The sequence below is a fragment of the Sciurus carolinensis genome, chromosome 2 (genome assembly GCF_902686445.1).
Source record: "Sciurus carolinensis chromosome 2, mSciCar1.2, whole genome shotgun sequence".
In the NCBI taxonomy this organism is placed as follows: Eukaryota; Metazoa; Chordata; class Mammalia; order Rodentia; family Sciuridae; genus Sciurus; species Sciurus carolinensis.
The window spans coordinates 194488231-194732023 of NC_062214.1; the positions used below are offsets into that span (position 1 = coordinate 194488231).

The 243793-nt window shown below is 51.1% G+C and overlaps 3 protein-coding genes across 5 annotated transcripts; 1 reads left to right on the forward strand and 2 right to left on the reverse strand.

Moving 5' to 3' along the window:
- Positions 1-58272: 58272 nt before the first annotated feature.
- Setd3 (SET domain containing 3, actin histidine methyltransferase) lies at positions 58273-134108 on the reverse strand. Of its 2 annotated transcripts, XM_047540156.1 has the most exons (13): positions 133944-134108; positions 119812-119921; positions 118022-118114; positions 115866-116014; positions 113886-113958; positions 113351-113607; positions 71989-72047; positions 71080-71194; positions 65613-65687; positions 64381-64547; positions 63389-63474; positions 60446-60606; positions 58273-59624 (listed from the first exon to the last, which is right to left on the reverse strand). In XM_047540156.1, exons 2-13 carry the CDS (start codon positions 119912-119914, stop codon positions 59169-59171), a joined length of 1794 nt encoding a protein of 597 aa, XP_047396112.1. In that variant the 5' UTR covers positions 119915-119921; positions 133944-134108; the 3' UTR covers positions 58273-59168. The 2 variants fall into 2 exon arrangements, with proteins under 2 accessions (XP_047396112.1, XP_047396111.1); XM_047540155.1 differs by lacking the exon at positions 133944-134108 and having other exon boundaries at positions 118022-118171; positions 119812-119919.
- Positions 134109-134496: 388 nt separating this feature from the next.
- Ccnk (cyclin K) lies at positions 134497-162599 on the forward strand. Its single transcript, XM_047541388.1, has 11 exons — positions 134497-134697; positions 144593-144841; positions 145294-145375; positions 147511-147642; positions 151617-151722; positions 152967-153024; positions 153755-153924; positions 154241-154518; positions 155901-155934; positions 158536-158607; positions 161259-162599. Exons 2-11 carry the CDS (start codon positions 144645-144647, stop codon positions 161882-161884), a joined length of 1755 nt encoding a protein of 584 aa, XP_047397344.1. The 5' UTR covers positions 134497-134697; positions 144593-144644; the 3' UTR covers positions 161885-162599.
- A 434-nt stretch (positions 162600-163033) lies between these two features.
- Positions 163034-231700, reverse strand: Ccdc85c (coiled-coil domain containing 85C). 2 transcript variants are annotated; one of them, XM_047541373.1, is made up of 7 exons: positions 230545-231700; positions 182992-183065; positions 176856-176891; positions 171315-171422; positions 167710-167805; positions 166884-166982; positions 163034-166234 (listed from the first exon to the last, which is right to left on the reverse strand). In XM_047541373.1, the coding sequence occupies exons 1-7, from the start codon at positions 231329-231331 to the stop codon at positions 166145-166147; spliced, it is 1290 nt and encodes a 429-aa protein (XP_047397329.1). In that variant the 5' UTR covers positions 231332-231700; the 3' UTR covers positions 163034-166144. The 2 variants fall into 2 exon arrangements, with proteins under 2 accessions (XP_047397329.1, XP_047397330.1); XM_047541374.1 differs by lacking the exon at positions 176856-176891 and having other exon boundaries at positions 230545-231692.
- Between the last annotated feature and the right edge of the window lie 12093 nt (positions 231701-243793).

Genomic DNA, 243793 nt, shown 5'->3' on the forward strand with positions numbered 1-243793 from the left:
TCCTGCTGCAGCAGATAGAGCTGACCCCAGGAATGTCCTGGTGGCCAGAATTGTCACTCTGCTTGTCCTCCTGAGTTTGTGGAACAGGAAGCGCTTTTGTCCCTGATTGAAAGGAAAAGTTGAGTAGGAAGCTGGACATCAGCCCCTGCGAGGACAGTCTGATCACCTTCCTCTCACCTGCGTGCGTCCCGCCGACGGCACCCGAAGGCCTTTGTACCGTAGACACAGGGAAGGAAGTCGGTCCAATGAACAACCTTTTCCATTTATATTTTAACTGACTCATGATAATTGTATATATTTATGGGGTGCAAGATGATGTTTTGAAGGTTTTTTTTTTTTTTTTTTTTTTTTTTTTTTGCGGTGCTGGGGATCGAACCCAGGGCCTTGTGCTTGCAAGGCAAGCACTCTGCCAACTGAGCTATCTCCCCAGCCCCCAAGATGATGTTTTGAGACACACATACATTGTAGGTGACTTGACTCAACAGATCATTCCTGGGTGCTTTCCGTGCACCAGACCCTAGAGATTCTGTGTTGAACAGGCAGGTCCAGCCCTGCCCACTGCAGCTGACCCCGGCCAGCAGCCTGGGCTAAAGGAGCTGGGCCTTGGGCCCATGGGTGCTCCTCGGGTTCAGATCCCAGCTGGCCTACTCATCAGCCTCTGCTTGCCCCTCTGCAAAATGGGAATGAGATGTCTGATTCCATGTGGTTCCAGAGAAGATGAGAGGTTAAAAAGAAACAATCAAACTAAACAATATGCTTCTTCCAATACTTATATGTGAAAACTATGCCAATTTATTTTTTATTCAAGCATAAGGTTCAGCAGCATGTCACCTGGGGGAGGCACAGCATAGGCCCCTGGAAGAGCAGGTCATCGACTCTGTTCAGGATCCGTGTCAGGTGGATTGGGGAGTTTATTGCATACATACAGGAGACCCTCTTATCTGAGGGTTCAATGTCTGCAGTTGCAGTTACCCAAGGTCAACCCTGGCCTGAAATATGGAATGGAGATTTCCAGAAATAAACAATTCATGCGTTAAATAAATTTTATTACAACATATTCTTCCAATCATCCTATTTTATGAGTTATTATTAATCCCTTGCTGTGCCTAAGTTATAAATTAAACCTTATCTATTTCAGGTCCGTACACATGGGGAAAAACCACAGAGTGTGTATGGGCATGGTCTGGGATCAGCCTTGGTTCCAGGTATCCAAGGAAATTCCCGCGCTTGTCCCTCAAGCACAAAGCGGGCTGCCACGTATTAAGAGGAACACATCAGGCCTGTCAAGAGCACAGCTATCCACTGGGATCAGATCCTGGGTGTCTGAGGTCCTCAGGAGAATTAAGGAACAAACTGGGGTGTTTCACAGGGGACTGGGGCTCATACAGGCACTTAAAATGCCTCCTCCTGGTCTCCCTTCCTGGAGCGTGACATTTCCCTTGCATTTAAAAAGCAGACTTCTGCCATCCCAGAGGATTTCAGAGGAAACCAAGAGCACTGCTCCTGAAAACAGCCTGCTTCCTCCTTGACACGGCTCCAAGAGCCCCTCAGCCACCAGGCAGCCACACCACAATTCGAGGATGGACCCGTGTCTGGTCCTGTCATGCCTCCACTGTCCCTGAGTCAGGTGCAGAGCAGTGAGCCGCCCGGAAAACGGGCAGCCATCCAGGTTCCCAGGCAGGTTTGAAAGCAGCAAGGAGCCGACCTGCAGTGTGAAGGCCGGTGACAGGAGTCACCCTTGCCTGCAGGAGGCTCCGCCCTTTTGCTCCATGCAGGGCCGTGACTGATTTGGAGGCTAAAAGCGATCTGCCTCCCTTAGTCTGTCCAAACAATAACCTTGTCTAGAAACACCCAGGATAATGTCTGACCAAATACCTGGGCACCCCGTGGCCCAGCCAAGTTGACATAAAACCAGCCATGGCAGCCAAGCCCAGACAAAAGCCCAGCATCAGAGCACGTGCAAGCCTGCGCCATGAACTGCCCGCACTCAGGGCAGCGTGCAAGGCTCCTGGAGGCCCCTGGTGTCCCTGGTGCAGAAGATACTGCCTACAACGCCCCATCCCGAGTGTCATTGCCAGCTTTGGCAAAGGCAAGTAGAAGGACATTCAGCTAAATCTGCATTCCAGAGAACCAAAGGACAAGTCGCGAAAGTTCCTTATACTGCGCGTGCTCACGGCTCCTTCTTATCTTCCTGCTGTTGTTATTCTTTTGGATTCCCTTGCTTTCTTCGGATTTTGAGGGATAGACAGAAGCCTGGGAATGGAACCAGGCTTCCTGCCCAGCCCTCCCCTCTACATGAGTCACCTGCATGTCCACTGTGTGCCAGGCCCCTGGGTGGCTTCTGACCTTAGCCTCCCCCAAGGCAGAGCCCTCTCTCCCCTCTCTCTGGACCAGTGGGCTTCCTTCCCTGGTGTCTGGCAATGTTGGCCAAGCACCATGATGCTTAAGGCCCTGGTTTCCTGACAGGCAACCTGAGCAGTCCTGGGTTGCCTATCCCAAGTGACTGTGTGGCCCCTGAGGCTCCTGAAGGCCAAATGTCCTGAGCCAAGGGCACACAGAGCCTTCAGTGGATGTGCCAAGGTGATGGGCACACAGCAGGCAAGATGCTCCTGAGTGGGAGACCCACAGGCCCCAGAAGATCTGCTTGCCTAGCCTGTGACCGGCCAGCCATAAGAGGTGAGTGTCCCAGACTGAGAGTGGGACAAGGTGACTGCATGACTTCGAGCAATCCACCTCGCCTTTCTGGCTGCCTTCCCTATCGCAGAGACCTGCCCGTCTCAAGTGTGGCCTCCTCCCAGAATCCTGTGGGTTCGGCGATGCTATTATGGACACAGCAGACAGCCTGGCCCGGTTGGAGATGAGCAGGAGAGAGCGGCTCAGTTGGACCCAACCATTTGCTCAACAAGCAGCCAAGGTTCCCTCACGGAGGGAGCAGAGAGCGAAATCACCCACACACTCGAATGCTCACAAACACTGGCTGCCAGAGATGCCAGCTCAGTGTGGTGGTACTGGAAAACGTGGTTCGGTCTTCCAAGATTAGATGTCAGCTACACCACTTGGCTGGTGCCAGAGGAACTGATTGAAATCGACACTGACTAGAGTCCAAATGTTGCCATTTGATCTGTGGCATGCTCAGAAAGGACAGACAGAAACGAGGGGTGGAGGTGGGGAACCATCTCCGCCTGTACTGAGTGGGACAAATGTCGGGTGAGATCAGCTGGGGCGGCTCGGCCTCATCTCAGTGCCCCGCTTTCCCCCAGATGACACGTTCTGACCAGGTGCCCGTGGGAACGGCTCGCGAGCCTTCAGCCCCTCCACGACAGCACCAAATTCACCCAAGACCTGAACTTCGATTTGGGATGATTCTAATACATCACCTAAACCCTGTGTCTCTGTTATGGTTTGGATGTGAGGTGTCCCCCAAAAGTGCACGTGTGAGACATGGCAAGAAGGCTCAGAGAAGAAATGATTGGGTTGTAGAGCCTTAACCCAGTCAGTGAATTAACCCGATAGGGGTGAACTGGGCGCTGCCTGGAGGCAAGTGGGGTGTGGCTGGAGGAGGTGGGAGTCGGGGTGTTGTGGCTTTGGGGTATATATTTGCATCTGGAGAGTGGAGACCTCTCTCTCTGCTTTCTGATCATCATGCGAGCTATTTCCCTCTGCCACATTGTTCCGCCATGATGTCCTGCCTCACCTCGAGTCCTTCTATGGACTGAGACCTTGAAACCATGATCCCCTAAATAAACTTTTCCTCCCCTATTGTTCTAGTTGGTTCCTTTAGTCACAGTGGTGAAAAAGCTGCCCCAAACAGTCTCCATGTTCTACAGACGGGGAAAATGAGGCCCAGCAAGTGGTAATGACTTGTCAGGATGCACTGATGGGCAGAGCTCTTTCTAGCCCCTGACGCAACTGAAGAACTCCGTGGCCCTGTCACGGACCCCCTGCCTGGAACAGACCCCCGCCACTACACCGGAGCACCAGACAGGGCAGCCAACCGCAGGACACTGCCGGCCAAGCCACACCCGCCCTGCTCTGGTGACTCCACACACCAGTAGTCATAAACCGAATGGTTCCTGAAAACCAGACCCCAATTTCAAAGGGTCTGTCATTCCAGTTTGGAGACAAGCACAGTCAGATGATGAAGAGATTCTGTGCTGAGGCCAAATGTGCTTCCAGCTGGCTTTGGCCACAAGTGGAATCCAGGCTGCTCTTGGGGAGCCACTGACCCCCTCCGCCAGGCCTGGACGTGCGGCCAGCCTCTCCCCGGTCTCTGGGTTTCCTAAGGGCCGGCTCCAGTAGTCACAGGAGGTGAATTCCAAGAATCTGATCTTTCAGCACCCCCGGAGCTGGAGCCTGGGGGGAGAAACCCCTTCCTGTCTCTTCGAGGGGCTGCAGGGCCGCTAGGGCAGGGTTCAGTAGACACCCAGCGCTTCTAACCTCTTGTCCTCCTGCTTCGCCAATGAGGAGGCTCTGAGCGCCCGCTGTGCGTCAGGCCAGGGGCTGCTGGACTCAGAACTGGACGGATGCAGCCAACAGCCCCTCCCCCTCCATGCTGGGCACCTGCACCCCTCTTGGGGTCTCCTTGTCTCATGGCACACCTGGTCATGTCCTCTCTGACCCCAGTGCTCATGTGTGACAAGCACCAGAACGGGGTCCAGACTCAGAGACTGTCCTTAGTGAGGACCTTGGCCCGTTACGAAGGCGTCCTTATGAAGGGCACACTTGGACCCAGCACACAGGAGAGCAGGACATGGAGAGGAAGACAGGAATCAGTGGCACATCTAGGAGGCACGCCATGCCAGAGGCCACGGCCACCCAGGAGCCAGGAACGAGGCCCAGGGCAGGTCCTCCCTGGGAGCCGGAGGGAACCAGCGCTGCCCAGGCCTGACCCCAGACTCCCAGCCTCCAGGACTGCCACCACACACGTCTGTCGTCCAAACTGCCCCGTGTGTGGGATTCTGCCACAGCAGCCCAGCAAATGACAATGACCCGGGGAGGAGTCTGCGGAGCAGGGTCAGAGGCACCCTGCCTTGGAGGAAGCGGCTGGGAGCGGAGGCCGCGGCCATGGCGGCGTTCCCGGAGCATCCGTGTGCTGCACACATCCAACACGCCCAGCTTCACTCCCCTGCCCCTTGGAGGTGAGCACTAGGACTGGCCCTGAGAGGAGGGGAGACAGACGTGGCCCGGCGGCCTTCTGGGGTGGAGGTGGACGTGACCCCAGTGTCCTGCAAGTTCCGTTCCTCAGGCGGGAGGGCGTTGACCTCGGTTCTGCCTCCTCCTGGCTGGGCTCTTTCATAAGCGACCACCTCTCTGGGCCTCAGCCTTCCCCATCTGCAGAATGTCGCCTCCAGGAACTTTTCCAAACAGCGGTGAGGTTGGGAACCAGAGGGGAAGGCCCAGGACTGAGCCTGCAGAGGTGACATCCTTGGAGGGAGAAACAGGACCAGGACATAGGCACTGATGGTTCTCGGTCAGGGTCAAGGGTGCTTAAGGCCACCCAAGAGGACAGAGAGGAAGCAGTGAGGGAGCAACAGCCATGGCAGGAGGACAGACAATCACCCACTCTGACAGACAGCAGGCCCACTCTCAAGCCACAAGAAAGGGCTATTCACCCTGCACACCTTCAGGAGAACTGGGGCTTGACCTCCACATCTGGGTGCTCCTGGTCCCCCACTTCTGTCTCCCGGCTGGACTTTGCAGGGAGGGGTTCAAGCATCTCCAGCTGGTCATTCTGGCCCTGGTGGCTTGTCCAAAGACAGCCTGGGAGGGAGTGGGAAGGGGGCAAGCTTGCTGAGGGCCCACCCAAGTCCCCTCCTCACACCCTCGCCTGCCTCCTGTTGCCCTGAGCTGCCATAGCCTGAACCCCACTGCAAAAGGGTCACCTGGGGAGAGGGGGCTCCCTGCTCCCTGGCCACCTCCACCTGTCTCCTCCCTGCCCTGGGAGCTCCTCCCTGCTACGAGGCTGTCCCCAACATGTCAGCTGGGCACACACTCTAGCCTGGACCCCCCTGTGGCACCCAAGGCTTTCTGCTCTCAGGCCGACCTGGCTTCTCACTGCCGCCACATTGATAAGAACCCTCCTGTCACCTCAGAACACCCAGCGTCCCCAAGCACAGCCAGACCTCCCCTGGCTGCCTGGCACATGCCATCCCTCTGCCCAGAGGCTCTTCCTTCCCTTCTCCTCCCTCTGAAGCCCAATCTTTTTTTTTAAATTCCTTTTTTTTAACTCTGATCTAATTTTTTTTTTTTTTTTTTTTTTTTTTTACAGACTGCATTTTGATGCATTGTACACCATGGAGGTGGGACCTTTCTTCTCTGTGGCTGTGCATGAGTAGATCCACACCTTCCGTGGAATCACCCGTGAGAAGCCCAGTCTCCTGATGATGCATTCTTCCACACTCCTGGCGGCTCAGAAGGCTCCCGGCAGGGGAAGGAGGCCCCAGCCTTTCTCACCGTCTTACCCCATCTCTCTGCTCAGCACCACTGTGAGGTCAGACTCAGTTCCCTACAACACGCACACGCCCAAGGACATTTGCCTCTCCTGCTCCAGAGCCATCCACGGCTCCCACCGGCCTTCCGACCCTGGCCTTCGCCTCCTGGGTCTTGCTACCAGCCAACTCCAGGCCTCACTGCGCCACTCACTCCTCGGCTCTTTCTGCCCCTTTGGGGCTGGACACACCTGGATTTAAATGTTTCCACCTGACTCTGGACATGTTTCCAACTGCTGACAGGAAGGGAGGTTCAGGGAATAGGGTTTGCGACGGTTCCCTACAGCCGGGAGGCTCCCAGGCGGAGGCGACGCGGAGTTGGAGCATCTCATCCCAGACCTCCAGACAACCTGGAGAAGGAGGCCCCGCCGCGAGAAGCAGGCGACGAGAACATCTGCGGAGGGCTCGCGTGTGACCCTGCGGTTTGATCCACACAAATCACGAACCTTCGGAGGCTCGCAGAGGATTAAAATAGGAAGCGGGCTCCGCCTCCCACGTAGGGTACACGGTTCTCACAGTTCAGCGCCGCTCTGGCTCCGAGAAGCAGGGCTGCCGCTCCAGCGTCGCAGCCGCGATGATCGATACCTCCAGTGGATAAAAAAGGAAGGGTGTCTGCTGCGCCAGCTGGGCGTCTGGGAGCCAGCCTTCACCTGCCGCAGGACAGCCGGGCAGGTCCCGGCCGGATGTGCGCACGCGCACGCCTCACCAACGCCTGCCGGCCCGGGGGTTCTCCACGAGGCCAACAGAGCTCAAGCCTTGGTCCCCACCTGCAGGACCCCTTCTGAGGTGGGGAAGAGGCAGGGGGTGGGTGGGCACCATGAGGAACCAAAGCCAAGGCTGGCAAGTTAGCAGAAATCAACCCCAAAAGGCCAAGGAGGAATTCACACCAGTCCACGCTGCGCGCAGAGCTGGCCTAGAAGGGTCCCTAGCAGTCATCCGCCCGCCCTCCGCAGCTGAGGCCCCGTGGGGCAGCGCAGCAGAGGAGCATGCGGGAAGACTCCCCCTGGCCATGCCACCGTCCTTGCCTTAGACACCTGGACGCAGATGGCTGCCAGGAGATGGTGGGAAGGACATGAAGGCTGGACCCCAGCTCCACCCAGGATGCTGAGCTCTGGGAGGTGTCATTTGCTCACTGGACAAGGATGAACCCACCCCTCCTCAGTGCCAGACCCCCAGCAAGGTCCTGGGGCACAGAAATGCAAGATGCGACCTCCTCCCTTAAGTGACTGGAGGCCTGCCGGAGGCAGATAAGTGGAGGCGGCTGCCTGGGGTGGCCGAGAGCAGTCAGAGGAGACTGAGGAAGGGGACACTGGAGGTTGGGCGTGAGCACTCCCAAGAGCTACAAGTGGTTGGCAGGGCTGGAGCCTGGGGAGCAGAGTGAGCCACGTGGCACTTGTTGATGGCGTGTGGAGAGTCGGGTGGGCCGCTGGCACCAAAACCCTTTCTTCTGGAGCTCCTGGCTCTGAGAACCCAGCCGCGGAACCTCCCTCGGCTCCTGTCTAACAGTTTGCTTTCTGGGCAACCTTTACCAGCTCCGAGTTACATGCTCCGAGAAGACTTCAGGGTGTCGCGCTGACATTTCAACTTCTCCAAGCTGCTTGTCACCTCCGTGTTTTATTTCTATGCAGCATGTAAGAGTGGTATCTGGCCAGCCACGGAGCCCAAAGAACAGGTCTGGCCTTTTCTTGGGGAACATTTGAAAGGTTCTTGGCAGGACCCCAGATGCATACCAGAGGGGGCTGCCGGGCCCACTGGAAACACTCCAATGGGGAGGGAAGAGAGTTCCAGAAAGCAAGGGGACTTTCTGAGACTTTAGTCTAAGGAAAACACCTGTTGACAGGCGTCACCCAGCCAGGACACAGGGAGGCAGGGTCACAGACCTGCAGAGGTGGCCTCCCATCCAAGCGGCACAATGCAAGGGAAGCCACAGGACCAGACGTAGAGGAGGGCCTTCCAGGGCCCACCACCTTTCAGCTCTGTGTGAGGTTGTCTGATGCCAGACACCTCTGCGTTTCCATCCTGTCCCCCACAAAAGTGGGTGGGGGACACAGCTCACAAGTGTCCTGTACTTTGTAAAATGGAAAAGCACCATCTGAACAGGCGAGATTGTCATTGTCATCAATAACAAACACAATGGGAGGAGGAGCCTTAGTCCCTCGGTCACCACCAGGAGCAGAACAAGAGGGCACACTCAGGGCGCCACCAGGAGACGCAGCGCCCGCATCCAGACAGGTGCAGAAGCAGCCCAGCCTCGCCAGAACCCAGACGCAGCTCACTGCGCTGCTCAGCCTCCCGGGACAGAGCGTCAGTCCTGGAGAGCGCCGGGCCCGGCGATGCCTCCGATGAATGACAGCTGGCCGCGCATCACGCAGGTCAGCAGTAACTTCTGGAAGAAGGTTTGGAAGAGTGTGAAGTCTCAAGTTCTGTGTAAAGGAAGGGGAAGGCGGGGTTCACAGGAAGGCCGTGGGGGCAAGGGAGAGGGCGGGGTTTGTTTATGTTTACTTAAATATACATGGGAGATCCCAAGTTCAAGGCCAGCCTTGGCCACTTAGCAAAACCCTGTCTCAAAGGACTGAGGATGGAGCACAGTGGTCAGCGCTCACCTAGGATGTGCTCGGCCCTGGCTTCAATCTTGAGACGGGGAGGAGGGATCAGCCACACGGAGAAAACCCGCCTCAAGTCTGCACTTTAATAACACGAACCCCACCAAGTAAGTACCTGGCACCGTGATCCACACGTGGCAAACCATCCAGCCCTCAATGACGTTGTCTACGGATGGGGATGACCATTCACGATTCCTAATACTGGTAGCACCTGCTGAGAAGCACGTGCTTTTTCTTAGGGAACCTTTCAATGTGATTTCTTATTCTAATAGATTTTCCTTAACATTAAATCATCCTTCCCTTTCTCAAAGCCCACTGAACTCTAATGAATCTTTGAATTGGATTTGCGTTTCCTTTAGATTTTTAATATTTGTGTTCATAGATGAGATGGGCCAATCATTTAGTTTGGGGCCACATTATATAGATCTTTGGTGACAAAATTAATTTTGTAAGATTATTTGGGGAGATTTTGGTCTTTTCTAAGCCTTGGAAAAGCTATAGTTTATATTACTATAAATATGTATGTGTAAAGAGAATATATATGAGTTCATAATATATATACTTATAAATACATATGAACATAAATACATATATTAAAAATATGTGTATATATGTAATCTGTTACTTTAATGTTATTGATAGTTTACCTTTAAGACTACCCGGCCTGTAACCTTTTGAAAATGTTTTTATGAAAATTTCAATAAGTTCTATAATTATAGAAGTTTTTCTATCTTGTTAGGCGTTTTGATAATCTGTAATGTTCCAGATAATTGCCCATTTTCATTAAGATCATCTAAGTGTTGGCAAAAACAAATACATATAAAATTCTTTTGGAAAACCAGTTGTCAGCAATTATGCTTCCTTTGTAGTGTTGTTGATATTTTACAACTTTTTATTTAGAGTCACCAGATTATTGAAGTTGCTTTATTTTTCAAATCAACTCCTATTCGTCAACTGTTTTTGACTACCTTGAGTTTGGCTTTATCTTTTCTTATTTTATTGGGGTCACTCTCTCCTCCTTTTCTAGTTTACTGATTTGAATGCTTAAAAACACATTTTAGCTTTCTTTTTTTGATAAACAACTTAATACCATAAATCTGCCTTGGAGAACACATTTATTTTTCTAGTGGTTTTATTTTCATTATTTTCCAAATTTCTATAAATTGTATTTCGTTCCTCTACATTCCAATAGTCACTAAAAATACAAATTTAATTGTTTATGGTTTAATTTGGGGGGCGGTTTACCGGGAATTGAACCCAAGGGTGCTTAACCACTGAGCCACATCCCCAGTCCTTTTTCTATTTTATTTAGAGACAGGGTCTCGCTGAGTTGCTTAGGGCCTTGCTAAGTTGCTGAGGCTGGTTTTGAACTCATGATCCTCCTGCCTCAGTCTCCTGAGCTGCTGGGATTACAGGAATGCCCACCGTGCCCAGTTTATGGTTTAATTTTTTATCAGAAAGCTTATTTTGTCACTGGGCACAGTGACACACACCTATAATCCCAGCAGTTCAGGAGGCTGATGCAGGAGGATCACGAGTTCAAAGCCAGCCTCAGCAACTTAGCAAGGACCTAAGCAACTCAGCGAGACCCTGTCTCTAAATAAAATAGAAAAAGGACTGGGGATGCGGCTCAGTGGTTAAACACCTCTGGGTTAGATCTCCGGTACCAAAAAAAAGAAAGTGTACCCTGTGAAATTCATATTTTTTGGAGCACAATAGGATTAATATATCCTCACCTCTGGTCAGTATCATATAGATAATTGAAAATAAGGTGCATTCTTAACTTACATAAACAAAGGAAGAAACAACTGATTATAATAGTTCCTACTTTATTCTTATCAACATATTTCTTATTGCTTAAAAACGATGTGTTCAAACTGCTTCCAGCCATCTCTGCCATTCCGTATCCCTGACAATTCTGCCCCATGACATGAGGCTACCTGTCGCCCACCCTTGGTGCTGATTATGCTTCTCCATGGGGATCGTCTTGTGGCCTTGGATTGGAGTCGGCCTGAGGGATACTGAGATTTCCTTGCTTTGCCTTTAACTAGCGGGATCCTCCTCCAGGTGAGCCTGTCAGTGGCCCCAGGGCACACCTGCCCAGTCCTTGCTCTCCTGCGCTTTCTCCCAGAACACATTGCCTTCCCACCTCTCTGCCCTCCCTCCTGTCAGCGCACGCTCTTTCTTCGGAGCCTCTGTCCCAGCTCCCTCCTCCCGGGGCCCTTCCCACCCTCTCCTCCCCAGCACTTCCTCCCTCCTTCTCTGAAGCACGTGCTACTTTGGAAGATAACGATTTTTGAAACTGTTCTCCCAATGACCTGTGGGTTTTCCAAATTAAAACTCAGCGTGAGTGTGTTTAGGAGGGAAAAAAAGCAACTTGATGAATTTAGAATTTCCCTGGGACATCTTTGGGTATGTGTTGCTAAATTGTTCTTGCTCCAAAGTGGATCTGGGCAGACTGTGACCCTCCTTCTGCCTGGGCAAGCAAGCCTGCTCTCAGCCTCAGGTTACCTGTGACACGCGGGCAACTGTGGCGTCATTGGGGGTGTTCAGTAGGGGCAAGAGGAACAGGAGTTATGTGGTCATCATGAATGACAAGGGCCCTGGATATTACAGACTGTCGGTGGTAGACCACAAGCCCCTGGTAAGTAGGTTCCACCACGGGCTCCTCTTTGTGTCCTTTCAGTCCCCACTGTCCTTGTCACAGGAGACTCTGGGACAGTCCTCTTGATCTGGCCGAGATTGACTGTCTCTACCATGTAACTATTTTTCCCTCTTATGAGAACAGATGGGATTAACAGATTGTAACTATTGTCTCTTGTTCTTAAGCAAGGTACACAAGGATCTGAGTACAGGCTCTCTAGCCACCGCTAGGAAGGGGATGCATAAAGTCTATGGAGCCCCTAGAGCTCCTCCTGTTTAGAAATCAACTTGCTTGGTGTATCAGGTAGGATGGTGTTCAACTGCATGTCACTAAACACCTGTCCCCAAAATACCAGTGACTCAAACACAAAAGAATGCCTTTCTTTTTCACATTAAAGAAATCTGGAAGTAGGGAACATAGTACTGATGTGAAGATACAGGGCTTAGGAACCTGGGTTCTTTCTAACTTATTAGGCCATTGTCAATTGAGGTGTGGCACTCATGACTGAAAATGGCTGCTAGAGTTCCAGTCATCACATCTGTGCTCCTGGTAGCAGGAAAGAAGAAGAATGGAAGCAGATGCTTCTACCTTTTTAGATGATTTCCTGCTTCTACTTCCTCGGCCAGAAATTATTCACTTAGTTTATCATTTTGTGAGTTAAACGTCAAGGTGCTGTGATAGCCCCATCAAGGCCAGCTGGCAGGAAAAGATGCTGGGGACTGCTCAAAGGGTAAATCATGTTGAGAAACAAAACCTGCCAGATGTCCTTGGGTCTCTTGAGGGGCTTGCTCTGGAGCACTGTCTGGTAGGGTGTTCAGCCACCCTGGTACAAAAAATCAGATTCTAGAAAGCTAAGCTGGGAGTCCCAGCCAATTCTGCTGTGGGACTATCTTCTCGTAGTTGTTATGAAGACCTCCAGTCTCAAGGGGGAGCTCCTGAGCCAGGCACAGCAGGGACGCAGGGGCAGAGGCCTTGGCCCTGTGCACACCTGCAGAGACTTCAGGGAAGGAAGAAGGACCCACAGGTGAGGGCCTTTGAGCCTAGGCGGGGTGACTACTCGCAGCAATGTGTGCCCCTTTGTATCCTGAGCAGCAGGAGGAAGAATCCGCCGCAGGGGAGATGTCGGTGGGTTACGAGCTCCTGTCTTGCTGGGGAATTCTCAACGAAAGGAGGCGTGAGCACGACCCAAGAGCCTCCTGCTTTTCTCCTGGATCTTGAAAGAGCTGGTGCCGTACAGTACGGATCTGGGGCACTCAGAGGTCACAGTGCGCATGCAGAGCACACACACACACACACAGCCTCACTTTGCAGAGGGGGGACAAGGCCAGAGAGAGGGGCTTGGCCGCAGTGGCACAAGGGTAGGATCCACTCTTAGGGGCAGAGGGGCTGGGAGAAACGGGCTAGAGTTGGGGGACCAGCTCCTGCTGCCTTTTGGCCAGGAAGCTGGTGGGAGCTACTTCTTCCCAAAATCAGATAAGCCAGTCCCCAGGGAAGAGGGGCCCATTGAGGGTCTCCCTGGTGACTGTCATTCTGTTAGGCTGGAGCCCTCCCAACTCCTTACATCTGTCCAAGGGGGAAATTGCAGAAATGCACCCAGGGCCGACCAGCTCCCAGGCACAGGGTCCTGATGAAGCCAGCCGGGTGTGGCTACGGGCACATCCATCTGTCCTGGAAATAGCGCCCAGGGATCCAGACTCCTCCAGGTGTTCTGGGGGCTGGACCGAGGAAGCTCTGAGGAGGATCTGGTGCCAGCACCCAAGGACCTGACCCTGGACACACAGGAAGTCTTGGGCAGGTCAGATAATGTCCCTGAGAGTCTGTTCCCATCTGCCTCTGGTCCAGCTGCTCTCACAGTGCCATCCAGCTGGGTGTCCTGCTGTCCTCAGGCCCAAGTCCACTGAGGGAGGAGGGCCGGGCAGGGAGGCACCTGGCAGCTCGTCTCTGAACCTCCAAGCAGCCTCTCCCCTCTGTTTCCTCATCAGTCAAACGCCCAGGGACGTCCCCACCCTGACTTCCTCATGGAGTTACCAAGAGCGCCCACCGCTGTCAGACACGCGTGCCATGTACAGATGGGCACCGCTTAAAATTGAATTTTTAGTTAATTGGATGGAGAATCCAGTATTGTGGTCTTGAGTGACTCTACTCTGTGGCCTCAGGTTCTCACTGTTGCAATGAGATGTTGACCCGTCCCATGGTCCCAAAGCCCCTGCAGCTCGTGCACTGGCAGGTCTCTGGACCACGTGTGAGGCCACCTGGGCCTCAGGGCCCTCGGAGGCAGGTGATGGGGCCCGGAGCTCCTGAGCCCCGATTCTCAGCCATCCTGGGCGAGCTCACATGCGATGTCTCCAACGCTCCCTCCCAAACTCCACGGTGCTAGTGCGGGAGGGAGGAGAGGTCTGCGTGTGCTATTTAGGGGTGCCCATGAGGTTGCCCACGAAGTCACCGCATCTCTGTTGTGACTGACTCTGAGTGCCGTGTCGATGGATAATGTCCCCAGAGGAGGCATGTCTTGCTTGCCTCGGCTGTAGCTCACTTAAGTGCCCGAATTGGCTTGAATTGAAAGTTGCTTTAGGTGGGTGGACAAAGGTGCCTCCGGAGCCCCCTGCCCACTTCGCCTCCATCGCCCTATTTAACAGGGCATTATTTTAGGAAGACTGTCCTCTGGGGACAAAATGCAGAACAGGACTCCCAGAATGCTGAGGAGCTGAGCGGGTTTTCGTGACATTTGGTATTGTCACATGGAGTCTGATGGGGCGCTACATGATGTTCTGGGTAATGTCGGTGGGGTTCCCAGGAAACCTGATGGACTTCAGGAAAGCCAGCAGGGAGTTGCCAACGATTCACGAATTGGGAGAGAGGTGTGGTGAGGTCTCCGGTGAGAATCCAGGGAAGAGCAGGCTTGGGAACGCGGTGGGCACAAACAGCCTGGCTCACCGGCGAGGGGGTCCAGCAGTGAAGGAGGGGGCTCTGACCCGCCAGGGCTGGGGAAGAGGTGGAGGAGCGTTGTTCTGTTTCCAGGTGGGCACTGTTGGGCAGAGTATTTGTCCCCAAAGGGAATCAGGGTCCACAAAAATGAGTGACATTTGGAAGTCACCCAATCTAGATATTTGACAGTATGAAAATGTGGGGTGCTTTGGGGTCGCCCTGGCACAGCCACTGCCGCGCTCTTGTGCTTCCGTCCGTTTCCGTCGTGGCCTGAGCCCTGTGGGCTGTGGGGTCAGGAGAGCGGGGCAGCCCCGCCTCCTCACTGCGCGCTGGTCGAGTTGCCCCTGGAGAGGACGCGAAGCCAGCGATGACCCTGTAGAAAGCACGTTGGTTTGGAGTGTGGTCTGTAGCTTTTCCCCTTTGCAGGTCCCGCGGCCTCCCTCACAGCGACTCACTGCAGTCACTGCATGGTGACAGCAGCCACAGACAATGGGCATGTGTTCCAGTAAAACCTGATCTATGAAACAGGCCTGGCCAGCTTTGGTCCACGGGCTGGAGTTGCCTGACCCTCGGTTGAGGGTAAGATCTGCTGCTGCTGCTGCAAACAAAGCCAAAACCTACAGGTGGAGGTTTACCTTTCGCTTGTGAAAAGCCCCACAAGGGCATTTCTGGCCAGTGGGTGGCTCTCCTCCAAATTTGGATTCAGATCCCCAGAATTCTGCTGCCCTGGGGCTCCAGCGTCAAGGAGGTCGCTGCATGTGTTGGCGCTGAGCCTGGGAGCAGGCCAAAGAGGAGAGGAGATGGGTCCTTCCCTCTGCCAGGAGGTGCTCACGTTGCTCCCCCCAGATCCCAGTGGGGGAACAGGTCACAGGCTCCCCTAGATGCAGAGGGGGCTGGGAAGGTCGCCGTATGGAAGCCAGAGACCACAACCTCTGGTGCACACCTAGCTCACAGGAAGTAGGGAAATCAGTCTTCCCCACCTTTCCTTGGGGGGATGCATTCTAAGACCACTAGTGAAGGCCTGACCCTGCAGATGAACCAAACTGTACATACACACCTATGATAGCGCTCAACTTATAAATCAGGCACAACAAGAGATTAGCAGTGACTAATAAAATAATTATGACAAATAAAAGTGAATGTTCTCTCTCTCGCTCTCAAAATACCTGATTGTCGTGCACTCACTTCTTGAGATGTGAACTGACTCGATGCCCACGTGACGAGATGGAGTGAGATGGGCGGGGCCTGTGAAGCAGCATCAAATCACTCTTGACCTTCATGATGGTACACCCAGAGGAGGCTCATCCGCTTCAGGTGATCCAGACTCTGGCCATGATGATGTCGTGTGGGTAGCATATACAACAAGGAAACACTGGACAAAGGGATGGTTCACACTCCAGCAGTTGGGACAGGACGTGAGGTTTCATCCTGCTACTTGTAACGGTGTGCGACTTACATTGCTTGTTTCTGCACTTTCCATTTCATATGTTCAGAGCGAGCTGTGGTAACAAACTTCAAAAAGCAAAACTTTAAGTTAGAGAGGACCATGGCACCAGAGGCATTTATAAGGTGTGGGAGAAATACTTGAGTCTGGAAAGGAGGTTTAGAAGGAATCACTGGAGTGTCTCAGACACAAGAGGGCAGAAAGGGCCTTCCCAAGCGAGAGCCAAAAGGGAGAGCAGTTTGGCGAGGGTGAGGAACCAAGCGGGAGGGAGGGAGGGAGGCAGAGCAGAAGGCTGGTCTGCTCAGAGGCTCTGTGAGCTGCAGGGGAGCAGGCTTCAGTCTCTAAGACAGGAAAGCCAGGAGGAGAGCGAACGCTAGGGTGGTGCCACAGAGAGAGGATTCTTGGGACCGTCTGGAGCGTGGTTTGGAGAGGAAGGAGACAGGAGGCAGGGGAATCGCGGGGTTCTTTCAACAGCCTTCACACACAGGAGGGGGGTCGGGGGGACAAGAGGGAAGGCTCTAGAAGGCCTCAGGAGGTAAGTGCATGCAGCCAACAGGAGTGGAGGTGTGCAGATTCCCGGCTAAGTGACTGGATGGATGCTGGGGACCTTCACAGAAATCCAGGGGGAACAGGGCCCCTGGGGGCAGGGGGTGAGTTTTCTGGACACGATGAACTGTAGCCCTCGAGGGTGGGCTTCCCACACGTGCTGGATGGAAGGTGTTTAAGGACCTCCAGGTGATGGGAGAATGCTGGCCCCGGGGGCAGCTGACGGCTCCTGGAAGTCATCAGCAGCCCGCGCCAGCAGGGCGCGCCCAAGGGCCAGCCGACGACCCCCTGCAGAGCTGTCTGGAGCAAAGCCGACCATTGCACCCTGAAGGACCTGCCACAATTTCGCGCTGGAGAATATTAATTTTGAACAGGTGGAAAATACGAGCAGGCAAGGTAGACAGGAAGAAGACCCCAACCCTATTCATCAGGGGCTGCAGATCAACAAGACCAGATGTTGCTGCACAAAAAAAAAAAAAAAAAAAAAAAAAATGTAAAGAATTTGATAATTCATCCTGCAGACAAGAAGAGCCGGTGAAGGTCAGGGCGGGCAGGCTGGAGTTTCAGGTTGGACAGGAACTCCCAGGCAGGGTACTGAATGCAGCTGCCCATCTCCTACTGCTGACAGGCAGTGTCGGACATGCCCCACACGCAGCTCAGGGCAAGAGCGGGGAGGCGGGAAGGCCGGCTGCGGGAGCGGCTGTCCCCACAGGGTCTCCACGTTCCCCCTCTGGGGTGCCCAGGACCTGCAAACTCACAGACCAAGGCGGGCCAGCACAGTGCAGTGGGCCAGCCCTCCAGGCCTCCTGGGGACCTCCGGCCCATCTGACTTCGTCCTCACCACCTCAGGTGTAGGGACAGCTCCTGCCACACCCAGGGAGAGAAGTGAGGAACGTGTCCAGCTCCCACACTGGACACAGCCGGGCCCATCTCAACCCAGGCGTTGGTGCAGGAGCCAGGAGGAACCGTGCATTACCTCAACCGAGCAGAAAGAGGAGGGTCTGATCAGTGAAAGCCCAGCTGGACTCCAGAGGCCAAGTCGATTCCCTCCTGCAGGGTGTTCCCAGGGTCCTCACCACGGTTAGTGCCAGGGGCCCAGGGGACTGCACAAGAGCACTGCTCTTTGTGTCCTCTGAATTAAGCAGAAACTAGTTTGCGTTTGCTGTTGGTCTTGGCGAAGTTTTGTGTCTTCTAAAGGCCTTTTGTCTGGCTCTGCCTGGGTTCAAACCGAACCCAGGACACCTGAGGAGTGGCCAGGGAGTATGGACTGAGAATCCTACTTGGCTCACATCGGTTCCTTGAAAGGGACCTTATTCAAAGCCACTAGCCCATCACAGCATCCCCGCAACCTGCCCACCCCCCGTGTTCAGGGGACATTCCAGCCATGGCCTCTGTGCTAAGGCAGATGTCAGCCAATCAAGAGCTCCATGGGAATAGGACACACTGCTCACAAAAGATGACCAGGGCAGTGGGGTCTGCATTTGAGTCCCCAAGAACAAAAAGAAAGCCAGCAGCCCAGGGAGAGGGACAAGCTCCTGGTCATCTCCTGGTCAGAAACCACATCACTGCCCCTGAGTGACAGCCCCTACAGGGAAGGGACTCTGCCACCCTGGATCTGGCAGGTGGCAGATGCCCAATAAGGATATGTGGAAGGGGATGGAGAAAGGGGAGTAGGGGGAGGGGAAGGGGCCCCAGGGGACCCTGAGGACCCAGCCCTCTGGGTCAGCAGAGGTTTCAGGGTGGCCTGCCTCAGTGGCCCTGCTCCCCTGGAGCTGGGTCGGTGCCCCTCCCAGATCTCCACGTGGGCATCCTCTCCCATAACCCTGACTCCATGCCCCACGTTCTTGCAAGGAAGTGCCAGTTTGGGGTCTCTGTGGGTGCAGGTGCTGGGTGCCTAGCCAGGGATGCTCAGGGCCATTTGTCTAGGAGGCTGGGCGTTTCAGATCCTCACAGCTTCAGTGGTGGGGGGCAGGGAGGTGAGGTTTCCTCCTCCTCTGCCCCCCACGGTCCCTCGTCCCGAGTGGCTGGGCCCCAGCAAGGGAGCCAGCAGACCAGCAGCGTCCTGCCTGCTGGGAGCGGTGACTCAGTCGCCATCTGTTATTTAATGAGAAGATGACAAGCCAATTGGCGTGTTCCCCCTTCTCTTTAATATGGCAAATCGAAAATGTGACTTTCTTGATCTATATTTTAACGATTCCGACTTACTCGCTCTTACTTCTTCTAATTCCGCAGTAAATAAAGCTGCGATTTGCCCAGGAATCCCTACTGGGAATTCTTTTGATTTAGTTTTGAGGGTTTGGGCCTTTTTGTACAGAGAAGGGGGCTCTACCGGGACTATGGTCCCCAACTCTTCCATGGGCAGGGGTCAGCTTCGGCCCAGGATTTGTTTCTTGAATCACAAAGAAATGGGGTCCTGGGGAAGCTCCAAAACCCCAGCCCCTTTCAGAAAGGACAGGCTTCAGGGGCAGGTGACAAACTGGCCTTGCAGGGCACAGAAAGCCTGAGGCTGCCCCATTGAGGTGGCAGGACTGGCCCGAGAAGGGCAGGCCTCTAGTTCTGAGCCCATAGGGAGACCTGGCAGATCCCAAGGTCCTGAGGTCAGGCACTACAGCTTAGGATTGTTCTGGACAGATTTCCTTGAGGCTTGGAGGTGCTTCTCCAGGCATAACGGGCATTTTTAAAAGTGGACTAGGCCTTACCTCACATACTTCTGTGACCTGGCAAACTCCAGGGAGCCTTGAGCAGGTCTGTCATGGGGAAGGACCATGGTGTCCCGAGCCTGGCCCTAAGGAATGACTTGAGGGTTAGGGGAAGTACTTAGCCTAGCAAGCTTGGGGAGGTGCCCGCCACACACAATCCTGCGCAGAGGCCAGCAGGCCAAGGGGCAGCTCAGCTGCGGAAGGCGCATGCCCTCATCTGCCTGGCCCCGGCTCCCCTTGATTGTAAGAGTTCAGTGCACACAGATCCCCAGGCCTGAAGATTTTTCTTTTTGTCAGATTTTCAAGCTCAGGAGTCCACATGGGTGACAAGAACGCGTGCTTGGCAGCGGAACCAGCCAGAGCCCGAGTGTGTTGGTCAGCTCTGGTGAGGGATGCTCTGAGGCTCCGGTTCCCCGACTTAGTTTCACAGGTAGAACTAAGTGACCAAGAAGAGTGGAGAGGTATTGTGTCAAGGACTGCCTGTTTTTCCTTCTTAGTGACAAGTTCAGCACCTGGTGCCCGCATGCTGTGCCCTCTGCTCCTGCACGGAGCTCCCACCCCAAACGCTGGCCACCGGCTCCCTGTTCCCTGCCTGGACAGAGGGTCTGGGGGGTGGTTGAGATCGGGCCACGTGCTCTGCCTCAGTCCAAAAGCCACGCTCACGTGACCATCGACAGTGGATTGATGAAATTAAGCACAGATGGCTACTTTGTTGTTGTTCTTTGAACTGACAGCTGCTGGTATAAAAATAAATTAAATTAAATTTCACATAAGTCAGACTTTTTTGTATTTTTTTTAAATGATCTAAGTTTCTCCGTGTTGTTGTCGTTAAATTGTTTTCTTTCTCTCTAACATACGGAGGCAGAGAAAACTCCAGGGCAGTAGAAACAAGAATTATAAGACAACTGCTCAGTGTGACCCCGGATTCGATGCAGCCTCCTCCCTCCCACACCCCTTAGCCCCGCAGGTCAGCGCTGCAGGCCCACAACCCTGGCTGTTTTGTCTTCAGAGCTGAGGGACAGGAGGTCACACAGTCCTCAGTTTGAGTCCTGTGTTGGCCTCCGATTACCCACTCTGGTTAATCTCTGTGCCTCGCTCTCTGGTCTTGGGAGGCAGGGGGGTCTTGTGGCAGGCTCCTAAGTGCTTGGGCTGGTTACTCAGAACTGCGTGACCCGGAAGGTCATGGTGAAGATCACATGCAGGGCATGTGAAGGAGACCTCCCCGTCCCACGGCATGCTCTCAGGACCCCTCCCCCAGTCCTGGCCTCACCTACCCACTCGACCCACCTTCCTCCCCTCCCTTCCCCACACCCCAGTGCCTGGCCAGACCCTGGGCACAGCCATCTGCATACAGAGAAGGAGGCTTGGCAGGTTGCTCCGTGTCCGTCTGGCCCTCCATCCCTATTCCCAGGACCACCCTTCCCTTCCCCATAGCTACACCAGGAGCAGCCTGTTCTCAGACAGCCTGCCTCTGGCCACAACTGCCTGTTCACTGGGAGTACCTGGCCAGGTGGCCAGCCAGAAGTGACATGTCTCCTGCCCTGTGGAGGAAGGCAGTGTGGAGAGAGAGTGGGCTGGCCAACAGAGAGAGCAGACAGAGATGGCGGGAAGGCCCCCGCGCCTCCCTCCTGCGGGCCTACCACATGCCCACAGCTCAGCTGCCCGCCTGGGCTGTGCACCGCTTCTCTGCCGATGCTGGCTCCAGTCTGTGGCTGGCAAACTGCTCCATTAGTCCCTTGCTGGTCAGCAGAGTTGAGAATGTCCCCTCTGACCACTGAGCACAGAGTGGAAGGGACACCGAGGAGGAGCGCTGCAGACCACTCTGGCTGGACTCTGCCCAAGTGGAAAGTGACCCTAACAAAGAGTGTCAAAGCTGCCTGGAGGAGGTGACTCTAGAACTGAGACAGAGAGGGAAGGGCAGCTGCGGATGGGTGAACAGGGGTGGGGCTCCCGTGCAGAAGGAGCGGCGCAGGCGGGGGAGGAGGAGGGAAAGTTCTGGAAGGCTTCCTCACGGTGGGGTGAGTGGGAGAATGGGGAGGAGGACCTGGGACAGGCAGGCCGGCCCTCAAGTGCTGTGGTCAGGGCCGGAGAACGCACAGCTGCCGCCCTTCCTGCAGGAGCCCAGGGCACCTGCCTCCACCTGGCCGCAGTGCTCCTCCCAGGCTGCGAGTCCCTCTTAACGGGCACTCGGCTCCCTGCTCCAAGCAGCGGGGCCAGCGCGTCGGGTTGGCACTTGGTCAAACCCTGTTGCCCGGGATGGGAAGGTCATGCCTGGCATGCACCACATCCACTTGCCCCAGGGAGATGTGGTCCTGCGTGGATCACAGCAGGGGCACGCTGGCTTCTGGGAGGGGCGGGGGCTTGAGGGAAGGCAGGGACACCAGTGAGGAGGCCACTGCAGGAAGCGAAGGGCGATGGAGGAGTGGAGAAGCAAAAACGGGGAGGCGGGGGGAGGTCAGAACCTGCATGGTGGAAGGAGCAGGGAGGAGGCGCTGAGGGTGAGCCCAGGTTCACACCTGGAGCCTGGAGGAGGCTGGTTAGCCTGGCAGCTACCTACGCCCCCTCCGTGCACTTCCAAGCCGACCCCCAGGACCAGGTAGTGTCCCAGGGAGGTAGTGTCTCAGCCCTGCCCAGCCAGCGGACCTCAGGCAGCCCAGCAGATGGGTGGAATTACAGCGGCCTTAAGGTTGCGGAGGAAGATGATTTTCCCCTGAAGACAAATTCACCTGCCCCTTTCTGAAAAGACAGGACCTGGCCTTAGACAAGCCCCTGCCCTTTAGTGGGTCTCTGGTTGGATCTATCAGTCCATTCGGGCTGCTGTAGCAAAATACCTTAGACTGGGGGCTTATAAACAACAGGAATGTATCTGTCAAAGTCCTGGAGACTGAAGTCCAGGATATGGCAGATTCCATGTCCCTTGAGAGCTGTTTCTGGTACCTGGATGGCCATCTTTCCACATAGCAAAGGGGTGAAGGAGCTCTCTGGTCTCTTTTATGAGGACTCTTAATTCCACTCATGAGGGCCCTACTCTCGTGACTGACCCCTGTCCCTCCCAAAATCTCAGCTCCTATTCCTTGGGGGTTTCAACATATAAGTTTGTGGGGGACATATTTGGTCCCCAGCAACATCCATAAAACAAGGTAGATGAACAAGACCATGGTTACAGTCTATTTTTCACCCTCACTGAAATTCTACTAACCCCCTTGGTGCAGTAGAAATTTCGCTCCATTTCTGCTCAAGTGGGAAGGGTGAGGCCATTAGGAAGAGGCAGAGTTCCATCTGAGCGCCCCCCAGCCACCCCCGAGGGTGCCCAAGGGGTAAACCAGGAACCCGAGTCCAAAGGGTGGGAACAGAGGGGCCACTGAACAGCAGGGTCCTGAGAGGGAGGTGAGCCTTTTGGGGCCCAGTTCATCCTAGATGAGCATCAGGGATGAAGGCTCGTGGATGACGGCCACCGGTGGGACAGAGTTGAAATCCAAATCTGTGGCCAAGGGACCAGAGGAAGTTGGTTCTCAGGCAAGTTCAGCCTGGGGAAGAGGGGCACAGGCCTCCTCCCTTGGGGCTCTGGGGCCAGTCCAGGGCCTGAGCCACAGGGGCCCCACATCCTCCATCAGAAGGGCAGGAGGTGGCCAGAGCTGGCACCACTCCCAGGAGGAACACAGTGCTCAGAACAGATGCTGCCCAGCAGCACCCAGGAGAACAGAGAACAGCCGGGGCTCCAGGCTAGGTCAGCTTTGGGGAAAGAGGAACGACATCCCAGGGGGTGGCCCCAGGCAGCCTGAGAGAGAGAAGCTGAGGCCATTTCCGTAGGAGAACAAGGCAGGCCACCTTCGCATCAGCGTCTGTGGGACAGTTCTTACTACTTTTATACTAAACATAAAACAGAAATCACTCTTGCTGAAGAGAGGTGAAAACCTATACTGCACCACCCCGCCCATCTGCCCCCAGCAAGGGGACCCCAGGTCCAAAGAATTCCTGGGCCTTGTGAGCTTCTGACCCTCCCCACACTCCATGGCCCACTCCAATGTCACCTTTCAGGGGACCCTGGAAATTACACTGGATTAGAAGTCAGAAATCCATGGGTCCTAATCCTCACTCTGCCACTCAATGACTAAGCAATCTTCCAACAGTTACTTCATACCAATGTCACCCGACAGAACTTTCTGCATCATTGAAAATATTCTCCACTGCTCTGTCCAATATGGAAGCTCCCAGCCACACACGCCTGTTGAGCAATTGAAACAGTTAACACCAGGGAGGAACTAAAAAAAAACTCAATTCAATTTTTATTGAGTTTTAGTTTAAACTTAGTTACATGTAGTTAATAGCTACCACACTAGCAGCACAGCCTCAATTCTGAGCCTCTGTTTTCTAATCTACATATGATGGCGTCCTACTTCTCAGGGGACTTTTAGGGCAAAATAACAACAACAACAACAACAACAACAACAACAACAGGACAAACAGAAACTTCATAAGCTAAAAGTAGGTCAAGAAATGCAAAGGATTCCACAGGGCAACCTTCTGCTCCTTTCTTCCATTGTTCAAGTCCCTGGGATGTCCCGGCCCTTGGTCTGGAGTCCAGAGAGACAGAGCAGAAGGACTCCTGGGCTTGTGGAGGAACAGAAACTGAAGACACAATCACCCTCAAAATAACACAACTGTAATGAGCGCAATGGAGAAAAAGGATAGTCAGGTGCTTTGCCATGGCGCAGCCTGTGTCCCCTGACTTACGGCAGCATCTGAGCAGGGCAGGCGGCCCAGGTAGACTTCACGGGCAGAGCCTTTTCTTGCTCTGTGACATCAGCCCTGGCCCAGAGTCCCCAGACATGAGCTGCTGCGACCCAACTTGCAGGTCCCCTCCTGCTGCCCTGCCTTTTGGTAACCACAGTGGGCTCCCTGCTCTTCCTGTCTTGAGGACAACCCCCGACTCAGCAGGAGTTGCCCCGGCGAGCCTCTTCCAGAGTGTGGACCCGCTTTCATTTTTCCATGAAGAAGGTAGGGGACAGGAGAGAGGAAAGTAAGTCAGGACGGTGCCGGGGCCCGGGTCTACCTCCAACTCTGCTGACGCTCTGCAGACCCGGCTGGAGCAGAGCATTTTCTCTCTCTTGACCTTAGTTTCTCCATTTGTAAAAAGAGTTGCACTGGGTGATCTTTTGGGTCTGAAACAGCTATGGCTTTCTCCAATTCTAAAACATCTGTGTAACAGCCAGGACCCTGACAACGACAATGATAAATAGCAATAGCATTTAAGAGTGCTTCCCGTCGCAGACACTGGGCCAGCAGCTTGACCCTATGTTTCAGTCCCTGTCACCAGAGGGGAGGTTTTGACCCTCTTCGACAGGAGCGGAGCCGAGGCTCAGAGGGGAAGTGCCACTTCCTCCACAACAGGGCCAGGGCAGCCACTACCCACGGCTCTGCTGTCCAGACTCAGGGTGCCGATTCCAGCTGGGAGGCCACCGGTTCTCCCTGCCTCATATCAGACGGAGACCGGTGGGTTCTCTGTGCCTGGAATCCCAAATATCAAACCAGGGACATCATCTGGTCCTACGCCCCCAGTCACCAGATGGGGGAGGGGACCACCAAGGGCCCTGGTGTAGTCATCTGTTTTCTGCTGTGTTAACACAATACCACGGGTGGGTAAGTTATAAAGAAAGGGGCTTATTTTGAGAGACGGCAGAGCGTGTGTATTTCAGTCCCTCCCTCTTCTTTAAAAGCCACCGGGACTCCATCATGGGGATCCTGCCCTGATGCCTGACCCCCATACGTACTACCACTAAACACTCCCACCAGATCAGGTTTCTACTCTCACAATGGGGGTTAGACTCTGGTGTGGATTTGAGGGAGAGCAAACAGAGGTTCCTCTGATAGAAACCCAGCTCAGAAAAGGAAAGGAAGAGGTTTCTGTCACTTGTGACAGGCTCCTCCATAGTCAGGGCCAGTTACCGTATGGAAAGAACCTCGGGACCAAATGGACAGCAGGCCAGCTCTGCCCCTGCACCTCTGGAAGCAGCACTGGTCCAGGCACCTCAGTCCTCTGAGTCTGCTTCCCCACCGGAATACCGGGTAACACCTGCTCTCTCCCAGTATGGGATCAGCCGAGGGCAGCATAGTGCAGCAGCTCCAGGCACAGCTCCGGACAAAAAATGGTGCATAATCAGGGATTCCTCTAGTCCCCAAGAACTCAGGACCATGGCTCCTCTCAGCTTGCTGTTCCAAGGTGCCTCCACAGCTCAAAGTCCTGAGCAGGAGAGTGCCACTCTTCCACCAACACGTCAGGCCCTCAGGAAGGGCATGGAGTCATGGACCAGGACCACGAACCTCACCAACGGAGCCCGTCCTCGGGGCTGAGGCTCCTGCCACGTGGCCACAAGAGCCTGGCAGCTGCCCGTCCCAATAGCACCAAGAAAAGAGGATTTCAAGTAAATTAAAAACAAGCATGTGTGTTTCTCTTTCGCCCATCTGTGGCAGTTTCTCGAAGCACCAGCTCTTGGGGGGGTGGGGACAAGGCGGAAGTAGAAGGGCTCTTGGAGAAGCTGGAAAAATTAGCAATTAGGAGGGAAAATTGTAATGAGAAAATGAGCCTTAATAAGGCAAACACAATACTGCTGTGGCTTTTTTCTTGCTCTCTTGCCGCAAACAAGCGGTGACTTCATGTCTGGGTTTCTTTGCTTTCCTGTGGCAGAGCCAACTGGGAAAGAGCTAGAGAAAAATGTCTCCATTGTCCCTAGACAGTGTCCCTGGCATCCAGGAAGGAGAGGGCCTGTGTAACAGTGACGAGCCAGGGACCCTTACCAGCCACCATTTGTGGACCACCTATGCTGCCTGTGGCCCAGCACAAGCCACTCCCAAACCTCATCAGTCAGGATGGGCTAGGTTGTGCTGCGATAACAACCCCAAACTCTCGGTGGCTGAACACCACAAAAAAATGCACCTCACACTCACACTGTATATTCAGCTGGGGTCAGCAGGGAAACTTGGCTCCCACGGGGACCTAGAGCAGTCAGGGAGACCATGTTGATTCACACCTCCCCAGTTGTCATCATGGGGGGTGGGGACAGTGACTCTCTCACTACCTTTCAAAGCTCTCACCCAGAGGAAATACTCCTCACTTGCATATATTTAATATACCAAAGAAGTCCCTTGGCCATATTTAACTTTGAGGTGGCAGGAAACTGCATTCCAAAGGTGCACCCAAAAGGGCAGCTGGAAAATGTGTGACTAACTAACACACATGGGGGACCCTAATGACTTCCACATGTGTGTCCTCTAGCCCTCCCCACAGTAGATAGAGTAGCGAGGAATGGGACCAGCCTCACCTGACAAGTGGAAACTCAGACCTCCCGCTAGCTCGGCCAGTCCTTCAAATATTCGTTCAGTCCCAATCATCCACCAATAAGGCATGTCTTGACTTCTTGATTTCCTGTCATTCATTCAACGTTCAGCTAACATTCCTTGAGCGCTAGCATTGTGCTAGGCCCTGGGGACACTGCAGAGGACAAACCCACTCAGCCCTGCTTCATGGAGCTCATGTTCCAGAGGGAGATAGACAAATAAGAAAGCAAGTAAGTAAACAAGGAAGTACGGAGATTATGAAGCCTACGAAGGAAATTATTAGAACAGTGAGATAAGCTTGCTGCATGGGTGAACGGGTACACACGCAACCAACCGAATGAAACTTTTCCAGCCTTATCCTTCAAGAGCCAACTCACAGGAGGCCAAGAGTGAGCACGAGGGCACTGGAATCAGAAGCTGGTTTGCAGGGTCTGGGTGCACCATTTCCTAGAGCTGTGGTCTGGGGTGAGTTAGTTGATCTCTATGTGCCTCAGTTTCTCCATCTTTACCAAGAGGATGAGGAAGCTTACCACTGAGGGCTTTATCTACTTCGAAGATGGTTTCTACAAAATGTCCAGCATGAGCCAGGTAACCAGCACACATTCAGTAAACAAGGACTCGAGGGCTCTGATTAGGACCAGTCACAGAAACATAGCTAGGTGAAAGAAAGGAAAGGGGCTCCTCGAGTTCACTCCCAGGCAAGGAAAACGCAGCACAGGATGGGATGGGGGCTAGGCTCTGCTCCCACTGGGCTGTCTTTCCAGCATGGGAAGTTGGGAGTTGGGGTTTTCAGGACCCTCAGCTCCAAATTCCCAGGCCTTTAGGGACCAGCAGACAGACACCCTCAATACAGAAACAGCTGCCTTTAAAAAAAAAAAAAAATTACTGCTGATCAATATCTCTGGGACTTGCAATATATAACTTCAACCGTCTGTCACAGGAGGCATGGATTCCCTAGGAGTGACATTGCCAAAGGTCTATACCTGGCCGGCTGTCACTTCACAGCTTCTAGTCACCTCCAGAGGCCTGATCTTGGTCCTGGTCCAGGGACATCCTGAGTTCTCATGTGGGGGCAGTGACGCGATTTGGAAATTCAATCCCAGGATGCTGGCAGGGTACCAGAAGCTGCTGGAGAAGGCAGGGAGCTGTATCCTCGCATGGCGAGCGAACAGGGAGCAGGCATCCGGGAGAAGGCCTGGGCCCCCCTAGTGAGCAGCCTTCCCTGGGCATTTATAGTTCCCCAAGAGGGGCTCTGCTTGGCTTGGGTTGTTGTGCTCTGGTATGGGGCTTTCCTGGTGGCGGATCTCACACCTACTGTGTCTTTGACTCCGCCCACAAGTTTTGAACCAATCAGCAGGCAGTCCGCCGGTGGGTGTGGCTGCGCAGTCCCTGAGCTAGGTGTGGCGCTGCCCAAAGCAGGGGCTGGCCCTGCTCTGAGGCCTAGCGGCTGGACACAGGCCAGGTGAGGAGAACTCAGAACCTTGGCTGCCACCGCAGCTAACTTCCCAGTGACCCTGGACTGTCACTTCCTTTCTCATCTGCAAAATGGGACAAAGAGCTGGGAAAATAGTTGCTAGCCCTGCCAGGATCACCTTCCCACATGCGGGACTTCTTCCTGGCCAGTTCTGGAGCATCACATGCATGGGACTCTGAGGAATCCAGTGGAGGGGAGTCAGAGTGGACTGGAAGGGAACCGCCGGGGAGGAAGCCTGAAGCACCCAACCCTGCGTACACCAAGTGGGCAGGTGGACGGCGGCACCGGGTACCCTCAATTCCACGTCCGATTCCTCTCCACCTGGATTTTCAAAGTTTGGACCAGCTAGCGAGGCCCCAGCACAATACCTGCTGTGGACAGAAGGTTTCTCTGCCAAGGAGTGACAAGCGCTGTGCATTAAGGCCCAGAGAAGCGGAGTGTTTCCCCCTCCCGGCCCTCCCACTGCCAAGTCAGTCCATTCCATCCGGGACGGGCCAGAGCCGGAGAAACAGCTGGGCTGCCTGCGCAGCGCCAGTTAATGGGAGTTATAACTTCTCCAGGCCTCCATGTAGAAATGGGAGTGATGTACATAATTTATGGGGGTCTGGGTCTGCGCAGCCAGGCTGGGCGCCCGCTCACTGTCGGACGGATATGAGAGAATGGAAGAGTGCCCCAGGCGGCCTGCCCGGAGCTGCAGCCCTGTTCTTTGGGAAGCTGAGCATCCTGAAGCTAGAGGAAAGAGCTAACACTTCTCTGGACTCTACATCCTGGGGTGACAGGGTAAATGGAGATCCACTGCTTTTATTATTGGTGGCAGCTTTGATAGCTCTGAGTCACCAGTCCAGCTGAGGAGGGCCATTTGAGCAGCTATGGGGTTCTCTCAGGGTCTTCAAACACAGCTTCTAGCAGAGTATTCACACACACACACACACACCACGAGAATATCAGCTCTGTGAGGACAAAGATCCTTGTGAGCTCTGTTGGGTGCTCTGCTCAGCATCTACAATAGGGTCAAGTCCATAGCATGTACTCAATAAATTCTGTATTTACTGACTGAGAAAGCTCAGGACCTCAGCAGGAATGAGGAGAAGGTGTGGTAGAGTTGAAAGATAGGACTCTGACTCAGTTCACTGACTTGTCATGTGGCCTTGAATGATGTAAACCTCTCTTTAACTCTGAACCTTTGTTTCCTTCTGTAAAACGGGAATAATTGGATTATCCTTTACAGATCCTAATGGGGGAAGGGAGGCCACAGGCAGCTGGCAGGGTTGGTAAGGGCCTGTGCCCGCCCCCAGGAACAACGTGAGGCTGAGAAATTTATCCATAGACCAGTGGTTCCCAGCTGGAGGAAATGCCCCCCACCCCCAGGATATTGAGCAAGGTCCAGGGACATTTTTGGTTGTCACACTGTGCAGTCCAGGGATGCTGCTAAACAGCCAGCAGTGCACAGGACAGCCCCCCACAACAAAAGACTCAAAATGTGAGTGGGGCTAAGGAGGAGAAACCCTGGCCTAGACCATGGCTGGCCTTCTGAGCCTCATGCTCCCCATGCATAAAACGGGAGAAGAGAAGGAATCACACATCGGTAGGGCTGAACTCAACCAGAGCCTTCCAGCCCCCAAATCTCCCAGAGCCAGGGGGCAGCTGGAGAAGAGGGTACAGTGAGCAGGGAGAGCCCCTGGGGTGTTGTCCTGAAGTCCCGGGGGAGCAGGTAAGTAAAATAGCTCATGGGGGGACCTGGTCCGTCTTCCTATATAAAGCAACTCAGGTACGGGGTAGGGGACAGTGGCAGCCCTACTCGGTGCCTGAGCAACTCAGCATAAAGTAGCCCTCTGCCTCTTTAAGGACCAAGCACAGGCACCTGCCTTCACTCCTGCCAGGTGCTAGTTCCACAAACTGGGTTTTCTTAGATGGGCTCTGTCCCCAAAGGGCAGAACGGGTTCTGTACAAGTGTGATGCTGACAGGTTTCTGGACTGGGATTGCCAGGTTCCAGAACCCCCCCCCCCGCCCCCCCGGCGTTATTCAAGCCCAACGTTCTAGGACTACCGACTCAGGTTCCAGAACTGATCAAGGATTCGGGAGCAATGACTCTGGGACTCCAGAACTGTGACCCCTGCCACAGGGGCATCGAGAACCAGACCCAGGGGTTGAAGTGGTCCAAGTTGCAAGGACGACAAGTCCCCTGCTTGTGGAAGCTGAGCTCTAGGTGCCACAGCTTGCTTAGGGGTCAGTCTACACAGATCGAGAAACCAGGGCTGCCAGCCTGAGAGCTCTCTCGGATTTGAATCTCATGACTGACAAGAGTGCTGGAGTCGCCATGTTCCGAACGCCAGGCTTTCCTCCTGGAAGTCCGCTTCCCAGGGGATCGTCTTATACGCCGAAAGGCCCTCACGGGCCCTGCGCACTGGGTTTGGATTCTTTGGTGCTTGGGGCCCCCACCAGTGGGGACACAGCTGAGCCATTTTGTCCAGGAGTCTGCTTGGAAAGAGCCCTTGTGCTCAATAATGCATTCCCCCAAATGAGGACATCCATCCGGTGGCGGAGACAGCCCGCGCCCCCTCCTGGGTCAGGCCAGGACGGCACATCTGTCCTAGCACGAGGCACCGGCTGCCTCTCTGAGCCCTGCCGCTTCCCCAGCCCACAGGGGCCTTTTGTGAGCGAAGCAGCTCAGCCAGCCTGACAGGCCGTTCCCCTGCCCAGCAGCCTGAATATTCTATGGGCTTGAATAATGCAGGTCTCCCCATGGAAGCGAACCAACCGGGGCTGCTGGGAGACTGCGGAGAGAAGGGGTGGTGGGTCCCAGTTGGTTTTTGCAGTCCAGGACCTCTTTGAACGAGAGAAGCAGATTCCAGCTAGGCCTGGGAGGAGGCAGCTGGGCAGAGGCACCCCCAAACTCCATGACGTTTGAAGTCCCCATGAGTTGGAAGGAAAAGGGGCTTGAAGGATAGCTAATCAGGGTTCAGATCCTGGTCCCGCAATTTACTAGCTGTGGGAACTCCCGTGAGCCACTCAGCCTGGCTGAGCCTTAGTTTCCAAACTCGTAAGTTGAGGACATTGTCTGGAGCCTCATGTGAGGCTGGATGGGAAGAGGAACGTGCTGAGGGGGACGGGCACGTGGTCAGCCCCACCCGGTCCTCCTCGCCTTCCTCCTCCCCACTGTCCCTCCACACCTCCTCACAACTGCAACAACCTATGTCCAAGTAAGGTCATGTGCTGCAGTCCTGGTGTTAAGGCTTACACATGTGAGTTTGGGGGACAAGATTCAACCCCTTGACACGTCACGACTTTTTTTTTCCATGTAAGCATTTTTCATACAAATCCTTTCAGGACAATAATTTTTGGAAAAAAATCTGAAAACAGCCTTATTGAGATAGAATTGACTCATTTAAAGGCCATAATTCAATGATTCTTAGTACCTCGAAGATACATGACATTGGCACCGCAGTCAATTCCAGAACACTTACTTTGTAGACACACTTCACTCCCTTACTATTCAGCACCACCTGTTCCAGTCAGCTTTTCAGTGCTGTGACTGAAGGACCGGTCAGAACAACTGGAAAGGAGGAAAGGTTTATTCGAGGGCTCACGGTTACAGAGGTCTCAGTCCATAGACAGCAGGCTCCATTCCTTGGGGCTCCAGGTGAGGCAGGACATTGTGGCAAGAATGTAGCAGAGGGAAGCAGCTCACATCATGATTGGAAAGCAGAGAGAGACTCTACCCTCCATATACAAAATCCATACCCCTCATCCCTGCCCCCAAAGAACCACTTCCTCCAGCCACACCCCAGCTGCCTCCAGTTACCACTCAGTCAATCCCATCAAGGATTAATTTGATGATTAGGTTAAGGTTATAGCCCAATCACTTCTCCTCCAAACACATGCGCTTTCGGGGGACACCTCACATCTAAACCATGACACCCCCACACCCCCCCACTAGCTGGACATTGCATCTGTATAGATTTACCCATTCTGGAGATTTCATACAAGTGAAATCACATAAAACATTATCTTTTGTAGCTTCTTTACTCAGTTAAGTGACTTGTGGGGACCACAGTTGGAATTTACTGCATGTATCCATATTTCATTCCTTTTTATGGCCAAATAATATTTCATTGTATAAATAGATCACATTTTGTCTAACCAGTCATCAGTTGGTCATTTGGGTTGCTCCCATCTTTAGGCTATTGTGAATAATGTTGTAATAAAATCCCTGCATTAGTTGTACGAACATTTGTTTTTACTCCTCAGGTAGACACCGAGGAGCAGAATTGCAGGATCACATGGTAACTCTGGTTTAATCACTGGAGGAACTGACACTTTTTAAAAGTGGCTGCTCCAATTAACCATCCCACCAGCAATGCCTGGTGGCTCCAATTTTTCTGTACCCTCGTTATCACTAGTCTTCTGAATCTAGCCACCCTCTGGATGTAGGTGGTGTCTCACTGGGGTCTTGATTTGCACCACCCTGAAGAGTCTAAAGCTCTTGAGCATCTTTTCATGTGGTTTTTTTAGGTCATTTGTATATTGTCTATGAAGAAATGTTTATTCGATTCCTTTGCCTATTTTAATTGGGTTATTTGTCTTTTTAGTATCAAGTTTGGTGAGTTCTCCATATGTTGTAGATACGAGTTCCTCATCAGCAAATGATTTGCAAATATTCTCTCCCCTTCTGTGAGTTGCCTTTCCACCCTACTGATGGTGTTCTCTGAAACTAAAATTTTTTTTCAAAACGTTTGATGAAGTTCAGTCATCTTTGTTTTCCTTTATTGCTCACATTTTTTGTTGTTGTGTCTGTAAATCCAGCGCTGAAAAGAAGTCAAGATTTACCCGCATGCTTTCTTCCAAGAGTTTTAGAGTTTTCACTTAGTTTAGGTCTTTGATGTGTGTCGAGTTAATTCTTGTACACAGTGTGAGGTAAGGGTCCAGCTTCCTCTTCTGCGTGTAACCATCTAGTCATTCGGTCAGCCTAATTGAAAAGGCCATTCTCTTCTCACTGCATGAATAGTCTTGGCATCTTCCTTGCAAATCCATTGGCCTTAGACCTGGGTTTATTTCTAGGCTCTCAGTTTTGTTCTGCTGGTCTATGGGTCTGTCTTCATGTCAGTACCACACAGTCTTGGTTGTTGTAGTAAGTTTGGATAACAGGAAATCTGAGTAATCCTATTTATTTCTCTTCTTAAAGGTTGTTTTGGCCTTTCTGGATTCCTCGAAATTCCACATGAATTTTAGAATCATCTTCACAATTTCTACAAAGAAGTCAGTTGGGATTCTTATGAGGATTACATAGAAGCTGTAGATAACCTAGGCTTAATGACCTTTTAACAGTACCAATTCCATGAATATGTTGAGTCACTATTTAGTTTCTTTCAATGATGTTTATAATTTTCAGAATATAGTTTTGTGCTTTTTGTTAAATTTACTCATAAGTATTTTATTCTTTTTAATACTAGTGTGAATAGAATAGCCTCCTGAATTTTATCTTCAGATTGTTCTAAATCTGCAGGGTTTCGTCTATTAATTTTACTGGAACTCCCTTATAACTCATGTGATTTTTTTTTCTCAGCTTTCAAGATTTTCTCCTTGTCCTTGGTTCTCAGTAATGTTACTTATTCCTCCATATAAACTTTGAAATTATTTTGTTTAATTCACCCTCCAAAAAATAATCTGTAGGAATTTTCACTGGAACTGCATCAAATGTATATATTAAGTTCAGAAGTGTTGTTCTTTCAGTGATACTTTTCTCTCTAACGGGAACACTATGTCTGGATGGGACCTGGGTGAGGGCTCTCTGCGTTCACACATCGTCCTGAGTCTTAGCTGGATGGTGGGTGCACTTGGGCTTGTGGCTCATTCCTCTTTATATACTTATGCACTTCCGCACTCTGTTGCATGGACTCACCATTTAACCATGTTTTGTATCATACCATTTTAAAATGTGTCTTTGTTCCCATTGTGAATGTGATGAGCTTTCCATTTCTGTTTCTGGCTATTTCTAACATAAGAAAAGCTACTTTATTACTGTTTATTTATCTAGTATCCAGCCCCTTTGGCTTTTTGTTGTTGTTGAGTCACTTAGATGCTGTGGCTACATACTTATATATCATCTGTAAACAAAGACAGACTCATCACTTTTTCAAGTATATAGATCACCCTTGCTTCTTTCTTTTCCATTTGGATTAGCTAGAACAGTGTTCAATAACAATGGTGATTACTAGCATACTCTCATTGTCCTAACTTTAATGGCAGTGGCTTTAGAGATTTTATTTGTTGTTTGGTTTAGGTAAAAGGACTTCCCTTGTTAAGTAGTTTCCTGCTATTCTAATCTTAAGGTCTATAGTTAAAAGTGTGTGTTTGGGGACTAGACAGTATAAATCTGGATCATAAGTTACTAGGTTTTAATCTTAAAGAACTTACTCTAACTTCTCCAATTTCTATCTGTAAAAATGGGAAAAATAATAATAATATGAACCTTCCAGCATTATTTCAATGGTTACATTACTTCTCTGTCATCTGACTTCTAGGGTAGCAGTCTGATTGTAGCCTACAGACTCTTTGAAGGTAGACTTTTTCACTTTTTCAAATATTTTGAAATATTTTAAAAGTTTCCCCTGAAATTTAGGAATGTCACCAGGCTAATCCTTTCTGAAACTCAGTGTGTCCTTTGTCTCTGTAAGTGTTGGTGACTGTGCTGAGAGGGAAGAGGCAGTAAACCCAGAATCCTGTGCCAGCCCATGACATCATTCAAATAGAGTGCCCATTAAATTTTTTAAAAATTCTAGACAACCACATTATCAACTATTGATGACAATGTGGAACCATGGGAACTTCGCCCTGGTGGGAGTCTAAATTGCCTATGTCACTTTTTACACATAATGAAACTGAAGAAATGAATCTCCTATGACCCATCAGTTCCACCCCAAGGTGTCTATCATCAAGATGGTGGCCCAGAGCTTTGGACAAGTAGCACTGTTATGATGGAAACTGAACTGAAACTGAAACTGTCAGAAGAAAGGATCCATGAATTGTGTTTTATTCATAGGACAGAAATGCTACACTACAGTGAAAAAGAAAAAGTTATTATATACATGAAGGGATAATCCCCAGAACTTCATATTAAGCAAAAATAAAAAATAAAAGCAGGGGGAAGAATACACACAAAATTACTCAAGCATATGAGATTCAAAACCGTGCAAAACTAAACTATGTAATAACGTTCAGGGCCTGTGGCATGACAATCGAGAACAAGCAAGGGAATGACCAATGAACAAAAACCAGGGTGCATTTTCACCTTTGAAGGTGGAAGAGGATGTGACTTGGGAGGCTCCTCGGGGCGCTTCCAAGTCAGCGCACTACCTGTGTCTTCGACTGGACGGTGGGGTGGGTGCCTGGGGGTTTGCGGATTGTCTCTTCATCTACTGACGCATTTCTCACTACTTCAGTAAATATTCCATGCAGAATGGGCGGGGAGGAAGTTGGGACAGGCGTGGGGAGAAAGGGAACGGTGAAAAAGGCAGGTGCGGCGTGGGCCTAGCTGGTCAAGGTGGGCAGGGTGTCCACCCAGGTGCATTATTTAGAGAAATTTTCAAACAATATAACTGAGCCAAAGTCAGCCTGCTTTTGCTATCACCATGCGCTCGCCACTCTTTCCCTCCCCGGCCTCCACATGTGCCTGCTGCCCTGTATGGTGTCCGGCATCACCTGCCCAGGGCCAAACCTGCTGCTCTGAGTTCCAAAGACCTGCAGCGGTCACCGCTGAATTCCACAGTAGAATGCTCACACCCACACGGGCACGTGCGCGCTTCAAGTCAGCACACTCGCTACCCTTACAAACAGAAGTCCACGTGGAAATCGGTTCCACTGCCCCTGGAACAGACTCAGCTATGCCCAGGACTGGTGCGTAGTTCTCCCCTGTCCCTAACCTGGACACACCAGGCTTTCCACATCTGGTCCCAAGCCTTCTCCCTGAAAACTGCCCTTGACACCCCCACCCCCACGCACACGGCACGCAGGCCACAGTCGGACAAGCTCCAGCAAGGCCTAAGCAGGCCCTCACGCCAGGCTGTCTTCCCCACACTGGGGCCAGTCCTGCTCCCAGCCTGGTCCTGGCACATCCTCCTGCTGCCAGGCTGCCTTCCTGGTGCAGCCTAGAAAAACTACCCATCCTGCAAAGGCCCTAGAGGCTGTGCCCTCCAGGACGAGTGAGCAGCTCTCGCCTTGGGTCTGCCCACTCTGCTCCACACCCTCGCATGGGGACCAGAGGAAGGTCCTTCCCCCAGCGCTGCCACCCAGCTGGTGATGAGGGCGAATGAGGGGAATGAGTTTTACCAGTGCAGGACTTTGAATCTCACGGAGGCCCCCACAGACCTTCTGGAAGAAGACCGTGGCTTTGTGTGACTCAGGCAGGAGACGCAGCATCATGGAGTACCAAGCACTAGGAACCCTGCTCGGGCCAGACAGCCTCAGCCCCACGGGGAGCTCAGGATACCACCTCCTTGGAGAGCCAGCTCGTGACTCAGCTAATAGCTACCACACACCTTCCCAGTGTCAGGTCTCAATGCCGAGGTGAATATTTTACTCCATTTTAATATCCCAATAAATCTATAAATGCCACACAACCCCAATCAAAATCTGATCAAGATTTTAATAGGAGTTGACAAGCGGATTCTAATATTCAGGAGGGAGAGTAAATGTTCAAGAATAGCCGAGACAGCTTGAAAAAAGAAAAAACAAAGAGGGGAATTTTGCCCGACAAGATGTCAAAGCATATTATAAAGTAATTTTAATAAATATAATGTGATATTAGCACATGAATAGATAAATAGATCTTGGAACAAAAATAGAAGATCGAAAAACAGACACATGTATGTACTGGAATTTAGTATATGAATAAAGATGGCATTTCAAATCAGTGGGGAAATTGTGGGTGATTGGGTAAGTGTTGGAACAGTTTACTACTTGGGAAAAAATTAAAATCCCCCATCTCATCATTAACAAAAATTAATAGAATAAAGACACAAATATTTTCTTTAAAACCACAAGCGCAATAGAAGAAAACAGGAAAATACATTTATGACCTCGAAAAGTTTTAAACAAGATTTACTAAAAAGCAGGTCAAATTAAACCATACAATTTTAAAGTCCATGTTTAAAAAAGAAGTGTCAGATAAGAAGAAAATATTTACAACAAAATACATGCATTTGGGCTGGGGAACTAGCTCAGTTGGTAAAGCGCTTGCCTCACAAGCACAAGACCCTGGGTTCAATCCCCAGCACCACAAAAAAAATTTAAAAAAAAAATACATGCATTTTCAGGAACATATATAATGCACATTTCCTACCTATATCGCAAACGTAATATACATACGTGTGTGTGTGTACATATGTATGTAAGGATTAGTATTCGAAATATATAAAGAATTCCTTCAATAGGAAAGGATATGAACAGACAAGATACAGAACAAAAATTATAAAGCATTACTACACATACTAAAAGTTGCTCAACTTATTTGTAAAAAAGGGAAATGCAAATTGATTTGACATTTTTTTCCATCAGATGGGCAAGAATTTAAATGTGCCAATGTGAGGTGTTGGCGAGCACGTGAGAAAAGGTGCCCTCCTGCTGGCTGTGAGGCTGCAGACTCTGGAGACCAATTTGGTGAGGTCTACTAAAATTTAATACGTGCCTGCCTGCCTGCCTTTTTTCTTAAATTTTCAGTCCAAAAGCTGAGCAAGGACTGAGAAGGAGAAGACTGAGCAAGGTAGATGCCCTCCCCACAGAGCAAGGAGGGTGGGGCTGCCTCACATGGGGTGTGGGAGGCCACACTGGATCAGAGGGATCCACACCAGGTGAGATTTTCCAGGTTGAGGGCCCATGACATGAGGTGTCAAAAGCCCAGATAGGGGAGAGGATGCGTGTGCCACCCAGCTTGAGCTATCAGAGATGCAGCAGAGAGAGGTGGGTGAGTAGGACCCCCACAGATGGGAGTGACGATGGTGGGAAGTGGGAACCCAGGCAGGGTGTGGGGGCATCCACGGCAGGATGGTGGTGGCAAAGGCAGACTGATCACGTGCAGGGGATTGACAGATAAGGACATCCTGGGGTGATGGAGGCTGGGTTCTCACTCTTGGAGGAGGGAGTTAAAATAAGGAGAGAGGTGCCATGGTGGCAGACTAGGATCACCGGCAAGGATTCGTGGCCACTGTGTGGAGATAAATGGATGTCACGGCTTGGATATGAGATGGCCCCCAAAGCTCATGTGTTAGGCAAGGCAGTGATGTTCAGAAGTGAAATGATTATGAGAGCTATAACCTAGACCGTGGATTAATCCACTTGTTGGATTAATCATTTGAGCAGACTAGGCAGGTGGGGTGTGTTTGGAGGAAGCTGGTCACTGGGGGGAGGGGGTGTCCCTGGGGATTTTATTTCCTCCCTGGGTCTTTCTTTCTCTGCTTCTCAGCTGACATGAGAGGAGCAACTCTTCTCCTCCATGCCCTTCTGCAATAATGTTCTGTCTCACCTCAGACCCAGAGCAAGGGAGTCGGCAGACCAGGGACTGCACCTCTGAAACCACCAGCCCAAAATGAACTTTTCCTCCTCTAAGTTGTTCTTTCAGGTATTTTGGTCACAGTATAAAAAGCTGACTAACACAATGTAGAAATAAAAATGTAAATGGGTGTATGTGGATAATGTGTTCAGCTTTGTGTACTGAGAAGACTGTGACACTAATGTGCCATTAGTAATAAGCACACCTAGCATCCAGACTGTGGTTACTGATACAGAAGTCTCCTCTTATCAGTTTTGCTTTCCACGGTTTCAGCTACCCATAGTTAACCATGGTCCAAAAATATTAGGTGGAAGCTTCCAAAAATAAATAATTTGTAAGTCTTAAATTGCATACTGTTCTGAAGAGTGTGATTAAAAACTTATATCAGTGCTGCTCCAAATACTTGATAAAGAACAACATAACTGGGAAGAAACCTTTTTTTTTGGTTTGATCCCCAGCACCGCAAAAAAAAAAAAAAACTTTTATCACCCTGTTCTGTGTCACCCAAGACATAAATCATTACTTAATCTAGAGTATCCATACTGTATATGCTACACGCCTGTTAGTTATTCAGTAGCTGACGGTCAAAAAGTGTCACAGCGCAAAGTATTCAAATAACTCTTACTTTATTCAATAATGTCCCCAGAGTGCAAGAGTAGTGATGCCAGCAATTCAGATCTGCCAAAGAGAAGCTGAAGAGTGCTCTCTCTAAGGGAAAAGGAGAAGTTCTCAACTTAATAAGTAAGGGCGGAATCTACCAAGACAATACAATATTTTGAAAGAGAGGAAGGGAGAGAAACTACATGCACATAACTTTCATTAGGTATATTGATAGAAGTTTTCTATTTTAATATTATTTGCTGTTCATTGCTTACAGTGCCTAATTTATAAATCAAAATTTATCACAGATAGAAACGTACAGGAAAAAGCATAGCGTATACAGGGTGCAAGACTATCCGTGGCTTCAGGCATCCACGAGAGGTCCCCTGAGGACGAGGGGACCCCTGTGCTCAGCTGAAAGCACACAGGGCTCCTCAGAGACGTGGTTGACGCATGGCGGGGGACAGAGAGAGTAAGACAGACGTGGGGCATCTTGACGGAGAGAGGGCAAGAAAGCTCTGGAGAAAAGAGGGCGCCAGGGCCAGCCCCAAAGGCTCCGCACCAGCATCAAGAGCCCGAGGACCTAAATAAAGGTGGCCATAGACCAGGCATGGGCTATGTACCTGCCACCTGGTCCCCACCACCAACACACACACACACACACACACACACACACACACACACACTCTTACCAATTACGGAGGAGAAAGTGACTCTGCCTTGGCCGATGGGGCAGCGGCGTCCCTGGCTATGTGACAAATGGAAGCCCCGCGCCAGCTGATGGGGCCAGGAGCAGAGCACGGCCCCTCTTCTGAGGTGTCCTGACAGAGGCAGATCTGGACGGGTCGTGACACAGGGACACACCCCTGCGGAGGGGTATTCGGCAAAATAACCGTCCTATCGTCCTCAGAAAGGTCACGGCCACGCGTGGGGAGGACCCTCGGCAGAGGAGGCACAAAGCCCGAAGGACGCAGCGAACCTGGAGCCTGACCCTGGGCCCCCTGCCATGGAGGGCACTGGGGACAACTGGGGAAACCCAGGTGGAGTCTGGTGATTGGATGGCGGTGCAGTGCCACCGTCAATGTCCCGAGCTGGACAGCTGGGTGTGACCCAGCAAGTGTCCTTGTTTGCAGGAAAAAAAATCCCTGAGGCGTTTTTAGTGGGTGGGTGATGGGGCCTTGCGTCAGCACCTCCAAATAAGGGGTTCATGGAAAGGAGGCTCTCTGTGCTGTTCTTCTGGGCTTGAGGACACACCGAGGACAGGGCAGTCACCAGAAGGGACGCCTGGGTTTGCCTCGCTGACCACTGCTGTGCTGCCACACCACGGGCATTTGTGGAGGGTCCTGACGAGGGGTTGGGGCTCACATGGCTACCAGCTTGTCAGAGAAGGCTTCGTCCTAGAATGGGTGTCTCCTGACCCCTGGAGGGTCAGCTCCATGACGGGGCCAATTCCTGCACCCGCCTCCACTTCACTTTTCTTGTTTGAAAATGAAAACAAAAATAAAAGCATTGGGCTCGACAGTCGGCCCGAAGCTGTGCAGGGGGCCTGGAAGCCCAGCCACATCCTACCACGCCCGCCCTGCGCCCAGGGCTGGCTCCTGTCCCCAGAGCCCTGTGCTGGAGCCAACACATCAAGCCACCCCTCTGTCCGGCTCAGCAGTGCACCCTGGTGCCTAGCACAATGCCAGGCACACGGGGACGGGCCCTGTGGCAGAGCCCTCCAGCAGAGTCAGTCGAGTCTCTCGAGAAATTTGATGTGACTGAAAACAATCTCGTGAAGTAGGCGCTATCCCTGCCCCGATTTCCTCATGAAGAGGTGGACGCAGAGGGAGGTGAGAGCCCTTTCCAGGTAGCTGCGATTCCAACACAGGCAATTCCAATCTTCCATGTTGCCTTCCCAGCGAACCAGGAAGGAAGGGAGGAAGGAAGGAAGAGAGGGAGGGAGGGAAGGAGGGATGAAGGGAGGGAAGAAGGAAAGAAGTAGGGAGGAGGGAGGAAGTAGAGAGGGAGGGAGGAAAGAGGAAGGGAGGAAGGGAGGGAGGAAGTAGTGAGGGAGGGAGGGAGGAAGTAGTGAGGGAGGGAGGGAGGAAGTAGGGAGGGAGGGAGGAAGTAGAGAGGGAGGGAGGAAGTAGGGAGGGAGGAACAAGGGAAGTGCACACAGGCTGGGCAGTTCTTGCTCCAGGGTGTCCTGGATTCTGCCCCTGCTCCACCACTGGATGTGGCCAGCATGTCACCCACCGAGGCTGCCATGCAACGGAGAAGGCACTGATGAGTGCCCGCAGCCTCGCGCTAGCCCAGCAGGATTTGCATTTTTTTACTAAAAATGTCACGGAAAGTCCACCTGAACATTTGAAGCCACTGCCAAGAGGGTACACGTTTGATATTAATTAAAGCCAGAGATGACAGCCCCCAGAAAAGGAATAATTTTCTTCTCTTGGATAAATGACCTTTCCGGAGAGCTTGTTCTGCAGTGCTGCGTGGTCATTACCAGAGAGTCCTGAGTATTCTAGTTGAGTGGGGATTGCCCGCTCTGTTTGCAGCTCTCAGCCTCCGGGAGGGACCTGGGCCGTCAGCAGTGCCCCGCCAAGTCCAGACTAGTGCCCTTGGTAAATGTGAGCCCTGCAAGAAGGCCCCTAATCAAAATGGATCAGAGATCTAAGTATAGGACCTGAAGCTTCAAAACTGCGGAGAAGAAAACAGGGAAACACTTCAAGATGCGGTCACAGCCAACGACTTCCTGCATGGGACTCCCACAGTGCAGGAAGTATCAGCAGGAGTCAATGGCAGGGAGGGCACCCAGTGACAAAGCGGCTGCCCCACACCAGAACCCAGGGAAAGAGGAAAGAGACACTGCCCAGCAGAGAAGGCTTTGCCAGCTACCCTCCCAGCAGGGTTGCTATCCAGAACACAGAGAGAAGTCAAAACCACCTAAATAACAAAACCCAGGCAGTACGTGGGCAATGGCACTGAATGACCAGACACTTCTCAAAAGCAGCAGCACAAATGGCCAATAAGTACACGAAGAAAAGTTCAGCAGCTTTAGCCGCTGGGGGAACGCACATCCAAACTACCTTGAGATTCCATCTTCCCAGGCGGAGTGGCAGTCATCAGGATCACCAATCACAACAAATGGTGGTGAGGACTCAAGGGAAAAGGAACACGTACTGCTGAGAATGTAAATTAGTGCAGCCACTATGGAAATCAGTATGGAGGAGCCTCAAAAAACTAAAAATGGCACTAGCAATCATTCAGCTATGCCCTTCCTCAGAATTTCTCCTAAAGAATTAGTCGGCATACTTCAGCATACCTGTGTTCATAGCTGCTCGCTTCACAGGAGCCAAGTTACAGAATCAGCTCAGGTGCCCATCAACACACAAATGGATAAAGATAATGTGGTTTATATACACAATGGAGTATTATTTGGCCATAAAGAAGGATGACATTATGTCATTTGTGGGAAAATGCATGGAACTAGAGATCATTATGTTAAGCAATATAAGACAGGCTCAGAAAGTCAAGAGCCACGTGCTTTCTCTCACGGTGGAATCTAGGTGGAAAGAAGAGGACTCGAAAGCAGAAGAGGGAGGGTGGAGAGAGCCGGTGACAGGTGGGAATGATCAAATGTGTTATCTGCATGGATGATGTGCCACAAGAAGTCATTGTTCTGCATAACTATGCCACGCTAATTAAAAAATAAAAAGGACCCTTTCCAAAAGAACTCTGCTAATGTGACCCTCCTGCCCACCTAAGACAAGCTGTCACCCAGCACATGGCCTGTGATCTTGCCTCCTGGCCACTCCCTGACTATGTCCTCCTGCCCCAAACAGCAACCCAGCAGCCCTCCCTACCCATCTGCTCTGGCCTCCAGCGTCCTCGCAGGGCGGGGCCTCCTGAAGACCAGTCCAGAGACCTTGTCTCCGCACCCACCTCTCAAGTCCTCACGGGTCTCCTCTCCAGTCCAGAGCCAACCAATGCCCCCAGGCTCCTCATGACCCTTGCCCCCTTTTCTCTAAACCCCAACCCAGAGCTGGGTTTGCCGAGTGACTAGATCCACCCTCTGTGCTGGCACCTCGCGCTCACAGTGGCTGGAGACAAGCAGGCCATGGGGGTCACTTTGAGTCCGTGGTCACGCGGCAGCCCCTTCCTGGGTCCCCCTGGTGTACCACCATCCTCCCACCCGCCTTTCCCCAGGCCTGGTTCACAAGCCCACGTGCCTGATGAGGACTCTGCATTCCTGTCATCAGATGGAAGCTCAGTCAGCTCCCCTGGAGCCTCTGATCCACCCCCTCCCCAGCTGAGCCCACGCTCTGTCCCCAGGCGGCCGAGCGCCGTGACTCTGGCCTGACGGAGAAGCCAGCTCTGGACCATGGCGTCCCTCATAGAGAGGCACACAGCTGCAGGTGACACTTTCTAAGGAGTGAGGGTCACAGTGGACACAGGAAGCTCAAAGCCTCCTCCCCGCCAAGCCATCGACTTGCACCCCAGGACTCAGCTCTCCTGGGCTGGGTCACCTTTAGGATGTGGGTCTGCCCCTTCAAGGACCAGGCCCCTCCAGGTTCGTGCAGCCAGGTCCAGGTGCTCCCCAGGCCTCGCGCTGCAAAGTCGGAACAGAGCGGTTGCCCAGGGCCTGGGGAGTCCTGCCCTCAGCCCCAGGCCCGTCCCACGGCCTCAGGCCCAGACCTCAGGCCCACGTCAGTGGCCGGCTGGTATCCACCAGCCACACTCAGCCTGGTTACCAGCCTGGCCGGCATCTTGAATGGAATGTAGCCCAAGCTGAGCTCTAGACTCCTCCCTGCTCCCTGTCTTCCGACCCTCAGTCGCCTTCAACCCACCCCTTCCGCATCCGACCCAGAGCCCGGGGCCTGCCCCTCACCCACCCAGCTCCAGCCAGGGGCCGTCCTGTGCCTTCACCCTCCACCCCACACCCCGGTTCTGTCCAACCAGGAGCTTGCCCCAACTCCTGTGGCTCACATCCCCTCAGAGAGGCCTCCCTGGACGCCCCACCCGAGGGCGCCCCCTCCCCAGCCACCTGGAGGGGTAGTGCTGGCCAACCTGTTGCCCCTCCCCTCCCCTCCCTCCCCTCCCTCTCCTCTCCTCCCTCCCCTCCCTCCCCTCCCCTTCCCTTCCTTTCCTTTCCCCTTCTTTTTTCTTCTTTGGACTTTCCCACCTCTGGAATCCTCTCACCCATTCGCTGGCTGGAATGGAGGCTCCTGCAGCTGGGACCGCAAAATGCCCTCTGAAGTGGCACTCAGGAACCAGGAGCACTGAGTTCCTGCATATCTGGCCCAGTCCGAAGGTCGGAAGGGCTTGCTCTGAGGCCTGTGGGTCCCATCTGGGAGGTCGCTGCTCATGGGACACTGAGAAAGGCCTGATGCCTGCGGGACCTGAAGGTGCTCCCGCCTGTTCATCTTCCTCTGTTGAGTGTCCTCCACTGGCCCTGAGCTTTCTGTGCATGGCATCAGCTTCCGCCACACGAAACCACTCAGACTAATACAAACCCTGAGCCCCTTCCCTGTCCTAGAAAATAAGCCTCTGTAGAATGACAGTTCTCTTTTGCAGGATAGGCAGATAGAGGACAAGTGAACTGAGCCACAGAGTGAAGGACAGGAGTGTCCCAAGAGCCAAGGCGGTAGAGGCGGGGGCAGCGGCCGGGCAGAGGTAGGTTTGCTTTCAAAGAGGAGAAAGGGCAGGCACCCAGCCTGCAAGGGATCCCAACACAAAAGTTCCCCACAGTGAGTGGTGGGAAGAGTCACCAGGCTGGTCTAAGCCACAGCTGAAGCTGGTCCCAGTGGCAGGACCAAGTTACATGACCGCAGGCCTGGTTTCCTCATCTGGAACACAGACAGACCCTCCAGGTCTGGTCCAGGCCCAGGTCTTGCTGGGAATGCACTGGTGCCATCAGTGGGCGGTGAGACCCGTTGAACCTCACAAAGCCTTGCACAATGAGAGGAAGGAGCTTGGCCTCTTCGAGCCTCAGTCTTCCTCCTCCGGGAAATGGGGGGTGAGAAAATCTGCGTTCCATCCAGGCAGAGAGACGTAGCATCCTCTTTGAAGGGCGGCGGCGGAGGGATCCGCACAATCTGCGGGAGGATCCAGCATTCATGCCGCGAGGGTTCCGTGAGGCGGCATTGGACCCTGGCAGGTGCCCGCACCCACCAGCTTCCGTTTTCTTTATGGGCGTCCTTCAGGTCGGGGAGCTGGGCTGTGACCCACGGTTAGGAAAATGGGTGTCTCCAAGCCAAATTGGACAAGGGTCTGACCTCAAAGTGGACGGCTGAGTGGTCGAGGCAGACACAGAAGCAGTCATGGGCGACCGGCCCAGAGGGTCGTGGGGACCTGGGGAGGAGCGCCCGCGGGGACCTGGGGAGGAGCACCCGCGGGAGGGTCGCCACCTGAGCCACGCCCCACCCGGCAGAGGCTGCGGCGTGGAGGACCTGGAGCTGCCGTGTCCCGGCGAAGGGCCGCCGGGGCGCAGGGGAGGGTGAGCCACGAGCGAGACCATAGTGAGGGAGCGTGGCCGCTGGGCACTGTGCCCTCGGCAGGTGGCAGGCCTTTCCCGGCCCACTTCCTTCGCTGGAACATGAGAGAACTGCGTTCGCAGAGTCATCAAGGAGCCAGTGTGGCAGGGGCCCAGGCAGCGCTCTGTGCAGCGCGCAGGGTCCAGTGGCGTCCACACTGCGCGCACACGCACGTTCATGCACAAGCACTCGCACGCGCCCACACTGTGCACACAGTCACACGCACGACGCCCTCACATGCGCCCGCACATTCTCACACCAGCCTCCAGGGCCACGGCTCCCTCCTCCGCCAGGCAGAGGCCAAGCTGCGCTCCACCCTGGGACAGCTCCTGGAGATTTGTCCCATTATTTCTCCTCTGTCTGCTTGTCCCCAAGGGCAGCCTTGGAGGGAGACTGTAGCAGCCAGCAACCAGGCAGGGACAAGGTCTCCGGATGCAGGGTTGGGAGGGCGTGGCAGAGGGAGGGTCACCAGGCACGTGGCGGCAGAACGCGGGAGGAGGCCAGGCAGGTAGGCAGGGGAGGTCCAGGCGCGCTGGCCAGGGGAGCCTAGGAGGGCGCCTCATGCAGGACTCCCGGCCTGCAGGACCAGCGCCCGCCGGGGCTGTGGGCGGGGTTTTGCCCGTCGCCGGAACAGCCCGGTGCTCTGTCGGTGTGGTCTGCCAGTCCCTCAGCATCTCATTTGAAAAACAAAAAGCACCACTTGGACCCTTATGTGCTGCTACAGATCTGTCCGCAGTTCTTGCTGTACTTTTGAAAAAGAAATTAAAACGCTCCCTGTGCAGCCTGGCAGCTGGTTTCCCTGTGCCCCAGAATGCAGTCCCTGGCCCTGGTCACTGTCCTCCGAGCTCTGGCATAAGGCCCACTCCTTCCAGCGGTGTCATGGGGACCCTGGTGCACAGAGTGAAGCTGACAGCAGGGATTCACACCCAGGCAGGCTTGGCTCTGGCACGGGGTTCCCTTTCTGGGCCACCTGCGGACTTGCAGAAGAGTTCTGGAGGGCACAGTGTCCCCTCAGTAGCGTCTCATGTCACCCTGGAACCTTAGCAGCCAAGAGGCGAATGTCCTCCGACACTGTTAACTAACTGCAGACGTGTCCCCACGACCCCAGTTTTCCCACTGATGACTCTCTCTGCTCCGGATCCCATCCAGGATCCTCGTTGTTCAGCTGTGGATCCTTGGTCTCCTGCGATCCGTGGCAGCTCCTCAGTCTTCTCCAGACACCGGCACTTCAGAAGGTCACTTCTTGGTTGTTTTGTTCAGTGTCCCTGAGTTTGTCTGATGCTTTCTCAGGATCTGGCTGAGTCTGCGCATCTCTGGCCAGAGGTGACCCTGTGTCCTTGGTGTTTCGAGTCAGGGTTCATGGTGCCCATGTCTCACCCGATGTCGTCGGCCTCAATCACTCGAGTGACAGGGTCTGCCAGCTTCTCCACTGCATAGTGACCATCTTTTCTTTGCAGCTAACTAATAAATGTCTCAGAGAGGATACTTAAGGCTGTGGGAATCCCGTTTCTTCTCAAACTTTGGCCCACAAATATTAGCGTTCCTGGTTGGTTCTGATCTGCAAAATTATCACTGAGCTGCTTCCCGAATAGAGAATTTTCGGCTTTGTTCTTTCCTTTTACATTAACAGTAGAAATTCCACTGCAAGGAAGAACTGGCTCTCCTTCCCACTTACCAAGCTGATCATTTGTTTCTCAGTTCCAATCCAGGTTACCTGTTTTGTTGCCCAGGGTTCTATTTTGGCCCTTTTTTTAAGGGGCGGGGTACTGGGGATTGAACCCAGAAGCGCTTAACCACTGAGCACACCCTCAGCCCTTTTTATGTAGTTCTTTTAGAAACAGGTTCTCGCTAAGTGTCCCTCTCTCACACACATTAAAAGCCCAGAGCACACATTGACCTTGGGCTCCCAATCCAATACCACCGTATTCCTTCTAGCCTTTCCCCTTTAGCCTTTCCCCTTTGGCCACATTTCCCCCCAGGGGTGACAAGTCCCACTCTTACTGTCTTCAATGCAGTGACTTATTTGTTCAGTTCTCATGGCCGTAGGTGGTTTTGACGTGACCCGCCCCGCGGACTGCGAGAAGCGCACTCCCTCTCCCTGACCTTCTGTAGGCGGGCCCTGTCTGCAGCTGGGCGGGGCCTGGCAGGAGGGCGCTTCTCCATGGGTCTTAGGCAGCTCTTTCTTTCCTGCCCGCTTCAGGGTGGATGTATTATTTGCTTATAATATTGTTTGGTTCACTGGCTCCATTTGGGGCTCCCCCATATCCCAGTGTGCCTTGTTATTTGGGGAACTTGTGAAGGGCTCAGGATGCACTGCAGCTGTTGAGAGTCAGGACTATTCAAAAGTTTCACCCAGAGCCCAGCCCACTCTCTCAACCCTGCTCCTGTTTCATTCCCCACTGCTTTCCACCCCTTTCCTAACTACTCCCTGTAACTAATCTCTTTAGTGATTTTTACCCTTCCTGTATTTCTTTACACAAATGAGCAAATATATATTTTCTCATATCTCCTTTCTTACACAAAGGAAAATCATTATACAAACTCTAAGCACTTTGCTTTTTTCCCCTTTCTTTCTTTCTTTAACTTAACAGTGTGTCTTGGAAATCACACCATCTCAGATCATAATGATCTCCCTTGACCTTTTTCACAGCTGCATGCTACTCCACGGCACAGATGTACTTTATTCAATCCCCCTCTCATTTGTGAACATTGGAATGGTTTCCTGTATCTTGCAGTTACAAACAATGTCAGGATGAATAACCTGCGTCTGACTGTTTTTGTTGCTGCGTATTTTCAGGAGAGATGCCTTGAAAATACATGTGTGATTGCTGTATTGAAAGCTAAGTGCACGTGTCATTTGGTTTGGAGATGGTCGGTTTGCTTCAGTCTTGCAGAAACTGTGTGGTCACTATTTAATTCTTGCTAATCTGATAAGTAAAAACTGGTACCTGAGCATTGTTGAAATTGCACTTCTCAGTGATGAGTGAATTGGACTTTTTCTTAATGTTTGAGGACTTGGGGGGAGTTGTCTTCTCATGTCTTTTCCCCATTTGTCTTTCCATATTTAAGAGTTATTTATTTAATAGAGATATTAGTCCTGCTATAAATATTTTCTCTTAAGTTTATTAGGAAAAAGCCTGACCTTGTTTACAATGGAGTATTTGGCCAAAGTTTAAAAAGTTTTTATGTAGCCCAGTGTGGGCTTCCTTTGCCTCTGAGTGGGCGGGTGCTTGGAAAGCCTTTCCCTGCGCCTGGAGATGGAGCAGCAGGAGGACCTAAAGGGCCCTGCTGGACTGCAGAGGTAGAGGGGTTCCAAGATGACCGTGCCAAGCCAGCCTCCTGAACACGGGTGGGAGAACCGGGCACCAGCTCCTCACTCAGGCTGCGCAAGAGCTCCATGCGCCTGGGGAGACACAGGTGGGCCTGCACACTCCACACCCACCGCGGGTCAGGAAGGGCGGTCGAGGGGGCCGAGTTGTGTCCCAGCAGAGACACAGCCCGGAGCGTCGCCCTGTGCCTTCCCTGGGCTCCCACTTCACAGAGGAGCTGAAGTTCAATGAAATGACCCTGCCAAGATCAAAGAGGCACCGGAAGGAGAGCTGATTGACCTTCTCCAGGGCTCCTCTGGTCACCGCAGCCTGAGGGCTCTGTGGGGTGGCGGGGTGGGGGCGCTATTTCTCCCCCAGGAAAGCTGATCCCTCCCACAAGCCCTGTGGGGTCAGGGCATCCCAGCCTCCAAGTTGTGGCCTTCCCCTGTTCAGGCCGCCCCTCCTGCCTGTGCTGGACGCTCCTCAGAGGGCCAGCAGGGTTCACAGCTGCAGAGCCTCCCACTCCCGCCTGGCCCTCCCAGAGCACTGCGTGCGGCCCCGTGAGGACCGCATGGACATTCAGAGCCCCTGCCTGGAGGAGAAAAGCCGATCCACTTCTGTCTGCCTCCAGCCTCAGTCCTCTCTGCCCGGGTTCCTGCCTGGGACCCTGCCCGCGGGCCCGCCCGCTGGGAAAGCTGCAGGCTGGGGCCAGCTCCCTCCTCCCCTGGGTGTCCCCACTGATGTGCCCAGACCAGCCCCTACTTCTATCCGCTTTGGGGGAATCTGACCCCATGTAGGCTCAGAGCGAATAGTAGTTGCGGTAACATCTCCACAGCTGTCTATGGAGGAGAGGGAGGAAGGATGTGGGCCACGAAGAGAGGCATGGGTGGAGGGGGCGGAGGGCGGCGCGGGGCTGCAGGGAGACCAGGTGCCGGGAAGACGTGGGCACCAGGCGGAGGCTGGGAAGGTGGCTGCCTGCGGGTTGTGCCTCAGATCCCAGGGACCGGTGGCAGGGAAAGCAAAGGCCAAGTCGCCTTCTCAGCCGTGTCCTGGCTGGGACAGCCAGCCTGTCTCACGCCCGGCCCACCAAGGGTTCCAGCATCAGCATGGCAGAGGCGGCCCAGCGGGGCTTCTCGGCCCAGCAGAGGCTGCCCCACTCGCCCGCTCTTCCTCTGTGGCCCCTCAGGCAGGTGGCATTCACCGCCCGAGGCACGTCCCTGGGGAACTGCTGCTGAATCACATTTGAGTCCCCCAACCACGATCTTGACAGAGTGGTTCCCTCACCCCCCTCACCTCAGGCATAGTAATGGTGGATGGTTGGGGATAAAGCGATACCAAATTGCCTTCCAACAACTCTGCACTGTTTGAAGGTTCTCTGGGGGGCTCAGTGGTCTTGAGCCCTCTTGGCTGAGCTCAATGGCTCGGACTCTTCCTTCAACACATCCTGGGCATCTGCTATGTGTAAGGAACAGCAGGGACACAGAGCCGGGCTGGACATGGCCTGGGAATCAGCTGGGCCTCAGGTGTCCATTGCAAGACCAAAGAGGCACAGAGAGGGTTACCAGAGGTGGCGCAGCGCGGGGCCCCACGGTGGCCTGGGAGCCTGGAGGCGGGCTGGGATGACCCTGGGCCCGAGGCTCTGGCAGGGTGGGTGCAGGCTCCTGTCGGCCTTGGTATGAGCTGGGTAGAGAGAGGCCTGCAGACCTGCCGCTCTCTCCACGGAGGACATTCATACTGAGACGTACTTCACCAAACGCAGCAGCAGCAAGAGTCCTAAGTGCCCCAGCGTAAACCAAAAGCCGCTCTTGTCATGGGGCTCTGGCTGGGTCTGGGAGGCGCTTGACTCTGCTGAGATCAAGGCTGCATCCTGGCTGGCCTTCCCTCCCAGCTGGCACTGCTGCCGGGTGCACAGACGGAGCAGGGGAAGAGGACGCAGTGCCGGGGCTGGAACCCAGGGCCACCTCGGCGCTCTCTCCTGCTGAGCCCCACTGTAGCCAGTTGTTTGGCTTTGACCCTGGAGTAGGGGTTGGTTTGTCTTGCTCAGTGGCAGAGAGGGCTCTGTGGGCGTTCCGCGACATTTCCCACACCACGGACAGGCTCTAGGATCTCCCTCCTCAGCCACACAGCCGCCACGGTCCAGCCCCGGTGGGGTGTGCGAAGGAAGAGCCGACAGTCCGGCAGGCTCCCTGCCACTCCGCCTTCACCCGGTCTCGCGTCACAGCCACTTGGGGCTCTGATTGTTCTGTGGGCCTCTCTGTGGATTCGCCTGAGGGATGCAGCCTGCTGGGTGAATTCTGGTTCTTAACCCAAGTTGTACCTTGTTGCAAGTTTGCAGAAATTACTTGTTTTAAAAGGCACAGAACCCAGAGCTGAAGGCTGAGTCTACATATCTGAACGACTAGAACCCTGAGATGATTTAACAAGAGCGCGTACATTACCCCACTCACGGCACACGTTATTTGGGCTTCGTTTTCTATTTCCTCGGCTTGTGATCTCCTTTCCTCCCATCAGGTCCACCGCCACCCTGTCCTCCCAGTATCGGCTGTTTCCTAATCATCACCCTGACAGCAGAACTACATCCTGTACTCATTTAATAACTATTTATCATCCACTATCTTCCCATTTTCAAAAAGGAATAAGTTAAATGCTCCAGAAATTGGAAAAAATTGAAATTTGACCTTTATTAACTGGGTTAATTGTCAAAATCTCTGCTTGTAAAAAAAAATTAATGACCAAAAGTGTAACTTTTAGAGTTTCAAAGATTAGGTTAATGTCCAAGGAAGTATAAACTTTGACCTTTTTGACACACGTCATAAGTAACATCTATCCTAATAAATTGCTACCTGTGAGCAATTATAAAATTTCCCCTCGATCCAATCATGCAATTTAATTGCTGCAGGAAAGTCTGACTTTCTTCGAGAGCGCCGGGAGGAGGAGGGAGCCCCGCCGGGCGGTGCCTGTTTGTTCGGGGAGGCAGACTGGGGCGTTTGGGTCCCGCTGCCGTGGCCTGGGCAGCTGGGGCGGTGAATAACCACGCTGTCACAGAGCCAAGGGCCTGTGCCCGGGCGCCTCGAGGCTGAGCGTGATCTCCTGGCTCACTTGCTACGTGTCCAGCTGAGATGTGCTCCAGGGGTGAGGCTGGGCTGGCCCTGACAGACGACCGAGCCCCTGAGAGGGATGGAGGGGCAGCGTTGGATGTGCCTCATGTGGGGAGTGGACACTGTGAGCCGGCCTGGGAACAAGCTGCTCCTGCACTGGCCTCAGCACAGGTTTTGGTTTCCGCAAAGGGAACGGGGACGTCATCGTACTCCGAAGCTCGGACGCCCAGGCCCCTCACTGTAACGGTACTCACTCTTTAGGAAGATCCCAGACTGCTAGAAAACCTGGAAATGCAGTATCTAGAGCAGCCTCATGTCCTGGGGCAGGCTCCTAGAGCATTTAGGTTGTGGGAGAAAACACATGGGGACAGATTCCCCAGTCTTTGGTAACAGAAACCACCCTCTCGGGCGGGCGGAGGCAAGAGACCCGGAGCGAACATTCTGGTAACCTACAATTCTGTGTTCTGCAGAGACAAGCCCTGGCCAGCCTGTCTTCCATTGAGCAGAGAAAAACGGAGCGCTCGTTAACCCTTCGAACAGAACTTTCCCCATGAGCCTCATCCACCTGCAGGACAGGGTGGCGCCCTCTTGTTCCAGGAGCTCCTGTCCACAAGCAGCATGTGCCACTCCCCGGTTGCAGAGCCCAGCACGTGCCAGGTCCTTCAGTGACTGCAGGGTGACCTGTGGATGTCACTGATCCAAAGCATATTCAGGAAGAAAGAGCTGGGTGAGACAAGTGGACACCCCAAAGGCTGGCGTGGTGACTGGACCGGCACTTGTCACCTGCTCTGGCACCTGGTGTGGACAGGTGCCCACCCACAGCCTCCCGATGCCTGCCGGATGCTATGGGAAGAGCTCCTTCAATCTCTGATACCCCGAGCCTCCCCCGAGCCTTGGACCTGGTGCCTACCAGGTAGGGTGTGCACCTACCCTGCGGCAGGAGGCGCACCTCTCAGTGGCCCCTTGTCCCCCGCCCCTCCCAGTAACTTCAGGTCAAAGTCGTTGGACACCAGGAGACAGACCTATCGCTGTGAAGAAAACTCAGGCAACGTCCCTTGGCTTTCGGCACTTGGAGTGCTCAACCTAGCTGGCTTATGCAAAGCAGCCGAGCCCTGGGGTGAACGTGCTGTTCCAAGTCCTGGCTCCTGCTAGAGCTGGTGGCGCAGGAGCCACCGGCTCCCACAGCACCCCAGCATGTGGCAGTGTGCGCAGGCCAGGCTGCACATCCACTTGCAGAGTCCCCTGTCAGCGCCAGCTTCCGTGCTAGCCCTGGTCTCCAAGAGAAGGGGTGGTGGCAGGGGCAGGGGCCACCAAGGTGCCCTTAATTTGATCCAGGCTGGTGTACAGCACAGAAGAGCAGAACACACAGTAAAATCCCATTTTCCTTTTTTCCTGATACAACTTTTTCAAAACACCCATTCTGATCCTTTTAAAATCCAAGGAGTGTTAGGACTGAATTTCCAGAGTGATTATACTTCAGTCTTAGATGGGATCCACGCCTCCGTTCGATAACAGGAGCCCAAAGCTAGTTATTTTGACAATTGCCAATGAATGCAATAAAACAAACTTCCTCTTCTGATTTTTTTATGAAATAGCAGTGACAGTTTCTCTGATGCACCTTAGGATTCACACGACATGCCCTGGGCCAGTTAGAGAATCACTTCCAAGGTCAGGCCAGCCCAGGCACAGGTTCTCACAGCCGCCTCTTGCTGTCCTGCCACTTGTCATCTGCCTCGACGTTTAGGGGAGGGCTTACTCTGAGTTGCTGATAAAATTTACTTGAAAACTTATGGCCAGGAAATTCAGGGCGCCTGTTGGATTGTTCCTGCTGAAATACACATGGCATACAGGATAAAATAAATGTTTTCTGTTTGAGATCCCTGCCGAGTCTGGTCTTGCCCAGTGAATATGATGGCAGCAACATGGCACATGCCGGAACCACAGGGCTCATGGGAGAGCATCCTGTTCACAGCGGACCTAAGCCACTGCAGCAGGGGTTGTAGGTTTAGCTCTTCAGCCTCCCACCACTATTCCCTCAATGACCGGGGCGACCAGCCGCTGAATGCCCACTCTGTTCCTGGCACACACTAGGACGCTCCCGGGGCCATGGCAGCTGTCAACCTCGTACAGCCGCTCTACTTCACCGACAAGAAGCAAGATCCCATGCATCAGGAGACTTGCTGGTGAGGCGGCCGGTCAGAACTCTGCCTTCGGGCTGCCCGACTTCAGAGCTCCTTGGACATGCATCTCCCTCGGGCTGCGGTCTTGCTTGCAGGTTGAATGCAGATGCCCTCGAAGGGTCTGCATCTTAGCAGCCACGTACACCGGAGTGAGTTCTGAACGTGGAGAGGGCGCCAGGGAGGGAAGAGAAGCCAGCACTGCTGCAGAAGAGCAAGCAGGGGCGCCAGGAAGCGGCCCCTCTGGGTGCCTTCCGGGTGCCTTCAGGGATGTTAAGAAGACCTGTGATCCTAAAAGTCGCTCCTCCAGCACCGTGGATTAAGACGGAGAAAGGCCAAGAGCTGACCGGTCTGCTAGAACGCTCTCAAGGGTGGGGTCCAACAAGGAGACACAGGAAGCCAAGGAGCGATAGGGGGAAGGTGGGGATTACCACCAGGGCTTCCTGCTGAGGAAGGATATGGGACTCCCGCTGCACTGTGCCTCCTGGGCCAGGCACGGCCCCGTCAGAGCCCGCACTGTGCACCGGTTGCTCCCCAGGGCGCTGGGAATCCATCCCAACAGGAGCCTGGCAGGGCTGCATTTACCCTACAACCTGGGTAAACCGGCATTTACCGGCTCCTTTACTGCCACGTCTGACCAAAAGCCATGCGGATGGGTCTCTGTGGTCCTGAAGCAGAACATGAGTTTTGATAAAGTTTTATACACATGTGCATGCGTCCATGTGTGCCCACACACGTGCACACACACAGCATGTGTTGGATGGATGCTTGAGCCTGGGCAGGAACAGGGGCCCGAATCAGAGTATGAAGGCACCGCAGAGAAAACAGGTCGAGCTGCTGAGCGAGTCCACAGAGCCACTGCTCCCGACTCCAGGGCGCACCCACCAGCGTGGCACTCGGTGTTTGACCTGCTGCTGAGGGCTCTGCCGGGGCAACGGAGTGAAGGGAGCTGGCCAGCGCTGCCTTTCCGCACCCAGAGAAGTTCCTCTGTCCCAGGGCAGGACAATTCTGTGTGAGGTCTCTGAGGTACCGGGGCTCGGGCCCCTCCACGCACAGGGGCCCCCTGCTTTCTCCAGCCCGCTCTGGCTCCCGGCACTGCTGGGCTATGGGCTTCGTGGGAATGTCTGCCTAGCCCCTCGAGGGCTGAGCGCCTCTCAGGAGTCCCAGGGCTGCCCCAGGGCTGCCTTGGAACCCAGCTACTCCTGGAGCACACAGGAGTCACCGGTGAGGACTCTGCCACCCATGTCCCACTAGCTCTTGCAGCTCCAGGAAAGTGCAGGCTCAGCACAGTAGTGAGGAACGTTCTCTGGCAGCCTCCCGCACACGGGGCAGGGGAGCCTACGTGCCCGGCCTCCTCGGCCCTCTCCACAAGCAGGCCCGGGACGCTCTGAGAAGGGTGGCCACCGAAGCTGCACCCCAGGCCCTGGAGGGCACCAGGCTGCATGGTGCACGCCCCTCACTCTCCTGCCTGGTGTTCTGAAGGCCACCCACCCTGGGCAGGCCAGCAGGAGCCCAGCATGCTGGCTCCCAGCAGTGAGCCGCCCCAGCCCTGCCTGCGCCTTCCCTCCTTCACACAGCCGTCTCTCGGGCATGAGAAGACAGGGGCACGGACACTAAGGTTCCCCAGCCAACTCGAGCACACCAGGTCCAGCAGGGCAGCTGCGTTCAACACAATGGCTACTCGAGTTCGATTTACACACAGAACCTCAGGCTGGTGATTAGAATAGTGGGGCGACCCTACTACTCTAGACCGACGTTAAATGAAGTGAGGCAAGCCTGGGTCAGGGAGACGTTAGGAAGCACTCACTCTGCTAGATCAACAGCAGCAGGAACCCAGTACAATGTGTCCCATAAAAAGCTCCACCCCATAGCTCGATGACAGTCCACACGGCCACACCTGGCCTTCTGAAACACCCCGCCAGCCAGCACCGTCATCCCTTATAGCCAGCGCTGCTGCCTTCTGATCTCCAGTCACAGGCACTTCCTTTGGACTGCCTTGCTTATTCTTTTACTCCAACATGTACATATTAACCACCAAATAAATAAATAAATACACTGCAGAAAATCAATTTCCTCGTTTTTAAGTGAAGGCTTAATTTAGCATGACCCTATATATTGGGAACCTGGGAATATTTAAAATGCATTATCCCACCTCTCAAACAGAAAAAATTAAACGGGTTTTTTAGTGAGCCTATTCTAGACACTACTGGGGGGAAGCCATCTAACAACTGCCAGTCTGCACGAAAAACCGAGGTTTCTGTAGGCAGATGAAACCTAATGCTACTTACGCAAATAACACACAGCACTAAGGAAACAGGCAGAGGTGGCACTTTCCCAGTAACTGGCCTCAACAGCCTCTTCTCCACAAGCATTAGGAAGAAAGTGAACTTCAGAATGACTTGAGAGAAAGGCCTGTTTTCGTGACAGATGGCAGTGAGGGTGCTTCAATACCAATTTAACCACTTTCCCTCCATTTCCAAATGCTTCCGTTGCAGCCGCAGTGTCTGCGAGCAGCCCTGGAGCTGCCGGGCAGAGTGGGCAGCTAGCGGGGCTGGGGTTCTCTGCCTCAGGATCGTTTTGGGCAACTCGACCAATTTGGGAAAGTAGCATCACTCAATGATACAAGTTCTGTTCTCTGAGAGCCAATTTTATGTCACAAATGCAGAGCCGTTCTCGACTGCAAGCTTGACTTATATAGACACTTTTGGCCCCATGACTCACAAACAGGCTCACGGATGGAGAATTAACTGATAGGACAAATCAGCCCTGGATTTTAAGCAGGGACTTTTGATGACTTAGAGCCATTCTCTCATCTTACGAGGACACGAGGAAACAGGATCCAGGGAGAGACACCACGACCCCAGCAAGGAGGAGCGGCACCGGGGCTCAGGATCCTGGCTCTCTTGGCACGGTCTGAACTTGAACCTTTCCCAGGGAATAGCCTGAAACTATTGGTCTTGTGATGTTCCATTGGAACTGAATGTGTTTTCAAGAGGCAGTTTTGATATCTTGAAAACTTGTAATCCAATGAGGAAACATAGTCATAGACTAAATGCTAAAAGCTCTGGTCCCTGGGGCCGGAAGCCTAAGAAAGCTCCTCAAGGACCACAGTGCCTCTTGGAGATGAGCATGCAAACTTCACAGAGAGCCTCACAGTCTCGGTCAGGTGTCCCAGGTATCGGGCTGACTGAGAGCCAGCCGTCACACACCTTCCCCCACAGTAAGTTCAAACTGCACACGTTGACACACAGGGAAGCTGCAGGCTCCGACCCCAGCAGATGTCCCCAACCCCAAGCAGAGATAAAACTGCACTGGCATCAATGCAGCCAGCAAGCCTCACCTTCCCAGAGATGCTAGGCCCTCAGGAGAGAAGCTGCCATCTGCCTGCAGAGTTGAGTCTTACTGAGGAGGGATGTGGAAGGGTCCACAGGATTACCTACTGTAGCAGCGTTTCTCAAACTGATGAGTGAATAATTGACACAGCATTTTTCAAAACAAGCAATGTCCTTGATAGGACATGAGAAACGATGTGAATGTTGGTGGCTCAGGAGTCGGCCTGAACACTGGAGGCCTTCTGGGGACAGCTCCCTCAATGCACTCTGGGCACTGTCCAGCCGTGCTTCCCCTGGAAGCCAAGGTTGCTTTCCATGGTGTCCTACTGCCTGCCTGGCTGGAGCCCAGGTGAGGAGCCGACTGCAGGCCAAGGGCCCCACAGCTCTTGTCCCTCTCGTCCCTGTCCCTATCCGGGACAGCAGTCACGGCACAAGGTCAAGGTTCCAGAAAAGCTCGGGGAATCAGAAGATGGTCTGCATGAAACTACCCAAACAGCCTGTCCCACTCCAAAGAAAAGGAATAGACGAAAATATTAATCATGTTGTCCTTTTAATAAGGGATTTTACTCAAAAGGGTAGCTTTGAAAATACCTAGCTTGTGAAACCAGAAAAGCCAGGGAGCCGCCTCACCTTGAACACCACCACACAGGCTGCGGGCCGCTGTGTTTGCAAACTGTTACCGACACTGGAAATCAAGCGCACCACTTTGAGATCAGAGCCAACGTTTAAAATTAGGAGGAGGATGTGTGTCCTACTTGGATTCAAGAAGGGACAAGTTCTCATTACAGTGAAACAAAACACAAAAAGTAAACAAATCTTTAGAAATCACTAGATATATATGTGTGTGTATATATATTATATAATTAGGATTATCGTCAACATTTAAAACTATTAAAAATAAGGTTGCCACCTTACCTTTTCTTTTGGTACTGGGTTATTATTTTTTAAGAAGAAAAAAAAAAAAAGATTTTGCCCAGACTAAATTTAGTTTCCTACGCTCACCCCTGCTTTCTGCTGTGCTGTGTCCCCCTCCCTGCTGAACACCCAGAGTCCCGTCGACTCTTGTTGGCGGGAGGCAGAGCAAGCTTTAATTCTGGCCGTCAGGCTGACAGCCCCACAAAAGCACAGCTGAGCAAGGAGCTAGTTCTTCCCCAGGAAGAAAACACGAGGGCCCGTCTCGGCCTGCAGAACCTTCCAAAGGCGCCTCTCCCTTGCTGCTGTTAACTGGTTTGTTCTGCCTAGAAGCAAGATGGCAATCTTAATCAAAAGGGAAGCTAGATCTTTAAAATAACTTAAAAAATCATTTTTATATAAAGCAGCAAAAACATATTTTCCTCTCTGCAGAAAGAAAACTGTTAACAGGGAACATGGCGATGTAAATGGACTGTCCATACACTTCTGCTGAACTGGATTTGTCGGACTGGCACTGCACCTCAGAGCTGCTCTCTCGCCTCCTCAGCGCTACCTGAAGAAGATTCTTTGGCGTCTTCATTAGCTCTTTTACTTCCTTCTAGATCTAGATTTTCATTTTCGGACCTGGTCCCATTGGGGATAGAGTTTTCGCCATTGACGAGCCCGTTTTCTGCAGCCTTGGCTTTGCTGACGGCCTCCTTGAGGCTTAAGGACTCCTGCACCCCAGCCTCTTCCTCGAGGTTTCTCAAGACCAGTGGGAGCCTCGAGTCCCCGACGCTGCCCTCCAGCAGCCCAAGGTTACTCTCCTCGTATCTGGGGAGCGGCGCCCTCTCCTCCATGCGTTTCCGGTAGTACTCCCGATTGACACCCGCGCTCTTCACTGCTTTCTCCAAAATCTCCTTTTCACCTAAGCGCAATTTGATGGCCATTGTTGCACGAACAGAAAGGTCATGGGTTTTCAGTACGGCTTTATCTTCCTGGAAAACAAAAAGAGCAGAATTAATGGCAAGTAATCCAAAGCGGCAAAGCTGCAGTGACGGGTAGGACACTGAGGGGGAAGGGGCTACTTGCTAGGGTGCTGGAAGCTTCTAGCACTTGACTGTGCAGGTGCTTGCATGATACGCTTCAGGCTTGTGACCTTCATTGTGTGAGTCAGACCCCAAACTGCTATAAAACAAAGAGACAACTGCACTCCAGCCGCAAGCAGAGACAAAGCAGCTCACCAACATGGCCCCAGGGCAGCACCTGGGTGGAGGCAGGAGTGGAGGAATGGACCGCGGAGAGGAAAGGAGTCCTCGGAGCCTCTGCCCAATGGTGAGCTTGAAAGTACAAATGCGAATTGTGGAATCAGTTGAGTTAGAAACTAACAAAGTAGGCTGGTGTGGTGGCACAAGCTGCTAGGGAGGCTGAGGCAGGATTGTGAGGCCAAAGCCAGCCTCAGCAATTGAGCGAGGGCCAAAATGACTCAGTTAGATCCTGTCTCTAAATAAATATAAAAAAGGGATGGAGGAGGTGGCTCAGTAGTTAAGCCACTGATCGAACCCCTGTGTTTGATCCTTGTACCCCCCCCAAAAAAAGTACTGAATAATTTTAATTTTCTCTTCTAGTCAACAATGCCTCAATATGAATTTTGGCAAATGTAGTATATTAAATAGAAATATATTAATATTGATTGAAAAATGTCAAATACACAATTATTTGCTAAAGAAATAGAGAAATTTACATTTAGGAAGATACACCTTAGTGAACATCTTTAAACACATGACGAAGTCAAATTGCCATTTATCAATCTAATTACCTCAATCGTCGTTTTATATGTTTTTAAAAGAAGTGAGGCTCTGTCTTCAAGAAATGTCCACAGTTTGACCTCATTGTCCCAGCTAACAGGAAACTCCGAGTTCCCCAAGGTGAAGATCCTATCGATAGCATTGTCTCCGAGCAAGTGTTCTTTCAGTTCCTCTACAAGAAGTACGAATGGCAATCTGTTAGAAGGGACAGAGTGCTACCTCTCACTTCAGCAAGCAATCCACCTTAGAAAGTGTATTTTCCAACAGTGTCATCTTCAGGGAAGGTGGCTAAAAGCTCCCGCAGACCAGCCGAGCAGACCAGATTCCTCAGAGTAGAGGCAGAGCCCGGTTTCAGGCGAGGGAACCGGCGAGGTCCCTTTGCTGGAACCCAGACCCAGCCTTGGTGAAGCACTCCACAGAGCACCGTTCTTATGAGGGGCACTGGGACTTCAGGTGGCTGTATAAAATGCTGTCCATGGACAGCCTGGGGCCACACACCCTGCACTTTGATGGCAACATTCTCCTAGCCAGAGGCTCCACCACTCAAACTGGGTCAAAAGGCAGCTGAAGAGTGTAAAGAGTAAACACAAGCCACAGCCACAGCAACCCAGGGATCCCTCTGGATGGAGAGCTGATTGGCAGTCGTTCCTCTCCTAACAAGCCACGGTCAGAAACAAACAAGAAAATGGACTATAAGAATCTTAGTTAATGAAAAATGAACCTATCTCTCTCACTTGTCAGAATTGAAAACAGGAAGTATAAATAAACACAAGTGAACATCTCGATTACCTTCAAATATATTTAAGAAGAGGGAAGAAGCCAGCAACTGCTCTGAGCATTTATCTCCTGGCACACTATCTCCAAAAGACCAAACGCCGTGCTATTCATGCTCAAGAAACACACCAGCTTCTTATGTAACTGTGAGACAGTATCTCTTTCAGAGCAAAATGCCCTACAGCTGTCACTATTTACAATTCAAATTGAGGAACTGCTGCTGCCAGCAAACCAAACTTTTATTAGTATTAGTTGGAGTAATTCAAAGAATACATCAATTGTCTTGGCATGACAAATTGTCTTCCCATGACTAAAGAGAAACCAAAGAGAGGCGACGAACCTAAAATGATTCAAATAGCTTTTTAAAAAAGAAAATAGATGTTACCTAATGTTCAAAAAAGATTTATTGAGTTGTATTTGTTAGCAAAAGAACAGGATAAAATTCAAGATTTTTAGACTCTTGATTCTTCAGTTTCAATTCTTTGCATAAAGCAATGGAGACTTTTTAAAAAATGTGCTTTCTTGGTGGTAGAATTTCTTTTCAGAAGCTCCTAATACCAAGGTATTACTGTCCTCCTCCCTCAACCCACCAGTTCTTTTCTTCCAGGTTGAAAGAGAGCTGGGGGATCGGAGTAGAGCTCTCTGTCCAGCAGTGAGACGGGTGACCCGAGGGAGGGAACCCCAAGGGGAACAAGACTAGGCAGCGGAGGAGAGTATGGGCAGCTCCCATTGGGCTCCCATCCCGCCGTCTCCTGGGAAAGATTCCTGATGGGATCCCCCACTCGGTGGTTCCTGAGCCTCATTCCACCCATAGGGCAGCCTGAGCTTGGGAGTTAAGTCAGGGTCCTTTGTCTCCTGCTAGCTCAGAGACCTTGGTCAAGCTTCTGTCTTCTGGTTTGGAGTTTCTACATCAGTGAAATGGGAATACCCATCCCACAGGCTGACAGGTTGAAAGTAAGGTCCTTACCATGCTGAGCACAGTGCCCAGCACACAGTAGGCACAACACAAATTGTAAGAATTACTATCATCCTGACCTTCCTTAATTGTACATTCCCGAGGACATGAACTGTGACATTCAACTTTGTATCCTCGTGTGCATGCAAGAAAAGTCCACAAGGGGCCCTTAATCAAATTCGCTGAATTAAAAGGTTGAACCACTACTAAGTTTAAGAGGCACCAAGAGCTCCCACTTGAAAGACGGTGACTCTCCGGCAACACGGCTGCTCTTAAGGACGACGAGCGTATCTCACTTCATCTAGTTCTGTAGTTGGTGTCTACATTGTCTCCCTGTGTTTTAGAACCAAGTGTCTTCTACCTCCAGCTCACTGTCAAAGCCTAGCCTTGTGCAGAGCTTCTCCCTGGGTGCAGAGCTGAGACCCTGGCAGGAGAGAGCAGGGCACAGTTGCCACTCAGCCATGACAGACACTCTGACCGGGACTGCACCTTCCCTGATGCCCCAGCAGCTCTTTCCAGAACACTGGAAATGTCTGCTCAGTCATTCGCTTACGCCCACCCAATCTGTTCTGCACAGAATTTAAGGCAGTTTATAACAACAGCAACACACACACAAATATGATCAAAAGTGAAACCTCAGGACAAAGGAATTTAGGGGAGCTCATTCTAGGACAAACGAAGTACATTCTAGGATGAATCTAGATTTGACCACATGAGGTCAGAACTCAGAATTTAAAAAACCCAAATGACTGTCTTAGGCAAATATAAAAGTGGATGCTCAATACATATATCTCACTCTTTCTGGAACTGACATAATAGGCTGCGGCCAAGAATATTTTGTGTTCTTTACAGAATGTTTCCAATGTTATTTACTCTAATACACCAGGCATTAAACATTTCTGGGATAAAAAAAAATCAGTTTCTCCTTTCTTCACTACTGCCATCTTCCCACTTCCCAATAGTGCGTTAGTTTTAAGCCATTTTATCTTTAACCCAAACACTTACATTTTACATATTCATGAAATCTTTATTTTATTTTTTTGTAGTTGTAGGTAGGCAGTATGCCTTTATTTTATTTAGTTATTTTTATGTGGTGCTAAGGATCCAACCCAGGGCTTCGCACATGCTAGGCAAGTGCTCTGCCACTGAGCTACAGCTCCAGTCCAATTTTCATGAAATCTTAAAAATAAAAAAAGAACATATCTCTTTTCACAAACTGATTTACCTTCGGTCATGCAGAATACTCGGAGAAAAGCCAGAAGCTGTGCGGAGATGGGAGGCTCCGTAAAGTGCAGCGCAAAGACACTGGAACTGACAAGAGTGAGAAGCAAAGTCAGCCACCCTGATCTGCTGCAGAACAGGCCTGGTCCACAGCACCCTGGCTTTCCCTGGCCGACCCCCGGCCGTCCCCCGGCCGTCCCCTGGCTGTCCCCCAGGAGGGGAGCTGGACTACGCTGCTCTGCTCTGCTCACTGGCTCTACCCAAGGGCAACGTCTCGTCCCTGCCTCCAGCATGGGGCTGAGCCAATAGAGGGGGAGGGCCACACCTGGCACTGGCCACCTCTGCCAAGCTGCCCAGTGGCTACTGGCCTTCACATCAGGCTGTGTGCTCATGTTGAAAGCATTAAACACACCCACAGTTCTTAAAAATGTTAATAATAATTCATGTTGAGTTCACACTTTAATCATTAATCAAATATTGACAAGTTCAATAAGAAAAGGTCTGGATAATCCATTTTCATTAAGAATGGTTCCTCCATTCCCTGGAGGACTAATAAATCATAATTCTTGTCTTCTTTATCATTTTACTCCTCAAATGCAAGAAAATCTTAAGGAATTTAACCAGGAATTCTTGAAATCACTGAGGATCATGACTTCATTACAGAAACTAATGGTGGCAAAGAATTAAATGAAACAAATTGATCCAGGTCATTAACCTTTTCAAGGTGAAAGGCATTAATGATACCAAAGTGCTTATTTAAGCTAATGAGGATTGCAGGCTGCATCCCCTGGAACTGATGGTGCGCTCCCAGCGACACCATGCCGCCTACCTGGAACCGTGGTAAATCACTGTACATCTCCACGGCCTAAACGTGCTGCGTATCAGGGATGAAGGGATTAAGACAAACTACCAGAGAGAGGTTTTATTAACACACCAATTAAACACCATGCAACCTGAATGTGCCACAGGAAGGGGCCTCGACTGCGTTGTACGTACGTTGGGATGCCGGCGCGCGCCAGCACCTCGGCCTTCATGGCGTACAGCCGGTCGCTCTTACTCACTCCAAGCTTGATTTTCACTCTGTCGTGTGAATTATTGTCAAAGAAAAAACCACTGTGGATCACAAACTCTGCATTTGACCGAGTGCCATAAAAAATGTAAATCTGAGATGCAGTAAAGAGAAAATAAAGGGACATAAAACAAACTTAGCATGCCTTCTTACCACAGAGCACAGGGCTAGCTCTCCCACATTTACTGCTGCTTTACATTAAGGAGACACAAGGCTCTAAAGTCACCCTCCACCTGTTTGGTACTGCAAGTGCGGTGGGAGCAAAGTTTCTCGAATTGCCTGCGACAGGTGGGGCCAAGCACCCACATCCACCCCCACGAGAGAGGTTCTAATCAGGCACAGGCGACCCTGGACTCCTGGGTCTCTCTATGACCTCTTCTCCCTCCAAGGCACAGCCCGACCATTCCCTTAGGACTACATTCTAGAATGCACCATGTCTTCCTCTCCTTTCCATACAGGAGAATCCCTTCTGGAACATGAGTTTAAAACAACACCTGCTAGAAATTCACCCCTACATCCGGTGCGGTTTGGTACCTAGCAGGAGGCTTATGCACTTTTCTGAAAAAAGAGCAGTTCAGCACTTGGTGAGACTACTGTTTTTCATTTTGTCTCAACTGGGATGTTAGTGGCCTACATCAGTACTGGTTTTGTATTATCTGCATGGTTGTGAAATTGGGAGAGAGAAGGCAGGGATTCATAGATGTGTGTTTCCAAACTTACAGAAAAGCTTACCCCTGCCCCCACCCAAATCATTAGATTAAAAAAAAACCCACAGATTAAAGTGAAGCACGAGACGACAGATGTTACAGTTCTTGATTCCCTTATGTTTTTGCCACTTAAATACCGCTTGTTAGCTACTGCCTCTTTATAAAGAATCAAGAGATGAAGAAATAAAAGCAATGCAATTTATGAACTAATTTGTTTTAGTGTCATAAGACCAAGTTTATTTTTGGTTAAGTGTTCCAAATATTAGGTCAATTGGGCAAATGACTGCATTTAAATCTTTTTTCTTCATGGACACAAAGCACAGTGTTTACTACAGAATAAACATGCTTGCTCCCAAGTTTTCTTCCTGAGCTGATACCTCTTTAAATGGCCAACTGAACATCTCACCAGTGTCCACTGGCTGGCCCACACCCAGGCGCTGTGAGGAACCCACCTGCTCTCCAGCCCGGAAGTCCTGCAGAGCCACACACTCACAGCGGTCATCCTCCAGGTTGTAGCCAGTGGTGATCTAGCCAGGGAGAAGGGACAGAGCAACAGTGAGGCCCGCGCATCTGTTCTGCTCATCCTGAGGCTCTTTTTTGGTCAAGAGGATAAAAGGTCCCCAGAGGCACTTAAAGGGTGCATCTGAGGACCTCCCAAACCAAGCACAGGACCGCTTGAGCTTGTCAGTCAAAGCTCCTTACCCCAGTGATTCCTGAGACAAAGGCGGCCCTCCTGAAGAGACACTGCAGCTATTACCACTTATGGTCTCACCAAACACAATCCCTGCGTACAACATGACTGCTGTGGTGCATTCCCCAGGGTGGTGAGCCCACAGGTGACGTGGCACAAGCTGCACCAAGCCTGTGCCTGTACACTGGTGCTCTGAAGGAAGCAGGATCTCTGTGGCACCCTCACAGGCTTACAAGCATCACCTTATCTAACATTTGGTCATTAGGGGACAAGAAAAACTGCTTCTGAATCATGTACACATTAGAAAAATTAAAACTTTCAGGTATGCAAATGGAAAGCAATATAACTTCATTGTTTCTTATTCCCCATTGTTCTGCCAAGAGACATATAATCTGGAAGTTTCTAAGCCCATTGCCATACAGAAGATTCTCTATCCCCAAAACTGTGTCCTCTCCCTAAGCTCTCCTGGCCTGGTGAAGGCCAGGCAACCTCACAGTCTCAGCACACAAGCAAGAAGATTTATCTGAGGTGTGAACTCCCAGGGGGACCCAATTTACAGTAAAAGTCCCTTCTCAGCATCCTGTCCTGGCAGGGTAGCCTCCAGCCTCCAAGGCTGTGTGAAGTCTCACAGGTTCTTTTTGGACCTATTCACTTTAACCTGGAAGATCAAGGACTTAAGAAGGTGGCAAGTGCTACCTGCAAACAAAGGTATCAACTTGGATCTGGAAGAAGGGGACTTGAGCTGAGGGCACAGAATTTGGGATGGAAGTCCATTTTAGGCACATATAACCCAAAGTGCCTAAAACCAAAGGTTTATAACCATCCTTAGAAACCTTTCATGCTTCAGATCTGCAAAGACCAATGAGAAAAAGGAAAGCAATGAGAATCAAATGAAGGCAAGTATTCCAGAACATTCCACTCAGAGGACATCAAACACTTGATTTGGACTAAAATCACTTCCATGACTTTCCTGCACAATGTCTGAGTCACTGTTGTGACCCCAAAACATCACCTTGATCACAGTGTAGAAGGAGGAACTGCCCTGTACCGTGAGCCCCCAGCACATGAAGTTGGGTGCTCCTTGGCTGCTACACGGGGACCTGCCAGCAGCAGGAGAGAAGGAAGGGTATCAGAGAAGGAGGGAGCTAGGGAGGGGCCTCATCCACCCTGTGCTGGAGGAAAGAGGACCAAGGACATCTCCCAGCTGCCTCCCGCTGTGGGTACCACCCCCAAACACCAAGGGTTACCAGGCGCCCTTAGCAAGCTCACAGGGACATGCCAGCCCCTCTGCACCCTTCTCCAGTGTCCTGAGGTTCAGTGAACCACTCTTCCGTGTGGCAGAGCCAAACACTTCTTGAGAGTGCTACCCAAACTTCTTTTCCACGCGAGGAGCTGCAGGCTGAAGCCTAGATGCTGCCTCGCTGAGGCCGGCCTCGAGTGGGGGAGGCACTCACAGAGGCCTCCAGCCCTCAGGACCCTGCTGCTCAGCAAAGCCTTCTGCAGGTGCTCTGGAAAGGCTGCCTGCACACACCAGCTGCAGGCACCACGCAGCCTCAACCTGAGGCCAGGTCAGAGAGCTGGTCCTTCCGCCTTGTCCTCACCCACGCAGATGACTTCATTCTGTACATATTTACTGAGTGCCCATTCCATGCCAGGCCCTAGGCTAGGTTTGCAAAAAATGGCAAAAAAAAGAAAAAGGCCTCAGTCCCCACCCCTAGGGACAGAGTAGTGGGACAGACACAGGTGAAAAATAAAATATATGAGTATAGCCCCAGGGGAGCCTCAAGTGCCTGATAGAGGGGTACGGGTGCGGTGGGTCAGAGTTTGCTGGCAATTCTGGAGAAGAGGGCACAAAAGGGCAGGTGGCAAAGCATTCCAGGGAGGGGACAGTGGTCTGCTGTGTGGCTTGTGCTCTCAGTTGTGGGTGGCTTTAAGCTGCACAGGGCTCAGGAGCCAGCCCCAAGCTGAACTCTAGCTGGATTCACCTATTAAACTATGACACTGAGGAAGAGCATGAAGCCCAGGCCCCAGGACAAACAGAGCGGGACTGCAGACCATTTCACATCTCCTCTCTTCTGTGCTTTTCAAATCTTCTCCAAGTATGTATCATATTACTTTCATTATTGTAGGGGAAAGGAATGGGGTAATACAAGCTCATCAAATAAAATTTGGAAATACTAAAACAAAACAGAAGGAAGAAAAAGATCATGATCACATTAACATTTTGGATTATTCTTTCCGGTCTTTTTTCCAAGCATGGGTGTATATGTTTTACATTCATTTATTCTTTACTCATGAATTCATTCAAAAAATACCAGGTGTCGGAATATACCACGACACTGAGATATGAATAAGATAAGACAAAAAAAAAAAAAAAACACCTGGCCTTCACAAACCTTTCATTCTCATAGGGAAGGAGGTGAAACAACCTTGCAGAAATACAATAGATAGAAATACAACATCTAGACAATGGTGGGAAACGCAGTAGGACCAGAAGGGAAGATTGACAGATGGGAGGTGTGGCAGGTTTGCAAAGGGTGACCAGAGCAGTCCTGCTGGAGGTCACCTGTGAGTAAGTCTCAGAGACATTTGAGGAACGAGTGTTCCAGGCAGTAAGTGCAAAGGCCCTGAGGTGGGTGTGTACTGGAATCTACAGGACAGCAGGGAGCCAGAGGTGGGTCACAGCTGTGGTATAGTGGTGACAGGTGTTGGGGCTTTGTCCACTACTGTAACAATGTGGGCTTTTGAGACCAAAATCTAAAGGTGTTAGATTTTTCAATACACAAATAGAAAGACCTTGAAAAAGAGCCCCATTCCATTCTGCTTGGTCTGCAGCCATGCTGCCACCCTAGCTGGCATGTCATATATACCTTACACACTGGAATGAGCTCACTGGCTCACAAACCACCTAGAGGTGTCCTGCTTGTATCAATCAAACAACCCGAGCTAGGACGTCTGCTGGTCCCATAAATTCTGATTCGAGCATGTGAAATGTAAAGATCTGATCTCTCTGATGGCTCACTTCTCGAGCTAGATACATTTCCTAAACTTGCTTCTCCAGGTGGCTAGGAATTCACTCCCACCTGCCAGAATCTCTGGCCTGGGTGGTCCCAGGCTCCTCTTGCCTTCTGCCTTTCCTTGTTGCTGCTCTGGAATCACTGCCCATGCTATCACAGGTTCAGGGCCGCCATGTGAAGCAGGTCAGACACTGGGTTACAATCTCCCTATTCCCTGGACCCACGGCCAGAGCGTCAGCACAGATGCACACAAAAAAGGAAACCTCCTGCTTGAAGGTCAGCCAGGTGCCTTATTTTTAAAAGGAGATGAACTGTTAATGTAATGGCATGCAATGTCACGGTGTCAGATCCTACTGCACTGCCTTTTCCACGAAGCCTCACAGTGGCCACAGGAAACGGATCAACGCGGTGCAGAGTGAGGCCTGTGGGAGAGCTACTACTCTCCAGACACACCGGCTTCTTGAGTGACCCTTCCAAAGGCCAGGGATGTGCTGCAGGGCTGTGGCAGGCTACAGACCACATGAACTGCATGAGGGAAGATATAGTAAGAGTCACCATGACAAGTTCGTTATTTTAATTTTGAGATAAATTCAAAAAAATGAATGGCTTTACAGCATTTGCATGGAAGCAATAAGAAGCTGGTGTCTGATAGATAAAAATTCAAAAAAAAAAAAAAGAAAAAAGAAGAAGAAGAAAAAGGAAAAAGGCAAAAAAAAAAAAGCTGGTGTTTATGAGTGTGGAAGGTGGGACAGCAAGATACACATGCTGGGTGGGGCAGAGCCGGCGGCCACGGTCTAGGGCATCAAGTGGACAAGGGCGCGGAGGACACAGGACAAGGAATTCTCATCTCACCAGATGCCGGGTGTGCTCTCTCTCTTACTGGCTTATAATAAAACAGGCATTCTCTTTAATTTTAGAAATAAAATATAAATTCTAATGATCAGTTGAGTCTGGGAATCAATGATCTAGTTCAAAAATAGGAAAAGAAAAATACTAGAGTCAGTAAAAGCTATTTGAAAAAATTTTAAATTTCAAGCTTATAATCAGTTAAAAACAAAAACATCCCTTAAGGAAAAAAAGAACAAAGAAATGTGAAGTTATATTCATTAATGAAAACATAAAACATGCTACTATTTCTTAGTATTGCTAATTAAGTTGAGCATATCAAAACTAAGGCAGAAATGTAATTATAAAAGGGGAATACTCCTTCTTGCTACAATTTAAATACTTTTAAGGTTCGGGAGAGTACTGTTGCTAGACCTTCTCAAATTAGCACAAGGATTTCTATCGTAAATGTCTGGCACACCGCACATGTGTTCTGGCCATTTTGTGGAGTTAGATGTAAAATAATCATTTACAGCATTTCTTTAATCTATTTATAATACTGCTAATAATAACAAAGAACATGGATGCTGAGAAAAATGATCAAAAACCAAACCAGCAGACTAACTAGTATGTTTAAAAAAATCAAAATCATTGGGAATTTATCAGGTTCCGACTACATAGTGTGACCACGAAGTCCTTCTTAGAACACAGAAAGCACGACCGAGGCTGTCACTCAGGCCCAGGAGCAGGGAGCGTCCTCCTTTCCTAGTTGAATTAACAATAATAACGAAATCTCCCTGTTCCTTTGTTTCTCCCGTCAAGTGCGAGTGCATTTCATGATGCCACAGACTCCTACACTCAAAGGGTTGGTGCCAAGGGCACAAACCTCCCCGCACCAGGGCACTTCAGCACTGGCTGGTGGGCAAAGCAGGAGGATCGACAGAGCCCAGGATGGGGTGGGGAGAAACAGGGAGGCGTGCATCACTGGAACAGTCAGCAAGAAGAGAAAAGGATCACAAAAGGGAAACAAGAAAGAATAAGGATCTTCAATGAGTCAGTATTTTTAAAAGAAAAACGAGAAAGAAACTTTGGTTTAGACTGTGGTAAGTAAGATAAGAAAATGATGCGTAGGCTGAAACAAGGCTTGGCGGATAAATGCACCCGGCTGCGGTTTCTGCAAGAGGCAGGAGACTCCAGCTCCCGTTTCCAGTGTGACATTAACAGGTGAGAGAAAGCCAGCTTCCACTCAACCAGGCTCAGCCAGGCGGGAGGGGAGGGCGGCTGCTGGAGGGAGGTGCAAAGGGGACACAGGAAGGGGGACCTCATCTGCTGGAGCTGGGCTCAGCCTCCCACACCAGACCCCGGGGGTGAGGGTAAGATTGTTACCAGGCCGCTGGTGTGATTGCACATGTCCCATAGAGGGATCAGGGCCAGGGTCACCCGGGAACCATCCTCCGTGGGAATTTGGTTTTGTCGAGTCATAACAGAAGAGACTGCCCACCTGTAATGATAAAGAAAAAGTGAATTAAGGTTGGGCTATTTAGAAGCCAGCAGCAGTAAGAAATAACCAGAAATGCAGGGTTGCCTGACCTCTCACAAATTTCCAAAGTCTTCCCTGAGTACCAAAGGTAATGCCTGGCCGCCTTCATCATCACTGAAAACTAAGCCCAGGGTTGAGGGGAAGCAGGGGGAGTGGCAGGGAAAGGAGAGCCAGAGGGGACAGAGTAAGTGGCTCTGGAGATGCTCCTAGAGGAAAGAGCCAGGAGCCAGGGCTGGCAGCAGTGGTCCTGGGCCCTTTCAGGGGATCCTCAGCCTGACAACTGCCAACCTCTACCCTTTTTTACCCAAATGCTGACTCTGCACCTATTTTCAGCCTTGGTGAAAAGTAAGTGGTAGGACTCTGATCAGAAGCCCTCTGAGAACTGCACAAACTGTGGAATGCAATTTTTTTATTACATTGTCCAAGTGAGTCAATTCTTCAGTTCAAAAAGCAGTCTCCACTTTACGCTAACACATCTATTTAAAAGGAAAAAAGCATCCTTTAGCACTGCCCAACACTAATGTTAATTTCAAGTAACATTCGGCTACCTCAACCAATCCCCTACCACTACAGGTTAATGGCAGGTTCTAGATGGCTATTAAAATGCCAATACTAATCCAAGCTGCTCATTGTAACTTCTGAGACCATTTCTGCTTGGATGCTTTAAATGGTCACAGCAGGTCACTTAGTGAAGTACTTCCCTCACTTCCAGGATCCCACATTCCCTTAGAAACACCCCCACCCCTCACACCAACCTGTAGTCCTCGTAAGTGAAAGAATCCTTCAAGGGCAGTTTGCTGGCATGAGGGTGGGTCTGGGAATGAGAAGTTTTAGAAAGCAGAGGTGAAAGAGAAAAAGGGAAAACAGAAATCAGTCAGCAGAATTTCATTATTTAGCTGCCTAACAGATCCTAACAAGAGCCAAATGAAGCAGGAGGCGTCCAGCCGCGCTACTGAGGGATCATCATGCTATCACACTCTCATACATCACTGTCAACTTAATTTGTTGTGCCCAGCAGACGCCATAAATCTGCTCCTTCTTATTTTGGTCCTAGAACCCACAGACACTGCACGAAATACAATTTAAGGCGGACTAACTCCACAAAGGCTGGGCGCGCTGGAGCAGACACAGGGGGCCTACAAAGTTAGGTGACTTCCGGAGTCTTTCCCTGGGTCCCAGGCCGTGACTTCTGCATGGCCTTATGAGCAGATTTCAATTCTCTTATAACAATGAAGAAACAATTGCAGGCACTCTAATAAATTCAAAGTTCTTTGACTTTCTCTGACTTAAATAATTCAATGGGGATCAACGTATATGCAAATAAATCATATCTGTGGCAAACACGGATCAAGTACAGAAAATCAAGAAATGTAGTTTTATGAGATTATAAAATAGATTTTACAAATCAAATAGATAAAACAGAAATCAGCATATTTTTTAAATATACTACTTTTTTCTGGACAAAAGAACATTTGGTAAAAATATCACAAACTTCACACTTAGAGGAGAAAATTTTCCACATTTTGTATTTTCTCTTCACACCCCCCCCACTTAGACCATTCAAGCACTTAAAAACTTTGTCTCAATTAAGAAATTAAAAGCTGTAACAGTATAATTTCAATCCCCAGTCTCAATTACAGTCTGATAGACCGATTGCAGCAAGTGATCAATGAACAAATGGTTATTTCTGAGCTGCAGATGAAACTGCGGAGCCGCGTCTGCAGTGCGGGAGCTCCGAGCGGCCAGTAGCTTTTGCTCTCGCCGCACGGGCACTCCAAGTGCACTGTCATTTATCATCGCTCACTGTAATGTACTCGCTGGCACCACACACAGGACAGTAGGGATGAGGTAAAAGTGGCTCAAACCGTAAATCAATTAGAAAACAAAAGCTTGTGCTTCGAGCGGGATTTTAGGCAAATTATATATTACAAAAGACTGCCAATTGGGTGTGAACTCCCAGGTGCCTGCTTGTCCCCCTCTTTCCAGCCTGGTTTTAACCCTTCAGAAGAAGAGTCATAATGTAAAACTCATTCACATGATCTTTAAAATGCGTACTTGTGATGATAAGGTGAGATTAAATGAGTTACATTTTAAGTCAACATACAAAATGACACAATGCACAGGAGCAGGTCCGAGTCAGCTCAGGAAGATCGGGAAGCCTGTCTCTGGGGAGGGGAAATCGACCCCACGGTCAGCTACAGTGCGGTTCCGAGAGCCTGCAGGCCGAGGCTTCTTCTCCTTTCCATTGTAACAAGTGAAGCGCCGGGCCGTGCTCTCACACTGTGTGCTTTCCGTTTAATTACTGAACCTAACCATGGCAGTGTTTAGATTTTCATTCAAAAGTCCAAGTCAGCAGGAAGAGCCACTGTTTGTTTGTTTATTTATTTGCAGCATTGGAGACTGAACCTGGGGCCTTGTGCAGGTTAGGGAAGAAGAGCTCTCACTGAGCCACGTTCCCAGCCCAATCTATAGCTAATTTGATCACAAAAAGCACCACAGGAAAACTTTTGTAAAGAAAAGGGATTCTGTTGCCAAAATTTCCTTTTCCTTATATTAACACGAAATTTCACATTATCTCATCTATTGAAACCTTTGCACACCAGCCTCTTTCAAAGTCTAGAAGATGGGAAAAAGTTGTTTTGTTATTATTAAATATTTCAATTCACTGAAACTACAGAATTTCATAGTATCTTGAAACTTAGTAAATGTCAAAGCTAAATCCCGTAAGTACTAAAAATTTAACATCCCCTCAAAAAGTTTAACTTACTAAATAGGAAACATGGTGAAAATTTTCAAAACTGGAATGCTGAATCTCAGAGACATGAGGAATACTCAATACTGGAGTATCTTTTAATAGCCTTGGACCCTAAAAAGGACTCCAACATGGGTGCCCTCCTCAGAGACCCAAAATGGAAGATTAACCCTCCCAAATGTTTCCCTCCTACTATTTAAGATACATTTCTTACACAACCTACAAATTCATGCTCATAGTCCTGATGAAGTCATTAAAAAATTTTTTTTAAATGTATTTTTCAGATTGATTTTTGAGGATTATTTTGGTTGTATGGTTATATAATATTTGCAGAATCTGTTAGAAATAGTTGTTCTTCTTTAAAAAAACAGGGTGTGCCTGCTGCATGCAATTCTGGTATAAAAGCTATTCTGCCACCGACACACACGCACTTAACAGTTACACTGAAGCAAAATGTGACACATGAGAAAGCAAGCCGCTTCCATTTCAGCAGGGTTCTCGCCACTGTGGCACCAGCGCCATCTACTGGCAGCACGGGGGAGAGGGTTCCAGGAGCCAAGGCCCTCGGTCATTGCCCAGGAGCAGGCCTTCCCAGCAACTTGAAAAAACCAAAGCCCGGTTAACAAAAACAGCCAACGTTTCCGCTTCACTTCAGTCAAATTTGGTTTCTAAAAAAATTCTATCCAAGCTGGGCTTGGTGGCACACACCTGTAATCCCAGCAATTTGGGAGGCTGAGGCAGAATTACAAATTGGAGGCCAGTCTGGGCAACATAGGGACACCCTGTCTCAACACTTAGAAGAAAGAGCAGGGGTTGTAGCTCAGTGGTTAGGAGGGCCTGGTTCAGTCCTCAGCTACAGCAACAGAAGCAACAACAAAATCTCTATCCTGTGTGTAAAATTCATTATATAATAATTTTATGAGGATCTTGAAACATTCCAGTATTGCAAATGATTTGTCTATGAAAGATATGTTAAGTTGAAAATAAATGTCTCACCAATTCTGAAAAAAATGAACAAGGATAAGATAAATATCTATTCCAAAACAATTTTCATCTAGGCTCTGGAAAGAATGATTTAAAAAAAAAAAAAATCAAGTCTTTTCTCTGTTTGCAAGTTAAGGTTCAAAAGTGTCTTCCAGAAATTAGGTTAACTGAAGTTACTGGAAAGCTCCTGGAATGCTCTTGGGCACTGGAGAGGATAACTGATCTGCTGCAGGGAGCAACTCCCGTGTGACTTCAGGCCACACCACAGACTCTTCCAACACAAGACATTCCTAATCTGCATTCTAAAAATAAAAATGTGAATTAAAACAGAAAACATATTCTTTGTGGCCAACTGGTTTTAGCTGTGACTAGCTTCCAAGACAGATACACAGGGGATGCATGACGAATGTCCCCAAATAGCCTGTCTGGCCACTGTCAGAAAAATGACAGTGCACGGGCCTCTCAGGCACTAGGCCAGCAGAAGCATGAGAGGGGACCAGACTGCCAAACCACCAACTGTCCTGTTCCCCCAAACGCCACTGAGAAACCAGCCTCGGACTTCTGGCATATTTTTTAAGTGATTGATGTTTTTACCTTCTTGAGCATAATAAATATTTGAAGTTGGGGAAATGAACAACTGCCAGAGCTCATAATCAGACCTGAAGCACTAAAAAGCTTACTTTAGAAAGAAGGTTCTGGAATCTTCAGGCAAAACCAGGCAATTGGTAAAGCATTTTTCCTGCTCCCTTTTTCATCAAAAGGAGGCCTTCCTTGTGAGACACAGTAATATTGTGCCTAGTACAAAATAATCACTGTGTTTGGGAAAGATTAATATCTAAAATTGTTTGTTTGGCTTCAATAAAAAGGAGCAATATTGCTAAATATGTAAGTATGACATTTTGAAGAATTTACCATATTGCATGGGTCTGGTAGCGATGCTTAAGGAAATTAAAAACCACTACAGTCAGCATATTTGATCCTTATTAAAGTTCTATCTTGAACTATCACTCACATAAACAAAAATAAACCAAGAAGAAATTTAAATAAAACCTATGGATTATAAGTGTTTGAAGATGAAAAAATGAACGATATTCTGGCTTTAAAAAATTGATTTAGCATGCAGCCTCTCTTTATAGTCCCTTGATAAAAATGAAATCTCCCTAACAAACACTTAATAAAACCTGTCAATATCTCTGGAAAGAAAAATGACACAAATGCATTAAGTATTAAATACCCTTGGAAAAAGTCACATATTCCATGAATTTTTGATGTACTATCTTGACATTAATGTAAAACCTTGATATTTATAATTGACAGATATTTAATAAAGTATAAAAGAAAATGGCTGCTGCGCAGCATGCAAATTTTTCAGGTTGATCAGAGATGAGAGATACAGACGTGCACTCACACTAAATAAACACTTAATATGTGTTCCACAAATCAGCTGCAGTCTTATTTTAAGCTCATACAACAAACCTTTGTGGAGAACCAAAATAAGCAGAATTCATTATTAGGTGAATTCCTAATTCAGAAACATCTAGCATGTGAAGCAGCTTTCAAACATTAACAGCTCTGCACAAGAACGGAATACTTTTGAGTCAAGGGTGGTTTTGTTTTCAACGTTTAGTAATAAGCATTTAAAAAATAAAGATAAGCACTTCCCTGAACACACAGAGAGGCATTTCTTAAAACAATGCTCAAAGGCAACGGATTTGACCCAGAGAAAGATTCAAAATGCTCTGAGGGGAAAGGATTAGAAAATGTGAAGGGCCGGGAAGTCGAAGACACTTCTCAAAATCGGATCTTCTCTTCCTAGACTGATTTCTGTAAGAAAACCGAGTTGAATGCAAGAAAGAGTTGCTTGCAATGAGGCAGTCATATGTACCAAAGAAAGTGGCCCGGTTCATAAAAATGACTCCTAAACGCTGTTTTAAAGATTTTATATCCTGCTATAATGCATATCAATTATTCATTTCCAAAATATGCATAGTAGTTCAGTGACTCTGCTCTGTCCAACAGCTACTGGAATGACCAAATGTATTTTAGAAGTTGTCCCAGCTTGTTCTGATGAAAAGCTATAACACCACACAACTGGATTCTTCGGACTAAAATGCAGCTGGATACATTTCACTTTACTTCTCAAGCACATATTAAAGCAGTCAGGCTAGGCAGCCATGGACAGACACACCCAGCCAGTGACGGCCCCATTTTGCTTATTTCTATAAGGATAAAAGCAGCGCAGAACCTCGTATTTGACCCTTTGCAGTGGATGCTGTCACACACTTTCAGAACTGTGACCCCTCTCCTGCAGCCTAGAGTCCTCCAGGGCTTTCAGTGCCATCCGAGAACTTCCTGGGCAGGACAGCTCAGGCGCCCTCCCTGAGCCCACTGTGGACCCCAGCAAATATTCTGACCTTGCCAACCCAGGAATGAAGAGAAGCCATGGCCAGCGCCCAGGGCTGAGGGAAAGGGACAGAGGAAGCACAAGAGGGCTTTCCCGGAAGGAAGAAGTGGAGGAGGGAACAAAAGACAGCAAGCTGATCCCTGAAAAGATGGCAGCGGGAGGAGACTTTACATTAAAGGCTTCAGGCATCCCGCTCTCCCCAGACGAAGGCTAGCCGAAAGCAGCACACGAGACAGTGAATTTCTGAGTCAATTAACCCTTCTGCTTGTATTTTATTTTCTAAGTAGATGTAGCACAGTTTAACAGAAAGACAAATTATAAAATATCTATTGAATCTAAAATTTAGTTTTGATGACCATAAATCAGAATCAAAGCATGGTTCATATATTCAGTCCTTGAGGGAAAAAAAATCAATTTTTAAGACTTTTATTTTTAAACATAGATTACATCCAACTCTTTGGGGAATTTTTCATCATACAGTTCTTTGAATTCGCTCAATATAATCAAATAAAAATTTAACTACATCGATACACATTTAGTTAGGACTTTCTGCTTTTCACTTATAAACATATTTTTTCTATAACAAATACGTATTACCTTATAATAAAAAATAAAATAAAAATGAGATTAATGGAGGAAAAAATATTGTTCAATAAATTTATAAAATTACTTTTAAGGTGACTGAATCTATAATCTATATGCAGTTTATATTTAATAGCAATTTGTTGAAAGGTTGCAAAAAATATGCTTCTGTAACTTTTCTTATTAGAACACTTGTATCCCTGAAGGACAATCAACTGTGAAGCAAATCCAGTCATTTTTGTCAATCACTTATTCACTCAACAAGTATGAACTGATTTAGAAAAAAGTTGAGGAGAAGTTAACAGTAGAAATTCATCCACCCACAAATGCTGCATGTAGTCAACACCTCTGACGGGTACAGGAAGACACACCACTGACATCGTGGGGTGGGGGTCGACGTCAGAGCAGTGACGTAAAAGAGAAAGAAAAGATGGTGTGTGACGCACAGCTCAGCCCCCAGGACTGGCTTCTCCAACCTCCTAGGTTCTTTTGCTCTTGAGTCCTCACCTGCAATGTGTGCTGTGGGCATTTGATGTCACCCTGCCTGCTAGGTAAGCTCACTGAGGCAGGGACGCCTCTCTGGCCACAGTGAGTCCCCAGCGCCTTGCACGGTGCCTCATTCAAAGACACCCTCTCTCTCCAAGTGAGGAAGAAAGCTTCCTGTCTGTTCTGGGAGATCACCTGCTGGCCCATCTGTAATGGCCTGAGTGCAGGAGGCGACAGCTTCTCAAACAAGGCTCCAGAGTGAGGACAGGTTGCCCAGTTCCCAGTGAGACAGACACCTACGTGGGCACTCCGCCACACAGCTTCCAGACGCCCAGCTTCCCTGTCCTTCTTCCCATCTCACGTGAACAGAAGGTGTTCCTACCATCTGGGGTCAGAGAACCTCTTTTTTGTTTTTTCAAACCTATCTATAAACATGTTTGAAGAAGCCCTACTCAATTGTAAGAATCCAGTGAACAGCAAAATGGACCAAGTCCCTCAGTCCTCTGTGCCGCATGGTCACCAATGCCCCTCCCTACCCAACTCACCCCCAAGCATGCAGTGTGTACTTGGGAAAACCAGTCCAGGAACCTGCTAGGCCATCTCAGTGCACCACTGGTTCCCCTCGTGCCTCCATTTCATGTGAAAAGAGCGTCAGGCAAGTTTTAGGTCTCAGATCCTTCGTTTCTTTGCCTTTGGACATCCCCTTGCTCCACACAGCTCAACCTGCTGATTGACCAAAGACTTTAAACCATAATCAAGCCTCATTCTCTGGTCTGCAAAAAGTCAGTTCCATCAAGGAGCAGATGCGCATTCAGAAGGGACATACACGTGCAACTCCTCAACCTTCTCAGTAAAGAAACTGGAAAAACAGAATAAGCAGGTACTGTTTCACAGGAACACATCTGCATCAAAAAAAGCAGGCTAGGGTTATTTGCCTTCACTTTCATCACACAGCTTCCTATTTTCCACTGCAGCTACTTCAGGTTTCAGGATGAGGGGTGAGTACCCTGCACTCTGTCTAAACGAGAGGCTGGCATGACCAGCATGGCCACCAGCAGTAAGGAGTACACGGACACCACTAGGAAGCCCTCTTCATCACAGGGTGGCTGACATTCGGAGTCCGCACTCCAGCCGGAGCTGGAGAAGAACGGCCATGGCTGTGCGTGGGAAGCCCTCCACAACTCCAGGAGACAGGGACACTGACAATCACTGCTGGTTCATCACACAGGGCGAGGTGCTCTGGAGAACTTTATGTGTGCAGGATTTAATCATCAAAGCTCCTCTGAAAGAGGCACTGTTAGCAGCACTGTTCCACTGACAAGCAGGGTGCCCAAGGTTAACTGGTTAAGACTCAAGGGGGCTGGAATGACAACCCAGACAGTCATTCTCTGGAGTTTACTTTAGGCAAAGGCTGGTTAGTTGTCCTACTTTCCTAAGTTCTGACATGGTAAACACATTTTTGCTTGGTGAAATTCTGGAAAGTCTTAGTAAATAATGCTCTCATCTAAAATGCACCACAGCCATGTTATAAAAGGCATGAATCTATTACTTTCCAAACCAACAGAAAGGAGACCTTATTACATCCTTTATAAAACTTTATCTTCAATACTGTAGTCTCAGACCAGGATGGAGACCCTTCACTGTGCGCACGGAATCCGGGGCTGGGAGTGCAGCTCCATGGTAGCATGCTCAGTATGAACAGTGCTCTAGGTTGCACGCCCAGCAATGAATAAAACATCTTCTGGTCCGGAAAGCATGTATGTGCCAAAGACAAGCACGTACGTTTATACATATACATGTATGCAACACACAGGTATGTTCCTTTCCTTGATTACATTTTAAAACATGGAGGCCATACAGAGAATCCACTTTTCTCACTAGAATCATATCATAGTCGTGTCCCCAGCACTTCCAATATTTTATCATCTTGAACTGCTATTGGTTCCATGATAACCCAACAGCCATTTGGATTCCCTACTGCTTCATCAATCATTAAACCACCACCTCCGAGTTCTCACACTGGTGCTGTCTTTCTGGCTACTTTCAACCCTCCGAGTTGTGTGCTGGTAGGGAATTGAACTTTGGTCTCTTGGATGTTCAGGCCACAGGCCTAAAGGAAATTGAAAAAGTCTACAAGTAGTCAGTGAGAAACGTGGTACACCACAGAATCTGAGAACCCACAGGCATCAGGCTTTTAGGGTTCTGCAAAGGATAGACCATATCCCCATGTAAGACATCGATCCTGATGACCCAGGCTGCCTGCCACGGCTGAGGCGCCCCTGAGACCCCACCATCTCAAGAACACCACATGAATCCATGTGCCACACATATTATCTTGTCACAGCTGCCATGCATGCACTGAGAAAAACCCCACTGAAGCAAGGTCCCTACTGCCAGTCACACAGGTCTGCAGGAGGATGCAGAGGGCACAGGCAGCTAGAGCCTCTTCTGCTGGGGGCTCAGGGCTCGGTGTGCAGTTCCCCAGGCACCCGCACACAGAGGCCTGTGGATCTGGCGAGACAAGGCTACTGGGACAGGAAGCTCAGCAACCTCAGGGAACAGAGTTTCTGATCAGCCACATTCCCTGGCTTCCTGTATTTCCCATGCCTAAAAAGTGTTCAAAAAGTACCAAGAAGAAGATCCCAACACTAGTTCTCAAGGTCATTCCAGGGAGAGCAAAATGACAAATGTTCTCACTTGGACAAGAGAGGTGGGCAGGCCTCTAAACAGGATGTCACAAAGCTGCTTCTGCAATATCAAGTCACTCATGAGACAGCCTCGATAACCTCCTTTGTTAAGGGAACTTCCAAACACAGGACCCTGAGATCTGATAAATAACACAAAAATTTTATCATTACAATGCTCCCATTAAAACGGCAATGGACTGGGTTATCAGTTATAATTTACCAAGAGTCAAAATAGAATGTTTTGCGTGAAGACGCTCATCTGCACCACCGAATGTAATTTAAAATGTCCATGCACTGGAAAGAGTGGCTGACAGGGTTGTATTGTTGTCGCTGAGTAAGCAAAATTATTTTAAATTCATCTCCAGTTGTGTTGTGGTTTCAGAGAGTCCTCCACAGACCCATGTGCTACAGGCTCAGTCCCCAGGGGACCTTAGGAGGAGGGGCTGTGGGAGGTCCTCAGGTCACTGGCTGTGAGCCCTTGAACGGGACTATAGGACCTCGCCCTTCCTCTTTCTCTTTGCTTTCTGGCCATGAGATGAGCAGGTGCCCCACCACATGCCTCTACCATGAGGTGCTGCTTTTTTAGAAACTCTTTTAGAGGCCTGAAGCATTGGGCTCCTGATCTTGGACTGGGGGCTCCAACACTGTGAGCCAGAATACACCTTTACTCTCTGTAAGTGAATTATCTCAGGTGTTCTTTTAATGATGAAAAGCTGACACAAGTTGATTAAATAAAATAATAAGCTTCCCCTCTTATTTCAATAAAGGTCCAAAACAGGCTTCAGAACTATCCTGAACATTGCTCTACAAAAAAAGAGAAACATTTATTTCAAAGCAGATACTAAGATGTCATTAGAACTTACTGGATATTTCCCTGTTAGCATTAAAATTTCTTAGGAAACTAAGTCATAAGGAAAAATTCTCTTGTAAAATACCATTCAACTCTGCCTTTAAACCAAACAGGTGTAAAATCCAGAAGAAAGAAGCAAGGCCACTTGGTGCAGGGTGCTGTGGAGCCTGACTGGTTTCTATCCTATGAGGACAGCCTGGGGACAGATGGAGGAGTGCCACAGTACAAGTGAGAAAGTACGAATCTGACTACTTTTTTTCCCATAAAAATTATACTTTGCTTTAGTTTTTTGATTAAATGCTTTACTGATCGATAGTGAAATGGATTTCACTCTTGTTTTTTCAGAGGAAATACTATCTAACATTCTAAGAGTGATACCATTTTGTTGGAGCAGTCAATCTCTGGAAACAAATTTTCCATGAAGGAATAGTTTAATCAGTGCGTGTCTTTTAAGCACTACCTAGAAAACAGATAATTGTTAAATTGTTCACTTGGAACAGAAAGCCAGAAATCAATATATTGACTCAAGCCATCTTTTGATGGAAGATGATGTTTGACCAGCATCAGATGAGAAAGGATTTCGGAACTGGGTTTTGAAAAGCAGGTCAGCTGGCTCCTAACCCAGAGCCTAGAAACTCCAGGAACACCTGTGTGGCAGGGCCAGCGAGGTCTGGGGAAGAGAGAGCCGGGAGGGAAGGCACGTGCGCTTGGAGGAGGAGGACCCTGGAGCCCCCTGAAGGTGCTTCGCAGGCAGGGCAGCAGGCTGAGCCAGCTGTAGGGGCCAGAGGGGATCGCTGTGATTAAAGACAGCAGATAGCAAAGTATCTCAGACACAGGTTCCACCTGCAGATCAAGGGGACAAAGTCAGGACAGAGGAACGACAGTGAAGGGAAGTGAAGGGACAGTGCACGAAGCAGTGCTACTGAGGGCCTGATCAGGCCACAGGGCCTGCCTCAGCTGCCAGGGGGACTCCTGCTCAGAGGGGGAAGGAGCTGAAGACATAGGGAACTCACAGGTGGAGACAGGGTTCTCCTCGCATGGTCTCAGTGGAACAGGAGAGACAGAGACCATGTCCAGGGTGGGGCTGGAGTCACCTTGGAGCCACTCTTCCCAATGTTCACAGCCAGGGGCTAGGGAAGGGGTGCTGAGGAACTCATAGGGTGTCAATGGCACACATGCACACATGGAAGTACTGGGTAGCCCACACAGACAGGAGGGACAGGCCAGCAGGAGGGCACAGGGACACTAATCGCAATTGCAGCAAGCTTCATTTTACTTGAAATACTCTCTACTTCTCCCAATTAAATGGCAATAGACAAAAAGAGACAGGACTGAAAATGATTTCCATGTGGATGGTTAATTGCTGCATTACCACAAGAAATAACACTCCACCAGGTTTGTGGAACTAACGAGTCCTACACTCTACAAAAGGAAAGGTTAGCAGACTGCCATCCAAGATAAACAGCAGCAAGCAGCCGGCACACCTTGGGATTTAACTCCCTGGGGCAGGACAGCCACAAGGGCTGGTGCATACAAGGACAAGAAAGTCCTGCAAGGGGAAGAAAGGAGCTGCCCTCGGTACCAGCACAGCCCAGAAGATGAAGCACCTGCCTGCCATGTCCTGCCAACTTCAGTGCAAAGTGGGCCCCTCGGACCTCCGTGCTCAGCGAGTGTTCTTAGTAAGCAGTAGGCAGGCAGCAAGCCTCTGCTGCTGCTGTTCTTCAGTCTCAGCCATGCTCACGTAGAGCAGGTCAGTGGGACAGGAACTGTCCACCCCTGAACAGGCATGGGGCATGGGGCAGGCCTCAGTCTCAGCATTAGTACAAAGCAATCCAGGACACATAACGGGCAGTTTAGATGCAGCATTGAATTACTCAGGCTGTGGAAGATGGTACAGGAGAGAATCTCTTCCTAAACACTTAATGAATCTACTGCAAAAAGAAAAAAATCTGTTTCCCCATCTGCACTTCCAGACGCATATAATAAAGTGACATTTTATAACATAGGTTTTCTAGATCATTAGCTTTGTCAATTAAGATTTTCTGCTAAGCAAAATGACCATTATTCTTTTCACTCACCTTCTAGTTTCCAAAAAAACAAAATTGCAAAATCTGGAGGTAATCTTAAATTATTTATTTCTGAAAAAACTTAACATGGGAAACACTTTCTCCCCATTTTCACAGCTTCCCAGATTGGAATAATTTCCCCATCTCCCACGGATTCACTCAGCCAAACCCCAAGACAAAGTTAAGATTCCTCTTCCTTGAAACTTTCATGTGACCTCCAGTGACCTCTGAATTCCTAACCTGCGCAATCCTCAGAACACCATGGAACCCTGGATTCTATACCACATTAACCTGCTGTCCAGTTGCTCTGTGGCCTTCACTCATGGTTTGCTCATTCAGTAAACAGTCATGGAGCGCTCTCTGAGTGAAACAGAAAATGAGGACACAAGACAGATGTATTTCTATCCTCACAAAGCTTCCTGTCTAAAAATGGTGGCACTGGCCAAAAGTCACCAGGGGACAGACGTGATGAAGGGTAACAGGGCATCCCGGGCATGCCGGCCGTGCAAAGGTAGGCCAGTCTCCTAGGAAGGCTGAGGCCACAGCAGAGAAGGGCCAGGAGAAGGCCCCACTGAGCCCCGAGCTCCCCTGCTAATGTCACACACAGATGCTGACAAGTACATACTGACTCATGGTCACTATGGCCACTTCCTGCTCTTCCCAGAAGTCATTAACTTAGTCTGGTGGAAAAATAAGAGACTGCTCTCCTCGTAGTGAGAGTGATCACTTTTATCATTCTTTTCAAAGGCTTCATCCTTTATTTTTAAAGTGGGGGGTGCACTCCAAGGCACAGCACACTTAACACCTGGGAGGAAAGCAATCCAGGCTCAGACCTTGGGTTCAGGACCACCTGGCCTCCTGGGTGCCCACTGGAAGCGGCTTTGCTTTTGGGTCCACATGCTCTGTCACTCCTACCCACACACAGGCTCACCCCAACGTGCACGGGTGCAGGTAGTGGAGCAGCTGTGTGGCACCACCCTGGGCTGTGGGGGGCTCTGAGAGCCTGGGGGCTGCTGGAGCATCACCTGCCTTCCTAGTTGCGCTGCCAATTTCCCCAAGTAGGGTTTGAAAAGTAAAGCCAAGCACTCCAAGAGTATTCCCAGAAGCTGACAAGGAAAACAAACCTCTTGGTTACAAAACAGATGACTCCTCCATTTTATCTGAAGATGCCCCCTAACTTTTATTAAATGAGGACTTACTGGTCACAAGGACACCAGATCTCTATCTGCTTATGTCCATTAAAAAACGCAAGGGGTGTCGAAGCCAATGTGATATTTCTGTGAAACTCCCGGAAGCAAGTGATGAGCTATATCCGCACAGAAACAGGAAAAGGCGCAGGGGTAAGAAACATTACAGAAAGCCTTTGTTCATCTCAGAAAATTACCAAAGTAGTATTATTTCACAGAAAAGAAAAAAGGAGGTAAAATCAGAGAAATGGTGTGACTTAATCCTAAGTGTGCTGAAGTGTGGTTCTGCACACTCAGTGCACTCCGGTCCCTTGGAAAGCTCTGGAGCGAAGTCTCCTCCATTGGCCCCAAACCCACAGTGCAGTGTCTACCATGGGCCAGGTTTTGTGGAGTGCATGAGTGACATGGACTCCCTGCCTTCACCAAGCCCATGACGCTAGCAAGGAGTCCAGGTGGCAAACACAACAATAAGGTAGATGGCACGCCTGGGATTACAGGGAACAGGCAGCAGGTGTTCTCAGGAAGAGCTGATCTGGCAATGAGTCTCGCAGGAGGTGGCCAAGGGTCAGGCCTCTGAAGATGGACAGGTAGTCAAGGCAGGAAGATGGAACACATCTCGGACCAAGCAGCAGACACAGCAGTGGCAGGAGAAGGAAGAGCTGGTTCAGGGAAGCCAAGTGACTGAGGTTTGAGTGCAGGAGAGTGGTAGATGAGAGGGCACAAAGCCACTAGGGTCCAAGCACAGGAGGGCCTGCAGAGGAGGTGCAGTGCCCAGAGCAGGGGTGCTGGGGACAGTCCCAGATGTGGAGCCCCAAGCATCTGCCACCTGTCTGGTTTCAGCTTCTCTACCTGTAAAATGAAAGCAAAGTCCACCCACACGTACCAGCAAGCTCCTAGCCTTCCAGAAGAAAGGACTTAGAAAACACTGGTAAATCAGAGATAATGATGAAGAGTCTTCTTCAGGAAAAATAATCTACCAAAGAAGGAATCAAAACAGGGAGAACAAGGGCAGGGAGGCTTGAGAATATGCTAGAAATCATGGGCTTCTGATGTTGCAAGGAACTGCAGGTAGTCTCTGTCCTCAGTCACCAAAAAACTGAGGCCTAGAGGAGATGACCCCTGCAGCTGCCCTGTAGACAAGTTTGCAGGCAGCATTTGTCCTAAAAGGTCTGCAGGGGAGAGCCCACCTGGATTGGACCTTGAGCCCTGGCACAGGAACACAGCAGGGCCAGGCCTGGATCCCCGGCACAGAGAAGCCATGGGGTGATAAATGTGTGTCAATTTATGTCTCTAAGAAAAAGACAAAATTTTTTAAATTATCAACTTCCAAGTCTCAAAAAATTTCACACAAGCACATCACACTTCATCAGCTAAGATGGCCTTGGCTTTGCCACAGCAGTGTGTAAAGACCTCAGTGGCTCCACCAGCCACGTGCCATTTCGCTGCGATGTCCGCTGTGGGCTGGTTCTGCTCCACAGCATCCCTCCTCTAGCTCAGGCACTCAGAGATTGTTACTGCCTTCTGACTTTTAGGAAAGAGGAACTAAACGTATTTGCAGGGAAAATGGAAGAAGAACAGAAAAAGGGAAGAAAATGTAATGGGAGAGTAAGGATAGATAAAAGATAGGCGGGCACCAGGAGCACAGGTGGAGGAGGAAGCAAGGGAACCTTCAGCAGGCAGGCCGGGCAAGGCAGTGCACCCCTACAATCCCAGCCGCTCCAGAGATGGAGCAGGAAGATTCCAAGTTCAAGGCCACCCTGTCTCAAAATAAAAATTTAAAAAGTACCTGTGTAGGGGATGAGTATGTAACAGGAAGAATGCTACCAGGTTCAATCCCACTGCCACACACACACACACACACATACACACACACACACGTAGGAGGGCAAGAGGAAGAGGCTAAGTAGGGGGAAGACGAGAAGGAAACTCAGGACTCATCATAAAACAGACCAGTCACCCCTCACAGCTCTTCACACTGAAGGCAGGAGATGTGCTCAGGGTAAGGGACAGTCTGTTGCAAGATGGTCGCTAATGCAGGGATAGTTTCCCGACTCTCCTGTCCTGCTCAGCTTTCACTCACTCATCTGAGAACTAATATTCTATTTTAGTTTCAAATTTAGACTTTGGGAGATATCCGAGTTCCCCAAAACACATGCTAGGTACTCTTGCCAGTTAAAATGTGATAAATTGGTGCTTTTACATTGACATCTTTAAAAGAACCAAATCCAGCATAGGAATCCATCGAACTCTTCCATTTCCAAAGTCACTTATGAAGACCAGGCAATTTTCGGGCCTCCGTAAGACCTGTGTCAAATACTCAGGGATTTATTTTGGTCTCTTCAGTTCTACACACCTGCTTTTGCCCTTTGAAACAGATGAAAACTGTGAGGCAGAATTGAAATGGCTCAAGCCCGTAGCCCGGGACATGCGCTCTGGGTGGGCAGCACCTGGTCCCCGGAGGCCAGGAAACATGACTGTACCAACTATCCCAGGTGCCCTGTGCTCCACCAGCTGAATCCATGGTTCAGTGCTGGCTGCCTCCAAGAGCAGGAGGGCCTCTGCTGCCCAGCTGACCTCTCCCACTTGCAGTCCATGTACACACCTGTGACCAAGGTTGAAAGAAGAATTTCACACTGGGGAACTGCCCTGCCTCTGCCCAGATCCACCCCAAAGTTCTAGGTCACCAAAACACCATCAAATAGAATAAATGAGAGCTTAATTTTCCTCCTATTGTCACTTTTAATTTTTAATATTTTCCACTATATGACTTATAATTTCAAAATCATAGTTTCACTTAGGGTCGGGGATATAGCTCAGTGGCAGAGCACTTGCCTAACATGGGTAAGGCCCTGGACTCTATCCCCAACACCATATACACACACACACACACACACACACTTTCATTTATAAAAAAAAAAAAAGTGGGGGGCAGGCGCAATGGCTCATGCCTGTAATCCCAGTAGCTTGCGAGGCTGAGGCAGGAGGATCATAAGTTCAAAGCCAGCCTCAACAAAAGCAAGGATCTAAGTAAGTAAGTCAGTGAGACCCTGTCTCTAAATAAAATACAAAAATAGGGCTGGGGATGTGGCTCGGTGATTGAGTGTCCCCTGAGTTGAATCCCTAGTACCCAAAAAAAGAAAAAAGGAAAAATGTTTTGGTCTCTGACACCAATATATTACTTTTTCTTCAGGTTGTCTAATTCACCTTTGACCTGACCTATAAATGATAGAAATTTATCAACAGACATTAATTAAGTACCAAATATTTGGCTAGGAACTGGAAACGCAAATGAAGAGTTTGCCTTCAGCCCTCCAGGGGTTGCTGGAGAATGGTCTGCTGGAGGAGCGGGCACTGAAGCAGGGAACTCACTAATGGGCGGCGATGTGTCCAACCTGCTGGGTGGGCAGAGGCTCCTCCACGACCGTGACACCTACTTCACACCTGCTGCTGACAACCAAGACTTAACTCCTTCAAGAGCTAGTCACACCTGTTACCGGAAGTCGGGTCAGTACATACAGGCAAGGATCTGGCTCAGGCAGGCCCTGACTTTCACCACTACCCGAATTAGCTCTGACAGGAACAACAAAACACAGCACGTACTGATGCCTACCCATGCCAGGCACATACATATGCTAAGATTTTATATGTATCAACAAACTTACACTCCACAGTACCCCTGTAAGAAAGGTACCACTGTCACCCCACTCACAGATAAACAAAGTAAGACCCAGAAAACGCCTGCCCTAGGCCACCCAGCTAGCACATGGAGAGCCTGAGCTCCAGCTAATCACACAGTGCTATCTGCACAAATATAACACATCTAACAGTAAGAAAAAAAATGTTTAAAGGTGAGTCCACAAAGTGGGCCCTTATCTTTTTGTGAAGATTGATACTTTACAAACTTCTTAAACATCTCATCTGTTCTTCCCAATACCAACATAAGGCAGTTATTACCAGATGGGGAAACTGAAGCTAAGTGACCCAACATTCCTTCCGTGATTTTAGAGGCAGATCTGTGGCCCAGAGCAGGAGTTCTGATTCAAACTCTTGCGCACACCATTCACACAAACGCAGACAAGTGGGGGAGGGAGTCAGGTGTACCCCTAACAGCAGCATTCCTTTGTAAGGATGCTAAAACAGAACCTTAGAGCCAATCTAGACCAACTGACCCCCTTCCAGGGTTAGCCGATGCCCCTGTCTGACTACTCCATAGCCACAAGCTGTGGTGCTAAAGTAGATTTTGACGCAGGAGTACCAGGCATCTCCTCGCCCCGCTCACTGCCGACCCATCACACCACTGCCACCCCTTCCCATTGTAAGAGCAGCTCTCTGTGTGGCTCAAGAACACTGCTTCTGAAAGTACTTCTCCTCCTCCAGTCACCCTGAAATACCACAACCTAGTCTAGTAAGAGCTGGACATCTCGGTGGTCAGGTTGGCAATAGACCTAACAGGAGGAAATAAACTGAACCCAATTACATAAATTAAAGAACTAATTCTTTTCCCTCTGGCAAATATCCAGTTAGTCATGATGCTTATGTAACAGTGCTAATAAAAACAGCATGCTTTAAAGTCCACTTATTTCCTGAATTTGTGTAAGGAAAAAAAGTCTGTTTCAGCTGACATTATGGCTGTTAACGCCAAGTTAAAAGGCAACAAGAAATCTATATCCAGTTCTTAATGATTAGATTGAAAGAGGAAAAATCTCTAGCTTCTACAAAACCAGCTCATTTACCTTCATGTTTCAAATACTGCTTTTAAATTACCAAATACCAAAACTTCAGTTCTGTAGATCAGTGTGTCCCATATAAAGTTCCTGGAAGCAAAGGTACTGAGTTTTGTTTTAAATAACAGAAAGAATGTGAACTAAACAAGATTTTTCTCAAATTCTTTTCATATCCACAAGGATGCAGGCAAGATGGACCACAGACTGAAGACAAAGTTGTGAGGAATCAGGAGCCAGTGTGAGAACGTGCTCATGTCTCCTGCTCACACACCTTGAGCCAGGGTTCCTAGCTCAGCCTCTTCACGTCTGGAGCCAGATCATTCTTTGCTGTGAGGCTGCCTGTGCATTGTGGGATGTTTAGCGATGCCTGGCCCAGTCGGGGCAGCCAAAAACATCTCCATCTTCCCAGGACCAACAGCTCGGCTGGCAGTTGAGAACCACTGGGCTAGGCAAAGAGTTCTTAAAAAGGACACGCACAAAAAGCACTCTATTTACAAAATAAAACTGAAAAACTAGACTTCAGTAAAATTAAGAGCTTCTATTCATCAAATAATATTATTTGGAAATAGACAAGGCAAGCCACAAACTAGGAGATGATCGTCGCAAAACCATCGTTTTGTGTAGGATGCACAGGAAGATGCCGCCACCCAGCGACAGCAGTCAGCGGAGGGGATGCCTGGAGAGCGGCTGCATCGTGCTCACAGACGTCTGGGTGGAGAAGTGCTGGGAATAAACACTGGTGATGGTACACAAGACAGTGACCGTCAAATTGTTTTGTTCTATTTTGGTTTTGTTACATATATTGTACCACCATTTAAAGAATCCATAATATGATATCAAAAATACCCACTGGATTTCAAGGATTAGAAAACAATGTAAAAATGCAATCACTACTAATTTTATATTTATTACATGCTTAAAAATATTCCAGATACATTGGATTAAGTAAAATACAGTATTTTTAAAAATTTAATGAGCAAAAGGTTTGAATAGCCATATCCCAAAAGAGGACATCCGGGCACCAATGAGCAACAAGAGCATGCTGGGCTCCACTGGGGAACACGGAGCAGAGACCAACACGATGAGGAGACCCTGCTGCACCCGGGAGGAGCCACCCAAATGTACTGTGGCAGGACGGCATGCTCCTGCAACTACTCCGGATAAACATTCACCAGTGTCACTAAGACCAAACAGATCACTACCCAGGCGACCCTACCCTTAGAACACCCCAAGGAAACCAAGGGTGCATCCACAGGAGGCACAGCAAGATGACTCCAGCAGCTTTGTTTATAACAGCCAAAACCAGAAATGACCAAAGTGCCCGCCAGAGGAAGAACAGATGAAAAATCACAGCCCATTCGCACATTGAAAAACCCAACAGCAGTAAAGAGGGGCTACAGCCCTGCTACACCTAATAGGGACACACCCCAAGATGTGACCGGGAGCAAGAGCCCATCCCAACACGTCTATCCAGAGGAGCTCCCCAAGCAGGCAAGGCTGAATTCAGGGGACAGAATCAGATCATGGTCACCCGTGGGAAAGGGTGGGTGGACACACACTGAGAATGAACACTGCGGGACTCGCTACGGTGCCAGGAATTTTATGTTATACCGTGATCACGCCTGGAGCCACCTGAGTGTAGAACTAACCTATGTTTAATACATGTGGACTATATGGAATATATTAAATCTCAATTTTTTAAAAAATTAAGTAAACAGAAAATTTTCCAAACTATTTTCATCTTTGCTGCAGAGGTTACTAACTATTCCCCATCTCATCTTAAATTATATATTAACTCAATTAATATTAGGCATTTTAAGGAATCAGTGAAGTAGTCAAGTCTATTCATTATTAATATACCATTCATCAGTTGGTACATATTTGGGGCTGAGGGTGTAGCTCAATGGTACAGTGCTTGGCCAGCATGCACAAGTCCCTGGGCTTCATCCCCAGCACCATGTTTCAAAAAAAAAAAGGTACATATTTATCCTCTTGTACAACTTGCCTACACGGACTACAGATGACTCCTGTAACAGTTCATACAGTTTAATGTTCCAAAGCTATAGGTGGTCTTTACTGCCTTTAAAGTATAGCTATACTTTTAAAACATACTTCTCCAGTTGTTGATGAACCTTTATTTTACTTATTTATATGTGGTGCTGAGAATCAAACCCATTGCCTCACACACGCGAGGTGAAAGCTCTACCACTGAGTCACAACCCTAGCCCCTACAGCTATATTTTTATATAGCTCTTACATCATGTGAATCTTTCCTGTCTCTAAAATCCTCTTAGCAGTTTTTGTGTCGAATTTTGATAATTGATCCTACACCAACTGGTGAGAGCGCTCATTGTGATAAGCTATTATGTTTGTCACTTAGCTATTCCCCATTTGTCTTATTTCTGCAACTAGTTGGTGAGTGGGACCTGAAGAGGGAGTAGAGCTGAAACGTGCCTGAAACATCACGTTACACAATAACTGGGAGACCTGCCACAGGCCCTCACCTCAGGTCACACCTGACCCCAGAATCCCCGCCTCAGCATCTGCAGGGACAGCAGCAGGCAGCTTTTGAAAGGGCATGAACTCATAAAGCACTCTGTATCTAAAAGCATCTTTCCTTACATTTCTCACCTGGTCCCGCACTCCTGTAGGGAAACAGGGCAGGTTTCTCTCCCCTTCCTTAAAAAAATAAGTGTGGAGACTGAGGCTCAGAGCCTGATGATGAGTCCATGGTCACAAAATGAATCACTGAGGGCTGTCCTGCAGAATGAAGTCTTCTCACCACATCTACCATCTCCACGAGACCCCTGGACAAGTTCATCCTCCCAGTACCAAGCAGCTTTCTCTATGGACTCTCCTCAAGTTCACATCACCTGGAAATTTGATCAGCATGCCTTCCAGATCTCCATCAGAAGAAGGGTGAGCAGGACAGGGTCTGGACCAGGGGACAGCCTGTGAACAGGCCACCAGAGGCCTCATGAAGCCTACCGACCATTTATTAACTCTACCGCATTCAAACAGCACTTCTCTATCAGCACTGGGAAGCTTCACCAAGATTAAGCACCACTAATATCCTAAAGGAAAAAAAGTCAGTGAGGTTGGTTTACGTGACTTCTCTTTATGCAAATTTGCTTCAGTCCAAATTTGCTCTTGTGGAGCAGCCTCTGCAGGGAGGTGTCCTGCCCATCACCAGAAGGAAGCCCAGCAGCATGCTGGGGAGTAGTGCCGCCCTGCCAACCCAGCCACTACCCACCCTTGGCCCCCCAAAGGAGCTGCGTTTCTTACTCAGTAAGTGTTCCCTAAATTCTTCCTATATGCCAACACTATTCCAGTCCTCAAAGGGTCCGGGCAAACCCTGCCTTTGGATATTTCAGGTCCTGGTGAGTCACGAATCAGTGGAACTAAAGTCCTGCAACAGACTGGGAAACAGGCTTTAGGTTCACCTGTCGACTGGACAGCAGTAGTTACTAGATCTTGCAGGACTAGGTGAGGACTCAATGAATTATGCTCAGTGCAGATCCTGGCATTGAGAAAGGAAAATGCCAACTCGGTTGTTCTGTTTCCTCCCTTCCAGACGCGCTGCAGGCACTGAGTAGCCAGGCTGCATCCTTTGCCTCCACCTGGCAAACTCCCAGACCTGCCTCCGACTCAGCGATCAGCCCCACCCAAGATGCCTTTCTACTCTCCCAACTGGTCTTGCTCTTTCCCTTGCCCCGGGGCTGGCTGCCCACTGCCATTCCTCTATCACCACAATGCACTTGATTCACACCAGACTGAAAGTTCCTTGCAACAGAAAGCAGCATGGACCTCCGCAGAAGCCAGCACCTGACAATCAGTGGTGCTTACCAAAACGCTGTGGGCCACAGCCTCAAATAAAGGGCCTGAGAGACAGTGTGATGTGGGATGTGTGTGAGAGGGAGGAGAGAGGAGGGAGGAGAGGGGGGAAGGGAAGGGGGAGGGAGAGGAGCCAAGGAGAGAGGAGAGAGGGAGGAGACAGGATGGGGGAGGGGTCCTTCCCCATGGGATTCTTTTGGTTTAGGAACACTACTCCTAAAGACCTCAACGTAATGTGGCCCAACACTTCACTAGCCCAACAAAACTGATTCAGGTCTACATGAACTGAAATTCCTCCTTTGTTGCTAACCACTCACATCAAGTCAGTAGTGTCCACACATGGATGCCTGCAGTCGCACCGTGCAGTCACTCTGGTTAGACCACTTGACCTTTAATGGGAAACCAATGTCCTTCTAGTTCCAGAACCCACAGCCTCTAGTTCATTTTAAACTAATGAAAAGACCACATGAGAGCAGGCCTCCAAGGCTGGTGGCGGCATTTCTGATGTAAACACTATCAAATAAAAACAGGCTTATTAATTTTAAATGACTTCACAGCATTTAAGGAAAAAACAAAGGACTGACACAAAGATTTTAAAACTCATTAGTGTCGGTCTTGAAATCACTGACGTATTTAAATTGAAATCTGCTGTCTCTGACAGCTTTGCCTTCTGACATGCCACCGTGTGTCACCCTGGTGAAGGCTGGGTGAGCACTCCCATTAAAACCCTCACTTTCACAAAAAGCTTATAATTTAACAATAAAAATCTGCTCCAGGCTTGACTTCTGCATACAAAAGCTTTCTGCTGGAAATATAGATTCTGAAGTACAAAATAAAACTGTCTGGGCTGAAACTCAGAGGCAAAGCTTGCAGACGACTTGTGGTGCGTGTCAGGTGTAGGCACACTGGGAATTCAGTATCACAGATTTCCTTCTACACCATACAGGTTTGACATAAAGAAAGGTCAGCCACTTAGAGCAAGAGAGTTAAATAGCAATTCCAGGAACCTCAAGATTCTCCTTGATTATCTCCCAAACTTTCACATCAGTTGGTCAATTCTACCTGTGAACACCTGTCAGATTCACTAGGTTAACTGCTCCTCTGGCCTCCTAGCCATCTCTTGCTGCTGAGGTTAACTTTGAGAAGTAAGCCAGCCCTGCCTAATGGCTGTGTGGCAGCTGCTCAAGACCTGCTAAAGTCTCCTCAAGGTCAGGCCCTGCCCCACCTCTCCCTCGCTGTCCTTTTCTGGTGGACAGGCTTTCTGTTGCAAGCTCTTGCCTTTCACATCTGCACAGGCACCTTCCTGTCCCGCATTATAGAAGATACTCAAACCCAACTTCCAGTAGGTTGCACCGACAGGCTGTTTTGCACTTTAAAAGCACATTTCTATTGATTAGCTCAGCTTCACTCCCAAGTCTATGAAGGAGACACAGTTGGTAGGTTGTACATGTGGAAACTGAGGCTCAGGGTCACATAAACAGAACTGCTAATGTAGCAGCCACTTCCTCCACACTTCAATCACAAGAGCCACTGTCATCCTAGGATATGTGTGCGTCAGACTCCCAGGAGTCAGTGCCCATGCAAATGCATAGGTGGCTTATCTGAGCTTGAAGTCATGACCCTCTGCTGGGTCCAGACTGCTCGTCCCACAGTCCTCAGCAGAGGCCCACTCATTCCCAACTCCAGACTCTGCTGACACCATTTCCCAATCAGGCAGTGTTACCACCTGCCTGCCCCAGGCTTCGTGGAGCTTGGACAGCAGAGTCACTGCCTCCGTTTACCATTTGGCTCTTCAACATTCCCTGCTTGCTGTGTATCTCCCGCCTGCACAGTCAAATCCTGCAAGGCAAAACTCATGCAACTTTTATCTCTTCTTGTAATATCTTCCACTGAACTGGAGGAGAGACATGCAGTGAAACCCCATTACTACCAGAAGACATTTTAAACAGGTAGCTACTGACTTCTTTGCTAAGAATAAGAAATTAATATTATTTTTTCCCAGTGAGACTGGACATAAATAAAAATAAATGCAGTACCCCAGCTACATTTTTCTTCTAAGCTAACAAAATTGATCTCTGAAAGGACAAAGTCACCCAAATTATCATGACAGCACCACTATGAGGGACACAGGTGGGCCCAAAAGTACCAGCTCTCCACGACTTTAACTCAGGCTTGAACTGTGGACAGCTGCAGGGTGCTTGGCCAGTCATATGTGAGAGGGATGGCCAGGACCCCCAGGAGGAAGCTGCCGGAGAGAGGCCTGGGGGCCGTCTGTGAGGCTGAAGACTCCGCCCAACAGCACCCAGAGGAGGGGTAACTCACACTCAAGTGGGAAAGTGCCTTCGTGTGGTCATAGAGCCCAGGCTGCAGAGGCCTCGTGGGGGACACTGGAGAGGGAACGTGCACATTATTCAAAGAAGACCTGGCAGGAGACCAGGAAAAATAGCACAGGGCACATCTGCAGAGAACTCTTGAATCTGAGGGTGAGAGGCCTAGAGAGAGCACTGGGTAAGCACAGAAGGAAAACAGGAGTTGGCAGTGTTGTGGTAGTTGGTTTCATATCACCTCATCCCGTGGCAAATAGAGAAGGCACTTTTTTAACAAAGAGAAAAATACAATCACCCAAGAACATAGCCAGTTATTTGGAGAACTGCTAGAATAAATCTGCCAAAAGCCCTGAGTCTCAGGGATAGGGAGCAAGGGACTCAGGGCATGGCTTCCAGAATCTGATCAATTCTTCCCTCACTGTAAATTTCATCTTTGGAAGACAGGCAAAAAATAAAACACCCTGGTAGGGCCACTGAAGTCTGTAAGCAGATTGACAGATGTTCTGCAGAACCCACGAAGGTCCTTGGGTACACTGGCTTCTATCAGGTTTAGAATTTGCCCCAACGGGGACAAGAGTGTCCATCAGGGACCATTACACACACTGGGGAAGTGCCTGTCTGATGCAGCAGCTCTGCATGGCAGTGGCTGGGAAGGGGAAGTGAGGCTGAACCGAGCCTGGCTCACTCTGCCCCTTGTGTGCTAGTGTGTGGAGGTTCATCACCCACAGGCCCAGGCCACAACCACAGGTGACTGACATGTGAGGAACTGGAGGCAATTCCTTCTCCCACTGACAAGTACTGCTTGAGCCACCCCACGTGACAGGTGCTGTGTCAGGCAGCAGTGCCACACTGGTCCAGGATAGAGAGGGCCCTGCCAGTGAAGTTCACATCAGAGGAGACAGGTATGAAGACAAAAGCAATTCTAGACAGAAGAGAAATGAACAGTATGATAACACAGAGGATGGGATATCTCCATAGTTGGGCAAAGATTTGCTCAGTAAGGGACACGAAGCTGAAACTAGAAGATAGTAGAGTTACATTCATCTTGGGGAAGAGCGAGCAAGTGGCCAATGAGCCAAAAGAAATCTGGAAGTCTAGGGAGCTGCCCAAGGGCAGCGGAAGGGTTGTGGCAAGGGAACAGCATGCTAAAGGTGGCCATGGGCATGGGCGGCCCTGCCTCTGGAGGGCACTCCAGGTGTAAGGGGAAGTCGTGGCACACAGTGATTTGTCACTCATTCCAAAAAGACCTCTTTAGCCCTGTGGGTACAGCCAGACTGAAGTGGGCAAGAGCAGTAAGACCCTTTGGAAGAAACGATGATGGCCTGGATGGGGTGAGAGTTGTGACTGGAAGAAAAATGAATCCAAAGTGACAGAAATGATAGAAAGCCCCCAGGCATTTTAAATAGTGCAAATCTCTCCAGACCAAAAAAACTGGCCTTGCCCATATCTTTGGGACTCACCACTGGGGATTGTCTACAAATCTCAGAAACTTAGAAAACTGTCTGAATATGAGAACAGGCAAACATCCCTGTGAGAAAGAAAAAGATCAAGCTGAGGAATGCAGATGTGGGTCTTCTCCTGACCGTTTGCAGGCTCTGGAGAGGCGCTATGCAGATGCCCTTGACAGTGGACTCTGGCTCTCAAGTGGTCAGGGAGCATACAGCTGACACAGAGCACTGGCTCTGGCCTCTAAAAGTGCCACCCAGTCTGGCTCCTTCCAGGCTGGAGTTGGGGGTGGGGTGGTCCTCAGTAAAGTAAAGGTAACCAGACCCTCTCATCAGGTTGCTTGAAGAATGAAACCAAAGAATGCACAGGCTGCCCAGAGTTTTATTAAGCACTAGTTGTTTGCTGTTCCAGCTACTGGCAGGATACACATTCAAGTTGGGAGAGACAGACAAATGAGGGAACACATAATATGCTGTCAGGTACTGATCTATTTTAGGAGAAATAGCAAGGTAAGAGGGATCGAGAACCAGGCATACCTCTAGGACACTGCCACAGTGGCCCAAATTGCAATGCCCACCAATACATCTCTCTGGGTGTGTGGTGCCAGGGATTAAACCCAGGACCTCAAGTATGCTAGGTATGTATCCTGCCAGTGACATACCCCAGCCCCAAATGACAGGTCTTGGCTGCTGATGGTCATGGCATAGCCAAGTCACCCCTGGAGTCTACCTTATCTCCTAACAGGGAGGTGACTGACATACCCATATTACAAAGGGCCACTGTGAGGCTGAATGTGAACATATTTCACAACAAGATCCTAGCCAGTGTATGTTAGCACGTAAAACATGACATAACTGTCTACTCCAAAATGCCACTTCTAAACAAAACTTTTAAAAAATCCTCTTCAAACTTCTCCATTTTATGGCAAAAGATGCCATCAACTCTTATTCTTCAAAACTATCAGATGAAGGTTACAGAGAGACCTGTAGTGCTTCTATGTAAGGAGTGGCTTTCTAACTACTGTCCTCTAATACAGAGAGGGCTGTCCTGCAAACTCTTGATCTTATGCAGGGATCATGGTCCACCAGAGACCAGGCTCTGGTCCTGGAAGGATGTTGGGCTGACACCACCAAGAATGTGTAGCTCCCCACTTCCATGCAGGGGTTGGGGGCAGTGTGCTCGGCACTTCTAGATATCCTGTCTTCCCACACAGCCTTGCCACCAACACACAGTCCCCTTCCTACAGATGAGGAGACTCAGATTCCAGCTAACCTGACCTGGCTTACCTTAGACTCAGGGCTTATGTGTCTTCCACAAGACAGTGCACGTACAGAGCTCTGTAAGCTGGCTGCAGCACTGATGGCAAAGGAGAGTCAAAAGAACCTGCTGTTAATAAGACTGTCTAAAAACAGTGGGGCTGGGGATATAGCTCAGTTGGAAGAGTGCTTGCCTTGCATGCACAAGGCCCTGGGTTCAATCCCCAGCACCACAAAAAAAAAAATAAATAAAACAAAATAAAAAATAAAAACAATGGGGGCTTTTTAACAAACAGATGATCTGCCCAGAAGAAACTTACCACTACCGTGCATTTCCACAAGAGCAAAAAAACAATCCTCCTGGAATGGACTGTAAGCCCCCACATAATCAAAGCAATAGATTCAAAACAGCTTTAGGTCAGTCTCAACGTGAGGTAGTGGCAACATAAAATGCCAAGGCAGCCAGCTACATGTCCTCCTTTGTAAATGTTCTGTGATGAACTCCAACAGCCAGGCTCCCACCCAAAGACAGGGCCAGGACTGTGTGTGATCAATGGCTCCCTATGAACTAATGGCAGCAGGGGAAGTCATGCCCTTGCTCCTCGTCCCTAAGCCTCAGTCTGACTCTGCTACGGTCATCGTCTTGCCACTGCCCGGTCACCTCACTCACACCTACTATTGTACCTGGTTCTAAAGTGCAGTGGTGAAAAGTCACAATGTGCTTCCCACAAAGCTGCTATGACATCCTGGGTCTTAAGAGATCAACAACTACAAGCTGACAGTGTTTGATGTGACAGAGGCAACTCTGCCTCTCTCCTGCCTTCATCCTTGAGTAGAGGAAGGATGTGAAGGATGCCACAGGATGGTCACAGCCCAAGACAAGCTCACGAGAAGTGACAATCAGTTCCGCAGGGATGGGAGCATGGGTGGTCACACACGACTCCTCTCAGAGGGCCGGCTCATAGAAGAGTGATCCAGACTCCTCAGAGACAGCAGATCCCACTTCTATGGTACATACTGAAATTCAAATGAGTCTAAAAGTCCTATTTGAGAGGATAGAAAACTTACCAAATATAGACCTTTCGTTTTTTGGTTTTTTTAAAGCAGGTTTCAAGAAAGATTTTCCTGAAGCTTTTTCTGTTTTTAAACTTCTGAAGTGTCACTGGCTCTAGTGGTCAGACTGCAGTGCAGGCCCTGGACGAGTAAGGCTGGACTGGGTGCACCTGGACTCCAGCCCTAGCTGGGCTGCCCAGGACCAGGGAGCTTTCGACCTTAGCCTGCTTCCCTGCTGTGAAACTGAGACAGTGCCCGAGTGCAGGAACAGTGAGGCTCAGCACGTGCATGCACGGGCATTCTAGGGAGGGAGGACTCGTCTTTCTGATCTCCACTTGAACTTCTCAGTACACAAACTCAACTATCAGCAGCCTGAAATGGTGATACTAGAGGTTTCGTCCGATCTTATTTGGTTAATTCTGTGGCAGATTTTTCCAGAGAGGCAGGAGTTTCTGACACCTCCATACCAAGAGAATAAGAGCTGCAGAACGTCTTACAGTGGTTGGCACATGGCAGCTTGTCTTTCCTTCTTTGAATAGGCCACCCTCTCCAAGTCCTATCACCAGGAACTCAGAGGTGTGTGTTCAGGGATGTCTGCTTGCCGCACCCACCTGGGTGCTCTGCTGAACATCTGGCCAACATGGAGAAACTGGGGATGATGTCTGTGCACTACTTTGCTGGACATCAATTCCTAAACAAAGTTGCAAGTCTCTCCAAAGGGGCCAAGAACAAGTAGGAAAGCTGAGGAAGAGGAGGAAGGGCAGGGGACCAGTGGGCAAGGAGGGCTACTAGTCACCAGGGCAACTGTAGATGCTGGAACTGGACCTGAGAAACGTCCACAACACTGAGCACGGGCTGCCAACCCCCTACCTCACATGGATACACTACTCAGTATCCTCAGCAGTGACCACCCACCTCAGCCACTACTGACGGGACACCAGGCAGAACCATGGATACGGAGAAAAAGTATTTCACTTCTCAAGTCCCTCAAAGACCTCTGAAATTAAAATCAGACAAAATAGAAAAAACAAAGAGCACTACATTCTCAGAAGGTGAAGACTCTATTTGAACTGTGATAACATACAAAGCAAGTAAGCATAGTTAAAAACACAAATTAGGGTTTTTAAATGACATATCTACAGTCTTTATTTACGAAAATTAGATACATGCTTAGAATGAGTTTACAAAATTGGAAGCCTTACACAGGACACAAGACACTCGTATACATTTAACACAAATTAATAATGACCAGGATCAGCTCTCAGGAACAAGTGAGGACAAGGGTCAGGGCATCTGAGCGAGACAGCCCATGGCCAGCCAAGCTGATCAAGGCATTGGCAACTCTCCAGAGAGTACCCAGCCTGGGCTCAGTTCCCAAGCTCTAGCTTATTCACATTTTTCATACTATGAAAAGCTGAATTGTTAAATATCACAATAAGAAAAGAAATAGTGCACCACCAGCATCGGCACAGCTTTTGGGAAACGCGGTCCTGGTCGGTGCCCTAGGAATGCACACCCTCTATCCCCAGTGTGGGAGGCCGCAGAGCTGCAAAGGAGGCCAGCAGGCTCCCAGGATGACCCTGAAGAGCACGTGGTCCCCCAGCCCACAGGCTACACCCAACTTCCTATAGAAATAATAGCCCAAGAGAGGGATTTTTACATCAGATTATTCTGCCCTTAAAACCAGAGGACTCTGTCCCAAAATTAAGACCAGGAACAAACCTGAAGACAAAGACTGCAGCCTGGTAAGCCCCATGGTGAGGAGCTCAGGTCCTGGGTCTAACGCAGCTGCTCTGAATTTTAGGACAGGAACAGGCCCCAAAGCACCTGGCAACATCTCCAATTCCCCATGTGTGGAATAGAGACTCAATAGAAAGATTCAAAGTCCCCAGAAGAGAGCTAGGGAGAGCTGTCCAGACTGAATTCATGTTCCTCCCCATAGTGGCATGAGCATGGTCTGCAGACTTGAGCAGGCTTCAGATCTGTCTCCACAGTGTCTTCCGTTTGCAATCCCAGGCTCCCTGGCATGTGCATGGGGTACTCCACCAGGCTGTCAGCCCTGCACTTCCTCTTCAGGACAGTCCCATGGGGACCCTGCAAAGATGGTTACTTACCTGAAGGGAAAAGGCCCCCAAACAAGTCAGGTGAACAACCTGAAAACAGAAAACATTCTTGCTCTTCCACACCTGTGACCTCCCCTTCGGTTCCCATCACCATAGGTCCTCCAGCTGTCCTACTGGCTTCTCCTGCTCCCTCACCCTTGACTCAGCTCCCCTCACTACTATGAAGTAGAACAGTGTCACATGAGGAACACCTCTGCTTCCGAGGAGACTTACGTGGGAATGAGGTCAGGAGAGCAGTATCAGGTGTCTACAGCTACTTTATAATTAATGGGAAAAGCTGAATAAATAAATGGGAAAGTAGGAACAGCTAGTCCTTAAAGTAAAAATTCCGATTAATATATACCAAAAGAAAAACAGAAATAGAAGATTAGCACTTGGCACACACCACAGTGATAACTACTGTGGACCAGAATCATGATTGATGCCAAGTCCAGCGGATGAAAGTGTGATGGGGTACAGAACATTTGCATAGTCTCAACCCATCTTTCTACAAGATATTCATTCACTACAAAGAAAAAAGTAGTAACTTCTGGTGGAAAAACCAGTAATAAGACATTGACTCACATGTACCCTGAGAAAGACACAGCTTCACTTCCATGGTACTCTAGCCAAAAAAGCCTAATTCCAGTCTAAGCATGAAGAAATTATCAAATAAAAAAATGGGAGACTTCTACAAAGTGGCTAGCCAGTAATACTCTTCAAAAATGCTAGGATCAGCAGGAGTGTGGTGGTTCACCTTGTGATCCCAGCAACCTGGGAGGCTGAGCCAAAAGAACTCTAAGTTCAAGACCACTTGGTCACCTTAGTGAGGCCTTATCTCAAAATACTAGGTTCTACCCCCAATTCCACCAAAAAAAAAAAAAAAAAAGGGCAGGGTCATGAAGACAAGGAGGGGAGACATGACAACTATATGCAATGTGGGATTCTGGAGTAGAAAAAAGGGCACTAGTAGGTCAAGTCTGCAGACTAGCACTGTACTCAAGTTAACTTTCTGGCCTCCACCCTATACTGTGTTCCTATAAGATGTCAACTCTAGGTCAAGCCAGGGAAGGTGAGTGAGCACTCTGCACCCTTTTCCTAAGTCTAAAATTCTTTCAAAATAAAAGTTAAACAAAAAGAACTCCGTAGAGCTGGAATGTGCACAACCCAAAGGTAGAGCACTTCTTAGAACACATGAAGCCCTAGGTTCCATTCCAAGCACTGGGTGGCGGGGACACCACAACTTTGTAACCCCAGAGTACAAAGTCCCTATCTCTAAGTGTGATATCTCATACTTGGGAGACACTCAATAAATATCAATTGAAGTAATTAAATAAGAGTAAATGATGGGTTAAAAAAGCAAAGCAGATGGGGTAGTGACTACAGGAAGAGCCAAGGCCAGGAGAAGTTGGCTGGAGTGGAAGGTGGAGGCCTTGCATAGGTCTCCAGGTGCAGAGGAAGGAACCAAGAGAGCAGAGAAGCTGAACATGGAGAGGAGCCTCACATGGAGTGACAATCTGGAACACAGCCTGTGCATACTCTGGGAAGCTCCTGGCACATGCTCTGCTGCCAGAGGAGAAAAGTTCAATGAATGCACAGCATATTTTCCCTTACACTGCTGAAGTACACCTATCTAAGCACATGCTCACAGAGAACGTTCCGCACTGGGTGTATTTTTTCATGACTTTCAGGGACTCTCTAAAGCACAACAGCCCCCTTAGCAAGGAACTACAGCATAGGGTATAGGCCAGGAAGTTAAACTTGAGTACAGTGCTTTTCACTAGTTCATTTATCTCCAGTCAACCAGAGTCCAAATATATTGTGGAAAATTCAAGACGTAACTTTTAAATTTTAAATTGTGTGCTGTTCTGAGCACTGTAATGAAATCTTGTGCCATCCACTCATCCTGACAAGGACATGGATCATCCTGTTGTTTGGTACATATGCTACACACTCGTTAGTCATTTAGCAGCAATCTAGATTACTAGATCAACTGTCACAATAATGCAATGTTTCTGTTCAAGTAACCCACATTTTACTTAATAACAATCTTAAAGAGTAGTAATGCTGGCAATTTTATTACTATAACTATTCTATTTTACTATTAGTTATTATTGTTAATCTCTTATTGTGCCTAATTTATAAGTTAAGCTTTATCACAGGAATGCATATATAGGAAAAATATACACAAAGCATTGGGTACTACCTGCAGTTTCAGGGATCTAGTCCTGGGAAGTATTCCCCAAGGAAAAGGGGAACTAACATAAGCTGATGTCCAGCTTTTTAATCTAATTTGATGCACATTCCTAGAGGCCTTATGTATCATCGGATTTCTGCATGGAGGTGACAGCTTTATAAAAACAAGAGCTAGACACATCTTGAGCTATTCTTGTGTGGCTCTGTCAGATAAAAGGAGAGCAATGAGAAATGGAGAAGCAACTATCTGTATGTAGTCACAACTGCCATGGGATGCCAAGAACCCAAAATGACACCTTGCTCCGCCTCTTGGTAGGCCCCATTTTCAGAGGCAGGACGCAGCAGCAGCAGCAGCAGAATATGGCCCTTTGTCTCTCTGCCACTACAGCCCTGGTTAGGGGAGATGCTGCCTATTCAAGAAGACAGCCAATGTAGGATTGCTTTACTCCATCTTAAAGCACAGGGCAGGACAAGCAGACACTTGCCACAGGGGATGCCTGCCTTGAAATAAAATTCACAACTGTTAGTGCCCGAGTGAGTTTTTCTACTACATACCTTATCCTGTGCCTTTCCAACTGTGTAATCAACACAAAGAGGAAATACAAGTGAGGAGTAACAAATTACTTAAATTATGAGCTCAATGGGAAAAAAGCAATTAATTTTATGGATATGCCTCCTTTAAACATTGTTATTTTTGCATTTACTAAAAAAGCATCACATTCTTTCTCAACAAGAGAGGAAGATGTGCATGTGCCTAAGATAACCTCAGGACAAGCTGGCATGTCATGTCACAGCAGCACCTGTTACATGGGACTGATTATCAATTAAGAGAATAGTTCATTCTTAAGATCTATGGAACCAGCCTAGGTGTCCTTCAACAGATGAATGGATAAAGAAAATGCGATACATACATACACACACACACACACACAATGGAATATAACTCAGCTTTAAAGAAGAATGAAATTATGGTCTTGCAGGTAAATGAATGGAGTTGGAGAATATCATGTTACGCAAAATAAGCCAAACTCCAAAAAACAAAAGGTGGAATGTTTTCTCTGATATGCGGATGCTAATTCACAATGGGGGGGGGCACTAGGGTAGAACAGAGTTACTTTAGATTAGACAGAGGGGAGTTAAAGGAGGGGAAGGTATATTGGGGTAGGAAGGGTAGTAGAGTGAAACAGACATTATTACTTCATGTAAATATATGACTGCATGACCAATATGATCCTTCAACATGTACAAACAGAAAAATGAGAAATTATACTCCATTTATGTATGATTATAAAAATGCACATAGGCATTCTACTTTATATATAACTAATTAGAACAAATAAAAAATTATTAATTTTTTTTACTGATATGGATGGAACACATCTGGACTATCATGCAGGCATGTTTAGTAAAATCTGATAGGATTTGCTTTGTTTTCACACAAACTACTTCAAAGCTGGATTTAAGCCACTGATTTCTATCACAAAACCGGTCATACGTTGCCATGTAACAAGTCCCCGTATGGAGCTGCCCTTTGGTATGTTCTGCTCTGCTTGGAGTATTTTCACAGGCTGAGGTCTCATCAGCCACTTTGAACACCAGGTTTTCCTTCCACCATAGGTCCTCTCTTCCTCCCTGACCCCGGTTTCACAAATAGAAATTTTACTGCCCCTTGGGGCTCTCCCATACAAGCCTTTTCTAGTATTTGGCTTAGCCACAATTTCTAACTGAGCTCCTGGACTTGGGGTGCTCAGATTCCTCAGACATCAAGTGCAGTTCAGTATTCCACCAGCAGGTGCTGCAGCTTAGCCCTGGTATGCACTTGGAATTCCTTGGGTCTGAGGCTCCAGTTACAAACTATCTCCAAAAGGACACAATGTATGCTGAGCATCTCAAGCAAAATACAATGTAAAACCTGAAAGGACCACTGAAGATCATAAAGCCCAACTATTTGTTTGAAACAAACTCTCAGCATACTAAAGACAGAAGGTAACCTGACAGACACAAGTGCCCACACTCAAAGTCCCCCACCAAGGAAACATGGGAGGAGGACGGCACACAGGAAATTTGTTTTCCAGTTTTTGACAATAATCAAAGAGAAAATGAGAGATTAAAATAAGAATATAACACAGATAAATCTACCCATGGAATTTACAATCACTAGAGGTCAGTAGTTGTGGGGCTGGAATACAAATCCTGAAGACCAGAGCACCGCAGAAAGTTGGATGGAACATTGACACTTGTGCAGGTCCTCCCATGGACCAGGGTCACACCAGGATGCCCACAAGGGAATAGGACTGGCTACTGCCCCAGTGACCACCAACCAGGGCAGCAGAATTTCAAGGGCAGTTAGAAGAAAAGAGCAAGAACAGGCTTCAGCTCAGATGAAGAGCTTGGCACAGGCCCCCAGGACGAGATTCTAAATGGAAACCACAACTGACAACTGCAATGGGGTTCTGGAATTTGGGTCACCACCACACCACAACAATGTACAAATGTTTTCTCATGTCCTCAGAAAGAGTTAACAGCCACAATGCAAAAAGAAACACACACCCCCCCACACACATGATGGCAGACTACAGCAATGAAAATGTTAAATATGATAATGTCCCCTTTCTCTGATAATGCATGTGACCAACTAAAAAGGAGAAGCCTAACATCTGATCCTGGAAAAGCACGGGGAAGATAACTGGTTTGCTACTGATGTGGGAAGAACAATAGGTTTACAAGGTTTACATCTGCATTCACCGTGATTTACCACTGAAGGCTTTCAGAAGTGAAGAGAACATTCTAAAACTAGAAAAAGAGATGGATTCAAAAGATGACTTTCAACAAGATCACTTTTCCTTAAATCTGTTCCATTGTCCTGAATCTTACTGCAAAACTCTCCTTGCCCACAGCGCCCACCTCAGTTGCTCTTGCAGTAAACTCCATTCTAGGTGGCATGGCGCTCTACTCCAATAGGCACTTAATCTGAATCTTTGGCTAAGAAGCGCTCTATAAAAGCTCATCGCTGTGTATTTTCAGTGTGTAATGAGTCCTTCTGGTGCTTATTTCTGCCAGTGTTAGTTAGTAATGGTCACATTTTCTTCTGAAAAAGAACTACAGCTGACTGACCTTACTGACAGGTTAATGCTGTGCTTCCCACACTGCACAGTGACACACCCTGAGTTCTTAGAGGTGGGGTTGTTTTCCTACTGTGTCAATCTGATTTGATAGTGAGTCATTTAACATGATTTTAAAATGACAGCAAACATTAACATCTGTATGAATTTTTAACATTTAAAAACACAAGCCCAAAAACCAACAACAGCAACATGAAACTTACAGGCAATACTGGGCTTGTGACAAGTTACTGTGGGTTTAGTCCCAATTCTGGGTGGGGTTGAAACACAAAATGGTACCAGCACAAGTGGAGCATTCCTCTGACAAGCCCTGCATGCACACGCCATGTCGAGGGTTCCATACAGGTCTGTACATTCATCTATCCACTTAGCAACCTGGGAACTGAGGCTGCAATTACCCTGCTTCACAGGGAAGGGAAGCCCAGAGACCCGCCCAAAGTGGAACAGCTAAGTGCAGGTATTGGCTGGCCAGTTGCAGAGCCCACCCTCTCAGTCACCATACTGCCCCAGGGAAAGTAGCTCCATCCATTGTGTACTCTGAGATTCTCAAAAGAAACTACTCCTGCCACCCCCAGGACTGGAGCCAGGCCTGGTACTATGCTAGGTACTCTGATACGCAACCCAACTGGGATGATGTTTTAATGGGTCTTAAAACTTTTTTACCTTATAGATCAGAAAACAAACTCAGAGAAGTAAAGCAACTAATACCAAATCATATTTGAATAGCAAGTAAGATGCAGATCAGGATGCCAGGTTTGTCTTATTACAAAGCTTGTGTTCTCTCCACATGAGCAGTGGCCTCTCCCTGGGACAGATCACTTAACTACCCCCTTCAGGTCCTGGACCATCCTCAGGTGGCACTGCCCACTTTAGGGATCACAGTCCTTTTCTTCCATCACTCATCTGATGAGACGCCAGCTACCCTGGAGAAACCACAGCATGCCACCACGTACATTTCACTTTCACCAGGCAATGCCAAGGCTCTTGGCTGGACTCCTTACTCCAGATCTGCACTGTTCTGTGAAGAGTAACTTGACTCTCGCCTTTACTTTCCTCAAGTTTTTATTTCCCTGTGCTTATGTCCTATCTGAGCCAAACAACTCCAAACTCAGTCTTCTGTTTGTAGGTTTTTAAAAGGAAGGGTTTTTTGTTAAAGGGCAGTTAGCAAGAGAAAAGAAAAAAAAAAAAAAAAAAGCTATAGAATACATTATTTGAGTTACAGCAAGCAGCTACAGCCAGGGAGGGGCCTGTGATTAGCAAACAGAAAGACTCCACTTAACAAGTAAAGTAACTCTCAACATTGTTGGTCTAACTCTCATCAGTTAGAAGGGAATGATGGTGATTTCAGAATACACGGGTCCAGAGGCACTTTGTCATATAAATATGAAGGGAGGCAGCTCAACGATATCACTGATGACACTTTGGGCTAGAGATTCCCTGTTGAGGAGGTTGCCTGTATATCACAGGAAGTTTGACAGCCTCCCCAGAGTAGATGCCAATAGCAGCCCTAACTCCAGTATAATAATCAAAAATGTCTCCAAATATTGTCCAATGCCCTGAGAATCAATGATGTGAAACAAAAGAACTAATTTATGTGGCCACAGACACATTTTGCTCTCTACTTGGTTGGAGACTTTTGACAGAAAAATATCCTGTCAGGTTCCCAAATCTTATATATTTTTTCTAAATCTTCATACTTACTTAATTGTACAAAAACAAAAGGTCAACATTTGATTATCTGATAATTCTGCATTTGAATCTATCTTTTTGCACATTTATTAATTTTTTCAATAAAAAAGAATCACTGTTTTAAAAAGGGACATTCATTAAGACTTTAAGAATGAGGTTACTCATTTTTCAAAAAACTTTTTATTCATTTTAAGTCATAAAAATTATTGTATTATACATTACTATGTACGTTGTTGTAAGTCATGCGAAAATTTTAGCACCTTTAAAAAACTTCTGAATTGAGTATGCTGACCCTAACACATTTACCATGTAGAATGTGGTATGATTCAGTTACCTCAGCATCACTAAGGAGTTCAGAGGCCTAGCTCTTACCTGACATGAAAGGGTTCCATCTATATGAGGAGAACTCCTTAGTGACCCGCAGCTAAACACTGAAGCGAAGCTGTGCTACATGGTACCAGTGAAAGGAAAGCAATGACATACCCAAACACCCATGCCCAGGAAGCACTCAGAAGACCTGCCATCACAAAATCACATGATCATCTCCATCCAGGCAGAAAAAAACCTTTGACAAAATCCAGCACTGACTCACGTAAAAAGGCCGGAGAAGGTAGGGATAGAAGGAATTTACTCAACATTGTAAAGGCTGTATACAACAAACCCAAAGCCAGCATCACACTGAACGGAGAAAAACTGAAAGCATTTCCTCTGAAAACAGAAACAAGACGAGGATGTCCTCTCTCACCACTCATAGTCAATATAGTACTTGAAAATCTAGCCACAGCAATCAGGCAAGAGAAGGAAATTAAAGGGATAAAAATAGGAAAAGAAGAAGTCAAAAAAAACCTCTACCAGAAGACTTCTAGAGTGTATAAACCAATCCAGTAAAGTAGCAGGATGCAGATCAACAAACAAAAAATCAATAGCTTTCCTATATATCAATAATAAACCTGCTGAGAAAAAAGTCAGAAAAATAATTCCATTCAAAATAGCCTCAAAATCAAAAAGAAAAAAACAACCCTGGGAATAAATCTAACCAATGAGGTGAAAGACCTCTACAATGAAAATTATAGGACATTAAGAAAGAAACTGAAGACCTTTAAAGGTGGAAAGACCTCCCATGTTCTTGGATAGGCAAATTAATAGTGTCAAAATGGTCATACTACCAAAGTCATCTGCAGATTCAAAGCAATTCTTATCAAATACCAATGACATTCCTCACACAACCAGAAAAATGCCCTAAAAATGGTGTGGAAAAAATAAAAGACTGAGAACAGTCAAAGCAATTCTGAGCAATAAAAGCAATGATGAGATATCACAATACTGATCTTGAATTACACTACAGAGCTGTAGTAACAGAAACAGCATGGTACTGGCATTAAAACAGACAAGAAGACCAATGGAACAGAATGCAGAGACAGATCCATACAGACATAGTCATCTGATCCTTGATGAAGTTACCAAAAAGAGTTGGAGAAAAGACAAACTTTTAAACAAATGATACTGGGAAAACTGGATATCCATATGTAGAAGAAGGAAACTAGATCCCTATCTCTCACACTGCACACAATCAACTCAGAGTAGATTAAAGATCTAGGAATTAGACCAGAAACACCAACTACTAGAAGAGAACATAGGATCAACATTCCACTACACTGGCAACAGGCTTCAACTTCCTTAATAAGACTCTTAAAACTCAAGAAATAAAACCAAGAATCAATAAGTGAGATGGCATCAAATTAAAAGCTTCTGTACAGCAAAAGAAACAAGTGTGAAGAGCGAGTCTACAGAAGGGATAAAATCTTTGCCAGCTACTTTTCCAACAGGGGGTTAATATCCAGACTATATAAAGAATTCAAAAAACAACATCAGAAAAACAACCTGATCAATAAATGGGGAAATGATCTAAAAAGACAATTCCCAAAAGGAATACAAATGGCCAACAAATATATTTTTAAAATGTTCAACATCCTTAGAATCAGGGAAATAAAAACCAAAACTACACTGAGATTTTTGTTTAACCCCAGTTAAAATGGTAATCATCAAAAATACAAGTAACTAATGCTAGTGAAGATGCAGGTACATGTATACACATTGCTGGGACTGCAAATTGGTTCAATCACTTTGGAAATCAGTATGGAGATTTCTTGAAACACCAGGAATGGAACCACCACATGACCCAGTTATCCCGCTCCTTGATATTTATATGAAAGAACTAAAATAAGCCTACTACAGTGATAAATGCATACCAATGTTTATAGCAGTGCAATTCACAAGAGTCAAGTTATAGAGCCAGTCTAGGTACCCACTGACAGACAAAGAAAGAAAATGTGGTACGAATACACAATGTAATTTTACTCAGTCATAAGGAAGAATGAAATTATGTTATTTGCTGGAAAAAGGCTGGAACTGCAGAACATCATGCTAACTGAAATAAATCAGACTCAGAAAGTCAAGGGTCAAACATTTTCTCTCATATGTAGAAGCTAGAGAGAGAAAGGGAGGGAGGAATAAAAAAAGAATCTCAAGAAAACAGAAGGGAGACCAACAGAGTAGAAGAAGGGGATCTAGAGGGAAGGAAGAGTGGAGGGCAAGGGGAAGTACTGGGGAATGAAATCTACCAAATTATGCTGTGTCCATGTATGAAAATACCACAATGAGTCCTGCTTTTGTATTATATGCACTAATTAAAATAAGATTAACAATAATAATAATAGAAGAGAGATCTGTAGAATAGAGCAAGCGGATGGGGGAGGGAGGAGGAGGGAAAGCAGAGATAAAGGAGAATGAGATTAATCATATTATGTTATGTGCATGTACAAATATGGCATAACAAATCCCACTCTTATATATGAATAATTGCATTGCACCAATAAAGACAATGACAACACCGCCTACGACTTACCATTATTCTAGAATTTCCAGCCTGACTACAGAGCCAACTCCTCTTGGGAGGTAAGGATCCCAGCAGTTGTCAACTAATAACAGCCCAGATTTGAGAAACACAGTAGTGAGAACTAATTTCCAATTCGTCATCCAACAACAGGAAATGATGAAGATTTAAATCTGCTAACATCAGTTTTTCTTTTAGTTCTTAAAACTACAAAAACTGAGAACTAAGAATGAAAACTGAAAGCACAACCCTTCCATGTCATAAAGAGTCATACCAAACTTTAGACTGCAGGATTATAGTGTGGACTAAATGAAGAGGCCAAAGTTTGGTTTGGCCCATCAACAGTTTTCAAATAAAGCAAACCTGGGGCGGGGCTGGGGCTATAGCTCAGGGGTAGAGCACTTGCCTAGCACGTGTGAAGCCCTGGGTTCCATCCCCAGAGCCACAAAAAGTTAATTAATTAGTAAAGCAAACCTGAAATAAAAGTTATCTACATACTGTACAACCATCCTTAATACTCCCTAAAGTTTAAAGCTTAAAAAAACAAAGGGATTTGTACTTGAGAACAAGAGTCAACTTTTGACATATTTGAAGTATTTGGTGGGGGAAATACAAAGTACAGGAAGCATGCTGTAAAGTTAAAACAGCAGAATGGAAAACAATACCACCTGGAGAAACGAAATAAGAATACCAGTCCATGCACTAAACACAGCAGGGACAGACCATTTAAGAAATAAACAAATCGGTCTGATTCAGGTTGTCGAGTTCCAAGAGAAGGGAACAGGGGCAAGCAATTCCGGTCCCACTTGCCCTGGATCAAATACAGCAGCCCAGGAGCTAATCCCTGAGCACTGAGAAGAGGAAAACTACAGACTCTCCCAGCCCTGTGGGAGACTAGGGCACTGGCCTGAACCTTCCTAGTGCCACGCACTTGGAAATGCAAGATGAGGGTGGTCAAACCAGCAAGACACAAAAAGATTTACTCAGGTACAGCTCCAGTGTTTGCTGCCTCCTACAGACCTTCATGACACTTTAACTTAGAATAGATGAAAATATTATACACAGTATGCTTTGATAAACAAATAAACCATGTTATAATTTACTAAATTATCAATATTTTACTACTAACATAGAGGAGAAACCCAAAAATGGATTCTTGTTTTCTTGGACACTTTACACACAGAGCACCTTTTTGTATCAGATACACTTTACAGTTTTTAAGATTTCATCATTATCTTTTGTTTTCAAAAAACTTAGGAACTTTGTAACTCAGAAACAACTGCTGCTTAGCACTGGACAATGATGAAGTGAGATACACTCAAAACTGTACTGCAATGATACTTCTGTAAAAATGGAAACAATGAAATGTACTTGAATATCTTTTGATATGGAAAGCAAAGTGTTTTAAGTATCCTTAATAAGATGTCAAGTGGGATATACATGCAATCAAGTCCCCTTTCCTGGCCACCCTGCTCACCTGGATGACTTTATAGAAATAGGCATACTGTCGAGCTGTGTTTTTATACTGGCTGAAGACATCATGGATAGCTTGTGTCGACTGAAGACACCGAACTTCCTCTTCTTCGAAGTAGAGGGGAGTATCATATTCACTGGGAAGGGTCTGAATGTAGGGTTGCCAGAAAGAGTTGGGGCTGGCTCGCTCACACAGGAGGTGAAAGGCCAGCGCTATGTTTCCCATGGCTTGAAGAATCCGGTCTTGAGAATACAAGGGCCCTGAGTTAACCCAGAATTGAGCAGTATAAGTTCCACAGACTCTTTAAAAAAAATCATTCAAAACATACACGAAAATGATAGACAAAACTAAAAGATCTCATTACATTTCAAGTCATATGCATCATTATTTGGATGTAAATTGGAAAACATTTCACATGCATTTAAAGGACTATTTCTCCCATTGAGAAAACAACCAAACATGGCTCTTCATGTCAAAATGGAATTTCATATATTTTTGTTACTTGCATTTGCCTTAAACAAACAGAAATTATTCTCACCCAATACCGAATTTTTAGCAGATTCAACAGTCATTAGTAATTTTCGGGGAACCCATAAAAATAACTCTTCTGCCTAGGGGAAAAAAGACACACACACAAAAAAAATAGTAGAATCATCAAAACATGTTACAACCTTCAACCCAACTCTATCTATGGTCAGAAATTGAATCACACATGAACTACAATACAACTTAAGGTTGCATGTCAGCACTTCCTTTCTAAATATCAGCTGTACTATACAGTGTAAGCATTTATATCATAGTCAGATGAGTGGAGTAATAGTAGAAAATCTGGAAACTAAATATACCGTGTGACTATCTACACTGAGAAGGCAAAAAAAGGAACTTTCAACTTTAATTTGAAGCAAATACAACATTTGAAGTGGGGCACAAAGAGTGTTTATTTTATTCTCTGCTGTATTTATATTTCTGAGTTATAAAAACAAAACCAAACAATTCCTCTCTCCAGTGAAAACCATGTCCGCCGCTGCGAACCGCTCCCGCTGGGGAGGTGCCCCTCCTCTCCAGACTGCACAGAGCAAAGCCATTACCAGCAGAAGCACAAGTCCATCAGAAGACATACTTTGGTGGACTAATATTTTTCCAAAAGTATTATCTTATTTTCTGGCAACTAGGGATTTTTTTTTTTTTGGCTTCTTTTTGATATGTTCTCTATGTATGTATACTGCTTAAAACATGCACACAGCTCCTGGGGCAAGCTGGCACCTGATCATGTACTTTCTAGCCTCCAGAACTGTGAGAAATAAATGTCTGCTGTTTAGCTTCCCACACCCCAAAAGGACACAGGTAAGAGAGACCACAGCTGAGACATTCTGGACAGCAACTGCGTAATGAAGCTTCCCACCTGACATACGAGAAGAGCATGTGCCATCTGGCCTTTACCAATGTCTACTATCCAAATTATTTTTGTGTGTCTTGTCCCATATTATAGATTAGAAGCACCATGAAGGAAGAAACCCTGGAGTTTTTTTGGAAATCTGGTCTAACAACAAAGAAGGTACCATTCACATAGGAGATATTAAATTTAATGAGTACCTAATATACCAGTGTGAGGGTATCAGCATGAAAGGTTAACTTCAACTTGATCAAAACTCTGGAGGACTGGGGGCCCAAACGAATAACACCCATTTCCTCTACCCAAGTTTGGAACCAAGTGAGACAGATACACTCAAGAATACAACAAATGGTCACCCAAAGTATCACCTGCTAAGTCCCAGAAATACACTGACTACCATCTAGTCACAGGCAGCACTGGTTCCACAGTCCTCAGTGTGCTGCCCCTATAAAGCTGGTGGGGTGGAGAGGGCAGAGCAGAACAAGGGCACATGGGCAACCAGCTCCCATGAAGAAAAGGCCGAGCCCAGTTCCTCCTCCCAAACAGACAGGTTGAGGTGGCCTTCTCCTTAGGATAGGCCTGAGTAAGAGGCCAGGGAGGTCAGGAATGTCACTGCTGCTCCCTTCACATGCAAGGAAGGAACCAGCATGAAGGAAAAGCACTTCTCCTTCACCACACGCCTGGTTCTCCTCTCCTCTCCCCGTCCCCTCTGCTGCAGCATCTGAGTAGTGGTACTTTCATCCACTTAGTCACCCAGAACCGGTCAGCACCCTCGATACTGCTGGTGTTCCACCAGCCCCACCTCTGATCCATCATAAGCTCCTGCATGCTCTTCTTTGCTTTAGTTAAATCTCAAAATCCCAAGAGGCGTGCTCTATGTTCTAACAGAAGCTTGGCCATGTGAAACAGCTCATGGTTCCCCAGGAGGAAGTGCTGACAGGGCTGAAGCTCTTTTAGGCCCACCTGGTCAGGTAAAGGGACTGCTGCCCACAGGAGGGGGCAGGCTGCCTGTTTGGTCACAAGGCTAAGGACAAGCCCCAGGCATCTGCCCCATACCCTGTCCCCTCAACACACCATGGTTCAAACACATTTAGACCTCCTCAGACCAACAGTTTATAAACTCACCTTGATGTCTCTTGTTGCTCTCAAACCAAAGCCCTCTTCTTTGAAGTTGACCATTTCAAAACCTTCAACAGAAGCCCCATTTTCAGAGGCCCATTTCATTAGATCAGGAAAGTAATCTTCTCTTTTTCCATCAAAAGTAACAGAAAGACCTATATTGCCCAAGTTTAGGAAACAAGAGATACTTTTAGGACACATATCACTCACACAGCTCTCAGAAAACAAAAGCAGAGCACAATGCACACCAGATCTGGTCCTAACACTTCAATCCTGAATCAAAATGAATCATCCCCAGACAGTCCCAGAGCACACCTTAACAAGCTCCAGGAAAGGCAAATTAGAATCTCGAAAGCCCATCAGTCACAGAGGGACAAGTCCTGGTACTAGGTGACATGAATATTTAACATGTGATGGTGAGGGGAGAAGTTTCGCAGCCACTACTGGTGGCTTTGCAAGCTGCTTTCCCCTTACAAGCCTAGCAGGCCATTGCTCATATTTACACTGACTATTTAAACAAAAATCAGCAGCTCACATACTTGCCCTGGAGACCTGAGGAAGGATGGGAAAGTTCTATAGGCCTGAAGCTAAGAACAAAAGACCACAAAGATCTAAGGTAGAGCACTGTAGAACAATTCAAATGAACCAGACCTCCAGGTATCAGTGTAAACAAAACACAAAATGTGTTTTTTTAAAAAAATCAAGGAAGTAGACACCATTAGATTAATGTTTTAAATACCAATTACAATCATGTATGACTATATTTGAAGTTTCATGGCGTTACCCATGAGGAGGGACGGAGTGCAATGGGATGGAACTAGGGCTCCAGCTATATCTGTAATGTTTTATTTCTTAAAAACAAATGCAAAGGATGGAAGGGAAGTAGATGAGCAGGTGGGAAAGAAGGAAAGGAGAAATTGAGCCAAGGAAACTTTAACCATGTGCTCAATCTGGGCAGTAGATTCTTAGGCATCTGCTATTCTCTGGATTTTTCAGCATCCTTGAAATATTCAAAAAGAGGAAAAGTCATGCATAGGAAAAACCACTGTGTCCTGATGAATGCAAGGGGAAGATGGGAACTTCATTAGTACAAGGAGCTGGTGCCGTGGCATCTCACCCCCATGTAGGTGAAGTTGCTCAGCACACTGCTGTGTTATGCCAGGTGTACAGAGATACTGCTAAGACAAATGAGAAGCTAGGGATTGTCTAGACAGATTTACTCTTCCCTCACTGAGACTAATGAGTGATCTCACCTGAGTGTCAGGCACAGGAAGCAGTATTTTCTCAGAAGAGAAAACTCAGGATATACAAAACATTATTTGGGTGCCTATCTGGTGAGAGAGGATCAGCATCATCCACTATTTGGTGCAAGTAAACACATTATTATAAAGGAACCTATTTATCACCTGAGGCCACTTCAGCTAAAGACCACATTTATATATGAGCACAGCAGAGCAAGATGGTGCATAAAAACATCCCTCTTTTGACTTCCTTTCGTGACAATAAGAAATGGAGTCTAAGAAGGTATTCCCACATCTTTTCCACTGCATGCTTATGTTTTCTCCTTCTACTTTATGCATGGTTCTGCATACCAATCTTCACTTTCTATGCTTTACAGAACAAAAACAATAGGTATATTGAATAAGCTTGACAAACTGACGCTTGGCCCCACTGCCAGCCTGGCTGAGACTCATTAAGATGGCTGCTAAAGCACAACACAAGGGAGGACACGGCCTAACCAACGTTTGACGAACTCTCTCTTTTAATTAATCAAGATGTGTTGGAACCGAGTGTCAGTACCTGATGAGACACTAGCCAATCGGCATATTAGCTTTGTATTGGCCATATGCAGTATCATGCAGTCGTGAAACTCAAAAGGGCACAGGATGAAAACAAGATTTAAATACATATTTTACATGGTAAAAATACACAAAAGTAGTATCATTTTAGGCCCCAATGCAAAACAGCCCCCCAATCCCAAAATTTAACATTTTTACCCTTTGCTTTCAGAAATGGGAACAGTCTCCCAGTGTCCTCTCTCTCTCTCTGAGGCTCTAAAAGCCTTTCTACAGATGGGCGCAAATGATGTGAGACCATTACTACTCTCAAAACCCTCTGACTCATGCCAAGTTTCTACAGGACATCATTAAAATATAACTTACCTTTCTGCTTTTTTCGTATTTTCTCCACCAGAGATCGGATTTGTACATACTCTTCCCATTCCTTTCCTGGGCCAGGTGCAGGACTGCTGCATTCTGTAACACAAAGGCCACAGTGCGAAACAGTCCTCTCCTTCAACTTAACCCACTAGACTGAAGAAGGAAAGGAAGAGGGTTTGGATTTTGTCGTTGTCTCACAGTTAAAGGACAGAGTTACTATAGCCATGTAATAAACGTGTGATGTAAAAAGCAGGAACACTTCCCAAAGCAGCCCTCACTGAAATGTGCTCTGGTATCTCCATGTGAGGGCCTCGCTCACATCCAACCCATTCTTGCTGTTCTAATACTTTTCTCAGAATATACTTGTAAACCAGTAAAATCTAAAAAACTAAGCAAAGATGCAAAATATTTCCCCAGAACACCTCTAGATGGTAAAAAGAAGGCAATATTAAAAGTCAGCATATCTTCTAATTAAGCCCCACAACAATGACTCTCTCAGGAAACCAGTCAAATTGGACATAAGGACACTACTAAACAAACACTGCACGTCCCTGTGTATGGCACTATATTAAGCACTCTGGGGGAGTTACAAAAGAGGTGACATAGTCCCTGCTCAACAAGCAGCTCAGACTCTATAACCAAAAAAACACCCTAACCAGGGTGGGTCCTTCTGGAAGGCTGCACGCTGGCTCTTTGCTTCTTAAATACCGCACCAGTTCAAGGAGAGAACCTCCCGTGCTCCTGCCGACTCCTGCCCGTTTGCCCTGCGTGGAGAAGAGCACACCTGGCAAATAACCAGCATGCGCCGGTTGGACGCTGGCTGCTGGCCGCTGAGTACTATGGATGATCAGTCTGACTCATTCTTCACTAGTCAGCACTGACTGCGGCCTGGAGCAGAGTGGTGAAGATGACAGGAGCCTGTCCAAAAGCTGCCAACTGGTCACCAGCAGGGCAGGTGCAACCGGGAGACGGAGGCTGGGCAGAGGGCCAACTGAGCCCTGCAGCGGTCCAGAGGGGTCACAGGAGCATTTGGGAGGGACCTGACCCCAATTTGGTTGCTGCCTGCTTTCCATCAGGGAGGAAAAGCTGGACTTTTATTTGAAGTTTAGCTGTCATATAATCTGAACCTAAGGGGTAAAGGTCAATGGAATGATCACAGTTAAATCTGAGGCATCTGTAGCACAACTTGAAGTCACAATTTTTAAGTTACCGAATCACAGCAGCTTACTAAAGTAAGCACAGGCACTCAAGATATTTAATTTCTTTGAACAATGAACTCCCAGATTTCAGCATGTGAAAATCAGAAGTATTATCGTGTAAACACCAAAAATAAAGGTGAGTCATTCTAGAAGGGCTGCTCCCTGAGACGCAGGATAGGCTGGCCTGGGCTGACAGCTGGGGTGCAGCCTACATGCCCGATCTCATGAGGTCCACATCACTCTCTCAGACAGAGAACTGCGTTTGCTGAAGAACACTTGAGCCGCAGAGCTACCGTGGCTGGCTGAGGCTATACTGCTAAGAGGAGTGGAGCTTGTTTTTGACATGGGTCCCCAGGGAGGACCACAGTCTGCTGTCTGGGTTGCAGAGGCTCTGCATTTGACAGTCACCCAACCAGTACAGTACCCCCATCTTTACAGAGGGGACAGGCTGTAGCTGCCTGGGTCACATGGCTAACAAGCTGGGAGTGGAACCCGAGCTTGTGTGAACGACACTGTCATCTTGGGGAGCCTGGACATGAGAAGCAGAAAAAGGCATGGCCGTTGTATTCCCAGGGATAGCCAAGGGGCACTTACTCTGCAATAGCTCACTGGTCAGGTTCAAGATTTCCTTCGGAGACACAGCAGCTGTAGCCCCAGTGCCTGATTTCTGAGTTTTTACTCGACTCTTCTTACCCATTTTCTGACTACAAAAGAGAGAAGACAAAAAGAAAAAATTACATTACCAAAGAACGAAATTAAGTAATAAAATACAGCGTGGCAGCATCTTCATCTTGAGATGCTAAAATCTTACCACACATATGCCAGGTCCTGAGGTTTCCTTCCAGAAAAAGAACCGTGTAAATTAGTATCTGAAGGCTCTCAAAAGGGGGTAAAAAATCTACATGGCAGTCTCTGGAAGAAAAATTCATTTCTTTTCACCTAACGAACTAGAGTAGAAGTAAACTGTACTCCAGAATTTTTAATTGTATGTATTTTATCATGTAAACTAAAATGTTTACTCCACATTACAGGGATAACAGTGATAAACATGCACTGCACACGTATGTACAAAAGACACACACACCACCATAAGGACAAAGACCTAAATATTCTCTACCTACTTTCCTTTAAAAGAATCTATTCCTATGGTCTTCACAGGAAGACCACACAGACCCTGCGCTTAGATGAGGTCTCCCACTACTGTCTAGTCTAGCAGGTCAACCACCCATGAGTCCTCTATCAGTGGACACATGAGCAATGACTAGAATATGAGATAGTGTGACACAGAACTATCTAAGGAAAAATGCCTCTATGAGATGATGTTTCTCTGAAAACATTTTATAACATTAAGTCTTGAAGGAAATAAAGGATTTGGATGTATGAAGGAAGGGTTGGGCAATTCAGAGGTGGGACAGGATTGAGAAAAAAGCATGAGGCCTCTTCAAGGGAGCCGGCCAGCCAGCGGAGAGCCCGGGAATTGCTGCCTAGAAGTCTGGATCTGGCTCTCTGGAGAGAATAAATTAGGGCGGCAACCCAGGAAGATGAAAAAGTCCAGCCAAGAGTCAGTGGGGCCATTAAGAGCAAACCACCCAAGCGAACTCCTCGGCGCAGCCCCAGCCAGTGCACCACATGAGCTCAAGAGAGCACCAACAAGTACTCTTTGGACCATTCATTTTTTTAAAAAAAGGCTAGGGGGAGCATAGCTCAATGGTAGAACACGTGCTTAGTGTGCCTCGGTCCTGAGTTCAATTCCTAGCACCAAAGGAAAAAAAAACCCAGAAATGACTATCACAGTATGGAAAACTGTGGCAATGGGTTTAGAATGCACACTCTTCCACTTCACAGATCCCTGATTCTGTTGCAACTGGACCCACAGAAATATGGTTATATGCTCAAGTAACAGGAATGAGCATCCTTTACTAAGATGTGTATCTTTTCTCACGTGTAAAGAATAATGCATGACTCATGCATCTAATAAATCTTCTAAAAAACAGTGCAAAATATCTTGTCAATCATCCTGCAGTAAAAGGGCACCAGTAAAGATGCGTAAAACTGTTGCAGAATTAAAAGGAATTGGTTGTTTTGTTGACAAAAGCAGAAGAAGTTGAGTGGGGGAAGAGCAAAATGAGGAGCAGCTTAACACAGTCCCCACACTGAAGGACTGTCTTCCAAAAAGGAAAACACCCCTTCCCCATCATTACTCACTCAAGGACAAGAGCAAGGGCATAACCTAGACAGAGCACCTCCACCCTCCTCTGGACTTCAGGCCCTGCCATATCCATGGAGGGCATCTCCAGAGAGGACCACTGAACTCAGTCTTAAAACAACCAAAGCCACCATGAGTCAGGTAACAAGGACTTTACTCACTGCTACATACGGTGGCTCTACTGGCCTGGCAGGAAGAAAAGTAGAGGCACGCCGCTAATGCTGGCTCCACAGCTTTCCCTTCTGCCCTGCTGGCACCCTCTGTCGTGTGACAGCCTGTGAACTGCTCAAGAGGGGCACTTCCATGAAGAGCTCCCAGACCCGCCCCCTTCCCATAATAGCAAGGGCCTGTGGCAGCATGCTGCCCTGCACTGGCCTGTGCAGTACATGCCCAGGGCTACGCAATAGGCTTTACTCATTGACCCGCAGCCCTTCATCTCCCTGCCATCCCTCAGCATAAGCCCAACGCCAGTGGCTTGTAACAGCAGTGGCCGCAGCTGCCCTGTATTCAGTGCCTGCCCGCCAGGCGCAGGGCAAAGATACAGCTCCTCTGTGACCTTCCCAGATGCTCTGGGCTGTTGATAGTATTGCCCTGAGAATAAGGTCATCCTCAGGAAGGTTAAGTCCTTTCTTTCTTTCCAAGGTCACACTAGGTAAGAGGCAGAACTAGAACTTGAGCTCAGCAGCACTACCACACGTGCCTCTGTTGTCCACATTCGGAGGGGAAGCACATGGCATCTCAGGGTTTCAGAGGGCTGAAGGCCCTGGCCACACTGCGGGAGACGGCTGCCCTATGCATCCCAGCGGTGTCACGCAGTGCATGCCTGAGCAGCTAAGCCACCTCCTTCTATCCTCCTCCTGCACCCTGAGCTCATCCTCCTGCTTAGACCAACATGGGCTCCTGTGAGTCTCCCTGCCCGAGCCCCTCGCTGCTGCTTGCACCTATCCTCATGCTGCCACCCACCTGCCAGCACCTTACGCCCCTGCAACACCAAGGGCTCCCAGGCCCTGCACCTGTCCTCTACTTTCCTGGCCTGCAACACTTCAGTCTCTGTTCACCAAGTCTGCATTCCCTGAAAGTCTTGCTGGTCCTCCTCATCACAACCTCCTCTCCTCTACACCCTGTGACTTCTTGTATGTCCTGCAGTGGGCAGGAGCCCAAGTGCTAAGACTGGCTCAAACAGTAGACCCCCCCACTCCAGACAAGAGACTCCTGGAGGGCGCGTCCTCTGCTTTATTTACTTTCCTATCCCCAACCTTAACCCAGAACTCAGCACACAGAAGGGCTGAGGCTTCCCTGTGCTCCCAGGGAAAACACGTAGCAATTCTTAGGTCAGGTCAAAATCTTCATTTCAGAAGCTTCTACCCAGGTTTCTATTCCCTTGGAACTTAGAGAAAATGTTGAATTCCTGCTCCTAGTAAGAGATCATTATATATATGACCACAATGAATTGAAAACACAACAGATTCCTTTGGCAGTAATTTTCTTACAGTAGAGAACTTACAACTCAAATTGTCCAGGTTTCCTTTTTCTTTTCAGTCAGAAAACTGCTAGCTTCTAGAAATACCAGTAGATATGGAAATACAAGAGGTAAAACTTCCACACACATCAGTAAATTAGACCCTGAAGAGCAGGTATGCTGGAATGTCATCTTCAGAAGTCCTGCGGGCTGTTCAGAGGCACTTGCTCAGGCAAGACCCTGCTGGCCAGTTCTCTGAATCCCCACTCACTCCTCTGCCTCTGATCTCCCGCACCATACTGCCCACAGTTAGCCTTTAAAAAAATGAAGTGTAAAACACGATAGCATGGTGCAGCTCCATGGGCTCCTCCACTGACCTGCACGGCCCCACCTGCACAAAGGCAGGGAGCGCCAACGCATGCCCCCCTCCAGTTCCTCCTGGTCCAGACCTGGCCCCTAGAAGTAACCGATGCTTTGGTTTATCTTACCACTGATCAGTTTTCCTGTTCTTGAATGTCATACAAACGGAACTACAAACTATGTAGGCTTCTTTTGCTAATTTAAAGTTTATCCCCAGCTCACAGGATAACATCTGACCTCCCTAGCAAGGCCTTGGAAGGGTGATCTGCCTCACCCACCTTTCCTGTCTGGCTTTATTCTCCCCATCCTTTATACAATATGGCTACAAGTTTGCTAGTGTTCTTCCCTTTTTCTGTCATGGAGTCACTCTTGTCTATGACCTTGTCTTCTCCTGGCAAAAATTTCCACAAACTTACGTCCCCATCAAAATGTCCCCAATGGCTTTAGAGGGAATCACAGACTCTTCCTTGCAGTCTCTACTCCCATGAGTCAGAGAGAAAGCATTAATCAAATTTGAGGTCATTAACAGACGCTAAGGCAGGGCTTATCTTGGGGTTCAGTCTATTAGAAGCCTTCTTGGACTGTCCCTCCTACGGGGATATGGGCCCTAAGGAAGAGAAAGCTCAGGCCCTAGTTTAGGCAGGAAGAATCTTCATCTTAATTAAGGGGGAGGACAGTTGCCTGTCCTTGTCCCCAGAGAATGCATCTCCCTAGGGCACAAGATCCTAGGTCCTGCTATCTCTTAATTTGTTCCACCCAAAGACAGGGTCCCAAGACTCTCCAGTTCAGGGAGATCCTAGAGGTCTCAGACCCCTGCACACTGAATCCAGACAGCCACAGACACATGGCCTAGACTTTACCTTTAAGAACTTAGTCTCTGGAGGACAGGGGTTTCTCTGCACTAGTAGACCTTAGGGCCACCAAATCTGTAAGATTTATTTGCCTCTGGGTTGCTTTGGCACTATATTCCAGTTATTTGTGGTTCATTCCTAATTCAAAGCACCTGGAAGGCAGAAGCCTCACACTTACCCATTTTGATCCCACAAAACATTAGGCTCTCGGTTGCACTTTGCCAGCTCCCCACACTTTGCCCTCTCTTGGCCCCTGGCTTAGTTATCACTCCCAGTTCTACACACTTCTTAACTGTCACTCTGGCCTGGATACACTTACCCCTTGGCCTCACCACAGGGTCTCCCTCCCCACACCTCCAAGCACAGCCCAGAGTATCTTTGCCCTTACCCACTGCAGTGTAAATTATTTATGGGCCCATTTAACCCATTGTCTTGTGGCAGGAAGAAAACAAAATGTGCATCTCTCTATTCCCTGTAGGATCAAGTGCAACAACATGGACACAGTAGATGGTCAAATGTCTGCTGAATGAAGAAATCTTTGCATATCATGTTTGGATATATTAGTGTTACTACAGTCAAATGAAACACTGACTAAATATTTAACTAACAGTTCTAAAAGAACTAGGACAACTGATAAAAGTAAAAATGAAAATGTGTATATATAAGAGATGAGCAGATAGGTGGGCCATACCATGAGTATCAGGGATTAAGGTCAAAGTAAAACTTATACAATATCACACTTAAAAAAGGGTTTCTTTTGGAAACCCAAAGCTTTAGGATATTAAATTCAATAATCAACTGGAAAACAAACTCAAAGTTTAAGTATTTTTGGTTTCTTTGAGGTCAGCAAAATTGTTTGAAGGCAACAAAACAAGACATTAGGAACCAGTTCTTTTTTTTTTTTTTGGTACTAGGGATTGAGCCCAAGGTGCATTACCAGTGAGCTACATTTCCAGCCCCCTTTTTATAGTTTTTGTTTTGAGACAGGGTCTCACTAAGTTGCTGAAGGCCTTGACAAATTATTGAGGCTGATCTTGAACTTGCAATCCTTCTGCCTCAGCCTCTCAAATCACTAGGATTAGAGGCATGTGCCACAGTGCCTGCCAGCCAGTAACTAGTTCATTTCTGATAGGAAAGAAAGAGCTATGGCCAAGCTCAGTTTAAAGTTTAAGAGAGGGCTATGACTTAGCCAAGAGACCAGAGACACCAAACAGCACACCCACCACTTTAAACTTGAAATCCTAAATTAGCTGCAGCATATAGTTGGACTATAAATGTAGGTGCACTAATTAAACAAGCTTTCTGTGTCTCAGTGCCTAGAACAACACCAGCCACTGCAGAAGACAGCGAATGAGGGAGGTCAGATCTTTGGGTTCAGAGTTGAGTCTGGGGAACCAAGGGTCACACCCAAAATAAGCAGCAAAGGTAATTTCTTAAAATATGTAAGAACTAGACACAGAAGGGCAAGGAATGAAGCAGTTTAAGAAGGATGACTAAATTTTGAGTCAGTCTGAGAAGGTGTTAGTGTCCCACATAGGTGGTTGTCTAAATTAAATCCCCCTTTGCCTTTTTTAGGTAAAAAAAAAGCTCTGTGCTACATGAGTTTGCCAATCTTATGGATTTGAAATAACTACCGACCCTTTTTGCTTATGATTCAAAAATTTGGTACACAGAATGAAAAATTTTCATTGTGATTTCAGCTGAAATCCAAGTTTCAACAAATGGAATAGTCAAATAGACATGATGTCAAACAGACATCCTTAATTCTCTCTCTCTCTCTCTACACACACACACACACACACACACACACACACACACAGAGCCTATTAGACATTTACAAAGTTCCTATAAAGACTAAATATTTACAGTCAATATTATTAGAAAAATGTAAACACACACTAACACACATCCCTCCCCCCATTAAATCACAAATGTTAGCAGGAGGTACAAGGTACAAGGCTAAGTGAAAGATATTTCCTCCAAAGTTTATATTGAAATCAAGTATAATTTACAAATACTTATTGAATTATCTTTGGGGAAACCAAAGTATAGGGCAAAAAAAAGATTTAAATAATACCTAAAACCAAAGAAAACATGAAGAGAAGTACCACAGGACTAAAACAGAAATGCACTGAAAAAGATCAGAGTCACAAGAAGGGTTACATCAAAATAAAGGAGGAGCAGCCTAGCTAAGAGTTTGATTCATCCCTACTTAATCACCATCAAGATATTTTAAAAACCTATAGCGTCCTCAAATTCTGGCCCTTTAAAACACTATAAACTATTAAGTCCATCAGTAATCTCCCACCTACAGACAAGAGGAAAGCAAGTGGCACACTCAGTCATCACTTACATTGCTGACTGATACACAGGGACATCTGTAATCAACCACTTGTGTGACCGACGATTCTATTTCATATAATCTGTACAGTAAAATAAATAGGTCCAGAAAAGTAAGATAAAGCACATTTGGTGAACATGGCTCATGTTAGGGGTGATCACAGGGTAGAGGGGTGCTAAATACTTAACTCATTTTTACAAAGTATATTTCACACATAGTGAAAAGATAGAATTCAGTACAGTTTTTAAAAAATTCTAAATGAAAAGGAAACATTTATATTTTGCTTGAGTTCTTCCTGAAAAATGCTTTTAAATAAATACAACTAGAACAAACATTTTTGATTGCACTTACTAGGCAATGTATCCAGGAAACTCTAGCTAAGCATAGCATCTGTTTTTCAACGCAGCTTGCACTACCCCAACTTTATAGCTGAACTGACTGAAGGAGGGAATGGCTTCCTCTGCCCTCAGGCCCCCATCTGAGAAGTGTACTTGGGCAGGTAAGAGTCTGTTCAATCTGTGCATGGAAGAACAGGAAATATGCTTTTCTCCATCTCACTAAAATACTTTGCAGGTCGGTTACCACATTCAGAATTAAATACACGAATTGCAGGATGACAGATGAGGAAACTGAAAGGTATTTGGACAATGCCCCCCTCTCCTGCAGACACTAGTAAGGCATGTTACATACCATTCTTGCTTCACATGTACTAAGTTAATGAAGGCGGTGAGGATCAGAAACTTGTTCTGGCTTTGTCCAAGAGCACGGCCCAGTAGCAAACCATGTCATACTAACTCATACCAGTTTAAGAAGCTCACAGGCACTCCATCATTCCACACTCTAATTAGAGGAGACACTAATGTGCCATGACTCAAAAGTATCAAGAAACCAAAGAAGCAGCTACTTAAGTACTGGGATGAACATAGATCTACAAGATGCATGTAAAATTTCAATCTTTGTACAGAACATTTTGGGTTGTCATATATGTATTACTAGTTCAGACTTTAAAAGAAGTTGTCACTCTCCACTAATTTACACAATAATACTAAAGATGTTAAAACCATTTGATATATAATAGTTTTTAGTTTTAATCTGCTGTTAAACTGAGATATAAAAATACTTAAATTAACATAAGGCTCCTCAGTTTCCTGCTTCAACAGTGCTTGGATGGACCAGCACCACCCCAGACAGCCCACAAGCCAGCAGCCCTTCCCCACCTACTCACAGTGTCTAGGGTCCATCACCTCCCAATCAGTCCCTCCCCAAGCCACTGCAGCACAGCACAATCACCTGCTGTGACAACCATGTCCTCATTGCAAGCAGGTGTCCCAGATGAAGCATAACCACCAGCAGGACTTAGAGGTCATTAACTGCCAAATCAACATGGAGCTCTGTCCTCCTTCCTCTCCCTGTCCAAGTCCTCTGGCTTTGAAAAACTTCACCAAATACTTCCCTCACCTATCTGAGGAGGAGAGGGAGCATGCAGAGAAATTGATGAAGCTGCAGGTGGCCTGGTCTTCCTTCAGGACAGCAAGAAACCAGACTGTGACAACTAGAAAGTGTGTTACATGTGGGGAAAAGCCAAAGCAGCCTCTACAAACTGTAAAAACTGGCCATGAGCAAAAATGACCCCCATTTGTGTGACTACTGGGATCTGCAACCTAAATGAGCAGATGATCAAGAACTGGGCAACAGGTAACTAACTTGCACAAGATGGTGCCCCCACAGCTAGCATGGCAGGAATCTTTTGGATAAGCACATCCTGGGATACAGTGACCAGAGACGAACCTTAGGCTGACTTCCCCACAGTCACAAGGCAGTGCATGCATGTGGGGTCACCCTTACCTTGTCTCTCTGTTGTACCAAAACATCCACTAATGTTCATTAACTTGTGCCATCCCTTCAAATCAAGAAATGTGGCATCCATTCTCCCCCCAAAAACTGAGGCCCCTATTTAAGGGAAATTGGGGGGGAAAAAAAAAAAAACTTCTGAAAAAGAATCTTTTGGGAGAAATAATCAATTCTACTATATCTTTCTATCATAAAGAAGACACTGTATTTTCTGTTAAGAAATTACCTTCAAAGCACTCACACTCCTAACGTAAGGATCCTAGATTTCAGAACTGTGGAGCATGGAGATTGGAAGAGACCTCTGGGTTACCTGTGCTACCCTCGCCCCTCATGCTTTCCGTGCTGCAGCATCTAACCATGTGCAGCAGTTACAGTTTGTTACCACCACCTGATTCACATCTGGAAACCTGCAACATGTCCTCAAGGGCTGTCAAGTGCACAAGCCAAGGCCAACTGCTAGGCCCGTCCTGGCAGCCTGTTCAGTGAGAGGCGGTGCTGCCACCCCTCTTGCAGTCTGCTCACTTCCGTGGCAGTCTCCTGCTCTGCCAGTCACTCCAGGATACACTGTTTGCAAGTGCATCATTCTCTGGGACCTGCCCAAATCTTTGAAGACAGCTTTCATGTCCTCCCCAAGATCCTTTCTTCTCCAGGTTTAACATGCCCCTCAAGACATACTTCTCAAAAATGAACAAAACCACTTAGATATGATGCACTTGGATGGCTAGTTCTTAAAAGGTCTACAAAGTCCTTCAGATGTGCTTAGAGAAGAGCCCAGTTCAGTGGGACTCCTGCCTTCATGGAACTTACTAACATTCCTAAAACAGCTCCAGCTTTTCTATAAGAGAATTCATTCACTTATTCTGTGCACATTTCTTGAGTATCTAATTTGAAATACAAAGACAACTGGGAGATGGCCCCATAACCTTCAGGACAAGATGTAACCAACTAAAGCTGGACATTACATAAACTGATCTTTAGCAAGACAGGATGTGCTACATTAAACAACTGAATTTTTGAAGCTAACGCAATTTTCATGGTAACCATCGCACTATTTATTTCAGGATAACATTCTATGCTGCCAAAATGGTGTCATCCCTGTCATTTACTGTAGCAGTTCCCAACATGATCAACCTCCTCATAATTGCCTCATTTGGACATTTACTGAGTGAGCATTTTACACAACAGATATGATAAAATATTATCATGCCCCCTCAATAGATGAGAAGCTGATCCTTAAAGAGATAACTGATGTATGCAAGATGACACTCGGTAGCAATCTGACAAGCACACCTTGATGACAAATTTTACTGACAATCATCAAGGATTCAGCTCAAAACCAACATTTATGAAGGCTTCAGAAGTTCATTGCCTATCCCTAATGTTCAAAATAACAGTATTTTCCTTCAATAGTAAAACACACAGGGGTAAAGGTTTTCCCTCTTTGATCTTTTAAAAGTATAGAACTATTCTTTGCCTTGTCAAAATACACAGAAGTGGCCTCAGGTTCAATTTGGGACCAGAGTGAAACTTGCAAAGGAGCTTCCACCCAATCAGGCACATTTCACGTTGAGCCCTGCACTGCCATCCTTGCTGTGGGTCAAAAACCTGTACAGATCATTTAGGTGACCATGCTAAATATAATAATGCCAAATTATTACAACCAACAAATTAAAAAGTCTGGTAAATTACTAAAAAATACTTCATGATAAAGCAACTTTAATGATGATTCTTACTTTCTCTTAACTGCGCTGAATAGAAACTACTGATATGGAAGAATTGTGCCTCTTTTCTGAAATTGAAACTTTAAAATCCCTTGTAAGAACTTTCTATACCTTATTATATTCTAATTAAGTGTATTATTAAAAAATGGGCAGTGAAAGTCAAGACCAGATAGTAATAAACCTAAAATACTGCACATTTACTAAGAGTTCTATGTATATTTAATCGTTACTTGTCAACTTTTTTAAACAGTTCTTGTTTATCGACTGATTATCTACATTCTCTAGACAGTTTTTGGTCTTTAGAGAGTGAAAACATCTCTTCCTGCTCTGTCTGCTCTGCTCTCCCCGCTCTCCGCCCCATTCCTCAGGCTAGGCTTGCAAATATTAAAATTTCACTTTGGCTTGGTAATCAGTACCACTCAGAATCTTTTCAAACGCTTAACTTGAGAGTGTGCCTTTCTTCCATTGTCAGCCAGGAGGGTTTGGACTCACCTTGAGCTAGATAATTCATGTCTTGGAAAACACTTGAAATAAGAAGAAAAAAAAATTTCAAAATCTTAACTTTGGTATTAGAATTTGATTCATTATCATGTGAAATATTTTTTATTCAAGTTTACTTCAGGTTCAAATTGTTAATAACTATGTTGGTAACTGTGATCTTTTGATCTGTTTATTGCAAAAACCTAGAGGAGACTCTCAAATGGAAATGGGGTCTATGCAGTTAATCTCTGACTTGAATCACTAGGTGAATTTAACAACGAAAACCTGACTTTTAATAGACTAATAAGTTTCCGCAGATTAAATTTTTTTCATGACTATTTGACAAAAAAAGTAAACTCAGGTCTGGGGATATGGCTCAGTTGGTAGAGTGCTTGCCTTGCAAGCACAAGGCCCTGGGTTCAATCCCCAGCACCGCAAATTTAAAAAAAAAAAAGTAAACTCATTTTTTCACAAGTTGTTTACAAGCTGTCAAACTCCTTATAATAGAATATATTATAACTATATTATAACTTACAATTATATATTATATGTTACAACAGCAACAAAAGTGTAAATTATAGAAAATTTTAAGTGAGGAATCCTTAAATTCTAACTGGTTAACTATAACCCAGAATTATATTTAAGGTTAAAAACTTCTATGACTGTAGAAAGAGAAAAAGGATGCACAGAAAATTGAAATATTTTTCACTAATAAAAAATTAGTCCAAACATAAACGTGAAACTATAAGCTAAAAGAGAAAGCAAATAACTGGCCACTAGCAACTCCCAAAGTAACATTAGAAAGAAGACATATTCAACTGTTATATTAAAAATAGTTAATGTCACATTAATAAATGATTCCTCTTCCTCTCTGGGGCAACAGGAGCATGATTCCATTCTAGGACTTTGGTCCAGAGAGAGGAAACACACTTACTAGAAACTTCCTCCCCACCCCCAACAGAAGCACTGTGCACTGTAGCCAGGAGTAGGCGAGGTTTCTTAAGATAAAACCTCCCAGTGGAAGACACTCATCAAACCATACACAACAAAGATACAGTGTTATTAGTTACATTTCTAACAGCTACTTCAGTTAGTGAAAGTAAAAAGGAGACTATGTAATTCAAACATTTAAGAGGCTTTTAAAGTCTCAAAACTAAATTGACACCTAGTCAAAGTAATCAGAGGAACCCTGACATGGAGACAGTATTTTTACTAATATTTCTACTAAAATTCCACAGGGCACAAACTATGTACAATCAAGCACTCCCAACCCTCATCCTAGGGTACCATATCCAGATCCAACCAACTGTGGATCAAAATATTTGGAAAAAAAAATCTGTACTGAACACTACAGACTTTTTCTTTATCATTCCTAAACAACACAGTATTAACCATTTACATAGTGTCGACACTGTATTAGGTATTATTAGCAATTTACAGAAGATTTAAGTTTATGGGATGATGTACACAGATTATATGCAAATACTACACCATTTTATCTAAGGAAGAGACTTGAGCATCCCTAAGTCTGGTTCTTGGGGCAGAGGGGCTGTCCCAGAACCAACCCTCTGTGAATACACAGGGCCTGTACCTGAGTTTCGCTGGTTGCCAAGATACCTACTAAATTTTTACTACAAGCAAAAATGTGTTGTGCTGGTATGATACTTTCCCTAGCACTGTCACCCTTGCCAGTTTCTCTTCTGGGGCATGAAAGCATCGAGTTTTTAGGAGGCTGTGTAACTGTATCACAGTTCTCAAAACAAGTTTTCTAGTAATTGAACTTTAGAACAGAAAATTATTTGAATTCAGCCTTCACATTTTGCTCATTATCTAAAATTTTAATCATCAGTGAATGTGGCCTAAATATCCATGACCTGGAAGTGAAGCTCAACAGTACTTTATAGTGACAATTTCACTGTACTCTTATAGACAGAGAATAAACAGAAACTCTCATCCCTGCCGCTCATACAGGCATAAACATTTTAATCTTCAAGTCCAACTTCACTTCTATTCCAGAGGGGGGAGAAAAAAGCACAAAATAGCATACTGGAAGAGTGAAGAAAAGCGACAACCGTTTCAGCCTGTTCAGACCAGAGATCCACTTCTGATTTTTATTTACAATCTTAAATACAGAGGGAAAGGAGGGCAGACAGGAAAGTGGGAGTAGAGGCTCAAAACCCAAGGTTGTTTGAGATCCCAATAAAGAGGTTGTTCTGTACTCTTCTAAGCACTGCACTTTGCAAACTACTTTCTTAAGTCAGAGAAAAACTCATTCCCAAATTGTTGGAATTTCACCAAAATATCAATCACAGCAGACGCTGAGATTAATTTGATAAGGTGTGACTTCAAGCATAGTAGGTAAGCCGTAAAAGCACTGTATATCGTGGTTCAAGCAAATCTTGGCAAATTTCAAGGGTAGAGAGAAAAGTTGCCTTTATTTTACCATATTCTTGAAGTATATTCACTTAAACAGCTGCCCAAGACTATTACTGTTCAATTCAGATTTAAAATGTCATTAGGGTCCTTTCTGAAAAGACAAAATCAATCTATCAACACATTCTAAAAGTATTTTTGCTATTGAAACATCGCCCTTTATATTTAGAAAAGCAAAGTAGTATGCCCTAAGTGATTCTGAACGCATGCATACTTCTGAAACACTTAAATGTCTTCCTCCCGACACACCGCGGCGGAGGTGAGGACCCCGCAGCAAGTGGCTCACGTCACTAATCGACTCCTCTCCCGGAGTGGAAAGGAAGGAATTGGCGGAGTTGCATCGCTAAGCTGGAGCCACGAGGAGGAAGAGTTCAAAACCGGAATGACAAACTCTAAAGCACTGAATTCTTCTCCCTAGTATGGCACTGCGCGTGTGGACCTGGGCCAGGGGCGCGTGGGAAGAAAGATGACCTATTTTCTACGACTGCCTTTTTAACTGGGCAGCGAAGGGAGAGAGCAGGGACTCGTCCGCGGGCTCCCCGGTGGGCACCTGCGGCTCGGAGAGAGGAGCATAAAACCACACCATCTTCCCCCAGGCGGGGAGGACCGGAGGGAGGAAGGAAATGAGAGCGCAACCCGGGCGCACGCGGAGCCCGCGACCTGCGCGCGAGAGGGGTCCGGGCCCCACCCGAGGGCGGCGCCGAGGGGCCGGGGACAGAAAGGCGGCGCGGGGAACGTCCCCTGCACCTGCCACCACCCGGGACCCGGCTGCTGCCGACCAGAGTGTCGGCGCCCCCGCCCCGGCAGGCCTGGCAGGACAGAGACCCGGTGGCCCTCCGGCTCGCAGGCCCTCGGCGACCGGCCCCGCGCGCACCCTGGCCCACCGCGGCCGGGAGCGGCCGGCCTGGGCTCGGGCCGGACTCGGCACGGCCGGCTAGAGGGTGGCCTCGCGGCGCCCGGGCACGACAGCGCGACTGTCCCCGCGTCCGTGGGCCGCACGAGTGAGACCGCCGCCGGTGCTCACCTGTCCGTCCCTTTCGCGCAGCGGCGGCGAGACAGTCCGGTCCGGACCCCACCGTCCCGCCTCAAACCAAACCCCCAGGCCGCGGCGGCGGCGGCGGCCGGACGGGAGGGGCGGGACGGCGGCCTGAGACGGGCCCCGCCACCGCGGCCCAACCGGCTCCTCCCGCCCCCCCGGACCCCGCCCCCGGACCGCCGCCGCCGCCGCTCATTGGTCCGCGCCTCGCACGCCTGGGCGCGGGCCCCCCGCCCCACGCCGCCCAGCCCGCAGTCCGCTCCGGGGACCTGCGACAGCCATTGGGCTGGAGGCTCCGGGGGCAAGAGCGGCCGACTTTGGCCGCCACAAGCCCGGAAGCCACAATTGGCTGAACTTTGTCCCACATCCGAGTTCTGATTGGGCAATGGCACCTGGGCCCCGCCTCCGCGCCGAAGTTCCGTTAGCATGTTCGGTTGCTTCCGAATTCCCTTTCGCTGAGGGGGCGTGGCCTACGGAAAGGACCCTTTGGCTGGTTCCTCCTCCTGCACGCAGCAGCGGCTGATCCAGCCGGCGAGTGGGGAGGATCCTGGCGGCTTGTTCCGCTTTGGAGAGATATACTTTCCTCTGATTGGCTGATAGTCGACCGACTCTCACCGCCCTCCGGTCGTTTGTTTTTCGTCGCGAGACGCAGCGCGATGACGTAGTTCCCCGACATTCCACATCCAAGATGGCCGCAGTCAGCAAGGAGAGACGTCGCTAAGGGGCTTGCCTGAGGCGAGGGGTGAGTGACCAGCGGACCGCGGGCAGCGCCGCCCTCTTCCCGCGTACCTGGAGGTCGGAGTAGGGTATGGCCAACTGCCGCCATCCGCTGTGGGACTATCGCCTCCAGGATTCCGCCCCCCTCCACGAGCCGCGGGTGCACGTTGAAGTTAGCGGGCGACGCGAGCCTGCGGGGTGGGATTCGGGAAAGGGTCTGAAGCGCACGGGCGGCGCAGAGAGGCCTGCAGCACCCTAGAACTGGTAGCGGCGCTCGCCTCGGGGCGCGATTGGTGTTGGGGGACTTTCTAGCGGCGGGATGGGGGTAGGGGGCTTACACGCTCGCACACCGCCGCACGGCCGCAGAGGGCCCATCTCTCTTATTTCGTGGCGGGACGTGTCCACTGTTGGTTAGGTGTGAGATTTCGGAGATCGTTCCACACCCGCGGTGCTCCGACTTTGGAATTCGCAGAGCCATGGGGCAAGGGTGGGACTAGGAGGGAGAAGAAGGCACTTCCGCGATGAGGCTCCTTGCCCGGACGTCGTCCTCACCCACCCTCTCCTGGCTGGTTGGTTGGTTGGGCTTGTTATTGTAAGAGGAGGTCTCCTTGAAAAAGTTGAGGCGTACAGTCCAAAAACTCTTATTAAACCATTATCTGCACAGCGTTTGCTCGGTGACGCGCCCTAAATTTGGTTGCCAATTAAACGGAGCTTTCGCTAAGTCATCCGAGGTTAGGAACGTCTTCTAAGAGCCATCACTTAAAACTGGCTTTTTTTTTTTTTTTTTTTTGAGGCACAGTAAATATTTGTGTATTTCGACGTGTATCTCTTTACATCTAGACCATAGTGTCTTGCAATCGTAGACACACATTAAAAGTTTCTGTGAATGTTGTAAAAAATGAAGGCGCAGAGCTTTTGATCCCCAGCACCCGGAACACTGATGTTTAGCCAGCTATATTGCCAAATGAAAGAATGAATGGATGATGGTATATAGTACTGATAGACATTTTAGTTAAAAACAGCGTTCTTGGATGCTTATTTGTTAAGTCATCTTGACTGTAATTGCAATAATTATCCACGACTATTGGGTTTTTTTTTTCCCAGTGTCTACCTTTAGTGTCTAATTTTAGAGGTTCTCGTTTTAATTATATTGTGATGTATTATCCAAGCATATTACTTGATTCCAGCGAAAATCATAGTTAACACTTGTCCCACTTTGAAAGTTTAGTTTGCAACATCAAGCAATACAGAAACATTTTAATTGTTAATGAGGTTCTTAAATTTTAAATGCCATTTCTGAAATTGAATATTGTAAAGAAAAATTGGTCATATTTGGCTTATAAAATGTACAAGTTCATTTTAGGAATTTATGTGGGAAAGCCCTGAGTTCAGTAAGACTGAAAAGAAGAAAAATGTTTTCTGAGTTTTTATGTAAAATTGGGTTAAGAACAAAACAAGAGGACTTAAATATGTAATTAAGAAGGTTATAAAGAATATCTAACTGGATTAAATCTAATTCGTAATTTTAAGGTTAGATAAATTATATATCAGAGTAATTGCATATAAGACTGTAAAGTCGTTCATAGCCTTTGAGGAATCCTAAAAGTGTAGAGAACTAGGGTCTGGCATGTCTGTTTTCACAGAGAGCAGTTAGCTGACACTTGGGTAGAAGGACTTACTAATGATCTGTTTTAGGAAATTGTTGGAAGGACCAAAAAAGGGCATTTGGTAGTACTTGGGAAAGGAGAGCTAAGTCCTTTAAACCAGCAGAGCTTCCATAAGAAAAAGCCAGGTGACGCAAATAACATTTCCTTTTGTTATAAATTTGTTGACTGTTGGTAAATGAGAGATTGCTGGACACAAGTTCATTTAAGTTTCCTTAGGACAGTGAACATAATCTCGCCTAGTAGACCCAAGAAGTAAATATACATGGGATAAGATATAGTTAAGTGGATTTATGTTCTTTCAGATTACTAAACCAAAAATATTGATTAATAGATTGTTAGCCTGGAAGAGGGATCTTTAGAGAGACTGTATGGGGTTTTGGTTTTGCCCTTTTGAACAAAGGGCACTTTTTAATTATTAGCTAAATATGTAAGAAGCATGATTCTCAAGGTAATGAATGCACTCAAACTATTGAATGATAAGTACTCAGCATGTCAGATGACACCCAGAGTCCTTAAAGACCAAAACTGACAAAGTATGAACTTACTAGAAGTGACTAAATTACAAAAATTAAGTTGTTTCAGATGAGGAAGACCTGTCTTGACAAATATGGTTCTAAGATGTAATGTTCCATTTATAGAAACAAAGTAGTGTCTAGATTGAGGGACAGCAATATCTTAGTCTGAAGTAATACAGATTGTGCCTCTGCCATTTGCTAACTGTGACAGGTGGTTTCATGTCTCTGGCTCCATTGACTCCACTTCCTCAGTGATAAATTGTGAGGATAAGAAAACAGTTTGCAGGCATGCTGCAACTCAGTGGACTTAGGGTGGACATCTTACTGAATTTACTAGCCTTCCTCCCCCCTTATGCTGGGCAGATCATATGAAGTATAGTTTTTCTGTTTTGAAAATATTTAGGGGAAAACCTAAATATTAATACTGAATTCTCAAAACCATCTTTGGAAAATCATTAGGTTTCTTCACCCTCGAGAAAAGAAGGAAATGTAAAAATTATCTTCACATGTTTGAAAAACAGTCCGTAGAAAAGGAAAATGTATTTTCAAGACTTAGGAAGCTAGGTGGAGAGACAGTTGTTAAAAGGTAGATTTCATTCAGGTTTTTGTGTGTGTGTGTGTGCCATCTATATAGCAGATCTAGGAGATAAACATAACACAAAAAAATTCAAACTAAGAATAATACAAGAATTATGTGAACACCAATAGCAGCACCATAGGCTGCTTTCTAAACTAAGGTCCTATTAATAAAAATGTCTGAATGAAGGTTAGTAACAACTGAGTACTGCTATTAAAATAGAACTTACGTACTGGGTCAGAGAATTGTGTGGTCACCATTACTATTGTTGTCATAATTCTAATTATTGAAAATGCATTTCATATTTCATTATGTAAAGAGATATATCTAAAACACATTACCGGAAGGGGTGCTAAAACATCTTAACATGTTGCTCTTGAGAGATTTTCATTTTGTGGATCTCATAAATCTCAGTGATTTTCACAGTAATCACTGCTAATAAAATTTATAACTTCAGGACCTTGTGAAAAAATAATTGAAGAGTAATAGAGAAAGGGGTTATAGAACAGAGGTAAGCACTTTTTTCAGTAAGATGGATGCTTTAGAGGACTGTTACTATCTGTGTATGTACATTGATTGTACATTATTCTTATTTCATACATTGTTCTGTTCCAGTCTACTCGAGATATTTAGCATGGAGTTTGACCAGTGATAGCATAGTAAAACTAACTTGAGTATATTTGCAATGCATCCACTGTGTACTGAGATTCTTACCATCCCTATATCCTCCATAGTGGGTTAATCCTAACCCTTTTCCCTTACTCTGCCTCTTTGCTCTCTGCAGATGTCAATCTGCTTGGAGAAAATGGACGTACTCTGAGATCCTCTTTTAGGATTTACTTCCTCCTCCTTAAAACATTTCTTCTTATATCTTCCTCCATCTTTTTCTTGCCTTCTTAGAGAAAGAGCTTCCTTTCTCAAATTTTCTCACTGTGCTTTTTAGTATCCCTTGTCAGTTAACCCCCTCCTTAAGGTTTGGGTATCCTCCTCCAGTGATTCTTTTCCTTCTGACTGCAGACAGTCTTCGTTTTCTTCTACGCTGAGGGTGTGCAGGTCGGGGTAGGGGGACAACAAAAACCTGCCTTCAGCTGTTTCACTTTGTCACTTCTTTGAGCAAGAGGTGCCTCAGAAGAACTCATATCCTGTTCATTCCTTAAAACCCCACTTCTGCCCCACTGTACTCTGAAAATGTTCTTGTATTTGTTTATCCACTTTATTGAGCTGTAATTCACATTGTATACAGAACCACCTATTCAAAGTGTTTTTAGTATATTCAAAATTTTACAGACCCCACAATCAGTTTCACATTTCCTAATAACAAACCACCAATTTGAGTAATCTTTCCTTAATTTCTTGTCTTTTAATTTTTCTTCAGCATTTGTCACTGCTGACTACCTCTTCTGATTTAAAGTTGATATACTCTGGTTTCTTGTGTGATTAAGAATGCAAATTTCCCTACCTCTTTGACCATTCCTTCCCTTTCTTATCTGGTGATCCTTCATACAGGGTCATCAGAGTTCTGTTCGCAGACCTCTATTTTCCTCTCTCCAGCCCTCTGTCCTTTGCCATAACTTTACAGTTGCTACATTTACACAGACAAATCCTAAGTAGATATGTTTTCTAGATTTCAACAGACCCATTTATCTGATAGACCTTTCCATGCAATTATCTTTCAAGTTCTTCAAACCTCATATTTATAGAACCCATATTCTCCTTTTCTCCCCCATCAAAACCAGCTTTTTGTTGTCTTCTCCTGTTGTTTCTCTCTGCCTCTTCCCTAGAATGCAAGCTTCCTGTGAGCCAAACACCTTACTTGTTGTTTGTCCCTACCATGCTGTTGAGTTCTGACTCAGTAAATGCTCAGTAAATATTTGAACGAATAAGTACAGAGAGAACTTTTATATTAATGAATTTTAAAGTAGCATTTTCCCAGCTAGTATATCATAAATTACAAATGTCATAGATATTGATTCCTTTAGCCAGCTGGCCAGGTGCCTTCTGTTCTATAAGAATGTACATGACTATTTATTAATATCAAAAAAATAGAAACGTTTCAAATGTTCATCCACAGTGGAATGGATAGATAAACTGTATTATATCCATAGAATAAAATACTATAGCAGTTTTTCAACTTTGGCACTATTGATAGGTTGAGCCAGATAATTCCTTGTTGTGGGGGATTGTTCTGTGTGTTGTAGTATGTTCAGCAACATTATTAGCCTCTACCCTCTAAATGCCAGTAACCATCCCCCAGGTATAACAGATGTCCTGAGACATTTTCAACAGTCCTTCAGAACCACTGTTCTGCAGTGATGAGGGTAAATGAAACCTGCTTTATGGAACAGCAGGGTTGAATCACACACACACTGTAGAGCAAAAGAAAATGAATATAAAGCAGTGTTACAATGTCATTGCACACATCCTTCAAAAACAGGTAAAACTGGGAATAGAGGTTAAGATAGTTATCTTTGGGGCAGGGATGATAGTGACTAGGAGAGGAAGGAGGGGAACTTCTGGGAAGTTGGCAGTATTCCGATTCTCAGCTCAATGGTATTACACAGATGTGTTTACTTTGTAAAAATTAATAAACCACACACTTAGTAGTGCACTTTTTTTTGTTGTAGTTTTTAAACCTTACCCATACCCACACACGAGCAAATATTGCTCAGCTACTGAGGGATATGGGCTGGTGGTGGTAAGGAAATAAAGAGCCCTCTGGTCCCCTAAGGAATCCCATCTGATTTTTACCCCATAACTTGTTTTTACATTAAAGAATAGTACAAGGCCTATTTGTGTACCTATGGCCTGGACTGGACACATGTTAACATTTTGCCACTTTTGCTATGTGATTGTGTTTTAGCCGAAGTGTTTTAAAGTAGATTACAGACATCGTGACACTTCGTGTGAAATGTTAGCCTGCATCAACCAAGAATAAAGTCATTCTCCTATGTGGCAATATCATTATATAATATAGCAATAACATAATAATCTTCTTATCCCTAAGAAAATTCAGAGATTCCCTTATTATCCAGTTCATGTTGAATTTTCCCTAATCATTAAAAATTCTTTGTAGTTAAAAAAAATAATAAAAGGATCTGATTGAGGCTCTCATTGCATTTGTTATGCATCTTCAGCCTTTTTAAATCTTGGGCAGTTCCTCCTTACCATCATTTGCTTCATGACATTGACTTTTGTGTGTGTGTGGTACTGGGGATGGAACCAGGGACACACTACTATTGAGCTACATCCCAACCCTTTTTATTTTATTTTGACAGGGCCTAAATGCTCAGACTGCCCTCAAACGTGTGATCTTCTTTCCTCAGCCTCCCAAATTGCTGGGATTACAAGCCTCTACCACCACACACAGCCACATTAACTTTTTTGAAGAGACCAAGTCAGTTTTCTTATAGAGTATCCCACCTTCTGAATGTGATTAGTAGTTCCTTATGCCATTTAACTTGTCTACCCCAGTATTTACTGTAAAACTGGAAGTTAGTCTACAGGCTTAGTTGAATTTAGGTTAAGCTTTGTCCACACACACACCACACGTATTACTATGGACTCAGCTTTTGTTTACTATTTTACAGTCAAGTACAGGCATTTTTCTTTTTACTATTCAAATTTGTAACGGATCCAGTAGTCAACCTTCGTGAAGTCCTCCTGTGTCTTGGTAAACTACCTGATTACATCCCAAGAAGGCCCCTACCCCAGACTGGAAAACAACCTGCTCCTTTTGGAGGGAATGGTTTTGAAAGAACTAAAACTTGGTCATGGAATTGTGCCTAAGTGGAAAGACCTAAGTGGAAAGAACTGGGATGTATGTATATATATTTTAAGTGTGATTTATTTTCATATTTTCAATTAAAATTCAGCATTCTAAGTTTTTTTCTTAACCTGTTAACATTGTGCATGTATATTATTTTCTTTGCACAGAAAATCTGGTTCCTACATTAACATTTACATATTTGCTTCTGTATATCCTATAATATACAAAAAAGGGTTTGGAAATTCCAATTTTAATGCTACTACTGACAGTGTAATCAAGTTTAAGATTTATTTGAGGTTCTTTTTATCCTTAGAGTACATCTCACTGAGGATGTAACAACATCAGAAATTACCTGAAATAATTTTTCTATATAGTTAGGTTGACCATGGGTTTGACTTTAGGATTTTTTTTTTTAAGTTTTAGTTACATTATTAATACTTAAATATTTACATGACTGAAAAGTCAAAGTTAGAAAGGAACTTGGAAGCCAACCTGAAAGATCTCTCAGTGGCCATGGTGAAATAGTTTTAGCAAGAGGAATAATGGTATTATTTGTAACCCAAAGAATAAATACGTATAAGTCTATACTGACAAATGAATAAGTGAGAGAGAAGGAACAAATCTTTCTTATAAAAGAATTCTAAATAAATAAACATGAAGGAGCGAGTGAGATGGAAGATCATCATCACAACAGCCAGACGTCACCCCAGCTACTTAGGAGGCAGAGGCAGGAGGATGGCTTGAACCCAGAACTTAGAGGGCAGCCTGACAACATAGCAAAACCCCAGTCTCACACACACTGCACGCACGCACGCGCTCTTGCACACACACACACACACACACACACACACACAAACTGTTGCAGGGAGGATTCTTAAATGAATGCTAAAATTAGTGGGTGAATCTTTAAGAAAAAATGTATTTACATATTTGTTTGCATTGCAAAATATTTACTAATTACTATGGTGGTTTTAACATATGTCCACAAATTCTTTGGACTATGTTCCCTTATCCTCCAGTAAGGACCTTGGGCTGAATCTACTGACTGGCTTCTGAGGAATAGAAAATCAAAAGGGAAAAATAATAATTTACAATGAGAAAATTGGCAGACCCCATCTTACTCAAGTGGTCATGGTTAGCCTCAGCTATAAAGAGTCACCGATGTCACCTGTCCTCTGATATGATGTGATAAGGAGGACACTTAATCTTGTGGCATTTTTCCCTAAAACTCCATTCATGGGAAAAGAAATCAAGAGACCTGCCTGGTTCTCTCTACGTTCATGCGTTCTGACCACAGCATGAAAAACGAGGAAGACTGCAAACAGATTTTTGAAGAGACAATACCAAGGAAATATGGCAACTAAATGCAGCATAGCATCCATCCTAGGTTAGATTCTGGAAACTCAATCCAGTAAAAGCTGTAGTTCATTAATGTTGTACCAAAATTAATTCCTGAATGCTTTATGGCTTTTTGTAAAGCTACAGTTATTTTAAAATAAAAGGTTTTCTAAAAGCCAATGCTATATATAAAGATTCAGTGACGTCCTGTTCCCATCCCTGTCCTTTCTATCCTGGTCTTCCCCATATCCAATTGCTAACTTTTTTTTTAAGTTGGAAAAAAAATAGGGACCAAAAAAATAGCAATTCTTTCCTCTTCTTTCTTACCTAGATGTTAGCATACTGTATATAACTAGCCTGCTCTTTGCCGATTCTGAAAACCTCTCCAGTCCTATGGTATCATTTTTATTCTTTTTAATAGCCTCATAGATTGTGCCTAATTTCATATGCCATATTCCATTCAACTAGTTCCTTGTTGCTGAACATGTGGATTTGCCATTACAAATAGCACTACAGTGAATAATCTTGGGCATATGTTATTTTCATATTGGTGACTGTGTTCCTAGAGAAGATTCCTGGCAGTGGGATTGCTTGGTCAAAGAGCAAATGTGTATGTCATTTTGTTAGTTATAGCCAACTTACCCTCTGTGATAGTTGTACTGTTTTGTTCTCCCACTGGCAATATTTGAGACCACCTGCTTCTCCCTGACCTTGCCAACAGTAAATCGCCAAACTTTTGTATTTTTGCCAATACAATAAGTGAGAAATGTATCTCAGTAATAGCTTCTGGGGTTTTAGGTAACTGTTCCTCCACTCCAAGCACTGCCCAGTATAATCAGTATTGTAAACAAAAGTGTAAATTCTTAGGACAACCTTAGCTGCCCTTTAGGACTAGCAGGTGGGAAGAGGAAACCACTCAACTCTGCCATGTCACCTTTCCCATTAGAAATAAGGCCAGGTACACAGAGGAAATTAGGCTTCCAGATGAACTGGTGGGGCTATGCCCAGAGACGGCCACAGAAGTGTTTTCTGCTCACCAGACTAACCTGACTCCGGCCACCTCTTTTGGAACCCTTCTGCCCCCATGTTTGAAAATGTCTATTGTCCCTTAGCCACCTCACAAGGGATTTACTTGCCTGTTAGAGTGGCGTCTATATGAGCACCTTGTTTTTCTTTTCTCTTAGTGTGCAGCTTTTAGAGAATCTATTCTGAATGAAAAAAAAGGGAAAAGGATGAGAAATCTATTCTGAATGAAAAAAAGGGAAAAGGATGAGAGAGTGGGAACAACCTAAAGTTCCTCCTTCCTCATGGACCACCTCCTTCATCCACGCCCTCAGATTTCCACACACGTGCCTGCTTCACATTGCTCAGTTCATTTTATTCTTGGATGTGAATTAGGTGAATCCTATGCCTTTTACAAGCTCAAGTGCCTAGGTGAAATCAAGTAAACTACAAAAGGGAAAATTTGATAATAGATGGAAGAGAGGGATAGTTTTGAAGCATAAATCTTTGTAGGGGGGATAAAAACAGGCCTAGGTTCTACTGAAGAATGGAATCTAGACAACATGAAAAAATTTGTGTCCATCCATAAAGACAGAATGGGACTGGAGTTGTGGCTCAGTGGTAGAGCACTTGCCTGGCACGTGTGAGGCACTGAGTTCAATCCTCAGCACCACATAAAAATAAATAAATACATTGTGCCCATCTACAACCTAAGAAATATATTTAAAAAAATAAAGACAGAAAGGAAATAAGATATGCTTAGTTTCTTCCAGCATGTTGTCTCAATTTAACCCTTTATATTCAAGAGGGAGAGAAAATGATCTTCTAAGCTATCATGACATCTGGGATTTATTAGTATTAAAGTCACAGAGGGTGTGTGAATTGATTTTGGAGGGTAGCCTGGGCTTCTAACTGGCAATCAGTATAGCATAGTTTCTGTGGGGAATTTTGACCCAAAATCAAGTGCAGTCTGTGATTATAGATTGCCTATAATGATTAGGGTTACCTATAGTATAGCATCCCTTTCCAACTTTGTGTCTTTATTTTTCTCTTAGGATTCTAAAGTTTTCAGATAACCTCTTGGAAAGAACAAGTCTACTCCAATAAATGAAGGAGAATAAAGAAAATTCAAGCCCTTCAGTAACGTCAGCAAACCTGGACCACACAAAACCATGTTGGTACTGGGATAAGAAAGACTTGGCTCATACACCCTCACAACTTGAAGGACTCGATCCAGCCACTGAGGCCCGGTACCGCCGAGAGGGGGCTAGGTTCATCTTTGATGTGGGCACACGTTTGGGGCTGTATCCTAATTTTCCTTGGAATCTGTTATAGATAGGTTCCCCCCCACCACCAAGAATTAAGTTAGATTCTGTAGATAAATATCCAGTCATTTCTCTGTTCTAGGACAGTTGTTAAATATCCTTGTGGTTTTACTATTGTTCTGATTGCCTAGCTCTGCAGGGGTTTTTTCTTTTTCTGGTTCATCATTTAAATGTGTAGACTTAAACACTGAGCAACCAGCCCCCTGAAGGAAATCCAGCACCCATTAAGATCTCAGCTGAAGTGTGCCATAACAGGAAATTCCAAGTGCTAATTCTTATGTCAGAATCCTGACACATCAGATTCCCATCTGCTTGCTTTGCCATTGGTATGTTTGCCACTGACTTTGATGCTTGCTTTATTTTCTTTATACATTTAACTAAGAACATAACTTATAAAAATTATTGACTAAAGTCCTTAACTGGTACAACAGACACTATGACACCCTGGCAACTGGAATAATTTATTTTCATCGCTTCTATATGTTTCATTCCTTCAAGCAATTCCCAAGATATGTAAGTGTATGAATTTTGTCGTATTTCTCTATCATGTGTAATTATTACATTAATCTTGGTGGACTGATTTTAGTGTCTCTTTTTGTTTTATTTTCCAGAAAGGGTCGATTTTTATCTGGTAGATAACTATATATTTAAAAAATCAAGTTTGAACTTTGTCGAACTTTGTACATTAAAATCTTTTTTTACTCAAGTATTGACCATAGTCATATTGCACTTTGAAAGTGTACTCCCTTATTACCTTCCCAAGATAAATCTGAACTTAAGTGAGGCCATAGGAGAGGTATAGATACAGGGCTGTGGCATTCAAGGGGGACATTAATTACATGTTGGAGGGATCAGGGAACATGCAAGGGAGGAGGTGCTAGCAGTTTAAACTAAGTCTTAGGCATATAGCAGGTATAGGTGTGCCAAGATAGGCTAGGATATCAGTCCAGCCGAAACCAGCTCCCGCGGATGCAGGGGAAGGCATCCGTCAGGAATGGCTTATGAAACCCTGCATGGGAAGGTAGACAGACCATGGAGAGTCTTGAATGCCAAATTAGGAACATTGACTTTAGTAGGTAAAGAGGGAACTGGTTAAGATGAGGATAACAGAATTAGACTTAACAGAAAGGGCATTTTATTAGTTTATTTTTTGTTTGTTTGGGTTTCTTTTTTAAGATTTTCCTTTGATTTATATGCTTGCCTTCCTCACTAGTTTATGATTTCTTAAAGAAGGAGACAGTATCAAAATGAGCTTTGTCCCCTGGCAGAGTGACATCCAGTGTGATCCTGATTGTGTGAAGAGTGGCACATAGAAGCATAGGAGTGGGTCAGGAGAAAATGAAGAGAGAGCAGTTCCAACCTCAGTGACACAGGGACTGCAATCAGGTTAGGGCAGCTGGAGGGACAGTGTCTTGGTCCATTTGGGCTATAACAAAATCATTTAGGCTGGATCATCTGTAAATAACAAATTTATTCCTCACAGTTCTGAAGGCTGCAAAGTCCAAGAACAAGGGACTGGCAGATTCAGTGTCTGGTAAGGTTCTATTCCTCATGGAGGGCACCTTTGTGCTTTGTCCTCCCCTGATGGGAGAACAGTATTCCCATTCCTGAGGGGATCACCTTCCAAAAACCCCCTTTCTAGACTGCAAATTGCTGCAACTACTCTGGAAAGCAATATGGAGATTCTCAAAAAACTAGGAATGGAACCACCATTTGACTCGGTTATACTTTGGTATATACCCAAAGGAGTTAAAATCAGCATACTATAGTGATGCGGCTATGTCAATGTTTATAGCAGCTCAACTCACAATAGCTAATAAGCTCTTGAACCAACAAAGGTGTCCAACAGCTGAATGGATAAAGAAAATGTGGTATATATACACAATGGAATATTACTGAGCCATAAGAAGAGTGACTTTTTTTAGTAAATGGATAGATCTGGAGACTGAGTGAAGTAAGCCAATCCCAAAAACCCAAAGGTCGAATGTTCTCTCTGATATGCAGATGCTAACACACAACAAGGGTGGGGGGAAGAATAGAAGTTCATTGGATTAGACAAAGGGAATGAAGGGAAGGGAGGAGGGGCAGGAATAGGAAAGACAGTGGAATGAGCCCAACATGACTTCTGTGTTCGTATATGAATATACCACCAGTGAACACCACATCATGTAAAACCACTTCTAGATACTGCCACACTGGCAGTCAGTTTCAGCATGCAACCTCTGAGGGAACACACATATTCAGACCATGGCAGGAAGGAAAGAAAGTATGGGCAGGACATGCACTACAAAAGTTGTGCTCGTTCTTTTTGCAGAACAATGCTTATTGTTCAGGAAGTTATCTTTAAAATTGTAATATGAAAAGGAAATTCATTTCTGTGGGTTTTTTCTTATTGATATTTTCTTTTGTTTATGTGACAGTTTTGTTAAGAAAATTACTTTTTCCTCTTTTTCAAATTTACAAAGCCTAAATTTTTTTTCAGCTGTGTTACATTTCCTTTAGACTTTTAGAGCATCAATATGTTTATGGATGGCAAGGAGAAAGGTAGGAGAGAGAGGGACAGCATTGCAGTGAAGGTCAGAAATCCTGGCAACTGTTCCTGGGTGAGCTTTGCTAACAGAAATCATGAGCTTTCCTCTCCCTTTTAGGTGACAGGAGCTTGTTGTCTCTTTCTGGCTGGGAAAGTAGAAGAAACACCAAAAAAATGTAAAGATATCATCAAAACAGCTCGTAGTTTATTAAACGATGTACAGTTTGGCCAGTTTGGAGATGATCCAAAGGTAAGAACTATAACTTCCCGCCTTCAAATCTTGATTCCTATGATATGGTTCTTTGTGTTGACAATGGCCACAACCCTTGTCTGCCAGCCCCTTAAGTTCCTAAAAGGGCCTTATTTAGGAGGCACTCTGCTTTGTAAAACAGGAGAGAAGATTAGGTAGTGTTGTCTGACTGCCGAGCAACCATAGGGCTGTAACACGCATGAAGGGTCTGAGCAAAAGTCCTCCCCTTACCGTCAGCATGCCACTTCCAGGTGCAGCGGACAGGACAGGGTCCCATTTCCAGCTAGCTTCTGAGACAGAAGTACAGGGGCTATGGTGGCTTTTGGTTAAGAATGTTGAAAGTATCACTGTTGCAGCATTTTCAGACACCCCCACGGTTGACATGGCCATGCCATGTGTCTTGTCCTTTCCCAGCGCCAGACAGTGTCAGCAGATGATGTGGAAACAATGTACACGTTTTTACTTCTTTAAGTTCGACTGCTTCCACTTAGTACTATGCTTTTAGGTTTCCATCAGGTAGAATTATATCAAATAATCACACATTTAACTCCCCTTCTCAAGTGTAAGATCTGTGAGAGCAGAGGCTGCATCTGGGGCTAGTATAGTAGCTGGACTAGTGTTAGTAGATACTTGTTAAAAAATGACAGAAGAACATTATGGGGGAAATGCAAAATCACAGTTAAAACAGAGCCAACGTGACGAAGCCCAGCACCGTTGGTGTTCTTGTCTTCCCTATCTAGCTTGTTATCTCACATCAGCTATTCTACTCTCTGCCAAGCAGTGTTTATACATGTGTGTGTGAAATGTGTAGTCATTTCCTCATTCCTTTCCAGATTAAGAGAGGCCCAGAATGCTTTTATACCTAATGTGTTTGCAATTAATACTAATGCTTTGTATGTATTGTCATTGTTGGTAATACTTTCCCTTGGCTTTAATTATTAAGCTCACTAACATATTTACAAAAGTTGAAACCTGCTAGTACTCCTATTTACAATAATCAGAAATGCAGTTTTAAAAACAGTAGTGTAGCCATTAGAGAGTGTTTTCTGTGCCTGTAGGTGTTTGATTTTTACAGAGTAGTGAGGTCCTATATCCTCGATTTGACTAGTCTAGCTATAGGGACACGTTATGCTTTAGCATGGGACAGATAAACCTTGTGGCTCATGAGCCAGGGTTAAGGATAAAGTGTCATGCACATCTAAGACCAGGAAGGGTGCAGGCCCATGGCAGCAGCTGGTGTGTGTTGTCCCAAGGTGCCTTGGAGAAGGGCCCCTTCCCATCTGTACCCACTGTTCCATCAAATCAGGAAACCACGGCCCCATGCAGGCCCGGTGAAGCAGATGTTCTGTAACTAAGGCTTCGTGAAGCAGGAAAGGGGGGCTGGCCATACTGATTAGACCTGCAGGAGTGAGGAGCTCTGCCCCTTTCTCCAGCATGTGCAGTCTCAGACATGACATGGGAGGCAGGGGAGATGCTCTCCTTGGTAGAAAGGAGGGTAGTTATTGGGGGAAGCTGGGAAAGTAGTTGAGGGAAGTTGCGATTTGCGTGAAACTTTTTTGCCTAATGGTATAGTTTTATTATTAATTTCTCATGTATTCAGCAAATATTTGTTTTTAGCCACTTTATTAAGCACCGGACGTAAAACACCTGGCAAATGGACGTATTTTTTTTTTTTTTACTGTCATGGATTGTAGAGTTGAGTGGCAGGATAGGTGTTGATCAAATAATCATACAGATGGCTGTCTGGTCATGACAGTGGTAAATGCTAAAAAAAAGGAGAAGAAGAAAGATCATTGAAGGTGCTATTAGAACATGCTACCCAGGGTTCCAGTAAAGGGCTGCTGCAGAGCCTCCCTGAGGACAGGATCTGCAGGAGACCTGCAGTCACCTAATTGATTGACTATTTGGAATACAGATGCTCACTTTGTATGGGCCTGGGCTGTCTTATGATACCAGGTGGCCATAGACTGCAAACCACTGACACACTTGGAAAAAGATTATGTCTAAATTTGAAAGAAATTTGAAGCTTCTTGGAAACAAATGTTAATAAACAGTCAGAAAAAAAGGTAGCAGCCCGATGTTGTGGCACATACCTGTAATCCTAGTCACCCAGGAGGCTTAAGGCAGGACGATCCCAAGTTCCAGGCCAGCCTGGGAAACCTAGCGAAACTTAAGTCTCAAAATAAAAAACCAAAAGGACTGGGGAGGCAGCTCAGCGGTAAAGCACCCCGGGGTTCAGTCCCCAGTCCCAAGGGGAAACAAAAAAGAGTAGGATTTGTATATATTTATATGTTTTAGAGAGTTTTCATACGAAGATGCTTGGGAAACTAGGATAGAAAAACCTCAGTCTTGCCATGCCATTGGAAATAATAAATCATTATACGGTCATCTCTATTCTGTGAAGAAACACTGGACTTCAGGACGAAGGTCAGCCACCTGCAAGACTCCTCTTCCCAGAGTTAATGTGTTTGTGCAGCTACTAATGATGAGCGCTGTCATCCTCAGAAAGGCCTTTTCTCCCTTGACACAAACAAGCAATTCTCTCTAATCATTCTTCCCACAGAGTGCCTTGACTGTGTTTCACGTTGTCCTTAAGTGTTGGGCTGGAGAGCAGTTCAATTCAAGAAGTACCTGTTTAGGGACATTAACTAGGTATAGAGTATGAGAAAAGAGGAGATTCCATTTACAATGGCAGCAGTAAAATAAAATATCTAGGCCAGACCATGGTGGTGCACACCTGTGACCCCAGCAACCAGGGTGGCAAAGGCGGGAGAATTTTAAGTTTGAGGGCAACTGGCACAATTTATCAAGATCCTATCTCAAAATAGAAAATTAGAAGGACTGAGGGTATAGTTCAGTGGTAGAGTGCCCCTGGGTTCAATCCCCAGTACCAAAAAAAGAAAGAAAGGAGGGAGGGAGGGATATATATATATATTCTATGGTTAAACCCCATAGAATCCGTATGGAGGATGGGGAAGAAAACTTGAATATTAATAAAGGACTGAAAAGATTTTAATAAAATTATACAATCATTCAAATAGTTAAAAATCTTTATGTACCTTAGTCATTCTGTGTATTTAGTGAGTTCCAAATCAAAATACAATAGATTTATTTATTTATTTATTTATTTATTTTGGTTTAGTTTTAGAGTGATTACTAAGTAAAATCATACTAAAATCTGGATGGTGAGGAACATGTTAAAAACAAGAAACTTGTTTAAAAAGGAGGAATGATAATGAAACCACACCCTTCCAAGTTCCTTTGATCATGGTGCAGAAGGAGCTAAATGTACTAGTGAACGGAAAAATGTGTGTAAGTGCAAGTATACACCATATGGGTGTGGTTTAGACTGCATTTTAAAGAAAAGAAAAATGGTACTTTATTCAGTAGACAGTGCTGAGACGGTTTGTTTAGATAAGCGAAAACTTTAAACACAAAAATGATGTCCCCCATATCTATCTCTCTCTTTCTCTCTCCCTCTCTCTCTCTCTCTTTCTCTCTCTCTCTCTCTCTCTCACACACACACACACACACTAGCACACTAGCACAACTTACTGAGTTTTTGCAAAACTGGCTATCATAATCTCTCCTTGCTTCAAGTTTCCTATGAAAATCCCTTGGGTGATTACATTCTTTCTAGAGAATCTTGAAAGAAACTATAGTATTTTGAAATTATCAAGTAAAGATCTGTTTTGTAAAGGAGATTCATCATGCATGTTTGGAAATAGTTGACCTTTCTAAGGATCTTTGTTTCCAATATTTTTTAAGTTAATCATCTGATTGGCTTATCTTCCTTATGGTATGTTTTGAAAATTTACCACTGTCCACAAGCCTGAGTGGAGAGAGGAGAAAAGGTTAAAGAATACTTGTTAAAGGATAATTTGAAGAGAAAATAGATAGGAATGCTCACTTTTTTTAATGCTATTTGAGACCTGTAATTATAAATACCGTCCCAATATTCATTTTATTTTTAGGAAGAAGTAATGGTTCTAGAGAGAATCTTACTACAGACCATAAAGTTTGATTTACAGGTAGAACATCCATACCAATTCCTGCTCAAATATGCAAAACAACTTAAAGGTAAGCGGGGAAAATATTTTAAAAGACCTTTTCCAGCCGGTTATGGTGGTGCAGGCCTTTAATCCCAGTGATTTGGGAGGCTGAGACAAGGGGGATCGAAAGTTCAAGGCCAACCTCCAAATTTACTGAGACCCTGTCTCCAAATTTAAAAAATATAAAGGGCTAGGATGTAGCTCAGTGGTAGAGTGCCCATGGGTTCAATTCCCTGTATGGCAAAAAATACCTTTTCCATTCTGAAATCAAATCTGTGATAGTCTGCTTTCTATTCCTGTGTCCAAAATATACAGCAAGAGCAACTTAGAAGAGGAAAAGTTTATTTTGGCTCACAGTTTCAGAGGTTTAGTCCATGGTTAGCTGACTCCGTTGCTCTAGGCATGAGGTGATGCAGAACATTTTGGCTGAAAGGCTCAGCAAAAGAAATCTGCTCAGCTCTTGACAGCCAGGAAGCAAAGGGAAAGAGGGAGGAGGGAGGAGGAAGGAACGGAGGAAGGGAGGGAGGAAAAAGAGGGGAGAAAGAGGTGAGCACACGCATACGGGAGTGCGATAGAGAGCAAGCACGCGCACATGGCAAAAGCTCTGCTTGCCATGGGACAAGATATAAACCCCAAAGGCACACCCCTGAGTGACCTACTTCCTCTGGCCACTCCCCACCTGCCAATTACTACCCAGTTTAGCAGTCCTTTCAAATTATTAATTCATCATCTGGATTAATCCCCAGTTAGGCTACAACTCTCATAATCATTTCACGTTTTGCTACATTGTCTTATGAGTTATGGGGGGCACTTCATATTTAAACCATAACAGATCCTTTAATTTGATGATATTCTCCTTATGCTTCTCAGAAGAGGAAAACAGATAGTTCTGATGTATTAGTGTGTCACCCAGGACAAGGCTCGCTCAGACAATTCAATATTATGACCATTAATGCTGTTTCCTTTTATGCATAAACAGGTTCTGTCATCCAGTTGCCAAGTGATAGGTGACAGGAAAATGAGTCAGAATTTTTTAAATAGACTAATAAAATTAGCCTTGTAGCCAGGTTTCCCATAAATGGTGGTTCAGTGTAGGTCATGTGGAAAAATAACGAGGTAGGATGTGGACCCACATCATTTGTCCTCATTTCTCAGGCAGAAAAGCTCTTTGCTGTGCTGATACACAGTAGGGCTTAAATAAAAGCTTGTTGCTTGTTGGAATTCTTTTTTCCCTCCTGTTCTTATTAATTCACCTGTTTTCCTCACTTCTAGGTGACAAAAACAAAATTCAAAAGTTGGTTCAAATGGCATGGACATTTGTAAATGACAGGTATGCATGTTCATATGTTGATGTCATTAAACAGATTTTATGGGTCATTTAATCCATATCCTTCATTATGCAGTAGAAAAAAATTAACTTGTTTTGGATGAAGAGACAGTGGCAAAGCTGGGGCCAAAGTCCAAGTCATCTGCTTCCCTACAAAGGGGTTTCTTCTTGCACAGCAATGTCCCATGGTGTGCAAAGCCGAAATCTTATTGACAACTTGAAAGATAAGTCCAGACCAATACACTGGAATATTTTGACAACTGCATACTTTGAGACCACTTGGTTTCTTGTAATGGTGTTAGAGTGTTTATGTTCCTTAGAATGCTAGTGACTGGGGATGCCAGCTACCCTGTGACAGGCAGAACAGCTTTTTCCTCTCAAATTTGACTTGGATGTTTGACCTCCCATAAGATTTCATTTGAAGGAGTGTAGGGGCTAGGATTTCAACACTAAAAGAACTATTTTTCTTTGGTATTTCATAATTAGCAGTTTTCGCATGTATTAGAATCACTCCAGTTCTTTAAAGAACATAGGAATTAGGAACTATGGTTGAAGTAGCTCATTTTGGTACCTAAAGACTTGCTTTTTTATTTATAACACTTGAGTCATGTTTAGATGATTAAGCAAGTTGACATGCAGATAGATATGGCTTCTGATCTCCGTGCATTGGTTTAATCATAAGTGTTAGATCATACAATTTAAGAAGTATTATTTTTTTTCCTTGTTGAGCTAGTCTCTGCACCACCTTGTCGCTGCAGTGGGAACCAGAGATCATAGCAGTAGCCGTGATGTATCTCGCAGGACGTTTGTGCAAGTTTGAAATACAAGAATGGACCTCCAAACCCATGTATAGGAGATGGTGGGAGCAATTCGTTCAAGATGTCCCTGTTGATGTTTTGGAAGGTACTAAGAGTGTTCTGTGTTTAGATGAGTCTTCCCTATAAATCCTGAGTCCCAAGAGTGGATTTTCCCAAATAATTATCTGTAAGCCATTTTTCAGAAATATCTATAATTCTCTAATATAATTTTTGCTTTGTCCAAGCATAAAGTTTTAGTGAACTCAAACTACAGACTAGTGTTGTGCACAACAAAGATGGGCGGGTTGCGAATGGGATTCTTGCTCACTGGTCCTTGCTGGGGAGTGGAAGCTGGGTTTTCCCTAGGTAACATTTGATGTAAAATGTCTGTCTGTGGTAAGTGATTGTTGGCTATCATTTAGATATCTGCCACCAGATCCTGGACCTTTACTCACAAGGAAAACAGCAGATGCCTCATCACACACCCCATCAGCTACAGCAGCCCCCGTCTCTCCAGCCTCCACCACAAGTGCCACAAGTACAGCAGTCACAACCGTCACAGGGCTCCGCCGAACCAGCCCAGTCCCAGCAGAAGGACTCCCAGCAGGCAGCAGCACAGCAGCAGCCGCCACCACCCACACAGCCACCCAAGAAGCCCTCCCCGCAGCCCAGTCCTCCCCGACAGGCCAAGCGCGCTGTGGTGAGTAGGCTTTCCAGGGGAGCAGCACACCTCAGTGCTGTCCTGCTTCTGAGAACTGCACTGAGCACTGAGAGCGGGAAGTGGCTGGGCATTGGTGGGGCCGTCAGGGAAGAAGTGGTGTCTCTGAAGAAGAGTCCAGTGAGTTTTGAGAGAGAAGGGGAGCTTGACTCCAGGCCTAAAGGGTCTTTGATTTATATGACAGAAAAGAATTTCAGCACACACCAGCCAGGGGCATTGACAGGTTTATTTAGGAAGGTGGATATACATGTACATTCAAGGGAGAACAGGGGCAAGCTCAAGAGAGAGGCATCTGTGGGAGTAAAGCAAGAAATGCACATTCAAGAGAGAATGAGCGCCATCTGGAGAGTGAGAGACGCAACTTTGGGGTTCCCTGCTCTTTTAAAGGAAATTTGGGGAGTGGTGAGTATGATATCAATTCAGTGATCTCAAGATGTCTTCTGTTGTCCAGTCAAACTTAGGCTCTTCAGGCTGAGGTGGCCTTCAGTATCTCATCAGTAGCTGGAAAATCCCCTAATTATAGGGTCTTAAAATGTCATATCTCTCTTAATCTAATTATTAGGGATTAATTAACAGAGAACAAGTAGATTAATAGATTTCCCAGGAATTTGGGAGTAACAGGTCTGGGGAAGAGACTGACTTAGGAGCCTGGAAAAGCATTTGATACTTCTGCATTAAAATTGCACTTCCTTGTTCTTTATGTCTCTTTTCCACCTGTTTCTTATTCCTTCCATTGTGCCTTAGGGAGCCCCAAAACTAATGGCCTCTGAGAACCTGGGTGGCTCTCCTCCTGCTCCAGTTCTCACTGCTTGTGTCATTTCTGAACGGGCTCCGAAACCATCAGGGTATTTCCCCATCGTAGGGTTATGGTGGCTGCTAGTGATGTGCAGCTGCCTGACCCCCAAGTGAGGACTGTTTACTCTACCCCAAGTTGTCCAGCCACTGTGCAGCGATTGCCTGAGCAGTGTGTCTTGCATTTTCTTCCTTGGTGTTCAGTTCTATGAGCGAGGCAGCGTATTCACAAGGGTTTCTGGTCATGGAGCACAGGTCCATTTTCCCCGTGGGGCACAGGCACTGGAGAAAGCCTTGCGGTGAGCACTCATCAGTAAGCCCTGAGGGCAAGCAGAGCAAGGGCCTGAGCTCGGGGCTGCTGGGAACTCACTGCACACAGGCATCCTGTCTGACTGGAAGGAGAGGGAGGGAGCAGGAATTACCCACTGGGTGTCATGCTCCAGCTCTGCCAGTTCAGAGCAAACAACTGGCTTGAGGCCACACTCTTGTCAGCTGTGGTTCTATTAGTGCCCAGGGTTTTTCCTCCCCAGAACCAAGATCCCAGTTAACTGTTACGTTTTATTTTGTAACAGGTGGTTTCTCCCAAAGAAGAGAGCAAAGTAGCAGGTAACGTCTTATTTTAATAATTTTTAGTTTCGTGTGTCTCTATGCAAAACTTTAGTTTTATGTAACTTCTTAGCATCATTTCCTTTCAGATTTAGAGTAACCTTAAAACTTAACCTTAGATCTCTTCAAAAATTCTCCATCTTCCAGAAAAAGCATATTTTTTTGTCTGCTTATCAACCGGCTGTAATTTTTGGATTGTATTTTGACAGAGGGTACCCATACTTGAAATAGTATTGGTGGTTAAACTGTACTGACATATATAAAATCACAGTTGTGAGTGAAGGAGAATGGTCACAGCAGTGCAGACAGGAGTGCGGGGACTGAGGAACACCTGTCCTCAAGGTGGCAGCAGCAGCAAGGGCTGAAAAGGAGAGGAGGCGCCCTTGCTCCTGAAGAGCCACACACGCTGAGCTCTGCTGCTCTGTAAGCCAGGCCTCTTTGGAAAACACTGTTTTGTGTTTTGTTCACATTCGTTGGGCCCAAAGTTGCTTAATTTTCTTCTATATTGGAAATAAACAGAATGAGCAAAATCCAAAAGATTCCAAACAGAAAATAAGACGTAGTTGTCTCTGTGCCAGTTCATGACTTCATACTGACCTCTGTGAAGGCACGGACCATGTGGACTCATTTCTTTGCTGTTTAGTTCTTGATTCAAGTGAATTGTTCATAAAACCTGTATGAAATCTGCAGCCTATGATAAAGCTCTTATTTTTCTCAGCATCTTTGGGAGAATGAGTTCAATACAGGTGAAGGGTTTTTTTAGCGCCAAATTGACAGACCTTATGCTTAAGACGCAAGCGTAGGCTGTGATCCATGCCACATGGAACATGCAGTTGAGATGAAGTGATATGTCATTCTGTAGAGAGGTAGGAAACACCCTGTGTGACCTTGGAGAAGGACCTGCCTTTGAGCCACTGGAGGGAACATCAGGCGGAAGGAGTTAAGAGTTGGAGTCTTCCTCTGACTGAGGTGACGGGATGGAAAATGTGGCTTCTCAGTCTCCTGTCATATCACAGTCCAGAAGGAGGAGTTCACCTGAGGAGTTCAGGTGTGCAAAGGCAGTGGAGCTGATGGAGACTTGTGCAGAGTAACAGCAGAGTCAGCATTCATTTGACACCAGGTCCTGACAGCCGTTAAATAGGGCAAATGGCAGAAAAGCTTGCAGGCACCTCAGTGGGACCTTGTGGAGACCCACAGTGGTGGCTTTGGAGCCAGAAGAGGCAGGGACACATTGTTATGTAGGAACTCCACCGTGCTGTGTGCTGCATGCCACTAGCAGCAAGGGCAGGCAAGCACTAAAGACGTGGCTGGCTTCGGTGGCCACGCACCACGGCGCAGGCACCCTTAGTCTCCACAGGGTCCCAAGAAAAAAGAATGCAAAAAAATCTTGTGGATGGAGGTTTGTATTGATTACACATTGAAATAAAATTTTTGATATATCAAGTTAAATATTGTTACAACTAGTTTCAGGGCTAAGGAGATAGCTCAGCTGGTAGAGTGCTTGCCTCACAAGTACAAGGCCCAAAAAACAAAAAAAAAAAAAAAAAGAAGAAGTGCGAAACAACTAGTTTCAACTCTTTTAGTTTTTCACATAACTGTTAGAAAGTAAAAAATTACAGGTATATAACTCACACTGCTGTCAGGTGACTGTGATCCAGACTAGTTTTGGGAAAAAGGTGGGCAGAGTGTGACCATTTCCCAGCAGCAGAGGGAAAGGTCAAATATGAGCTGGGGCCCAGGGTTGAAGTGTGGTATTGGAAGTGTGGTGTAGATTTCCCGTAGGGAGAAGAGCTTGGTCAGCAAGGAGGGAAAGATCAAATAGGTCCCGGGACCTTTAATTTAACCCATGTTTGAGGCCGAGGAGACTGGTCAGGGTGGTGTACAAGGTAGAATCAAGCAGGTTCAAGGTTTCAGGACAAAAGCTGCAACAGAAAAACAAGATGGAGTTTATCCTCAGTTGTGTTACATGCCTTCTTGAATGGAAGAGTGCAGACTTCCTGTAGCCTGTCCTAACAGCCATGTTGTCACTGTGGTGGCTGACAACATGACGCCTGACCCCAAGGTGTGGGCTGTCTCCTCCATTGGTGTGGGCTGGCCACTGGTGCTTTGGGGCACTGCATGTTCTCACTCTGTCCACAAGCCTGACTCCGGGTCTGGGCTGGAGTAACGTACTGCTTGCTGCCCACTAGAACTCGGTGTTTGAGAGTGAAAAAGTAAACTTCATATATGTCTAAATATTTGCCTTAATTATGGCTGCTCAGCACGTTTCTTCGTGATCTGTTTGTATTAGTAAAGGACTCGTCCTGAGTGGTCATTGAGGAAACGTAGGTGGACGTGGAGAACAGGCTGACTGGAGGAGGTTGGCAGGTCTTGTCTTTGAGGCAGGGGTGATACCTGAACCGTTTTGCTATCGAAACAGGATTCGTGAGTTAGTTCTTAACAGTTAGGCTGAAGCCTTCCCCTGGCTCCCTTAAAGCACTAGTCGCATTTGGTCCTTTCTCCCAAAGAAATCTCTGACAATAAATTTTTCTTATTTTTTTCCCTACAGCATATTTACAGGAATTGGTATGAATGGCTTTTTAATCCACTTTTTCTTTGTAGAACCACCACCACCTAAAATCCCGAAAATAGAGACCACTCACCCTCCGCTGCCTCCGGCCCACCCACCCCCAGGTGAGTGCCCGCCGAGGCTGCTTCACTGGCATCCTTGCAGCTCCTCTGGGACAGTGGAACAGTCGTGGGGTGCTGGGGAAGCCTGTAGAAGGGCAGATTGCAAAGACAGCCAAAAACCATTTGCTTCACAAACCACATATTCTCTGGTCGTAGACCTCAGTGTATCTGGTCCTCTGGCCTCACATCCAGAAATGCTAACTACACAGATAAATGAATGTTAGAAAAATAAAATCCTGCTAATGGTGAAAGTTGGTTCAGAGCCAGGCAGGGCTGCTGTGGGTGTTAAGACTCCAGGCTTCCTTTTGGCAAGTGTCTTCCTAGTGTGTTTTGCCGAGTAAGCAGTGGTCAGTCACACGGAGAGGAAGTGGAAGGGCTTCCGGTTCTCAGAGGCTTCTCACAGTGAGCCAGGGCTTCTCGGGCAGCACCAGAACGGGAGCTTTCTTTACCTGTGCACCATTTCAGACGCCAAAGCATGGAACCAGAGCAGGCAGGACCAACATGTTTCCTGAAGGGTTTAGACGCTCCAGAGACGTTCCTGGACCCCTTGTGAGTCCGCTGGGCTAACTGGAGTTGGTGGCAGAGTATATGGTGACACTGCTCGAGTTGATGCATGCCTGCAGACGTGCAGCTCATTAGCTGGCTTTCTGTCATATCCAGTCACAGTAATTTTATATGCTTTGAGAGAAAAGAAGCACCATTTCCTACTTTGCACCAAGCTGGAGCCAGATCCCACCATCTCCAGTTCAACACGAGCCCTGCTTAAAAGCATACCTGCAGAGGATTAGCTCAGGTCAGAGCGCCCCGGGTTCCATCCCCAGTACGGGGCAGGTGGGAAGAGGTGCTACGGCTGCTCGTTTAGCACTTGTGGCGCAGTTGTTGTCTCAGCAGGTGGCTCCCCACCATGTGCGAGGGGCTGAGCCATTGCTGGGGGGGATGTCGGATGTGGCACAGTCGGGAAACCAGGACAGTCAGTGAGGTGCCCCTGCCTACGTTCAAGGCCCAGAGCACTGCTGAGCACAGGCAGCTCTTACCGTGAGTGACACTGGGTGGACAGGCCTAGGACTCCCACGGGACCTGGGAGCCAGATAGGACTGGTAGGCGTGAGCGGAACCTGGCAGCCCCAGCAGCACCTCCTAAAGTGGGTGGTGGCAGCAAAGGTGGCCTAGGTCACGGGCTCCCTCAGACAAGGCCTATTCATAACTGGCATGGAAAGTCAGGAGGTAGAGGAGGAGTAAGGGCACTATGGGCCCTGTGAGCATGGGACCAGGACGGGAAGAGACGTTGAGGTCGGAGTGAAGTTCAGTGGCAGTTTGGGGCGGAGTGTAGCATCTGAGCGCCAGCAGGGAGGCTGCAGAAGGCAGTGGTGCAGAGGAGAGGCCACAGAAGGCCAGTGTGGGTGCTCTGGGGCAGGACTGCTGCAGAGCCCAGTGTGGCAGGAGCTGGTCTCTGGAAGGTGACACGGACTGACACAGGAGGAATTGCCTGCTCAGCTTCCAGAACCAGGGGTCAAGGGCCCCTCACCTGCAGGCCGAGTGGGTGCCTTATGGGTCCGTCTGGACTCCCTTGGTGTGGGCTGCGCTTTAGCACAGGCAGGCCCCACTGACATGTCTGTGGCCAGCCTGAAATTCCGCTCACTTTCATTTTGGCGAGAATAAGGGAATGGCAGATGCTATAGTTTCTGTATTGGTGGAAAGCAGTGGCCTGGTGCGTGAGCAGGTCTCTTCTGTGCTTGATGTCCACGTCTGCACAATCAGGACAGCAGCCGTGCTTTGCCCAGCCCAAGAGAGCACACAGCAAGTGCCTGGGGAGCTGGAAACCCTCACCTCCGCCTGCACTACCATTTCTTGTTTTCTGTAACCAGAAGCTTCGTTCTGAGACTTGCACTCTTTCTGGGCTGCCTCAGGAAAGGACGTACATTCTAAGTCTTGGGCTCCCTGTGCTGTGGGATGTTCTGATATCATTTTCTAAGGGTCTGACCATGACTTGAGGGATCACAGGCCAAACCTGTTGGAAGATGCTTTGGAAAAGGAGTGAGGGCCGAGGGCTGTGAGCCTGTGGGAGAGGCCCCTGGCCTCGGCTGAGCACCGGAACCTCTCAGGAATGCTGAACCGTAGGTGCTGCCTGCCACGCACACAGGCACGTGGACACACCTGTCCTTCAAAAATCCACTGGAGGGTTTGACCTGGCTTCTTCAGTAAATCAGCCAGAACTGCTGCTTCAATCGGTGTTTTTTTAAACAACACCAACTCACAGGCTCCTTGCTCAGCGCCGGTGCTGCAGGTAGTGCCCGGCGTTGCCCTGGCTCCCTAGCTCAGGCCTCAGGAACCAGAGAGGCAGAAAACTGAAGGAACCTGCCCTGGTTTGTGCTAGAAGGGACTGAGCTGAGCCCCATGTGGCTGTATACCCAGCCCTGAGGAGGGGCGTGGGGTCATTGGAGATGGTCGTGGGGGGCCTGGGCGACAGGTCAGGGCAAGACCTGCTGGCCTTAGGACGCAGGTCTGTAGGAAGACCACAGATGCACCGCAGCCACCAGCGCTCTGTAGAGATGGGCCGAGGAGCCCCGCCAGAGTCGTCTGGTGTACAGTTTTGTACCTACAGCTCTGGAAACCAGTGAGTCATAGGCTGGGCACTGACTTGTCTCTCTTCTACAGACCGGAAGCCTCCCCTCACTGCTGCTCTAGGCGAGGCCGAGCCGCCCGGCCCGGTGGATGCCAGTGACCTCCCCAAAGTCCAGATTCCTCCTCCGGCCCACCCGGCCCCTGTGCACCAGCCACCGCCTCTGCCACACCGGCCCCCACCCCCGCCCCCCTCCAGCTACATGACCGGAATGTCCACCACCAGCTCCTACATGTCTGGAGAGGGTTACCAGAGCCTGCAGTCCATGATGAAGACCGAGGGCCCCTCTTATGGCGCCCTGCCCCCAGCCTATGGCCCTCCAGCTCACCTTCCCTACCACCCCCATGTCTACCCTCCCAACCCACCCCCGCCACCTGTGCCTCCTCCCCCAGCCTCCTTCCCCCCACCTGCCATTCCCCCCCCTACGCCTGGTTACCCCCCACCTCCACCCACCTACAACCCCAACTTTCCACCCCCACCCCCACGCCTGCCCCCCACCCATGCAGTCCCACCTCACCCTCCTCCAGGCTTGGGCCTGCCACCCGCTAGCTACCCACCTCCTGCCGTGCCCCCTGGAGGGCAGCCACCAGTGCCCCCACCCATCCCCCCACCCGGCATGCCTCCTGTTGGGGGACTAGGGAGGGCGGCCTGGATGAGATAACCTGACGCCTTTTTTTCCTTGTTTTTTAACAAATTTTTCTAATTAACTTGAAGAGTAGTTTAAGTGGGTAAGCAGCAGGGTACCTTGTATAATGCTAGACAGTTGCAGTAAGGAGAGGAGGGACCAGATCCCCGGGATGAAATTGGGGTGGTCCTCACACCTGGAGGATGGGGACAGCCGGCCTCAGTGTGGCCTTGGCAGCGCCTCTTGCAGTCTGACCGTACAGTTTCAGCTAACGTCGTCTGAGAGTCCTGCACTGGGTTACTTTATACTAGTGAAAATGTTAACCAGCCATATTGGCTCAATAAATAGCTTCAGTAAGGAGTGACTTTCCTTCTAGAAATCAGTGCCTATTTTTCCTGGGAACTCAGTTTTAAATAGTCCAATTCCATCCGAGGTCAAGCTGTTGTCATTCAGTGATATTCCCCCATGAGACCCAGTAGGTCAGATGAACCACTTTTTTGATTTATAGATATTTGCATCCTTTGTATTAAACAATTGTGAAGGGGTGGCCTTGTTGGATGGCTTATTTCTTTCTCCTCCTGGGAGAAGGGGAGAAATGTACTTGGAAAGTAATGTATGTTTACATCTATTTGCAAATTCCTGTACATAGAGATATATTTTTTAAGTGTGAATGTAACAACATACTGTGAATGCCATCCTATTACAGACAAGACTCCTTCCGTCAGTTATCCAAATAAAATCAGTTCTGGAACGTCCCCTCGTCTGTTTGGGGCAGGAGGCAGGGCTGGGGGTTATGGAGTCTGCTGCAGAAGCCCTTCTTCTCCCTCTGTACCCAGGCGGGTGGAGGAGGGAATGGAGGGTGTGAGTGGAAGGCCTGACCCCACCCTCTCCCTGGTGTGTGTGGGGGGGGGACTAAGGCATTATTGCCCTGCGAGCGGTTCAGCCACCCTGGTTAAACTCCAGCATCCATGCATAGAACACAGCTCCTGAAACGAGGTTGGGATTGGAAGTCCTTTCCATTCCTGACCTGAGGGTGGCAATCAGTGGCCTCCACCATCCACCTGAGGGGCTGGACGTGTGGGGGAAGAGCAGAGTGCTCCTTGAACCCATCTGAGGTGCTCCCTGGGCCATGGCTCCAGGCCACCCCTCAGTCCTCGACGGAGATGAGCAGGGAACACCAACCAGGAGGCTTGCAAAGAGGCCTTTATTTATCTAGCTCAAAGTATACACGGTCACAATCTTGTTTTTTACTCCTTTTACTAAAATAGTTCAAATCAATGTTTTTACCACACTATCAAAAAAGTTCTATTTCTCTCCACAAATCAAAGTGGTTCAATAGAAGGTAGAAACAGGCGGGAATCCACAGGCTCTGGCTCTGTGGGGGTGGCTGCAGGTCCACCGTGGTCACCTTCTACAGAAAATAGCATAGCTGCCAGCCCAGGACCGGAACCAGACGTCCCAGCCCGTTTCCAAAAAGCAGCATGAGTACTTTCCCCACAGTATGAAAAATAGACACCTCTACCACTCTGCAGCCATGCATTTAGTTTGTTTCTTTAAAAAAAAAAAAAAAAAAAATCAGTAGTATGTTTATTTCCCCTCAAGTTTCAAGAAAAAAAAAATGAAAGGTCACTTTTTTCTCTTTAAACACTGGTGTGTAGCTAATAACTTTTGGATAAAAATGTGCCACCCTAAAAAAATGTGCTCAGCAGATTCTGACTCCAGCATAGGCGAGGCCACCTTGGCTGGGGCCAGGAGGGTGACCTGTCACAGTGGGAACTGAAGCCAGTGTGAGTCTCCTTGGGCTTCAAGGTTGAGAATCAGCATGTGAAACGGAAAGGGGCCTCTATGAAAGGCCATCCCCTCGGCTCTGCCCAGGGACTTTCAGAGCTAAGGCTCCAGAAGGGAGGGCCACCTGGTGTCACCCTGAGCTGTGGCCCCCAGGCTTCCCACTGTGAGAGGCCCCTCTTGGGCCCTCCCCAGCTCACTCATGGCTCGAATTGCCAACTGCACCTGGGCTCCGTTGCTGCTGGCTTTTATCAGCTATCATGTTGAAGACATGACTGCCAGATACGGTCCCGTCCCAGAAAGCCAGCCCACTGCTGCGTGGGCTCGGGCCACCAGTGCGCTGCCTCTGGGGCAGGCAGGAGGGTGCCCCCAGAGATGCTTCTCGGACCCCTGGTTGCTCTGCAGCACCAGGGATAGGGCACTTCCCTCAGAGGGGACAGGTGGCTTCCAGTCTGTTCTTCCCTGGGTGGATCAGCAGATACTGGGGGCCCTTATTGCTTACTTCAGTGGTGGCCAAGCCACCCTGATCCAAACACGACACGTGGGCTCCCAGACTTGGCTCCTACCCAGCGCGGACCCGTACTCCCTCAGAGCTGCTCTGTGGTCCCTTGGGCTCCAAGACCCAGAAGGAACCTGTGTGTCACCAGCCCAGCTTCCCACTTAGGCAAGAGTCACCAGTACCATGACCAGCAGATGGGGAGCAGACCCCAAATGACAGGGAGCCCACCCACCTGACCAGACAGCAGCTCCTTCTCGAGCTTTCTGGTCACACCCACAGCAAGGGCAGCATGCGCATCCTCCAAAAGCACCTGGTTGGCCCTTCCTGGGCATGCTGAGGGCTGTGGGCCTTCACCCTGAGTGTATGGGACCCAAGGGTGCAGATGGCAACCGGAACCACTCAGGGTAGAGGGTCCCTGCTGGGGAGAGTGACGGGGAAGCCGTCTGCTCCCCGTCCTGGTTGCCACCCTTGGCTTGGGCCTGATACGCAGACAGCCCCTCTGGGCTCTTCACGTGCTGGCCGCGTGAGCGCTGAGTGCCATCAGAAGAGGAGATGGCTGATGGCTCGAGGAACTGACCCAAAGTGAGTAGGGGTTGGGGCCAGGTCAGTGGCACGTGTGGACGTCAAGTGGCCTGGCCCTCAGAGGTTTGAGGATCTCCCCTCCTGGGCCTCATTTTCCTCTCATAGAGATAATATTATCTATCACACTTCTGGTTCATTCAGATCATTTACATGGAAGGACTCTTGCCGTAGGGAAGGTGGCATCCATTTTATAGCTTAGAACACTGAGGCCTGGAGAGAGGAGGTGACCTGCCGTGAGACAGCAAGCCAGCAAAACTGAGCTTGGCCTTGGCTCCACTAGCCACCCGCCAGCGGCCTCTTCAGCAGGTCCACCCCAGGGGCTCCTGAGCCAAGTGAGGACTGAAACCCTCCGGAGCCGAGTGATCTCAGTGAGCAAGACTAAAAGGAACCTTGGAGGTCCCATTTTACCAGCAGGGGCCCAGAGAGAGCTGTGTGACTTCAGGAAAGTCACACAGTAAATTAAAGCCAGAACCAAGTCAGGTTCCTTCCTTCCCAAGGAGAACAGAAGGCTCATCACGGGCAGCCCCTGCGGCTGTGTCCACAGTGACCTAGGTACAGCCAGCCTTGGAGGTGGCCACCCCACAGCTGATCAGAGACCCAGCCATGGCCCTGTTCTAGACCCATCCAGAGAGAGATGCAGCTCAGCCCAGAAACCCTCCAGGACCTTCCCATGTTCCTGTGAACCACGGAAAGGGATACTGGGCAGGAGGGACCCAAAAAGAGAGGGCTAACCCTGGCTGGGGTAGGGAGACTACAGAGAACATGTTGGGAGACGGGGGGTCAGGGAGGCGAACACTAAAAACAAGCAGCAACTGGCGTGAGGGTGGTGGCTCCAACCCCCGGCAGCAGGGACTCCGAGCGCCCAGGGCCAAGGTCAGAGGAGGGCCTGGGAGGCCCAGGGCAGCTCCAGCAGCCACAGACACGGTGAGTTTCTCATCCACGACACAGAGGACCCAGTGCTTGGTGAGCTGGGGTCCCGGCCATGGCAGGGGCAAGAAGAGGTGCCACCTGTCAGGATTCAGGTGCTGGTGGCCTCTGTCCAGTGCAGGGGCACCAGGGGGATGGAAGGCTTGATAGCTGCCCCCACACTGAGGGCAGGACATGGAAGCCCGAACAGTCCCTGGGCCTGGTATCCCAGAAGTGGCCTTCAGCCTCTCGCAGATGGAGCCTGGGGCCCAGAGAGGGAGCCAGGTCACTCAGGCCGTGCAGGTGCCGATCTGCCGCAGGGAGCGGTCGAGGCGTCGCGTCTTCCCGGTTTGCTGGTGTGTGAGGCGGGAGATGGCGGCCTGGCCGGCAGTGTCACAGCACGCAGCCAGGGCGGCCCGTGTCCTATGTACAACTCACCAGAGAAAGACAGTGGCTTGCGGGAGTCCTGCCCATGCCTGGGGCCTGGGACCCTGGAAGGGCCAGTCCACGTCCATGAAGTGGCCCTACAAAGGACCCTTGAACTGGTTACCAGAGAGGTGCTGCCGGATGGAGGGCTTGGAGCTGGCAGCGTCCCCCAGCTTCCTCCAGACCACCTGCGGGGAGGGGCAGAGTGTGGGTGGAGGGCCCGCGGGCCACCACTGGCCTGCACGCGCCTCCCTCCCGCCTTATCACTGCAAAATCACCAGCGTCCTCCGAGCCCTGGGGCTGCGGGAGGCCTGAGGCGCAGGCCCGTCCCTGCCCACCCTCACTAAGGTCTGCCGGGGGCAGTTTCGGCCTGGTGGCTATTCTGTAGGGCCCACAAACCTAGGACGCCCTTCCCTGCTGGCTCCGCAAGGTCCAGTGGGACAGCTGGGGGTGAGGGGGCCACGGACGAGGCCCTCCCCGGCAGACCAGGGCAGCCTGGCCCGGCAGCAGCCCAGGCTCGCAGGTCTGCACCTCCAGCTTTGAGAACTAAGGGAAAGGCCAGCAGCTCCCAGGGACACGAGGGAGCTGGGAGGCCCTGGGTGACAGCCCAGGCTGGACACTGGGATGAACAAGGGCTGGACACTGGGATGAACCAGACCGAGTTGGGGGGACTCAGAGCCCCAGGCCTGGCACTCCTGGGGAGGGAGAGACCTAGCCAGCAGTCAGGGATGCTCTGGAAGGGGGAGCGGAGGGAGCCCAGCGCTCCGACATCTGGGAGCTGCCCAGGTCACCAGCAGCCGAGCAAGCGCACCCGCCCCGGCCCGGGGAGCGCCTCACGTTGCACATCTCTCGGACGATGGCCTTCTCCTTCTCGCTCAGGTCCTCCTCGCAGCTGTCCTGGAGCTGCCGGTCCAGCTTCTCATGCACTTCCAGGACCTGAAGGAGACAAGTCCCAGGGTGAGGGGCAGAGGCCAGCAGCAGGCCTCGGGCAAGCCACCTGACCCCCGAGCCTCCGCTTCCCCGGCTACAGCAGGGAAGCTGAGGTCCCCAAGCGGCTGGGGAGGGGTGTGGTGTCTCCTCACCCTGTGACACCACAGACCCCATGCAAGGGAAGCAGCACCCCAGCTCACAGGGACAGGTCGCCCCGGACAAGGTCGGCTGGGTGGACTCACGCGGGGAACAACACAAGGACTCAGGATATCCACACCCCACACGAGGCACTGCCCGTGCAAAGAAAGAGCGTGTCCGTGCCCACAGACCATGGGCATCCGTGGCACACACGGGAAGGACGGGCATGGGGGCAGGCATCATGCTCAGGTGTGGGAGCCCCCAGGAGACAATGAGGGACACCTGCCCTGGAGGCCCGAGGTTAGCCCAGGAAACCTGGGCTTCAGTCCCAAGCCACTCCTGCCCCAATCTCAGGCCACAGGGGAATGCCTGTCCTCCCCTCCCCAGGCCTCTGCTTCCCCAGCTGCCGTAGCTCAGGGAGGGCAGACAGGTGACACTAGTGACCACTCCCAGCCTCTGAGTCCATGGCCCCTCGCCACCCGCACAGAGGTGAAACCCCCCAGATCCGCTGCTCCGGTGACCCGCACACACAGACATGCAGGCTCCAAGCCCCCCGGTGCCCCAGACCTAGGGGCTCGGGCAGTGGGGCGCTTACCTTCATGGCATGCACGACTGCCTCGGGCTTCTGTCCTGCAGAGCTGTAGCCAGTGGAGGGGGGCGAGGGCAGCTCGGGCACAGGGCAGGCAGGGCCCTGCAGGAAGAATCACACACCTCAGCTCCCCACTGGCTCTCAGTGACAGCATAAGCCACGAGGTCCCTGATTGTTGGGGCCAAAGCCAGGCAGATGCAGACGGGGCAGGGGAGGTGGGTGGAGGAGAGGGTGAGGCCTGGAGAGGCAGCCCCTCTCACCCCACCATGCCAAGTCCTCTGCAGATAGCATGGTGCCTTGTAGGGTAGAGGCAGGGGACGTGTGGGTAGGACCCACGATTTACCACTGCAGAGGAAGCGCAGGTAACAAGGAGGGCAAGAGACCCAGATGGCACGGCAGGCCAAGGGGCTGAATCACTGCCTGATCCACAGCCCCTGCCGGCTCTCAGCCAGGCCGTCTCAGACATCTGTGGGACGGCTCGGCCACCAGGTGCCAGATTCCATATGGCACAGAGTGAGCTGGTCAGGGGATGAGTCCGGGCAAGGTGGGGACCACCTCTGGGAAGCCGAGTTCTTCCAGCCCCTCCAGGTGGCCACCGGGACCTGGCACAGGACTTCTCTGGCTGCAGTAGGGTCTGGCTGGGGCCAGGAAGAAAACACCAAGAGACACTAGCAGGCTAATGGGCTGAGAAATCCAGGCCAGGACAAGGTTCCTTTGGCTGTGACTTGAGGCCAGGCCCAGCCAGCTCGGAGTCTGTTTCCTTACCTGGCTATCAGAAAGGGTCCTTCGCCCAGGAAGCCTGCAGAGCCCTGGGGAATGCTCAAGGGCTGCGCCTCTAACCCCAGCCCAGGCGAGCCAGTCTCTGGTCCCCAGACAAGTCCTGACATAGGGAGAAACTATGTGGAGCCTGGGGTGGTCCTTCCCGGGAGGGCACAGGAGGCAGGCTGGAACTAGAACAGATGGCCGCACTCCCCCCACAGGCCAGCAGGGGGTGCCAGCCACACACATACAGGCACAGTGGCCTGGCACCTTTCCCTGGAGAGCCCATACCCCTCCCTGTCCCAGGAGAAGACTTTGTGCCAGCTGGCCCTGGCATCTCCAGCCTATGTCCCCATCTGCACTGGCCTCTGAACTGCCTGCTCCAAGGGGCACCCCAGGGCTGGGGGCCGCTGTGATCCAGCCCATCCTGCCCACCCTACCCTGGGGACAGTAGGAGTCAGGGAGGCCTTGCCCAGGATCCTGAAAATGACACCCGCCATAGCCGGAAGAGCCAGAGGCCTCCCCCCAGCTGAGCACCTGCACTGGCGGGTCAGCCCAGGTGGGCCTCGGGCAGGTGCTACGGTTCCACGAGCCGGTCTCGCAGGCAAGAGTGAGGCTGCAGGGCCACACAGCTGCAAACAAGGGACTGGGCCTGGGACGGGGCTGCGGGCACTGGGGCTGCGGGCACCAGAGCTGGTGCCAAACAGGGAAGAGCAATGGACACCCGAGGGACGAAGGTGCAGGCCACTCAGTTCACGGCAGCCAACGCACGGACAGGGCCCGACCATGCACGCTCCCTTCCCGTACGAGAAGGGTCGGAACAGGCAGGTGCAGAGGGGACAGAGCGGGCGGTTACCAGGCCAAGAGGAGAGGGGAGCGGCAGGTTTCTTGGGGTGACGTCACCTGGTGATGAGTTTACCAAAAATACTGAATTATACGTTCTGACACAAGGCCCGTTACGCGGTCCCCACCAAAAATGGTGTGGAGACCGTTTCCCCAAGGGGCCTGTCGAAGCCTCAACCCTGTCAGGAGGCCAAAAAATACAAACCACCTCCCCCTGGGCTCACGCCGAGTGCCAGCGGGCAGTCAGGGGTGCCACCTTCAGTCACCTGTTCTGCTGCAGGACCCTCAGAGTGCCCAGGATTCACAGGTGGGCTCAAGGGAGACCCGCCCAGGTGTGGAAGAGCTGGCCTTCCAGGCAGAGACCTGGCACCCCTCATACAGGGAGGGTCGGAGCGCCAAACTGCGGCTCTCCAGGCTGCGGCCAGGCCCAGAGCCCTGTGGACACTCCCTGTGGTCTGGTCTGTGAGACCTAACCTCGGTCCTCCACACTGGTCTCAGCAGCCTCCGTGACCAGCCTCCCACAGGACAGCCCATTTCACTGCTTCCTCTGGACTCACCACTCTGCCCCAGCCCCGTGGAGCAGGGCCCTTGACCTCCAGGCCACAGGCCCCAGCACGTGCTAGCCACAGGCCCTGCAACCCACCGACCCCAAGGCCTCGCTTCCTGCTCTCCAGTTGGGCAGTGAGGTGAGGCACGAAGGCCCCCAAGACCTCAGGACACCTCAGGAGCCAGAGCCACCCACCCTCCCCACCACCCTCCAACCTCCCAGGCAATCTCAGCCCAGGAGGCCTGGGCATGCTGGCTGGAGAGCCCTGGGTCAGGGAGCGCACCCGAAGGCCGGCACCTCACAGGAGCCAGCCGGGACCTGACGTTCGTAGACCACTGCGCGCCACCCGCCACCTGCTACTGCTGCCTGTCCGACCAGAAGGAAGGGCAGAGGGGATGAGGGACTGAGGAAGCAACCGGGCACCCCTGCTCCCCAGGGCCCTGGGTCAGGAAGGGACTGGAGCCTCAGGGCCACAGGGCTCCTGGGTGAACCCTGCACGGCTGCGTGGGGTGGGGCAGGGCCTGCCGAGTCCACAGCTGCATTCCTGGGACAGGAGGGGCCGTCGCAGGAGCCCTCCCCCGGAGCCCCAGGAGCCAGCAAGGCTGAGGAAGGCCACAGCAGAGGGGAGAGGCCAGGGTGCGGCCGCTCGGCACACGAGGCCCGGGAGCCTCCGTGCCACGCTGCAGAGCTGCAGGCCCCACGTGAGTGTGCCGGGCCCACAGGGCTGCCTACTCAAGCCCCCAGCAAGGCAGGCACAGGCACCGCCCCCGTGGAGCAGAGCGGAAAGTGAGCTGGCCTGACCTCAGAGTGCAGAGCTGGCTCCCAGGACCACACGCCCTGTCTCCATAGTGACACATGGGTGATGGGCACTCAATCCACAGGCACCCAACGGGCGCCCAGACTGGTAGCCATTTCCCACAACCTAACTCCCAGCCGTCACCCGCTTCCCCCCAGGGCAGGGCAGAGCCCAGCATGGGCCTGAAGACCCTGGAGGGTCACCCGGCACAGAGCCGCCACCCAGGCCCCTCCACCGCCTCAGGTCCAAGCCTGGGCAGTGACCCCAGCCTGTGCTGCAGGCCAACCAGACAGCCTCTCCCACTGTGCTCCAGTGACCCAGGCTAAAGGGCTGCAGTGAGGGACGGCGGCTCAGCTGCCAGCTAGCTCAGTGGCCTCCAGACAGTGGCCGGCATGTCCAGCGGCGTCACCGCATGTTTCCTCCAGCCTCCGCACGGGGCCCTGGGGCTGCGAGGGTGGGGTATCGGGCCCTTTGCTGGGAGGGTGGGCGCAAGGAAGGGCCCGACTTGCTGGCTGTTGCCCTCGGCGCTCACTGACCACCCGGACAGAGCCTGGCTAAAGTGAGCACCAGGGGACTGACCGTGTGCCCTGGGCAGGCCACCCTTGGAACTCGGAAGGAGACTGGAGACAGACCGGGAGCGCCCAGGTTCTTTGGGTGGACACTTACGTTCTGCACGGAGTCCTGGTAGGAGGGCGGCAGGGACGCCAGCTGGGACTCGGAGTGGTAAGGTGAAAAGCCCTTCCGCAGCCTGCGCAGCTCTCCAGGGCCCGCCGGCTGCGGAGGGAGGGAGAGGGTTAGGTGGCCGCCACCGAGGGCCGGCGCAGCTCCCGGCCGGGCAGCTCCCCCAGGCGCAGGCTCTCCAACAGCAGGGGCCTGCTCCCACGCCTCCCGAGGCCCCCACTGCAGCTGCCCGCACAGCCACTGCCAAAGGGCCTCCATCTGGTCCGCTGCTTGGTCCACCAGCCTTGCTCACGCCCCAGGGGTTGAGAAGATGAATGACCGGCCCTCCCACCTGGACCCTGTTCCTCTACTGCAACGTGCTGCACTGGGGTTCCTGCCCTGGCCAGGGTCCCTCACCAGGGCCTGGGGGATGGCCTCTCCAGCCTGTGGGCCACCCGTGGCCAGGCCTCGCCTCCCTAGGCTCCGCGGCCCCCGCCAGACGAGCCGCGCCAGTGCTCGGGCTGCCTCCACCAGCCGGAGCTGCCAAGGCGGGCCCTGGGCGACGCCCAGCGGGACCCACAAGGACCTGTGTGAGCCGGGCTCCTGACAACTGCCCGGGCACGAGGGGCGGGAGGAAGGTGGGCGGGTGGGCCTGGGGTCCCAAGCCCAAAGGCCAAGTCTGAAGGGCAGGGTGAGGGAAGGGGCGGGAACCAGGAGCCGAGAGGGTCCGTGGGTCCTGGGGACACCAGTCCGTGGGAGTCTGCTGCCCTCCCTCCTGCACCAGCCCTGCAAAGGACACCTTTCCTTCTGGTCACTAGAGCCTGGGGCAGCGTTTCTGACCCCAACACTCTCCTACTTCAAAGGCACTGGGAGAAAGCCTGGGCAGAAAGTCTGTACAGCGGCCAGCGAGGACGAGAGGCTGGCCAGGTGGGGCGCTGGGGCAAGCCAAGTGACAGCCCGTCTGGGAGTCTCTCCACTCCTCACCGGCCCCCACCCAGCTAGGAGGGACCCCCAACCCTGCGCTCTCTGCTGGCCTCCTGCCAACCCATGGGCCCGCCCCATCTCTCACAGGCCCCGCCCTGCCAATTCCCTGGATTCTGTTCTCCCACCCCGTGGGACCCAGGGTCAGACCTCCCACCCAACCCCACTTCCGGTCTCAGGTCTTGGCAGGGTCCTGCAGGTGCTGGGGATAGAGCGACACTAGGTAACAAGGGTGTCCAGGAGGCTGCCAGAGGAACTGCCAGGCACCTGTCCCCGCCAGCCTGAAGCAAGGGGTGTCCAGGGGTCCGCTGATCTGTTTCCTCAAAGGCCAGGCAGGCAGGCAGGCACCAGGCTGGACACTGTTCCCATCACCTCCTCCCTTTACCTCAGGGAGGACCTGGGTGTGATCCAAGGTCTCAGAGGTGCAGAGGGGTGAGACGTGGAGACCTACCCTCTGAGGTGGCCCCCAAGTATGGTGGGCTTCAGAGGACCCCAGTGAGCATCACCTGCATAGGGATCCCCTCGAGGCTTGGGTACTACCCAAATCACTCCATGCCACTGCTGTGCAGGACGCTGGCCCTGCCTAGTCACCCAGAGACATCAAAGGTCCCCGAACGTTAATCCTCCCTGACCCAGCAAAGAGGGTCCTCCAAAGCCTGTACTTGACTCAGATCAGCTGGAGCCCCACAACCACCGGAACCGAGAAGAGAAGGAGGGACCCCCAGCCTGGGCCCAGCACTTGCACCCCGCCATGGGCAACCCCACCCCAGCCTCCTGAGCCTCCCCGCGGACCTTCCCCAGCTCCACTCAGTGGCAAAGCTCCGAGCCAGGTCATCTTCCTGGCCAGGACGGTTACAGAAGGGTCCCTCCCAGAAGCGAGCTACATGACTTCCCTGGAACAGCTGTACAGCGCAGGCTGTGCCAGGCCCTCACCCTGTTGCTGCTCTTCCAAGGCTGGAGGAAGACAGGAGGCGGCCCCCGCAGGGTGCCCGGCCCACCCTACACAAGCACAGTGAAGTCTGCTTGGCTACAAAACCAGGAGGAGCAAACTCAGATGGGAGCCACGCCTTTCCCGCCAGTCTAGCCTGCCCAGTCCCCCCACACACTGGCTAGCGTGCGCTGGGCGCGGGCCTCCCTCCCCAACACTTCTCTAGCCAGGACCAAAGGGGATCCCAGGCAGCCTCGTGCTGTTACTAACACACAGAGCACACTGGGCTGCTGGGCCCCCTCCATCCACAGATCATCTCCTAGGGAGGAGGTGTGTGCACCGAGGGGGGTTAATTAGCAGCGAGCAATTCCCACCCCTGCCTGATAAGCTTCTGTAAATATTTGCATGTCCACAGAACTTTATTAGCAAGCGCAAGCGCAAAGGCAGGCAGGGAGAAGGGACCAGCTCTCATTAAGGGGCAATGCGACTAATGACCCATCAAATGAGTGACCATCAGGGCACTTACATCCAAATTAAAATTCTGCTATCTGCAGTGCTGACGCCTCGGCAGAGCGAGATCCCTGGATTTCCACCCTGGAGGGTAGTGGCAGGTGGATGGCCTTCCTGGTCTGCCATCGGGGAGTGTGTGGCCTCAGAGAGGAGCACCGCCTCTCCCCAGAAGAGCAGGCCCGTGCTCAGAGCCTGCGAGGACTCCTGCCCAGGAGGGAGCTCTCACGGGCTGGGGCCGGAACCTGACTTCCCAAGGCTCACGACTGCTGCTCCCAGCCCTGCAAACGCTCAGCAGGACCCCTGCCACCCAGACCCCAATACGCAGGGCCATCGGGTCCTGTGGCCCGCTGTGAGGGCTTCTGAGGAGTGGCATGGAAGTGCCCAACCACGGCAAGAGGCCAGGAGGCTACAGGGCCTCCAGTCCACTGAGGACCCAGAGTCACCAGCTTGGCCTCTGTCCAGGGCCTTCACTGCACTGCCCACCCACTCAGAGCCTGGCCTGGACTTGCCGTGGGACCTCTGGCTACCCTGAGTCTGGGCCTGGAGTAGGCAATCCGTCACCTTCACCTTCCCGGGCGCTTCTGCCGGCAGGGCCTCACAGTTCGCTGGGCAACCCTGGGACAAGCCCTGGTGAGCACGGTCAGAGGGGGCCAAGCAGAAGGTGGGGAGACGGAGAGCTCTGAACCGCCCTCGCTAGGAGCGGATGGCCAGCAGGTGTGGCCAGGTGCCCTCCTGGGCTCTGCTCAGGGAGAGCTCCTCTTGTCCCCCTTCCTACTCCAGACGGCTTCCAGCCCCCCAAGCACACCCTCTGCAGCAGCGCCCACTGGGCACCAGGTGTGACGCTGCACCTGACGGGCACAGCCAAGGCTGGGGAGCTGGAGCAGAGGGCAGACACTGAGTCAGTGCCCAGTCCCTTCTTGGCAATGCCCAGCAGGTCCAGGGCCCCAGGCTGTCTTGGGTAAGGGACGAGGGCTGGACACCATCAGTGGAGCCACCCAAGTGACTGTGCACTTGGTCTCAGCCCACAGGCCCTGGTGGGGGGAAAGTGGGCCTCTCTTGGGCCTGGGGCACCTGCAGGACTTGCTCCTTCCTTAGTGGCCTCCCAGGCACCCAATAGGTGCACTGCACAGGACTCGGCAGGGGAGCCAGATAGGACCAGGGTCCAGAACCACAGACAGGAGACAGCACCACAGCCACACCCTCTCCAGCCCCAAACAGGTCACACCAGTGACACTGTCGGCTCGGAGAACGCTGCAGGCTTGGGGAGAGGCCACGTGGGTCCCGCAGGCCTGTCTCCAGGCTCTCCCTGTCAGCCTCCCTCCTGCCTAGGCCCCTTCTCGCCTACGGCATCCCTCTCAAGGTGTAGCAGGGGAGGATCAGAGGCCATGGTGGCAGGCACTGGCCCATGTGCACACCCTGGGGTTCTCGGACTGGGGCTGCAGTCGGGAGGCTAGAAGACACTCAGTCCCCACTTCCTGCCAATCAAACTCTTGACCACGGGCCACCTCCCAGGGCCTGCTGCAGAAAAGATCAAGGGGTGAGACCAGAGCCAAGTGCACACCCGCCCCCCAGGTCCACCAGCCTCCCACCTGGCCCTAGTCTCTGGACACGGAGAGGAGGTCACTGTGGGAGTTCCCAGGGTTGGCCGGTGAGGCATCATTAGCGATCTGGGTACCAAATACACACCTGGGCCTCAGCAGCCTAAAAATGTTGCTCTGCCCAGGACAAGCTGGGAAATGGCTCACCACAGAACTGGCTGTGTCCTCCTGGACCAGGGGGCTGGGCTGCCCAGGACAAGTTGAGAAATGGCTCACCACAGAACTGGCTGTGTCCTCCTGGACCAGGGGCCTGGCTGCCCAGGACTCTGGGAGACTGTGCTCCCACCAGCCACCCTCGAAGCTCCAAGGGCAACCAGGGCCACCAGAGGCCTGTGCTCCATGGACCTGATCCAGACCAAAGCTGCTGGAATCCAGGCAGCTGGAGTCCCCAAAGGGGGAGCTTGCAGGAGAATTATGGGTAAGGAGCTGAGCAGAGGGTGGTCTCCACAGAGTAATGGCCTCAGCTGACTCTCTAGGGCACTCTGGGGTGGGAACTGCCCATGCTGGTCCCACTTTGGCTGAGTGAGGGAGGGTCTGGGGACTGTGCCCACATGTCAGTCATCCTGGTCATGAGCTGCTGGCAGGGGGAACCTCACACTTCACAAGGACCTTGGCTTCTCACTGCCATAGTTGGGCAGCCCCAAGCCCAGGGCCTGGCGCCCGGCCGTGTTACTGTGGGTCAGTGGTTCTCAACCAGGGAAGATGGTGCCCCTGGGGGGCATGTGGCTGTCACAACTGGGGCGGTAAGTACTGGCATCTAGTGAGTCTAAGCCAGGGAGGCTGCTGGACTTCCTGCGGGGCCCAGGACAGTCCCCACAGCCATCACCTGGCCCACGGGCCTGCGGTGCTGAAGGTAGGGCTGGGGTGGTGGACGACCCTGGGAGCGTCGTCGGATAGGCAGGTACTCTGGGGTGGGCACTCTCAGGACTGGAGAAGGAGGCAAAGATGGGGCCACTGGAGGCCTGAGGGCTGGCAGGAGCCTGTCAGTGCCCAGAGGCCCACCTCCCGGGGCTCAGAGCTGGGCACGGGGGAGCTGAGCTGGCCCTGCCCTGCCCCAGCTGGGGTCAGAAGCGGCCCAGAGAGCCTCCTGCACAGCCCCTCACCCAGGCCCTCAGAGCTGCCAATCTACACAGACCCCTAGCACGGAAGCCCGAGACCCACCCAAAGACTGGGCTGCCGCTACCACTCCCTGGGAGCCGGGAGGACCCAAGCCTGGTCTACACCACTCACTCTGCCGCCCTGACCAGCGCTCGCCAGCCCTGCAGAGTGGGCAGTGGCCCCAGTCCTGCCCAGGGGCAAGGTCAGCTGAAGAGGCCCCCAAGGCAGTCACTACAGTCTGGCCATTGTTTTGCCAGTCTGGGGATTAAGGCCAGCTCCCAGAGGGAGGGACAAATGTACCCTGGGGGCAGGGAGGGGGTCAGCTCCCAGGAGAGGACAGAGGGTGCCACAGCAGAGGGACACAGCAGACACAGCACACAGCCCAGCCCCTGCCCCCAACTCCACAGCAAACTCCCCTCCACCCGTCTCTACCTGGAGCCTCCTGGGGCGGCCGTAGGGGCGGGGCAGCTAGAAGGAAAGAGAACAGGGTCATCCAGAAAACACGAACCATGACCAACACCTCTGCCCATCCCCTTCCTTGGACACCTGTTAGCCCAAAGCCATGAGACCTCAGCTGGACCACAGTGGTTCTTCCACACTAAGGGCCAGGGATGGGATCCCCACACCACTCACAAGAGCTCTCTGTTTCCAGGAACTCCAGATTCTCCATTACCTGCTACTTGCTGGGCCCTGGGCCCCTAGGGGCACCCACCCACAATGTGGCTCCAAAGCTCAAGTACCTGGATACCCTTCCAGGGTAAGTAGCCCTCCTGGGAGATGCCTAGAGCCACCCCAAGATCCCAGCCAGTAGGGGACAAACCCCCATCTGGCCTCCCCTCCGTCCTCAGGGTGCAAGGGACCTGCTGAGAGCTACCCACAACACCCCCTGTGTTTGCTTTCTTTGCTGCCCTCTCTGCAGAGCCAGGGCTGGGTCCCCATTTCTCGCCTGACCTCATACCCCAGATGCTATTTCAAACAGTGTGTGGCCCACCGAGGGCCACAGGTCTGTGACAGATGGGGTGGCACCAGGCCAGGTCCCACTCCACAGAGTGCCCATCCCGGTTCCTCGCACAGGCTCATCACCTGCTCGGGTGGGGTGGGAAAGGGAGGGGCCGGGGAACCTGCGAGGAGGTCAGGCCTGCCAAACCCACATCCCGCCCGGCCGCGCACATCAGAGGAGCTGGCCAGCGCCCCGTGCCTCTGCTTGCTTGCCCGACTCTGGGTTAAGCAGGGGCCGCCAGGGTCGCTGGACAGTTCACAACACCCAGGTAAAGCATGATGGTCACCACAGCCCTCACTGCCAGCCAGCCCCAGGTCCCGGTGACGTCCCAGTTACTCTTTAGCCCCCTGAATGACACAGGCAGCAGGTGCCATCGGTGGCCATTTTGCAGATGAGAAAACTGAGGTACAGAGTTCCAGCCAGTTGCTGACCACCACCCATCTGATGGGTGAGATGCCCTGGCCAACTGCTGCCCTCTGGCTGTGGTGGGCATCCCCTAAGCCTCCTCCACTGGGGCAGAAGGCGACCTTCCAGGCATCATCCTGCCCATTTGCTGGACTGACCATCTGCCAGAGCCTGGGAAGAGCTGGTTCCTGGCAGGGACAGGCCAGACTCTAAGGTCTCTGCTAAGAAAAATTTAAAGTCCTCCAGAGCCCCAGAGACCACACTGGGCGGACAGAGAGAACACGGACGAGCCGGCCAGCCCCAGACACCAATGACAAAACAGGGCACTCCACGCAGGTTAACAAGGCAGCACATCGCGGGAGATGTCACCAGCACACTGCCACCGCAGGAATACGAGGAACCCAGGATCAGGACCGCTGTCCGCAGGGACACAGGGATAGCAGGTGTCAGCAACAGGTTCAGAGGGCAGCAGATTATTCCCTGTCCTATAGCCTATTCAAACTCTGACGAAATGGGCTGGGACGTGGCTCCACGGTGGAGCACTTGGCTAGCAGGTGTGAGGCGCGGGGTTCGATCCTCAGCACCACGTAAAGTAAATAAATAAATTACATAAAGATTCAAAAACACAATAACATTATTTTAAAAAAATAAACTGATAAATCTGGGTGTGTTGGGGCACATCTATAATCCCAGCGGCTCTGGAGGCTGAGGCAGGAGGATCTTGAGTTCAAAGCTGATCTCAGAAAAAGCAAGGCGCTAAGCAACTCAGTGAGACCCTGTCTCTAAATAAACACAAAATAGGGCTGGGGGTGCGGCTCAGTGGTGGAGTGCCCTTGAGTTCAAGCGCCAGTACCGGAAAAAAAAAAAAAAAAAAAAAAAAGAAGAAGAACTCAAACGAAGGGCAAAGAAAGCACAGTGGCTCATTCTGGGATGGGCCAGGCCCAAGCCACTGGCCAAGGGAGCAATCGGGTCCTTGCAAAATCACGGGCCCACCCTACACGGGGCACTGCAACTCCAGCTGCTTGCAGGGCTAAGGCAGGAAGATCACAAGTCACCTTAACAAGAGCCTGTCTCAAAATATAAAATGAGCTAGGGATGTAGCTCAGTGTAGAGCATTTGCCTCGCATGTATGAGGCCCTGGAACTCACCCCCGAGTACCACAGAAAAGGAAGAAGAAAAAATCGTAGGCCCTTGGGACAGGAAAAGGCAGCCAGGGCAAGCCCCATGCAGGATGCCCCCCAGGAGCCTCAGAGGCTGCACTGCGTGGCACCGCCATACCTGTGCTGGGAAACTGAGCCGCCAGGAGACAAAGGAGCTTCCTGAGGCCACCGCAGGTGAGCACTGGCTGCAGCAGTTCAGATTCCTCCAGTGCCCAGCCCGCGCCCTTCAACAAGTCAACACCCCACACCGAATGACTGTGTGCCCCCAAATGTATATGCTGAAGTCCTAACCCCAGGACACCAGCCTCCTGGAAGGGGATCTTACAGAGGGAACCAAGTTAGTGAGGCCATTCAGGGGGTCCTGATCCAATGTGACTGGTGTCCTCCTGAGAAAGAGAAAGAAGGACAAAGACTCAAAGAGGAAAGGCACGTGGACACCGGGGAGAAACCCTGCCCAGCCTCCAGAACTGTAAGCTCTGGTTGTTTAAGAGCCCCAGTGGGTGGAACTGGTCGTGCCAGCCCACACGAGTCACGGCTTCCCACCAGGAGCTCTCCACCCCAGCCTGGTCGCCCCGCCCGGACCTGGTGCCAACCCTCATCCACTTTCAGCAGTCCTGCAGCACCTAGCAGCAGCAGGGAGAGGTGGGCACAGGGACCAGGAGGAAAGACGGGCTGGGGACCCTTCCTGGTCCCCAGCCAGTTCTCTGGCCTGCCGTGACAGCGCCACAAGGGCCCTGGGCTCTTTTGTAAAACTGGCTTCTTGATGCACATTAAGGCTTCATTTACCAGCCAGCAGGGGGATTAACCGGAGGCCCCAGCGTCAATTATAGCTGCCCCCACCCTAGGCCGGCTGGGCACAGAGAATCCACAGGAGAAATAATAACGTGTGTGGAGCCTCAAGATGAATCATCACAGAGGAAGCAGCTGTGTTGATGGAATTTTAAAGCCGACATGAGAAGAAAATACGAACTGCGATACAGTAATTTAGCCTGTGAACACTCCAGCACATTTTTAATTAAAGCTATTTTGGAGTTAAGTAGAGGCCATGGGGGAGGGGTGGGGCAGTGGGGACGGCATCGGGAGGCTCTGCCCCAAGGCCACATCACCTGACCGCGGTTCAAACACTATTCCTGCTCTTCCTTCCACCAGCGGGCAGGCTCCCTGCTCTGCTCAGCGATGGGGTTTCTGCACAATCTGATTTCACTGACGAGAGCTGAACGCCAGAATCATCCCATCTCACATGCCAGAGCCCACGGGACTGAGGACGGTGCCCTCTCACGGCCACGACCTCTTTGTTCAAGATTCCCAGGCATGGTCATCTGGCCATCTCGTGATCCCCTCCACCGCCAGTACCTCAGGGACCTCGGGCAGCCCTCCCTGGGCTAAGACCTTCCTTGTTCTGAGCAAGAACCAGCCTCTGCTGAGGGTCAGGACTGGGTGAGAGGCAGCCACGGGCTCCCCAGGGTGCTCGGTCCGGTCTGGCCCAGATGAGTGTTGGAGACAGATGTGACTACAGAGACCCTGCACCCGTCCTGGGGCACCCAGCAGGGCTGGGGGTCAGGATGCATAGGGAGGGTCGCAATACTGTCCACAGAGGCAGACAGGAAGGCCCAGGGACCAGCTGAGCTCAGAGTAAGGACACGGCCACCAGAGGAGGTCAGGGAGGGCTGCAGGTGGGAGGCCACCTGAGGCAGGGGCCCAGGAGAGCGAGGAGGTCCAGGAGGCCAGGAGGAAGGCCCGCCAGCCCAGCTCTCACAGAATGAGGCCACCGCTCTCCCAGTGGGCAGGGCCCTGCCCCAGGCTCTCCCCAGCCTGCTGTCCTCCAGCCGCCCCTCCACCCCGTGAGCCCTGCTGGCTGGGACACGGTGAGCCTGAACTGTGTGCACATGAGGGCAGGTCACTGTCTTGTCACCTCCCCAGAGCCATCACACTGTCAATTACAGATGGGCAAGTGGAGGCTTGGGGACGGGAAGTGGCTTGAGGATCCTCATGCGCTAGTGCTACTGAGTCACCCCAGGAATCCAAAGGCAGTCAAGGGAGGTATGGGTGGTCACCCAGAAGCCCCACGCAGGTCAGGCACCCTTCTCTCTCTCTGCCACTCCGTCTCTCTCCCTCCTGCATGGCTCAGAGCGGCAGGCCCTCCCCCACACCAGCGGCACCCCCACACCTCACGGCCAAGCTCAGGCAGCTACAGGTGGTCACCCCAGAGCCTCGCCCATGACCCTGGATGCTCTGCCCTGCCGACACCACAGCTCCCAGGGCCTCTGCTATGGTGAAGTTCAAAGTCACCCCTCACAGCAGCACAGGAACAAGGGCAGGAAGGCAAGTCGGGCTTGAGGCCTCAGCGCCATGTAGCTGACCCCTTCTCTGGACACTGGGTGTGATCCACTTACTGGGAAGCCCTGGGTGAGACCCCTGCCCAGCAGAATCCTGAGGAAGAAACTGGGTAAGGACCTGGCTGTCCCCCCGCAACACAAGCTCCTGCAGCCACCAGAGCGGCTGGGCGTCAGCTGCACCTGGGTACAGGGTGAGGTTATAACACAGAAACCAAACATTTCTGCACCAGATAATCTCAGGTCCCTGAGCCCAGCAACATGGGGACGGCGTGGAGCACACTTCCTGAGGAAGGACAGCACACGCGGCGTCCCGAATGTGGAGCTTGAGCCTAAGCTGCTTCCCCACAGGAACCAAGAACAGCAAATCCAGGCAGACTTGTAGGGTCACCCAAGGGCCCCAGCTCAGGCCACCAAACACACTGTGGTCTCCGCACTGCAGAGCAGTGGCTCATGCCCCAGAAGCCAGCACCCAAGGTTCCCCAGGTCCCCTTCCACCCACACCCCTGGCGTCACTGCTGCCTGCAGCCCCTGCGGCCCACCCCACACACCCTCCTCAGCCTCGGGTCAGGCCCCCGGCAAGGTTGGGTCTAGGAGCCCCAGCCCCACACCAGGTGAGAACAGGACCCCACCACTGCCGCCGCCCCAAGGGGCCAGCACGTCCTGTTGGCCAAAGCCTTCTGCCCTACGGCACCTTCGACGGACCTCACACGAGACCCAGTCTTGCAATTTAGCTCCTGCTGTGACCGCGGGCCTGTGTGTGGTGCCTGTGGGGCTGAGAGTGAGGAAGAGAAGCACCACCCGTGCAGAGACTGTGCACGAGCCCCCAGAGGGAGGTCCCCGGGTGACGGGGGGGAGTCATGCTCCCTGTCCAGGGCTGTGGGCCTCCCTGCAGCCACCAGCAGGCATGAAGGATGCCGTGGGCTCCTGGAGTCAGTCTGCCCAGTGGGTCACCTGGCAACGGCACCAAGAATCTGAGCTATCCTCAGGGTCAGTTCCCAAAGAAGCACTGGGCATCGGGGCTGGCCACTCACGGGCCAGCAGGTGTGGCAGGACCAGAAGGCTGAGGTTAAGCCGGGGGGGAGTACAAGCAGGAAGGAGGCTGGAGGGCTAGGAGGCAGGGCCCAGGCACCCCGGGGTGCACCACAGCTTCCCATCACCAGCCGGATGCAGGGAGGACACCGGCGCCCTCCAAGTTCACAAGAGGATCTGCAAGGTCGCCAGACGCCACACCTGCTCCCTGCAGCCTGCCCTGACCAAGATTCCGGCCCATGTCCCCACCCCGCCTGCTCTGCCTCGCTGTCTATGGGTGTGGAGCCAGACCCTGGGGAGAAAGAAGGGTGGACCCCAACCCAGAGAGGAGCGGGCGTGGCGAGGCAGGAGGAAGGCTCCCTGTAGGTCTGCCTGCGCCTCCATTTCCATGAGCCTGTCTGACAGAGGGGCAGAGTGGCCCGTGCTCCACCCATTGTGTGTCCCCCATCTGTGGCTGCAGTCCAGACCACGGTGGGAGGGGCAACCCTGGAAGTGGGCCTGGGTTACAGCCAGGTGCCCGAGGGGCCTTTCTAGGAGGCGACTCGGGCAGCAGTGGGGAAGGTTGTGGGCAGCTTAAGGAGCCCGAGAAAGGTGGGATAGGTGGGCCCTGTGGTGGCCACCCCCCACAGGCCACCTACCTGTGGCAGGAGCTTGTCACCCTCCAGCAGGTTCACCTTGGTTTCCAGCTGCCTGATGTAGGCGGACGAAGCATCTGTGAGGACAGAGAGAAAGCAGACGGCACGTCACCCACCAGCAGGCTCATCCCCTGGACCCACCAGCAGACTCATCCCCTGGGCCTCCGCCTGACTTCCCTGACCTGCACCCTGGTACCAGTTCAGGGTGTGCTTGGCCCCTGTGATGGGGGTTCCCTTGCCCACCTGTCCTGGGGCGACTCAGGGAAGCACCACCTCTCCTACACAGCTCCTACCACTAGGGCGGCCAGGAGCTGGACGGCCCACGAGACCCTTGGGGGCTGCTCCCCAGTCATGCACCCAGTTTCCAAACAAGGCCAGGAGAGGCCGAGCAGCCATCCTGTGCCGACCGCGGACCCAGCCTCCCCGGCTGACCCGCTGGCGGTCACATCAGAAAAGCAGGGACTGTTTCAACCACCACTCTGCCACCCTCACCCTGGGCCACCCCACAGCCGGTCCCCTTTCTCCACCAGAATGGGAGGTGGCTCAGTCAGCCTAGGTGGCACAGGCGGGATAAGGGAGCCTGCCTTGGTGGGGAGGGTGAAGGACAAGCAGGGCCAGGTAGTCAGGGGGACAGCTGACCTGTCCCACCCCCAGCAGGATGCAGGGCCTTTCCCGGTTCGCACCACCAACCCCTGACCTCAAAGGCACCAGACAGACCGCAGGCAGCTGTCGAATCCTACCTCAGGGGACTTGGGGTTGGAAAACAGACCCCGTGGGCTCCTGCACTCCTGGGAGGGCAGAGGGGGCTTGGAATGCCGTAGGAATGTGAAGTATCCGCCCAGCCCCAGCACGGGCCCACAGACCCCAGAGCCCTGGGGTCTGCATGTGTAACGTGAGTGCTCACCCCTGTCCCCAGAGCCCACCAGCTCTAAAAAGGGTCTGGTGTGGAGCCCACTGGTCACTGGTGAGGGTGGACATCCCGAGGACTGCTCCCCGGAAGGCCTGGGCACCTTGTGTGCTGCAGTGTGGCCATGGCCCCACAAGGTCCTGCCCACTCAGCCCAGGTCCACAGGGCCCAGCAGAGGAACGGGGTCAGGCACCCGAGGCCCAGCCCTGCCCACTTGTGACTAGGCCTGACAAACTAGGCCAGCCTTCCTCCTCCGCGTCCAACACTCGCCACTCAGGAATGCACAGCCTCCTAGTGAGGAGGGGCCCACCCACCGTCCTAGGGGATGAAACAGTACCCAGCACAGGGTGGCTCGGTGAGGAGCCCAGGTGGGCTCCAGCCTCTCCCACCCACACACAGCCCCAGACACAGCCTCTCCACTCAGCCTTGCCTGTGTGGCCTGACAGGGACCCTGGCCAGCCTGCTGGCCACCACTGTAGAACAGCCCAGTTCACCTACTGGTCAGTCAATGCTGGGGAGCAGTCCCACGCTCCCCCACGCACAGGCAGGATGGCAAAAGGCTGGGGCCCAGGGGGAGGGGGAGGGAGGTGGGCACAGCCAGGGCTCCCAGGCCTTCCTCCCCACGCCCTATCAATCAGAGGCTCCGGAACACCAGCTGGGCACAGGGGACCAGGTAACTCCAAAGGCCACACTGAATTAAAACAAGACGCCAATGACCTCCTGTGCTCCCCTCTGGGGAGGGGAATAGAGAGAGTCACAAGGGCCGAACACCCACCGTCCACGTTTCCAGATGAAGAGGCCACCAGGAACAAGGTACCCCCACTCATGAGGGGATGCGCTCTCGGCCCACCCCACAGGTCAGAGCTGACGGTCCCAGCTTGGAGAGGAGCTGGGGTCCCTGGAGGAGCTGCCAGTCCTGGGCAACCACTGTCACACCCTCCGCTGAAGCAAGCTGTGGGCATGGCCACAGACCCCCACTTGCAGCGCAGCCCACTGCAGGAAGGCGACCGGCTGCAGGTCAGGGCTCCCAGGCACAGCACTGAACCAGAGGAGAGATCCGGCCACTTGCATGTGACCACTGGCCCCAGAGGGCCACTAATTGGAGCACTGCCCTTTGCAACCACACAGAAGGTGGGCATGCTCCGCCCATCCCCTCTCTGGACCTCTGTGGGGCCAGCGAGGCGCTCCCTGGATTTCCCCTATTGGTCAGACCCAGGGCTGGAGTCATGGGCTGGGACTGAATCCCATCCAGCCTCAGCGCCTCCATCGGGTGGCCCTGCCCCGTCTGAACCAACAGGAATCTGAGAACAACCATCCCGGACAGCAGTAAGGAGGACAGGGCAGGGGCAGATCAGCCCCGAGAGAAGGGACACAGGATGCCCACAAGTCTCCCAGCAGTGCCCTCCCACCCACCCCTGGCCAGCACCAAGCCTTGGCACCCACAGACATGACCCAGCAGGTTGCCTGTCATCACGACCAGGCCCACAGGAGCATGGACCAGAGAGCTCCAGAGAGCCCCAGCAGCCGCACGGAACAAAAGACAAGCCAGACCACAGAGGCTTGCTGGGCTTTTCCTTTTTAATTTCAAAAGAACATAAGAGTCTTAAAAATACTTCTGACCATCCAGTAATTCCAGTGGAATCTATCACAAAGAATTAATTCAAATTATCAAGACTGCTGACAGCTTGATAGTGGCCCAAACTGGAAATAACAATTAGTCCAATAATAGCTGAGAGCTCCCCCGCCATCATGCACTGATATTTAGGAGGAGCTTCTCCCCAAATAATATGGGGAACACTTAAAATATCAGTGGAGAAAACGGGACTCAAAATTATCTGCATAATGGCTGCTGCATTTTAAAATATCTATGCACTGGGGTCCAGGCATGTTGCTCACGCCTGCCATCCAGCAATTCAGGAGGCTGAGGCAGGAAGATCCAAGTTCAAGCCAGCCTGGGCAACAAAGAAGGCCCTGCTTCAAAATAAAAGGCCTCGGGCAGCAGGGTGGGCAGTTCAGCGGTAAAGCGCTCTTGGGTTCGGCCCCTAGCACTGAAAGGAAGAAAAGGAAAACAATCCAAGCACTGAAACAAATTTAGGAAGGACGTGCGTAGATTACCACTGGGCGTGATGCTGAGACGAGAACAAGTGCTTTTAAAATTATTTTTAAAAATAATTTCTTGGGGCTGGCAGAATACTGGCCTAGCACATGTGAGGCACTGGGTTCAATCCTCAGCACCACATAAAAATAAAGGAATAAATAAAATAAAGGTGTTGAGTCCATCTACAACTAAAATAATAATAATAATAATAATAATTTATTGGGGGCTGGGGATTTGGCTCAGTTGGTAGAGTGCTTGCCTTGCAAGCACTAAGGCCCTGGGTTCCATCCCCAGCACTGCAAAAATAAAAACAATAATAATAATAATTTCTTGGGGCTGGGGTGGTGGCTCAGTGGTGGAGCGCTTGCCTAGCATGTGTGAGGCACTGGGTTCAGTTCTCAGCACTGCATTCAAATAAATGAATAAGATAAAGGTCCGTCAACATCTAAAAAGAATTTTTTTTTATTTCTTGTCAATTTTTAAATAATCTACAGCAGGAAGAAATCTTTCTTTTATAAACTAGGAGAAGAGGGTGAAATGTGCACCTCCCATTTCACAGCACCCCCACTCCCGGGTCACAGAAGTTTCTCGTCCTCCATGCCTGACCCTGGCCCCACCAGCTCCTGGGGGAGAACCAGGCTCTCCACACCGCCAGGCGCTAGGCAGTCAGGAAGCTGGTCCCCCTTGGGTCAGGAGCAGAGAAGAACGTGAGCCAGGCGACCCTCCAGAGTGGAGGCTAGAGGACAGGACACCGGCAGCCTGCTCCCCAGGAGGACCATCCTTCCCAGCAGCCTCAACAGCTGTGGCCTCACCGGGCACCTCCCAGCTCCTTGGAGATGGCGTGTTAATTAAATTAATGTGAAGCCTGCAGTCACGAGGACTGGAGCCACAGAAAGGGAAGTGGCATTTTCCAGCATGGCCACTTGTAGGCAAAATGAGGGAGGTGACCACAAGAGGGACCCTGGGCTGAGCTGGTCAAGGTGTCCCCTTGGACACACCCTAGACCCCACCTGGGGTCAGTGGGCCCAATCCTGGGAGGTTCCAGATCCAGTTTGCTTTGCCCAACCTCAGGGGTCTCTCATCCCCAGGGAGCATGACAAGCCTCAGAGCCTGCAGGGCCCGCCACGGCACTGTTCTGGCTCCACCCAAGGAGCCTTGTGCAGGGTCCCACTGGTGACCATCAGGCTACCCTGCCTGCCCAGAAACTGCAGGCAGGGGCCAGCTCACATAGGCTCTCCCGGCGTGGCTTCCCGGCTGGTGCCATGATGCCATCCCCAGCCTCCTCGCCGGGCTTGGCAGTGTCCAGACTATAGGAATAGAGGGCCAGGAGCACATCTGATCACCCCCGTAAGCCCCCTCCCCTAGATCAGCACCTGCAATTAGCGAGTTCACAGGAAAAACCTGAAGCTCTAACAGGAAGACATCCCTGCCTTGAAGGACCTGTCCCCAGGTGGCTACAAGCTCCTGGAGAGCGCTGGCAGGGTGCTCACGGTGACCTCCCGAGGGTCGGCGCCTCCGAAGCAGGCCACGAAATAAGGAAATGAGTTCAGATGGGTCATTTGGGAGGTGACCACAGGAAGCCCAGGTAGGGGAGCAGAGATTCAAGGCAGGGAAGGGAGGAAGCCAACGGGAGGGGCGCCAACCTGCTGGGGTGCTGGGGGTCTCAGCATCAGCCGGTCTGCCCAGGGGCTCACTGGCACTGGCCACCTGGACTGTGGGCAGGAAAGCTCCCAGGCAGAGCTTCAGGGGAGGTGGTGGTGAGCTGGCATGGGTAAGCGCCAGGGAGCCGGGGAGGGAGCCGGGGAGGGCCAGCAGTACCTGCAGCTCAGGGCAAAGTGTGATTACCCTCCTCCAGGAGGAAGGGGAGACAGACTCACCGGGCCCTTCCCCAGGTCCCCGCAACCTCCCTCCCATCCCCACCTCTCTGAGCAACGTCCTCATGGCTTCCCTGCCCTTGTCACTTTCTGCGAGGTCTGGGGACACCTGGCTTTGTGGCAGATCATTAGCAGGAGGCCCAGCCACACCACGCCCCGGGCCTCCTCCATGGGGGCTCTGCATGAGATGGCTGACATTCCCACCAGGCAGCTCGGTTGATTAAACCCTTTCCTCTTTCCACTTCATTAAGAGGGGTCAGCGGCAGCCTCCGGCTGGTGGCTCTGTGGGGCAGAAGGGCCTCACTAAAGAATATGCCAATTCACCCTTGTCACTCACAGGTCGCTCCCTCCCTGGCCTGGAGGGCTAGGACCAAGGTGGCTCCTGAGAATTCTCCGCCCCTGAGCTGGTGGGCCTGCTTTCCCCCCACCCAGGACCTGCATGGGTGGGCGCCTGGCCGACAGTAGGTGTGCAGGAGGAAGCAGGCCTGCCCCGGGGAAACCCCTCCACACACAAAGCAGGTTGGGAAACCCAGCAGGGCAGGCCCAGGGACGCCCCCACTCTGCCACCACTCCTCAGTCCCTGACTGGACCTCCGCCTGCTTCCTTCCCCAAGGTGATGGCACTGTCCCCAGAATGCACTAAGCCACTGTTCTCACAGGCAACCTTGGACCTCACCCAGCACAGAAGGTCACATCACCCCTACACAAGGTCACACAGGCAGGGCAAGGCCACCAGACTTATATCCAGGGCTCATGGGTCACCAACTGCAGGGACTGGAGCAAGACAGTTACTACAGCACAGTGACCACCCATGCTTACCAGAACAGCACTTCTCCATGTGAGGTCGGGGCGGACCCCGGGCGACAGGCAAGAAACAGGCTCAGGGAGGTAAAGGGGAGCCACAGGCCAGGGAGGTTGAACCGGGTCTCCCTGCAGGTTCTAGGTGCAGCTGAGCATCCCCACACCTGGGCTTCACCCGGCAGCAGAGCTCAAGCGGGGCACACTTCCCACAGCGGGCTGTCCTGCTCAGAAGCTGGTGCTTGGAGGCTCCGTCCCTGCCCCCGCCTGCACAGCAGGTTTGGCCGGTCTCAGAGCCGCTCCTTCCAGCCACCTGCACCTCTGGAACAGGAGCCATTCCAGTCCCCCAGCAAGGCCCAGGTCTTGGCAGACTGTGGGAGCCTTCTCAGAGGACCGCCTACTCCCTGGACCAGGGCATTCATAAAGGTCACCAAAGGATCGAATTCTCACAAAGCAGAGTTCTCAAATCTGGGACCCAAAAGGAAAGTTACCAAATTTCATGATTCAGGCCACCAGGAATGGTGAGCTCCCCGTCATGAGGAGAGAACAAGCAGACACTGAACAGCCTCTGCTCAAGTTCCCTCTGCTGGGCAGAAGCCTCTGAGATGCTGCAGGGTCCCGACCTGGCTAGGAGGAAGCTGCGTCCCTTCCTCATGCCAGATGGCTGGCTCCGTCTCCCTCAGATCCTCACAGTGCCAAGCCCTGTGGGTGGCAGCACCTGGTCTTCCGGAGGAGATAAGGGAAGCTCAGAGCAGACGTGACCTGCCCAAGGCCCACATGGTCCCCAAGGTACATGGGGACTTGGGGGCTCTGCTGCAGGGCCCATCCCATTCTGGAAGGGCCCCCAACCTGATGAGGAGACACAGGGAAAGTCAAGGCGACTGCAGGGCACAGCGACCAGGTACAGCCCAGGCCGAGGAAACCAGGGATCCTTCCTGAAGGAGGTGGGCCCTGAGCGGATCACTGAAGAGTGAGCAAGACCAACAGGCAGACGAGGGACAGGAGAGACAGAGGGCGGAGAATTCTACCAATTCTCCCCATGAAGAAACCAAAGCTCAGATGGGCAGTAACTGCCCAGGCACAAAGCTCATGGAAGCAAGAGGAAATCTGAAGTGTGCGTGTCCCCAAGCCTGGGGCTCTTCTAGGCCACCCACTGAGGCAGAGGGAAGGGGCTTTGGAGGTCACCTCTCTCCCCTCCCCTCCTTTCCTATCCTTCCTCCCCAAAGCTGAAACTCTCCTAAAGGCACATGGGGACTATGGGGCTCTCCTGCAGGGCCCAAGCTCCAGGACCTCGACTCTGGACAACACTCACCTTGGCCCATCTCTTCTCCAGGAACCCCCACACCAGGCACCCAGCAAGTCCCAAGCTTGAGGTGTCTGCAGATCTGGAGTGAGGAAGGGTTCTGGGGCTGGTCAGCCTCTCTGCCATTCACCTCTCTGCCCAAAGATGTGAGATCACAGATCCTACAGACCCACCTGGTCAACCTAAGTGCAGACACAGAACCGCCCTGCCCAGGGCCCACCTCTCCACCCGCCTCCCACAGCCCCTGAGGAATCAGCGACTGAACTCACAAGGGAATCCCTTCCCAGCCCCTGCAGAGGAGAAAATAGGAATTGTCAAAGAGAAGACGTGACCGACGCCATTAATGAGTCTTTGCGATGGCTACTCAGGCTTTCCTAATGACATGCCTATCCCCTGATGCCATCTGTCCCCTGGGTGCTGAGCCCTGTTCTGCTTCAGGCTGGGGACTCCCGCACATCAGCCTGTCTCTCCCTGGCTTTGGGGACCCTGGGGCACCCAGTGTTCAATGCCAGGAAAGGCCATAAGGTTTTGCAGCTGGCACTGCAATCTGCAGTGAGAGGCAGAGGAAGCCGTGCTCCCGTGGGCTCATCCAGAAAGCAGCCCCCAGCCTCAGTGTTCTCAAACCAACATGCAAACTCCTCTCCCCATCTACTGCATGGGAGCCTGACAAGCCAAACTAAAATCGCATGACTGTCTCAAACTGGAGGAGGGGAGAAGAACCCCTTCCCTGCGCCTTCAGGTTCTGCATCTGACATTAACCTGCGTGTGCAGGCGATGGATCAGGTAATGGGCAGAGCAAAGCACGAACAGGCGACGGTAAGTGATGGATGGAGGGGGTGATGGAGCAGGGGTGGCCTTGTCACGGTCAGCAAGGATGGGCGTGACGCCATGAAGCCTCCCCACCAACCCCAATTTCACTCACAGTGATTTTGAACATGATTCTAAAAGCCAACCTCTGGAGGAGGAGCCTGGGCGTCAATGTTCATCTTAAAGGCCCTCCAGCAGATCCTAACACGCCCCGGGAACCCCCATCCACAGAGCGCAGGGACTGTTCAGACCGTGCCCTCGGCCTCCTTCCCCAGGGGGCCCCACCCTCCTGGCCTGGCCCATTAATGGGGAACAGGGGCGGAGCTGAGCTGCCAGGCACAGGCAACCAAAGCCCAGAGCACTGCCCTAAGCCTGCAGGGAGGGGAGGGGGCCTGGCCCCTGCTACCTAAAGGGAAGGCCTGAGGGGGTTGCTAGCTGTCAACCATGTCCCTTCCAGGTGCCAGGTACAGCGTGGAGGGCCAGAATGACCTGACAAACTTGCCTCCCAGAGCCTGCTGACCAGGGGAGAGGGCAGGACAGTGGGGAGGCGCAGGATGGGCAGACACCAGGGAACGCAGCCATTTACAGCAGTGGTGCAGGAGGCTCAGCCAACAGAAAAGCTAGGTGTGGCTGGAGGTGAGCCTGGAGGGTGTGCCCCCCAGGCAGGAATCTCACCCAGGTGAGTGGCAGTGCTGGGGATCACAGGCCTCCAGAGTCAGAAAGAGCAGGCTCCGCACACATCTGCGGAACTGCACACTTCCACAGGGGTGTGTGTGTGTGTGTGTGTGTGTGTGTGTGCGCGCGCGCACATGTGCGCGTGCAGGAATGTGTATGTACATATGCAAATGTACATGTTTCCACAGCAAGTGAATTCTATCTCAATAGTCTTTTTTTTTTTTTAAATATAAAATTGCAGGGAAAAAAGAATTTTTTTTCTGTACCAGGAATTGAACTCAGGGGTGCTTAACCACTGAACCACATGCCCAGTCCTTTTTATGTATGTATGTATGTATGTATGTATGTATGTATGTATTTATTTATTTATTTATTTTTGGTGGTGCTGAGGATTAAACCCATGTTTAACACTCTGCCAACTGAGCTATATCCTCAGTTCCCTATTTTTTTTTAATTTGAGACAGGGTCTGCTAAGTTGCTTAGGGCCTTGCTAAGTTGCTAAGGCTGGCCTCAAACTTACAGTCCTCCTACCTCAGACTCCCAAGCTGCTGGGATTACAGGCATGTGCCACCACACCCAGCAGGAAAGATTTTTCTTTCTTTTTTTTTTTTTTTTTGTTGTCAATGGGTCATTTTTATTTTATTTATTTATATGTGGTGCTGAGCATCGAACCCAGGGCCTCACACAGGCCAGTACTAAGCCACAACTCCAGCCCCAAGGATTTCTTAATCAAGACACAACAATAATGAAACCATCAAGGATCTGTCCAACCAACTGTATGAGCATCAGAAACGCTGCCTGCGGAAAAAGCCCTGCCTAACAACAGAGAGGAACAAAGTTAGAAGACAGGGGAGGAGCCAGCGGCAAGTCCGTCCCAGATGGGACAAAGGGCTGCAAGAACACACAGAGGTTCCTGTGCTCCAAAAGGAGCTGGGGCGAAGGCCACCAGAAAAGGGGAGTCACAAAAGAGGAAGCCAGGTGGCTGAGAAGTAGGTGAGAAGAGCCCCAACTGCAAGTGTGGCCAAAGAAACACCTGGATGGCGAGATGCCACCACAGTCCTCTGTGACAGGTGTGACAGGGACACGTGAGCCCAGGATGCTGACTGCGCAGCAGAGGACACACGCCCTGCCCAGTCCTGCAGCTGACAGGCTCGCAGCCTCCAGGAACGGCAGCGTGGTGACACGCCGCCAGCCCTGTTCTCAGCGAAGCAGAAGCTCCTGTACATCCTCCCCAGGAGAAGAGGAAAGCCACGGTCACCAGCGGAATGCCTACAGAGATAAATAGGAACACACCGCGGGCAGACATCGGGGAACGGGGACCACCGCAGGACGCAGCAACAACCCACCATAACGCCCCAACTTAAAAAGTGGAGAAAAAGAAACGAACTGGAGACACACATACCCATGGGGCGGGGCGGGGAACAAGGTCCCAGAGACCTTGTGATATTCACAGGGAGCTTGAACCCTGCAGAGCATCACCACAGTGGACACCGCCAGGCAGGAGCGGGGAGAGTGAGGAGCACCAAAGTCCAGGGGGGATCCCTCGGGAGGGGCGGGAGGGGGCTGCCAAGCTAGGCTTCTTCACAGGAGCACAAACGCTTCGCGGGCTATGTGATGGGTGGCAGGTGAGGAGTCCTCGTCATTCTCTAAGCTTACCGCTTTCATACATTTCCTTATTTAAAAAAAGAGGGGACAGAAAAAAGACTGTCTGGGCAGCCCAAGACCTTCCAGAAAAAACACTGGCAACTCCTGATACCCAAACCACCCTTTCCCAGGCCCAATCCCCATGCAGCCCGCAGACAGCGGGTGGAGAGCCCGCGGGAGGGGGTCCAGGGACTGCCTGGGAGGTTGTCCAGCAGCAGGAAGCCACGCACAGGCAGATGGAGGCCAGAGCAGGACCCCCGGCCCAGCCTGCTGCAAGGGCTTAGGCAAGGCCCGCCCTACTCCCAAGCCCCAGAGGAAGTGGGCAGGAGGCCCGGATACTCCGAGGGCATCACAGGGACGCGACTCGTCTCCTGCAAGGCAGCATCCCTGCAATCAGGTGGCGTGGCGGGGCCCCGCCCGGTGAGAAGCCAGACAGACCTGCGTGGGCGCAAGCCCAGCTTCCCGCCTCACGTAAAGCCAACAGCAGCCTGGGGTTTCCACCTGGAAGGGGCAGCATGGCATGGAGGAAGGGTGGGGTCAGGAGTCCCCGCTCCAGCAGCACCCACTCCCCGACCTCAGGCCTCAGTTTCCCCCAGTGGCAACCCGAGGCCCTCGCCCTGCACAGAGTGCCCAGCCTGGGCTGCTGAATGACAGTCTGCAGAACAATGTCGCCCCAGAGTCCACACCCTAATCCCTGGATCTGTGAACAGTCTCTCGCAAGGCAAAGGGGACTTTGCAGATGAGATTAAGGGTATGGAACTCAAAATGGGGAGATGAGCCTGGATTATCCGGCAGGCCAGTCCCACTGAAGGACGCTTCAGAAACAGAGAGCTGATCCCAGATGCCCCACGGGCTACGGCAGGGGGCACTGCCTGAGTGCCTCCACCAGTGCGGACCACACCTGGGCCTTCATGAGGACTGAGGATGGTTGTCCCGACCACAGCTCTTCCACAGTCCTGTCTCTGGCCAAGGCCTCCACTTGTGGGGGACCCCTCCGAAGTCCCTGCCGGCCCCTGCAGGTCAGGTCCCGCACCTGGGGCGCTAGCCCGGCACATGGGATATCTCTGACACAGGAGTGTGCGGCTGCATCCAGCACGGCACAACTAGCGCCAAGGCCAAGTCCTGGGACCTGTGGGGCTCAGGCAGGGGAACCGAGACTGTTGGCAACCCTCACCTCCCTGCACACGGCAAGCTTCTCCAGCTGCTCGAAGCCCTGGCACAGGGCACAGAGCAGGAACCGTGACCCAGCTGTCAAATGAGGACTTGCCAACAGGAGGCCACCACCCCCCTGCCCAGGCCCGACACGGTCCCCACACTCAGGCTCCTCTCCTCAGGGCATCTTTTCCACAGGATCAAACATCCACCTCTGGCGCTCAGGGGTGGAGAGGCACACCCGCAGTCCACCACGAAACCTGTCATCATAAGAGAGCACACAGGCTCCTGCGGTGACAGTGATGTCCATGTACTAAGAACCTGGGCTCCAGCCCTGGCCCTGTCACCACCTTGCTGTGTGACCCTGGACAGGTCTCCTCCTCTTTCTGGGCCCCAGACTACCCCTCTACATCAAAGGAGCTGACAGCCTCCGAGGACCTTCCAGCGCTGGCGGCCACCGTGGAAGGGTACAGGTGGGCCTGGCTAACCCAGGCAAGATGCCACTGTGCCTGCCACAGGATGCGTTTCTTTAAAAGCTATGAACTAGAGCAGCCCCAAAGGTCAGCAGAGAGCTGTGCCAGGGTGAGGTCAATGTTTGGTTACCAACTAGAACAACAGGCCTTGATCCCAGAAGGAAGGGCCCTGCTGAGGTGAGCAGGAGGGGCAGGGCTTGAGGGAGCCGCCCTGTGGGTCACGGCGCTGAAGTGACAGCAGACGGCCAACTCCCGTCTCAGCAGCGGGGAGGCACAAGGTTCTGGGGGAGGACGCTCAGAGCCTGGCAGGGACTGCAGAGCATGGGAGGACGCGAGGAAGGGGCCTTCAGGCTCAGCCTGTCCCAGCCTCTCCTCCAGCAGGGACAGTGGGGGGACCCTGGCGTCCTCACACAGCCAAAGCCACAGGGAAACACAGCAGCATGACCAGGATGTGAGCAGGTGCCCTGGCCGCACAGCAGCCCCATAAGAACACACAGGCCATCAAGTCCCTTCCCCTCCCAGGCACGCAGCCAGCTGCTTGTCCCAGACCAGATGACAATGATAGTGATTAGGAGAGCTGGGGATTACAACCCTGCCGGGTAAAATAAAATTCCCATTTGAAGAGTCCACACTGTTATATATATTTTTCTAATCCACACACGGGTCAACCAGGAAGCAGGGACGCTCCCTTCCAGGAGGAAGGCGGATGAAGGTAGAACCCTGCCATCGCCCCTGTCAGGTCACCCGTGGGCGCTGGAACAGTGCCCGAGCCCAGCGTCTGCGGGAGACGACGTCGCTGCCTGGGCTGGGTTTGGCTCAGCAGCAGAGCACTTGCCCAGCAGGCAGGAGCCCCTGAGTTCCATCCCCAGCACAACCAAAAGAAAGTTGTCCGCACAGTCTCAGGTGCTCCCGAGAGTCCGCCATTATTGCTGGGTACAGTGGCACATTCTGTCATCCCCACGACTCAGGACAATGAGGCAAGAGGACCACAAGCTCAGGGCCAGCCTGGGCAAGGGAGCAAGACCCTGTCTCAAAGTGAAAACTTTTAAAACAGGTGGGAGAAGTAGCTCAGGGCAGAGCGACGGGTGTAATCCCTCGTACCCCTGCCACACACAAACACACACTGAGTCACTCCTCACAAAGACATAGTAAGCTTTCCACCGGGGACTGCCTAACAAGGGACCCGGCTAGCTCATCAGGACACCCAGAGCCCCTGGCAGAAGACACCACGGGACCCTGTTACTTCTGCCCCAACGCACAGCCTGAGCCTGGTGGTGAGCAGATGGAGCTGAAGGGGTGCATCTCCTACCAGGGCTCTGATCTACACTCTTCAAATGGCCACGAAACGTCAACAAAAGCGGTGGCGAGGTTCCGGGTGACAGAAGGCAAAGAGAGAATTACCACGTGTAATCGTGGATTAGGAAATAATCGATCTAGATGTCATAAGGACGAGCGCCCCATCAGTGACAAACCTCCTGGTGGCGATTGCCGCCCAGCCGCTTTGTACGTCAGAGTCTTTGTTCCTAAGAAACGCACACCAAAGTGCGTAGGCAGAGGGACTTACTAAGGCCGACTTCATTCGGATGGCTCAGGAAAAAAAGACAGAGCCAGGAGGTAAAGCAACTGGCCCATCTAAGAGAAGGTTCCCAGGAGGCCTCTGTCCCGAGAAACAGAAACGATCCCACCCCCACTTCAGAACCCCAGGGCTCTGGGCCTAGCTCTCACTCGGCAGCCTCGTCTGGTCCTTGTAGTAACCCGGCAATGTAAGTATTGCCGTTTATGAGAGGGGAAACTGAGGCCCAGAGACATAGGGCAACTCACCTAGGGTCACAAAGAGCCAGATGGTGTAGCTGGGACCTGAATGCCCAAGGCCCAGGGTCTGACCCCTGAGGGCACAGTCTGGGGCTCTCCCAGCTGCAGTCAGACTATTCAAGGCCACAAGAGCCTGAGGAACGCTGGTCCCTTGGCCACTGCCTCACTCACTCTATGACACCAGACCAGTGGGCTACTCCCTCTTCCTGCCTCTGTTCAGTTTCCCAGCTGTAATGTGGGGGTCACCATGGGTCTGTTTTGAACATCTGTCCTGAAGGAAATAAACCAAAGCCAGTTCCAAGGGGGAAGCTGTCCAGTTCTTTCACTGTGGCCCCCTGGGCCGGGCGGACAGAGGTGGCGGGCTGGGAGATGCTGCTTCAAACAGGCTGCTGAGGACACAAGCTCCCACCCATCTGCCCTGACAGCTGTCCCTGGGGATGTCCCCAATGGACATACACGAATCCAGGCAGCTTTCCTGACCTGCTCCCCAAATAAGTGTGCCTGAAGCCTCTGTGCTGAGAGCAAAGCACGCTACTATCACCACCAAGGCACAGGGGAGAACGGGTGCGTCTTGTCCAGGGTCTCAAACACCACCAAGTAGCCAGAAGGATAAATTCAGGTTTAGCCTAAACTTAGAAAACGCCCCCCTCCACCTCAGCCACCAGCTTCGGCGGCCAGACAGCCAGACCCTGGGGCTGCTCAGGGTCCCCTAAAACCAGGCTTCCAGTGTAGCCCGACTGCTGAGGACCTGGCGGGCATGCAAACCCCGTGCCACCAAGATGCCCCAGTGGGGAAGGGGGGCCAGGAAGAAGTCGCTGGCATTTGCCCAGCAGCAGCGGGCCTGCCAGGCAGGTTCGTGAGGGATGCTGCGCGGCCCCCACAAGGCCCGCCTGGCAGAGGAAAGCAGCCAGGTCCACACCGGGCACGCAGCGGACGACCCGCAGCCGGCACACCACACCTGCCGAGAAATCTGACAAGCGGTCATAAGGGAGGCTGGTCCGAGCAGGGACTGGGGACCGGGTTGTGCAGGTTTGGGTTTTTCTTCCACTTTCCCACATCTTCCTAAGTTTCTCTGAAGGTTCTTTGCGATTTTTTAAAAAGCCAACTCTGTGCCTGGCACCACTCACCAATATGTCTTGCAGTGAGATTCTCACCCGCTGATGCCACTGACTTCCGTCAGCGGACAGGCCCTGGGCACCAGCCGCAGGAAGCCAAGGCCTCTCAGCCCAGAGTGGCCTCTGAGGGGACATTACCAAAGCCTGCACGAGGAGTCCCAGAAGGAGAGGAGCCTGCAGACCCACACGCAGGGGAGCTGAGTGCTCAGCCACCTTGGTTTCCTCCAGGGGTCTCTTGGAGGGCAGCCACTTTGGTCCCACTGGAAAACCAGGGTGTCAAAAAGCTTTACTGCCCTTCACTGGCACTGGGGACAGGGCAGCACAAGGCCATGCCTCACAGACATCCCCGACCAGGCCTTTACTGCAAGCAAGCAGATCTAAAACTGCCCCACGTGCAGATGCAGAAAACAGCCCCCAGAAGCCCAGCAGCACGCCACAGTTCCCAGGGAGGCTCACCCGCCAGCTCAAGTGGACCGAGCATGGGGGAACCCTCCCTCGGGCCCCGCCTCCTCAGCTTCAGGGGACTCTGGGGCTCACTCCCGCCCTCCTCCCGACGGGCCCAGATCTGACCTCATTATGTCTTTCTCAATTGGTCACTCTAAGACGCACCCGTTTGCTCTGCACAAAAGCTGGCGAGCAGCGTGCACAGCCTTGGGCTCCCTTGGTCCTGGGCACCACAAACCCTGCACTCAGGGGCTTTGGAAGCTCCCAGAGTGGGAGGCGGAAAGAGGCTCCCCAACCACAACCTGAAGCTCCCCAGCTCAGGAACCAACTGCTCCCACTCCTCATCACCAGGACCACCCAGGGGCTTTAGGGACTCTCAAGACTGTCCCAATCTGCCCCGAAATCCTGGCCAACGATCAGCTCATCCCACAGCCCTGCTGGATCCTGAGCTCTACCTGAGCACAGGGGAGCCGCTCGGGCAGTGCCGGCCCCGCTCCAGGCTCAGGGGAGCAAGGGGAAACAAGACAGAGGCTCTCACGCCCCCAGGCTGGGCACCTCCCGGATCTTCAGGACCATCAGCTGGGTCAAGCCCTAGCCACCACCTCCACCCAAACCTGCAAAATTCAGGGACACCAGAGGAGGGGGACAGCCACAGTAGAGCAGGCCCTGATGGGGGCAGCCCAGAGCTGGAGGGACTCCCTCCTGGGCCGCCGGTGTCTCCCCTTCCATCCACGGGAGGCAGGGCTAAGGCTGGCCACTCCACGGAGGTGGGGTGCTCACAGGGCAGCAGGGGGAAGCTGTGCCAGTTCGGTGACCACCCCCAAGCCCTGAGGTCATTCAGAGAGCAAGATCGCCTACAGGCACCCTTCCCAGTCGCAGCCGCTGTGACGGGCAGAACTAAGCCTGTCTGGGTCTCAGCGTTGGGACCGCGAGCTTGGGCGGGTTACTCTGGCAACCAAACGACTCTGGCGGTACTCCATTTAGGCTCCATTTAGGCGGCTGAAAAAGACACTCAGGGAAGACACGTCAGGGCTGCAAGGTCAGCGAGCAGGGGCTTCAAATCCCAGAGCCCAGAGGCCCACAGACTGCCCCAGTGGGCAGGCCCAGGCACCCACGCCTCCCAGGTGCCCCCGTGCTGGGCCTTGGGATCAGACATCAGGACAAGGTTCGCCCCTCCGCCCCCCCCACCTCCCCGCACCACAGTAATCAGGAAGATGCCAGGTGATGTGTGGGGGCCACCCTGTAGCGGGTGGTACTCACCCTCCCAGGGCTGGTTGCCCAGAATGGGCAGGACGAGCCTCTCCCTGGCCCAGTCATGACTGTGTCTCTGGACTTCTCCATGAGTCATGGCATAGCCACCACTGGGTGCAGCAACAGCAGGAAGCTTTTCAGGCCTGGGATGGGAAGGTGCTTGGCTGGTCACACAGCACAGCACAGGGACCAGTACTCTGGGCAGCAAGGTCCACGTGGGGCTCTCAGTTGGGCTGGGCAGGGGCCGTGAGGGGGTGGAGTCAGCCCAGCTGGAAACCCAGCAGCTTCCCACAAGGGGCCAGGGCCAGGGCTCGCACCAGGGCTGACCCACAGGAGCTAAAGCCTGCCTGGGTGCAAGCACACACACACAGGCACACACACAAACCTGCATGTGCACACGGGCACACCCCCACACGCATACACATGTACACATTCACACATACACATGCACACACACAGGTTTACACACATAAACACGCATGCACACACAGGTGTTCACAAATTCCCAAGCCCATTCACTGTCTCTCCAGGGTCTTGACACTAAGGGAAAACAGCATCGAGCTAGGAAGCCGTCAAGGGGTCATTTATTTCAATTATTAAAACAGCAGCCACTTATTCTCAAGCTGTCTATAATGCCACTTAATTACCTAGTACATAAAACTGCCCTTGCATCTTAGCAGAGCAATAAATCAGCTCAGAACCAAGAGTGGCTTAAAGCATGCTAGCTGAAGATTCGGGTGGGGACAGGGGGAGAGAAGTCATACCTCACCCCACCACACCAGCCCAAGAAGCAACAAGCAGACTTAAACCTCGAATGTGGCAGGAAAAATCTGGGGCTCCCAGAGCAGGGTGTGTTGGGAGCTCAGGCAACCACCCTCCCCCAGCCTCTGTCCACTCCTGGGCCCCTGCCCCTGCCCTGCCGTGCTCCATCCTTTGTGTGGTCAACAATAGCCCCGCCAGATGGCGCGGCGTGGTGAGCAGCCCCTGCAAGCCAATCACTCATGCTGTCGGCCCCTGCAGGGCTGTGGCAGGAGACCTGGGAACTGGCCCAAGTGACACACACCGGCCCCTACCCTTCGGCCTCCTGCTCCCCTGAGCTCATGGGCACAGGCGAGCAGGACTAGGCCAACTGGAGAACCTGGGGAAGGGACCTTCCCCAGAAGAAGCAGGCAGGCACCAGCCACTGACTGCACAGCGGCTGTGCATCTGCGAGACTCCAGGAGGAAAGAAGGAGGGTGAGAGAGTGGGCAGAAGACGCCAGGCACCACGCTTCCCACGTCGCTGGCAGAAGGCAGCAGAGTACCGCATGCCAGCCGGCAGACATAAATCACGCCGCCCGTGGGCCGCTGGTGCATGTGCCAGCGCCCCCAGCATGCCTCCCTGTGATCAGGGGCCTATGCAGTGGCGCACTCAGGAGCGGGTGGGCTGAGCTGATTCTGGGCTGCCCCAGCAGTAGAGCCCTGGCTGTCTCCAAGCTTGCCATTTCCAGCAGCGCTTCACAAACTGGCCTGCACCTGGGCCACTTCCAAGTGTGCCAGTTTACTTATAGGACAAAGTCCCAGGGGTAGGGTTGCTAGGTTTAAGGGTTTGTGACTTTGCAAGTGTTCAGAAATTGCCAACTGTCCTCCATAGAAGCTGGCCCCATGCACACTCACACTAGCCATGTGAGACATCAACTGTCTCCTGGCCAAAAAGCACTGTTCAGTCCTCTGTGGTGAAGGAGTTAGGTGGAGACCTCCCAGCACCTGGTCCTCTTACCAGGGGAGAACCCAGGACTGCATCCTCTCTCTGCCCACGTGACAGACAGGGCTGAGAAGCCAGCAGCAGCAGAACTCAGCCAACCCAAGTACCAGGTTTGCACATCCAGGGCAGGCTCTGCAGCAAGGAGTCTGGGTTTTCCTAAAACCTACTGCTTCTGCTCCCCGAAGGCGCCTTCCAGGATTGCCCTGCAAGTGGCACCAGCAATCTACCCTCCACACCAGCACCTCCTGTTCTCTTGGACCCAACCCATTCTCGTGACCTCTTCCCCACATCAGCCTCCACCACCTGACTTGACCCCCCGAGGACCCATCTGGTCTGTGCATGCATGCCCAGAATCTGCAACGGGTCTTGTCAGTGGGAAGTGCCCAGTTAAGGCAGGCGGGAAACTGAGGCGGTGACTGGTTGTTGGTTTGCCCTGGGCCCATCTTGCAACACTGGAAACCAAGTCCAGTCTCTTAGGCCCCCTCTACAGTCGTCCAAATTACATTTCCTTACAGGAAGACAGGAATCTAGCCCGTCAGGGTCCTCTGGGCAGACTGAATTCAGCTTAGAGGGACACTGGACAGAGGTGGGAGGTCCCTGGGGGGAAGATGCAAGAGGAAACCCTCAGTGAGGAATGTCTGCTTGTCCACAGAGTTCTCCAGAACGCAGGACTCTGGCTGGTGGCAGCCACCACCTGAGGCTGCCAGCCACCTTCAACAGCAGAGGGGACGCAGGCCCTCCCCCGCAGCCGCAGGCCTCGGAGCACGCAGTCAAGCGGCTGCACTGCGGATTTAGTCACGGGCCACTGACCTCGCTGTCCCCCAACTGGTTTTGCCAATGAGAACCGGCTGAAACTACAGCACAGGAACTTGGGGACAATGGACTCTTGCTCTCTTCTCAGAGTCCCTGGTCTCCACACCCCCACGTGAACTTGAGCTGCCCCTTCCTCCCTTGGTCCCCTCGGAGCCACCGAGAAGGCCCTCTCTTCCTCCACCTCCAGCAGGACTCTTCTGCTGTGGAGCTCCGACCCAGGAGGGGGATGTCAGGCCTGGTACTGCCCGAGCGAGCCATGCCAGCACTACGCCCAAGAGAGGGATGTGCAGACGGGCTCCAGTCCTGCCTATAAGTGAGCCACCCCAGGGCCCCTACAAGAGACCATCCAAACCTGAGGATAGCCCAGCTTGGGACTGATCTGAGTACTAGAAAGGAGACCTAAAAATTCAGCGGCGACACACCCTGAGTGCATTAACCTGGGGATGGTACACATCCCTGTGATGTACGCAGCCAGGGGAGAGGCTGGGAGGTGGGCAGGCTGCTGGGGAGCCCGAAAGAGCGGCTCCTCCCTCCCTGGGGAGGGCGGATGCTGGAGCCCAGCGGGACGCCAGCCCAGCCCACCAGCCCTGCAGCTCAATAACCCATCCTCTGGTTCCCCGGTGAGTGCAGTCTACACTGGCCATCCCAACCCAAGCCGAGAAAAGAGAGCAGCAACAAATGCCAATAGACATTAGGCAGGCCAGGGGGGCAGGGGGCAGTGGACCCCAAAGAAGAGGCGTAATGGCAAATAAGGACAGGCTGGTGGCTCCCCAGCCCAAGGCATGAGAAGGCAGATGCCACTGCGTGGCTGCTCTGCCGGCTGCTCCACCCCAGAGCCCAGAGGCCAGGTGAGCAGTCAGTGCAACACAGAAACATCCTGGGTGCTGCTGTCCGCCAGGCAGATGGATGGAGACAACGCTGACAGCAAACGGGCAACCTCACAGCGGGCTCAGGTCCTAGCAGGGCAGGAGGGGACTCCGCGCTCTCCAGGACGAAACCCGGCCAATCTTACGGAAGCCTGCTTTCGCCTCGGAGGAAAGCCTCCTCATCCCCTCACCTCCAGGACCCACTCGGCACTCATCACAGGCCACACTCCAGAGGGTCACCTGGGTCATCTCAGATCTACCCAGTGAAGACTATCGCTGCCTCAGTTTACAGGTGGGAAAACGAGGCTCTAGGCGTAAATAGCCTCACCCAGAATGGACCCTGGAAGCTTAGGCTGAATCCAGGGCTGATCCACCTGGAGCGGAGCAGTGCGTGGGCAGAAGCCCACCTTCTACCAGGCACCTCCTGCCCCAGAAAGGCCCATGGGCAAGCCTTGGCACTCAGACGGGTGCCCAGCCCCACCCTGCGGCCCAGCCAGGGTGCTGGTCTTCTGCATGCAGGAGCGACTCTCAGCGAGTCACAGCTCTGGTCACGTCGCTCATCCACTACCAAAGGGAAGGGACCCACATGGCTCTGATCCTGAAGGTGGCAGAGGCAGAAGATGGGCGGGACCATTCCAGGCGACCTGTTCACACTGGCCCAAGGTCAGGATGCTGCTGCGAGGACATTCAGCACAACCAGGGTGCCAGAGGCAGAGCTGCCACACCAAGAGACCCTGAGCACCTCTGCCTTGCACAGCCAAGCTCAGGGCTCCCCCAAGTCCCTACTTGTTTCCCTCCAGCCAAACCCATCTCTGGGCCTCGATTCTGCTTCCTCACCTACAAAATGCAGAAGGCAGCTCCCACTGGGTGACAGAGGGATGAAATGACAAGCTCGAGGCACCTTGCCCACCACAGCCCAGCACCGGGACACTCTACACACAGTGACTAATCAATGTGGTGGCAACTTCTGATACAAACGTGGGACTTTTATCCAGGGCCCTGCCCCCGGCTGGTGAGAGCTAGCCAGGTGGGTTCACTTCCTGGACCCCAGGCCCTGGACCCCACCCCTCCTAACTCCTCCACCTCCTCTGCCAGAGGTATCTCAGGGCACCTCCCCAGCTTCCTTCAGGGGAGGGCGGCAAGCCCCAGGGGCTCCTCTGCGAGACTCCAGGTGCTCAGAAGACAGCACCCTCCTGATGAGCTGAAGGAGAGCCCAGGCAAGGATAGGAGGACTCTGCTCAGAGAGAAGAAGCTGCTGGACCTGTGCCAAGGCCATGGGGCGAGGGCCTTCCTCTGCATGGAGGGACAGGGCAGACCAGGCCACCCATCCACAAGTGTAAGGATTACTCTGAGTTGCATTATGATTAGTGGTTTGGCCAGAAGCCAATGTAGACTCGGAGAAAAGGGCAGATCAAACGTGACTTCAGTCAGGCTACCAGCCAGGCTGCTGACAGAGGGGAGAGTTTGTACCTCGCCCACAGAACTGGAATGGGGGAGGCGCTCCCAGGACACCGCTGCGGGCTCCATGCCTCACCGCACCTTCAGGGTGGATCCGAGAGGTAGGGAGGGCCTCTCTCCTGGGGATGCTAGCGCCCAGCACAGCCCCAGGTTCCTGGGACACCTGAGCCTGTGTCCCAGGGCACCATAAAAGACAGTCCTGCCCCTGGCACAGCACCCCACCACTGCCTGGGGATCTGGGTAATTATGGCCTGGTCCCTGGCACTGGGACAAAACCCACAGCCAACTACCTAGGGTGGCTTCAAGAAGATAAGAGACAGTGCCCCAACTGCCCCAGGCCACAAAGCCAGGACTCCAGAGCCAAGACCTGACCCATTCTGGCCCAGCCTCTACTGGGACCCCACACCACCCCAAGGAGTCCCACTGCAGCTTGAGACAGCTGTCAGTCCTCTGTGGCTTCACCTCCATCTTAACCATTACACACCTCACATTTAAGCAGCAACACCTCCCAGGCAGTGGACAGAGGAAGCTGAGAGGCAGATGAGCCTCAGCAATATGGCTGCTGTCCCAGGACAGGGGTCTCCTACTCTTCAAAGGGTTCATTGCATTTCCCAGCTTTAACCTGGGTGGCTCACACCCTGTGTGGTGGGAAGAACTCCCAAGAGGGAATTTTTAACGTGGGACTTGCAGCGACCTTTCCTGAGACCAAATCCCCCTGCTGGACAATGATGTCCACACAGACTTCAGTCTGTTCTGAGCACCTTCCAAGCCTCATCCCATCAATCCACACCACAACCCTGCCATTAGGAAGGTTCTAGCATTTCCCCACTCTGCCACTAAGGACAGAGGTGCAGAGAGGTTGACCAAGCCCAGGAACATCCGGAAGGCAAGGCCAGGTCTGCTGACCCCACAGTTGGGCCCTGCTGGCGCTCTTCCTCCAGCCAGGCTCAGAATGGGCAGGAATCTGGGGAGGCTCCACGGCACCCTGCGGGCGGGGTCCCTTGTTGCAGCTCATCCTTCCGTGCAAGTCTCTTGTCAACCCACTTTAGGATAAGGAATCATAGCAGTCACCAGAAGCAAAGGCCCAGGTGGATCCCAGGGCAGCAGGGACTGGCGCCAGGCCTGTGTGCTCCTTTTGGGTGGGGAAAGACTTCTATGCCAAGCTTAAGTTTCTGGGGTGGTGACAAGGGAGGGCAGCATCCACAGGGGCAGGGTTATCATCCACCAGGTCAGACAAAATGCATTCCAGGGCCTGAAAGGGGCCTGAAAGGGGTGCTCCTGCTCTAGATGCACGGCGCCGCGTCAGCACACCTAGGTGCTAACCTTCTTAGCCCCTGGCCAGAAGACCACGCGGCCTTCACGGGTAGGTGTGGCTTTGGAGAAGGGGCGGCAAGACCCCAACCTGGACGCAAATGGGGGAACCAGCCAAATGAGGAGGGTGGCAGAGCCCCGGCCAGCAGACCCAGGCAATGGAAAGGGGCTTCCTCCCTCCTGGGGGAAGGCCACCCACCTACTGCCTAACGGCCTCACCAGAAGCTTCTCCAACTCCCAGCCAGCACGAAGCCAGCCTGCCCGCTGTGCCCCCCACCCAGTTCTGTCTGTGCCATCTGCCGGACACTCTCTCTCCAGCAAACCAGTGCCCCAGACAGGAAGGCGGAGAAAAGGAAGACAAAGGAAGCCCTGCCTCAGGCCTCCTCTTACAAACCCAGGGACCAGGCTGGGACCTGGCCCGGGGAGGGGCTAGAGTCGCCCAAGACAAGCAGGCATCTAACCGTATTGCCAAATCTTCTCCCAGGCCGCCTGGCCCAGGTCTGCTGAAACAATGGCGGACACACACAGTAACAATCACATGGCTGCCAATTTCTAACGAACACCAACCCCGACTGCTGTGGTGACCAAGTGCCTCTCTACCTGGGTGCACTGAATGTGCACAACGAAGCCGCTTCTTGGGCTCGTGTCTGCAGGAAAGATGCAAAGCAGCCCGGAGAAGTAGCATAGCAGACCAAGGCATGGTAATGGGCTCCCGGCCACCCTCTGCTGGGGAGTGGACGGGGGCCTTCACCCTCAGGAGCATCAAACGTGGTCACGGATGTTAAAAATGCTTTGTCGCATCCTGGATTCTTGTCTTCCTCCTCTTTTGCAGGAAGATTTACGATGCCAGGAACTCCTGGGAGAGAAAGGTGGACAGGAATTGAATCACACACACAGGGTCATCTGTGGCCTGTCTGGGACCTGACAACATGAATACTTCAAAGCAGATGACCAGCTTGATGCCGCTGTGACTGTCTCCAGAGGCATTTCCCTGGGCTGGGTCCTGTAACCCAGCCTGACTAACTAACCCCAGCCCAGGCTCTGGAAGTCTCTGGAAGTCACAGGCAGGGGTCAGATTCCCCATGTACCCTCTCAAGCCCGAGGGCTCATATTCATAGGGCAGTGGCCCCTAGAGGAACCTCCAGGGTGGGCTTTCATGACCCTGGTCTGGCTACATCAGCCCAGAAGGAGCCCCAGCAATGCTGGTGGACAGTCAAGTTGTGGTCCTTTCTGGGAACTCCTCTAATCCTGGGGACAGCTAAGCCTCCTTCAAAAATGAATTGCTTTTTTCCAAGAAATAACATGAGTCCTACAACCAGGACGTCAGGGTTGTTCACGTCATTGCCGCCACCTCCTCCCCTCTTCATAAGGATACTGTGGGGCACGTGGCCCCAGGCCAAATTCGCCCTCCTCGGGGAACCAGAGAGCTTCAGGTGTGAAGCTGCGATGGTCCCACCTCGGATAGCTTTGGAAACACTTCTAGTCCAAGGGCTCCTCCCCTCCGTCCCTCAGGCCACTTCTGGAAAGCTCCACAACTTCCCTGCTGGAAAAGCAAAGCCCACCTCGCCTAGTCCCTTTCAAGAGACCAGGCCTGCCGCCACCATTTCAGGTCTTCCCAGTACCTGCCGGCCTATGAAACCACCTTGTCCACTGGCTTGTGTGCTGGTCTGTCTTCCCAGGGAGACCTCCATTCACCCTGCTCACAGAAGTACCCCAGGAACATGGAAACTGGCCCGGTACTAATGGGCGCTCAACAAATGCCCCAAGCACTGTGGAAGTGCATGTAGGACAAGGAGATCTGGGCTCTCTGATGGCAGGGTGACCGGCCAGGCTGTCTGACCACTGGGCCTTGCCTCTGCTGTCTATAAGGTGGGATGACAGTCACCTGAGAGTCGGGGCACCATGTGGGAGACACCCTGAGACGGAGCCTGGTGCCTGGAACAAGAAAGGACAGGCAGAGTCACTGGGGTGTCTGGGGACACTGAGAGCCGGGCAAAGCAGCGGCAGCTCACACCACCCGTTTCTGCTGGAGAGGGGAGTCCCCAGCTGCCCCTGAGCCCACTGCACTGTGGGCTCACTTGCTCACTGAGCAAGCCCCAATACATCTCTTGCCTCAGATGCTGAGAAACATCAGTGCCTGTGCAATCCTGCCATGCAACCTCTGGACTCTCCAAGAGTAGGGGACGACAATCCCGTGAGGGTGGCTGTCCAGGTCCCGCCTGACTGGAATTCCCCTCCACGTCATCCTGGAGTTGGAAGGACAAGTGGGGATGGTCACACTCAGGAGCTGCCCTTTAGAGCTCGTGGTTCCAGACATCCTCTTGACGCGGGTACCTGCAGGAGAGAACCCGAGGGAACAGGAGCACGGGCTCTCTCCTGCTTCCACCCGGGCCTCCGGAAGTGCCCAGCCGTGCTCTCCAACATGTCACCCTCAGCCAAGGCAGCACAAGCCCTGGTCCCCAGGGACGCTCCCTAAAGAGGTGAGAATGGCTCTAGGGATTTCTGCGCAGGCTCCTCGCCAGAGCAGCGAGATCTGATCCTGGGCGAACCTTTCCAGGACCCGGGCTCACGGTGCTGCAACTACCCATGGCTCCCTCTCACCCACCACACCCCATGCCAAGCTGAGGCACTTTTTCCCTGAAAATTCCAAGCAGGCCCTGGGCAGGGAGGCAATGAAGATGAAGGAGAGGGGAAGCTCGGCCAGCAAGGGAGGCGGGAGCCAGGGAGGGCAGTGGAATGCGGGGAATGCCGGGAGAAGAGGGGAGGGAGGAGGAAAGGCCAGTACAGGCCCTCCTGCCGCCCACCGGGGGCAAGCTTGCAAGTATTTGTGATAGCACTCTGTCCTCCCCTAAGTGACCCCTCCCACCTACTGTGGGGCCCACACACAGCAAACCCTGGTGACCAGGGACTGCAGCCACAAGGTCTCCCCACGCCAGGCTTCCCAGCCCTGCCATCACAGGCCTTCAGAGACCAGAGGAGATACATAGGAGCCATGCTGGGCAGGGGCCTCCCCTACAGGCTGATATCACAGATGAGCTGTTTTGCAGCTGCTGGCTGGGGCAGGGGGCACACAGGGACTCTGAATCACCTCCATGGCCAATCGGGAACCTTCAGGCAGAGGTGAGCCCTCTTCCAGAACTCAAGCTACTCCCGGAGACCTGGGGAGAACCAGCCGCCACCACCACCAGCTCACAGTCCTCACGTCCTCCGCAGGGATGGCTCGCACTGATGCCCCATCTCCTCCATCCCCAGAGGCAGCCCTCTGTGCACCCCAGGTGTAAACAGATCACACTCAGACTGGGCCATCTGTGGGGACTCCTAGGTCCCCTGAGCAAACAGAGCATGGCTGCCAGCCTCCCCAGAGCCAGGGACTCAGGGCCCCCCAACCCCACCCCAAGCCACCTAAGCTCAGGGCCAGGGCTTCCAGGAGCTGAGTGTGGTCAAGGCGTCCCTTCCCGCTGATGCGTTCTGGACCAGGTTGGCCCAGGACAAGGAAGGTCACCCCTCCAACAACTGACGAGGTGCTGGCCTGCCTGTACTCACAGCAGAAGAGGACAGTGTTGTCCAGGCATTCCCGCAAGTCACATCTGCAGACCTGCCTCTCTGGTCTGGAGCCTCACCTCAAGAACCCGGGAGGTCCAGATTCTGGAGGCCTCCAGAGTCAGAGCAGACATCGCTGGGACGGGGCTGTGCTGAGGTGGGTCAGTTCCAGACCTCAGACAGCACGCTCCTGGCTCCTCTCCACTCTGGTTTCAAGTCTTTCCCACAGGTGGCCCCGTTCCAGGCGCTCAGGAAACTCCCACTGCCACACAACCTCTAAGAGCCTGCTGTGTGCCAGCGTGCGCCATCCGCACAGCCCTACCCGAGGCCGACGGACCCCACTTCACAGCCAAGGAGCTGAGACTCAGGAGGAGACGGGATGACGGGAGACCAGGACACACTGGGTCTCCCTGGAGCATCCCAGAGCTACTCCCCCTCCTCCACCAGCCAAGCAGGTCCATGGGGTGTGGGACATGGGACACCACAGGAACAGCTGGTAGAGGGCACTGCCTCTCATGAGGAAGGGACAGTCCCTCCACTTCTCCACTGGGCTTGGTGCCACGGACAGAGGCAGAATGGCAGCCTAGTCTGCACGACCCCATCTCTCGGGACACACTCAGGAGCCTAGGGAACTGTGCATCAAGTGGGGGCACCTCCAGGCTCAGGGCCGCTGGATCTGGCAGGCCTCCTGGGCATGACCAGGGCAGCTCCTTCCGGGCTCCACAGCCTCGGTTTCCTCATCTTCAGGAAGCACTTCATAAGCCATGTGGAGGGCTGCGAGCTCTACGTACTGACCCGTGTGGGGCACAGTGTGGCCACATGGGCAGTGAGCACCCTGCTCCACGCGCTCAGCCGGGCCATGGATGGACAGAGGGCCTGGGGAGTGTGTGAGCACCAACAGCATCACACATAGCCACCTGTCACCTCAAACCCTCCATGGGCAGTCACACCCCTGGCAGATTTTTAAATGCGACCTAGGAAAGGGCTGAGAGAAAGCAGTGCTGTTCTTGGGAGGAGGCGGGAGGGAGCAACTGCGTCTGCATTAAAGGAAATAAGGGTGTCCTCTCTCTCACTCCCCGCCCAGGCCCGTGGGCAGTTAATGAAAGGTCAAAAGCAAAAATAGAAGCCGTGGGGAGGGACGACTTTAAGCCACTGAACGCGGCCACGGGGGAGGAACAGAGTCCAAGGCCAGCACAGGTGCAGGCTGCACAGGTGTGGGACACACGGACACTCACACACTCAGACCTCGCCCCTCCTGCTGCCTACAGCCAAGCTCCTCAGCATCCTAAGAATCAGGAGCCCCACTCCTTGCCCCTGCCTGTTGCCCAGCACTGGCCCAGGACAGGGTCTAGAGGAAACACTGCCCCTGCTCTGGGTAGCTAGTCAGGAGGGCACCAGGTGGCCACACTGGTCCCTTGCTGGCTGCAGGCTCCACAGTCAGGAGGGAGCGGGGGCAGGGCGGGGGAGACCCCTGCCCCTAGCTCCTGCCCACTCACCCTGAAGGACCCAGGACACCCATGCAGGGCCTGGGCATTCCTGCTAGCTGACTCACGCCCTACTCCTCTCTGAGCCTTCCCAAGAACCCAGCCCCAAACCACCCAGGCGGAAACCCAGAAGGAAGGGGCAGGGCCAGAAGGCAAGGACTGGGACCTGGGATTGTGACCGGCAGGCCTGGGTACCCAGGCTACCCAGGAGGGCATGGGACAATGAAGTCAGCTATCCTGTGGCTGTTCAGTGAGGCAGGACAGGCCTTGAGTCAGGGTGGCTGGGAAGGTGGTAGCGGAATGGCTGAGGAGAGACCTCCACATGCCACTCCTACCTGCCTTGCTTCTTGACCCTCCTGATAATAAAGAAACTGAGGCACACAGGACAGCTGGGCTAGACCCCCTGCCCACACCGGTCACCCTCTGGCTCAGTCCCTCAGCTCAGCTGGAGGAGGGGCTAGTGACCCCAGCCATGGCAGTGACAAACCACACCCCTCCAGTGACTCACTTGGGTGGGGCTGGCCCCGTGGTCTCAGCCTTGCCTTCCTGGGGTGGCTACTAGAGAGCAGACAGCTTCCAGGAACTTGGTCAGCCAGCAGGGTGGCCAGAGCCCTGGGAGAGGAAGCAGCAGGCCTGGTCCCAGGGAACCTCAGAGGAAGGAGAGCTGGGCAGCTCAGATACAGCAAATGAACTGGGAGGTCCAGCCCTCAGTATCAGGATCAGGCCGCACCTGTGCCTGCAAGCCACGCCCACAGTCACACCCCCAAGTGGACAGTGGGTGCCAGGGCGGTGACAGTCAGGATGCAGGCCACCCTAGAAGTTCAGGGGAGGCGCTGACATGGGCACAGACACCACCCCAACACATGCCAAGTACTGAGGGCGAAGACAAGAGGAGTTTGGGGACACTGGTGGGAGAGGGTGGCTGGAAAAGTGACAAGAGGAGCCAGCACTTCAGCCACATAAAGCAAGCAGGAATCCCAAGTGCAGGAGGAGAGTGAACAAAAGAGAGAAGGCCGCAGGGCCCAGCAGGGAGTCAGGGAATGCCCGGATCCTTCTCAGGAGCCGCTAGCCTGGGGACCCAGAAGCTTCCATGACAGGTGGAAGATTTTGGAAGAGGAGTCAGAGCCAGATGGCAGAGCACCTCCAACTTTGTTCCCAGGACCCTAAACAAGGCTGAGGGGTCCCCACAGGATCGGAGGCAGGGTGAGGCCGTTTCAGAAAGAACACTCGGGAAGGGCAGAGTGAGGGCTGCAGGTGGTGGTTGGAGCCAGGCAGGCAGCAGGAGGCCGGGAGTGGAGGGGTGCTGGAGATGGTTTGCAGGTGCGCCCAAAGCCACAAGGTCACCGACCTGTGATCAGATAGGCACGGCTTCATCTTAGCTGCAAGGACAAGGCAGGGTGGACAGGGCCCGGTCAACCTGGAGCTTCCTGAGCAGACCACCGACTATGCCGGGTCGAGCTAGTCAGACCCCACTGGGTCTGCAAAGGACCCAGCCCCCAAAGATAAACGCTGACCTTCTAGCTCCTGGAGGGAGCTGCCAGGCAGGAGGACGGAGTGTGGATGGAGCCTGGGACCTGGGTCAGCCTCCCCTCCCCTCCTCCCTGGGGCTCTTACCACCCTCCGGGGGCAGAAATCCATGGACTAAGATGGGCCTGCCGGAGCTGGTCCTGAGCATCCGCTGACCCTGGCCGGGCAGCCCCAACAATTGTGGCTTTTGTTCCCCGGGCCCCATTGTCTTCGATTCTCTCGCCTGTCTGCGCCAGGGCCAAAGGAGGATTTCCAGGGGGATTTCTCAAAGGGCCTGCAGAGAGACATCCTGTGGACAGGACCTGCTGCTCCTGGCCTTCCGTGAAAGGCCACAGAGTGGGGAGGAGGCCAGTGACCTTTGGGAAATGGCCCCAGATGGGAGCAGCTATTTTAGACCAAATGATCTCTGGGCTGTATGGTCAAACTGGACAAAAAAGGTGATTCAGGAGCTGGGGGCGTGGCTCACTGGTAAAGCGCGTGCACAGGAGGCGCAAGTCCTGGGTTCTGTCACTAGCACCAGAAAAAAAAAAAAAAAAAGGCTGCTCAGTCCTAAAATCCAACCTGTGGTCTTCCTGGTTACAGACGCGGCCACAGGTCATCAGCGCACCATGTGGAACCTCCCTCCCCAACAAGCCCATTAAGGACGTCTGAGTGGGCCCGACTTCTCCAGCAGGAAACTGAGGCTCACGGAGGTGATGAGACTGGCCCAAGGCTGCACCTCTTCCTCCAACCGAGGTCACGCTATCTGCCTGGGGCCTTGTCCAGGCTGTTTTCAGACAAGCACCTCACATTCTCATGGGCCCAGCTGACTGGGGTGATCACACCCAGTGATGGTGAGAGGGATACCAGCAGAGCCCACACGCCTGCAAAGTTGTCATCTTACTCAAAAGGGGCACCAGGCCTACCTCCTGACGAGGACACACTAGCCATGACCCTAAAGCCAAGACCAAGCCCCACGCCCATCAATGCACCAAGAATCAGCACTTCTGGACACTCTGAGGTCCACAGAAGGACCTCTATCCACATGATGGGATAAACAAAGGTCACTTAAAATGATACATAAACAGCCAAAGATGAGATAAAACATTCTCAACACAAGCAAAGAGGTGGGATTAAAATTTGTAGCAAGAGCATGTAGAGAAACTTGTTTTCTATAAAGCATGCCTTGCTGGGCACCGCAAGTCCAGCGATTCAGGAGGCTGAGGCAGGAGAATCAGAAGTTCAAAGCCAAGGTTGGGGTTGTGGCTCAGTGGCTGAGCGCTCGCCTATCATACATGAGGCCCTGGGTTCGATCCTTGGCACCACATAAAAATAAAATAGAGGTATATGTCTACCTACAACTATAACAAAAATTTAAAATAAGAAAGTTCAAACCAGCCTCAGCAATTTAGCAAGGCCCTAAGCAACTTGTTAAGACCCTGTCTCAAAATAAAAAATGGAAAGGGCTGGGGATGGGGCTCAGTGGTAGAGCACCCCTGGGTTCAATTACCAGTACCAAAAAAAAAAAAAAAAAAGCTCACTTTTTAAAGTGCCTGTAACAAATCTATACATGTGATGAAATCTCAAAGAACACCAGAGAGAGAAGGAAAGAAGTGCGTGGAAGAAAGAGACAGAACCTGAGCTTGGGTCTGAAGTTGAGTTCTCTGCACTGCCAGGATCAGCGTGCTGGCTTGGAGAAAGCACTGTGCCTCTGTGAGATGTCACCCCTGGGACACATGGGTAGGGGGCACACGGCAGTCCTGTGAGGCACCATCATACATGATTTTTAAATTTCAATTATGAACGTTTCCATGTCTTCCAAGCCTTTCCAAACTGAGCAAAGGACTGTGGAGGTGCGGGTGACACTCTACATCTACACGGTGGAAGGTGCAACGAGTGGGGGTTGCAACCTGCAGCCTGACAAGACCCGGTGAGCTGGCACCTGGGGGCTGTGCCACCACCCTGCCCAGGCAGGACACTTGTCCAGCGCAATGGCCAGAGCCGTGAGCATCTGCAGTGCAGCTGCCCTGCCTACGTGTCCTCCCACAGAGCCAAAGAAGGGGCCCCTTGCTCCACACTCCCCAGCCCAGAAGCGCTTACGTGACCTGTCACACCAGCAGGGGTTCTAGCCTCCCGAGCCCTGTCGGGGGATCGATCCCAGGATATATTTAGAAGGCTGCACTTGGGCTTGCAAGGAGGCTGCCCTTCCCAGATCCAAACAGCAACATCTGGGGTGTGTGCCACACCAGGACACATCTGCCACGTGGAGCGTGCTACATAAAGCAAATCCTGTGAGGCTTTAGGGGCAAGGGTGGGCAGGACAGGGACTGAACTCGGGTCCTCTGCCACTGAGTTCCATCCCCAGGCCTCTTTTTTGAGAAAGGATCTCAGAAAATTGTAGTCTCAAAATTGTGACCCTCCTGCAGACTCCCATGTCCCTGAGGTCACAGGCCACTACACAAGGTCCCCATGAGTTTTCTCCCATCACCCGACTTTCAAGTCCACGTAATAGGTCCCCAGCCCACAGAGGGGAAAGTCACCCTCCAAGCAGGAACTGCCTCCTTACCATGCCCAGTTCAACAGTCAGTCCTCCAGGGTAAGTGAGGACATGTGCTAATTGGCAGTAACAGTGTCCCCACATGTCAGTGATACACAGAGCTGTCTGGGCACTGGGGCAGAAGGTAGTTATTTTTCTCAATTTTCTACCATAAGCGGGCTGTAGTTGTGGAGTCAGAAAAAGTCACAGACAGGGAAGCTGCTCTGCTGTGCAGAGAAGAAGCACAGGCAGAACGGCGGTGGGCAGAACGGCGGCGGCCACCCAGCGCCCTCTGCTCTGCCGCTTCCTGCCCCAGGGCACCCTGCTAATGGCTCTGTGCCTCCGTTTCCCCCTCGAGTCAAGGGGACCCATAAGAAGAAATCAGCGCTGCAAGGGCTGGGGAGATAGCTCAGCTGGTAGAGTGCTCGCCTCGCAAGCACAAGGCCCTGAGTTCGATCCCCAGTACCGCAAAAAAAAAAAAAAAAAAGAAATCAGTGCTGCAAGAGTTGAGTGAGTGTGAGTTCAAAGGGCGCCAGGGACAATCAGCAGCCACCGTCCCCACTATGGTGGTAGTCACTGTGTCACTGCACACGTCCCATTCGGCCCTCAACAGCCCATACTGTGGAACAGATGAGGTGAGGTGCCCAGGTTTGGAAGACTCGTCTGGGATCACAAATTGGACCCAGGACCAGAGCTCAGATGCAAGGACCCTTTCCTAGGCCCTCTTGTAGGCACGGACCCAAGGGTGCCAGTCAGATAATCAAGATCCCTCACTTAGGATCTGCCCAGCAAGTCAGCAGGACAGGGCTGCCGCAGTCCTTTGCCAAACACAGCAGGGAGGTGGGCAAGCCCCTTTTCCCCAGGCACCAAGCCCGCCAACAGCAGCCCCCTTCCCCCGCCCCACCCACAGCTCTCTGGGCAGAACGTTTGTCCCAGGTCACCCTCCGAACTAGGAGTGATACCCAAGCTAATCAGTAACAATGTGACATTAACGCCCTGAAATTGGCAGGGCTCAGGGGACCTCAGGGGGCCCTACAGATGAGGCCCCAAGGAGTGGGCAGCTGGGCCAGACCCTGACCCTAGGGCTGCCGAGAAGTCTGCCCCACCTCCTCCACACACTCAGGCCAATCAGGAGACCAAACGCCACGGGTCTCTCCAGCATGCCTAGGGGCTAGGGGAGACCAGGCTTCCAGCAGGCACCAGAAGCCCAAGTCCATCTGCCACCAATGCCCCTCATGCTGGTGGCACTGGGGCTGAGGACAACACAACACAGGAAGGTCCGGGTGCAGAACCACGGGCTTTCCACTCCCACAGGCGGAGACTGAGGCACAGGGGTGGGGCGCTTGCCTGAATGCCACGCCTGGCACCCGCTGAGCACACTAGGTGGGGACTCTGGTTCCTCATTTGCATATATACAAGAGCAAAGCAGCCGCCAGCCTCCTGCCCAGGCCCTTAATAACAGGGCATCCTGTTTTAGAAAGAAGGCCCTTTCACGCACCTTTGGCCTGTGCGGTTGGGACTGGGGAAAGTGGAGGTGACCAGGAGGGGCGCCACAGAGGCCCCCGGCCTCCCACCCAGGCCCCCACTGCCTGCTCCTTCCACAGCCCCAAATCATGCCAGGCAGCCTCAGGACAACAAAGGTCCCTTACCCTTCTGATTGGCGGTCCTGCTTGGTCCCATGATAGGGGTGGCCCACAAGACAGTACCACGCAGAGGACGGCCCAGATCTGCTTCTTCTTCGCCACAAACTGCCCCTCCCCTGGGGCCCACTGCAGCACGCCCATCATCCAAGGTACTGATGGGATAAAAATGGAATGGCAGGTGTCAAGGGCAATGAGGCCACAGCCCCAAGCAGCCCCTGCTGCAGGAGAGTTCCCGGGGTTCCAGCTAGGCACCCTTGGCCCATGGCCCATGGTCACTCGGGTTCAGCCCCAAGGAGTGGACGCTCATCCTTTACAAGGCAGTTAACTCCTGACAAAGCCTTGGAGCCCTGTGACAAGAAAACAGCTCAGGGTCTGATGTTAGGTCTAAGTCTCTGTCGAGACCTCGAAACAAGACCTTATTATTAAGTTTATTTAATTTTTAAGAAAAAAAAAAAAATAAGAAATAGCACACATGGATTTGTTCCATCCCCCAGGTGATGGTCTTTCGAGAGCTCTAAACCTAAGGCCCGCTTCACAGGGCGCAGGTGAGTCGGGAGAGAAGACTCCGAGGCTCCCAGGTGACCCTGTCCACTCAGCTCCTCGACTAGGTGAGGCTGCCACCCGCCCTGCCCAGGATCTGCTTCCTTCATTGTTCCACAGTCCCCACTCAGGGAAGGCCTGGTGTAGTAGACAGCACAGACCCAGAGGCCCAGGTACTGAGGGGCGGTCATGCTTCTTGGACACGGTCACCAGCAAGCAGAGGCCAAGGAGCCCGAGGATCTCCCTGCCCTTCTGACCAGTGCAGAGGAGGCTGACTCTGCCTCTCCTGCAGGCCCAGCCCTGGGCAAGAGGCAGGACACCCAAGCAAACAGGCAGCCTGGAGCCTGGAGCCACTCACACCACGGTTGGTCTCAGAGGCTTCTGCTGCTGTGACTAAACAAAGCCACATCACTTTCCCCAAAAGCCTCTACTTCCCTTCCTTGGGGGAGGCGGGGAGCCCCAGTCCAGCAGCCTGTGGACTCCCTGGGCCCTCCCAAATTGCCTCTGTCTCCCAGTCCCCATCCAGAACCCTGGTATCCCCCTTCCCAGGCTGCAAGGGCTCCCCAGGCAGGATTCTCCACTGTGCTCTTGCAGCTGCCAATCAGCACACCACTAGGAGGAGAGTGGGAAGAAGCAGGAGAGGGCATCTGGGCTGAGCACGGGAGGCTTCCCCACCACAGCAGGATGCCAAAGTGGCAGGCAGCCCTCCAGTACAGCAGTCACCTGGTCAGGGTTTCACTTTCCTCAGTCTCAGTTACCCACAGTCAACCAGAGCCCAAATGTATTAAATGGAACATTCCAGAAATAATTCATAACTTTTAAATTGTGTGCCATCCTGAGTAGTATGATGAAATCCCATGCCATCCTCCTGTCTCTCCTGGGACATGAATCATCCTCGTCCAGCGTGTCCACACGGCATACACTCCCCACCCATTAGACTCTCAACAGCTGTTTCCATCATCTGAGTAGTATTTATAGGGTTCAGTACTATCTGCAGTTACAGGCATCCGCTGGGGTCTCGAAAAGTATATGCCCCATGGACAAGGAGAGACTTCTGTACACTAGCACCTTTTGGAGGCAGATATAGGTCAGGCACTGGCCAAGGGTGGCCTCATCCTTGGCCCTGAGGGTACACAAACTACCTCCTCCTCAGCCCAGGTCCCAAGCCTGCTGGTTTTGCTGAAGTGAACACACAATGCATGTACATTTAGCCAGAGACAAGGGAGCCCACAGACGTAGTCAAGAGTCATCAGAGATCAGAGGCCTGGTCTGCAGGAGTAAGGAAGAGAGGCCAAGGTCACCATTCAAAAGAAGGAAATGAGTCCCCATCTCATTCTACCCTGCCTCCAATGACTGTGTCCCGGGACGCCGTGGGGCACTGGCCCACGGGGCCTGTGGGTGAGCGGGGAAAGCCTCGTGGGGTGGGCCCTGGGTGGCAAACGATCCCTCTGGCTGCTACCTTCTGATTCTAGGTTAGATCATCTCCCACCAGAGGTGCACTTGGAAGGTGACAGCCTGAAGCCAGAAACATAGCCCCTGTGGGTTCTTAACCCTCCAAAGCCATTGGATGGTGGAAACAACCCCCAAAACCCAAGAGGTACTGATCCAGCTGAACAGGGAGAGGCTGGGCTGGGAGCAGCCACCTGGGCAAGCCTGATAACCAGGAAGGGCCCAGTCTTCCAGAACTTTCCCACATTCCCCCGGTGTCTCTGAGCACCACAGATCTGATCCAACCATCTCATCTCACAGATGGATAAACTGAGGCCCACACACAGGCAACTGGGCAGAACCAAAACCATCAAAGAGAGTTGCATGGAAACATCTACCCAACCCTTAAAGCCCTCCATAAATAAAAATGACTTCAGGAATGAAGCACACAGTGTCACCTGGGTGACCTCTGAGGACCGGATGGATGAAGGGCACAGAGTGCTTATAAGACAGCAGACTGCAGGGACGTCAGAGACCCCTGCCCCAGGAGACTGGGTTCCACTCCACCTTTACCTTTATGCTCTGTTCAGCATTTCCTGTGAATATGCATTCAAGTTTAATTTTATTTTTTAAAGGCCTCGGAAGGAACATCGCCAAACCTACTACCAGGGTTCTTCATCTTTCCTGAGCCCTGGGCCACTTTCAGCCTCTGACAAAAGCAAAGGACGGTGTCCCAGGAAAGTGCTTGAGTGCACAGTCACCCACCAGCCCCTGGGCTAAGGGGTCCTGAGGACACAGTAAGTAATGGCTGTAGAGGCCACCTGACCATTTGGTCAGTGCAGAGAAGAGAACAAGGCTGACTAGAGATAGCAGAGGCTGCCTAGGGGCAGCTCCCTCCTAAACCCAGCCCAAAAGTAAGCAGCAGGCCAGGAGGTTCCTGTGCCCCGTGGGTCCTGGGAGTTCAAGAGGCAGCTGCAACCAACAGAAGGGCAGACCAGTGGGATAGCCACTCTCCTGCCCCCTCCTGCTCACAGAGTTTGGGCTACACCAAAACCAAGGGGTCTTTCATGCAAGTCCCCACGACCTTCAGCTCCACACAGCTCAGAGTGGGTCACGTTGCCCACAACCAGGCCAGCACTCACGGGACAGCTCTTAATTCAGCTCTGCAGGTCCAAGAGGCACCCAGCCCAGGGATCACCTTCTAGGGTGGGACTCCAGCAGCAGGGCCCCGACCACACTCCTGGAGGGATGTACCCAGCCTACCAGCAGAAGGAATTCTGACAGGCCGCAGCAAGGGGACCAGCTGAGCCAGGAAATGCCCTCCAGGAGGAGTAGCAGCAGAATAGAAGGTCCCGGTAGCAGGGCTACTGGGGGACTCCTGGGACAGACATCAGGCATCCCCCATCACAGTTCCCCCACCACTGCACATCCAGAGTTAGGCCACAGCTTAGAAGGGGCTTTCACGAGACCATCCCACTCAAGGTCAGGGAAGCTTTATGAGCCCCTTTGTGGGGTGAAGCCACCCTTGCAGGGGGCAGAGGTAGGTGGGCAGCCTGAGTCTATGGGTTCCTAGATTCAGTCTCACTCTGGCCTGTGCTGCTAGGAACATAATGATGTCACCCTGACCACCAGCCCCCCAACACACACACACAAAGCAAGGGCACACGCGGCTGCAGTGAGCAGAGGGGCCAGGCCCAGGGCCAGAGCCCCAGGTGTGGTGCGTAATGCCTCACTGCCAGAGGCAGCTGGCCCCGGACAGCTCACTTAACCCTGAGAGGCGCCTGCCTGCTTGCCAGTCACAGCCGCGGCTGCCACGGGAATCAACGGCCTATAAGGATGTCGCCAGGGCGGGTCTGCATCCTCTCCAGGAGGGGAGGTGGGCAGGGAACGTGGCACGGCCTGCGTCTGTTCTCCCACCACCCCACCCCTCTCTACCCCGCCAGTTTAAAAGCCGTTTTCTTTGTTTTTTGATCCTTGGCCTCGTTTTGAGAGTAAGGAGCTTGGCAGCTGAGAAGCAGTTGCTGGTTTCTGCCAGTGCCAGGGAGATCCTGAGCTGCGTGGCCTCTTGAGTTTGGGTTCCTGCATGGGCATGCGGACCCCCCGACGGCCCATGGCCACCAGCCATCTCCTGCACGCAGCAGAACCGCACCACCACTGCAGGGAGACCTCCAAGAGCCCGCTCAGGGCTGCCCAGCTCACAGACACTGAGTGGCTGAGGGCGGCAAGTCACATGCCCTGTGGCCTGTTCTCCTCAAGGGCGGACCTAAGCCCCAGCAGGAGGGCAGGATTTCAGCAGGTGCAGGAAGCAGGGAAGGGCCACTCATGGGAGGACTTCAGTACAGTTGCAGGTCAGAACTCCAGGCCAGGGAGGGAAGTCAGGAAGGCTGGTGGCTGGAGTCCCTGACACCATGCTCAGGTGTCAAGGCTTCCTTCTGGGGACAAGTGGGAGCTGCATGGCCCGGGGAAGAACCGCCTAGCCCAGTGCTGCCTGACAGGGCTCCTCATCTCGCTGTGAACTAGGTCCTGAACACACACACTGCACCCAATGAGGCTGAGAAGCTGGAAGGTCTTGTGTCATGTAATTGTAATTAAACTGAACTGAAGGGCCAGTGGACAGCTCAGGGCCAGAGCCAGGAGACCTTGAAGCAGAGGTGGCCATGGTGAAGCAGAGGCTCAGGAACACAGGTGCAAGGCAGGGGCCCACACCCACAAAGGTCAGGAGGACAGGGCAGTGACCAGCAGCAGCTGGAAAGCTGAGCCCCGAGACCAGAGGCAGAGCAGCTCAGCCTAGGAAGGCATTCCCACCGGGCACTGGGGCTGGAAAGGGGAAGCTGGAGAAGAAGCCACCCTGCCCAGGGTCTGGGGCTACCCAGGGCAAGGAGTGACACCAATTGCCTTCCACGGAGAGGGAGGGGCCCCAGGGACAGGATGGAAGAAGGGAGGGGTTTTTTCTTCGGTTGCTCTGCGCCAGGAAACAGGAGCCTATGTACAGGGAAGAAGCCAGGGGAGAAGCCCGAAAGGAAACAATGGCGGGGGCAGGGGTCCCCACAGCAGGGGCTGGGCAAAGGCGAGGGGGGCCAGACCTCAGGGAGAAATGGGGGCACTGCAGGAGGGAGAGAGTCACCTCTTAATTTTCTGTCCCAGCATAAAAGTGGGGCGTGTGATCTCTAGAAAATATGGGAGACTATGCAGAGCAAGTAGAAAGGCTTCCTATTGTCCCACCAGCTACCAAGGGATAGGAAGCAGCCAAGCAGCGGGAAAGGGAGTCCTGGCCGGGCAGCGTGGCCGGAACCTGCCACAAAGGGCCACTCCCAGAGAGGGCTCATTAGGGAGGCCAGCGGCGCGGTGACAGGCGGACTCATTCAGGGCCCACACACAATCAGAGCCTTGTGGCGGCGGGGGAGCAGGGCATCCGCAGGAGCCTCTGATTCCCAGACAAGAGCCGGCCTCCGTCTTGCCTTACAACCTGGGAGCCGACGGAAAGGCAGATTTGGGGAGACAAAGAGATGCGTCCCCTGACAGCGGCTGGTCTATTTTTGGAAATGGGTCGACTCTTCATAGCTACATCTCAGTGCCACTGGCCCTGCCTGCATCTGCCCCGTGAATAAGGCTAAAGAGCCCAGCTTCAGGGCAGGCTAGTGACAGCCATGGGGGTGTGGGAGGCGGGGCTCCCAGGGTAGGGAGCTGGGTGCCAGCCAGGCTACATCCAGTGCACAGCTGGCACTGGGGTCCCTGTTGGCTTCCTGCTGTGGCCTGGAAGTCCCCAGCTGGGCACAATAGAGCCACCTCCCCAAGCATCCATGCAGCACAGGTCAACAAGGGAGCAACACAAGCCAGCCAGTTGCACCCTCTCTGCTAGTGTGAGCTGACACCACCCCCAGGCCAGCCTGCCAGGCCACAGGATGCCTCACCATGGGGCAGTGTCCTCCCCAGGTGACCTGCTGACTGTGTCCATCTCCAGCTCCTGTGACCCCTGCAGTTCCCGCAGGCATTCTCCTGGATCTTCCCAGATGGGCTCTGGCCACCAGGCAGGACCCCAGGAACCCTGGTAACCACAGGTCCAGCTCTGAGGCCAGGCCCAGTGCACTCTTTCTTACAGCCCAGTGACACCAATGTACAGCCACGGTGAGGAACCACTGGTAAAAGCAGAAAGGTAGCTTTTCAATAGTGATTAAGGGGAGCAGGGAAGGCAAGGTGGAACAAGTCACCACCATGGTAGGCTGGATTTGGGGGGACGCAGCTGAACACCATTCAGTGCCAAGTATAGCAAGTGGGAAAAGAAGGGGAGGTGACCCAAGTGGCTTGGGTCACCATCCAATTCAGTAAACAAGGGGGGAGCACCTCATCCACACCTCCCAACCTTCACCACCCTTCCAACACCGACTGCACACCTGCTGTACACCAGGAAGCCTGGGCTCTGCCCTTGGGAGTGCTACAGCCTGGAGGGACACTCAGGCAAACACAGGAACTTGCCCGGGACAGGCAGCCTTGTCCCCAGCAAACGTGCCCCAGGAGTCAGCGCCCAGTGTCCTCTGGTCCTAAAGCTGGCACCTAGGCCTTAAGCAGAGCCAGACAGACAGGGGAGGCAGGTAATTCCATCAGGCCACAGCAGGAGAGGCTGACCCAGGCAGGGGTCTCAGTTGCACCCAGCATCTGGACAGGTCACCATCTCAGAGCCTCAGAGCAGTACTGTGCTGTCACAGGCAGCTACACCATGCCACCCCACTACCCAGTGGTTAGTCTCCAGACCGGCCCCAAGCTGGGGACCAAACACCAGGCAAGAAACAGAACGAAGTCTTTGGGGTATAGAAAGAGAATTCCCAGAAATATAAAAGGCTGGCTACAGGGGGCCACAAAGGTAATTGCAGCATGGGCAGGAGAGGTGGCCCTGTCCTGTGACTGTGACTAAGGAACCTGGCTCTCTGGAACCTCAGGGAAGCCCAGCCACGCCTCCCGTCTTACAGAGGAGAGAACGCTGGCCCAGGGAGAGAAGGGGTTTGCCCAGGGCCAGGTCACGGGCCGGCTGGAGCCACTGGTTCTAGCTACATCATCCAATCCAGAGGCAGCACGGAGTTGCCCGCCAGTACCCCCAAGACCTCCAGATGTGGGGAACGCATCTGTTGATGGGGTCCTTCTCCATGCATCTGTGTATTCACCAAGCCAGAGGCTAGGCAATGCTTTTGTTTCTAGGTGGGCCCCTCACGGGTAAGAAACTCTGGATCCCCTTGGAGCAGTCTGGCCAAGAGCCTGAGCAAAAGCCTGACCTAGGACTTCCGGGCAGCAGGAGGAGCTTCTCAGACTCTGCACCCTGGCCACCGCCCAAACCCCTGGTCCCAAGTCCTCCACCCCAGTACCCCACTGCACCGCTGTGCCAGGCACACAGCATGCCAGGGTGCAGCTGCTCACTGCCACCCAGGCTCCCCTCGCCCCCTCTCTTCTGCTTTCACTAACTTAGCTACAACCCCTCCAAGGTCCGTCTTGGCTCTCAGTTTCAGCCACCACTTTTCTATGCTGCCAGGACACCTGAAGTGCCTGGGAGACACCCAGGGCACCGAGAGGGCGGGGTCTGACGCAGAAACACACAAGGAAGCAGGGCAAACATGCAAGCAGGGACACAGGACAGGCCCATCCCCATCTCACCATTGGCCCGTGACCTGATATGGCTCGCCTCAGCATTCTGAGCCTGTTTCCCACCAATGGGGATCCCCCTGGAGCACCACTGTTATAGGCGGCAAGTGAGATAAAACAGCAGACTGAGCACAGTGGCCAAGTCTGTAATCCCAGCGACTCGGGAGGCTGAGGCAGGAGGATCACAAGTTCAAGACCAGCCTCAGCAATTTAGCAAGGCCCTGAGAATTTAGTGAGACCCTGTCTCAAAATAGAAAATAAAAAGGGCTGGTCCGAGCAGCTCTGGGGTTAAGTGCCCCTGGGCTCAATTCCTGACAACAAAACACACACACAGCAGATCTCAGATCCCAAAGACATTTTAGGAACCTGCCTCTCAGTGCCAAACTGGGATTCAAGAGGACCAGGGAGGGCCTCAGCTTTGCAAAGTCACAAAGGGACAATCAGGAATAACAGACAGAGGACCCTGGGTGGGCGGGGCTGCGAGGGTTCCCACAGTGCACCATGTGGCAACCTGAAGTAGGTCCCCTTCCCTCCCGGCTCAGTCTGAAGGCTCTGCAGCTGGCTCAGGGTTTCCGGCTCTCCCAGGCCTGGCATTTCCTCCATTCTGAGATACCATCAGCAGTGGATGCACCAACTACTTCACGAGAGCATTTCCCAAGGCAGGGGGCAGACCTCTCAGCAAATGCTCCCGTGGATTCCCAGACACACCCCACGGCACAACGGAGGAGGGAAACTGCCCACCTTGAACTAAGGAAACAGCAGTCCATCCCACGACTGGGGATCGGGAAGAAGGATCAGGAAACAGAACTTGCCTCCAGGGGCCTTCACCTGCACATTGCATGATGCACCACACCTTTGCCAAACAGTGGCTCTGGAGCAAACCCAAAGGTATCTGCAGGTGGATCAACAAACTCCCGACCTTTCTGCTCTGCTCCCCAGGGAGATGGAGATCATCAGAGACTGGTGAAGAGTGGGTATCCATCCCTGGGTGACCCTGCTCCAGACCTGCCCAGAACCCATGCCTGTGGGGGAAGGGGACACGTGACAATGACCAGCTCTGGGTGCTTTCTGAGGGAAGGGAAACCATTCCTGACTTTTTAGAATCAAAGGAGCATCCATTCTTTCAACAGAGACACTCACTCACTCCTCTGTCCCAAGCCTTTTGGGAAGCCACTGGGATCCTCTCTCTATCATGCACCAGGGAGAGGGGAATCAGCTACCTGCCAGTCTGAAATCCCAGGGCGGTCCCCGCACAGACCCCAGACACCCACCCCGGCTGTAGGAAGCGAAGAGCAGCCACCACTATTCTGTGAGCAAGGCAGAGTGAGGCTGGGAATACAGAAGGAGTGAGCATGCCAGCCACTCAGAGACAGCCAGCATCCCCCACAGTTGCTGCCTGGCTTGACCCCCTTGTCAGATCAGGGCCACCTGACCCTAGAGGTCAGAGGTAAAAGCAGGAAGAAGGGGCTGAGGGCAGGGTACTGAACACATCTGCCAGATCTGCGAACTACAGGGAAAGTTCTGTCCTGCAGCCTTTGTCTTAGCTACCTACGGTCATCCCTGGAGGCCCAAGCTCCTCCCCCTTGCCCCAGCTCCTGAGAGTCCCCAGACTGATGCTCCCAAACTGCCACTCCCCAAGCCAGATGACATGAATCACATGCAGGAGGCGCTGGGAACTGGGCATAGTAAATGCTCACTAATTATCTGCTAATGTTTCCCTTCCTGTTTGAATGGCAAGTTCTGTCACCACCTCCAAATCCCACTTCCCAGCTGCCCTGACAACACAGCCCCGCCCTCCCACCTGACAATTCTCTGCCAGCACAATCAGATTCCTAGAGCTGCGGGAGGGTGTCCACAGCCCCATCCATGTGCGGCTCAGGAATGCCCTTCACCAGATGGGTACTAGCACGCCGCCCCTAAGGGAGGGCTCCCCAGCTTCAGAGGCCGCATGGTCCACCTTCACCGTGGTTTGTGGGTACTGAAGTCTGAATCACTGGAACTTTGCACCACCACCACTCCACCCCTGCCACCAAGGGGCTACAAATAGCACTAACCCCACCCCACCCCCTTGACCACACTACACTTTGCAGGCCTTGAGCTCTCAAAACCCTGGTCCAGACCTTAGCCTGCACCCCATGTTCCTTCTAGCCAACTAGACCAGGACTCTGGCCCTGAGACAGCGCTGGGCACAAGGGCTCCCTCATAGCCTGTGTCAGGGAATTCCCCACCCACACCCCAAGAAGGCAAATCCACAGGGACCAGGTAAAAAAAGGGAAGATCACAGAACCCATCCTCTAGGATCAGGGAATATCCTCAGGATACAGATGAAGCCACCAAGGTTGAGAAAGTAGGCGTGATAAGCTCCAAGGTCACAGAACAGTAGCAAGGCCAAGATTCACCCAGAGCTCTGTGACCCTGGAGCCGGAGCTCCAGCCACAGCGGTGTTGCCCCGTCATGCCCAGCGCTGAGCGCTGCAGCCTGGAGGATTAGCTACGCTGCAGTTTTCACAGGTCAACACACTCCCTCTTCCCTCAACCCAAAGCCTGGTCACGTTTTCCCACTTAGCAGATGAGAAAACAGAGGCCCCACAGAGGTTCAGGAACTTGCCTGAGGCAAGACATTCACTGTGAAAATGAGCACACAGGCCTGGTGCTGAACAGCCCGAAGGTAGGAGAGAGAGCCCAGCAACAGCTGATTTCCTCGCAGAGCATGATGGTCCCGGGACAATATTCAGCCCAGGTTGTGTCCCAGGACCTCGGGCCCAGCAGGGTGAGGGTTCTGGTGGCAAGAGCCCTGCTGTGGGAAGCCAGCCCAGCACAGAGGAATGGCAGACGCAAGAACCAGAAGGGAGGAGGGGCACCCCTTTACAGAAGGTGGCCGCAGCAGGGAACAGGATGGCCGGAAAGGGCTCAGGGCCTGCCTCTGGAGGAGGGGCCACACCTGCTCTGCGCAGGGCCTCACCCCCGGAACTTGCTGGGCAGCAGGCACAGGGCAACGGGCTCAGTTGCTGGCACAGGAGACCCAAAACTCATCCCAGGCCCCAGAGGCCAGGACCTAGAGCCACACACCTAGTAGAGACTCAGTTTTCCCAGTGCTGAGGTCTCCCTCCTGGGACCATTTGAAAGCAGATTGACCAGGAGGCTCTGTGTGTAAACTGTAAAGTGCTGGGTGGGTCACCTGCCCAGGGGGCTCCTCAGAGGGGGCCCAGCACTCCAATGTCACGGACAGATCCCTCAGGGTCAGATGCGGGGGAGGAAGAAGCTTATATAACCCGCCCCATTATCTTCACTGACCTTTGCTCCGGGTAGCTGGGCTTAGGAGAGGCGGCCTTATTAGCTACAGAGGCCCCACAGAAAGGCCCATTCAGGGCTGGTGTACTCTGTCTTTTTTTAAAGGCCAAGACCACCTCTGCCCCACCCTCCCTTTTAAAAACAAGCAAGTGAACAAACCCAGTTCATTTTGAGAAGCTCAAAATTTTAACCCAAACTTTAAAAAGTAAATGGTGCCCATTCACAGGCTTGCCAGAGGTTCTGGTTTCTCTGGGTCAGCCACAAGGGACCTAGTCATGGGGCATGGGGAGTGCAGGACAGGCTTGGGGGTAAGGGGGAGCAGTGGGGCTCACGGGGTAGAGGAGGGGTAGGGGAAAGGACTGAAAATTCTTTTGTTCGAAAATCCTATCAGTTCCAGGAGGAAACCTGAATTTCTGATGTCTGAGCTTCTCAAAGCAACACTGGGTTGGAGCAAAGAGCATCCTAGTTGACTGCAGTCAGTCCAGACTTCAGACAGCCCAGGCCAGACCTCTAGCCAGAACAGCTCGGGAGAGTCCCATTTGCATACGCATTCACAGGCCAGCCAGGCCCGCCTCAGCCTAGGACTGCCTTGAATACAGATGGCCCTGTCCCACCACTGCCACTTCCACTTGAGGTCTCAGGGCCAGCATGGTCCAGCAGCAGCACATAGAGCTCAGGTGCAGACCTTTGGGCAGGTATCCAAACTGCGAGCAGAGACTGGCAGTGAAGCCAAGGGGTGTCTAGCAAGCTCCCAGGATGCCAGCAACTGTTGAGACCCACGGTGTGCAGAGGCTGACCTCACTGATCTCGTGTGAGTACAGGGGCCCTTTGGATTCTGCCTCACCCTACAGAACAGAAGTGAAGAAAGTCTGGGCAAAGTGGACTCATTTGCCCAAGGCAGGTGAAGGAGCCAAGATCCAAAGCAGCCTGATGCTCTGGGTAGCGGGGTTCTCCACCATCTTTGGTGGTCACCAAAGGAAGTAACATTCCCAGCATGGAGAAAGAAGGCAAAGCCAGGTCAGGAATCAAGAATGGGGAACCATCAGAGTGTCCTGTCTGATAGCAAAGGTGAATGGCCACAGGCCAGAGATCCAAGTCCATGGCATGAGCAGATGACCTGATGGAGATCCCACCTAGGACAAGCACTTCCAATGGCATCTGTCTTCCCAGGCAAGGCCCGAACCTCCCTGAGCCTCCACTTGCATGTCTGCAAAGTGGGGATAATATTACCTCCTGTGAGCATGAACCAAGCCCAGGAAACAGGGCACAAGCACACCACCTAACTCCACTTTCACCAGCACCTGGACAGAGGCTCATTACCTCTCTCAGTTCAGCCACCAACCTCACCGACTTAAAGCTACAGTTCCCAGGACTGAAAAGCCTGGTTTCTAGAGAAGGGCCTTTCCTAGTTCCAGGCATTTTGTTCCTATTGGCAGGAGAACATATCAAGGCCACCCATGGCTTTAAAAAACAAAACAAGAAATCCCAGCTGTAACTGAAATTTGTAATAATAATGCTGAGTTTTTCTTTTCCCCCAAAGAAAAGCTTTGCTGCTACAAAATCTGCAGCGGACCTGTTCCAAGTGGACTTGGGACTTCAGTGATTCTGCAGGAAATCTGACACCTCAACACCTACCCAGGACCCAGCGGGGTGGAAAGCCCCGAGTCTAGCCCAGTCCTCCTCTCCTACATTATTCACTGCTGCAACCGAAACTCTGCGCCAGACCCAGATGTCTCCTTGCACAAAACATGCCAGAACTTTCCTGCACTTCGGTTAGGGCACTCGAGCACTCCAGAGTCCTGCAGAGAATCGCTCTTGCCAAGTGTCATCGATGACGCAGCTGAAAACCAGAAATGTTTCATTTCTGGACAGGGCTGCAGACACTCCCTCCGTCATACTGCACTTTGGGAAACTGAGGCCAAGGGAACTGACCCTCCCTAAGCCCCCAGAAAGTTGAGGTCAAAGAGGCTGAGGTACTCTTAAATAGCAGGGTTCATTCCCTGAAAATTAAACCACCTAACTTTGAGCTTCTGGGTCTGGCTTTTAGGAGCCTGTGGCTGGAAGCAGTGTGGATGCAGAGCTACAAAAAGAAACCTGAGTTGTACTGGTAGATTGCTAATCAGTAACAAAATAACCCTTCCAACCCAGACCTGCCTTGAACTCAGGCGCTCAGGAGGTGAACACAGGAAAATCCGCTGCACTGGCTCTCACCTTCACAGGTATGACATCCCCCCTTGTTTCCCACCTCAATATGTCTGCAGAGTCCACTCAGTCACCAACCCAAAGAGAAAGCGTTCCTCCATGGCTCAGTCTGTCACTTTGGGGAACAGCAGTAACTTAAAGCTTCTATACATTTTCTCTGAATTGGGAAAAAGCTTTAAGGAGAACCAGAAGGGACTGCTTAGCCTCCCATTAAGCAAATAGTTTAGACAGTAGCAACTGCCATCAGAACTGGGAAACAAGCCTCAAAAAATGTGGAAGAACAGGGAGGCTGGGCATCCATCAGGCAGGAGAGGAGGGAAGGGGCAGAGGAGAGTCAGTGATCACACCCCAGAGGGGGACACTCTCTGCAGCAACATGGCTGAAGACAATGCTGTGCCTTCCTGAAGGCAAAGGTCCTCCCACCCACACCCTGTCCACAGATGACCACAGCACTTCCTGTAAGGCCCATCAACAGTTTACAAAACCTTTCAGGAGCCTTATCTCCACTTCAAACCGGTGAGGGAAGGATCATCCTCCCCACTTTACAACTAAGGAAACTGAGGCACACAGAAGAGAAAAGCCAGAATCCATTCCAACTACATCTCCCTGGGGAAATTTTCAGAGCCTTAAGAAAGAAAGACCCTCGACCAGAAGTGCAGAACTCTGGCCAGCAGCCTAGGTGTCAAGTCTGCCGGTCTGTCCGTTCAGGCTGTAAGCTCAGACTGTGGCTGGGGAAAGCAGAGGCCAATGCAACCACAGCACACCCGGGGATGGCTTCTGGGGTTGGGAACGCCTGTTGCTCCAAGTATAGGGGAAATTCACTTGTGGCCAAGGCATCTTTCAGTTTTTTCCATGAAGATCTTCCCGTCCCCGGGAAAGGATTTCCAAACTGGGGTGAAGCCCCCAGCCAGTCCCGCAGTGCTGGACCCTAACACTGACAACTCCTCAGGCGAGAAACTTTTTTTCTAGGACAGCGCCGGCTGAGGATTCTAAACTGGACAGGGGCACGCACCAACACTTGTGCAAATAACCCCACCCAAAGTCCCATGCAGGTGAATGTGGGATCCCCCTGACCGAATGCGACGCCAGCTGAAGATACAGGGTCCAGGGTGGCCGCACTAGCGCCTCTCCCTATCCCACAGCCACACGAACCCAAGTCGCCGGTGCGTCTCGCAGCCCTGCGGACCCGCGCAGGGCGGCAGGTTGTTATCCTCACCGTGCAAGCCGTTGGGGATGCTGCGATGGTGTGGCGGCGCCGACAGGTCGTCCAGGGACCGGCGTGTGGCTCCAGCCTTGCCGTCGGGAGCCTTGTGAGGCCCAGAAGGCAGCAGAGCTGGTGGGACGTGGTGGTGGTGGTCGGGGCTGCCGCCGCTGCCAGCGCTCGACGTGCTGCTGCCGTCGCCCACGTCGCGGGCCCCAGCGCCCGCCGCACCGCCTGCCAGCGGCCCGCTCAGGCTGGCCTGGCTGTCGATGGAGCTGCGGGAGCCCGCACCTCCGCCGCCGCTGCCGCCCGCGCTTCCCGCCGCGGCCAGCGCCGCGCGCTCTTCGTCCAGCAGCAGTACCAGCTCCTTCAGCTCCAGGTTCTCGCGCAGCAAGGCCTCCTGGCGCGCCTCGAGCTCCCGCAGCTTCTGCTGCGAGCGGGCCACCTCGTGCCACACAGCGCCGGCCGCGTGGCGCCCGAAGCGCTGCCACTCGCGCGCCAGCTTGCGCCCCTTCTGCCGGTCGTCGTCGAGGAAGCAGCAGAGCTCCCGGAGCTCCTGGTTGTCGTCCTGCAGCCTCTGGTTCACGTCCTTGAGGCCGCGGATCTCCAGCAGGTGCTGCTGCAGCCTCCGGTTCACGTCGCGCATCAGGCCGCCGTGCTCCAACATGAGGCCCACCTTCTCGCCCTCGGCGCGCCGCAGCCGCCGCGCCAGCTCCTCCTTGCTCCAGCGCAGCAGCTCCTCGTCCGGTACCTGGCTCAGCTCCTCCGACGCCGCCGCCGCCCCCGCCGGGGGCTTCGCCATGGCGGGGCCGTCACCGCGGCATCGCCCTCGCCCTCGCCGGGCCGGCGCTCCCCGCGCGGGGGCTTCGCTGAACCGGTTCGCGAGCGGGCGGGGGACGGACAGGGGCGCTTGCGGCCCGCCCCACGCTGCCTCGCGCGCCCTCACGCAGCACCCGCCTGGGCCGCCCGGGAGCCCGCGCGCCTCAGGGCTCGGGAGCGGGGACGACTGCTGCGTCGGCGGCTGCCGTGCCGGGGCTCTCCGGGCTCGGGCGAAGCAGGCGGAGGCCCGCCCCCGGCCCAGCTCCGGGAGCCCCAGCCGCTCCGCCCACTCCGGGCGGGGAGGGGGCGGGGCGCCGCGGGCCGGCCCCGCCTCCGGAGGAGTGCGGGGGGCGGGCGGAGGCGCGGCCCGCCCCCACGTCCCCCATTGCGGTGCGCCCGCCCGCCCGGCGCCCTGCCAGAGGAGCGTTGGAGCCGCGGTCCCGCCCTCCCGCCCGTCCGATTGGGCCTCTCTGGGGGTGTGTGGGAGAGGAGGGGCACACGCGGGGGAAGCCGCGGAGATGGTACTGTCCGTCGGCGGGGTTTCCACACCCCCCCGCCTCCCGCGGTTCAAGTTTCTGCTCCGGGAGGACGCGGCCTTGGCCAATCCCAGGGCTACAGGGCGCTTTTAAAATGCAGGTACGGCCGCGGGAGAGGCGGGGGACGGTGGGAAAGGTAGGGCAGGGCTTCCCTTAAAGGCGACGCGCGGCAATGGGAATCGAGCCCCCTCCCGGACTCGCGTCCCCCGCCCTCCCTTTCTCACCCCTAATAAACAAATCCCCAGAATCTGGGCGACAGCTTCCCCCACCCCTCCCGGGGCACCAGAGTTCTGCACAGTCTGAGATATGACGAACAATAGGACTCCGACGTGGGGGGTCGGGCAGGGCCGCTCTTTGTCCCTTTCCTTGCCCCGGGGCTCCGCCGCCTCCATCTCCACCCGGGCTCTGTAGCAGAGCGCGTAGTGGGACTGCGTTTCCACTCCTAGCTCAGGGCTGCAGATTCGGCGTCTGCTCCCGGGAGCGCCAGGGCCTTGCCAGCCGTGTCCCGGAGCAAGATCCGTACCCTCGTCCCTGCCACGATGGGGCGAGGGCTCCGGGACTTTCTCCTTGCCGGGAGCAATGCTCAGCACCCTGCTTCTCCGCCCACTCCACCGCTAAATCCCTGGGATCGCACGAGAATCTACAATTCGCGCTGTGGAAACCACTGGGAAAGGTGGAAAAAGGTCTTCCACTGGGGCCTTAACGCCTGAGTCCGGTGGAGCCGCGCGACTGCAGAATTCCACCCCCGCCACCAGCAGCCGTGCAGGGCACCCCGGTCTTCCCACGCCAAAGGCTATCATCCTCCGGTCCCCAAAGCGCATTTACCGCGCATCTGCTGCTAGCGGGCGGAGGGAGGTGTCCCTCCCCAGGGACCCGCAAGGAGATAAAAACCCGCGCACGCGGCCGTGAGCGGCCCACGGCCTGGAGCGCGCGCCCGCGCAGCAGCTGATGTCCCCATTTACATTGCTCAACCATTCACTGAACACTGTGTGCCCAGAGTCCACACTCTGCTGGACCTGTTCTAGCTCCCTCTTCCCTCCCCAGCCCCGGGGATTCTGCAGGCGACAGGACAGTAGGGGCCACTTTCCTCTGGGGATTCAGGCATTCTGAGAGAAGGAACAGGGAGAAGATAATAAACTAGATAACTGTGAGACTGTCCTAAGTACTGTGCAGGGAATTAAGACAAGCTGCTGTCACAAAAAGTGATAATCAGTTGCCTTAGATCGCCCTGGTCAGGGAGAGACTTAGGACAGGCATAGAAGCTTAGGTCTGGGCGGCAAGGCAGAGGGAAGGGGGAAGGGCATGGTAGGTGGAGGGAACAGCTAGGACAGAGGCCCTAGAGTTGACCTGTTAGTGGCCTGTTTAAGGAAGGCAGTGGGGCCAGGGGAGAGAGGGAAACAGATGCTGTCAGAGGTCAGAGGGCTGGATCATGTATTGTCTAAAGCAGCTGAGAAAGCCAGGAAGGTGTTTAGCAGGGAAGTAGAATGGCCTGGCTTACCTTTTAAGCTGCTCTGTCTGGCCCATGTGTGGAAAAGGAATGGGGGCCACACACAGAGAGGTCCACATTCAGTACCCAGTCTCCTACCTACCTATCCCCCCTTTCCAGGTAGATGTCAGGAGAGGGTGATAGGGAGAGGCTGAGCTAGGAGAAGTGCTTCCAAGGTTACCCTGATGTTGGCATCCCCCAGACTCAGCACACATGAATCAATGCTGAATGGAGGGTATCCTTCCTGCTGGGGCTGTGCTCCGCCTGTGCAGCCCAATCCAGCCCAGTTTGGGTTTACAGAGGGAGGGGGTTTCATCCTATGCCTGGGGAAGCTGCAAATATGTTTTAACCCCAGGAAGCCACGTTAACTAGCTCACCAGAGACTCACCCAAAGCTAAGCCTGTATACAGGCAGTTGCTCCCAGGAGGGCTGGGCACAGGACACACTAAGGAACTCCCTAGCTCACCAGAGAAGTTGCTGAGATGGTTCTCTGCTTTGCACTATCCCTTCTCGTGGCCTGCACCCCGATCTTCCGGTGCCACAGCTTCAGCTGAGATGAACACAGCCTCTGCCTCAGTGGGGTATATTTGTACCAACTGCAGACGGCACAGACAGGAGTGCCTCAGCCAAGACCCTCCAAGGCTTTGCTAACACCCTCCCAGTAGAGCCAAGACAAGGTGCTATAGGTGGGGTCCCTGGGTGGCTTGAGGGAGGACATGGTTGGGCAGAAGAGGACAAGGTGGCAGAAGTGAGAGAACCCAGGACTGAGACACGGTCCTAAAGCAAGAAGGATTTCCAGGCCAGAGCCCCCACCCTGAGGGCTCCTGGATGCTGGGGTCCAGCCAGAGACACCGTGCCCCCCATAACCCTCACAGTCCAACAGAACCAGCAGGGTGAAATGCCAAGTGACACTTGTTCTAGTCCCAAAATGAAAAATAAAAAGAGCCGAGGAAGAAACTCAGTGGTAGAGTACTTACCTACCTTGGATGAGGCCTCAGGTTCAATCCCCAGTACCAAATGGCCCCCAGGGGCAAACTTGCCACTGGTTGAGGAAAGCTGTCATCTAATATCCGTTGTATGCACCTACTATCTTTATGTCTCTACTCTCCTGTTGAAGACCATTGGTTTCCAGTACTGCTATGGACATTGTTGTACATGCATCCTGATGCACATGAGCATGAACTTGGCTCAGGCCTGTACCCAGACACAGAATGGCTGAGTCAGTCCTGTGGCGCACACAGCTTCGGCTGAACCAGAGGATGCCCTGGTGTGCTTCCCAAACAAGTGCTAACTCACACTCCTGCCGGCAAGGTCCAGGCTGTGCCTTCCCTGTCCTTGCTAACTGACCATTTGTTGTCACTGGTAGGCTAAACCTTCTCCTTCCTGCTCCACAGCCTACTCTGTCTCTCAGCTCTTAGCACAAGAGAAGCCCACACCAAACTTCATACTCAAGTACTAGGGGAAAGGAGAGAAGAGACAGGTTTACCCACTTGTGATTTATTTGAAATGTTTGTATTTATCAAATTGATGTTTTCATGCTTGCACTAATATAATGCAACCTGATTATGCTGCTTATAAGATAATTACAGGGTTTATTTAGGCGATAAGTCCCAGGCCCCAGACACACAGTCTTTGAGCCCAGCTGTGTATCTCTGTGACTGTCAGCAGCTGCACCTTCTGCATCATGCACCTCTGGGTCACACCCACTCAGCCCCACAGCCTCTGGATGCCCTGCATGCCAGGCCTTGGGGCTGCCCCGGGCCCAGGGTCTATAACCAGCAGTGCCACCCCGCAGCCCTGCCTGCTCACTGCAGAGATCTGAGATCATTCTCCTCTGGTACCTGAATATTTCATGCAGTGAGGGTGGAATGAACGTCGCAAAGACCTTAATTGTTAATGTGGCTTCTGCTGGCAGCAGGCCCAGCCCTCCCAGCCCCCTCCTGTTTGATGTAACAACAGTGGTGACAGTAATTCCTTGTGTACCACAGGCCTTATCATGACTTATGCTGGATGAGGCTGGGCAAAAACGAGGTTGTTCCAGGACCCTCAGCTGCCCAGAGAGCAGTGGTGACAGTCATGGAAACAGACCCTTAAGTCCACTGCTTTACCCACCACTGTCCCCCCACTGCCCATTTGGCAGAGAGCTCAGGAAACTCATTAAATGCTTGTTGAATGAATGAATGAGGGGGCTAGTCCTGGGGTCCGGTCTGTGTCTCTCATCTGACAGCAGCAGGGCAGCCTCACCTCCTCCCGGGGCTCTAGGTCTGTACCTGAAAATGAAGCACTTCAGCCTCCTAAGGGTGGGAGACAATCCACAGGCAGAAGGCAGGCTCCAGACCTAGGCCAGGAGGTGAGACAGTGGTGCTGCTCTCCTGGGGAGGGGGCTGGGAGGCCTGTGGGTGCTCTGGGGCCTGGGCCTCAGCCAGTATGCTTAAGCCTCTGAAAATCTTCCACGTGAGCTGGGCTTTCTCTCAAGAGCAGTCTCCCCGACTCAGCCCCAACACCAGACCCATGACTGCTATACGGCATCTCTGTCTCAGCACCCAGAAAATTAGAGTCCCTGTGAGTAACCAGGGTCCTCAGGAGACAGATGACCAGGCTCTCAAAACAAGGGTGAAGGGTCAGCCGCATGGGTCCCAGCCCTGGCCACTCGTGAGGTTTACCTGAAAGATTATAAAGTGCAGCTATTCAGGCCCCACCCTGACCAATCCCACCAGAGTCTCTGGGGACAGGGAGTCCAGCATCCCAGGCTGGGAAGGGGAGGGTTTCATTCACTGGCATCAGGTTGAACTGGAAGGAGAGACCCCATTTTTGTGGGGAATACCCCTTCCAAAGTGTCTGGATTTAGAGCTCCTTCTCTAGCAGTATCCAAATTCCCCCAAATAATCCTGAAATGTGCAGCCTGGGATGGGTACAACTGGCAGTAGGGAAGGGGACTAGGGTTTGTGGAGTTTGGGATAATGTTCACTTAACACCCCATATCTAATGGGATAAAATGAAGAGGAAGAAAGTCATAAAGATATAACACTAAAAAACTCTCAGGGACTCATGGTCACAAGTCTCTCAATGGAAAGGAACATCACAGAAGTGAAGAAAGATCATATTGGGCACATGATCACAACATTTCAGAATGCCAGTGTGAGGAAATTCTAAAAACATCCAGAGAGGGAGAGTCACACACAAAAGATCAGAAATCAGCACAATATTGATTCTCCACAGCAGCTCCAGAAGCTGGAAGATTCCAGACATCCTTTCTCTAAAATTAGAAATTAATCCAAGAAAAAAAATAAAATAAAATAAATTAAAAAAATAAAAAATAAATTAATCCAAGAGAAGAAATTTAAGAAACAAGATCCCAGGATGAGAGGGCCTGATAGCCAGAAGCAAAGAGTACAGATGAACAAATGGAGTGACTGAGACTCCAGGAAGAGCTGCCCCAGGGAGAACCCAGGGATGGATTCCCTGGGGCCTCTGCTGTCTGGAGAGGAATATTCTAGCTGTGTCAGAGAATTTGGTGGTGAATACAAAGAAAACCAAAAAAGTCAAAACAAGAAGGCAATTACTAACTCTAGGGAAACTCAGAAGTCACCCAAGGAATGAAATCCAGTCATGGCTCAATTGGCCATCAAGTTTATATAGTACCTGTAAACAATCATGATTTCACCCAAAATTGTGGTACATTCATACTGAGAGGGTGAGAAGGGGAGGAGATGGTATGTAAGGAGACAGAAGTGGGCAAAATCCTCCTCTTCCACAATAGAAAGGCTGCAGTTGAAGAAGCAATGAAGAGTAGTACAAGTGTTTTGTTTTCAAATATGGGGACAAAGTGCAGAAGAATCCAAAGAAATCAACTCCAGGAAGCAGATGCCAGGCTGGAGGGAGATCAGGTGGGGAACATACTTTTCTTGTTTTGTGTTTTGTTTAAAATAAGGTTATCATTTTATTTTACAACTCTGTGCACATGGTTTTTTGTCATTGTTGTTGTCATTTTTGTTTAACCCTGGCATTGCCTGTAATTCCAGCTACTCAGGAGGCAGAGGTAGGAGGATTGCAAAGTCCAGGCCAGGCAGGGCAACTTAGAGGCATCCTATCTCAAAGGAACAATAAAGGACTGGGTTTGTAGCTCAGTGGAAGAGCACTTGCCTCTCACTGGTTTCAATTCTCAGCACCACATAAAAATAAAAAATAAATAAAGCAATAGTATTGTGTCCATCAACAACTAAAAATATTTTTAAAAATAACGATAAAAAGGACTGGGGCTATAACAGTGGTAGACCGCTGCTGGGTTCTATCCCTGTTACTGTTAAAAAACAAAACAAAAAATACTGACATTGGACTTCTCATTATCAACACCGGAGGCTAGAAGGCCACAGAGCAGTCAGTTGCCTTAAAAATGTAAAGGAGGCTGGTGCTGTGGCCCAGTGGTAGAGCGCTTGCCTAGCCTGTGTGAGTCACTGGGTTTGATTCCCAGCACCTCATATAAATAAATAAATATCTATTGACAACTAAAATATATTTTTAAAAATGTAAGGGAAAAGAATTTTCTGCCTGGATTTTATGCCTATGAGGCTGGAATATAAACATTTTCAGAAATGCAAGGTCTCAAACAAAACAAAACAAAAAAATAACTGGTGCCCCTTCCAAGAAGCCTTTGGCTCCCTCCTAAGAGCTGAGAGCCATCAGGCAGAGGGCCATCCCCCAGGAAGAGGGTCCTTCCCAGGGCAACAGACAAGCAGCCCCAGAGGTTAGCAAGCATTGCCAGGAGGGTTACAGGGACGCTGATCACATAGTACGAAGCCAGGGCACTTGACAGTATCATCAAGTTTTAAGATCAGCGGCACCTAAATACCTTGCCAGTTTTTACCCAATGCATTAACTGCAGAGCGTAAGCAAGCAAATTGGAACGGGAAACTAATCAACCACTTCACAACCTTCACCGAAGAACATTCACCTAATCATCACCAAACCCTTGACCAGCTGTTCCCTAAGACTGGGATAAAGCCCTGGGGGACGGGGGGTGAGGCTGGGGAGGTGGGAGTAGCGGGCTTAGGAGGGCCTCAGAAATGTCTGGCATCAAAACATCAAGAAATAACCATATAAACATCTTACTTGAAGCCCAAAACCAGAGAGAACAACCAAACGCTAAAACAGGTTACCTGGGCTGTGGAAAAGGGAAAGAAGGAACGTTTGATTTCCTCCTGAACGTTCTAGTGTTATTTGGTTTTTAAAAACTTAAGTGCATGCATTATTTTGTTTATCATAAAAATATAGCTTATTTAAAAAGTAATAAAACCTAGCTCTGCAGTGTGGCATGTGAAACAAGTGGGAAGGACCAGGAATGTTCCCTGACACCCCCAGGCCCAGGTCTCCCTGCTGGAGGGTGCGCCCACCTGGTCAGCCCCTCATTCTCCAGTGGTTTCCCATCACCAGAGCTGTCTCCGGGCTGTTTCCTGCACCCATCCCACGATGGGCCTGTAACCAGTGGCAGGAATCGTGCCCATTTTACCTAGTGAAGTTGGGGCTCAGGCATGTAGGTCCCTCTGGTGGCAGGTGCACCATTCTGTGAAGGTAGATAGAGGACCACCCCATGAGCAAGGCTGCAGCTGGCATGTCAGAGCTGGGGTCCCCTGCCTCTTCCAGAGTCTCTCAGCAGGAGGGCTGCCAACACTTCATTTGACTACACAGTTTCTTTCTTTCTTTTTTTTTTTTTTTTTTTAAATTTCAGGTGTCGATAGGCCTTTATTTTATTGGTGTATTTACACGTGGTGCTGAGTCTCGAACCCAGGGTCCCACACGTGCCAGGCAAGTGCTCTACCGCTGAGCCACCGCCCCAGCCCCTGACTACACAGTTTCTTTGTTCTAATATTGAGCCTCACATTCCACCCTCAGAGTCCATCAGAAGGAGCATTTCTCCAATCAGGTGGGGGTACCCAGTAGAGGGGGTGCCACCAGCTGTTGAAGAGGAAGAGCAGGCACCGCAGGGGCTGTGTGAAGATGTGGCACCCTGGGAACCCCAAAGCTTTATCCTGGGAGCCTGAGAGAGAGTAGCACAGGCTGCCGGAGGACATGTGGAAGTTCCGTCTAGGGCCGAGAAGTCCCCAGGACGATTCCTCCAGTGAACTCACGGAGATCCTGAATTAGGAAGGGCCCCACCGGAGGAGTGGAGGGCCCAGCTCCTGCCTGACTCTGCATTTCCCTCTTCTCTACTTCACCACTGCCAGGGAGGGTGCATGGGCTGGGCTCTGAAATCCCTCCTGTGGCCCGGTGTCCTCCAAGCCCACACCTCCGGCCCAGCATGTACACCCACCCGTTCTCCTCAGCCTCACCCACTTGACCAAAAGCCTAATGACTCCAGCAATGTGTTTGCCTGGTCTTCCCCTCTTTCCAGAAGCTTCTCTGGAACTCAGTACAGCTGCTTCCTTCAGGTGCCTCCTCTTCATGAGGCTCTTCCCAGTACCTGGGCCAGAGTAGGTACAGAGGGACCTTCTGGAAGCTCATGGACATTGGGCATCTGGTATCCTTAAAGCAGCTGGTGTGGCCCAGGGGTGGGGGAGGGAGAAGAGAGAGGGTATCCAGTCCATAAGGGCCCCGCCTTGCCAGGCACCAGGCCAAGCCCCTGTCTGCCATCTCACCAATGCTCCTAGCACCCAGGCACCAGCCCCGGAACTAGGTCCCTCTGACAGATGCCATGGCTAAGACTTGGGTTTAAATACACACATCCTTGAAGTTGCAGTTTAGGCGGGGCCTCGCACAGTTGCCGATGATAAGGAGCAGACTGGAGCTTGTCAGCCAGGTCCCCAGTGTGAGCAGGGGGCGGGGAGCACCAGGCTGGGATGTGGCAGCACAGGGCGAGGAGGCCCTGGCCCTGCACCCTGCCTATCCTCCTCAGGAGTCCTGTCTCTGCCGAGGTCTTGTCTGCTCCCCGGCTGCTGGGCACCAGGGCTGCTTCCAGGGCTGGACTATTATAAACAACTCCCAGGGGGCCGTGTTTGTGCACAGCTCTGCTTTCCTGTTGGATTGTTTCCTCAGGACAAGTTCCCAGAAGTGGATTCCTGAGTGGAAGGACTGCTGTTTTCCCGCTCTTAACCCTAATCCCTAGCAGAGTCTGGCCCCAGGATGAGGATCCGGCCTTTCTCCTGGTTGGAGGAATGGCAGCCAGCAAATCCCGCCTGGCACTTCCGGAGGAAAATGACAGATCTGGCCCTTCCTGTAAGAGCTAATTACCAGCTCAACGCATCCCTGGCTTCAGAGCTCTGAGGGCCCAGGTGACTGGGTGCCATCCTTCTGGGGCCCACCAGGATTGCTCAGCCAGTTTTCCTTCTTGGAGATCACAGGAAGCAAGAAAACCATCCCTGGGCTCCCTGGGAGGCAAGGTCTGTCAGCAGCTTTGGAAAAGACCAGAAAGGAGGCTTGAAACCCAGGGGCAGATAATCTCTCCGTCCTTTCAGACAACAAAGGGCTCCTGGCCCCGCCCCCTGACCCGGGACAGGAATGGCTGGCTGAGGGTCCAGGAGGCCCCGCTGGTGCCTGGGCCTCTCCCAGGGGATGCCTCCCAGCCCACGCCAGCACCAGGTCAGGGTCCCTGGCTAGATCCAGGGCTGAGAGGTCCCTGTCCTTGGATGATCACCACTGAGGGGAAGGGGTCCCCAGGGAGCAGTGAGGAAAGGCAGAGTAGGGGGAGCTATGAAGTCACCTTGGCAGGCACCAGCCCCCAGCTCCCACAGGGAGGCTGGGCCTGAGCACCAGGTCATCTCCCTCTACCTGCAGAAGGTGGGTGGGCTGGGTCTGTGGTGAGGCCACCCCTCCAGGGCCTATCTGTGGGGCACTGTGGACCTTACCTGTGGGAGCACCCTCTGGTGGGAGCACCCTCTGGTAGGAACAGCAGGGAGACAGGCCTGTGAGGCCAGTCTCTTGGGACTCAGTGGATCCCACAGGGCTGGCCCTGGTATGCTTTCCCCATGAGACAATTTTTTAAGAGAGGGGCCAGTGTCTGCCCTGCTTCAGGCCCAAGGTAGTGAGTTCCCTGTCTCTGGAGGTGAACAAGTGGAGGTGGCATGACCACCTCAAGAGAGACAAGGTAGGGCCTACTGTGAGAGAGTCTGTGGCTCAGTGTCCACCTACATCACCACTCAACCGATACCTACTCTGCTCTGTTTGTCCCCAGCTGAGGAAACTGAGGCACAGGGGCTAACATGGCTTGCCTGGAGGTCTGACATCACTGCTCCTGCAGGAACCATTGCTATTTATTAAGTGCCTGCTGTGTGCCTGTCTTCCTGAGACTCGCCTTGACTATTTCTACCAACCATTGTCCATAGCGCCCCCCGACAGGAGCACACCGACCCCCACACCCCACCCACAGTCGCTGTTCACAGGATGTGGCCCTCTGGTCTCCAAGCAGCTAGAATGACCACTTGCGGGTGGGGCCAGGGTTTGCAGGAGGGTCAGCCCCAGCTGTTGTGGGTGAGCAAGGCTTCCAGGCATTGCTGGGCCCCATCCTGGCGCAAGGGACACTGGCCACCTCTTCCAGAGAACTCGCTCAGGCCATGACATCCATGGTCCAGGGCCCACTGCCTGTAGGTGTTTTTAGAGAACTTCCTGTGGCTGCCCAGGCAGGAAACAGTTCTTTCCATTTCGGCCTCAGGAGATTTGCTCTTTAAAGACAATTTGGGAGGGAAAAGTCTCTTGCCAGTAACTTGGTTTGTGCAATTGACCTTTGGTGACTGAAGGCGTGTTATTCTGGCTATCCCTGTTCGCGCCCATTCTGTTGGTTGCGTTCCCTTGTTCCACCTGCTGAGGATCCTGAGGTGTGCTGTGCTCATGGGGTGTTGCCATTGCACACCTGACAAGCCTCCCGAGGCTCCATCCAGACCCGGACTGGAACAGGGCTCTAGGCTGAGACCTGTGGCTCCCTCAGAGACCCTTCTTCTGGCTTGCCCTGGCGGTCAAGCATTGTTTCTGGGTCCCTCTGTCCAGGGAGTTGTGGCTTCTCCTAATTGCTCACCTTCTGTTCTCCCCAGGGACTGCACGGTGAGCAGTCCCCAGAGGATCACTCTCTTACCACGGTGCGCACATCCTGTCCTCATCCTCACTTGGTTGACCCTCTGCCAGGACACAGGTTCACGAAGTCCTGCCCCTTCCAACCCGCCAGGCTCCCAGAGGCCCCAGGTTGCTCGGTTGTGGCATGGACATACTACGCTGGTCTGGATTGCCTACACGCCTGATCACTGTTCCACTTTAAGTTCTGGTGGCCCTGAGAGCCTGACCCAGGCTATGGCCCCTGCAGAGCCAGCACTGTGCTGTTGGGAAAGCCCAGGATTGGGGTCAGCCAGGTTTGGGCAAATGGTTGATTCCCTGAACCTTAGTTTCTTCATCTGTAAAGTGAGCATCATGGCCACTTAAAGGTGAGTAGTGAGTCACAGGCCAGGTGCACACAGGGCTTTGCACACCAAGGCTGAATGAAGGATATTAAAGAAAACATGTTCAGTGACACCTGCCAAAGCACCGTGAGGAGGGCTTCCTTCAGGACCGTGGCAATAGGCACAGGGATGCTGCGGTGGGATCTTGCAGTGGGGGAGGAGAGAAAGACGGGGTTCAACTCCAAACACAGTGTGGGCAAGCGGGAATTTATAGCCGGTGGGGGTTGGGGGTCAGCAGATGGAAAATGCCTGAGAGGTAATCAGGGCCAGGGGACTCTGGCCAACTGACCTGACAAGGTGTTGCTGCAGGCAGACATCACCTGGGCATGGCGGTGGATGAGGAACCCATCAGACGTGGAGGGTGATGAGCTATGAGGGTGGATGGGGGTTCTTGCTAAGCCATCTTAGCAGGATGCTTTGCTAAAACTGGATTTCAAGAGGAAGTACACTGATGGGCCTAGCAAAGGTTCAGAAGCTTGGTTAAAATGTGGCCAAGCCAGGAGTAGTGAAGCGTGTTGTAATCCCAACTCTGGAGGCTGAGGCAGGAGGATCACAAGTTCAAGGCCAGTCTCAGCAATTTAGTAAGGCCCTAAGCAACTTAGCAAGACCCTGCCTCAAAAAATTAAAAAAGGGCAGGGGGTGTGGCCCTGGATCTAACCCCTGGTACCAAAAGAAAAAAAAAAAATTTGGCCAAACAAGACCAATGTGCTGTGAGACCCGCTGGGGCAGCATTTCTGCTGGGGAACTGGAGGGCGTCCCTGTGGCGGGTAAGGGAGGCTGAGCCTGAAGGGGCTGCCCACTTTGGGAGGCCTGTGGAGTCAGGACAGGGCACCTGAGGGAGGGCCATGCAGGAATGTGCTGCGTTTCCAACAGCGCTGTCAGCACTGGCTTTTATCATTTTAACGGTGCGTGTGATTCAGTAGGAGTGTGGTGGCTCCCAGCCTTATTGGGCATTTCTTTGACTGCCCATTGCCCTTTAAGGCTGAAAGAATCTCAGCTCCTCACGG

Bases quoted from the DNA above. Each gene is read 5' to 3' on its own strand.
- Ccdc85c (XM_047541373.1), bottom strand. From the start codon at position 231,331: ATGGCGAAGCCCCCGGCGGGGGCGGCGGCGGCGTCGGAGGAGCTGAGC. The intron at 183,066-230,544 runs GTGAGGATAACA...CTGTCCTCACAG, and splicing joins CATCCCCAACGGCTTGCACG to ATGCTTCGTCCGCCTACATC. The intron at 171,423-176,855 runs GTAGAGACGGGT...CTCCCTCCGCAG, and splicing joins GCCGCCCCAGGAGGCTCCAG to CCGGCGGGCCCTGGAGAGCT.
- Setd3 (XM_047540156.1), bottom strand. From the start codon at position 119,914: ATGGGTAAGAAGAGTCGAGTAAAAACTCAGAAATCAGGCACTGGGGCT. The intron at 64,548-65,612 runs GTGGGTTCCTCA...ACTGCATCTCAG, and splicing joins ACTTCCGGGCTGGAGAGCAG to ATTTACATTTTTTATGGCAC. The intron at 59,625-60,445 runs GTAATTAGATTG...TTTGTTTTCCAG, and splicing joins CATATAAAACGACGATTGAG to GAAGATAAAGCCGTACTGAA.
- Ccnk (XM_047541388.1), top strand. From the start codon at position 144,645: ATGAAGGAGAATAAAGAAAATTCAAGCCCTTCAGTAACGTCAGCAAAC. The intron at 153,025-153,754 runs GTATGCATGTTC...TTGTTGAGCTAG, and splicing joins TGGACATTTGTAAATGACAG to TCTCTGCACCACCTTGTCGC. The intron at 158,608-161,258 runs GTGAGTGCCCGC...TCTCTTCTACAG, and splicing joins TCCGGCCCACCCACCCCCAG to ACCGGAAGCCTCCCCTCACT.